This window comes from Lonchura striata, chromosome 36 (genome assembly GCF_050655825.1).
Source record: "Lonchura striata isolate lonStrDom1 chromosome 36, ASM5065582v1, whole genome shotgun sequence".
Lineage (NCBI taxonomy): Eukaryota > Metazoa > Chordata > Aves > Passeriformes > Estrildidae > Lonchura > Lonchura striata.
In genome coordinates, this window is record NC_140738.1 from 10,969,441 (window position 1) to 11,254,158 (window position 284,718).

The window sequence follows — 284,718 nt, forward strand, 5'->3', positions numbered from 1 at the left end:
ACTGGGGATCATCCAGCCTGGATCCTCCCATGGGTCATGGAGCTGCAGCAGTGCACCAAGCTCTTCCCTCATCTGGGCACTCACAGGGCTTCCCTTAGTGGTGCCTCCGTTGGTGTTTGGTCAAGGTTGATCTCTGTGTGAAGCTCTTCCCACACTTCCCACACTCGTAGGGCCTCTCCCCGGTGTGGATGCGCCGGTGCACGGTGAGGTGGAAGTTGTGCTTGAAGCCCTTCCCGCAGTCGGGGCAGCGGTAGGGCCTCTCCTCTGTGTGAATCCGTTCATGCTTGAGAACATCGGAGCTGGTCTGAAACCTCTTCCCACACTGGGGACACTCGTAGGGCCTCTCCCCAGTGTGGATGCGCTGGTGTATTCCCAAGGCAGAGCTCCACCCAAAGCTCTTCCCACATTCCAAGCACTCATAGGGCCGTTCCCCAGTGTGGATCACCTGGTGGTCGACCAGGTTAGACCTGTGTCTGAAGCCCTTCCCACACCTCCCACACTCGTAGGGCCTCTCCCCGGTGTGGATGCGCCGGTGCACAGTGAGGCTGGAGTTGTGCTTGAAGCCCTTCCCACAGTCGGGGCAGCAGTAGGGCCTCTCCTCTGTGTGACTCCGCTCATGTCTGAGGAGATGGGAGCTTCTCTGAAATCTCTTCCCACACTCCCCACACTCGTAGGGCCTCTCCCCAGTGTGGATCCTCTGGTGCCGGATGAGGCTGGAGCTCCAGCTGAAACCCTTCCCACATTCCAAGCACTTGTGGGCCTTCTCCCTGCCATGAGGCTTCTGCACCAGCTTCGAGCTCCGCCTGGATCTCCGCCCGCCTTCCTGGCTCAGGGGGGCTCTTTCCTCCCCGCAGCTCCCTGGGCTGGGTTTGCAGCTCCTCCTCCTGCAGCATCTCCGGGGCTTTTCCTCCTCCTCCATCCAGCCACACCCAGGGAATGACAAATCCTGGTTTGGGGGAAAAAAAAGAGAAGAGCACCTTGGACTGGAGGTTCCTCCTTGCCCAAGTTCATCTCAGGAAGTCATTGGGAATCTTGTGTCTGTAAGAACCTCCAAAGCACCAAGATTCAGCCCAAAAATCCCGTAAACTTCCAAAACACAGAACAAAAAAACCCCAAACATCAAAAGCCAGCAAAAACCTCCTCCAAAAGATAAAGATTCAGCTGCCACATAAAACCAAAGCACCAACATTTAGCCCAAGAAAGCTCAGAAACACCAAGATTCACCCCGTGAAAATTGTGGATCCCCCTCCACAGTCACCTGCTGCATGTGGGGGGAGCAGCGCTCCTGGGCTGAGGGAGAGGCTGCACCTATAAGGACTGGTGGAACCTTCTGCTGCTTCCTCTTTCTGCTCCTTCTCCTCCTCCTCTTGTGTGCCTGCTCTTCCTCACACTCCTCTTCCTAGTGCCATTCCTCCTTATCCTGCAAATTCCCCCCTTCTCATGCCACCTGAATCGTTTGACCATTCTGTTTCTCAAGCCTGCTTCCCCTTCCCTTCTCCTCCTGCCCCCAGGCCCAGCACCCACTGCCGGCTCCCTCTTCCCCCCACACCCACAGCATCCCAGCGCAGGGGCAGGGATGGAGCTGGGGCAGGTCGGGCTGGGGCAGCGCTGGGCTCTCGGCCGCTCCCGCCCGCACTCGGTCCCCACTGCAGCCGCTCCCGCCAGGACAGCGCGGGGGGGCCCGGCCTTGGCGCTGCCCCACTCCCACCTCCCCAAATTCCCCTCGCGGGGCCATGGGGCCGAGGGGGGGCGCAGGTGGGTCCAGGTGGGGAACGCGGGGAGCTGCGAGTCTGCCTGGCAACTGGTGAGTCATCAGCGCCGCGGGCTCTGATTGGCTGAGCTCTGCCCGAGCCCTGGGGCTGCAGCACAGAGGGGACACCCTGCTCCAGGGGGGATGTCCCACAAACGGGGGACCCATGAAAGGAACAACAGGAAAGTCTCTTTACAAACAGATGCTCTGAATCTGCTCGGAGATACGGACAGGAACCTGTACATAAGGAAGTGACAGGAGAAGCTATCTGTTTCAGAAAATGTTATCAATTGATGACACAAACTGCTATTCAGACAAGGTCCTGCTCAATTCATGAACCTCCAGAAGAACAAGACTTAACAGAGCCATGAATATCGTTTCAAATAAAAAAGTGGGGCGAATATGAAGGGGGTATATAGAAGGTGGATTGGGAAGTCTGTACCTCTAAGTGCTTCAGCCAATGAGGAAAGCAGAGGGAGATGTGGCCAGGAGAATTAGGATGAAGAGGAGGCTGTGTCCTCCAACAGTTGGAGAGATCCCATGGGGAATGTCCCATGGCCTCTCCCATTTTTAGGAAAGAAATTACTTTTACAGTACTCCTGTCTGCTCTGTGGACAGAATCCTCTGGTGATGTCAATTTTTCCACACACCCTGGGGCTCATCCCGAATTCCTTCCACCGTCCGGGGCAGCGGGCAGGGAGTGCAGCTGAAGGTGCCTCACCCACTTTGGGTGATCGGCTCCCTTGGCTGGCGGCAGCACCGGGGATTGATTGGGGACCCGGGAGTGACCAGGAGACAGACGAGTGACACATCAGGGGGTCTGTGAAGAGTCAGCAGGGAGAGAGCACTGAAAATCTCATCAGTGAGTGCCCTGGGATCTTCGGGGAGTGAACATGGCAGGGCACCCATGGAGGGGAGAAAAGGGAAAGCCAGGGAGGGGTCCTGGCCAAAGGGATGATGATCCCAAAATGTCTCTGAAGGGTCCCTTGGGAGAATGCTGAGGTAGTCTGCACATTCCCCCAGAGGTAATTAAGGACATGGACACCCAGGGGAGCAATAAGGGAAGTGGAGAAGGGATTTGGACAACAGGGGATGGATGGTGTTGGTGTGCTGGGAAGGGATCAGATAAAGGGGAGTGTGCAGCAATATGGTTCAGGCAAGAAGCAGCAGGAGGAATCTATGTGGTAAGAAAAAGGATGATGGAAAAGAGGAGAAAGAGAAAAATACAGAGGACTGAGATGTTTTTCAACAGGGTCTTATCCTCACATTTGCCAGCTGATCCAGATCCTTTCCATCCCCAGTTTCCAGGAGAGTAAAAGCAGGAGGTCAGGATGGCAGGGGTTTCTCTGCGCTGGCAGCGGCAGCACCGGGCGCAGAGGTGCGGCACCGGGAGCACGGGCTGGGGCCTGTGGGGAGCTGCGGGGCCGGGCCGGGGCTGTGGGGCAGCCGGGGCTCAGCGCCGGGCGCTGCCTGACCCCACCAGCCCCGGGCAGGGCCGGCAGTGGCCCCCGGCCCCCAGGAGGCTGCGGGACGCCCCGGCCGCTGCCCGGCCCCGGGGAGCTGCCGGCCCTGCCCGCCGGGGGGGCCGCCTTTGGACACTGCGGCAGGACAGGCACCGGCTCTGCCACACGGGCTGGGCAGGGACCCTGAGCACAACGGGGAACACAAAGGAACAGCTGGGAAATGCAGAGTGCACATGGAAGGATCAGGATTTGCTGTTCAGGATTTGTTTTGGGTCCCTGCAGAAAGGAAAGGTTTTGCAGAAAGCTCAGCAGCTCTCAGAGGATGAGCACCCACAGGCAGTGACCGGGGCTGCAGGAGTGGCACAAGAAGCCCTGCAGCACTTGGGCACAAAGGCACAGCAGCTGAAGGCAAGAAGGGATGAGCAAAAGGCCAAGCTGAAGGCAAAGGCCATGGCAGAGTTCCCACAGCCCCTGAGGGATCAACCCCAGGGCCCAAGGGGGCCCCAGCACCCAGGGCATGACGGGGTCGGCCACAAGCACCTGGCAGAGGCATTGCCCTCCTGGCCAGGGCAGAGCCCACCCAAACAGCCCCTGGGAAGGAGTCAGGGCTCCAGCTGCAGCCCACAAGGACACTGCAAGCACAGACAGCAGCACCCTCAGCAGGAGCAAGTCCACCCCTGCATGGACATGGATTGTCAGGGCTCTCTGAGCTCCCATCCCACCGGGGACCCACCACACTGGAGCCCTGGAGAACATTCAGGCTGGGTCTGCATCCAGAGGAGGCCTCTCCTGATGGACACAGGGGCCTCTCCATCCACCCTGAATCTTACACCTAAGGGGGGAAAATTCTAAAGGAGTGTTTTCATTATTAAGGGAATAAATGGGAAAGCTGAGCTGGTATCATTTGTTCAATCACTATTAGGAGCTGTGGAGGATAGGTTTGAAATAAACTATTTTCTTTTTCTTCCTACTCTGATTGTAATTAACTAGGAAGGAATCTGATGGTGGCATTGTAATATTGTAAAAGGTGATACAGAGGCTATTGCTGCTGTACCTTTGTGTCATATGTCTGGCAAGGCCTGTGCTGAAGGGAACCCAGAGGTGTGGGCAGCCCCATGGAAAGAGGGAAAATTTGATATGGAGCCTCTCCAAATTACTTGGAAGCAACCAGGACAAGTGGGGGCTAAAAGCAACACCCTGTTCCAGGGGAGGGAAGGAAGGGCTCACAGCCTGGTATGGAGCCCCTGCTAAAGGCAGGGCTCTTGGAGCCAGGGATGTCTCCCTACAGCACTCCTATCCTGCCAGTCAGGGAATCAGATGGCTCCAATGAGGAGGACAAGAACAAGTGGTAGACAAACAAAGCCTCTGTGAAATGGCTGAATTTTCTGGCTAAGAAAAATCTTTTGACTACTCGGTAAAAAAAAAGGCAAATGGTGGAGAAAAAGGTTAAAAATTTGGGATATATTTTGACGGAAGGTTTGTGCTTGAATGACCCAGAGTGGGTGTGGGCAATCTTAGAAGTAACACTACCCAGGAACAAAAAGGAGCTGTGACAATGCTGAGGATTAGAAAGGAATTACACAACCTGGATTGAGGATTCTCTGTTCCAGCCAGAACACTGTAGGACTTTTTAACCCCAGACAGCCTCCATGCTGTGGTATGGACAGGAGAAAGAGAGCAGAACTTGAGAAAATGAACAACCAAAAATATTGATGCCTCAGCTGTGGCTCTTCCAGACTCAGAAAAGTGTTGGGAAGGATGGATAAATATAATTATTCATAATACAGCCATGCTGAAAACAATCCTCCCTACTGGCTGGACAATACCGTTACCTACAGATAAGTCCAAAAGTCAAATAGAACTGTTCCATCTCACCCCCCAAAATGTATGGTTCACCTGTAACCCTCCCCTAAAACATCAAGTGCCTGTAACACCATTGGCCCAAGTCTTGCTCCAGCCCACCTTGAAGCCCCTGATAAGGGGTCTCCGAGGGGCCAGACGCTCTCTTGTATCTTCCCCCCTCTGAGGGACCTCCACCCTGTCCTAGAGCATCCACTTGTCTCTCCCCTCCCCCATCCCCTCAAGCTTGCCAGGTGCTGCATCTGGCAGCTCCAAGCAAGACCTTTCTCCATCCCTAATAAACCTTATATCCCAAGAGCAACTTCAGAGATCTCTCGTCTCCATTCCCCTAAACCGTCCTGGAGCACAGTGCTCCCTACAGAAAAGAAATTGGAATTCTAGGTGAATGTTAAACAGGGCCATGCCAAAGGAATCCTTGGGCCAAAATGTTTCACCCAATGGCCGGAGTGGCCTCATTGTCTGCAGAATTATGCAGCCACAGATTCAACAGAACCGAGGCCCAAAATTGATGACAACAGGATCTCCAACTGTTCCAGTCTGCCATCAAGTTCAAGCTTTGATCACCAAAAGAGCCTCGCAATGGATGAGCAATGCTCGGTTACTACGGTGTGAAACTTGTTCAGTGGCACAGGAGGATTCAGAAGTGAGGACATGTGAGAACCCCGGCCTTGCTCTGGGGTCTCATATGGTGGTGAAATTCCTCCTCCAACCCGTGCTTCCAAAGACAAACTCCACAGGCTTTAGCTGTTCGGTCTCAAGGCAGTTTATTGCTAGTTATCTAACAGATTATGTTCTTGGACTGCGGCTATTTGATCAGCGGCCTGGGCAGAGGCACACACACACACTGACATCCTCTCTCTCTGCTGTCTTCTTCGTCTCTCCCCCCGCCCAGGGCTGCTGCTATCTTTTATAAGATATATTATGTATAACATGTTTACAATTATTCCCCAATACCTACTACCTACGTTGCCAAGTGTTTTTCTACTCTAAACCAATCTGTGAGTGCCAACATCACCAAGAACATGGAGGTAAGGAAAAAGAAGGAGGAAGAACAGGATCAGCCCACTTTCCTCCATCTTAAAACTTCTGACCCCCATGTACAAAGTGAAAACCCCCCTGTACATGTGTTAAAACCCCCCTGTACAATACTAAAAAAATTTCCCCTCTACTTTGTAACTACTTTTACTACACTATCTAACCTTTTGTGACTGCTTGTTCCACCTCCAAAGTTGGTAATTCATTCCATGGCTCAAACTCAAAATCACAGCTGTTTTTCAGTTGTCTGCCAGGGTCTACAATGCTTCTGACCAAGGCCTGGAACCTCTAAAAATGTCTGAGAGACATTATGAGTTCCCACAAGGACAGGGGAAGGGTTTAACCCAGCCTCCTGTTTGAACAGCCCACAGAGGGGCTGGGAAGAAACCCAGCACTGCATTCAAGTGACACAGCTCCAGACCCAGCCTGGGGGAGATTCAGGAGACATTGCCTGGCCTGAGGCAGAAAATGTCTTTGTGGATGGCTCTTCAAGGGCAGCAGAAGGGAAAAGAGTTCCAAGACAAGCTGTTATTGAGGAAAGGGAATCAGACAAAGCACAGGTTACCCCCCATGGTCAGCTCAACCGGCACAGCTGTGTGTGCTTGTAAGAGCCTGGCACTGAAGTGTCCTGAGCAGGAAGGCTTCAATATCTTCTGGTGACACCATCTCACCTAACAGGGGGGCAAAAGCAATTCTGATTGCTCAGCAACCACTGGATCACTTAATAAGGCATCTCTAAAAGAAGTAATTTCTATAAAAGGGATTGCGGAAACAACAGATTCAAAGAGCAGAACTCATTTTACAGGAAAGATCCTCCAGGGGCTTATGGCAGCTTTAGGAATACAATGGGACCTCTTGACCCAGAGCTCAGGCTGGGTACAAAGAATGAATGGGGAAAGAAAGAAACACCTTTGGAAGCTGGGGATAGAAACCAAGATGCCATGGGTATGGCTTTTGCCATTGGCTTGGGCAAGAAGAAGAGCCAGAGCCAGGGCAGATATTCAATTATTTCCCCTTGGAATTGACCTTGTGAATTCCTTACCCTGGGAATTCTCCACCCAGTGCAGGGTGCAGATAAGGGATGCACATTTAAAGCAGTCTGTGGCCAGAATCCTGTCTCTGGTGCAATCTCTCCCCCAGGAAGCTGGGCTGGCACAGAGCCTGCCTTGGCACTTTGCTGCTGCCAACATCCAAGCAGGACATGGGCTCTGCCTAAGGAGTGCAAAGCAGCACCACTGGTGGCCAAGTGGCGTGGGCCATGCCAAGGGGCCCCGAGGCCAGAAACAGCCGCCAGCACAGCTGAACACGGGGGGACCCCTCAGCCTGGGCTCCAGGTCTCTGCAGCCCCGGAGATTTGCACTTCCCGCCTGCAGCAGGAGGATGGGAGGCCCCCCTGAGCCTGCACTGAAGGCAGCGCAGCAGCAGCCAGGGCTCCACAGCGGGGCAAGGCCCTGGGCCTGCCCACACATCCTCTGCTGAAATCCTCGGCCTGGCCACCCTCCTTGGGCAGCTCCAGCCACCGGGGCCAGCCCTTGCTGCCACTGCTGCAGCTTCAGTGCTCGCTGGGCCTGCACTGCCACAGCTGCTGGGGACACACCGGGACAGTTCCACTCACTTACACCCACACTGCATTATCTGGGTTGGTGGAAAATGTAGCAAGTTACATTAAAAAAAAATATTATTTCTCTACTCAGGCTTGGTTTGCCTTTGCCTTGGGGAAAGAAATGTTAAAGGTTTTGTTAAGGGCTGTTACACCACTCAGTGGAGATGAGTTGAACATCTCAACACACTGGGAATACCCCAAAAGATACCCACAAAACATCAGTGCCCAGCAGGAAACAGCAACCAACACCTACCCCAGACACTGCCCCCGGCAGAGTTAGAGGCACCTGGTCTGCAAAAGGCTGAGAAGGAAATCCAGGAGTTCGAACCTAATTAACATCAGAGGCAAAGAAATCTGGGTCCAGTAGGAAACCAAATACTAAAAACTACACAACTTGGAAGCAATGAACATTAAACCAATGGATTTAGATTGGTTCAGACTGTATAAATTTAGGAAAATCTAGTAAAACTCACATGTCATGGGTTAATTTTCTCTGCACAGCCAGCCTATGTGTGAATGAAATGATTTCTGTTGCACATCTTTGCCAGAACCAAGGAATGCCTTGACTCTCTAGCACTAAAGATATTCTTGGATTTTTTTTTTTTCCCTGCAGTTTCAGAGACAAGATTACACCATGAGAATAACTTTCCGTAATAATTGTCCTGGCTTGTAAGATAAGCATGTATTCTATCTGCCATCTGTTGGAGGTTGGGCAGTTTTCTTATCTCTTCCAAGAACAATGTCTCCCTCTGGGGAGATATCTTCAGTTCATGGACCATTGAATGACTCACTGCATGACCGGTAAAGTTACATCATCCCATTGTGAGATGCTCCACCCAGAGGGAGGAGCCAAGCACCCCTACCTGCATAAAATCTGCACTTTTTGGGACACTGAGCAGCTATTAGCTGGATTCCCAGAAAAGCAGCTCTTTTCTCTGCTGGATTCCCAGAGGAAGACCAAGCCCAACTACTACCAGACCTTCAAAGAAAACTCCACCCTTCTAGAGATCACCAATCCAGCAGCATTTCATCTGCCACTCCAGGAAAAACAGCCACCATTTAACTAGACTACTGCCAACACCCTAACTCCTCAGGGTGTGAGAAACTGCATTGACTTGTTTGTTCATCAAAAGTATGAAATTAGGATAAAAGGGGGGGAAGTCGGGACATGGAATTTGCAGGCTTGACTGGTAACCACAAACAAAGATTGTGAAAGATTTTGCAGGACTGGCTGGAACTGATAACCGCAGTGGAAACCCATTGTTGCTGAAAACTGATAAACCGAAGTGGAAGAAGACACACCACCCCACTTGTGAAATCCATTGTTTTTGGGACTGATAACCACGGTGGAAGGAGACTCACCACCCCCACTCATGCAAGATAAAAAGGGACTGAAGAGAAGGAAAGGTTGTCAGCTTTTGGCGGAGCCAGGCTCCCAGCTGAACCCAGCGCTGTTTTGCTTGCTATCGCTTGCTGTAATTAATAAAATTATTAATTGATCTTAAAAGGCTGAATCAAATTATTTGCCTCAACTTATAACAAGGGTGTTACGATTCTGACTCTATCACTAGTTTTGTTTGTAGTAATTACATTTTTATTGTTATTCTTTTTATTTAGTTTTTCTCCTAATAAGGAACTGTTATTCCCATTCCCATATCTTTACCTAAGAGCTTTTTTTGAAATTGTGGTAATTCGGAGAGAGGGAGTTTACCTTTTCCATTTCACAAGAGGCTTTTGCCTTCCTTCACAGACTCCTGCCTTTCCAAACCAAGACAGAGCCCTTGGACAATCTTCCACCCCTGTACCTGAATTCTCCTCCCCAGGCTCAGGCCCCTGTGCCTGCACCAGCGGGGCACCCGCCTCAGCCTGCACAGGCACAGGCACCGCCGTGTAACACACAGCCCTCGGCTCCGCTGCTGCCGGACCCATCAGGTCCCTCCCAGCCCCACCTGCACCACAACAGGCAGACGATCCCGGGCACACACCTCCCCCTGGGAAAACTGCTTATCCTCCAGCTAGCAGAACACGGTGCAAGACACGGAGAGAAAACCATGATGATAGTGAGGAGGAAGGGGACAGACCCAGTCTTTACCCTCTAAGGGAAGTACCAACCGCTCCCGGAGTCATTGGGTACGTAAATGTGCCGATCAATATGGGAGATGTAAGAGCTTTCAGCAAGGAAATGCAGAAATTAATGGATAATCCTCTAGGGGTGGCAGAGAGGCTGGATGAATTTTTGGGGAACATCATCTATTCATATGATGACATCTGCGCCATTCTAAGGTCGTTATTCAACGCTGAGGAATGGGACATGATACGGCAGGCTGCAATAAATGATTGAGAACACAGGAATCCCCAGGGAGGGAGTGGCACGAGAGAAAGCCTGAACAGAGGCCATCATAGAACACCCAGGCAGAGAAGGATCAGTCTAAAATGATAGGGCTAAGGAACATGGTAATACAGGGAATTTGGGGGCTGGTACCAAAGGGACAGAACATTAGTAAAGCATTGGGGGAATGCCAGGGGAGGGATGAAATACCCACCAAATGGCTGGAGAGGCTGAGAAAGAGCCTCCAAATGTATTTGGATACCAACCCTAATTCACCTGTTGGGGCTATTCTGTTTAAAACACAATTTGTTGCTAAATCATGGGAGGACATATGGAAAAAGCTAGAAAAAAGAGAAACTTGTCAAGAGAAAAGCCTCCAGGAATTGTTAAGGGAGACACAGAAGGTTTACATAAGAAGGAATGATGAAAAATAAAAAGCACAGGCAAGGATACTGGTGGCGCAATAAGGGAAGTGCAAAAACAGGAGCAGATACAAAATCCCGGAAAGCTGGCACAAACACAACAGCCCCAGGGAAAACCTAACCCCTCTCAGAAGAAAGGCATAAACAAACAGGTAAGCAGCCCTGAGTGCTTTTACTGTAAACAGAAAGGGCACTTTAAAAGAGACTGTAAGAAGAGAATGAAGGATGAACAGATCTTCCAGGAGGATTAGAGGTGTCAGGGGCTTTATAATTTGGGGTCCAGAACACCTGGAGAGCCCTTGATAAAATTAAAAATTAGACCCCAAAAACAAGAATTGGTGGTTTTGGTCAATTCAGGCGCAGAAAGAACTACAGTTCAGCGACTGCCACCTGGATGTACTAAAAGCAAGGATTCAATGGTGGTCATTGGGGCTAAAGGGGAACCCTTTAAGGTTCCGGTTTTAACAAATGTGGAAATAGAAAATAAGTTTTATCTGGGGAACATAGTACTGGTAGAAGAAGCAGATTATAATTTACTGGGGGGGGATCTAATGGTAGCTCTGGGGATAAGCCTGATAGCACAGGACTCCCACCTCACAGTAAGTTTATACAAAATAACCGCTGAGGACAAAAATGAGATAAATCCCAAAGTGTGATTTGGGAAGAGGCGGGGAGGTTAAACACTCCACTCAGGAAGAGGCGGGGAGGTTAAACATGGAGCCAATTCACACTGAGATCCAGAGACTGGAGGATCCAATCAGGATTAAACAGTACTGCATTCCCATGAAAGGCAGGAATGGACTGAAGGCTGTAATAGAAGATCTAAGAAAGAAAGGCACATTGGAACTGTGCATGTCAAGACATTACACTCCTACCTTGGCAGTACAGAAGGCAGATGGTAATTACAGGCTGGTGCAAGATTTGAGGGTGGTAAATCTATTCTCTGTACTCACCAAACCTATTTGGACAAGCCCTTGAAAAACTCTTAAGTGAGTTTGTGCCCGTTGAAGGGACCAAATTACTACAATACGTAGATGACCTATTGGCAGCCGGACTTAGGGAGGAGGATGTGTGGGACCATAGCACTATTAAACTTCTTTGGGGAAAAAGGGTTGAAGGTCTCAAATTGAAATTACAGTTCACAGAGCCTGAGGTCAAGTACCTAGGGCATTGGTTAACAAAAGGTAAGAAGTTGGATCCGGACAGGATAACAGGTATCATTACTTTACCCCCTCCATGAACAAAAAAGGAGGTCAGGCAGCTGCTGGGGCTTCCAGGATACTGCAGGCAATGGATCGAGGGATATAGTGAGAAGGAAAAGTTTCTTCATGAAAAGCTTATCACGGACAAGCTAAAGTAGACAGAGCAGGATGAGGAAGGTTCCAAGAAATTAAAAGAAACCCTCGCAGCAGCTCCAGAGTTGAGCCTCCCTGATGTAAAGAAACCTTTTCAGCTGTTCCTGGACATCAGTAATCACACTGCCCATGGGGTTTTAACGCAGGATTGGGCAGGGGCCAAGAAGCTGGTGGGGTATGTATCAAAGCTTTTAGATCCTGTAAGCAGGGATCTTACAAGCAATTGTAGCAGTGACAGTATTGGTGGAGGAGGCTAAGAAGGTGACTGTTACAGAATTTCTGAGAGAGAGGGCATGATTTATGTCTGGAGTGAGAATTGAGCTTCCCCTCAGTCTAGGCCACAGATTTGGGGCTTGTGAGGCCTTCCAGCCTCTGACGCAGTTAGAAATTAAGAACTTGTGGCGCAGATAGAAATTGTATTAAGGTGTGATGCGAAGCACTGGGCTGTCTGGGTGTAAAGTAGTATAGGTTTATAGTGTAAGGTTTAGGCCACTTTAAGACAAAGGTAAACAATGTTAGCTTGCCAATGAGAGTGCTTTGTAAACTATAAACTGTATAGAAGTGTATAAAAACTGCCATTTTCTCTTGAATAAATGGAGAACATTGCATTAATCATATTGGTTGGATGTGCGTTCTGTCCCGTCCAGCTTCCCGTTATCTGAGGTCCCTGGTCGCAGGTGACCGTCGGGGCATTCTGCAGCAAAAGGCTGACAAGTGGCCAACTGACGCCAGGCTCCTACAATATGAGGCTGTATTAATCCCCTCCCGGGATTTGGAATTGTGAACTACCTCGGTGCAAATCACACGTGATTCCTGGCTGGGGAAGCCGCAGGAGTGCCTTCCCATGACTGCGCAGAAGTGGTGGAGCTGCAGATCAAAATAATGCCAGATTTAGAAGAAGGTGAAAAATGGTTTGTGGGTGGCTCTGCAAGGGTCATAGATGGGAAAAGGAAATCAGGATATTTCCTGATGGCAAAACCGGGGTGGTAGTGGAATCAGGACCCCTGAATCCCGGATGGTCAGCACAAGCTTGTGAGTTGTACGCAGTATTGAGGGCCCTGTGGAAATTAGAAGGGAAAAAAGGAACAATTTTTACAGATTCAAATTATGCATTTGGGGTGGTACACATATTTGGAAAGATTTGGGAAGAACGAGGGTTACTCAATACTCAGGGAAAGAGGCTAGTGCATGAAGAAATAATCAGGCAAATCTTAAAGGTTATAAGGGGGCCAGAGGCAATTGCCATAGTCCACGTGAAAGGGCACCAGACAGGAATGCAGTTCAGGACCCAAGGGAACAATTTAGCAGACAAAGAGGCCAAAAGCGTGCCTCTAATGAAGGTAAGTACCCCAGGAATTGAAGAAGGGGAGGTACAGGAATATCCTCCCCACCCCTTCCTGAAGGAAATCGAGGGGTACAAGAAGATAGGAGGCCAGCTAGAAGGAGGTAAGTGGAAATTGCCAGATGGGAGGGAGCTGTTGTCTAAAGACTACAGCAGAAACATCCTGAGGAGATTACATCAACAAACACACTGGGGATTCCAGGCCCTGGCAGAGCAATTCCCTGGATTCTTCGGGTGCAAGGGGATTTATGAACTGGTAAAACAAGAGGTGCAGGGGTCTATGATTTGTCAAAAGATTAATCAGGCAAAAACATGGCAGGTGGCACTGGGAAGTCACCCAGTGGCATACAGACCTTTCAAAAGGATTCAGGTAGATTTTACTGATCTGCCTAAGGTGGGGAGATATAAATTTTTATTGGTAATAGTGGACAAACTAACCCACAGGGTAGAAGCCCTCCTGAGCTCTCAGGTGATGGCTCAGACAGTATCAAAATTTCTACTAGAAGAAATCATACCCTGATATGGGTTAGTAAAATACATAGATGCGGACCAGGAGACACACTTCACCTCAAAAATTATTAGACAACAAGCCAACGCTCTGGGGATCCAGTGGGAATACCACACCCCATGGCATCCTCAGAGCTCTGAACAAGTTGAAAGGATAAATCAAACATTAAAGGTTCAATTAGCAAAATTGATTTTGGAAACAAAAATGTCCTGGTTAGAGTGCCTCCCCTTAGCCTTGCTAAATATCCAGACCATGCCTCACTCCGAGACTGGAGTGTCACCTTTCAAAATGCTGTATGGGATGCCATATGAACATGGTATGCCAGTGGGGCATCCGAGGATAGAAGATGCACAGACACAGCCGTATCTCATAACCATAAGTAAGAATCTGCAGGAATTGCAGAAGCAGGGAATAATAACACAAGGTGCCCCTTTAGGTTTTTCCACACATAAAGTACAACCTGGGGACAAAGTGCTCATAAAAACGTGGAGAGAAGCCCCACTGACACCTCACTGGGAAAGCCCTTTTCTCGTCCTCTTAACCACAGATACAGCAATACAAACAGCAGAAAAGGGGTGGACACACGCATCCCGAGTGAAGAAGGTCGAGCACCAGGAAGAGATGCCAGAGTGAAAAGTCACCTCTCCTCCTGGGGATTTGAAGATAACCTTGTGGTGGCCAAGTAAATGACTGACAGGGATCTGATAAGATGCACTGAACCTCATTGTGAATGTTATCCATTTGTATATTTCAAATGTGAGTATTGTAACAAGGTTTGGGTCACACACTGTAGAAGGGAATATTGGCCAAAGGGTTTATGTGATAAGTGCCTAGAAGGGGAACTAGCCATATCTTAGAGCTCTGGGTCTCAGATTCAGTCAAGAAAGAAACTGAGAATTTCTAGCCAGGCAAAAAAGCTGGGAAAGAGCTGGGGAAGAATGTAAATAATGCTTTATTTCTCTTGTTTTTCACATTGTTTATAGTTAAGTTCTATCACTGTGTGTCAAGCACTTTTGCACCAATGCTCTGGGTTGTTTTCACTTCAGAACAAATAGATTTGATCCTTGCGAAGCTCTGTATAAAAGAGCTGTGTATTTTGAATAAATGGGAGTTTTACTCTCAGCAGCCTTCTGAGTCAAGTCTATTCATTCCCATCCTGCCTCGACAGCAACAAGAGCTTGCCACAAGCCTAGGAATAATCGAAGCGGACTCTGAGATCTGCTTTCATTTGTTTCAAAACAGGCTAAGGGGAAAATTGAGATCAAAAGCTCAAATCATTACTGTTGAGTGCCGGAGGTTAAATGAAGTACCCTGCAGTGCAGATACAGTTAAACTACCAAGGTGGAGCATCTTTTAACGGAGGTATGCAGCTCAGTCCAGGTATGACACCACAGAAGACTATTCTTGCTGCCGAGAAAATGGTTTACCTCACCACTGGTGGCAACCCAGTGGGCACAGGCAAAGGCAGAGGAATAATAATCGTGGGGATCCTGATCAATCTGAGTCCAGCAATGTGCCTCAAGACCAGCACGCGTTGCACTGACTGGCCCAGCACAGAGGTGTGAGGCCCCGGTGAAGGTGCGGGCTCTGCATACAGACTGTCCGGAGAGCACACGGGGAATCGGAGGCTCCGACAGCCCCAGCCCCAAGGAACTGCGGCAAGGGTAAGATAAGCGGGCACTGTCCCATAAACGGCACCCAGCAGGGGATACGCAAGCTAAAAGAAAGAATAAGGTGTTACTCACAAAGGGCGACCCCCAAGGACAGGCAGTCAGAGCACAAGGTACATAAAAGAAATGTTGAACAGATATCTGTCCCAATCTGTGATAAATGTAACCGCACAGTATGGACTGGGGGAAGGATGGAGTCAGTGTTTGTAGCATACTTTCAGGCTAACCCACTGTGTTATGACAATAACCACTTGAGAATGTGTGTTATGGGTGGACAGACATACTGGGTCGGGAAGAATTTAAATATGAGACCAAGATGTCCCCCAAAAATGAGCCAAAAATGGACCTTTTAGAGGATTAGGATGACCGCGTTTGTTTGCAATATGACACAATGTTCTGCTTTTCAAGAACAAAGAGGGAGTGGACCCGGAGAGCAAAATTAAACAGGTATCACAGGAACTAAAAAGACAAGAGGCAGAGATGAGAAAAAGGATGGAGCAAGAAAGGCTGAGAACCCTAAGCGAGCAATATGATCAGCTCAAAAAACAATATACCAGTTGGAGTTTCCTTGCCTCCGATCAAAACCTATTTGTGGATCTGATGCAAGAAACTGCAACAGAATTGGGGCTGTCCAATTGCTGGATCTGCAGAGGGCTCAAGTCTGCAGAGAAGTGGCCTTGAAAAGGTGAGAGCTTAGCTCTAGATCAACTCCTGAAATGGGATAATGCTATAATTGGGACATTTTGCATTAGCAGGGAGGGAAAGGAGCACACTGAAATGGTGGGATACACTTCATGTCTGTCCACTCCAACAGTAAATTCCTTTAACAAAAGCAGAATCTGGCAGCCAGAAATCCCTACTGGAGTACTCCAGTACCTAGTAGGTACCTAGTAGGGTACTGGAGCTGGGAAAAAGGCACTAAATGTGAATGGAGAGAAAAAAATTGAACACTGCTGGAACAAAGGCTCTGGAGCTAACCTTTACCAATCCTTAGATGAATTAAGAGAGTTCTGGAGTAAACCCAAAAACACAAAAGTCAGGTGGAAAGCCCTGAATGGTTTATATTGGATTTGTGGGAAGAAAGCATACAGCAAACTACCTCAGTGGTGGAGAGGATCATGCACTATTCAATTGATCAGACACGTTTTCTTTACCCTACCTCAATCAGAACGCAGCTCACTAGGGGCCCCCTTATACGAAACTTTGAGCAGAAGAAGAAGGGATTTGAAAAAGAAATTCCCTATCTTTGGTGGGGGTCAGACCTGGGGCGAGAAGTGGCCAGCAGAAAGAATAATAGAGGATTATGGTCCTGCAACATGGGCCCAGGATGAAAGCTGGGGGTATAGGACCCCAATTTATCTGTTAAACCGACTAATAAGATTTTGGGCAGTGGTAGACATGGTCTCTAACCACACCTCAAATGCCCTTGAGCTGTTGTCTAAACAACACCCCCAAATGAGGGCCTTGGTGTATCAAAACAGAATAGCCCTGGACTATTTACTAGCAGAGGGAGTAGGGGTCTGTGGAAAGTTTAATGAATCATAATGCTCTATAGAGATTGATGACTATGGAGAAACCATCAGAGGCCTGTGACAGAAATTAAAAGGGTAGCACATGTCCCAGTACAAAAATGGAACTCCGTACTCCAAGCATCCTGGTGGGATCATCTGCTTGATGGAGCACGGTGGAAAAAGGTAATATTTTTTTATATTGTGTTCAATAGCTGGGATCATATTCCTACCCTGCCTGATACCATGCTTTATCAGGTCGATACACTCAGTAGTGCAGGGTATGCAGGTGGCTGCCATGCCCACAGACCCAGAATGTGCTATGGGAAAAACAAATCAGGTATCAAAAATAATGAAATTGGGGGAGGAAAATCTACACGGTAGGGCAGCAGGTGCTTTGGCCAGATTCAAAGAGCAGATACAGGGAGAAGGGGATGTCTACAAATTGTACCAGGGAATTCCAAGACAAGAGTGGGATAATAAGCCTTCAGGGAACTAAGAGGTTTATTTCCTTCTTATAAAGAACTAGGAAATGGGATAGTAGTATAGGGTAGAAGTAAAGTCACACATAATTATGTAAAAAGTTTAGAAATCAGGAATTACTATGTTTATGTAGAAGGGGAGGGATTGTTTTGTGTATATGGGATAATTCATGCAGATAAAAATTGCCATATATATTTTATGTATGTATTGGTAAGAAATACCCTTATAAAAAGATTTTTAAGCACACAAGTCAGTGTCAGGGATTGCATCTCAGTGTTGAAACCACCTGGACAAGAGGAAGGAGATCTTCATTTACAAATGAATGAATGTGGCCAGCCCAGAGATGGGTGTTCCTCAAGGTGATCCACCAGGATGATGAATACCTGATAAATATCTAAGACTGAGATAGCTGGAGCCGTCTGTGAGATACATCTCAATACTGGATTCCTGGATTCTGGGAACACATCGTGGATGTTTATCACTCTCCGGCCATGGTTTTGTTCAGCTCCTTGCAGAGAAAGAACTCCACAGGAATATGTGCAGACCTGAAAGGAAGGAAAGGGACTCTGCCTCGGGCAGGACAGTCGGTGTGAAACAGAGGGGACCCTCTGCTGTAGCGATCAGACCTGTGTCTCACCCAGCACCGGTACCCAGGCTCTGCACTGACCGTTTTGAATGGATTGTGGCTCTTCTTTTTTTTTTTTTCTCTAAATTTATACTTTGATCATTTAATAAATTTTCGTTAATTAATAAATTGGAGCATTCATTTATCACAAAGGTGATCCTTTAACTCATTAACAGTTAATAGTGTGTTTAAAAATATGCTTTAAAAAGAAAAAATAAAAGCAGCATATTCTGGGGTGGCCACATATGAGTCATCCAATGGCTGATCTGGAAAAGAATTTTCCTTCCAACAGCCTGGAGAGGAGCTTAAGAAATGCAAATTAACAGTGCTGGGGTAAAGCATGGACAATGTATTTGGGTTTCTTGCCTGGGGCTGGAATTGGGCTGATTCCCTCTGCCCCCTCACCCCAAACTCCACCATCTCCCACAGATGGAATTTGCACAGCTGAAGGCAGAGCCCATGCTGAGGATCTCTGACTCTGCAACAGAAATGGCTGAAGCTGCAAAGGGAAACAGCAAATGGAGAATGTTGGGAAAACTTCACCAAAATAAGGGAGGGATCATCCCTCTGCCCACTCCAACATCTGCTGTCACTGTCTGTGTTTTATAGGGTGGATTCGAGCATTGGGGTTTTTGCTACCACAAGTTCAGAAAAATCAGTTAGAATACAAGTATTTGGTGTTTACATTAGAGAAAATCAGTCAATTGATGCAGCCCCGGCTCCCGAGGGAGTGCCAAAAATCGAAAAACCAAAACGGCTACCAGAAGAAAATCTACAACACCACTAACCACCCCTGGGAACCCTATGAAACTCATATCAGGAGCCACAGAACCCATTTATCATTTCAATGGCATCATTAAATTTCAAGCTGTCCTCCAAATAAGAACCAACCAGACAACTCCAGCTCCTGACCTTCCTGCTGACCAAGCCACTGAAATGAGGAACACAACATTTCACCAGGGGATGGGATCAGATTATCTGTTAGCAGAAAAAGGAGGAGTTTATGGAAAATTAAATGACTCAAACTGCTGTTGGCAAAGAGATGACCAAGGAAAACTGGTGAAAAAGATGAGAAAGGAAATAAGAAAGCAGCTCATGTTCTGACCCAAATGTGGAAAGGATGGGTATGGGACGCGGTTTTGTGGTGCACTGGCAGACCATGGTTTAAACGAATGTTGCTTCTCCTCTTCTGTGCTGCAGCAACTCTCATCTTTTTACCATGCTCCACACCTTGGCAGTGCAGCTCATCCAGCAGCTGAGCCAGGGCATGCAGGTGGCAGCCAGGCTTCCTGATCCACAAACGGCTACAAAAGGACAAGGAATGAGGGCACCGAGAATAATCCCAAAACCAAAGAGGACCCGGGAAGAACAAAACAGAGTCAAGGAGTGAATCTGCCTGGAGATAGGGCCAGGCACTTGTAGAGAAGGGGAGGAACCATCAGGTCCAATAAGTGTTACAAATTGACACAGACGGCTGCTCAAAGTCCCGCTACATTCCCGAACTTCGAGGAGAAGAACAAAGACTTAACAGAGCCATGAATATCGGCTGTTCTACAAAAGGAGGGTGCACATTAACGAGGACAGGCTCCAGGCGCATCGGGAAGTCGGAACCTTCCAAGGAACTCAGCCGGTGGGCAAAGGCAGAGGGAGATGCGGCCGGGAAAATGAGGATAAAAAGGAGGCTGCGGGCTACAAGCACGGCAGAGAGCGCACGGCAAATGCCCCACGGCCTCTGCCCCTGCTCGGCAATAAAGTCACTTTGACAGGACTCCTCGCTCTCCCCCGGGCACACGAACCTCCGGCGACGGGAATTTCCCCGCCCGCTCCCGGCCGCGGGACAGCCCCTCTGTCCTACCCACAGCAGCCGGGCCGAGCCAGCGCTGCTCCGGCAGCGGCTCCTGCCCGGCCCCGGCGGGAAGGAGACCGCGGGCAGCCGCTCCCGCAGCGCCCTCAGCCCGGGGCCGGCACGGGCCGGACACGGCACCGGCGAGCCGCCGGAGCCCCCTGCCGCCCCCTCCGCCCGCAGCCAGCCCCGAGCCCCCGCAGAGCCCAGCGCGGCTCCCACCTGCGCCGGGGCCGCCTCCGAGCTCCGCCGCCGCCGCCTCACCGCGCTCCGGCCGCTGCCGCCGCTGCCGGGCCCGCACAGCCGCTCGGCCAATGGCGGCGCTGCGCGGCCACGGCCGCCCTCAGCCCGCCGCCGGGGCCGCGCCGCGCCCCGCTCCCACCAATCAGCGCGCCGCAACCGCGACTGACGGCACCGGCGGCCAATGGCAGCGAGCTCGGGGCGGGCTCTGCGCACGGCCCCGCCTCGCCCCGCGCTCTCGGCGCCCCCGGGCTGCGTGAGGGGAAAGCCGGAGATGAGGAACAGCCCCGGCACGGGCCCGGGCCCGAGCCGGGATTGAGCTGCCCACACAAACAAACTTCTCCGCGCCTCCCGCCACGGCTTTCCCGGCCCTGCGCCTCCCGTGCCTCCGCCTCTGCGGGAAGCCCAGGAGCCTCACTTCTCCTGCCCCTCGTTAGCGCATCAGTGCTTCGCTTTGATTTCCCCCGAAAAGGGAAACCTGCCCCAAGCCCTGTGGGTGGGTGGGGCAGGGGAGAGATTTCTGTCAGAAAACTCCAAAGACTCGGAGCAGGAGAAGGAGAAGTCAGTGCAGAGCCTTAAATGCAGCTTTCCCCACGGCTCCCTGCTCCCAGCTGCACCTCCTCCCCCGGCATGGCAGGAGACAGGGAATGGGGCCATGCTCAGCTCATCCCCCGGGGCTTCTCCCTCTGCTCAGGGACAGGAGTCGTTCCCTGCTGCACCCTGCGCTCTCTCCCGGCCGAGACTTCTCCAGGAACTTCTCGGAGCGGAGTCCATCCCCTGGGCACAGCCCCCTCCGAGTGCTGCAGCGTGGGTCACTGTGCCACGGGCTCAGTCCTGCCAGGACAGGCTGCTCCAGCGGGGCCCCTCTGCCCGCGGGCTCACAGCCTCCTCTCAGGCATCGCCGAGCTCCAGCCCGGCTCCTGCAGGGGCTGCAGGGGATCTCTGCATCCCCATGGACCTGCAGGGGATCTCTGCATCCCCATGGACCTGCAGGGGATCTCTGCATCCCCCTGGACCTGCAGGGGATCTCTGCATCCCCCTGGACCTGCAGGGGATCTCTGCAGCCCCATGGACCTGCATGGGGATCTCTGCACCCCCATGGACCTGCAGGGGATCTCTGCACCCCCATGGACCTGCAGGGGATCTCTGCAGCCCCATTGTAATATATGTTATGGAATAATTTGTGCTTATGAAAAATATACATCAAGTCAGTTGTGCCTCTAGAAAAAGATTCTTCAAGTTTTAAATGAGCAGTGGCTGCAGCCGGGGCTGGAGAAACCACAGTTGGCAGAGAAAGAAAGACCTAATTTACAAATGAAAAAAGGTAGCTCGGTGCAGAGATGGGCGCTTTCCGGGGAAAATCCAGGAGACACCCAACGTTTAACCCCTGGTCTTCCGGGGAGCCAGGAAACCGTGTCCCATTCCCATCCTTTCCATGCTTGGACCAATACAGAAACTGCCTTCCTATTTCCTTTATTATCTTTTTCAACAGTTTCCCATTGTCATCTCTTTGCCAACATCAGTCTGATTAATTTAGTTTTCCACAAACTGCTTTTTTTTCTGCTAACAGATAATCTGATCCCATCCCCTGGTGAAATGTTGTGTTCCTCATTTCATGGCTTGGTCGGCAGGAAGGTCAGGAGCTGGAGGTGTCTGGTTGGTTCTCATTCCGAGGACAGTTTGTAATCTAATGATGCCATTGAAATGATAAATGGGTTCTCTGTCTCCTGATAGGAATTTGTGAAAAATAGCAATCACTTGGTTTTTAGAATTTTAAAAGTTTAGTAATAATAAAATGGTGAAAAAATAGGAATGTAATTAGACTAATAAAAATTTATAGTTAGGACAATTACAAGACAATAAAAAGGAAAGAATATCTGAGGTCCAGATGCTCTCAGGCACTTAAGCCAAGAGGAATGTACCTTGCAAATGAAGGAATCACCCCTAAAACAATACACTGTTGCATATTCATATATCCTTCGTGGTTATGCATACATTATATTTGAAACAAAAAACTCTGTCTGTTGTATGTCAACTGCTTTCTTTAATTCCCACGGGGTCTTCGAGTCTGAGCAAGGCGTGAAGAAATCAGCTTCTTCTAATAAGAAAACCATAAATTGCTCTTCTCTGGAGAATTTGCATGTTCCTTGAAGCGAGTATCTCATTCCTTAAACACCCCCCCACACACACACAGACATAGTTTCTTTTTTACTACTAAAGCTTCATTTTACCTACAAAGCTACATTTACCATACTGTTATATGTAGCAGATATAATTGGCGCCATTTCTAGCACGATATATGTGATATTGAATATTTGTTAGATTTGTTAGAACACTCTAACACTCTACACGTTTGTATTAGGATTCCCCCCCTCCCTCGCAGGTGAGACCGGGTGTATATTGGAAACTGATTTACAAGTAAGAAGGTGCGGCTCCCCAGGAGATGGGCCATGGCTGGGGAGATACAGGAACCCCCGGTGCTGATCCTTGCCTGAAGGACCCGAGATGGATATCATGGAAATCCTTGGGCAGACACAGGTGAATGCAGCGTTCCCTCCCGTAAATTTCATCAAGGGATTCAACAAACTCCAGACACTGAATTGTTCTCCCTCATCACCAAAAAAGAAAATCTTATTAACATGTGGACTCTGAAGAGAAGACTGACTGCCGAAATCTTGGCCTCAGGCAGAATTTTCCCTATAAAACCTGCATGTGCCAGGATGGAGGTGTGTGGGCTTAGAGGAAAACCTCTGCTGAGGCTGACCTCTTCGTTGCACACCCAGCGCCGACCCCGGGCTCCACTCTGTTCTTTCCTTGTGGCTGGCCAGGTAGAATTTGATTGCAAAATAAATATTTTATTTTTTCATATTAATTTGGCTGGACAAATTTTCATTTATAACAGTTGTAACACATAAAAGGAAGAATCCCCATTTCTTCCACCATCCCATCCTCAATACATTACCCCACCAGTTAGTTTTTAACACTGTTTTCCCATTTTTGGATTGGTGTCTGGGTTGTTTTTTTCTAGGATGACCTCACCGTTGTCATCTATTTTCAACAGTCTGATATATTAAACTTTCCACAAACACCCCCTTCATTAGCCAATAAATAGTCTAAAACCAACCTATTCTGGTACACTGCAGTTTTTCCCCATTTTGCCTGCAGGTACTTAATTTGGATGGGTTATAACAGTGGCTGTTGACATGGGGGTGTGTAATAAAAATGAACTTTGGTTTCTTTCCGTGTAACACTTTCTGTAGCATTTGTGACACGATCTTGCTGCTATCTCAGAAGGGAAAAGACAACAAATGAGAGACAGAAACAGGAATGACAGAGGTCTGGCATGGCTTATACCCCCACCTCCCCTGCCTGTGGGGTTGCTGCCCACAGCAGGTACGTGTGATCTTCTCGCTGGTGAGTACAGTGCTCAATCCAGGCTTGCCCTCTGTTTCCCTTGTCACTCCTTTTTGCTTATTTTTCTATGCAAGTCCTTTTCAACACTCCTTTGGTGTGTTTTGGTGTTGCCCATTTTAGATGTGATAGTCCATTCCTCATGTTTCTTCACAAGTCCTCTGCCTCTGTTTCCCACTTTCTCTAACAACCTGAATACCACCTTCTTTCAACTACTCAAAAAGTCCTTTCTCTCACAATACCATTCAACACAATCCACCTGCCTCCAAGGAGATAAAGTAAAGCTCAAAATAAACAATCTACATTATATATACTTCCATTAATCTACATTTACTCACTTTTATTTTTCACTCACTTTCACATACAAGGTACCTTTTACTTTCAAACAGTCTACATTACATATCTACACCCTGAGTGCTCATGGAATGTTAATCCATCAACCCAGCAGGTTTAATCCTGGATGTCTCTCAACCCAGCAGAATTTTAGGTGTTACTGTTTTCCAACCCCAGATCCCCTTGGACATTTTTAACCTTCAGTCCTGCTGTGTTGTCCAACCCCAGATCCCCTTCGGCATAACCTCAATCCACAACCCTGAGTGCTCTTGGAATGCAAATCCCCCAACCCTCGGGAAGGAGCCCCTAGAAAACAAACCCCCACGGCTCCTCCCCACCCACCTGATTTGGGAAGAATTTTCTCTGAGAGAAGTGGAAAAGAACCTGTTTATTTAACAAACAAAACACTCCCCAGCATTAAAAAAAATGAATAACACCAGATGACAACAAAACTCTTTCACCACTCTGAAGAGATGACAAATCCAGAAAGTCTCTCCTGGGGGTGGTCGCCTGGGTCTGGGCGCTGGGGATTGCTCTGGGCACTGGGGATGGCTGCTGCAGATCACAGAGCGCAGGCTCCCGGTGCTCCTCGGGGTTCCCAGGTCCCAGTCCAGAGCAGGTTGGATGGTATTCAGGAAAGGGAAAGGGAAAGAAACAGTCCAGGGAAAGAATTGGACTGCCTAGTTAAACTAACTAACAGGAAAAAGCAAAGGCAAGAGCGGAAGCAAGAGGAAGCAAACAAAGCCAGCAAAAGCAAGCCAAGCCAGCCCGCACAAGCCTCTTGTGGAGAACAGACCATGGGGGGAGGTGAGCCAGCTGATAACAAGACAAAACAAACCTTCATTTTAGAGTCAGTTCTGAGAGCACAGAACAGAATATCAAACATGAACAGAACCCACGATTGGGGATACAAACACCAGAACCTCACCCTGGGACACCTGGGTTCCCACATCAGCAGGAGACAGTTCCTGACAGTCGAAGGGTCAGCGGCAGGGTCCTCATCACACCCGTTCCTTAAATGTTATCTGGCCATGCAGACGGTTTTAGCTACTTCCACAAGTACTTTAAATCAACATTGGCTGTTTCACAAATACCTCTGAGTTATTACTGTCAGTTAGTTACAAAAATAAAAGCATTAGTTATTATTTCACAACTACAGCTACTTCTGCAAAAGTTAACATTCTAATGCACAACATGTTATAGATGAAATTTAATGTCTAATCTTTTGCCTGTTTTATCTCCTCACAGTTCAGAAATCCCTTGTTAATTACCTCATATACTTACCCCTATACCCAGACTGCATTCCCCTAGTTAACGCCTTAAGTCTCTGTACCCCCTTTCCTGTTATAAGTACTTTGTTAAAAATCCCCTTATGAAGACCTTCTACTTACCAGGTGTGTTATTGATAGTAGTTTAAAAGCATTTTCTGACCCCTTGTCCCGCTGCGTCGGGTAGTTCCAAAGCCGCTCCCAGAAAACCACTCCCAGAGGAGGCCTCCGATTTCCCAGAGGGCCAAGCGAGCGTTGACTAATAATTATCAGACTGCTACGCACAACAGAATGGACTCTGACAACGAGCCAAGGACAAAGAGGACCAAATAATCTACACACACCTGTAGGGAAACCTTCAGAGGACTAGAGAGGACTCTTAAGAACTCTGAAGGTGGTCGCCATAAACTTAAGAGAGCAAGAGTACAAAGAGACCCCTAGACCAGCGAGCTACGAATGAGTCTCGGGACGTATCCCGTGAGGGCGCAGACTCCGATTCTGCCGTAATCGACAGGATCGTCTACCCCTCCTCCGGGACGTCGACTCAACTGGGAGCAGCGGCGGCGTCGCGAACCCCGAGCCCCCACCCCCATAGGCTTTCTTGATAATAAAGGCCTGTCAAGAAAGGAGCACAAGGTCTCCTGGCCCTTTATTTCCAACAATTTGGGGGCTCGTCCGGGATTGGCCACGCCTACGAGGACCGGAGAGGACTGGCCACCCTCCTCGAGCCTTCGTGGGACAGCTGGCCTCATCCGGACGACAAGAACAGCCTACGGAGGAGGAGTCGACGACCAGCGAGCGTCGGACTGGTGAGACCCCCGGCGGCGGGATACGGGAGACGAGCGAGTGTGTGAGTGAATGAGACGGGGGCCGGCAGCTCGGACCCCCGAAGTGAGTGGGACCCCCTAGTACCGCGGTTCCGGACTCCCGCGAGGGGGCCGGCCGGGAACGGGGGGAAGCGAAAGAGGCCCGGTTCGGGGCCCAGAGAGGCGAGTGAGACGTCTCCCTCCAGGGATAGCTGGGTGGCTTCCCTGTGTACGGTGTGAGGTGGAGGGAGGGAGGACCCCGGGCCCCCGCTAAGACCGAGCCTCACGGGAGGTACGGGGAGGGAGTAGGGGCCAGGGTGGGCCCCCGAGACCTCCGTTAGGACCCGGCCTCATAGGTCAGGACCCAGGAGCGGCCGAAAGGGGGTAGCGCTGACCCCGCTGGGATCGGGCTCTGGGTTCCTGGGAAGGGGGGTTGCGGACTGGGGGAGGGATTAGCCCGTTTGGACCCCACTCCAAGAGCTTCCCGACCGAGGGGTAGCCGCTAGGACCCAACCCGAAGAAAGGGTGTGGGAAGGGACCCCTGGGTTGTATTTAAGTTCAGGCAGTTTCCTTGGGGAAGAGGCCCCGGGACGGGAGACTGCGGGTTTTTAGTTTCTGTGGACCGGCCAGTGATAGGCCACAGGAGGTAGAAGTTTTGTTTCTAAACATCAGTTGTAAGAGGAATAAGTTGAGTTTCATTTGTGTTGCCCGTCAGTTGTTTTGCGTTCGGGTAGGGGCACGTTAGATTTTTTTTTGTTAAGATGGGTCAGTGTGGAAGTAAGAAGTCTTCCCGTGGAAAAAGAGCTAAGAAGGTCAGGAACATTCCCCCGGATAGCCCCCTCGGGAGAATGTTAGATGAGTGGGACAGGAATGAGTGGACACGGGACTTAGACAAGATTAAAATGATTCATTTCTGTATGGAAGTATGGCCAGAATTAGGTATCGAGTGGCCATGGTTCGGGTCAGCAGATGTTTGGATGTGCAATCGATTGAAGGAAGGCTTAAGTAGCCAACTCGAACCAGATAGGGACCAACTAGTGTATGCAGAATGCTGGGGAAGGGAAAGACCTGGTGTGAAGTCAGCAAGAATGTGTAAATTGAAGGAACATAAGGAGGGAGAAGAAGGGGAAAGGGAGGAAAGAAGTAAAATCTGGGATCCTCTGGATCATTTGCCTCCTCCCCTCGAACCTCCCTTGCGACCCCGAAACCCCATTCCACTACCCTCTCCTCCGGACTCTATTCCCGTACCTTTGTCTCCACCTCAGATCCCACTCCTAACCCATGTTTCTTCTTCACCCAATTTTTCACCGCCCCAGTCCGACCAGTCAATACCTGCTGCGCCACCTCAGGCGATTCCTTCTGCTCCCCAGACGCCTCTTGCTCTAACTCTTGTCCCAATGTTCTCCTCCCCTTCTCAGGTTCCCCATCTTTTACCCCCACCACCTATCACTCCCATAACTTCTGTTCCCCTAACTCCTAAGGACCAGTCCCAAGTCCCAGCCTCTTCCCTAGTCACCGATCCTCTCTCTACCCCCGTCCTTCCCCCATATACCCTGAGTCCCTCAGTTCACTCTGGACACCTATCAGCAAAATCGACCACTCAGATGTCTCAATCCCCCTCACCAAAGGTGGTCCCTAAGCCTCCCTTACTATGGGAAAAATCTCAGCTTGTAGCGAATAACGAGACTGAACCTAAAGAGCCACCACTGCCTCAGACCTGTAATGAAATCCCAGGAGAGAGTTTAGACAAGGGTCCGTATTGCAACACTCGGTCTCGGACCCTGCAGACTGACAGACTATTCCCTCTGAGAGAGGTACCCATGGGGGGAGTCCTCGGGGGAATAGGGTATGTAAATGCACCTCTAACCTCTTCAGAGGTAAGAAGTTTTAAAAAGGAACTAAGTAACCTGGTAGAAGATCCGGTCGGGGTAGCACAGCAGGTTGATCAATTCCTGGGTCCCAATATCTACACCTGGGGGGAGCTCACCTCTATTTTAAGAATCCTGTTTAGTCCGGAAGAGGTGAAGTTAGTTCGGGCAGCAGCAGTGAAGATTTGGGACAGGGAGAATCAGACCGGGGTCACTGCAGAGTGTAAGCTACCAGTCAATGATCCGGGCTGGGACCCCAATAGGGAGCGGGACAGACGGAATATGGAAGAATACCGAACGTTGATGATTAGGGGAATTAGGGAAGCTGTTCCAAAAGGAACCAACTCAAAGTTGGCATTCGATTGCTGCCAGGAAAAGGAGGAGACTCCAGCGGCTTGGTTAGGGAGATTGAAAAGAAGTTTCCAGCAATATTCCACCATAGACCCAGAAAGTAGAGAAGGCCAAGTACTGCTAAAAGTTCAATTTGTGTCCAAGGCATGGCCGGATATTAGAAGGAAATTAGAAAAGTTAGAAGACTGGCAAGAGAAAGGGATTAATGAGTTGTTGAAGGAGGCTTTGAAAGTGTACTTGCGTAGAGAGGAGGAGAAGATAAAGAATAAGGCCCGTATGATGGTGGCGGTGGCAAGGGAAAGTGTGGGGACAAAGGAAAGTGTAGGGATAAAGAAGGAACCAGCAGGAGGAACGGGAAGTTCGAATCCACCTGGAGGACATAAAGCTTCAGCAGCACATGGCCATATGAAACCTAGGCAGCCCAGAGATCTAAAATGTTATTACTGTGGAGAGAGTGGACATTTTAGGAGGGAGTGTGAGAAAGCCGCCCGAGATGAGGTTATGATAAGAGAACAGGACGCCTTGGAAAAAGTGTTAAGAGGGGAAGATTAGGGGTGTCAGGGGCTCTATGTTCTGGGGGACCCCGTGTACCATCCTATAGAGCCCTTGATAACTTTAGAGGTAGGTCCCCACTTTCAAGAGTTTGAGTTTTTAGTTGACACTGGAGCAGATCGATCTAGCATAAATGCAGTTCCACGCGGAGTAAAAATTGGGGATAAAACATGTGAGCTCGTAGGGGCGGAAAGCAGACCTTTTTTTGCATCGGTATTGGAGAAAGTACTGGTAAGAGGGAACTCCCAAATAAGCCGAGTAGACCTGGTCTACCTCCCAGATCTAGATACCAACCTGTTGGGGAGGGACATCCAAATCCAACTAGGAATAGGGATAATTCCCCAGGGAGGGAGAATGGTAGTAAAAATGTTTAAGCTGACTGAAGTGGAATTGGGAGAGATAGATCAAAGAGTCTGGGCTGAGACAGGGAAATATGGAAAATTAGACATTCCTCCCTTGAAAGTACAAATGACAGAAGGACCCCCTGTACAGGTCAAACAATATCCACTATCACTAGAAAGTAGAAGGGGGCTGGAGCCCATTGTTCAATCCTTGTTGAGTGAAGGGATCCTAGAGCCTTGCATGTCACCCCATAACACTCCGATTCTGGCAGTCCGAAAGGCAGAGGGAAAATACCGATTGGTACAAGATCTTAGAGAGATCAACAAGAGGACCATCACAAAACACCCTACTGTACCAGACCCGTACACCCTCCTAAGTAAAATTCCTTGTTGCCACGCCTGGTTTACGGTAGTAGACCTGAAAGATGCTTTCTGGGCCTGCCCATTAGCCCAGGAGTGTCGGGATTGGTTTGCCTTCCAATGGGAAAACACCGAAGGGAGTAGGAGAATGCAGCTGAGATGGACTCGGTTGCCGCAGGGCTTCTGCGAGTCCCCTAACCTTTTTGGGCAAACTTTAGAAAAGATATTGGAAGTGTTTGCCCCAGAAGAAGGAGTCCAGATCCTACAATATGTAGATGACCTTCTAGTCTCTGGGGAGGATCAAGAACAGGTCCGAAGGACTAGCATAAAGTTATTAAATTATTTGGGGGAAATTGGATTAAAAGTATCGAGAAATAAATTACAGTTTATGGAACCCCAGGTAATATATCTAGGACATATGATTGGACCGGGGTACAAGAAACTAAATCCTGAAAGGATATCGGGAATTACCTCCCTCCCGCCCCCCAAAACGAAGAGGGACATCAGAAAATTATTAGGCCTATTCGGTTACTGCAAATTATGGATAGAAGGTTACACACAAAAAGTCAAATTTTTATATGAAAAGCTAGTTCTCCCGGACCCAGTAGGATGGACAAAAGAAGATAATGAAAAGCTAGAAGGGCTCAAGCAGGCACTTATTTCAGCGCCAGCCCTGGGACTGCCAGATCTGAAAAAAGAATTCCATCTATTTATCAATACAGAGGAAGGGATAGCCCATGGGGTATTAACTCAGGAGTGGGCGGGTTTTAAGAAGCCCATTGCCTATTTGTCAAAACTCCTAGATCCAGTAGCTCGGGGATGGCCCACTTGCCTCCAAGCCATTGCAGCCACAGCCCTTATTGTAGAAGAAGCCAACAAACTAACATTTCAAGGGAAAATTAGGGCATATACCCCCCATGACATCAAGGGAACCCTTAGCCAAGGGGCGCATAAGTGGCTCTCAGACGCCCGGATATTAAAGTATGAAATCATGCTGATGAGCTCAGACCACCTAGAGCTAACGACCACCAAACTAATAAATCCGGCCCAGTTTTTGTCAGGTGAACCGGCATCGGGCTTTGAACATCAGTGCATGGAGGTGATTAGCCTGCAGACGAAAGTGAGGGCAGATTTAAGTGATATACCCCTAGGACAAGGGGAAATATATTTCAGTGATGGGTCATCAAGAGTAATAGATGGAGCACGGAAATCGGGATATGCAATAGTGCAAGTATCCAGTGAAGGAGATCTAGAAGTTCTGGAAAAAGGGAAATTGCCAGCACAATGGTCGGCACAACTATGTGAAATATATGCTCTAAAAAGAGGGTTAGAGCTCCTAGACAAGAAGTGTGGAACCATCTTTACCGATTCTCGGTACGCTTTTGGTATAGTCCACACCTTCGGAAAAATTTGGGAGGAAAGGGGTTATTTGAACTCCAAGGGAAGGGATTTAGTACACAGAGAAATGATCCAATCCCTCCTGGAAGCATTAAAAGGGCCTGAGGAAATTGCAGTAGTGCATGTGAAAGGACATAGGAAGGGTGATTCCTTAGAAGTAAGGGGGAACCGAGCGGCTGATTTAGCGGCAAAAAGAGCAGCTCAAGACCCAGAGGAGTCGATCAAAATCCTGAAACTAACCCGTGCAACTGAGACAAACAGGGAAGAGAATACCATGCAAGAAAAACTAATATTTACTGAGCAGGAACAAAAAGTAATAAAAGATCTAAAATTACAGCAAGGGCCCCAAGGGGAGTGGGTACTTCCAGATGGGAGGAAGTTTATATGTAAAGCCCTAGCACGGAGACTCCTAGCTGAAATGCACCAACTTACCCATTGGGGAACCCAAGGGCTCTGTGATCATTTCTTGAGAAATTATGCGTGTAAAGGGGTATATGACATTGCGAGAGCTGTCACTCAGGGCTGTATAACGTGCCAAAAAGTAAACCAGAAAGTAATGAGGAAACCTATAGCAGGCGGGAGAGAACTGGCCGAGAGGCCATTCCAGAATGTGCAGATTGACTTTACAGAGATGCCTCCAGCAAGGGGATATAAACACCTTTTGGTAATCGTAGATCATCTGACCCACTGGCCTGAGGTTTTCCCCACTCGCAACGAAACCTCAGGGACAGTGGTAAAAATATTATTAGAGAACCTTATCCCCCGATACGGGCTAATAAATAACATCGACTCCGACCAAGGCCCTCACTTCACAGCCCACGTTCTGCATGATATTACTGAAGCCCTGGGCATTCGATGGAGGTTACATACCCCGTGGCACCCCCAAAGCTCTGGAAAAGTCGAAAGAATGAATAAGACTATCAAGACCACCCTTACAAAACTAGCTCTAGAAACGGGCTTAGATTGGGTACAGTGCCTTCCTCTAGCGTTACTACAAATAAGAACCCGCCCTAGGGCAGACCTCGGAGTATCCCCCTATGAAATGTTATTTGGCCTCCCATTTTTACTCTCCCCTTATAGTACTGCTCAATATGTAGAAGGGGAAGAAGCCTCTCGGAAGTACTTAGAAACTATTGTAAAAACGCTAGAACAACTTAGGAAAAAGGGGTACCTCCCTCAGACCCCTCCCTTAGAAGTATGCACCCATAACATTAATCCTGGTGACTGGGTTTTGATTAAATCATGGAATAATGTTCCTCTTACTCCCCGATTTGAAGGACCATATCAAGTCCTGCTCACCACTCATACTGCGGTTAGGACTCTGGAGAAAGGGTGGACACACATCTCAAGAGTCAAAGGGCCTGTGAAACCCCCGAGTGAGGACACCGATTCCACAGAAACTACCCCAACCTGGACTGCTTTTCCCGCTGGAGCTCTAAAGGTGAAACTGAAAAAAACCCCTAAAGACTGATAATAGCAAAACCACGCCAGTAACTTCTGCTACCAGTATAATTTCTACAGACAGAACTAGTTATAAGTAAGGAAGTTCATAAGTTTTCCAAATATGTTTTAACTGTTATTAGTGTTTGAAACCCCCCCCAAAGGCACAGCTGCACTTTCTTAAAGGCATATCGCATATCTTTCCTGGGACAAGTACCCCTCAGGAGAAAACAAATTCCAAAAGAGGGAGAAACGGGAGGGAAGCAGGGAGGACAAGGATTCGGCTCCCCAGTACAAAACCCAGGAGACAATTCCAGGAGGCAAGACCGGGGGAGGTCGAGAATAATGGCTCCTACCGGACTCCTGAGAAAAAGGGGTCAACCCTCCTTGAAAGCACTAATAATAGTAATAATGTGCTTCTATGGCACGGGAGGAATAGACTCCTGTATCAAGTGCTACCATCCATTATACGATGGGGAGAACCTGGAATCCCTGATTAGAGTACACAGCAACCTGAGCCCTTCCTGCTATAATCAGTCACAATTAGAGACCTGCCAAGAGGGAGGGAAGATCTATTGGATCACCAAGAACACAGCCTCGTTTAGGCAACGGATCCTAGGGGAGTGTCCCATGAAAGATACTTGGTTATGCTTTGAAAAGAGAGGAATAATAAAAGGAGAAATAGACATCATTAAAGAAAGAAAGGTGGATATGACAATTAGTAACAAAGAGTGGGAAGATTTAAGTGGTAAAAATCTATTCATTGACTTAATGGAGAAAATCAGTAAAGAACTAAATATTACCAGATGCTGGGTTTGTGGGAGTACACAAATGTCGGATGTATGGCCTTGGGAAGGCATAAGTCTTAAACCGAGGGAAATTTTAGGAATCCAACTATCAGGGGAAGAACAAATGATGCCAGGCTATAGAAGAAAGGAAAAGTGGGAATTGAAAGGCGATGTGATCGGGGAGGAGTGTATCCTACGGACGGGAAGCCAGTTTCGCACCTCAGTAGGCAGGTTAGCCTGCAAAAGATACTTGCTAACAAAAGGGACACCTTTCCTTACTCGATGGGTCCCCCAAGAACCCAACAGATACTGGAGTTTAAATAAAAAGGAGAGAGGGTGCATATACCACGAAGGTTATCGCTTATTCGAATGTGCAGAAAAAGGAACAAATCCATTCAAGGGAACTCGCTCCATATCAAAATATTGGGAACTTCCACACATAACTGATGAAAGTTTCTGGAGGGCTCCAGGAAACTTCTTCTGGATCTGCGGGAAGGCAGCTTATACCCAACTACCAGGGGATTGGACGGGCAGCTGCACAATAGGAGTTATAAAACCCGCCTTTTTCCTACTCCCTAAAGAAGCAGGTCCAGGGTTAGGAGTCCCTTTATATGATAACCTAGAAAATCCAATAAAAAGAGAAAAGAGAAGTCTTATTAACCTAGGAGCAACCCAAGAATGGAAAGGAGAAACCTGGACACCAGAGAAAATTATCAACACCTATGGGCCCGCTACTTGGGCACAAGACGGCTCGTGGGGGTATCGAACCCCCATATATCTGTTAAATCGTCTAATAAGACTACAAGCCGTGATAGAAACTATTTCAAATAGGACGGCCCTGGCCCTAGAACATGTCAGTGACCAACTCTCCCAGACTCGAACAGTAGTGTATCAAATAAGGCTAGCCGTTGATTACCTATTGGCTGATGAAGGGGGAATATGTGGGAAGTTTAATACTACTGAGTGTTGCCTTGAGATAGATGATAAAAGTGAAGTCATCCGTAACATCTCCAAAGAAATTAGAAAAATTGCACATGTAGGAACCCAGGAGTGGACCCCACTAATTAATTCAGACTGGTGGGATAATTTTTGGTCTTGGAAAAGTAATTGGTGGAAAAAAGCAGCTTTCTTTGCTATAACAGGATTAGTTGGATTAATGTTTCTTCCTTGCCTCATACCCTGTTTAAGCAAAATAATTATATCAATAATCCGATCTAGCTATATGATTCCCACTACCCTAGAAACCTCTCAAAACAATAAGCAGACCAAAGTAATGATGCTAAAAAGTGCAGAACAGGAAGCAGCCAAAGAAGCATATGAACAATATCAAAGAGCAAAAAAGGGTTCATGTTCAGGAGCCAGAAGTGGCTAATTGACGCGGGCTTACGCCCGGTCAAAATAAGAGAGGGGGGAATTGTTATAGATGAAATTTAATGTCTAATCTTTTGCCTGTTTTATCTCCTCACAGTTCAGAAATCCCTTGTTAATTACCTCATATACTTACCCCTATACCCAGACTGCATTCCCCTAGTTAACGCCTTAAGTCTCTGTACCCCCTTTCCTGTTATAAGTACTTTGTTAAAAATCCCCTTATGAAGACCTTCTACTTACCAGGTGTGTTATTGATAGTAGTTTAAAAGCATTTTCTGACCCCTTGTCCCGCTGCGTCGGGTAGTTCCAAAGCCGCTCCCAGAAAACCACTCCCAGAGGAGGCCTCCGATTTCCCAGAGGGCCAAGCGAGCGTTGACTAATAATTATCAGACTGCTACGCACAACAGAATGGACTCTGACAACGAGCCAAGGACAAAGAGGACCAAATAATCTACACACACCTGTAGGGAAACCTTCAGAGGACTAGAGAGGACTCTTAAGAACTCTGAAGGTGGTCGCCATAAACTTAAGAGAGCAAGAGTACAAAGAGACCCCTAGACCAGCGAGCTACGAATGAGTCTCGGGACGTATCCCGTGAGGGCGCAGACTCCGATTCTGCCGTAATCGACAGGATCGTCTACCCCTCCTCCGGGACGTCGACTCAACTGGGAGCAGCGGCGGCGTCGCGAACCCCGAGCCCCCACCCCCATAGGCTTTCTTGATAATAAAGGCCTGTCAAGAAAGGAGCACAAGGTCTCCTGGCCCTTTATTTCCAACACAACACATGGCATTCACTTCAATATTTTGCAAAAGCCAAAACTATCATGTATGTTTTTCACACTGTGCACAAACTAAACTATCAGCCATGAATGATGTTCTGAGGATATGAGCTACACAGGGGCCAGGGCATTGGCCACAAAAAGCTGACAAATTATACTACAGCAAAACAGTTAAAAGTGATTACAAACAGTACTGTATCAAAATCGTTGTGATTAAGAATAATTTGCAGAAGTCAAGACATAAGAGCAAAAGCCACCAACTACATAGTTCTCTATAACAAACCCAGGGCAGGTGTTTCCCTTGCAGGGAGCCCTGGGGCCTTCCCCGGGCCCCTTCTGCCCTCTGGCAGAGCCGGTGGCATTTTCCAGCACACGCAGTTTGTAACCAAGAGTCGGGTGCAGCCCAGAAGGCTCCGAGCGCCTCCTCCCAGGCTGACTCTGCAGATCCGAGGCTGCTCTGGGCTCTGCCAGGGCTCTGCTGGGGCTCAGCTCTGGGCCAGGCTGGGCCCGCTCTCCCCTCACATTGCTCCGGGCAGCCGAGTCACAGAGGGAGGAGGAAGGGACACCTCAAGGGAGTTGAGGCTTAAGAGAGTTTTTATTCAAAAAACTGCCATACCAAACAGGCTGTCGTAAGAGCCGTAACAAACAGGCTGTCCTAACTACCATAACCAACTAGCACTGCTAACTACCATCACTAATCAGTTGTCCTAACTAACTACTTTAACTAAAAGCTGTCCTCAAGTGCTTCATCTCCTCCGCTGCTGCCTCAGTTGCTTTGCTGCGGTGATCAGAGGGGTCAGGCTGGAGAGAGGCTTGGCTGATGATAAAAATGGGTGCTGCCCAAAAAATAAAAAAGAAAGAAATGAACTGTTACTTTCCAGAGCCAACTTCCTCACAGGCTCTGTTGCAACAGGACAAAGGGAAATGGTCTGAAACTCAGGAGAGGGAAGCAGGCTCAGGTTAGATTGAAGGCAGAATCTTTTTGCCAGGAGAGTGGGGAAACACTGACAGAAGGTGCCCAGGGATGTGGGAGGTGCCTCCTCCCTGGGAACATCCAAGATCAGGCCAGGCAGGGCTCTGAGCACCGGACCTGCCTGAAGATGGCCCTGCTCCTTGTGGGGCACCAGGGGCAGATGCCCTCGAAAGGACCCTGCCAAGCCAAACCCGGCGAGGATTCTGCTTGCTTTGCGTGTGGAACGCAGCGAGGCTGGAGACTATCGGAGGGGCCCCAGCAGAAAACCCCTCCCTGGCGCTGCTGCTTCCCCTCAGCCGCTCGGCATTCACCTGCAGCAGCTCCTGGGCAGACCAGCGCTGCTCCTCGTCCGGCTCCAGGCTGCACTCGAGGAAGTCCCGCAGCAGAGCCGACAGGCGCCGGGGCTCCTGCAGCTGCGGGGTCCCGTTGTGCCGGATCAGAGCGCGAGCCTGCAGGAAAAGCAAACTCAGCGCTCTGCCAGCTTCCTTCCCACCCACAGGTGCTCACAGCGACCCCGGGTTCTCAGCCCCAGCTCCAGGGGCACTTTCTTCCCTGGCACGGATGCTGCTCACAGCTTATTTTCCTGTGCCAACCAAAAAACCCAAACCCTGGTGCTGCCACAGCCATTGGAAAGAGCTGATGCGCTTGCTTCACATTTTCAGGTCATCCTCAGAGCCAGAAGAGCTGCAACAGCATAAATCCCAAAGCAAATTGTTGCTGGAGACTGCAGAATATTTGTCTGTGTTGGGGCTCGAGTGCTCTGGGAATTCCCTTCCCCAGGTGCAGAAACCTCCAGCTGCTGCTCCCAGTGCAGGGTCACCCTGTGCTCACAGGGCTCTGCAGCCCCTGGAGAATTTGCCTCTTACCATGGCCCTCGTTTCCTTGAAGTAAGGAGGTTCTCCTTCCACCATCTCGATGGTCACAATGCCAAAGGACCAGATGTCCACCTTGGGGCCATAAGGAGAACTGGTCACAACTTCTGGGGCCATCCAGTGAGCAGTGCCCACCATGGAGCTGCGCCGGTCCTGCTCAGAGCTGAGCTGAACACAGAGGCCAAAATCAGCTGAGGACAGAAACAAACACTGTCAAGGGCAGCTGGAATGAGGAAACTGAGCACCAAGACTCGCCACCCAGTCTGAGAATGCAGTAGTGAAGTCAGCTGGAAAAGTGCTCCGGGCTGTAGCCAAGGGAAGGTGGAACTGGACCCTTAAAGAAACCCTCAGCTTTCGTGCAGTGGCTTTTACTGATTCCCTTTAAGATTTAGATTCCAACTCCTGCCCTCTGGCAGGGCCATACCCAGAGCAAAGCCACCCCTGGCACCCTGCTGCTCTCCGGAGCTCTCTGCAGGGGCAGCCGCTCTCAGCTGGCAGCAGGGGCCGGCCAGTGCCCCCAGCAGCCCTTGTGGGGCTCTGGCCGGCACTGGGAAGCAGCCCCACAGCCGCACCCGGGAGCGCCGTGCCTGGCCAGGAACACCCACCCAGCTTGACAGAGCCGGCCATGCCCAGGAGGATGTTGGAGCTCTTCAGATCTCTGTGGATCACCCGGTTTGCATGGAGGAAATCCAGGCCCTGCAGGCACTGAGAGAGAACAAGAAACACCAGGACAAAAACCAATGGCTGGAATCTATCACACAAGAAAGGACAGGTCTGAATTCTGCCAGCAGCAGCTTTGCTGTGACAGGCCAGGAGTGCAGAGCAGACAGGCTCCAGGCAAACAGTTCAGGGCAAAGCTGAGAACAGCACATCAAATCCAGAACAGACAGAGAGTGCCACAACAGCAGGAAAGAGAGCAAGAACAGAGCAGAAGTGCAGCGATGCTGGCAGGCCGTTCACTGCAGAGGCTCTTTCTTCTCCAGCTCATAAAAACAACAGAGAAACAGAGCCCTGAGCATGGAGCCACTCCTGTTCTCACGCCTGTGTGGAAGGACCATCGTGTCCAAGCCGTGGCAGCCACAGGCAGGATCCCTCACCTCCCGACTGACAGCTGCCATCTCTCCTTCAGCCATGCGTGTCTGTCTGACAACGTCCTGCAAAGTTCCTCCATCCATGTATTCCATCACCAGCCAGAGATCTCCGCCAACAAGGAAGCTGGAAGAGAAAAGCAGTGGCATGGAGACGAATGTGCAGTGCTCAATTCCCCCATGGAAAAGCCTGGAGTGGAGTTTTGTTTCCAGGTCACTTGTCCATGAGGACAGAATCAGATGGAGAGACATTCCTGCCAGGCTGCAGAGTCCTTGGAATCTGCACAGTCTAAAGGAAGAGACCCCTGTGAGAAAGGAGAGGCCTTAGATGGCAAGCAGGTGAAAAATGCAGTTTAGCAACAGCCCAGATCAGTGTGGAACCACAACACTGGCCCCCAGCTGGTTCAGCTTCTGAGCTCATCAGTTCCACCATTCCCTGCAGAACAAGGCAACACAACTCCCAGCGTTATCCAGGGGAGGAGGCCATGCAGCACTTGGGACAAAAGCAATCAGAAACCTTTCAGAAAGTCCCTTCAGAAACAGGCAAGGCCAGTGAAAAATAGGCAAATGAGGCATTTCTGGAAACAAGGCCCTGGTTTTCCTGGCATCTGCAGCAATGGAAAAGGGCTGGGAAGAAGAAGCCAAGGGAAATAATTGCTGCTGTGGTTTATCAGCACTTGTTGTAAGACACAGAAAATGGGGTCAACTTGAAGGAAAAAACAAACCAAAGTAACCAAAGCACACGGAGGGAGCGAACTGCCAGGCTGCTGTTTTGGGAAGATACGGCTGGGTCAGGCATTTTCAAAACAGGCTACAGACTACGGGTGCCAGGAAAGGTTAAGGCAGGGCCCGTGCACGGGATGAGGCCTGGAGCACTCACCTGTCCAAAGAGTTGACAATGTTGGGGTTCTTCTTGTCCTTCAGGAGCAGGAGCTCATTCACAGCGTGTTCCCTGTTCTGCCCTCTGAGACTCATTTTCTTTATGGCCACCTGAGGGGACATTGCAGACCTTTAACTGGAGGAGTCTGTGGCAGGAGGCCACAGCAAACACGGGGCGAGGCTTTTTGGAGCGACGGAGCCGGGCTGTGCCAAACTGCCCTGGGATGGGCACCTGAGCTCAGCAAGGGCCACTCCCACAGCCCATTGCTCTGCTCGCTGGGGCTGCTTACAGGACACACGGCCAGAGACATTTGGCCTTGCAAGCTCTGCAGAAATGGCCCCTCAGCTGTCAGCCTCCCAGCTCTAACCACATTCTCTGCACCTACAGTCTTCTCAAATGGCCTCAACACTCTCATTATTATTCAAACACATTTTGCAAGCAGGAGGTCATTCTGGTTCTGTGAAAACAGAGCAAAACAGCCAGTAACCCTTTAGCAATTGCATGGGATTTGGTCATGATTTCAGATGCAGCTGCTTTGTTTGGGATTGCACAACAAAGCAAACACACACATCCATTGCTCAGGTGATCCCTGTCACAGGCTGTCACTGACCCCAGACCCAAACAACTGCAGGGTTTAGGAGAGAGCTTTGCTCTGGACATCCATCTTCTCATTTCTCTCCCTCTCTCTCTGTGGACAGCTGAAGTGGAATTAAATCCCCAAATTGAGCCCAAGCAGGATCTCACCCTAATTAGGCCTTGAGGTACCCTTTGAAGATGAAAGGCAGTATGGAAAAACTGCTAAATAGTGTTCCTGTTTGCAGCTAAGGTGAAGACAAATTGGGCCTCAGTCTCCAGCCCTGATCCATTCACACTTTTAGATATGAAGAGCAAGCCAGCGTGTCCTGCTCTGACAGACACCGCTGCCCTCCTTGCATCCCTTTGGGCACTCCAGAAGGACCAAGTGTGTCCCAGCTGTGCTCTACAGGCTGACACTGCTCTGCCTTCAGAGGAGCAGCCTGTGCAGGAAAGCTCTGCTGGCCCCGAGAGCTGCAGCCACAGCTCCCAGCAGAGGGGAGAGCCCTGGAGAGCTGCCAGACGTGCTGGGCGTGTTGGCACTGACCTCTCCTCCAGTGGCCCTGTCGAGTCCTTTGGAAACGGTTCCGAAAGCCCTGGAGACAAAACAGCAGAGAAGAAAGAAGCAGCGCTTGAGGCCCTGGGAGTGAAAGCCAGCCCAGACTGGAGATCTCTGCTGCCTGCAGCGCTCACAAACACCTGGGTGCATCGACCCTTGCAACAACAGCACAGCAGCCACCAGCCCTCTGCCATGCCAGGTGTGCAAGAGAAAACTGAGACCCAACACGAAGGAATTGGGCTGGAGCAAATCCCAAATGTCCACACTTAATTGCTTTAGTTCAAAACCTGAGGTGAGCAATGGGTGTCTAAAGAACTGGAAAAGAATGCATTTCATCCTTTTCCATTTCCTGCCTAAGACCTGCAGGATCCACAAGGGTCCTGCCATCAGGCAGGTGATGCATTTTCCCCCAGAGTGCATCAGATCTGTGTCTGTTGCTGAATGTATGGGCTCTACGAGCTGTGCTAGAATAGAGCACTCATTAGTTCATCTCTGGTTCCTGTTTCAAAACCATTAGGTTGTTAATGCTGACTAGAGGATATTTTTTGAAGCAAAATATTTGAAAGAAATCTCCTTGAGAACTCTTTTCTGACAGTCACCAGATGGTGTGTGGCTCTTTTAAGCAATCCAGTTCCAGACACAGAAGATCTCCCAGGTCCTGCTCCTTGCTGCAGGCAGAACACTGCCAGCCTCAGGGGCCTGTGACGGCTCCTTCTGACCACAGTTCTCAATTCTGATCAGGACTGAGAGACAGCAGGATGGCACCCCAGTGTCTGAAGGTGTTTGGAGCTCTCCTGACTTCTCCCTTGATCCTGCACCAGCACAGCCCCTGGGCTGCTTGTGCAGAAGTAGCTGCCGTGCACTTACCCTTGGCCAATCTGCTCCACTTCCAGGTATTTCTCGGCTGGCTCCTCCACGCTCACGATGTTCCCTGAAAGAAACCACGTGGAAGAGGCTCCCTCCCAGAGCCAGACCCCGCCAGAGCAGAGCCAGAATGCAGCCCCACTCCCTGGGGCCGTGAGCCCCTTGGTCTCAGCTGGGGAAGGACAATAAATGCCCCTGTGACATTCAGCTGCAGAGCAACGCTGGCTGCAGCTGATGCCGAGACACACACACAGCCCCTGCTCTGAACACAGGAACAGAGCAGACGTACTCAGCTGCACCAGGCACCACTCCCCTCTCCCCTCTGGCTGCAGGGCTGTGCTGCTGTCAGAACCTTCAGCCCAGGATCCCACAGGGGAGGGAGGTTCCGTGTCCTCTTCCCAAGCACAGGGAGGTTCTGGGTCCTCTTCCCAAAATGCTGCAGGTTCGCCGTCATCTTTCCAAGCCAGGGGATGTTCACTGTCCTCTTCCCATGCTGGGTGAAGTTCACCCTCCTCTTCCCAAGGCACAGGATGTCCTCTGTCCTCATCCCACAGCGGGAGATGTCCTCTGTCCTCATCCCACACCATGGGGGCTTGGCCATCCTCGTCCCGCACCAGGGGACATCCACCGCCCTCGTCCCACACCGGGAGATGTCCACTGTCCTTGTCCCACCCCGTGGGAGCCTCGCCGCTGTATTCCCACAGCGCGGGATGTTCGCCCTCGTCTCCCAGAGCAGCGGGAAGTTCACTGTCATCTCCCGGCACCGAGGGAAGTTCACCAGCGTCCCCCAGAACAGCAGGGAGCTCACCGCCGTCTTCCTCCTCTTTGGCCTCCTCTTGGGAAGCAGAGGGAGCCAGAGGAGGGGCTGGTGCTGCTTTTGTGCCCTGTGGACAGATGACAGAGTGAGGGACGGGAAGTTCTATCTCAGTGACCACCTTATTTACCCTCAGCTGCACATCCAGCTGCACTTAGCAGAAATTGGGTTTGGAGCCCTTCAAACTAACAATGGGCTAAAGTCAACATTGCCACTTATTGTTGGGAATTCCATATTCCACCGTGGCTAAAGCCAGCAAGCAATCCTCTGCCTGCAAAACCAGACCTGAAGCCCTTCAAAAGCTCTGCAGCAGAAAAGGAGAAATCTGCTGGGATCCCTCTGCTGCTGCTGCTGCTGCTGCAAAGACTCTGACAGGAACTTTCCTTCAGCCTCCCAGGCTGGCACTCGGCTGCCACACGCCGAGCTCACAGCTTGCTGCACAATTCCAAACACCAAAGGTTCCTTTCCCACTCACCGGAGGAGGAGCTGCTCGGAATCCACACATGAGGTGCCCTGCAACGGGAGAGGGAACATGAACCCGATGCTGTCAGGAAAAAACTGCCTGTGGTGGGAAATGCCACGGAGCAGGGCAACCCCGAGAGAGCATTTTGCTTTCCCAGCGTCCCTCCAGGAGCCACAGTCCCTTCCCACAGCAAGAGAACAGCACAAAATGCTGGGCTGGGTCGGTTCTTGGCTGGGCAGGGAGTTCCCGGCTCTGCTGCCACAGACTCCCCGCTGGAGGGAACAGAACCCCCCAGGGCTCATTGCAAATGCTGTGCACGCCCCGCTGGCTGCAGACACCCCCTTTTTCAGCTGCAGCTGCTGGCAGGAGCTCTCCCAAAGCAATGGTGCCTTCATGGCCATTTGGTTACAAAGTCAGCTCGGGTCCAGAGGGAGAACAGAAAGCACACAGCAAGCCCAAAGCCACAGCACCGAGAGAAAACCTCGACTTACGTGCCAAGTGGGTTAAAAAATATCCCGAATAAGCCACAGAGTACAGCGTGCAAACTGCAGCAGCCACGTGCTGGATCATTTTGGCTGCGCTGCACACGTCTGCAGACTGCAGCCCTGCAAGCACACAAGGACACCCGTCAGGGCTGGGCTGGTGCTGAGAATGCCTCGGGCAGGAGGATCCTCCGGCAAGGAGCAGTGCCCAGAGCCACTGGGGACACTGAGGCCTCCGTGTCCCACAGCCACGGGAGCACCTCGGGGACGTGGCAGTGCTCCTGTGACATCACAGCAGCAGCTCACGCAGAAACCACCCGGAAGGTTCTCCTGGGTCACAAAGGAGCACAAAGAACCCTCCCAGGGCACAGCCTATTGCCCAAAGGCTCCAGGAGGAGCTCTGAAAATGCAGCAAACAGGGACACCCCATAGCCCAGCCTGAACACTGAGGAGGAACAAGGACGGGAGCACAGCAGAGGAAACAGGACCTTTAGTCACTGCTACTTCTGACTAAAGCCAGCAAGCCGTGTTCCCGCGGGGATCTTTGTTCTCGCTCTAAAAACAAGCAAGGTGCTGCACTCTAAATATACAGAAGGCAGGAACTGGGCAGGAGGTGGGATTAGGAAGGAGGAGAAGGAGGGAGAGAGGAAATGAAGGAGTAGGAAGAGGAGGATCAGGAGCAGGAAAAGGAGGAGAAACAGGAGGTTCCAGTGCCCCCTGAGGCCGCAGCACCCTTGGCCCCGGGACCATCGCCCCCAGCTCATCCTGCAGGTGAGAGGGGAGGGGGAGCTCGCCCCAAATCTATCGGGGGGTCCCTGAGAGGGTTTTTTATTGGGGTGTGTTGGGAGCTTGCAGACTGTGGAATTGAGCCCCAGATGTCATCTGGGAGGCCCAAATAAACCCTGGGAGGATTTTTCTGTGTGTGTGTAGGTTTGGATCTTGCAGGACCCCAAAGCTGAGCCCCTTGCGGGATCTTTGGGAGTCCACGTCGCCCTTGCCCAGTGTCACCAGGGGGAGGACATTGGTCCTGGGGACCCCCGGGGGAGCAGAGGAGGGGAACCCCTGGGACCCCCGGAGTGGGGAGAGCAGAGAGGGGCGATCCTGGAGCTGGGGGACCCCCGGCTGGCTGGAAAGGGGGGGAGCCTGGAGAGGAGGAACCCCTGGGACACCTGGGATCTCAGAGTAGAGCATCAGGGGAGAAGGGACCCCATGGAGCCCCAACAGCCCCAGGATCATCCCTAAGCAGGACACCTGAGAAGGGGGAACCCCTGGAGCCATTGGACCCCCATCATCCCAAGGAAAGGAAACCTCTGGAACCCCAAAAGTGGAGGGATCAGAGATAGGGAACTCCAGGGAGAGTTGTTTTGGGCTGAACCTTGATACTGTGGAGATTTTCATGGACACAAGAGCCCTGCTGAGTTCTAGGGATGGACTTGGGCAGGAGGAGCCTCCAGTCCAAGGTGCTCTCCTCTTGTTTTTCCCCCAAACCAGGATTTGTCATTCCCTGCGCGTGGCTGGATGGAGGAGGAGGAAAAGCCCCAGAGATGCTGCAGGAGGAGGAGCTGCAAACCCAGCCCAGGGAGCTGCGGGGAGGAAAGAGCCCCCCTGAGCCAGGAAGGCGGGCGGAGATCCAGCCGGAGCTCGGAGCTGGTGGAGAAGCCTCATGGCAGGGAGAAGCCCCACAAGTGCTTGGAATGTGGGAAGGGTTTCAGCCGGAGCTCCCACCTGATGGAACACCAGAGGATCCACACTGGGGAGAGGCCCTGCGAGTGCTTGGAATGTCAGAAGAGCTTCAGGTGGAATTCAGAGATTGTCACTCAGCAGCACTTCCACACCAGGGAGGCCCTGCGGGTGTCCTGAGTGGGGGCAGAGCTTCGTGCGCTGCTCCAGCTCCATCCCCATAGGAGGATCCGGGCTGGATGATCCCCAGTTGTTGCAGCCTGAGCTGCTACAAGGAGAGTCCAGGGTAAAGAAGCAGAAAAGGCCTTTGCATGGTATCCACAGATGTTTGATTCAGCCACGCCGTGAGATGTTCAGGGTTTTCCCCAGCACGCCCATCCCCCTGCTCCAACTCTCAGCTCTCCCTGTCCTGAGGAGTCGGGGTGGGGGTGACCCTGGTCCCTGGGCAGTACAAAGATGAGGCCCAGTCAGGGAACAGGGAGGGAGTGGCCCAGGGACACAGGAACAGACACAGGAACAGGGAAAGGAGCAAACAGAGTCCAACAGCCCCTTGAGGGAAGCCTCCTGCGTCTCCCCAAACCAGGGAAATGCCCCCCAGGGTCCCCACAATTCCCCTTTTTATATTATTAAGAAAGCTTCTCTGGAGGATCAACTGAATTAACACAAAATGACAAAAACAATCAAAAGCACTCATACAATTTTCAAAATGCAAACAATTCTGAGTCTCTAATGTCCAAATAGATTTTCTTAGAGCTGGCAGGAGGGATGTGGGGTTTTCTTAGTCCAGTTTATCAGGAGATGGAGTCAGGAGCCTTCAGTAGGGACTGGTTCTCTGGCCCCTGTGGCAGTGCTGCTGGCTGTGACAGACTCTGTACGAGGTAATGTAGGTGGTGGTGTGCCTGTTGGAAACTCCAAATAGAAATCATTACCTTTTAAGAAAAAGATAGTTACTTTAGGAAAAATCTTCCTTTCTTTCCCCCCAATAACAGTCCCTCGGGTATTATGAAGGAACTGTGGGGAAAGGGACTAGTGTAGGGAGGCCATGGAAAGGGGGAAAAAGAGGTAGGAATTTGTGGGAACATAAAAAAGGGGTAATAGGACAACGGAAAGGAAAAGGGGAAAGTGGGAGGGGGGCAGGGAGGCCACAGGAATTGGGGAAGGGTATTAGAAGAAGTGAGATTTATCGGACTGGAAAGTTGTTTTGATATGGAGTTGGAGTCTTGGATGGAGGATGGCTTATTGGTCTTCTGTGCTCTTTCAGCTTTTGGGCTGTTGCTGGGATTTGGTTGTTGGTTTTGGGTTTTATTTCCTCAATAGGAGTGTGGAGGACTTCCATGACATGGGTAATATTTTGCAGGTTTGCAGTTTGGTGCATGTTTGCTACCTTGCACTGGAACTCCACCAGGTCCTGTCACATCGGCTGCTTGGGGGCCTTTTCTTCCTTGTATTATATTAAATTCCACAATTTCTACATCTCCTAGACTGTGGAGTTATTTCCTGGGGTTATTCTTTTTTATAGCAGTCTGATGAACAAGCACATCTTGTTTGTTATCATTCTGGGTTATTAAACCGTATCTGTTTTTGACATTGAACCATTTCCTGTCCCCAGAACGTTCAAGGCAAGGACTTTTTCACCTTGGCCAGCGGGTTTGCGTGTGTGTTGGTGATGCTGGACGTGGCGCCGGTGCTGGGGCGCTGCCGTGCGGGGCTCGTCCCGCTCCCGGCGCTGGCGGCCGCGCCGAGGCTCGGCCCCTTCTCCTTCCCGGCTCTGTCCCGGCCGGTGCCCGCGGACGCTGCGGGCGCAGGAGCTCCGGAGCAGCAGCGGGGCGGGGGCGGCAGTTTCGCCCCAGGACTGCGGTTCTGAGCCGCCCCCGGCGGGGCTGCCCGCCCGCCGGCCTCGCCCGCCCGCCCTCGGCCCCGGGGCCGCGGCTGCCGCTCGTTGTCTCCGTGCGGGACCGCGCCGCGCTCCCCGCCCGTTTCCCGGACGCTGCGAGGGCTGATCATTTCTAGGTGTTCTGGAGAGGGCAGCGAGGTGAGTTAAAGTGCACAGGAGGCCAGTGAGGGCAGTTTGCTTGGAAATGGCCCAACTGGCCACAGTTCAAGCACCTCACGTTGTTAATGGGCACCACTGCCTCCCCACTCCTTTGCTCACGGCCAGGGCTAAAGCAGTTTCTGAAGAAGAGGCCTTAGTGCAGGTGTCGACCATCTGTGGGATGAGTGGCTCTGGATCTTGGGGAAGAGCTCCGAGAAGCTTTTTGGTTTCCAGGTTGGCGTTAGACATTGCCATTTTTCCCAGGAGTTCATCCCTGGCCTCTACATTATCAATTTGGTGATCGATGGCCTCTGGGAGGTGGTCAACAAACTTAACAAATGTCTCTTCAACCCCCTGATGGATTGAAGAAAAGTTTTGGACAAGGGTGGTTCCATCAGGGATTTTTAAAAGAGCAGTCTTTGCAGCAGAATTGATGTCATCTAAGACATTGTTGGGCAGCATGACCTGATCCTCTGGTCTGCTAAATTCCCCCTCTCCTGCCAAAGCCTCAAGGCCTTCCTGGCCTTCGCCTAAAACTTCACTCAAGTCATACTTGGATAGGATTGGCTTTAAAAGTTTTTTCCACTGCAATAGTGCAGTGGTAATGTAATGGAAGGCATGGGGAATTAAGGTATGTCCTGTGAAAGTTTAGTCCAATACATTTTTAAAATATGGAGAATTGCGGCCGTAGTCTCTGGCCGCTCTTCTCAACTCCTTCCCCTCAGTGTGAGGAATCCGCTCCCATCGCGGCTCCTTTCCCCGTTTAATGACGACAGGCGCCGCAAGGCAATCGAGATCTCTCACCAAGTCCAGGTCCCCATCCCGCAGGGCTCCTCCCTGATCCGTGTCCAGCCTCCTCCCGGCCTGTTGTTATTGCCGGGGTGCCGCCGTCCTCATCCTCTTCGGAAGGTGGGTCGGGGCGGGCTGGAGCGCGCAGCCTCCGGCGGAGCGGTGGGGCCCGGTGACTCGGGGCCTGCAGGCCAGCATGGCGGGCTTCCAGCCAGGCCCGCGTTCGGTTCCGCGGCGTGGGAACCGGGATGGGCTGGAGAAGGAGGGAACCACCCTCAAGGGCCCACTCGGGGATGTGGGCAGGGGACAGAAGGGGCTGGTCCCGACGGTGACACCATCGACGCAGCTGCCAGCGCAGAGGAGGGACCCGAGGCGGGGCTGTACAACTGACATTCCTGGAGCTGGGGACCAAACTGGGGACAGGGCAGTCGGGGACAAGGGAGCGGGGAAGGCTCGGGCTGGAGTGGCCAGGGCCAGCCCGAGAGAGGGACTGAGTGGGGCAGGAGGCAGCAGGGAGTAGGTGACAGCCCTGTGCCCGTGGGCAGGGTCTGGCTCCCATCCCACCCATAGGGGAAGCAGGGTTAGGATCAGGGAGGGAGGAACACGGGGAACAAGAACCAGGGACCCAACTTTCTCCCTTAGGCTTTACTAATTTAAAAATCAAATTGAAAATAGGATTAAACTTGCCCACTTTATAATTCCCCCCCACTTGTATATCATAAATGCATCACCCAACTTTCCCCCAGAATGAAAGTGACAAAACATCTTCCTGGGAAGCCTCAGGAAAGTGCTCAAACAAAAACTGAACAAAAGTTTTAAGATCCCTCTTTTTAAATGAAACATTCCCTAGTACTAAAGTTGCTTTAATCTGAATATAAATCTCTCGTTGAGCTGGGGATAAATGATTGTCCATGTTCCCCAAACAACCCAAATTCCCCCCCACGAGGCAAAAGGATTAACTGAAGATAAATGTGTTCATGTGTGGTGCTCTCCCCCGGGCACCTGGCAGCCCACGCTGCGAGTACTCACCAATGCGAGGGACACAAAGGAAAAGCGAAACCTCGAGGGGGCTGGTGGGCTCCTGCCGGTCCTTTGGATTCTGAAAGCTTCCCTTCCAAAGCGGCAGCCTTCCCTCAGAATTCCAAAGGGGTGCCGGCAGGCCAGGAGAAACAGTCCTCACAAAGCGTAGGAAGAAGCTCCTCCTGGAGCTGGTCCCAAACGGCGCTTGAATTCCCGAAGATCCCGGATCCGATGACCTTCAGGAGACGCTCTCCGGGACTGGACAACTGTCCAAGGTCCCTGTTCTGGAGCCATTTGTTCCAGCCTGAACTGCTACAAGGAGAGTGCAGGGTAAAGAAGCAGAAAAGGCCTTTGCATGGTATCCACAGATACCACGGGACAGATACTCCAGGGACAGCAGCCAGGTACTGCAACAGCGACCCGCACGTTATGGAGCAAAGAAGGACTGCGGTGGACTGGCTCTGCCGGTGCAACCACGAGTATCTCAGCCCGTTCCTCACGGAGCGCCGAGGTGAGCGCGAGGCACAGCGTGTGCCCTCGAGCCCTGCTCTGGCAATGACCCTGAGGCCCCTCAAAACCTCCCTGGGAATCGCCCCAGAGCCCTCAGCCCTCCTTGTGCCCATCCCCGAGACCTTCTGTCCCTGCCACTGACCCCCGTGGCTCTCCCAGTCCATCCCAGTCTCTCCCAGCGCCTCCCGGCTGTCCATCTCAGCCTGGCGTGGCGCTGCCGCCTCTCAGCCAATCAGAGCGCGAGTCTCTGATGACTCATCTGTTGCCAGGCAGACCCGCAGCGCCGCGTGCCCCGCGCTGGACTCGGCCTCCCAGTGCCGCGCGCTTCATTCCCAGTTCCTCCCAGTGCCGCCCCAGTCCCTCCCACTCCTTCCCAGCCCATTCCCAGTTCCTCCCAGTGCCGCCCCAGTCCCTCCCACTCCTTCCCAGCCCATTCCCAGTTCCTCCCAGTGCCGCCCCAGTCCCTCCCACTCCTTCCCAGCCCATTCCCAGTTCCTCCCAGTGCCGCCCCAGTCCCTCCCACTCCTTCCCAGCCCATTCCCAGTTCCTCCCAGTGCCGCCCCAGCCCATTCCCAGTTCCTCCCAGTGCCGCCCCAGTCCCTCCCACTCCTTCCCAGCCCATTCCTAGTTCCTCCCCAGTTCACTCCGAGATCTCCACCCTCTCTGCCAGTGCCCCCCATCCCCTCCCATCTCTCTGAGTATCATCCCAGTCTTTCCCAGTCCATTCCCAGTATCTCCCAGTCCATTCCCAGTCTGCCCCAAGGCCACACCACCCCTACCCTCTCTCTCCACGTTCCCCCCAGCTGATCCCAGTGTGTCCCCGCTCTCTCCCAGTGCCCCCCACCATGTCCATCTCGCTGGTGCCCTCGAGCTCCCAGCCCAGCCCCGGCCACCTGCTCTGCTCCTTGGTGGATTTCTACCCTGCCCACACCCAGCTGAGGTGGTTCCAGGGCCAGCAGGAGCTCTCTGTGGTGGCCAACAACGTGGTCCCCAATGGGGACTGGACCCACCAGATCCTGGTGCTACTGGAAACCTCCCCACTCTCAGCACGAGCTCACATCCACCTGCCAGGTAGAACACGTCAGACTGGAGCACCCCCTGAGCTGGCACTAGCGTACAGGGGAGGAACTGGGGGCACTGGGAGTGCCACTGGGATGTGCTGGGAGCAACTGGGAGGGAGTTGGAGAGAGCCTGGTTTAAACCGGGAGAGGAGGTTGTGGGTTTGGAAGGGCTAAGAAGGGGTTTGGAGGATACTGGTGAGGGTGGGAGGGGGTTCTGGGGGTCCTGGTGGACACTGGGAGGGAGGTTGGGGGTGCTGGGTATGACTGGGAGGGATATGAGTGAGCCTGGAGGAGCTGGATGGAGATTGGGGATGGAAAAGCAGAGGCTGGGACAAGGTTGGTTGTGCTGGGAACAGACTGGGAGGGGTCTGGATGAACCCTGGTGGGGCTGAGAAGGGACTGAGAGAGAGTTAGGGGGTCCTGGAGCAGTGGGGGGCAACTGGAAGGAGGCTGTGAGATACTGAGAGGGACAGGAAGGGCTTTGGTGCGTCCTGAGGAGGTGAGGAAGGGATCAAGAGGGAGGTTTCAGGGATCCTGAGTAGGCTGGGAGCGACCAGGAGGGTGCTTGGAGGGGCCTGGGTGCCTGTGAGAGTTTCTGGGGGATCCTGACCCCTGCAGACCCCCCAGAGATGCTGCTGGATGCTGCCGCAGCAAGATGCTGACAGGAACTGGAGACTCCTGAGTTGGGTTTTGTCTTCTTGGCACTGGGGATCGGGTTCTACCTGCGCAAGAATGTCTGGGGGGTCCCGTGAGTCGTGTCCCCCCTCCTCTGGAATGTGTGTGCTCCCCTGGGGCCCCCAGCCCGGTGTCACCCCCTTTTCTCTGCCCACAGAGCTCCTGAGCCGCCGCCGGCCGCAGCCGCTCCCCGTGGCCTCGGGCCGACCCAGGACCCCCGCTCCATCATGATGCTGATTTTGGGGGGGTCAAGTGTCCCCCCAGCCCTGCTGTCACTCTGCCCCTGCCCCCTGCTCCCAGTGTTCCCAGTAAAGCTTCCCAGTTAAACCCAGCCCAGTTCATGGGGGCACTGGGGAGGGACTTGGGGGGACCCCACGGCGGGGCCGGCACTGGGCAGGGAGGGCGGGTCCAGGTGGGGAACACTGCCTGCTGCGGGTCTGCCCGGCAACTGGTGAGTCATCAGCCCCGCTCGCTCTCATTGGCTGACTCTTCTCCACCGCGTTCTCTCATTGGCTGAGGAGAGGCCCGGCAGTGCAGAGAAGGAACGGGAGAGATCCCGCCCCGAGCACCGGCACGGGGACAACAGACCCGGCCTGGGCACAGGGAGGGAATTTATTACCAACCAAACCACGGCAGCACCAGGAGAAGGGAAAGAAATCCCTCCAGCACCTTCCCCCACCCAACGGGGATCACCCACAACAGGGTTATCCACCATGGAGAGACGGGGACATCCCAGTTTAGACCAAAGCCAATTTTATTGAGTGTACCAGGTGTTTATACAGGGATTGACTTGTATGGGGCTTATAGAGGGCTGGTTTTGGTAACAATTTCCCATTGGTTACACATTCTTCAAGACATCCAGTAACCTGGGAACATTTATCACAAAGTCTCACACCATGTTGCCTGGTCACTTCTTGCCCAGGGAGACTGAAACTGTGTCTGTGTCTCCCACAGTTTCTGCTCAGTCAGGCCTCAGATATCGGGCCCCTTTATCAGCTCCATTGCTTTACTCTCTGTTTTATTCCCCATACAGGGACACCAGGGCTCTGCCCCACGGGGGTCACTGGGGATCATCCAGCCTGGATCCTCCCATGGGGGATGGAACTGCAGCAGCACACCAAGCTCTTCCCTCACTCTCTTCCCTCACTCCAAGCTCTTCCCTCACTCTCTTCCCTCACTCCAAGCTCTTCCCTCACTGACGGCACTCACAGGGCTTCCCTTAGTGGTGCCTCCGTTGGTGCTGGGTCAAGTGAGAGCTCATGGAGAAGCTCTTCCCACACTTCCCACACTCATAGGGCCTCTCCCCGGTGTGGATGCGCCGGTGCACGGTGAGGTGGGAGTTTTGCTTGAAGCCCTTCCCGCAGTCGGGGCAGCGGTAGGGCCTCTCCTCTGTGTGAATCCGCTCATGTACGAGGAGATTGGAGGTGGTCTGAAACCTCTTCCCACACTGGGGACACTCGTAGGGCCTCTCCCCAGTGTGGATGCGTTGGTGTATTCTCAGGGCAGAGCTCCACCCAAAGCTCTTCCCACATTCCAAGCACTCGTAGGGCCGTTCCCCAGTGTGGATCACCTGGTGCACGATCAGGCCAGACATGTGCATGAAACTCTTCTGACACTTCCCACACTCGTAGGGCCTCTCCCCAGTGTGGATGCGCCGGTGCTCAGTGAGGCTGGAGTTGTGCTTGAAGCCCTTCCCGCAGTCGGGGCAGCGGAAGGGCCTCTCCTCTGTGTGAATCTGCTCATGTCTGAGGAGATGGGAGCTTCTCTGAAACCTCTTCCCACACTCCCCACACTCGTAGGGCCTTTCCCCAGTGTGGATCCTCTGGTGCTGGATCAGGCTGGATCTCCAGCTGAAACCCTTCCCACATTCCAAGCACTTGTGGGGCTTCTCCCTGCCATGAGGCTTCTCCACCAGCTCCGAGCTCCGCCTGGATCTCCGCCCGCCTTCCTGGCTCAGGGGGGCTCTTTCCTCCCCGCAGCTCCCTGGGCTGGGTTTGCAGCTCCTCCTCCTGCAGCATCTCCGGGGCTTTTCCTCCTCCTCCATCCAGCCGCGCCCTGGAAATGAAAAATCCTGGTTTGAGGGAAAAACAAGAGAAGAGCACCTTGGACTGGAGGTTCCTCCTTGCACAAGTTCATCTCTGGAAATCATTGGGAATCTTGTATCCGTAAGAACCTTCAAAACACCAAGATTCAGCCCAAAAATCCCACAAACTTCAAGACACAGATCAAAAACTCCCCAAACGTCACAACTATGCAAAAACCTCCTTCTCCAAAACATAAAGATTCAGCTGCCACATAAAACCAAAGCACCAACATTTAGCCCAAGCAAGCTCAGAAACACCAAGATTCACCCTGTGAAAATTGTGCATCCCCCTCCACAGTCACCTGCTGCATGTGGGGGGAGCAGCACTCCTGGGCTGGGGGGAGGCTGCAGACACAGGGAGTGGTGGAACCTTCTGCTGCTTCCTCTTTCTGCTCCTCCTCCTCCTGAGTCTCTCCTCTTCCTCACACTCCTCTTCCTCCTGCTATTCCTCCTTCTCCTGCACAATCCCATCTTCTCCTGCCACATCCATCGTTTGACCATTCTGTTCCTCAAGCCTGCTTCTCCTTCCCTTCTCCTCCTGCCCCCAGGCCCAGCACCCACTGCCGGCTCCCTCTTCCCCCCAGCCCCACAGCATCCCAGCGCAGGGGCAGGGATGGAGCTGGGGCAGGTCGGGCTGGGGCAGCGCTGGGCTCTCGGCCGCTCCCGCCCGCACTCGGTCCCCACTGCAGCCGCTCCCGCCAGGACAGCGCGGGGGGGCCCGGCCTTGGCGCTGCCCCACTCCCACCTCCCCAAATTCCCCTCGCGGGGCCATGGGGCCGAGGGGGGGCGCAGGTGGGTCCAGGTGGGGAACGCGGGGAGCTGCGAGTCTGCCTGGCAACTGGTGAGTCATCAGCGCCGCGGGCTCTGATTGGCTGAGCTCTGCCCGAGCCCTGGGGCTGCAGCACAGAGGGGACACCCTGCTCCAGGGGGGATGTCCCACAAACGGGGGACCCCATGGAAGGAACAACAGGAAAGTGTCTTTACAAACAGATGCTCTGAATCTGCTCGGAGATAGGGCCAAATAACTTTTATGTTAGGAAGTGACAGGAGAAGCCATCTGTTTCAGAAAATGCTATCAATTGATGACACAGACTGCTGCTCAGCCAAGGTCCTGCTCTATTAATGAACTTCCAGAAGAACAACAAAGCCTTAACAGAGCCATGAAAATCGTTTGCTATACAAAAGTGGGGAGCATATCACGGTGGGTATGTAATAGGTGGATTGGGAAGTCTGCAGCTCTCAAGTACTTCAGCCAATGGGGAAAGCAGAGGGAGATGTGGCCAGAATTAGGATGAAAAGGAGTCTGTGTCCTCCAACAAGTGGAGAGATCCCATGGGGAATGTCCCTTGGCCTCTCCCATTTTTAGGAATGAAATTAGTTTCACAGGACTCCTCTGTCTGCTTTGTGGACAGAATCCTCTGCTGATGTCAATTTTTCCACACACCCTGGGGCTCATCGCGAATTCCTTCCACCCTCCAGGGCAGCGGGCAGGGAGTGTAGCTGAAGGTGCCTCACCCACTTTGGGTGATCGGCTCCCTTGGCTGGCAGCGGCACCGGGGATTGATTGGGGACCCGGGAGTGACCAGGAGACAGACGAGTGACACATCAGGGGGGTCTGTGAAGAGTCAGCAGGGAGAGAGCACTGAAAATCTCATCAGTGAGTGCCCTGGGATCCTCGGGGAGTGAACATGGCAGGGCACCCATGGAGGGGAGAAAAGGGAAAGCCAGGGAGGGGTCCTGGCCAAAGGGATGATGATCTCAAAACGTCTCTGAAGGGTCCCTTAAACATATGGGTGGAGTTTTTCTTTTTCCTGCAGTTTCAATGCAAAGTTTAGAGCATTAGAGTATTTTTTGTATTACTCCCAATTCTATATTGGCGGTTACATTCAGATCAGAGATGTGAGAATGAGTTTTTATTCTGAGAAGGAGAAAAATGTGAATTGCCTTGGAAATTTTTCGTGTATGTTTCTGCGATGCTCTTCGAGGAACCAAAATTTTGGTCTGGGTTCCTTGATGTTCATGTCTTGGCTGTATTTTGCAAAACTAGAAGAGATTGAAAAGTGAGCCCTAAACTCATAAACGGGCAGCCAAGAGAGGAGCTTTAGAAATGCAAATTAACACTGTCAGGGCAAAGTGGAGACAAAGTACCTGGCTCTTCTTGCCTGGGGCAGGAATTGGCTGATTCCCTCTGCCCCTCACCCCAAGCTCTGCCTGCTTGCACAGATGGAATCTGCACAGCTGAAGGCAGAGCCCATGCTGAGGATCTCTGACTCTGCAACAGAAACGGCTGAAGCTGCAAAGGGAAACAGCAAATGGAGAATGTTGGGAAAACTTCACTAAAATAAGGCGGGGGGGATCATCCCTCTGCCCACTCCAACATCTGCTGCCTCTGTCTGTGCTGTACAGGCTGTATCAGAGCACTGGGGTTTTTGCTAGAAGAGGTTTAGGGAAATCAGTTGGAATTCAAGTATTTGATGATGGAATAAGAAAAAAACGGTCAATTGATGCAACCCTAGCTTGCGGGAGCACCCTAAAATGGGGAAAAGCATTGAAGGGCCACCAGAACAAATCCTACAACACGATGGACCAGCCCCTGGGAACCCGAACCAATTCGTATCAGGAGGCAGAGAACCCATTTATCATTTCAATGGCATTATTAGATATCAAGCTGTCCTCAGAATAAGAAACAACCAGACAGCTCCAGCTCCTGAACTTCCTGCCGACCAAGGCACTAAAATGAGGAACACAACATTTCACGAGGGGATGGGATCAGATTATCTCTTAGCAGAAAAAGGAGGAATTTGTGGAAAACTCAGTGACTCAAACTGATGTTGGCAAAGAGATGACAAGAGAAAACTGCTAAAAAAGCTAACAAAGCAAATAGGAGAGCACTTTATGAATTGGTCCAAATATGGAAAGGATGGGAATGGGACACAGTTCCCCGGCTCCCCAGCAGACCAGGGGTCAAACGAATGTGGCTTCTCCTCTTCTGTGCTGCAGCAACTCTCATCTTTTTACCATGCTCCACACCTTGGCAGTGCAGCTCATCCAGCAGCTGAGCCAGGGCATGCAGGTGGCAGCCAGGCCTCCTGATCCACAAACGGCTACAAAAGGACAGGGAATGAGGGCACCGAGAATAATCCCAAAACCAAAGAGGGCCCGGGAAGAACAAAACAGAGTCAAGGAGTGAATCTGCCTGGAGATAGGGCCAGGCACTTGTAGTTAAGGGGAGGAACCATCAGTTCCAAAAATGTTCCAAATTGACCCAGACAGCTGCTCAAAGTCCCGCTACATTCCCGAACTTCGAGGAGAAGAACAAAGACTTAACAGAGCCATGAATATCGGCTGTTCTACAAAAGGAGGGTGCACATTAACGAGGACAGGCTCCAGGCGCATCGGGAAGTCGGAACCTTCCAAGGAACTCAGCCGGTGGGCAAAGGCAGAGGGAGATGCGGCCCGGAAAATGAGGATAAAAAGGAGGCTGCGGACTACAGCCACGGCAGAGAGCGCACGGCAAATGCCCCACGGCCTCTGCCCCTGCTCGGCAATAAAGTCACTTTGACAGGACTCCTCGCTCTCCCCCGGGCACACGAACCTCCGGCGACGGGAATTTCCCCGCCCGCTCCCGGCCGCGGGGCAGCCCCTCTGTCCTACCCACAGCAGCCGGGCCGAGCCAGCGCTGCTCCGGCAGCGGCTCCTGCCCGGCCCCGGCGGGAAGGAGACCGCGGGCAGCCGCTCCCGCAGCGCCCTCAGCCCGGGGCCGGCACGGGCCGGACACGGCACCGGCGAGCCGCCGGAGCCCCCTGCCGCCCCCTCCGCCCGCAGCCAGCCCCGAGCCCCCGCAGAGCCCAGCGCGGCTCCCACCTGCGCCGGGGCCGCCTCCGAGCTCCGCCGCCGCCGCCTCACCGCGCTCCGGCCGCTGCCGCCGCTGCCGGGCCCGCACAGCCGCTCGGCCAATGGCGGCGCTGCGCGGCCACGGCCGCCCTCAGCCCGCCGCCGGGGCCGCGCCGCGCCCCGCTCCCACCAATCAGCGCGCCGCAACCGCGACTGACGGCACCGGCGGCCAATGGCAGCGAGCTCGGGGCGGGCTCTGCGCACGGCCCCGCCTCGCCCCGCGCTCTCGGCGCCCCCGGGCTGCGTGAGGGGAAAGCCGGAGATGAGGAACAGCCCCGGCACGGGCCCGGCCCGAGCCGGGATTGAGCTGCCCACACAAACAAACTTCTCCGCGCCTCCCGCCACGGCTTTCCCGGCCCTGCGCCTCCCGTGCCTCCGCCTCTGCGGGAAGCCCAGGAGCCTCACTTCTCCTGCCCCTCGTTAGCGCATCAGTGCTTCGCTTTGATTTCCCCCGAAAAGGGAAACCTGCCCCAAGCCCTGTGGGTGAGTGGGGCAGGGGAGAGATTTCTGTCAGAAAACTCCAAAGACTCGGAGCAGGAGAAGGAGAAGTCAGTGCAGAGCCTTAAATGCAGCTTTCCCCACGGCTCCCTGCTCCCAGCTGCACCTCCTCCCCCGGCAGGGCAGGAGACAGGGAATGGGGCCATGCTCAGCTCATCCCCCGGGGCTTCTCCCTCTGCTCAGGGACAGGAGTCGTTCCCTGCTGCACCCTGCGCTCTCTCCCGGCCGAGACTTCTCCAGGAACTTCTCGGAGCGGAGTCCATCCCCTGGGCACAGCCCCCTCCGAGTGCTGCAGCGTGGGTCACTGTGCCACGGGCTCAGTCCTGCCAGGACAGGCTGCTCCAGCGGGGCCCCTCTGCCCGCGGGATAACAGCCTCCTCTCAGGCATCGCCGAGCTCCAGCCCGGCTCCTGCAGGGGCTGCAGGGGATCTCTGCATCCCCATGGACCTGCAGGGGGATCTCTGCATCCCCCTGGACCTGCAGGGGATCTCTGCATCCCCCTGGAACTGCAGGGGATCTCTGCATCCCCATGGACCTGCAGGTGGGTCTCTGCAGCCCCATGGATCTGCAGGTGGGTCTCTGCAGCCCCATTCTAATATATGTTGTGGAATAATTCGTTCTTATGTAAAATATACATCAAGTCAGTTGTGCTTGTACAAAAAGATTCTTAAAGTTTTAAATGACCAGTGGCTGCAGCCGCGGTGGAGAAACCACAGTTGGCAGAGAAAGAAAGACTTAATTTAGAAATGAAAAAAGGTGGCTTTGTGCAGAGATGGGTCCTTTCCGGGCAAAATCCAGCAGACACCCAACATGAAGAATGCATATATGTTAGTTTAATTAGTAGTGCTGTATTAACATTTTAATAGCATGGTAAATGTAGTTTCATAGTTAAAATGAAGCTTTAGTAGTTAAAACATAAAATATCTATGTGGCTTTTCTTTTAAGGCATGAGATACTCGCTTTGAGGTAACCATCACAGAACACCTAAGTCTTCCAGTGAATAGGAAATTATGGCTTTCTTATCAGAAGAAGCAAATTTCTTCACCCCTTGCTCAGACTCAAAGACGCCATGGAGATTAAAGGAAACACTTGTCATAGAACAGTCAGAGTGTCTTGTTTTAAACAGAATGTATGCATAACCATGAAGGATATATGAATATGCAATAGTGTAATTTTAAGGGTGATCCCTTTGTTCACAAAGTATGCATGTTGTGGCTTAAGTTCCCAAGAGCATCCAGACATCCTTAAGTCTTTGTTTTTTATTGTGTTTAATTGTCCTAACTCTAAATTTTTATCACTCTAATTGTATTAGTATTTTAATAACTATGTTATTATTATTAAAATTTTCAAGGCCAAGTGATTGGCGTTTTTCACAACTATGGTGGCAAAGATGGTTTCTAACACCTCTCTGCCGGGGCCTGAGGAGAGTCAGGGTGAGGAAGACGGGTCCTGCCCTATTTAGGCAGCCTCGCTCTGTTCCCCTGGTGTGTGACCACAGACACAGGTTATGATCCATGGGCAAAAGGAGACAATAAAACAAAGAAAAGGGAAAGGATTCCCTAAACCCTTGGTAATTAGCCCCTGAGACTAAAGTGTACACGAAGAACCAAGACCCAAGGACAAAGGACAGGTGAGTATTTGTTGGGATGGGGTGGATAAGGGGGGAATGAGTGATTGCTGCAGTCTCTCATGCTGTGTTTTGTCTTTTTCGTGAGAAAAGCGGCCAGTAAAGAGACCAAGGGAGTGATAAAAAAGAGAGAATCCCCCCCACCCCGGGGAAACTGGGACTGGGTCTTAGGGAAGAAGTGGAACCTCGTGGAGAGAAGCCAAAAGTTTTCCTGGCAGTGGAAAAACAGGGGAAAAAAATTAAAAAAAAAAAAAGAAAAAATAAGGGGCCCCAAAAAATTCTGCTGGATTGAGGGATAAGCGTGCCCAAGAGCATCCAGGATTAAACCTGCTGGGTTGAGGGATTTGCATTCCAAGAGCACCCAGGGTTGCCAGATTGAGGTTATGCCCACGGGGATCTGGGGTTGGACAACAGTAACATTAACACCTAAAATTCTGCTGGGTTGAGAGACATCCAGGATTAAACATGCTGGGTTGATGGATTAACATTCCATGAGCACTCAGGATGTAGATATGTAATGTAGACTGTTTGAAAGTGAAAGGTATCTTCTTGTTGTATGTGAGAGTGAGTGAAAAATAAAAGTGAGTAAATGTAGATTAATGGAAGTGTATATAATGTAGATTGTTTATTTTGAGCTTTACTTTATCTCCTTGGAGGGAGGTGGATTGTGTTGAATGGTATTGTGAGAGAAAGGACTTTTTGAGTAGTTGAAAGAAGGTGGTATTCAGGTTGTTAGAGAAAGTGGGAAACAGAGGCAGAGGACTTGTGAAGAAACATGAGGAATGGACTATCACATCTAAACTGGTGACACCAAATTGACTTTCAACCAGGACTGGGTGGTAATGGTTTGGGAAGACCCACATGATCCAAGGCAGGTACAAAGAATAACACCTAACTGAGAAATAAGGCAAAGCTTGCATCACTGGTTCTAAGCCCTGCCTGAATAAGCCCTGAGACGCCTCCGACACCTCCTTGGCAGAGGAACACTGCCACTTCAAACAGGAGGATCGGGAGTGTTTGAGTCAAAGAGTTCTTATAGTCTGGCCTTAGCCTGTGGTTTGTACAGGGAAGAAAGGAAATTGCCATCAGTGCTATACTGTATACTTTATGTGATTCATCCCAATACTGGACACGCTAGCTGGGTTACAAGTGAATATTAAAATTATGGGAATAATTGGTGTTGTATCTCACAAAATCTATGTTCTTGTTGCAAGAGGTATCAGTACTGAATCAATTCCCAATACAGATAGAACTCAAAACAACTGAAGTAATAACTCTGTTTTGTGGATCGGAATTATTAGTGCCTGTTGACTGAGAGATACCTGAGGAACAATGTGAAACCACAGTTAAGGAGTGTCAAAAAGGACTTGCCTAAAAATATCAGTAAAAAGGAGTGACAAGGGAAACAGAGGGCAAGCCTGGATTGAGCACTGTACTCACCAGCGAGAAGATCACAGGTACCTGCTGTGGGCAGCAACCCCACAGGCAGGGGAGGTGGGGGTATAAGCCATGCCAGACCTCTGTCATTCCTGTTTCTGTCTCTCATTTGTTGTCTTTTCCCTTCTGAGATAGCAGCAAGATCGTGTCACAAATGTTACAGAAAGTGTTACATGGAAAGAAACCAAAGTTCCTTTTTGTTACACACACCCATGTCAACAGCCACAGACTCACCCAAATTGAGTACCTGCAGGCAAAATGGGGAAAAATATTGGATTACAAGGAAATTAGGAAAATGTGATAATAGATGGGGCATCGAATGTCCAAAAGGAGAGAGATGGATTTGTTTTACATTTGATCTTAGAGATATAGTCCAAGATTTGGTATAAAGACAATTAATAAACAAAAAGGTGAAACCAGCACAGCAATCTAGCTCTGTATTGACTTCAAATTATATACTGCATCATATTATAGGCCTCCACGCTGTTATAGAGGAGATAACAAACAAAGCTGCTCAGGCACTGGAATTAATATCAAATCATAAAGGCCAAACAAAAACTGCAGTGTACCAGAATAGTTTGGCTTTAGACTATTTATTGGCTAATGAAGGGGTGTTTGTGGAAAGTTTAATATATCAGATTGTTGAAAATAGATGACAACGGGGAGGTCATCCTAGAAAAAAACAACCCAGACACCAATCCAAAAATGGGAAAACAGTGTTAAAAACTAACTAGTGGGGTAATTGAGCATGGGATGGTGGAAGAAATGGAGATTCTTCCTTTTATGTATTACAACTGTTATAAATGAAAGTTTGTCTAGACAAATTAATATGAAAAAATAAAATATTTATTTTGCAATCAAATTCTACCTAGCCAGCCACAAGGAAAGAACAGAGCGGAGCCCGGGTTCAGCCCTGGGTTTGCAACAAAGAGGTCAGCCTCAGCAGAGGTTTTCCTCTATGCCCACACACCTCCATCCTGGCACAAGCGGTTTTTATAGGGAAAATTCTGCCTGAGGCCAAGATTTCAGCAATCAGTCTTTTCTTCCATTAAGAGTCTATATGTTAATGAGATTTTCTTTTTTGGTGATGAGGGAGAACAATTCAGTGTCTGGAGTTTGTTGAATCCCTTGATGAAATTTACTGGAGGGAACGCTGCATTCACCTGTGTCTGCCCAAGGATTTCCATGATATCCATCTCGGGTCCTTCAGGCAAGGATCAGCACCGGGGGTTCCTGTATCTCCCCAGCCATGGCCCATCTCCTGGGGAGCCGCACCTTCTTACTTGTAAATCAGTTTCCAATATACACCCGGTCTCACCTGCGAGGGTGGGGGGGAATCCTAATAAAAACGTGTAGAGTGTTAGAGTGTTCTAACAAATCTAACAAATATTCAATATCACATATATCATATTAGAAATGGCGCCAATTATATCTGCTACATATAACAGTATGGTAAATGTAGCTTTGTAGATAAAATGAAGCTTTAGTAGTTAAAAAAGAAACTATGTATGTGTGTGGGGGGGCGGGGGGTTTAAGGAATGAGATACTCGCTTCAAGGAACATGCAAATTCTCCAGAGAAGAGCAATTTATAGTTTTCTTATTAGAAGAAGCTGATTTCTTCACGCCTTGCTCAGACTCGAAGACCACGTGGGGATTAAAGAAAACAGTTGACATACAACAGGCAGAGTTTTTTGTTTCAAATATAATGTATGCATAACCACGAAGGATATATGAATATGCAACAGTGTATTGTTTTAGGGGTGATTCAATTGTTCACAAGGTACATTCATCTTGGCTTAAGTGCCTGAGAGCATCTGGACCTCAGATATTCTTTCTTTTTTATTGTCTTGTAATTGTCTTAACTATAAATTTTTATCAGTCTAATTCTATTCCTTTTTTTTCACCATTTTTTTATTATTAAACTTTTAAAATTCTAAAAACCAAGGATTGGCATTTTTCACAAATTCCTATCAGGAGACAGAGAAACAATTTATCATTTCAATGGCATCATTAGATTAAAAGCTGTCCTCGCAATAAGAACCAGCCAGACACCTCCAGCTCCTGACCTTTCTGCCGACCAAGCCACTGAAATGAGGAACACAACATTTCACCAGGGGATGAGATCAGATTATCTGTTAGCAGGAAAAAAAGCAGTTTGAGGAAAACTAAATGACTCAAACTGCTGCTGGCAAAGAGATGACAAGGGGAAAGTGTTGAAAAAGATAATAAAGGAAATAGGAAAGCAGTTTCTGTATTGGTCCAAGCATGGAAAGGATGGGAATGAGACACGGTTTTCTGGCTCCCCGGCAGACCAGGGGTTAAACGTTGGGTGTCTCCTGGATTGTCCCCGGAAAGGGCCCATTTCTGCACCGAGCTACCTTTTTTCATTTGTAAATTAGGTCTTTCTTTCTCTGCCAACAGTGGTTTCTCCAGCCCCGGCTGCAGCCACTGGTCATTTAAAACTTTAAGAATCTCTTTCTACAAGCACAACTGACTTGATGCATATTTTACATAAGCACGAATTATTCCATAAAATATATTACAATGGGGCTGCGGAAATCTCCCTGCAGGTCCATGGGGAGGCAGAGATCCCCTGCAGGTCCATGGGGATGCAGAGATGCCCCTGCAGGTCCATGGGGATGCAGAGATCCCCTGCAGGTCCATGGGGATGCAGAGATCCCCTGCAGGTCCAGGGGGATGCAGAGATCCCCTGCAGGTCCATGGGGATGCAGAGATCCCCTGCAGGTCCATGGGGATGCAGAGATCCCCTGCAGGTCCAGGGGGATGCAGAGATCCCCTGCAGGTCCATGGGGATGCAGAGATCCCCTGCAGCCCCTGCAGGAGCCGGGCTGGAGCTCGGCGATGCCTGAGAGGAGGCTGTGAGCCCGCGGGCAGAGGGGCCCCGCTGGAGCAGCCTGTCCTGGCAGGACTGAGCCCGTGGCACAGTGACCCACGCTGCAGCACTCGGAGGGGGCTGTGCCCAGGGGATGGACTCCGCTCCGAGAAGTTCCTGGAGAAGTCTCGGCCGGGAGAGAGCGCAGGGTGCAGCAGGGAACGACTCCTGTCCCTGAGCAGAGGGAGAAGCCCCGGGGGATGAGCTGAGCATGGCCCCATTCCCTGTCTCCTGCCCTGCCGGGGGAGGAGGTGCAGCTGGGAGCAGGGAGGCGTGGGGAAAGCGGCATTTAAGGCTCTGCACTGACTTCTCCTTCTCCTGCTCCGAGTCTTTGGAGTTTTCTGCCAGAAATCTCTCCCCTGCCCCACCCACCCACAGGGCTTCGGGCAGGTTTCCCTTTTCGGGGGAAATCAAAGCGAAGCACTGATGCGCTAACGAGGGGCAGGAGAAGTGAGGCTCCTGGGCTTCCCGCAGAGGCGGAGACACGGGAGGCGCAGGGCCGGGAAAGCCGTGGCGGGATGCGCGGAGAAGTTTGTTTGTGTGGGCAGCTCAATCCCGGCTCGGGCCCGGGCCCGTGCCGGGGCTGTTCCTCATCTCCGGCTTTCCCCTCACGCAGCCCGGGGGCGCCGAGAGCGCGGGGCGAGGCGGGGCCGTGCGCAGAGCCCGCCCCGAGCTCGCTGCCATTGGCCGCCGGTGCCGTCAGTCGCGGTTGCGGCGCGCTGATTGGTGGGAGCGGGGCGCGGCGCGGCCCCGGCGGCGGGCTGAGGGCGGCCGTGGCCGCGCAGCGCCGCCATTGGCCGAGCGGCTGTGCGGGCCCGGCAGCGGCGGCAGCGGCCGGAGCGCGGTGAGGCGGCGGCGGCGGAGCTCGGAGGCGGCCCCGGCGCAGGTGGGAGCCGCGCTGGGCTCTGCGGGGGCTCGGGGCCGGCTGCGGGCGGAGGGGGCGGCAGGGGGCTCCGGCGGCTCGCCGGTGCCGTGTCCGGCCCGTGCCGGCCCCGGGCTGAGGGCGCTGCGGGAGCGGCTGCCCGCGGTCTCCTTCCCGCCGGGGCCGGGCAGGAGCCGCTGCCGGAGCAGCGCTGGCTCGGCCCGGCTGCTGTGGGTAGGACAGAGGGGCTGCCCCGCGGCCGGGAGCGGGCGGGGAAATTCCCGTCGCCGGAGGTTCGTGTGCCCGGAGGAGAGCGAGGAGTCCTGTCAAAGTGACTTTATTGCCGAGCAGGGGCAGAGGCCGTGGGGCATTTGCCGTGCGCTCTCTGCCGTGCTTGTAGCCCGCAGCCTCCTTTTTATCCTCATTTTCCCGGCCGCATCTCCCTCTGCCTTTGCCCACCGGCTGAGTTCCTTGGAAGGTTCCGACTTCCCGATGCGCCTGGAGCCTGTCCTCGTTAATGTGCACCCTCCTTTTGTAGAACAGCCGATATTCATGGCTCTGTTAAGTCTTTGTTCTTCTCCTCGAAGTTCAGGAATGTGGCGGGACTATGAGCAGCTGTCTGGGTCAATTTGTAACATTTATTGGAACTGATGGTTTCTCCCCTTATCTACAAGTGCCCGGCCCTATCTCTAGGCAGATTCACTCCTTGAGTCTGTTTTGTCCTTCCCGGGTCCTCTTTGGTTTTGGGATTATTCTCGGTGTCCTCATTCCCTGTCCTTTTGTAGCCGTTTGTGGATCAGGAGGCCTGGCTGCCACCTGCATGCCCTGGCTCAGCTGCTGGATGAGCTGCACTGCCAAGGTGTTGAGCATGGTAAAAAGATGAGAGTTGCTGCAGCACAGAAGAGGAGAAGCCACATTCGTTTGACCCCTGGTCTGCTGGGGAGCCGGGGAACCATATCCCATTTCCATCCTTTCCATATTTGGACCAATTCATAAAGTGTTCTCCTATTTGCTTTGTTAGCTTTTTTAGCAGTTTTCTCTTGTCATCTCTTTGCCAACATCAGTTTGAGTCACTTAGTTTTCCACAAACTCCTCCTTTTTCTGTTCACAGATAATCTGATCCCATCCCCTGGTGAAATGTTGTGTTCCTCATTTCAGTGGCTTGGTCGGCAGGAAGGTCAGGAGCTGGAGCTGTCTGGTTGGTTTTTATTCTGAGGACAGCTTGTAATCAAAGTATGCCATTGAAATGAAAAATGGGTTCTCTGTCTCCTGATATGAATTTGTGAGAAATGCCAATCACTTGGTTTTTAAATGTTAGAAGTTTAATAATAGTGAAAGGGTTCTAAAAGTAGGAATACAATTACACTAATTAAAATTTAGAGTTAGGATGATTACAAGACAATAAAAACAAAGACTTACAGATGTCTGGATGCTCTCTTGGGCACTTAAGCCACAACAAGAATACCTTGTGAATAAAGGAATCGCCCCTAAAAAAATACACTGTTGCATATTCTTATATCCTTCATGGTTATGCATACATTCTATTTCAAACAAGAAACTCTGTCTGTTGTATGTCAGCTGTTTTTTTTTAATCCCCACGGCATCCTCCAGTCTGAGCATGGCCTGAAGAAATTAGCTTCTTCTAGTAAGAAAACCATAAATTGCTCTTCTCTGGAGAATTTAGGTGTTCCTTGAGCGAATTTAGGTGTTCTCATTCCTTAACCCCCCCCCCCCACACACACATGCATATTTTCTCCTTTAACTACTAAATCTTCATTTTATCTACAAAGCTACGTTTACCATACTATTAAAATGTTAATACAGCAAAAGTTATCATTATAACATAATACATGTAGTAACTATCTGCACAGAGCCATATAACATGCATTTTTCACAAAATCATTTTGGCTCCCAGGGGCTGGTCCATGGTGTTGTAGGATTTGTTCTGGTGGCCGTTCATCTTTTCCCCATGTTTGGGCGCTCCCTCAAGCTGGGGCTGCATCAATTGACCATTTTTTTCTTACTCCTTCATCATATACATGAATTCCAACTGATTTCCCTGAACTTGTTCTAGTAAAACCCCCAGTGCTCTGATACACCCTGTACAGCACAGACAGTGGCAGCAGATGTTGGAGAGGGCAGAGGGATGATCCCCCCCTTATTTTAGTGAAGTTTTCCCAACATTCTCCATTTGCTGTTTCCCTTTGCAGCTTCAGCCGTTTCTGTTGCAGAGTCAGAGATCCTCAGCATGGGTTCTGCCTTCAGCTGTGCAGATTCCATCCGTGCAAGCAGGCAGAGCTTGGGGTGAGGGGCAGAGGGAATCAGCCAATTCCTGCCCCAGGCAAGAAGAGCCAGCTACATTGTCCCCAGTTTGCCCCAGCAGTGTTAATTTGCATTTCTGAAGCTCCTCCTGGGTGCCTGGAATGCAGCTTCTCTTCCACAGCAGCCTTCAGCAGCCTCAGTTGTGCCCCCCACCACAATCTGCTGCTTTTTTTTTTCCTTCATATCATCTATTTATTGTTTATGAGTTAAAGGGTCACCTTTAAATCTCATCTAGTTTTGAAAATTTTGAAAAACTCTAATCACTTGGTTTTGAAAATTTTAAAAGTTTATTAATAATAAAATGGTTATAAAAATAATAATACAATTAGAGTTAGGACAATTACAAGACAAAAAAAGCAAAGAATTACGGACGTCCAGATGCTCTCGGACACTAAAGTCAAGGAAAGCTTGACTTGTAAACAAAGGAATCACCCTTAAACCAAGACACTTGTTGCATATTCATACATCCTTCATGGTTATGCATACATCCTATTCTAAACAAGAAACTCTGTTGTATGTCAACTGTTCCCTTTAATCCCCTGGCATCTTCAAGTCTGAGCAAGGCCTGAAGAAATTAGCTTCTCCTGATAAGAAGCTATAAATTCCTCTCCTTTGGAAGATTTAGGTGTTCTTCGAAGGGAGCATCTCATTCCTAAAAAGAAAACTCCCCCCACATACATAATCTCTATGTTAACATTATGTTGTAACCTAAAACTACACTTAACACAATATGTAAGGGAATTAATACAGCATAACTTTCTAACATTACACATATAATATTCATTGTAACATTTGCGAAAAGCCAATCATAAATATGCATTTTTCACAATCCCACCTCTTACTGCTCAAGCCAAATGATTTATAAAGAATATTTCCTGTCCTCTTGCATTCTTTGGACTCTGTTGGTAATCAAATAAAACATGGGATTAAACAAAGAAGAAATATCAAAACACTTGTAACACATAAAAGGAAGAATCCTAATTTCTTCCACCATCCCATTCTCAATACATTACCCCACCTGCTAGTTTTTAACATTATTTTCCCATTTTTGGACTGATACCTGGGTCATAATTTTTTTCTGATATCCTTTGTTTTTTCCAGGATGACATCCTCATTGCCATCTATTTTCAACAATCTGTACACCCCATTCTTTAGCCAATAAATAGCATAAAGCCAACCTATTTTAATGCACTGCAGGTGATGTTTGGCTTTGCAGACTCCATATTAATTCCAATGCCTGAGCAGCTTTGTTTATTATATTCTCTATAACTGCTTGGAGTCATTTAATGTGACTCAGGATATAATTTGGGGTTAACACAGAGCTAGACTGCTGTGCTTGTTTTACCTTTTTTTTTACTAACTGTCTCTTTACCGAATCTTGGACTATATTTCTAAGATCAAATGTAAAACAAATCCATCTCTCTCCTTTTGGACATTCCATGCCCCAAGTATTACTACTTTTTCCTAAGTTCTTTGTAATGTGATAATTTTCTCCCTTTTTCCTGCAGGTACTTAATTTGGATGGGTTATAACAGTGGCTGTTGACATGGGTGTGTGTGACAAAAAGGAACTTTGGTTTCTTTCCATGTGATACTTTCTGTAGCATTTGTGACACGATCTTGCTGCTATCTCAGAAGGGAAAAGACAACAAATGAGAGACAGAAACAGGAATGACAGAGGTCTGGCATGGCTTATACCCCCACCTCCCCTGCCTGTGGGGTGCCGCCCACAGCAGGTACGTGTGATCTTCTCGCTGGTGAGTACAGTGCTCAATCCAGGCTTGCCCTCTGTTTCCCTTGTCACTCCTTTTTTACTCATTTCCAGGCAAATTGTTTTTGACACCTTTTAACTGTGGTTTCCCACCATTCCTCAGGTATCTCTCAGTCCACAGGCACTGATAATTCCCATCTACAAAAACAATTTATTACTTCATTTTTTGAGGTCTTTCTGTATAGGGGATTGATTCAGTACTCAATACTTCTTGCAACGAGAACATAGAATTTGTGAACCACAATGCCAATTATTCTCATAATTTAAACATTCACTTATAACCCAGCTGCCATGTCCAATATGAGGATGAATCAAATAAAGTATACAGCATAGTATTAATGGTAATTTCCCTTTTTGCCTGTACAAGCCACAGGCTAAGGCCAGACTATAAGAACTCTTTGACTCAAACACTCCCGATCCTCCTGTTTGAAGTGGCAGTGTTCCTCTGCCAAGGAGGTGTCGGAGGCGTCTCAGGGCTTATTCAGGCAGGGCTTAGAACCAGTGATGCAAGCTTTGCCTTATTTCTCAGTTAGGTGTTATTCTTTGTACCTGCCTTGGATCATGTGGGTCTTCCCAAACCATTACCACCCAGTCCTGGTTGAAAGTCAATTTGGTATCACCTGGTTTAGATGTGATAGTCCATTCCTCACGTTTCTTCACAAATTATTTTATTTTGCTGTCATGAATTCACCCTCTTTCCATGGTTGGGATTGCTGCTTCAGTGGTACCTGGAAAGGACTTCTCAATAACACAGTGTTAAAAGAAAAACAATACTGCATTAATTTTACCATTATTTTTTTTTTAAACTTTCTGGGTTTAACTACAAACTTTTTCTATAGCTGCTTCTTCTTCTTGTATCCATCTGTGCTAATTGCTGCAGAGGCCAATTCTTCTTCCTGTGCGCTATAATTAGTTAAATAAAAAAAGACTAGCCCAAATTTAACAGGAGATGTATCACATCTCTTGGTTTTTTGCTTTTTAGGGAACATCTGTTTTAGTCTTACAGACCCATTCTTCAGAACAAAAGCCTTCTCTTCTTAACAACAAAAATCAGAAGGAAAAAAAAGAAGTCTTGTTTAAAAAAATAAAGCACATTGTGAGAGTCAGCTATCTCTGCTTTGATCTTATCTCTATTGGTGGTCCAGCTCTCCCTCTTTTTCACAGCTTTGCCTTTGTCTGTACTTCCTCACTCCCCTCCCCTTGTTGTCACTCTGTCTAGCAGGAATGGGGGAGAACTTACAAATAGCTGCGGTATGGGGACTTCGGGGTGTATTTCGCTCTTTCTCTTTCTCTCTTTTTCCCTTTCTCTCTCTTTCTCTTTTTCTCTCTTTTTCTCTCTTCTTCTCTCTTCTCCCTTTCTCTCTCTTTCACTCTCTTTTTCTCTCTTCACATTTCAACATCCACATTCCAATATCAGTCCACTTTCTAACATTAGTCCTACATCCTGGAGAGGTGAGTCTGCCAATCACATCTCCCTCCTTTTTCAACTTCCTTACAAATTTAATTACTTCTGTTATGTGTGTTCTGCAGGCCTTTAATTCACGGCACCCTCCACCAAGGGCTACCAGCTACCCACAGCTGACAGTGCTAAAACTAAAGACTTATTTTGCTGTCACAATTTTCCATTCACAAGCTTGAAAGGGTTGTAGGAACAAGGTAAACAAAAACTTACTTCTGATGTGATCTTGCCTGCAATATAAAATTTAAGGCAATGCTTGTTAGTGCAATATAATTTGCAAAGAAGCCAAGGTTTGATTTGGGAAGGGCATCTGAGGACACAGAGCATGAGTTTTACAAATCTATAATTTGAAGAGGGAATAGACAAAATGTGGATACAGTGGGGGAGACAGCAAGTAAGGAATTTATCTCTGCAATACTCTCTTTTTGACTGCCAGGAGACACTCTCTAAAGAGGTTCTTACAGTACAAACAATAACTGGATGGGAAGAGGCACTCCTGAATTTAAGCTTTGGTGTCAAAATAGGAAACTGCCCCTGAGCACTGCAGTGCTGGAGCACCCTGCCTGCAAACTCACCAGAGGCAAGCCACTGCTGCCACGCTGCAGGGCTGCCTGCAGCACAGAGGGAACCATGGCCCAGCCCTCCCTGCAGGCCTGGGCAATCCACACAAGGAATCACAATTGCTTCATAGCTCTCTAACTCATTCAAGAAATAGGAAACTGTAGTAAACAGAGATCTCCCTCACCATCTTTTTCATATGTGTGTGTCACACACCCACTGTGATGCTGGAAGTAACAAATTGTTTACATTAGAAGATACTGAAACTTTTTCTTCATTTAGCCTTGTAGTTTCCCTTTTCTATATGTAGCAACCTCCCATTGTGGGAAAAAATGAGCCCTATTTTTTTACAAGTGTTTTGTATGCACAATTTTAATTTCTGTTCTAGATACACTGCAAGTAGCTAGCACTTCCAGAAAAACTAACAAACAAACAAAACAAAAAAACTAAGAAAGCAAAATAAATTTGGGTACTTGAAAAAGGACTGGTTGGAAGGAAAAATGTTTCTCATTGACCTACCAAGCAGCTGGTGTTACCTTTAACTTTATACACTGGGAACACTTGATTGAACAGCCTGCATTGACTCAAATTAATAGCAGGTTTTGCTATGTCACAGCTGTAAACTAGTTTTTCAATCCTAGAGTACAGTAAATTATGTATTTCAAGATAAAAATCACAATGCAAATTGGAAGAAATTTAGTACACAATTAATTTACCTCCAAAAGTCAGTTTACGACTTTCCTCTACCAGGATTGCAGAAGCTGCTCTAGCTTGAATACACACTGGCCAGCCTTGAGTTACTGGATCCCACATCTTTGATAAATAAGCCACGGGTCTCTTTACTCCTCCCCACTCTGGAAACAAAACCCTATGAGCTACCCCCTTTTCTTCATTTACATACAGATGAAAGGGTTTTGCTAGTGCAGGTAAGCTTAAAGTTGATATTGGGGCTAGTTTTAACTTCATTTTTCTTAGTTTTTCATTATCCTTTTTGGTCCATTTTATATCATTTCCCTCTGTCAATTTTTTTATTCAAAAATTTTACTGCCTGTGTATATCCTTCAATCCACAATTTATAATATCCCAATAATCTGAGTATCTTTCTGATTTCCCCCTTTGAAGGGGGAGGGGGAAGGGATAGAATCCCTGTGCTTCATTCTGGGTTGAGCTTTCAACTACCCTTCCTAATCAAGTGTCCAAGATATTTTACCTCTGATTATACAAATTGCAGCTTCCCTTTTGATACCTTGAATCCTTTTTCCCCACGAAAATTCAAAAGCTTTATATTAGCCTCTCTAACTTCAGCTTCAGCTTTCCCAGAAAGTAAAAGATCATCTATGCATTAGATAACTTGTATTCCAGGGGGAGTGGGGAATGTTTGTAGTATTGTTTCTAAAGCTTGTCCAAATAAGTTTGGGGATTCTGTAAACCTCTGTGGTAGTTTTGTCCATCTTAATTTCTGTTTTCTCCCAGTTAGTGGGTCCTTCCATTCAAAAGCAAAGATAACTTGCTCTCCTGGGGTAATGGGCAAGCCCAAAAGGCATCTTTAAGGTCCACTACACTAAACCACTGGTGCTGGGGAGGAACTTTACTGAAAAGAGTATAAGGATTTGGTACCACTGGATAGCGGGTCTGAGTTCTTTTGTTAACCTCCCTTAAGGCTTGTACCAGTCTATAGCTCCCATCAGGCTTCTTTACTGGGAGTATTGGGGTATTATGGGGAGACATACAAGGTTCTAATGTCCCATCCTTTATTAGTCCTTCTATTACTGGCTTTAAACATTCCCGTCCTTCTAAAGATACAGGATACTGCCGTACACGTATGGGACAATTTTTTTTTCCTCAATTGTAATCTTTATGGGGTCAATATTTAATCTTCCCCTATTTCCCTCCCCAGCCCAAACTTCCTTGTTAATTCTTCTTCCATCCTCCTGGCCTAGTTTTAAAAGTCTAGCTGTCATCTTCCCATCTTTTGGATCAACCCCTATTTGTAATTTCACTTGTAAATCTTGTCCCAATAAATTGCTACCTGCTCCTGGGACCAAGAAAACATCCCTCATCCAAAATCTAGTTTCTCCCTCTATTGCCACATTTTTAATAATGGGTACTGTGAAACTCTCTCCTTTTGCTCCTGTTACTTTTACAGTATCTTGGCTTACACTATAAGCTTTTGGAATATTTAACATAAAGGTTCTTTGTGTCTACCACAAATTCCAATTCTTCTTCTTGGGGACCCACTCTTAAAGTTATCTCTTCATTCCCCACCTGGACCCCACCTGCGCCCCCCCTCGGCCCCATGGCCCCGCGAGGGGAATTTGGGGAGGTGGGAGTGGGGCAGCGCCAAGGCCGGGCCCCCCCGCGCTGTCCTGGCGGGAGCGGCTGCAGTGGGGACCGAGTGCGGGCGGGAGCGGCCGAGAGCCCAGCGCTGCCCCAGCCCGACCAGCCCCAGCTCCATCCCTGCCCCTGCGCTGGGATGCTGTGGGTGTGGGGGGAAGAGGGAGCCGGCAGTGGGTGCTGGGCCTGGGGGCAGGAGGAGAAGGGAAGGGGAAGCAGGCTTGAGGAACAGAATGGTCAAACGATGCAGGTGGCAGGAGAGGGTGGGATTATGCAGGAGAAGGAGGAATAGCAGGAGGAAGAGGAGTGTGAGGAAGAGTAGAGACACAGCAGGAGGAGGAGGAGGAGGAGCAGGAAGAGGAAGCAGCAGAAGGTTCCACCCCTCCCTGTGTCTGCAGCCTCCCCCCAGCCCCAGGAGCGCTGCTCCCCTCACATGCAGCAGGTGACTGTGGAGGGGGATCCACAATTTTCAGGGGGTGAATCTTGGTGTTGCTGAGCTTTCTTGGGCTAAATGTTGGTGCTTTCGTTTTATATGGGAGCTGAATCTTTATCTTTTAGAGGAGGTGTTTGCTGACTTGTGATGTTCAGGGAGTTTTTGATTTGTGTCTTGAAGTTTGTGGGATTTTTGGGCTGAATCTTGGTGTTTTGGAGGTTCTTACAGATACAAGATTCCAAATGACTTCCAGGGATGAACTTGGGTAAGGCGGAACCTCCAGTCCAAGCAGCTCTTCTCTTGTTTTTTCCCCAAACCAGGATTTGTCATTGCCAGGGTGTGGCTGGATGGAGGAGGAGGGAAAGCCCCGGAGATGCTGCAGGATGAGAAACTGCAAACCCAGCCCAGGGAGCTGCGGGGAGGAAAGAGCCCCCCTGAGCCAGGAAGGCGGGCGGAGATCCAGGCGGAGCTCGGAGCTGGTGGAGAAGCCTCATGGCAGGGAGAAGCCCCACAAGTGCTTGGAATGCGGGAAGGGTTTCACCTGGAGCTCCAACCTGATCGAGCACCAGAGGATCCACACTGGGGAGAGGCCCTACGAGTGTGGGGAGTGTGGGAAGAGGTTTCGGACCAGCTCCCATCTCCTCCTTCATGAGCGGAGTCACACAGAGGAGAGGCCCTTCCGCTGCCCCGACTGCGGGAAGGGCTTCAAGCACAACTCCAGCCTCACCGTGCACCGGCGCATCCACACTGGGGAGAGGCCCTACGAGTGTCGGAAGTGTGGGAAGGGTTTCAAAGACAGGTCTGGCCTGACTGAGCACCAGGTGATCCACACTGGGGAACGGCCCTATGAGTGCTTGGAATGTGGGAAGAGCTTTGGGAGGAGGTCACACCTGAGAAGACACCAGGGCATCCACACTGGGGAGAGGCCCTACAAGTGTGGGGAGTGTGGGAAGAGCTTCAGACACAGGTCTGGCCTGATCGAGCACCAGGTGATCCACACTGGGGAACGGCCCTATGAGTGCTTGGAATGTGGGGAGAGGTTTCGGTGGAGCTCAGACTTTAGAACACACCAGCGCATCCACACTGGGGAGAGGCCCTACGAGTGTGGGGAGTGTGGGAAGAGGTTTCGGACCAGCTCCAGTGTCCTCCTACATGAGCGGATTCACACAGAGGAGAGGCCCTACCGCTGCCCCGACTGCGGGAAGGGCTTCAAGCGAAACTCCCACCTCACTGAGCACCAGCGCATCCACACCGGGGAGAGGCCCTACAAGTGTGGGAAGTGTGGGAAGAACTTCTCCATGAGCTCAAACTTGACCCAGCACCAACAGAGGCACCACTAAGGGAAGCCCTGTAAGTGCTCAGAGTGAGGGAAGAGCTTGGAGTGAGGGAAGAGCTTGGTGCGCTGCTGCAGCTCCATCCCCCATGGGAGGATCAGGCCTGGATGATCCCCAGTGACCCCCGTTGGGCAGAGCCCTGATGATCCGTGGTCCTGGTGATCCCTGTTGGGTGTGGGGAAGGTGTTGGCTTTTTCTCCTTGTGCTGCTGTGATTTTGGTGGGTTCCCATGGATGGGGGATGGGAGGTGAGTGGGGGGTCCTGGTGCACTGGGGGGGCTCATGGCTCGGGGGGTCCCAGTGCTTTTGCGGGGATCGGTGAACAGGGGAAGCAGGTATTGGGGGGGTCCCAGTAAACTGGGGGAGACCCTGATGATAACAGGGGGTCCTGGGAGATAATGGGGGGGGCGGCTGGGGGGTGGGGGAAAAGACCAAACCCTAAGGGACTCCCCTGGTGCTGGTGAACCCCCCAAGCCCCCTCAGTGCTTGGGGTCCCCCCCAGTCACAGCACTGTTCCTGGGAGTCCCACAGCTCTGGGGGGATCAAAGGGGAGGGGATGGAACCTCCGTCATGGGTGGGGGACACAAAGGGGAATCCAGGCCCAGCGCTTGGGGGGGTCGGAGCACGAGGGGGGCCCGGTCCCTGTCCCGGTGCACGGGGGTTTTGCTGCCGGGGTTGTCCCGGTGCCTGGGGGGTTCCCAGGCTTTGAGGGGGGTCCTGTCCCTATCCCGGTGCCTGGTGAGGGGGGGGCAGTTCCCGGGGGGCTCCCACTGCTCGGTAATTGGGGGGTGTCGGAATCCAGGACATTCCTCTGGCTGCCAGGATGGCTCGAGACCCTGGCAGTGGGCTCAGAGACCTTGGCACGGTGTCAAGAACAACAGTGGCTTTGGTTTTAGCCCCTGGAGAAAATTGCCAACTTTGTATGAGGAATTACAAAATACAAGGGTTTGAGTAGCGTGGTAGGTGAATTAACACAGGGTGGAAAAGTAAAATTTTAGGGTTTTACAATACGGGGTTTAAGGGAAGAAGATGAGGGATTTGGGCGTGTCCTGACTTTCTGCTCCTTCTTCTTGCCCTCCATGTCTTGCTGAGATGATGACACTATTCTATTCACTGTCCAACATAAATGATAGATATTGACACGTTATTGTAAACATAGTACAGGTAGTTTTTAGTGTAAAAGGCAAACAGCGCCCTGAGGGCAGGGAGGCTGCCACAGACCGACCTGCCAGACACAGCTCAGCAGAGCAGACAAAGCGTGTTAGAGACAAGGGAAAATAAACGGCCCTGAGAAGCAAAGCTCCACATCTCGACTCCTTCTCTGCCCGCGTGGGCTGGGAGAAAAGGACTTTTCACAATCTCGGGGTCATCTCGACCACCAGAAAACTGAGGGAGGGTTTCCACTCGTTCCAGTGCCTGGTGAGGGGGGGTCAGGGCTCGACGGGGTTCGCGGGCACTGAAGGGGGTGCGGGTGCGGTTTTTAGGGGGTCCTGGCACCCCCCTGGGCAGGGTCAGTGCTCAGCAGCGGGGGCTGCCTGGGGACCCCCCCGGCCCCCAAATCCCAGCCGGGTCTCCTGCAAGGCACTGAGGGGAGGCTCGTTCACCCCCCTGCCCCCACCATCGTCGCCAGACGCCTTCCCAAAGTGCTCCCAAAGTGCCATCAGGATGTCCCCGAGTCTCTGCAGAGGTGACACCGGCCTGATGACAGCCCAGTGGTGATGTTGCTCTGTGCACAGCAGCCTCGGGATGTCCTCCATGGCTCTTTGGCACTGCTCGGCCACCACGCGGCCACCGTGGCCAGGAGAGGGACAGAAGAAGAGGGTGTTGATGTCCCCAAGTGTCCCCAGCAGGTGACGCGTGGCCAGGCAGGCACTGGCCTCCCACAGCTGCTCAGCCTCGGTCACTGTGGCCACCAAGGCCACACGGAAATCAGGGGACACCTCCATTGTCCCCTCCAGGGCAGCCTCGATGTCCCCGAGCCGGCGCTGCAGCTCCCGGGGGAACGCGGTGGCTTCGTCACACGCGGCCACCAAGTCCCCCAGCAGCCCCAGGTGCAGCTCCAGCCGCTGTCCCCTCCTGGTGGCCGCATCCCTGCAGGCGTCGCGGAGCTTGGTGGCCCCCTTGGCCAGCCGGGCCCAGCTGTCCATGAGCCTATCCAGGACACACTGCCAGGCACTGGCAGGGCTCTCACATCGGCCCAGGTGGTCCCTGGGGTGTCCCCGAGGTGGGCCAGGGTCCAGCCCAGGGAGGGGACAGGGCGGTGGCCCAGGGAGGGGACAGGGCGGTGGCACAGGTAGTCCTGGAGGTGAAAGATCAAGGTCCCCACAGCCACCCGCAGGAACTCTGGGGACACGGCCAGCAGCATGTCCCTGTGCGGCCTGGCCACGGTGGCTGTCAGTTCTCTCAGGGTGGCCACCAGCTTGCCCAGTGTGGCCACCACGGCCACCATCGCCTCCAGCAGCTGGTGGGGGGACAGCTTGGGAGGGGACAGGGGAGGTGTCAGGGACCTGGTGGCACTTGTGGCCTCCTACAGTGGCCCCTGTGCCCTCCCAGGGTTCCATTGTCCCCTCCCTGGAGGGTTCTGCTGTCCCCTCTGTCCCTTTGCCACCCCCTCATCCCCCACTGTCCCTCCCTGTTCCCTCCTGCCACCTTCAGTCCCCTCCACCCCTCTGCCCCCCCCGTGTGCCCCCAGTCCCCTCCCGCCCCCACACTGGGATTGTCGCACCTCGTGGGGCTCCATGGCTGCTGGGGACACTCCGGGGAGGGGACACGGCCGGGGACACTTGGGGACACGCGGGAACATGGCTGGGGAGGGGAAACAGGAAGAGGTGACATCATCGCCCCGGCCCCACCCCACCTTTGGCCGCTTTTGGGGAGTCCTGAGGAGATTTTGGGGAAGTCCTAGGTGAGAGTTTGGGGGTCCCAGGTGAGGTTTGCAGGGTCCTGAGGAGATTTTGGAGGCATGCAGGTGAGCTTTAGGGTGTCCCAGGTGAGAATTCCCAAAGATTTGGGGGTTCCCAGGTGAAAACAGCTCCGGGGGACCGAGGGGGGAGGGGCTGGGGAGGTTTCGGGGTGTGTCCCATGGGTGGGGGAGGGGCGGTGAGGGAGGGTCTGGGGGAATTTGGGGGGGTGGGTGGGGGCAGGACGAACCCCCAGACACTGACCCCGCCCCCTTGGGCCCCGCCCCGTGTTTTAGCCCCGCCCCTCGCTGCTGGACACGCCCACCGAGCGCCCCGCCCCCTCAGGCCCCGCCCCTCCCCATTCCCAGCTCCGCGTTCTGGCCCCGCCCCTCCTGAGGCCCCGCCCCAATCCGCCTTGGCCCCGCCCCTGAGTAGATAGTTTTATCAATGGAAACCAAGAATCGCCACAAATCGACCCAAAAATTCAAACCCACGGGAGTAGGGGAGCAGGACCACACCTGTGATGTCACGGGGGAGGGGCCAGGTGGGATTTTGGGGGGTTCTAGGTGGGCTTTGGGGGGGTCCAAATGAGTTTGGGGGGTCCCTGTTGTTCCTGGGTGGGTCCAAGTGGGTTTTGGGTGGGTCCAGGTGGTTTTTGGGGGGATCCAGGTGTCCTTGAGGGAGGTTCAGATGTCCCAGGGGTGATCCAGGTGTCCCTGAGGCATTTCCAGGTGGTTTTGGGCGTGTCCCAGGTGTTTTTTGGGGGAATCCAGGTGTGCCTGGGGGTTCCTGCTGTGTTCAGGAGGCATCCAGGTGTGCCTGGGAGGGGTCTCAGGTATCCTGGGGGCAGTTCCAGGTGTTCCTCCATGGCTCCAGGTGTTTTTTGGAGGGATCCTGGTGTCCTGGGTGGATCCAGGTGTGTCTGGGCGGGGTGCAGATGCCCAGGTGTTCTGGGAACTGGTGATCCAGGTGGGCAGGCACCCCAACATCTGGGTGGGCTGGGACTCAGGTATGAGGGATCTAGGTGAGAGGAAAGCAGGTGTGAGGGTTCCAGGTTCCCAGGTGTGGGTGGGACCTGGTTATCCAGGTGTGATGTCACCTGGTTATGACATCACCCACCTACCCAGGTGTGACATCACCTCTCCACTCAGGTGTGGTGTCACCTGGTTATGACCTCCCCCCCACCCAGGTGTGACATCACCAGCTCACCTGGCCATGACATCACCTGTCCACACACCCCTCCTGCCCAGCTGTGACATCATCCAGATGTGTGACCTCCAGGCTCATCTGGGCGTGACATCACTGTCGTGCCCACCTGTCCCCTCCCCTGTCACCTCTCCAGCCCACCAGGTGTGATGTCACCAACTCCACCAGGTGTGATGTCACTCCACCAGGTGTGATGTCACTAAATCCACCAGGTGTGATGTCACCTCACCAGCTGTGATGTTCCCCCCCGTCCCCAGGTGTCTCATCCCCCAGATGTGATAATGTCACGCACGTGACATCACCGTGTCCCTGCACAGGTGGCTCTGTGTCCCTGCACCCACCCAGGTGTGACATCACCTGTGCCAAGGTGTGACATCCGTCCCTAGCTGTAACATTACCTGTGCCCAGGTGTCACCCAGGTGTTACTCAGGTGTTACTGAGGTGTGATGTACCTGTGTCCAGGTGTGCCAGGTGTCACTCAGATGTGGCTCAGGTGTCACTCAGGTGTCACTCAGATGTGGCTCAGGTGTTGCTCAGGGGTCACTCAGGTGTCACTCAGGTGTCACTCAGGTGTACCATGTGTCACCCAGGTGTCACTCAGGTGTGCCAGGTGTCACTCAGGTGTCACTCAGGTGTCAGGTGTGCCAGGTGTCGCTCAGGTGTCACCCAGGTGTCACTCAGGTGTGCCATGTGTCACTCAGGTGTCACTCAGGTGTGCCAGGTGTCACTCAGGTGTCACTTAAGTGTGCCAGGTGTCGCTCAGGGGTCACTCAGGTGTCACTCAGGTGTCACTCAGGTGTGCCATGTGTCATCCAGGTGTCACTCAGGTGTGCCAGCTGTCCCCGCACAGGTGTCCCGGTGCCTGACGAAGCCGTCCCTCCACACGAAGGTGCGCTCGCAGGTGCTGCGGGTGCAGGGCCGCAGCCCGGGGTGGGTTCCATGTCTCGGCAGCGCTGTTTCATCCCGAAGCGCTCGCGGCGCTGCGCGCAGGTGAAGGCCGCGGGCCCAGGTGCGGGTTCAGGCGCCGCTCGCGCTGCGCTGCGAGAACGCCTTCCCGCAGTGGCACAAAACACCTCGGCCGAGCTGCACCAGCTCACCTGGGCGGCAGGTGAGGGCTGCGAGGGGCGGGACCCGCCCCCGCCGTGCGGGGCGCGCTGCGGGCGGCTCCGGGATTCGCCGTCCGGGCGGGTCTGCGCGAAATTCCCGAATATTTGTGTGCGATTCCGGCGGTTCTGTGCAAAATGCCCAGCTCTTTGTGCGAAATTCTGCCGGTTCTGGTGGAAATTTTCTTTTGTGTATTAGGACTTTCTTTCTGCTGCCATCTGTGGTTTTGCAATCTTTCCCCGGCTGCAGCTTGTGGTCTTTTATAACTTTGAGAATATTTTTATACAAGCACAACTTATTACCTGTACACTTTACGTAAGCACGAATAATTCCATAACATATATTACAGTAGGGCTGCAGAAATCCTCCTGCAGATCCATGGGGATGCAGAGATCCCCTGTTGGAATCTGTGGTATTGATGGTTCCAAGATTGTAGGAAGTCTCTGTCAGCCCTGCTGCCAAAGAAGAAGTAATAAATCGTCTGTGCTGGTTTCAAGGTTGTTTATTCTGTTTATCTCTAACATGTTCTGCTGCCCTGCCGCAGCTCTGTCCTGCAAGGCAGCGTGTGGGGCTCTGTCCTCAGTGGGATGTTACAAACATTAAATACCAGAAACTACCTGTGCTATATTTACAATAATGTGCCAATATCTGTCACCTACGTTGAACAGTGTGTCCCCAGCCTAAACCAACAGAAAAATGCCAAAACTACAGTGAAACATGGAGGGCATGAAGAAGAAAAAGGACAAGACACATGCAATTTCTTCCATCTTGTCCCCTTTGGGCCACTTATCGAGAATCCTAAAATTTTACTTTTGCACACGTGCCATACTTTCTTATTACTTATATCAAACAGAGCTTGTAATTCATCCTGTAAGATTGAAAACTCTTTTCCATGGACAGAGATCAGAGACAGTGTCTATGGGGGGTCTGTACAGAGGGGTTCCTGACCCCTGCCAGGGACCCAGGACTTCAGGGCAGCCAAAGCGACGCCCTGGACTGCCACAATCCCCCTGCAGGTCCATGGGGATGCAGAGATCCCCTGCAGGTCCCTGGGGATGCAGAGATCCCCTGCAGGTCCATGGGGATGCAGAGATCCCCATGCAGGTCCATGGGGATGCAGAGATCCCCTGCAGCCCCTGGAGGAGCCGGGCTGGAGCTCGGCGATGCCTGAGAGGAGGCTGTGAGCCCGCGGGCAGAGGGGCCCCGCTGGAGCAGCCTGTCCTGGCAGGACTGAGCCCGTGGCACAGTGACCCACGCTGCAGCACTCGGAGGGGGCTGTGCCCAGGGGATGGACTCCGCTCCGAGAAGTTCCTGGAGAAGTCTCGGCCGGGAGAGAGCGCAGGGTGCAGCAGGGAACGACTCCTGTCCCTGAGCAGAGGGAGAAGCCCCGGGGGATGAGCTGAGCATGGCCCCATTCCCTGTCTCCTGCCCTGCCGGGGGAGGAGGTGCAGCTGGGAGCAGGGAGGCGTGGGGAAAGCGGCATTTAAGGCTCTGCACTGACTTCTCCTTCTCCTGCTCCGAGTCTTTGGAGTTTTCTGCCAGAAATCTCTCCCCTGCCCCACCCACCCACAGGGCTTCGGGCAGGTTTCCCTTTTCGGGGGAAATCAAAGCGAAGCACTGATGCGCTAAAGAGGGGCAGGAGAAGTGAGGCTCCTGGGCTTCCCGCAGAGGCGGAGGCACGGGAGGCGCAGGGCCGGGAAAGCCGTGGCGGGAGGCGCGGAGAAGTTTGTTTGTGTGGGCAGCTCAATCCCGGCTCGGGCCCGGGCCCGTGCCGGGGCTGTTCCTCATCTCCGGCTTTCCCCTCACGCAGCCCGGGGGCGCCGAGAGCGCGGGGCGAGGCGGGGCCGTGCGCAGAGCCCGCCCCGAGCTCGCTGCCATTGGCCGCCGGTGCCGTCAGTCGCGGTTGCGGCGCGCTGATTGGTGGGAGCGGGGCGCGGCGCGGCCCCGGCGGCGGGCTGAGGGCGGCCGCGGCCGCGCAGCGCCGCCATTGGCCGAGCGGCTGTGCGGGCCCGGCAGCGGCGGCAGCGGCCGGAGCGCGGTGAGGCGGCGGCGGCGGAGCTCGGAGGCGGCCCCGGCGCAGGTGGGAGCCGCGCTGGGCTCTGCGGGGGCTCGGGGCTGGCTGCGGGCGGAGGGGGCGGCAGGGGGCTCCGGCGGCTCGCCGGTGCCGTGTCCGGCCCGTGCCGGCCCCGGGCTGAGGGCGCTGCGGGAGCGGCTGCCCGCGGTCTCCTTCCCGCCGGGGCCGGGCAGGAGCCGCTGCCGGAGCAGCGCTGGCTCGGCCCGGCTGCTGTGGGTAGGACAGAGGGGCTGTCCCGCGGCCGGGAGCGGGCGGGGAAATTCCCGTCGCCGGAGGTTCGTGTGCCCGGAGGAGAGCGAGGAGTCCTGTCAAAGTGACTTTATTGCCGAGCAGGGGCAGAGGCCGTGGGGCATTTGCCGTGCGCTCTCTGCCGTGGCTGTAGTCCGCAGCCTCCTTTTTATCCTCATTTTTCCGGCCGCATCTCCCTCTGCCTTTGCCCACCGGCTGAGTTCCTTGGAAGGTTCCGACTTCCCGATGCGCCTGGAGCCTGTCCTCGTTAATGTGCACCCTCCTTTTGTAGAACAGCCGATATTCATGGCTCTGTTAAGTCTTTGTTCTTCTCCTCGAAGTTCGGGAATGTGGCGGGACTATGAGCAGCTGTCTGGGTCAATTTGTAACATTTATTGGAACTGATGGTTTCTCCCCTTCTCTACAAGTGCCCGGCCCTATCTCTAGGCAGATTCACTCCTTGACTCTGTTTTGTTCTTCCCGGGTCCTCTTTGGTTTTGGGATTATTCTCGGTGCCCTCATTCCCTGTCCTTTTGTAGCCGTTTGTGGATCAGGAGGCCTGGCTGCCACCTGCATGCCCTGGCTCAGCTGCTGGATGAGCTGCACTGCCAAGGTGTGGAGCATGGTAAAAAGATGAGAGTTGCTGCAGCACAGAAGAGGAGAAGCAGCATTCGTTTAACCCCTGGTCTGCTGGGGAGCCGGGGAACCGTCTTTCATTTCCATCCTTTCCATGTTTGGAGCAATACATAAACTGCTCTCCTATTTCCTTTGTTATCTTTTTTAGCAGTTTTCTCTTGTCATCTCTTTGCCTACATCAGTTTGAGTAAGTTAGTTTTCCACAAACTTCTGTTTTTTTCTGCCAACAGATAATCTGATCCCATCCCCTGGTGAAATGTTTTGTTCCTCATTTTAGTGGCTTGGTCGGCAGGAAGGTCAGGAGCTGGAGCTGTCTGGTTGTTTCTTATTCCGAGGACAGATTGTAAGCTAATTATGGCATTGAAATGCTAAATCGGTTCTCTGTCTCCTGATAGGAATTTGTGAGAAACGCCAATCACTTGGTTTTTAAAATGTTAGAAGTTTAATACTAGTAAAATGGTTATAAAAGTAGGAATACAATTAAACTAATAAAAATTTAGAGTTAGGACAATTGCAAGACAATAAAAACAAAGACTTACATATGTCTGGATGGTCTCTTGGGCACTTAAGCCACAACAAGCATATCTTGTGAATAAAGGAATCACCCCTAAAAAAATACACTGTTGCATATTCATATATCCTTCATGGTTATGCATACATTCTATTTCAACAAGAAACTCTGTCTTTTGTATGTCAACTGTTTTTTTTAATCCCCACGGCATCCTCCAGTCTGAGCATGGCCTGAAGAAATTAGATTCTTCTAGTAAGAAGACCATAAATTCCTCTTGTCTGGAGAATTTAAGTGTTCCTAGAGCGAATTTAGGTGTTCTCATTTCGTAAACCCTTGCATGCATATTTTCTCTTTTAACTACTAAAGCTTCATTTTATCTACAAAGCTACATTTACCATACTGTTAAAATGTTAATACAGCACAGCTAATCAATATAACATAATACATATAGTAACTATCTGCACAGAGCCATATAACATGTATTTTTCACAAAATCATTTTGGTTCTCAGGTGTGACTGCTGCAAAGTTCTCATGGCCCTGAAGAGTAGATGGTGTGCAGAAAGCAGGATATTGAAACTGCTTGGTATGTAGAAGTAGATAGAGAAGAACAAAGGAGTACTAAGCTGTTCTAACTGCAAGGCCAGCTGGACAGGCATGTATCGATCATAAAGATACTTTTAAGATAATAGTACAAGTCACATAGCAACCAATCATGAGCTTGGCTTTTGCAATATGTACGAGCTAATTAACGAACATATATAAACTGTGTAATCTGTCACAATAAACTGAGACTTGATGATCATGATATCATGAGTCTTGTCTCCCGCGGCATTCCCTCTAACAACTGGCTCCCGAAAGCAGGGACCTGATCCGAGCCTAAGGCGAGAGAGGTGCTGCGTTGGGGTTCGGGTCCTGCAGCTGGAAGGACGGCGAAAGAGCCGAAACGCTCTGCTTCGCGCCCTGAGTGACCGCAGCGGCGGGCTCAGCCGATACGTGCTGCCGAAGCCTGAAGGAGCCAGCAACGGTACCGGCGTAATCATGGAAAGGCAAGCAGCATATGATTTATTTAGTGCTTCTCTTAGAAAAAGGTAGATTAGGGGGATTGACTTAGATAAGGATCTCCCCTCGCTATTGCATCATGCTGAGTCTTACGGCTTTTTCGTTAACCCCCATAGTGTTCATAAACTTTCAGAATGGAGAAGATATAGGGATAAGTTGTGGGAATTAGTGTTAGATGAGGATAAACCGGGCAAGAAAATGAGTAAACTTTGGAGAGTGGTTGATAACGAATTGTTAATGTATCAGGCAGAAAAGAGGGCGGTGGAAGTGATACGGACAGCTCTGGAGAAAAATAAGGAATGTAAATCCTCGCTTCTCTCCAGTGAGCCAAACCCTCCGGTTCTCACAAATTTTCCCGTTCCCATCTCTGCTCCTGAAATGCCTGTACCTCCCATAGACACTAGTAGCATTGAGGTGCTGGAAATTGAGATCCAAATTGCTTTATGGCAACGGGACTGGGATCCCAAATTCACTTTTTGTGAACAGGAATCAGGTAGAACAGAGTAAAAGTCTCCAGACTCCAAATTGGGCCGTTTCCAACGGAGGAAAAATACTTTTCGCATTGTTGTTTGTTTGTGAGAGTCCGCTGGAGCAGTGAAGACCTCGGCGTTCACGAGGAACCCAAACGGCGGGTGTGGACGTGGCCGGGGCCGGGAGCTGGAGCGGGAGTGCTGCCTTGCCGAAGAAAAGCGAGCGCAGCAACCCGCGGAGGTTGGAGGTTGGCAGAACTAAGGCAGCGGGCTGCGGCGGTGAGCACCGGCCAGCCGCCCGGGCGGAGCGCAGAAGCGGCAGCGCGGAGCTGCGGGCGCGGGGCCAGACAGAGCGGGGCCGGCCAGCACCGAGCCGGAGGCGAGCCCGGGGCGGAGCAGACATCAGCCGAGAGACGGAAGGCTCCTTGTTGCCGAGCAGCAGCGCAAGGGGGGAGAGGGGCGTTCCTGGGGCTCAGCCGCGCTGGAGCCGGAGCAGGCGGGGCACGGCCGTGGCGGGGGTGTCTCTTCTCCCATCCACAAGGTGACACAACAAGGACGGGAGCGAGGCGGCGCCGCCCCTCATCTCCCCGCAGCGCCCAGCAATGGCGGCGGAGATGGCGGCACAGTCCTGGTTGCCATGGCAGCGACAACGCCGAGAGCAGCAGCGCCGCCGGTGGCAGGATCGCAACACTACAGCAAAAATTTCAACAGCATCTTCCCAATTTCTTACAAGAGTCAGAAGACGTAATGAAAAAGTACAGCAGTACCGAGTGTTTTCCAAGATACCAAGAAGGATGAACATTATGTGAATCAATGTTATTTCAAATATGATATAGATAAAAATCACTGTATAAAGATAGAAATGTTAGTAATGATTTAATTACCAAAAATGTCTCTGAGAACAAAGAGTTGAGAAAATGTCATCTGATAGAATTTTAGTATTGAGTTTGTAATCTCTGTCTTTGAGTTTTTATAGATAATAATATACAATCAATTAGATAATCAAAAGCATAACATTAAGTTTATCATAAATATAGTTTGTCTTTAGAATTAAGTTTGTTCCTTTCATATTAAACAGAACAATCAAAAACATGAGAAATATGAAGTGGGGTGCACTTCTGTAATACTAACCTCATTTTTCACCCCACGAGTTACTTCAGTGCAAGCTCTCACACAATTAAAAATCCTAGCCTACTGGACAGAAAAATAAATTAGTATTCCATCTAAAATATTAAGTGAGCTTGCCACAAATATAGGTAGTATCTGTCATGCAGTTCTGCAAAACAGAGCAGCTGCCACTAATTTACTTCTTCTAGCCCAAGGTCATAGTTGTAAAAAATTTGAAGGAATGTGCTGCATGAACTTATCTGATCACTCTACATCTATCCATAAGCAAATACGAAAATTGACTGAGCTAACTCAACAATTAAAGGTGGAGGACGGATTGGGTCTAGAATGCTGGCTGAAGGGATTGGGGATCGGACCATGGTTAAGAGACATTATCAAATACAGCATAATAGTTCTAAGCATAATTATAATACTTTTGCTTGTTTTGCCCTGTGTGTTTACTTGCTTACAAGGCCTGATACAACAGCTTTTGCAGAAAATGCTGAATGCACATCTTCTTATACAAAAAGAAAACGGGGGAGATGAAGAGAGCTTGGCAGAAGAATGGTTGTACAGCAGGGGACATGATACTGTAAAATTAATCCAAGTAGGGAGGGCTACGTGACTGCTGCAAAGTTCGCATGACCCTGAAGAGCAGATGGTGTGCAGAAAGCAGGATATTGAAACTGCTTGGTATGTAGAAATAGATAGAGAAGAACAAAGAAGTGCTAAGCTGTTCTAACTGCAAGGCCAGCTGGACAGGCAAGTAGCAATCACAAGCAGAGTTTTAAGATAATAGTACAAGTCACATAGCAACCAATCATGAGCTCAACTTTTGCAATATGTATGAGCTAATTAACAAACATATATAAACTATGTAATCTGTCACAATAAACTGAGACTTGATGATCATGATATCATGAGTCTTGTCTCCCGTGGCACCCTCCAACATCTGCTGGCATGAAGAGTTTTGTCATTAATATCTTGTCCCCAAGGTGCTGGGCGAATGGCTTCCCAGTCAGGGTCCTGGAGCAGAAGTGGCTTTTCAGAGCCCAGCCAGAAATGAGCCCTGAGGCAGCAGCTCTGCAGCGCTGGCCACCAGGCCAGGTGCCAAGGGAGGCTTCTGGCCATGCCCTGCAAGCAGCTGCTGCTGCCAAGGTGCCTTTGGTGCCTCGGGCTGTCCCTGGCACAGCTCCCAGCATGGCACTCTGCCCTTGTGCCCGAGGCCTTCCCTGTGCTGGGGCTGGCCTGGGGCTGTTCCTGCAGCGGGACCTGCCTTGCTCCTGGCACAGGAAAGGCAGTTCCTGCTGGAGCAGGAGGCTCTGCCTGCAATGGGCTCAAACCACTCCAGCAAGGCCCTGCTGACTTCAAAATTGCTTCCTAGAGCAGAATATCCTATAATTGTTATAGATTCTGGACTGTGGAGTAAATAACTCTGGTTAAGAGCTTATTGTCTAATCATGATCAGATTGTATTTATATAAATATATCTGGTATTCCATCATTAATCCTGTAGGAAAAATTGCATTGACAAATTGTTCAATTCTACCTGTCCAATAGTTTATACATAAACCTTTGACAAATTCTGGGGCCGGGATTGGATCCAGTCACTCCCAGTCTCCTCTCTTAAAAGGAATTTTAGAAGTCTGGGGGCCCTGCAGGGGTTTTAGAACCCATGGTGGCTGCTGTGTGTCTCCATCTCATGACTCAGCAGGAGTTTCTCCAATAATGAAATAAAGCTTTTGCCTGAAGATCCCACTCTGCCCATGACAGGAACCCCTGTGAGTACCTGTGACATCCTGGCTCTTTGGCAGCCTGGGGATGTCACTGTGGAGCCCCCGTGAGTGCCTGTGACAGATCGGTGCCTTTGCAGGCCAAGGTGCCCTGGGATGTCACCATGGAATGGCTGTGACTGCCTCTGACCACACGGCTCTTTGCCATCCCCAGAAATGGTTGGGATGGCTCCATGGAGCCCCTGTCTTTGTGTGTGACATTCCAGCTCTTGAACAGCCTGGAGACTCTTGGAAAGTCCCCATGGAACCCCTCTGAGGTCCAGTGACAAATCTCATCCTTAGAAGGCAACCATCACCAGGAAACCCTGTTGCTATGGTCAGTTTCCATGGCAACCATCCCCAACCCCTGTTGCTATGGTCAGTTTCCATGGCAACCATCCCCAGCCCCTGTTGCTATGGTCAGTCCCTGGGCAGCTTCATGGAGACCAACTGCTGGCCCTGCACAGGACACCCCAACACTGCCAGCCTGGGCCTGGCAGCGCTGTCCAAACACTGCTGGAGCTCAGAGAGCCCTGGAGCTGTGACCCTTCCCTGGGGAGCCTGGGCAGTGCCCCAGCAGCCTCTGGGCAAAAACCTTTTCCTGAGATCCAACCTAAGCCTGCCCCGACTCAGCTGCAGCCGCTCCCTCCACTCCTGTCCCTGGGCACCAGAGTGAAGAGGTTCCCTCAGCCCCAGCCAGGGACCCGCTCCCAAGGCTGCTGCCATGGCCACCAGGGCTGGCACAAGCTGGGATGCTCCATTTCCAGGGGCCGGGGTTCAGGAATGGGATTCCCCAATTTCCTGCTCTCGCTAAAACCCGGCTGGTGCTCGTTGCCCTCCCACCTTCCATTGAAGGAAAAAAGGTAAAGATCCCTAGCTGGGATAAGAACAATTTACTGGGAACAGCAATGAGATAAGGAACAAACAGAAACAGAAAAAAAATTGACAACAGAAGGGATAAGAAAAACTACTTACAGGGAAAGCTACATCACCATCAATTGTATCTTCCTGGCCACATGTTTCCTCCTGCATGGAAAGGACACCCGTCTCCTCAGGGAAAGAGAGAGAGAGTCCCTTTCCTGCCCCTGGCAATGACCTGAGGTGGGAGTGAATGCAGTGACAGGGCCATGGCCAGACCCTCATGCCCTTCAATCCCATATCAGGCCATTGGTAGGGGCAGGAAAAGGGACAGGTGTCTTCCCAGCATGGATCACAGGGAACATGGATCACCAAGGCTCTTCCCAATGTGGGTTTTTTAATGGGGGATGAAGCTGGAGCAGTGCACAAAGCTCTTCCTGCAGCTGGGGAACTTTCAGGATTTCCCTTACCGGTGCCTCCGTTGGTGTTTGGTCAAGCCAGAGCTCCAGGTGAAGCTTTTCCCACACTGGGGACACTCGTAGGGCCTCTCCCCAGTGTGGATGCGTTGGTGGCTGACAAGATTGGACTTTTGCTTGAAGCCCTTGCCACAGTCAGGGCAGAGGAAATGCCTCTCCTCGGAGTGAATCCACTCATGCTGGAGGAGATCTGAGCTGCTGTTAAACATCTTCCCACAAGTGGGGCACATGTAGAGCCTCTCCCCGGTGTGGATGCGCTGGTGTGTGATGAGGGTGGAGTTGCGCTTGAAGCCCTTCCTGCAGTCAGGGCAGCGGAAGGGCCTCTCATCCACGTGAATCCACTGGTGTCTGAGGAGACCAGAGCTGCTGTGAAACCTCTTCTGACACTCAGGACACTCGTAGGGCCTCTCCCCAGTGTGGATGCGTTGGTGAATGATGAGGTCGGAGCTCCGTCTGAAGCCCTTCCCACATTCCCCACACTCGTAGGGCCATTCCCCGGTGTGGATGTGTTGGTGGCTGACAAGGTGAGAGTTGGAGCTGAATCCCTTTCCACACTCCCCACACTCGTAGGCCCATTCCCCAGTGTGGATCATCAGGTGGCGTTTCAGACTCTTGCTCTCCCTGAAGCTCTTCCCACACTCCAAGCACTTGTAGGGCTTCTGCCCATCAGGAAGCTTCTCAGGGACCACCAGCTCCAAGCTCTGGCTGAAGCTCTGCCCACCTTCCTGGCCCAGAGTGGGTCTTTCCTCCTCAGAGCATCCTGGGCTGGGCTTGCAGCCCCTCCTCCTGTGAGACCTCCAGGGATTTTCCTCCCTGTTGGATTCCTGCGCTGTGGAGTTGCTCAAAACGGCCTCTTCCATGAGGTTCTGCTGCAGGGATTTGTCCTTCCTGGTCTCCATCCTCAGCTCCTGCTCTGGGGGAGGAAATGACAAGGAGTAGGTGGGATTTGCCTCCGTGCCACAGGGAAGGGCAAGGAGATCCCCCCAGTGCATCTCCAGCAGGAGGGCACCGGCAGCGGGACTGTCCTGCAGCTGGGGGCCAGGCTGGGAGATGGAGCAGGAGAGAGGGGGAAAAGGGGCACTGACTTCCTCCTCACCTGCCTCGGTGTCCCAGGGCATGTTCCTCTTCCTTGCAACCTTCTCTATTTGGTGAACGTTTGGGTATGGGAAATCCTGTTTTGGGAGGAAAACAAGTGATGAGCACAGTGAGTTTTGTACTGGCTTCAAAGCAAACCAGGGGGAGAGTCTAAGCCAGAATGACAATTGAATAAGAAAATTAAGATCACGGCAATAATAGAGAAACACTGGTTTAAACTCACAGAGTCAGGATGTAACCGGACACCCCGTTGGTCAGGGTGGTGGTAGCAGTCTGATGAAATGGTGACTGCAGTCCGGCTGGAGTGATCAACGTGATTCTGTCAAAGCAGTGATCCTGTAGAACAGTATGGTCTTGCTCGGAAAGTCCAGTGGTGGTTATGGAGCTCTTGTCCTCTAGGAATGCAGTAGGCAAGGTGGTTGTGGTGTTGCAAGGGTGAGATTATATCCAGGTAGGAATGCTTGGTTCCTCCCCCTGGGCGGAGCATCCCACAATGGGATGATGTAATTTTATCAGTCCTGCAGTGACACTCAATGGCCCATTAACAGAAGATGGCCCCTGGAGGGCGTTATCAGGGCTGAGCCATGGAAGAGATAAAGAACACTGCCCCACCTGTTGATAACAGTTTATGGAGATGGGGACTGAAAACACTTTTGGTTACATCTGACACTGTAACCTGAAACAGTGAGGCAATCCCTGCTCGGGGTGGGGGGTGAACACCACCCCCCTTACCCAAACTGGCTCAGGTGTAAAACCCCCACCCTGGGGAGGCCACGCACACAGGGGACAATGTCACACTTGCCCTGCCCCAGGGGAGATCTCTGTCCTTGTCACTCCCTTGCTCTCCCCCCTTTTCTTTTTCTTTCCATGTCTCTCTACCTCACATTTACTGTTCAATAAAATCCACTTAGGATTTGGTCACCTTAGCACCTGAATTGGGGCAGGGGCATCTCTCTAACAATTTTATTAACCAGAGTGCAATATTATTTTGCACAGTGAGTTCAGGGCACTGTTGTCGGACCCCAAGCTCCTTTGACAACAGCCTGGTTTCCTCCTCGCGGAGGTTCTGCCTCTTTCCCAAGGAACTCTTGGAAACTTGGATGCAGCTTCCTCTGAGCAACTTTTAGGAGACCTTATGAGAAAAGTGGAAGTTGTGGGTGGCCAGTGTAAAGAAAATATTTTGTTTTCCTTCTTTGAAAAGTCTGTTAAAATCACTGGAGGAAAGGAACCAAATGATACCAGCGAGACTGACAAGGATCATTCACACCCAAGGTGAGAAAACACAAGGCTACTAAAGTCCTACAAGAAGCCCAGCTCAAGTTATTCCCAAATAACTTCTGAATTCACATGTCTGGGGGGAGAATCATTATTTTCTTCATCCCTGTCACCTTTGTGACAGCTACACAGACCTTTCCCTTCCTTTTAATAATCTGTATTGGGTCAAATTTCCATATTTCTTTTTTTGGAACCTGCCAGCTGTGCAGAAACTGATGAAATTTGGAATTACCACAGAATTGCTTCTGTTGTTGGTCTATTAATGTTTGGGATTTGTTTGTGTTTCCATCAGAAGTGACATGTGGGAAGAGCAAATCTTCCTCAAGGCATTTTATGGAGGGTTAAATTTGATTTCTGCTGAGTTTGTTTTGTCCAGTGCCCAGGGGATGCTCAAGGTGTCTCTAGTTTTGGTTTGGACCTAATTTTCTTCTGATTTGTCTTTATCACTTAAAAACACCTGAAAAATTACTAAAAAGAGTATTGACCAGAGATGTCAGAAGTCCCACCATTTTAGAGGTATTTGAGGTGGAATTTACTGTTTGGGAACATATTCTGGAGGATTTGTGGGTTCTTGGGGGATATATGGGAGTATTCTCCATATCTTTGCACTCCAAAATCCAAGGTGGATTTATCTGTCACCTCAAAATGACTCAATCCCACTCAAAACCCCTCAATCTTACCCCAAAATTACTCAATCCCATCTCAAAATGGCTGGTTCCCACCTCAGTCCCATGCCAAAATTGCTCAATTCCTCAGCCTCCACGATGAGATGGGGTTGGAAGGAGATCGGGAGAAGTGAGATATAAGGGTGTGATATGAGGGTGTGGGATCAGGATTGCGTGGGGACCGGTGGGTGTCGTTTATTTTGATAATAAATAAAACGATCAGAATTATTGATTTCTGTCCCATTCCTTTTCTGTCAGCTCTGGTTTGCTTTTCAGAGTGCCGCCTTCTCAGCTGATTTTGTGACCTCCTGTCCCTGACTGAAAAGCAAGATGTGTTCTTTTTGCCATCTGTATAGCAGTTGTCCTGTGTTAAGTGGGCAGTTTTCCCTTATCTCTTCCACAATCAATCCTCCCTCAGGGGAGACATCTGCTGATAATGGGCTATTGAATGTCACTGCATGACTGATAAGAACTGTAACATCCCATTGTGAGATGTTCCACCCGGAGGGAGGAGCCAAGCATTCCTACCTGCATCTAGTCTTGAGATTCTGGCCCACCAACACAACTTTTCTGGGCTGGATTTTCCCAGAGGAACAGCTGCCTCTTCCTCTTCCTCTTCAGAGGAAGACTCCCATTCCTACAGGATCACTTCTCCAACAGAACCACACCTGACACTCCTGGAGGACTGCAGCCACAATTCCAATTGGACTGTGGCTGACACCCTGTCCAACAGGGTGTCAGGTTTTATTCTGACTCTGTCAGTGTTGTTTTAGTTCACTGCATTGTTTATTTTATCTTTTAATTTTCTTCCCTAATAAAAAACAGTCATTCCTGCTTCCATATTTTTACCTGAGAGCCCCCTTAATTTCAAATTTATAACAATTCAGAAAGAGTCTACATTTTTAAATTTCAGGGGAGGCTCCTGCCTTCCTTAGAAGACACCTGTCTTTCCAAATTAAAACACCTCCTTTCTCTCCTGCCTTCCTTTGCCTTCTCTGTTTCTCTCTCAGTGTCTCCTTTGACCCAGGGAAGCTCTCACCAAAGACCCTGCCCTGATTTCATTCCCAATCCATGAGCTACAACAACCATGGGTGAAGTTATGAAGGCTGGCAGTGAAATGTCCCTGTAGGATCTTGCTCCACTTGGCTTTTGGCCCTTTCTTAAGAGCTTTGCCTTCAAGGCCAGGAACATCTTTTTCTGGCTGGGAACTGGACCCTGAGAGCGTGTGCCATGGATCCCAGAGGGGCATTCCCGAGGCTCTCAGGGTGCTGCTCCTGCTGTGCCTCCCAAGGAGCTGTGCAGGGCAGGGGACAAGGTGCAGCAGCTGTGTTGGTTCTGCAGTGCCACAACAGCCCCTGGTTCCAGGAGTTTCTGCACTGCCATCAGCAGTTCCTGGGTTCCATGATACCCTGCTGTGTCCCCCATGGATATTTGGTGTCATGAAGTTCTTCAGTGTCACAATGGCCACCTCGCTCCATGAGCTTTTGCAGTGTCCAAATGGCCTCCTTGGATGGGCAGTGTCACCATGGACCATTGGCTCCATGCAGCCCCGCTGGGTGGACTCCTTGATTCCATGAGGTTCTGGGGGTGTCTCCATGGTCTCCTTGGATCCACAGTGTCACAATGGGCCACTGGATCCACGTGGCCCTGCTGTGTCACCATGGCCCCTTGGTTCCATGGGACCCCAGGGTCACAATTGACTCCTTGCTTCCATGTCACTCCCTCAGTGCCAAAATGTCCCCTTCGTTCCATGGGGGACACAAAAGATTTATAGAAACATTGAGGAAATCCTGCTTAACACAGCTGGGAATATCTGCTTGCATTCTAGAAATAGGTTAAAGGTGAGGATGGCGGCAGCAGCTTCCATCTGCAACAGAGGTCCAGGGAAAGGGCAGGGACAGAGAATTCAGCTGGGAGACTCAGAGATTTCTGCTTCCAGAGATCATTTCTGGCCACACTGTCCCTTGTAGAAAGGTGACACAATTCCAGGCAGCCTGTACTGAGCAGGTGGCTCCTGAGTGGGGTTTTGCGGTGGTATGTCTTTATTTGATTTTTGTTCAATATCTGTTTCCCCCCCCGCCCCCATCCCTAATCTCCGCCTCTCCCCAGTTGTCAGTCTTCCCTAGCTCTCCCCTAACCCCCTCATCTCCAAGTTGTCAATCCTCCCTTTCCCTGCCCCTTTCCCTGGAACCTTCCCTGTCATTCATCCTAGCCCCCTCCTCTGCTTCCAGAGCATTCCCTGTCTGTTTAGTGAGACTCAAAACCCTATTGCTTATTTTGTGTTATTTCACTTCCCTGCTCCCCCTGATAGGTTTGTGATATGTTAGTTCTGCCCTAAACTCCTCCCCTGCTGTTCCCTCATTGGTTGCTGTTCCTACACCCGTCTCCCTGAATTCTTGTATAAAACCTCTGCTCCCGCTCCCGAGGGGTCTTGGGGCTCACTGAATAAAATCATCCTGTTCACCCCCAAGTCCCGTGTCGCCTCCATCTGTTCCCGCACCACCGACTGGGACTGCAGAGCTTCGCAGGGGGAGCGGCCGCCCGTTCTCTTCCCTCTCGCAGCCCAGCACGGCACTGCTCGGGGTATCGCGGCGACGGGAGCGCATTGCCGCACTACAACAGGGTTTGTTGTTCAGGAAACCTGCTCAGGCTTTTCCATTCTTTCCTTCCCACGAGGAAAACTTCTCCTGGGCCTGTGTGCAGGCAGAGCCCTGAGGAGAGCTGGTGGGACACGGTGCAATGGGCTAGGACGTGGAGCTGCAGAGCTCAGGGACAAGGTTCTGCTGCAGGGCACAGGGATGTCAGTGCCAGGTGGGTGATGTCAGACATGGTGAGGATGGGGGTGAGGAGCAGCTTGTCCAAACAGGGTCAGCCCTCAAGGGGCTCATTCTTCTATATGCCCAGACCTCCTAAGGAGAACTTCAGTGTCAAGATCACCTGGGGAATGCTTCTATCAGCTCTTCTCCGAACTGGGAAATAAAAAATGCTCTGTTAAAATAAATAATTAATGTTTTATTAAAACTCTCTTCTTAAAGGATCTTTAAACTGACTCCAATCTGCTGTACAGGGCCTGAAAACTTGTAGAGAATTGCAGGAAGAGGAAGCCCGCCCCAATGAGGGTTTTGTGTACTTTAATGAGCCCTACAATGTGTTATGAACGAGCACAATAGGCTTTCTAATCCAATTAAAAAGATTTATTAGTAGTAGAAAGCGAAAGCAAAATCAGCGCTGCGCTGGGCGGCAGTTATTCCAACTACCGCGCCTTTGTCTCCCGTTCCCCCCCACTTATTGGGTCTTCTCTTCCGGATGTGTGACGTTCTGGTGTCTTGTCTGCGCAGGCGCACTCTGTTGCTAGGTGGTCGTTTTCTGCCTCTAGGTGGTGCCAGTAGTCTTCCTCAGGGTTGTCCCCTCAAGGTTGTCCCTGTGATCTGGGAACTTTCTCAAAACAAGAAATGTTATCTCTAGGCACGTTTACTTGCATTCCACAAGAGTACATGTTTTGCTAAGCCCGTAACGGAACTGTCCTTGAAAGATACTCACTCGCTTAGGTGTTTAGGTGCCTAGCAGCATTAACTCCCTAAAACAGTTTCAACTCCCTAAAAAGTTTGTAACGGAATTGTCCTTGAGAGATACTTACTGGAATGTCTGGCAAAATGAGAACATGTTCAGACAAGTGAAAACTCTAAGTAAAAACTCTATTCTATGGATGTGAGAAAACTATATATTATGAACAAAAAGGCCCTATTTTTCTAACAATATCCCCCCTTTTTATTTTAACCCCCTTTTTGTTCACTAAAGCGCTCTAATTCCCTTTTGCTTAATTCTAAATAATTTTCAGTTTCTACTCCGCTAAGTGGCTCGTACTTTGATCTTACCATCATTAAATGTGCAGCTTCTAACCTATTTTTCACTAGTGTAATAAGCTTGTTAAGAATACATGGCCCAAAAGTAAGTACTAGAATTAGTAAAATTACTGGTCCTGCAAGGGTGGATAATAGAGTGGTTAGCCAGGGAGAATAGGTGAGCCAGGATTCATACCAACTCTGCTGGGATCATCTTTCTCTTTTTCGTTGTTCTATTTGTTTGCGTAATTCAGCCATCGTGTCTTTTACAATACCTGTGTGATCTACATAAGTGCAACATTCTTCTTGTAAGGCAACACACAGTCCCCCTTGCTGTAAGAATAACAAATCTAATCCCCTTCGGTTCTGGAGGACTACCTCAGAAAGGGATTTTACTGATTTAACTAGTTCACTTATGGCCTTATCTATTCTACTCAGATCTTCATCTACAGATGTGCGCAGAGCTTTCATACCCTGGTTTTGACTTACTAAGGAAGCGACCCCTGTTCCTACTCCCGCTCCTCCTATGCTGAGCAAAATTGCTACCGTTAGTGCTGTAAGTGGTTCCCTTTTAACCAGGTAGTGTTCAGGGGTTATCTGATGTTCTAGTACGTATTCTTTTGGATGGTATACGATTCTGGGGATTATTAGAACTTGAATGCAGAAGTCTGACTTATTAAAGGCTTTTACCGATAGGCAGGGTGTAACTCCAAGTTGTTGACATACCCATTTAGTATTGACTGCTGGCATAAGCCAATCAGAAGGCTTGTCTGTTCTGCTAATGCTCATTGTTGTGTTGCAGAGGTGTCGCATATCTGCTGGAACCTTCCCTACACACCTTCCTTGTCCACTAACCTGGGACAGTGTAATGCCTGAAACACTATCTCCCCCCTTTCTCCAGAGACACTCTTTTGGATTTGTACCATTTATTTCTCTTGCCTCAGATGTAATCCCAATAGCTTCATAAAAGGGTGGATTTATCATATAGCAAAGCCAACATCCCTTGGTTAAGTTAGGATAAGTATGATTCAAAACTCCAAAAGTAGCTTGCATAATTTTCCATAAGGTTGTATACTTCTGCACTAATAGTTGAGCTTCTTGATCACCTTTGTTTGATTTCATAACATTATCTCTGGTTTTATTACTCTCTTTTAAGTCATTGCTTATTACGGGATTTGGGCCTATAGGACTAGGGTCATGTGGCGCTACCTCCTTTTTTATTTGTATCAGATTCCCTGGATCATGTCCTTCTATCCAATGCCTAACCCCCCATGTTTTGCCTATTAACCATCCAGAATCACTTGGTTGAGTGACGTTTAGGTAAAGAAAGGTGCAGTTCCCAAGTAAGTTTTTCCCAGTCCAAGGCCACTCTCGTGATTGTTTACACCCTGCTGGTCCATGCCCTACCTTTAAATATTTGTCCAATCCTCCACCCGGAGCCCACGCTGATGCTATTATTTCACAGCCCCAATAGGCGCAGTAATAATGTTCAGGGTAATTACAGTATTGCTTCCCTGGGTTCGAAGCAGGGCACATATAGAAGCTTGTTAAATTTAACAGCCGCCTGCATTTTAAACTTTGAGTTAGATCACAGATCCCAATCTTAAAGCTCGGTGCTCCAGGTCCCGTTATTGTCTGTAAAATATGACGGGTATCGTGATCCTCCCACCTGCTTAAGGTCCATTTAAAGGGTTCATGTATATTAACTGTGGTACTCTGAAGGGGAAGCCATACAAACATAAAAACCCATAGGATTGAGTGATACGCACTGCAGGGGAGGATGTTACTTATCATGCTCAGTTTTACATTCCCATTTTCCCTCATTCCGTTGTCACCATTCTCATACCCATGATGATTTACGTTCTTTTTCAAGGTTTTGGAGGGCCCCTCATCCCCACTACCTACCTCTCTGTCTCGCCTGTCAACTTGGTTGCTACAAGTTACAGGGTAAGCCATCTTCTCGACAGCAGAGATATTCTTCAGGGGTGGGATCGTTCCCTCTCTCCCACTTTGATCTCCGGGAGTTCCAGTTTTTCGTATTCAACTGTGGGGTGTCGCACCTGAGCCTTTTGACTAATTTGCAACACTTGACCTGGACTATATCTGTAAGGAATGGACCCAGGGGTTCATTGGAATGGTAACAGTGGAATTCAGGGTTTATTCCTTTTATGAAAATCTCCCACCACTCAGGGGATCCTTTAGTCAATTCCCGAGTGGCAACCTTGTAATTTAGTACTTCAGATGTCAATTTGCGCTGCTCCAACCAGCAGCGTTGACATACACTTTTTGGAGCTCTCCCCTTTCTGCAGTGAGCCCACCACAATCCTTTACAGATTTTGCAGGAAAAACAGGCAAAAGGGTAACAATGACAATCTAACCAGCTACACTTTACTCTAATACTTTGATGTTCAGCATGGCCCTCCCCTTCCCAAGGTCTCTGCTCTTTTTCAAGTCGGATGAACCGATAAAAGGGCTGCTGGGCTGAATCCTCTAGACGTTTACAGTATCCTGGGGGCTTTGTTTCTCCAACCAGTTGTACTTGCAGTCCCCAGTTATCTCCAACCCAAATGTCCCTAGAGTTGATAGTGTTCATGAAAATTATTTGTAAGTCCTTTTTACTGTTAACTTTAAATCCCCCGGCTTCCCGTCAATTTTCCAGCTCGTTTCCCTGGAAGCTGTATGGAATCGAGTTGGATCCACCGGCCCCTTTATTCTGCTAGCATGAGTCCATCCCTTCTCTGCTGTGCGGACTGCGGAGTCAGTGGTGATTAAAACCAGGTATGGTCCGTCCCACTTTGGGGTGATTGAATCTTCCTTCCAGCTTCAGATGAGGACCCAGTCGCCGGGTTGTACCTGGTGTAACACAAGATCTAGGGGTGGTCTTTGGGCCCACATCCCCTTTTCCCATAACTGTTTTTTATATTTCATTAAAGTGGTTAAATATTTATTAATACTTTGATCAGTAATGTTAGGATTGGTTTGAACTTCTTCTAGGGAATAGGGCATCCCATATAGCATTTCAAATGGGGACAGTCCTATATCAGCTCGTGGCTGAGTTCGAACATTTAATAATGCCAACGGCAGACATTTTATCCAGGATAGTTTAGTTTCTAGTACTAGTTTGGTGAGTTGTTTCTTAATTTCCCCATTCATTCTTTCTACCCTCCCCGAACTCTGTGGATGCCAGGGAGTATGTTGTTCCCATCTTATGCCCAGAGCTTCTGCTAGCATCTGTGTTATTTTTGAAGTAAAATGGGGGCCTTTATCAGAGTCTATCGTCTCTGGGACCCCATATCTAGGTATTATTTCTTCCAGCAAGGCTTTTGTTACTGTCCGAGCTGTCTCCCTGGCAGTGGGGATTGCTTCCACATAATGTGTTAAATGATCCACTATAACCAAAAGATATTTTAGTCTCCCTATCTTGGGGAGCTCAGTAAAGTCTACTTGCAGATTTGAAAAGGGCTTCTTTGCCACTGGCCTCCCACCCAGGGGTAGTTTCCTTAGGTTTTTCCTGTTTACCCGTAGACAGGTTGGACAACTCCTAGTAATCCCTTTCGCTAAGTCATGTAGGCCCACCGTCATATAATGGGTGGCAAAGTGATCCACCAGTCCTTGAGCGCCCCAGTGTGTTCTCTGGTGTAATTTACTGAGCATCCGCTGGGCTATGGCTCTGGGTAGAACTTCCCTCCCATCCTTTAACAGCCATTTCCCTGATTCCTCTTTTATTCCTAATTTTGTAAGCTTCTCCTGTTCTTCTATTGTAAATATAAGCTTATCCTGGGTAGTTGACTCAGGGTCCTTTGGGGTATCCACAAGGTCCTTCCTAACTCCCTCACTTAAAGTTAGTGTTTTAATAATTGCAGCTTTCTTTGCCTCATAATCTGCCACATTGTTACCCCTACTCCGGTAATCCATTCCCCGTTGATGCCCTTTTAAATGGACCACCGCTATTCTGGTAGGGCCTCTCAAAGCCTTCAGGAGGGCTACTATTAGTTTCTGATGTACTAAGTCCCTTCCCTGTGAGTTCACGAGGCCCCTCTCTTCCCATAATTTCCCAAAAGTGTGTACCACCCCGTATCCATATTTAGAATCTGTATAGATGGTCCCCTCTTTTCCTTCTAATAGCTCCAAGGCTCTTAGGATAGCGTATATCTCGCAGGCTTGGGCTGACCATGTTTTGTCTAGGGCTCCAGATTCGATTACTTCTAAGTCAGGCCCCCCCACTATGGCATATCCTGATCTTCTTTGACCCTCGACTACTCTGGATGATCCATCAACAAACAATTTTTCTCCAGTTTCTAATTCCTCTTCTTCTAGGTCAGGTCTAATTTTGGTTTGTTCTTCTATAGTGATTACACAGTCGTGCATCAGTGATTCAGTTTCGGGCTCTCCGAAGAGGAAGGAGGCTGGATTTTGCAATGAGGTGGTTTCTAAAGTGAAATTAGGGGTTTCTAATAGAATCCCCTCATACTTTAGGAGCCTGGCATCAGAGATCCATTTGTCCGCTTTTTGCTGCATCACACTCCGTATGTTATGTGGAGTTAACACCTTCAGAGTGGCATTAAAGGTGATCTTCCTTGTTTCTTCTACTAACTCTGCACAGCCTGCAATTATTTGTAAGCAGCCCGGCCATCCCCTACTTACAGGGTCTAAAATTTTAGATAGATATGCAATAGGTTTCTTTTTCCCCGCCCAGTCCTGGGTAAGTACTCCATAAGTTACCCCATCTGTAATATTGACAAATAAAAAGAAGGGCCTCTTTAAATCTGGGAGGCTTAGGACTGGAGCATGGACCAGAGTTTCTTTTAATTCTTGGAATTTAGATTTTTCCTCTTCTGTCCACTTAAGGTGCCCATCTTGGGTAAATTTTTGATACAGAAATCTTGCCTTCCCGCTATAGTTCTCAATCCACTGCCTACAATACCCTGTAAGTCCTAATACCTGACGAATTTGTCGTTTATTTTGCGGTAGAGGCAGGGATAGGATTGCTTGTACTCTATCTGGATCAATTCTGTTTTCTCCCTTTTTCAAATAATGTCCCAAGTACCTAACTTCCTCTTCTACAAATTGTAGTTTTGCTTTAGAAACTTTCAATCCTTTCAGTCCCAGAAAATTTAATAGTTTGATACTTTCTTTCCGGACTTTGTCTTCTTCTTTACCTGCTATTAACAAATCATCCACATACTGAACTAGCTTTACCTCTGGGTCTGTTTTATAATCTTGCAAAATTTGTTCTAGGGCTTGCCCGAATAAATTAGGAGATTCCGTAAAACCTTGAGGTAGTACCGCCCACCTGAGTTGCTGTCGCCTCCCCGTGTCAGGGTCTTCCCATTCAAAGGCAAAATAATCTCGACTGGATTCGTCCAGAGGGCAAGCCCAAAAGGCATCTTTCAAGTCTATGACACTATACCACTCGTTTTCAGGTCCCAGTTTACTCAAAAGGGTATAGGGGTTTGCCACTACTGGGAACCGAGCTACGGTTCGCTTATTAATTTCCCTAAGGTCATGCACCAGCCGATAGGATCCATCTGCCTTTTTTACCGGGAGTATAGGAGTGTTAAAAGGCGACATACATGGTTCTAGCAGTCCTTTGTTTAACAGCCTTTCAACTTCAGGTTTTAACCCTTTCCTCCCTTCTAGTGAAATTGGATACTGTTTTATTCTTACCGGGACCTCGGGATTTCTGATTTTTACTGTAAATGGAGTTATATTTAATTTGCCCACGGTCCCTGGATTATACCACACTTCAGGGTTTATTTTCTCTTCGTCTTCTAAATGGAGGGAACAGAGTCTAATCTTTAACTCCTTCTCTACCACCTCAATTTGAACTCCTAATTCAACAATCAAGTCTCTCCCTAACAAATTGTAGTCCGCTTCAGGAACTAATAGGAAATCACCCACCCCCATTTTAGTTCCCGATTCTACCATCACCCCTTTAATAATTTGTACTTCAAATGGTTCCCCCTTAGCCCCTATTACCGTGGCTGTCTGTTTCGATAAATTACAGCCCTGAGGCAGAAATTGAATAGTAGATCTTTCTGCCCCCGTATCGACCAAGAAATCTATTTCCTGGCCCTGGGGACCCACCTTCAATTTTATCAAGGGCTCTTTTTGATGTTTCCCGGTCCCCATAAAGTAGAGCCCCTGACTCCCCTATTCGATTTTGAACTCCTCCTCGTCCCTAAGCCTCCTTCTGCACTCCTTCTTGAAATGTCCCTTCTTACCACAATAATAACACACCCTTTCTCCTACCTTTCCCTTGTCACCCTCCCTATTCCAAGTGACTCTCTTCTGTCCTTCCTCCGCCCGCCTGCTTTCCCTCACTGCAGCAACCATCATTTTCACCTGTCTCTTCTGACTTTCATCCTCTCTTCGGACATAAACCTTCTGCGCCTCTCGCAATAATTCTGCTAAATCCCTGTCCTGCCAATCATCCATTTTCTGTATCTTTCTCCTAATATCATCCCAGGACTTAGAGACAAACTGGACTTTAAGAATTGCCTGTCCCATTGGGTCATTTGGGTTTAACCCCGAGTACAGCTGAAAACTTTTCCTTAACCTCTCTAACCATTCAGTGGGGGTTTCATCCTTCTTTTGTCTGTCATTAAATGCTTTATTTATATTCTGGCCCCTAGGAACGGACTCTTTTATGCCATCAATTAATATGGTCCGAAAGTCCCGCATGTTAGCTCTATGGGCCGCATCCTGGTTATTCCAATTGGGGTTCTGGAGAGGCCATTTGGTATCGGCCGGGTGCTGGGCATGTGCGGGTTGGGCATCCCAGACCCGCATTCCAGCATTCTTATCATGTTCTTTTCCTCAGCCGTGAATAAAATGTTAAGTATAGATTGTAATTCCTCCCAAGTGTATGTATTAGGACCTAAAAATTGATCCACCCGCTCTGCCACGCCCAGGGGGTCTTGTAGCAAATTTCCCATCTCCTTCTTAAAGTCTCTAACATCCCCTGAACTCAAGGACACCGAAATAAACCCAATCCCCAGCTGTGGTCCCCCCATCGGCATTTCCCTTAAAGGAAATAGTTTGCCTCGCGTCTTACTTCGGGTAAGAGGACCACGCGAGCCTGAGGGTTGATCAGAGTCTGAGTCTGATTCTTCCCCATCCGATTGTGGAGGAGGAGGGGGTGCATCTGGCGCAGGGGGAATGTAGGGCGGGGGTGCAATAATTACTTCTTCTGCTCGCCCCTTCTTTTTCTTTCCTCCTGAAACCCCCGAGAGTTTAAACACGAGCACCTCCGGCTTTTCTGTCCAGACTCGGGCATAGGCACTCTCCTCAGGGTTAGAAGGTTGTTTAGTGTTTATCCAACCATTCAACAGTTGCTTTACCCAGTCCTCTGAGGACCCAAAGATGGGCCAAAAAACACCTTTAGAAATCTCTTGTCCTCCCCATACTTCTATGCAATAGTGTATCATCTTTGCCTTATCCTTCCCAGGTGCTCCTGGAAAGTGCTCCCAATTTGCCAGCATAAACCCTAAGGGACTATCCTTAGGAATTGGGGGAAGTTTTACCCCCACCGGGGAGGGGGATTTACTCTTACTCTTCCCCTGCCCCATGTCCTCCGGAGTACCTTCAATCACTCACGGCAGCACAATCGCTTCCCCTGGTTCGTGGCCCAGGCCCTCGCGAGCTCTGGAAAATGCACTACTAAGGGTCCACACTCGCTTGGAGAATCCGGCTGCCGGTTCTCCTCTAATTCACACACACACTCGCCGTACTCCGGGATCCCGAACCCCGCCCAAACGGATCCCCTTTATACTCACGCGTCCTGCGCCTTCGTCCGGACTTTGTGCACAAAATTTAAGGGGTACCCTGGGCCCGCTTCCCTTTCTTGCTTTCGCTTTCTAGGCTTTTAGGTTCGTCGGTCGGGATGAGGGTAGAAACCCCGGTCTGAGTCCGCTCAAAGGAGCGGAATCGTGGCGCCCCTCTCAGAGAGAGGTTCCCCAGATCCCCGATCCGAGTCACGGCACCAAATTGTTATGAACGAGCACAATAGGCTTTCTAATCCAATTAAAAAGATTTATTAATGGTAGAAAACGAAAGCAAATCAGCGCTGCGCTGGGCGGCAGTCGTTCCAACTACCGCGCCTTCGTCCCCCGTCCCCCCCCACTTATTGGGTCTTCTCTTCCGGATGTGTGACGTTCTGGTGTCTTTTCTGCGCAGGCGCACTCTGTTGCTAGGTGGTCGTTTTCTGCCTCTTGGTGGTCGTGGGATGAAGGCCAGTAGTCTTCCTCAAGGTTGTCCCTGTGATCTGGGAATTTTCTCAAAACAAGAAATGTTATCTCTAGGCACATTTACTTGCATTTCACAAGAGTACATGTTTTGTTAAGTCCGTAACGGAACTGTCCTTGAAAGATACTCGCTTAGGTGCTTAGGTGCCTAGCAACATCAACTCCCTAAAACAGTTTCAACTCCCTAAAAAGTTTGTAACGGAATTGTCCTTGAGAGATACTTACTGGAATGTCTGGCAAAATGAGAACATATTCAGACAAGTGAAAACTCTAAGTAAAAACTCTATTCTATGGATGTGAGAAAACTCTATATTATGAACAAAAAGGCCCTATTTTCCTAACAACAGCTTACACAGTTTATATATGTCGTTAATTAGCTCATACATATTGCAAAAGCCGAGCTCATGATTGGTTGCTATGTGACTTGTACTATTATCTTAAAAGTATCTTTGTGATCGATACATGCCTGTCCAGCTGGCCTTGCAGTTAGAACAGCTTAGTACCCCTTTGTTCTTCTCTATCTACTTCTACATACCAAGCAGTTTCAATATCCTGCTTTCTGCACACCATCTACTCTTCAGGGCCATGCGAACTTTGCAGCAGTCACGTAGCCCTCCCTATTTGGATTAATTTTACAGTATCATGTCCCTTGTCGTTCAACCATTCCTCTGTCAGGCTCTCTTCAAAAAATGATACAGTTGCCCAAGCCAGGGATGGCAGGGAAGAGAAATAATTGAGATAAACAAGGAGCAAACACCTCTTGAGACCTCAAAAAGAATATTTGGGAAAAGACCCCAGACAAAGATTTTCTAGGACCAAAACCCCACAAAGACACAGTGGGCAGGTGGAGATATGTGGATAAACACTTAATTTCTTTGCTTATGACCTCATTTTTTTAGCACTTTTGTGGTTTAATCCATCCCTGAGGAGCTCTCCAGAAGGATGAGAGCTCTGGCAGACTCAAATCCTGTCACAACACTTTTCTACCCAATTTCCAGGGAGTAAAACCAGATCCCAGTTTGCCAGCCTGTGCTGGTCCCCTTCCAAAGGTGCTCCTCTCCTGTGCTCTCCTGTTTTCCTCATCCCACCCTTTGTGCTCAGCCCCTTCCATTCTTTCCCCTCCAGCTGTTAAGAAGTGAGACAGGGAATGCATGTGAGCAATTGGAGAAACCTGCTGAGCTGAGGCTAAAATTCCCCTTCAGGGAGACAGATTATATTTGGGTGGGTTTTTTTTCACTTACAAGAAAGGAGAGGCAGAAGCCAGCACAGCTGGCAAAGGAGAAATTAGTCTGCTGGAAAATAGACTTTTTTTTTCCACACCTCAGCTTTATAAAACTGACCCAAACCCAAGCCAGGATATGAAATCTGAGCAACTCGGACTGGAAGAAATCATGTTTTTTCTCAGTTTTTCTCCAGAGCTGAGCCAAAACAGAGGTGCAGAGCATCAACACCACAGCCAGGCAAAGCACAGCGTTCGTCTGTCCCTGCAGGGAGCTGAGAGTGCAGAGAGATGAGGATCCCTTTCTGCTGGGGAAGAAAACCCAAGCAGAGCGCTGGGGATTTATTTCCTACCCTTCGTTTATCTGGCATCCCACACATCTGTGCCTCGGAGCAGAAGTAGCTGCAAATAGCTGAGATACAGCGTGGGGTTCTGAGAAAGCAGGGGCAGGAGGAACTGGTTCTGTGAGACAGACACAGGGACAGGGAGGAAACTCTGCTGCTGCCTGCCAGCACGGTGGTTCCTGCTGCTCCACAATGAGAAAAAGCTGCATTATTCCCTTCACAGGGGATTATCCCACGGCAATTCCATGGGATGGATCAAATTCCTACCCGCAGGTGAGGAATAGGTGGAAGGGCCAGCTGGATGCTAAAAGGCTTTTGGGAATTTAGAAAGATTTTTTTTTTTTCCCTGAACACCAAATTCATCACCTGTAGCATCAAGAAGTGCTGACCCTTGCCTCCCATGACAGTTTTAGGTGATTATTCCAGTTATTTGTCCAATTCCAGCAATTTGCTGCCTGACAGCCGTTGTGCACAACTTGTCTCGGTTCAGAGAATCATTTTGGGTTAGAGGGACCCCAAATCCCACCCAGTGCCACCCCTGCCATGGCAGGGACACCTCCCACTGTCCCAGGCTGCTCTAGCCCCAGTGTCCAACCTGGCCTTGGGCACTGCCAGGGATCCAGGGGAATCTGGGAATTCCATCCCAGCCCTGCCCTGGGAACAATTCCTAATTCCCAATCTCTCATCCAGCCCTGTCCTCCTTCAGTTTAAGGCCATTCCCTCTTTTCCTGTCCCTCCATGCCCTTGGGAAAAGTCCCTCTCCAGCCTTCTTTAGGTACTGGAATGGTCTTGGGGCTTAATGTAAGAAATTTTTGTAAGCAACGCTTATTTTGAATAGAATTCTCTCTTTAATTCCCTTAGAAAATGAACAAAAATCATTATTTTATACAAAAGAAGAAGCTTTGACTGATCAGAAAAGAATCTAGGAAGCCCTTTCCCAAACCAAAGCCTTTTGATAAAAACACTTGAAAACATTTTCTTGCTCCACTTGTGTTATCTTGTAATTGAATTATCAAAGCCTAGAGCATGTCATTCCTGATAAAAGAACAAGTTAACCCTATCTGAGCATCAATCTGTGCATTTAAATTTAGGTCTTTTTTGGTGTTTCTGTGACATTTCTTGGGGCCTTCCAATAAATGATACCCATTGTTTCTAAATGAGCAAATTCAGGTTCTGCAGAAAGTTTTCCACTTCTGCTTCACAGTTTCTACTGATCTGATATTTTCTTGGAAGATTTCTTCCTCTGCAAGATTCTGAGAAAAATCAGTGGCAACTGTTTCATCTTCCCTCTAGGAAATATTTTTATCTTTTATTGATGTCATTGTTCATTTCTCAGCTCTCTGACTGGGACCAATCAGACAAATACCATCAAGTCTGACACGATAATTTGTTTAAAGTGCCCTCCTGGTCTGAGGTGAAGCATCTGCATCTCCTCCACGGGGCATTTCTCTGATTTGTACAGCTGTGCTTTCACCTCATGGAATCCTGGAATGGTTTGGGTTGGAGAGGAACTTGCAGCTCATTCAGTTCCACCCCCTTCAAACTTTTTTTTAAAAGTTTAAAACAAAAAACTTTTTAATCTTCCAGTTTATTTAACTCACCCCATTTCTCCCACTTCACTTTTTTTTGCTGCTCTGTTTGCCCTCACCCCCCTCCCCAGGCAATGCTGATGGGAGAAATCCTTGCTGCTTAAAAATCTGATTTTTTTCCATTCAAATATCCCATCAGAAAATCTCTGTGGAGCTGCCATGGGTGACCGGGGGGTTGAGTCCCTGCCTTTCAGCAGTTTGTTCCATGCTTCCCCTCCTTCTTCCAGGCTTTAAATCCCCCATAAAAGCTCAGCTGCAACGCCTGGTAAATAATGGAATAGCTGGGATGAATATTTCTTCACGGGGCCTCTGGAAAATCAAAGGGGCAAATTGATCTGACAACATCCAAGTGCTCAGTGTACATGACATTAAAATGAATGTCTTGTTCGCTGTGAGGAGCACCAGCCCGAGGAGTATCTTTGTCCTCAGTGTTTTCCTGGGGCTGTGCCAATGGTGCCTCATTGTCTGATTTCCAGGGGCTGTAATTGAGTGATAATTGCCAGTTCCTCTTTTGAACCAACACTCTCTGATAAACTTCACCACCATTTAGCTGGAAATCTGAGAGCTCTAAACAATTTATTTACCAGGAGAGATACAGACATCTCTTAACACACTGCACCACTGCCTGCCCTCCGTGTACATCGGCATTTGGACGGCGCCAATCAACAGCAGGCTGCAGTTTGTTTTTGTTTTTGTTTTTTTTTTTAATAATTTAAATAATTTTTCTCTCTTCGATGTGGTCTCTGTGAGCCACTTGTCCAGGCGTTTTCCTGCCTGCACTGCCAGAGGAGTTTGGGGATATTGTTTTGAGTGGAGTCAAGGGAATACCTGATTCCAGCCACTTGTGCAAAGTTCAGTGAAGAGAAAACAAATCAAGATAAGGGAGAATAAAGAAAAAATGTAGAAATAAAGAAAAGTTTTATTCCATTTGTGGATGGGATGGTGCAGTCTGGATTTGTGCCGATTTTCTCATTTAGCTGCTAATGTCTCATATCTCTCTGGAAGTAACAGCCTCAGAATTACAAACTGGCTGCTCCCTTCACCTCAAAGCTTTTTGGGGAGTATTTTTCGTGGTGGAAAGGTGGATGTAGAAGTGACACCTGAATTCCTGCTGCTTCTCAGACCTACAGTAGCAGAGCCCAATAGATGGCACATTCCTGCTGCACTTGTTAGAGATGTAACCCAGTAAATTTACCCCCAGGGTGAGCTTTCAAAAGTATTATTTAAGAAAAGTCCCCAAATGGTAGAAACAGAGGGCTGGAAGGGACTAGAAACGTCAGCTGTCTTAAAAAATTGTTATTCTTGAGAGGTATTTCTCCAGCCTGTTCTTAAAGTCTCCAGAGGTGATGGCACCAACATGCTCAGAAAAGCCTCAGAGCTTGGGAATTCTATCTATGCTGAGCCAGACCCTTCTGTTCTGCACCTGCTGCCCACTCTCCTGAAATTCCATGAAATCACAGAATATCCTGAGCTGCAAGGGATCCATCCAGTCCAAGTCCTGTCCCAGCCCAGACTCACCACCAACCCCACCCTGGGCATCCCTGGCAGCGCTGGCCAAAGGCTCCTGCAGCTCTGGCAGCCTCGGGGCCGTGCCCATTCCCTGGGCAGCCTGGGCAGTGCCAGCACCTCTGGGGAATAAGCTTTCCCTAAAACCCACCCTAAATCCCTCCTGGGCCAGCCCCAGCTGCTCCCTGGTGCTGTCCCTGTCCCAGGGAGCAGAGATTGGAGCTGTACCTCTGTTATTCATTAAATATTATCATTTGTATATTCTTAAATTGTTATTCCTCTTATAATTTACATTAATATTACTACTGTTTTTATCCTTGTCTTCTTCGACGTATTTTTCAGTTCCTATGACTATTCTACTTCTATGTATATTTAATATTTTCATCATCTTTATCTTCTCCACCCAGCAGCAGCAGCAGAGCCCCAGAGCTGCGCTGCTGCTGCGCTGCTGCTGCGCTGCTTTGGGCTCTGCGGCTGCCCAGCCCCGTGCAGCTGCTGCCGCAGGGATGTGCCAGGAGCAGCACAGAGCTGCTGCTGCTGCCTCAGCTGGGGCTACAGCGGGGGAACCCCTCCCGCCCGGCCCGGGGCTGCCGGAGGCAGGCAGGGCTGCAGGAACAGCCCCGGCCCGGCTCCCCGGCCACGGGCAGCGGCAGAGCGGGGCTCTGCTGCCTTTGCTGTGCTGGCTGCACAGCCCTGCTGCAAAGGGCTGCCCGGCACAGCTCTCTGCCAGCCGGGCTCAGCCTGCGCCTCCCGTTTGCCTGCAGAGAGCAGCGACAGCCCTGCCCCGCCGGCCCGGCCGGGAACTCTCCCGCTGCCGCCGGGGCTGAGCCCGCGCTGCTCGCGGGGCGCTCCGTGGCTCGGGCTGGGACAATCCATCGGCACCTCGGGGAGACAGGACATGGGATCCGGCACTCTGCTCTGGTGCCCTACAGACTTTATTAGAAACACACAGATTCTTCAATAACGGGAACAGCGTGGGGACATTAGAATGCATTGCGATTCCAACACACGGTACATTAATGTTTTTATTTCATAACTGTGAAAGAAATATACAATATGTAATAAAAATAAATTATGTGCTAGTTTTACTTATTCTTTCAATATTCTTTTCACTTTTCTATTCTTATTCTTCTTATCATTCTTCTTTTCCTACTCTTTACTATTCTTCTTCTTCTTTGCTACTTCTATGTATTTTTATATTCTTACTCCTATTCTTCTTCTTCTTCTTCTACATATTTTGAAATTCTTATTCCTATTCCTATACTTTTTGTTCTGCATATATTGAAATTCCTATTCCTAGTACTCTTCTAAGTATTTCTAAATTCTTATTACTAGACTTCTTCTATCTATTCTTAAATAATCATTATATGTCTTGTCTTTTTAGTCTTCATCTTTGTCTTCTTCCTCTTTGCTGTCTTCATCTTCTTCATCCTATTTGTCTTCACCTTCTTCATTGTCTTCATCTTCTTCACAGTCTTCATCTTCTTCATCTGCTATGTCGTCTTTGTCCTCTTTTTCTGTGTCTTTGTCTTCATCTTTGTCTTTGTCTTCTTTGCCATTGTCCTGGAGCGGTTTGTGCTCAGAGTCAGTTCCAGGAGCCTCTGCTTTGTGCCCCAGAAGTGGTTGCTGCACCTTCCAGCCCGGGGTCGGGTGTGTGCAGGGCAGGGATGGGGGAGCTTTGGGCTCTTTGGGTGGGCATTTTCCAAGCCCCACTGCCCAGGCCTTCGTGGCTCTGCCTGGTTGGGTTTTGCTTGGCTTGCTTGGCCCATCCAAAGGCTTTTCTCTTCCCTGGCTTGGAGGAGCTGCAGCAGCAATCTCTGAGCCCCTCGAGCCGAACCGGAGAGCTGCTGCTCCGACACAGAGGAGCGGGACTGGCAGGAGAAGTCATCTTCATCTTCTTCCTGTTCTTCACCTTCCTTCCCCTCATCTTCTTCACCTTTCTCTGTGTCTCTTTCAGTCCTCAGAGCGTGGCCTGAGGCAGGGACAGCGGAACAGCCCCCGCAGTGCCCGCAGTGCCCGCCTGAAGCGGGAGGGACGTTTCCTGGGGGCAGCCGGCTGCCCGCGGAGGGCCTGGGCTCCCAGCCGGGCAGGCCGGGGGCTGGGGGGGCTGTGCGGGGCAGGCGCCGGCCCTCGGCTGCACGTCTCCTGTGCCGGGCACTCAGCCCAGGCCTCCTGAGGGACGGGCACTGCGAGCCGCTCTGACACAAAAACTTTCCACTTGTCCACATTCTTTTCTTTCTCCTGTTCTGGGGGCAGCTCCAGGAGGCTCACATCGTCCCACTCGTCATCCTCTGGGCATAAGGGCTTGGCCAAGATCACATGCTTGGGCCAGTTCTCCTGCACGAGCCCCGTGTTGCTGTCATTTTCCCAGTTGGAGAGTCCTGATTTTCTGCTGCCATTCCCTCTGGAAACGTTTTGGCCAACGTATTCTTCCCAGTCTGAAATTTCTGCATAGCTGACGACATCTCCTCCGGACAGCACTTGCTCAATGCATTCTTCCCAGTCCGAGGGGTCTTGGGAGCTGCTGACTTCTCCCTGGGACAGGCCTTGGTCCAAATATTTTTCCCAGTCAAAGTGTTGGTGGTAACTCGTGACATCCCCGTTGGGCAGATCTTCCTCCATGCATTCTTCACTGTAGGACGCTTCCTGGGACAGCTCAGGGTCTCCAAGCAGGAAAGGCTCCAGGTCATGCAAGAATTGCCAACTTTTGTTTTCCTCATCGGAGCTGTCCATCCTCTCCTGCACTGCCAGCCCTGACCACACTGCTGCCTCCTCAGCAGCTCCGGATGGGGCAGCAGCTCCCGGCTTGGCCTTCGTGGGACTGCCTGGGGCAGGAGAGGCGCTGGGCAGGGCAGGGGCTGCCTCTGCTGCCACCTCTGTGCCCACGGGGCTGGCAGAGCTGGGCCCCTCTGGGGGAAGAGCCGTGCTGTCCTCGGGACTAAGCTTGATGGCCAATTCCACTTTGGACTGCCCCTCAGTAATCAGACTGTACCCTGAAGAGAGCATGATGTCCTCTCCTGCAGGGGACAGCTTCTCCTCTCTTGTGCTGTTCCCTTCAGAGACCTCAATGTCCTCTTCCACTGGGGACAGCTCCTCATCCCTTGTGCTGTCCTCCAGAATAGATTTGATGTCCTCTTCCACTGAGGACAGCTCCTGGTCACTCATACTGTCCTCGGGAATGTTCTCGATGTCTTCTTCCACTGAGGACAGCTCCTGGTCACTCTCACTGTCCTCTGGATTGTTCTCGATGTCCTTTTCCACTGACGACAGCTCCTGGTCACTTGTGCTCTCTTCTGGACCAACCTCGATGTCTTCTTCCACTGAGGACAGCTCCTGATCACTTGTGCTCTCTTCTGGACCAACCTCGATGTCTTCTTCCACTGAGGACAGCTCCTGGTCACTTGTGCTCTCTTCTGGAGCAACCTCGATGGCCTCTTCCACTGAGGACAGCTCCTGATCACTTGTGCTGTCCTCTGGAATGTTCTCAATGGCCTCTTCCACTGGGGACAACTCCTCGGCACTTGTACCATCCTTTGGAAAAATCTTGATGGTTTTGTCCACTGAGGACAGCTCCTGGTCGCTTGTGCTGTCCTCTGGAATATCCTTGAGGGCCTCTTCCACGGAGGAGAGCTCTGGGTCACTTGTGCTGTCCCATGGAATATCTTCAATTGCCTCTTCCACTGAGGACAGCTCTGGGTCACTTGTGCTGTCCCATGCAAAATCATCACTTGCCTCTTCCACTAAGGACAGCTCCTGGTCTCTTGTGCTGTCCTCTGGAATGTTGTTGATGGCCTCTTCCACTGAGGACAGCTCCTGCTCATTTCTGCTGTCCCCTGGAACAACCTCGATGTCCTCTTCCACTGAGGACAGCTCCTTCTCTCTTGTGCTGTCCTCTGGAATGCCCTCAATGGACTCTTTCACTGGGGACAGCTCCTGGTCACTTGTGCTGTCCCATGGGATGTCCTCAATTGCCTCTTCCACTGAGGACAGCTCTGGGTCAGTGTTGCCATCCCCTGGAGGGAGCTCGATGGCCTCTTCGACTTGGGACAGCTCCTCGTCACTGGATGAGGAACAAGTCTGGGTGTTCTTCTCCTTCACTGAGCCCAGTGGGTTCTCCAAAGAACTGGAGCTGACATCGTCGTCCCAAGGGAGCAGCTCTTGGTTTCCCAAATCTTCCCCTTGGGACAGGAGAGGCTCAGAGGGCTCCTCGTCCTCCTCAGCAGCTCCAGCCGGGGCAGCAGCTGCCGGCTCGGCCTCCGTGGGACTCTGCAGGGAAGGAGAGGCGCTGGTCAGGGCAGGCACTGCCTCTGCTGCCACCTCTGTGCCCACGGGGCTGGCAGAGCTGGGCCCCTCTGGGGGACAAGGCTGAGGCTCCTCGTCCCTCCCTGGGCACAAGGGTCTGTCCCAGATCTCAGAGCTGATGTTGTGTCCCCATTGGGACAGCTCCTGCCTGCTCACATCTTCCTCCCTTTGGGACAGCTTTCGCTCACTCACATTGTCCCACCGGGCAGCTCTTGGGCTGCAGCGTCTGGTCCTTGGCACAGCTCCCTGCCACTGCTGTCTCCCACTTGGGACAATTCCAGCTCTCTCCTGTCTTCCCATTGGGACATGTGGGAGTGTACACCTTGTCCCCATGCTGAGAGGTCCTGGTACCTCTCACCTTCGCTCTGGGAATGCTCTTGGGCATCATCCCCTTGGGAATCCTCTGGGACACTCAGATCTCTCTGCAGGTACAGCTCGTGGCACCTCTCATCTTCTCCCCATCCCATCTCCTGCTGCCCACTCACATCTATTTCCCACTGGGAAATCTCTTGGGTTGTCACACATTCTTCCCTCTCCCACCCCTCTTGGTACATCTCACTGTCCTCCTCCCACTGGGACAGCTCCTGAGCTCTGATGGTTTCTTCCCCTTCATTGAGCTCTTGATGTGTCCCCCCTCTGGACTGGGAAACTTCCCAAACTCCCACACGTACCTGGCCTTGATACAGCTCTTGGCTGCTCCTAGCTCCCTGCCGGGACATTTCTTGGGCTCCTGGAACTCCTCTCTGGCGGGTCTCTTCCACATCTTCTCTAGGGGAAAGCTCTCGGTCCATTTTGGCGAAGGGCCTCTCCTCCTCCTCAGTCTGTGACAGTGGCAGGACTGAGCTGCCACTGCCCCTGACCACGGCTCGCTGGTGGCTTCCAGCCAGCTGGGCAAGGTGCTGTGGGACCGGGAGGTGGAGTTGGCTTTGTCCTCGTCGCTGTCACTCTCTGTCGCTGTCGGCCGCTGTCGCTGTCGGCGTCTGGCGCAGACAGAGCCAGGGAGCTGCGTCCTCCTCAGAGAGCGGCTCTCCTGGGACTGGGCACCCCAGGGCTCTGCGCCCCTTGGAGACCCTCAGCCCGGGCGGGGCTCCCTGATGTCACAAGGGTCTCTGGCCACCATCATGGCCCACTTCACAAAGGGCCATGACACCATGTGCCGTGTTTTAAAGGGCCAGCCCCGGCACCCCAACGGCACTGGAGCATACAGGAACCTGTTGCAGTTTATGTTTATTTCATTAAGTTATTGTTAACTGGTTCATTCTGTTATCCCACCACGTTTTCCTCAAGTCGTTTTTTTTCCCCAACGTTGTACACTCCCTTTTATGCCTTCGCTCAAGTTATTCCCCTCCCTTTGTCCCAGTCCCTTCCCTGCCTGTCCAGGCAACTCTGCCACTTTTTCCTGACTGTTCCCTGCCACTCAGCCCCTTAGCCAACCCCTGACTGAAACCCCCACTTGGAAATCTCCTAATCCAGGTTGCCCCATTGTCCCCTGTGCCTTTCCCGATCCTGATGGTCCCACAGTGTTGATATAATCCTCTCACTCCTGCCGTGAGGATTCCCTGTTTCTTTGCTGTTTGTGCCCACCGCCTGATGTGGATCTGAGCAAAACCCCTTGCAAACGAGGGTGAGTGGCTCTTTTTTATCCCGCTCTCTGCACCTCGAATAAACCTTCTCCATGGAAGCTGAAGGCAAAGAGGCTCCTCCTTCCTCCCTGGCCTGGTCCCTGCCGTGGCTGTAACAGCGTGCAGGGCAGAGCTTGCAGCTCTGCAGGTTCACCTGTGGGCAAAGCCCAGTCCCCGGCTGTTGGTCGGTCCCGTCGTGGCTGCCGGAGCGCACAGAGCCAGCCCGGGTTCCGGGGGCTCGGGCAGGAGCTGGCCGGGAGCATCCCCGGAGCGGTGTCCTGGCGGGCCCTGCTGTGCCCCGAGCCCTGCGAGGCTTTGGCCCCGCTGGCCCACGGCAGCCCGGCCCCGCAGTGCCGAGCCCTGGCCGTGCGGGCTGCGCTGCCCAGGGCACGAGGAATTGGCCGCACGGCCGTGCCGGGGGCTCGTAGGCAGCGGCTCCAGGAGCCGCGGCAGCCCGGGGAGCAGGGGTGTCCCTCAGGGCTGTGCCCGGGCCCCGGGGCTCGGCCCTGCCCGCAGCAGCGGCACCCGGGGGCAGTGAGCGCGGCCTCAGCGGCCGGGCAGGGCACGGGCAGCCGGGGCCGGGCGCTGAGGGAGCGGCGCCGCCATCGCTGCCGCCCTCAGGGGCTCTGAGGGGAGCGCGGCTCCCGCCAGCCCCGCTCCGCCCGCACGGGCAGCGCAAACCTGGAGCACAAAGACACACGGCGCTGCCATTGTGTCCGTGCCCTTCCAATGCACCCGCACAGCGGCCCCGGGGCTGCGCTCGGCCGCGGCAGCAGCGCTCCAGGCCCGAGCTCTGTGGGATGTGACACTAAACCCACAGGCTTTAGTCTTCTTGGGAGAGAGAAATGAATGTTTCGGTCTCCTTGGGATAGAAAACCGCTTTTGATTTAACTATTCTGTCGTACAGTGGTGTGAAAAAAATCATAAACACTAAACTGGCATTATTAGAGGTCCCTGTGGGTCAAAAGTCATAAACAAATAGTTAGCAACATCTCTACTAACAAAAGATTCAATAAAAGAAAAAGCTAGGCTATCAAAAATTTTCAGAGTCTTGTCACCTGTTGCTCTTGTCTTTTACCATGTTTAAATTTGTTTCCTGTGATCTTTTTTATTTTGGGCACAATGAAGCAAAACTGAGCAGCATCAGGGAAAAACCCCTAGCTGGGTCCAAGGCTTCAGAATGGTTGTGGAACTCCCGGAGGACTCGCACGCTTCAGCCGTGCACAAAAGCTCCTCTCCTTTCCGAGGCTGCACGGCAGCACACGGGGAGTAAAATCAGAGTTCCTCCTGATTTCCTACACTTGCCCTCCGTCATTTATCCAGCACCTTCTCCAAGTGCAGGGAGTGAGAGGAGACAGATCAAGTGTGGTTCTGGATAATCTGTTTTCTTGTTGCTTCTCTTTGGACTGCCACTTGTTGCTTTTGAGGGTTCCTCGCTGCTGTCCCCCGTTCCTCCCCCGGCCCCCCGGGACCCTCCGGCTAGCTGTCCCCTCCAGGGCCGGGGTTTTCCGCGGTCCCACTGCCCTGGGCTTACCAGGCAGCGTCTGGGTTAGCACGGTCTAAGCTGCGGCGTTGCCTCAGTCGCCGCTAGGATTCGAGATAAAGAGACCAAGAGAGACCAATGGTATGCTTGTCCAGAGAGATTATATTGCCTGAATGGTAGCAGGGACCAAAGGCCCCGGGCTATTGCCCAGATACGGTTTTATACAGCAAAATTAAGAGATAAGGTCTAAACAATAGAGGCAGTGTTCAGCTAAAGCACATCAGAACCACCCCAGGGGCCAGGTCCAATGGGAACTGCTCAGGGGTGGGGAGAAGGAGGTTTACAGAGGAATGCTGAAGCGGGACTTTCCCGAGACAGTGGAGCATACATAAATGTATCTTTTCCCTCAGTTTCTCATTCCCAAAGCCTTTCTAAAACAATGGGGCATACATGAATGTATCCTTTTCCTCAGTTTACCATTCCCAAGGCCTTTCCAAACCCTTCCTCCATGCTACCATGCCAACTTCTTTACTTATTCCCCCTTCTTTACTTATTAAGAAGAACAGTGCCTTGGGAGAAAGTAAAACTGTGGCTGTTAAACTGCAGTGTCTTTCTGCTTGTCGTCTTCCCACCAATCGCTTTCCGTGGCGGCAGCAGCGATGACAACTGGTGCGGAAGCCTTCAGCTTCGAGGTGATGACCTTGGAGCTGATAGCTACAACTCCCTCTTCTTTACTTATTAAGAAGAACAGTGCCTTGGGAAAAGGTAAACTGTGGCTCTTAAACTGCAGTGTCTTTCTGCTTGTCGTCTTCCCACCAATCGAATTCCGTGTCGGCAGCAGTGATGAAAACCGGTGCAGAAGCCTTCAGCTTTGAGGTGATGACCTTGGAGATGATTCGCTTCAGAATCCCGAATGCTAACAGAACTAAAAACAATGCAACTAGAAAGTAAAGGATGTCTTTTAAAAGAATCACTTCCCACCCAGAAAGATCCCAATCTTTGAACAGATTTTTAAACCAATCTTCATTTTCTTTCTTCACACTCCCAATGAGGCTTCTCATTTCCTGAATGGACGAGTGGACACTCTGACCTTTAGATGACAGATCAAAACAACACAGCCCATCAAATTTTTTACATCCATGACCATGTGCCAACAGCAGGAAATCAATAGCTGCCCTATTTTGGAGGGTAGCATTTCTGGTTATTTCCTCATCTACCAGGAGGTCACTCAGGGCCACTGATGTTAAATTTGCCTGCTTGGTCACCCAGCATTCTAGATTGCCTAATTCACTCAATGCTTTGGCTGCCGCAACCCATGGTAAAAACACAGAGACAGCAACTCTTTTGGATTTTGCCCAATGGTAAATTTCTGCATCACAATGTTCATCAAATTGACTCGCACTCCACTTAGTAATTTTTTTCTCACCTTTTGCTTGCCCAATTGGAATTTGGGTCATGTTGGGGGGAGCAAGGGTCAGATGCCCAAAAGTGCATGGACCTCCAATAAGACGAGAGGGGATTCCTGGGTATGCTCTGTCCCCACAGATAAGAAACATTCCCTTGTCCAGCTTGCGTGGACGGAAATCAGTGGTGGATGCAAATTTCAGCTTATAGACAGCTGTGCACCATTGACCTGCTCTGAATTCTACCTTGTACTGTTTGACATGCTCATATAATTTTACTTCTTTGGTTGGGGAAAAATCAAATTGAATGCAAAATTCAGCTTTTGCAGAGCCTAGGAGTTCTAATTCCTGGGGCTCTCCCTTGGCAGTGGGTAAATGTGAGACCCATCCTTGCCACAAAATGAGGGGGTTTCGCACTGGTGCTTTAATTTGTCCTGCACCTTTAGGTATTTTATTTTCATTCACCTGGTTTTGCAAATGGACCAGATCAATTGGGAACTCATCCTCCTTACTTGGCACCCCTATTAAACATGTGGACATTGGATTTTCTGCTGAGGCAGTGGACAAACACATATGATCTTGTTGCAAGGCTTGGGCTAGCCTGACCCATACATTTTTCTTGGGCTGTGGAACAATCCATGCATCCACTGTGGAAGGGTAGATGGCCATTCCCTGGAACCAAACGATGAGCAGGAATGTGGAAATTGACATTCTGCTAGTCTGAAAGAAAGATAAAATCATACAACAAAGTGAACTAACTCTGAAAAAGATACAATTTGCTCTGCCAGTATAAAGGAAAAAGATTCCCCCCTCTCCCACTTTCCCCCCTTGTTGAGGAAGCCCTTCAGACCCTGGAGTCCTAGGGGTTGCTGCTGCTGAAGCAACCACCCTTTCCCGTGGCTTTATCACTGAGTCCTCTGTCATCAGCACAGCTTTCCTGGTGCACTCCTCGATGAGCTGATCGAGTGTGGGGGGAGGCGATGATGGAAGGGCCAGGATGACTCGCTGACAGGCTTCATTTGCATTTGCGGTGACACAAAGATCCCCACAGCTCCAGCCCCTGTCCATCTGCTCTGTGGGCAGCACAAAGGCTTCAGCAGAACCACCAAAGGCCAAGGGGCTTCTGGCCATTTTCCCTGCAACCCTGCATGCCTGGGCAGCTTGCTGAGCCCAGGAATCCTTTTCTCCCTCTTCCCCTAGGCCCTGCAGAGCCTGGGCAGCAAAAGAAAGATCCTGGGAGTCTGTCTATAGCAACACATCCTATATTTCTACGCTAAAGAAAAACAAAAGAAAGAAAAGAACAATCTTAAAGAAACGAAACAGTCCTGCTGGCTCGAGTGGCCCCAGCAGACAGAGCCTCTGGGATCAGCTCTCTGCAGAGCTGCAGCAGCGCAGCCAGCCGAGCCCCGACAGACGAGGCCGTCTCCTCCATGCCCTGCAGAGCCGATCATGCAGGCTGTGGAAGCGGGAATATCGAGCTCTCTCTATTCCCTGGAGGACAGACAATGTTTGAACTGCCAGGCTCGCAACGGCGACACTGATGTCATTGGCCGTGTCTTCTAGGGCTGAAAGAGAGAGGAACAGCGCCATGGTCAGTTCCCGCATCTGAGGGGACCCGAGGAGATCCCTGTGCCAGGGCCATCCCAGCCGGCTCTGGCTATGGCCAGCAGGGAGCAGGGACCAGCCGGATCAGCCCAAAGCTGCTGGCCACGAATCCCCCAGGTGCCCTGAAAGCTTTGTGTGCTCTGTCCACGCTGCCCCTGGTCTGCACAGGGAGCAGAGCCCTCCACAGCCGGGGCAGGGCTCGCAGCTCCCCCGCCAGCCCTCGCGTGCAGCCCGCTGCCCTCACTCACCCTCACAGATGAGATGGAGCTCTTCCTTCCTCCCCCTCAGATACCGCCCGGCCGTCCCTGAGAACACAGAGCCTGTCAGGCCCAGGGCACAGCTCCCTGCCAGCGGCGCCGCCAGCCCTGTGCCCACACGCCCTCCTGGCCCGGCTCGTGGCTCACCCATGAACCTGACGGCCGCCTCTCGCAGGGGCTCCTGTGGGCTCTGCAGGTAGGGCAGGGCCCGGCGCAGGTGCTCGGCCACGCTGCTGCTGTCCTCTGCCAGCTGGAGAGAGCGACAGGAGGGAAGGGTTGGCCCTGCAGCCCCCCGGGCCGGGGCTCCATGGGCAGCCGGCTGGGGCCGCAGGAGCCTGGAGCAGAGCCCGCGCGGCCTCGGGCTGCAGCAGCGGGCAGGGGCACAGCTGCCAGCCCGCACACCGAGCACCGCGCTCAGGGGCTGCTCCAGGCTGGGGCTGCGGCTTCCCGGCCCTCCTTACCAGGATCTCAATGAACCTCCACAGTTTCTCCTTCTTTACAGGTTTTTCAAGATCTCTCCTGTTCACGAATTTGGCCACACAAAGCAGGGTTTCCCGAGAAGCCTGGAGAGCAGTAGAGACACGGAAATGGCCCCGCAGCCCAGGATCAGCATCCCTGTGCCAGCTCTGGGAGGAGGATGCAGCCTGCCAGGCACCAGGGCAGGAGGCAGCCAAGCCCCCTCCCAGGGCGACAGCAGCAGCCCGTGAGTCCTCACCTCTGCCACACTCTGATTCTCATCATGGCAGTGGAAGAAGAGTGGGAGCAGGCTGTGACACACTTGTGTCATCAGGAGCTTTTTTTCTTCTTCCATTACACTAGACAGCAAGGTTCGAAATACAAACATGGAGATCCACTGCACATGCCAGTCATCCTGTGTAACAGGAAGGAAACAAGACCTTGGCATCAGCTGATTCTGGCCCACCTTGGCGCAGGCCTGCATCTCCACAGGGCACCAAGTGTCTGGGCAGCAGCCAGTGGCCGTGGCTGAGGGCACAGAGCCTTACGTGTTCAAAGAGTGGCAGGAGCACCTTAGCCAGCTGCAGGGCGATGGGGCTGGGTATTGGGGTGTCATTATCCAAGAACAAATCACTAAGTAGAACAATGCTCATCCTGACCACATCACTATCATTTTCCTGCAGGAGCTCCCCGAGGCTTTCGGTCAGGCTCCGCATTCTTTTGGCCTGTGCGGAACAAAAGTGTGTGAAAGGCCACCCTGCTGCCACAAGGCCTAGAGGCCAAAGGCCTGTCCCGCAGCCCTCGGGCAGCTGAAGTGGGAGGCAGGAGAGCTGGGAGCGGCTGCCCCAGTGCCTGAAGACCAGCAACTGTGTTCCCCAGCACCACGCTGCCTGCACGGCTTCAGCTGCTGCCCCCTCCTTACCAGCGAGGGATTATCCCTGACCAAGAGGAGGGCTCTCAGAACCTGGCGGCGCATCTCTGTGTGCTCACTCAGCAAGTGCCTCGACAAGAGATCCATGATGCTGTCACTGCATGCGCTCAAGTCCAGGCAATGCAGGACCTGAAAGGCACAGGGCAGTGACAGGGGACCCGGCCGGCAGGAGCCCAGAACCGCACAGGGCGGGGACCAGGCAGCAGCGCAGGGCGTGGGCACCATCCCAGGCAGCTGCGGCTACGAGAGGGCAGAGAGCTGGGAGGCAGCGCCGGCCTTCCGACTCACCTCCACAAGGAATGCCAGGGCAGGGAAGTTCCAGTATGGCATCTCTTTGCGGAGCAACTGAAGGAGACAGTCTAAGATGTTTTTACACACATCGATGGATTTGTTGCGCATCTCCCTGGAAGGCGGAAAATGGCATTAAGATGTGTCAGCAACTCTCTGGACTCAGAGAGAAACAAACAACTTTCCCAGGCATCGCCTGAGAAAGTCTGAGAAGATCAGAGGAAAGAATGAAAAAACATTCTTCTCATAACATGCTGCACCTGGTATTGTGAACATTCGGAATATGTTACAGAGATTTGTCTACCAAAATGTGCTTTCTTAAGTAACTAATGGTGATAGTGTTTAGACTAGAAAACCCATTAAATCAACCTATATCATAAATATCTATAAGAACAATGGGTTTCTTAATAAAGATTATTATTGATCAGACTTCTGAAATATATGGAGTCAGTGATAATGATTACCTGGCCGGGAATCCGCTCCTACGACACTAAGACCCTGAGCCGGGGGGAAAAACCTATCCCAGGACAGACTGACGCAGTTCTTGTCTTTACCCCCCACCCTGCAGGGGGACATAGGCCCTTTGAGATGTGGCTGCTGCTGGGCACCCTCCTCTCCCAGCCTTTCCCAGTCTGCTTGGCTGTCCCTTGTCCCTCTGGCCCACAGCCACAGGGAATGAGTGGGATATCCCAGACACAGAGCACAAATGCCGGGAGCAATGGGGAGAAGGGGGTCTCACCTGGCCAGCAGACCCACGGCATAAATGTGGGTGTCAGCACAGAGCAGCGTGTCCCAGCCACGCTTGCGCTCCATTGACAACACCACATCCTCATAGTCCATTTGGCACAGCAGGGACTTCAGGGTCCTCACTGCAAACCTGAGTGCAGAGCAAAGCCCGGGTCACACTGGGAGCACTGGCTCCTGCCCTGGCCATGTGGCAGGGACAGAAGGATTGGGATAGAGCACCTGTTGGGGCTGCTGGCAAGGCCGTGTTCTTCCTGGCATCCCTTCCAGAAGGTATCCACCTCCTCTGGCATCTCTTTGGTGCTGAAGAACACTTGGAAGAGCAGATGCACAAATAACTGCGGGAAATGCTCATCCACTATATCTGGGACACAGCGCTCCTGGAGGATCTTCCATATTACCACAGTTGCCTGCAAAGGAAGAAGCCCCCCGAGGCAGCGTTCAGTGCCAAGGTGTCCGTGGGACAGGGCCCGAGCGTGGCAGGGAGAGGCCCAGAGAGACACAGGGGGAGCAGCGGGCCTGGTGGCCCTGCAGCTGTCCCTAGGCCAGCTTTCAGGCCAGTGCCTGAGGCAGGGAGATGCAGTGGGGGAAGGAGGATGGAGAGCTGCTGGACAGGTGGCCTTGGGGCCAGCAAAGTCCACTGGCAGAAACTCACAGCCAGGGTGAATCAAAGACGGAAGCAATCCGGGCAGCAGATATTCTTTATTGCAGCGCTGGGCACATGGGGGATCTCTCCTCCTAACATGTGCACCGTGCAGCTGAGAAAGTTGTGATTTATCTTACTAAAACATGCATATTCATTACAAGTCTTGAAAATTATTTACATATTCATGATTATTCCGAGATAAGGATGCGCAAGCGTAGTTGCATTTTTGGGTGGTCTTCGGTGGTCGTCAGGGGTCCTCTGGTGGTCGTCCATAGTCTTCATCACTCTGTCCGCTAGTTGAACTTTTATTTCGAGCATGCGTGGTAGTTTTTCTGTGCTCTGGGCCCTATCTTTTCCTCCTTTCATGATATATGGCCTATTCAACTGACCACAGTCCATCTGCTGAGTATGCATTCTTTACATATAATCAGGAAGCTTATCAGAGTAAAGGAAGCTTATCAGAGTAAAGTACATAGCCAAGGACAAAGTTTCTACATCTGTTTGCTAATGTCTAGAATAACAGGATACTGGTGCATATACATAGCACATAATGTTTTCTTCACTTAATTCTTTTCTAGTCATTTAACCCTTAAGTAGTTCTGAACAGGTCAGGTCCCTGTATCAAGTCCCCCCTTTTCTATAACCATTGCAAATTCTTTTGCAATCATATTACGCCTCCATGTCTATATCTTTCAACATTAGTTGCTTCTTTGTTACAAAGTAAGACACACTTAATTAAAACCCAGACTATGATAATTAACAATATTATAAGTATTACGGAAATAAAAAGTTGTTTTAACCAATTCAAATTAGGTAACCAGGATGTTAAGACTTTCCACAATTCTTCAAATCCCCACGAGGTGTCATCCTTGGTTACTTCATGGAGTATCTTAGTCTGTTTCCAGATTTCACTTAAATCTGTAGCAATTCGATTATTCTGATCTACGTATACACAACAACTTGTATTTACAATGGTACAAACCCCCCCTCGTGAAGCCAATAATAAATCTAAAGCCATTCTATTTTGCTGTACTACTTGTGCAAGGCTATTTATCTCAATCTGCTGTGCTTGAATTGCATCTATTGTTTTATTTTCAATGTCTTCTACTACTGCTGAAATATTTATTATAGCTTTTTCTAATTCGCTTACCCCTAGCCAAGGGAGAAACCATCTAGCAAAGGAATGAAATGCATTCTGTCTTTTTATTAGGGGATTTTCTACTTCCCGTCTAATTCTTCGAATATGTGTTTGAAGCCAACCTTCGGATAAACGATTATGTATAGTTATGTTTGGGACTACGGCTCCCAGGGTGCATGTTCCCACCCAATTTTCAGGTAATACTTTCCATGCAGTATCATTGCACAGCCAATACCATCCTTTTCCTTCTGGAACTGGCCAGAGGGTACTATTAATAGAGGTGGGGGACCCGATATATTTTATTTTATTACAACCCGTTTGATTTCCTACATATAGGGCGTTATTACAACTCCCAACTTTATCTAATCCTTTAGGTGGGTTACACCTCTGCACACATTTATAGTAAGATTTTTTAATTGGAGGGTTATGAATTTTTAATGGCTGAGCTCTATGTGTATAATTTACCCAGGTGGTATTCTCCCAATATCTCGTCCACGGATTATTACCAGGTATGGGGATGCCTATTAACAAGATCTGTTTTCCACTGTATTCAGGCATATGTGTACATATCCAACAATTAGTTCTATTCAGAGTTCGAGATATACCTTCCGTCAGCGAAAGATGAAGATTCAAATCCCACCGTGCCCAGGCTCCCCCATAGGTCAAGATAATCTGGAAAATCGCAATCTGGTAGGTCCTACGGGAGTAGCAGTCCATGGTTTCGTAGGGGCCTTCTTTATTTTCGAGTAGTGAATCCAAGCTGGGTGTTCTTTAATCTTCACCGCAGTGAATGTTGTCAACAGCACTTGATATGGACCTTTCCACTTTTCCTCCAAGGGTTGTCCTGAAAAATTCTTAACATATACATAATCACCAGGTTCAAAGGCATGGAGGGGGTGATCTAATCCCCTTACTCTAGTACCCAAAACATTTTTATGTATTTCTGATAATTGTTTCTGCAATGCTTTCATGTATTCTAATAAATATCCTTCCCCAATTTGTGCCAATTCTTCACCCTTAAATTGAAGTTGATAGGGTCGCCCATATAATATCTCAAAAGGGCTTAAATTTTCCTTTGTCCGAGGTTTAACTCTTATTCTCAATAATGCCAATGGTAAAGCTTGGGGCCAAGTTAAATTTGCCTCCTGACTAATCTTTGCTATCTGTTGTTTAAGCATATGATTCATCTTTTCAACTTGGCCACTTGCTTGAGGTCTGTACGGGGTATGTAACTGCCAGTCTATTCCTAATGTTTTTCCTACTTGTTGAACAATTTTAGCATTAAAATGTGGTCCTCGATCGGAGGATATTGTCGATGGAACTCCGAAACGAGGAATTATTTCATTCAATAGCGCTTTAGTCACTTCTCGCGCTTTGTTAGTCCTGCAGGGATATGCTTCTGGCCATCCTGTGAAAGTGTCTGTCAGGACTAAAAGATACCTATACCCCCCTTTTCTGGGGAGCTCAGAAAAATCAATTTGCCATTGTTGCCCAGGGCAGTTTCCTTTACCTATCATTCCCAATTTTATTTTGCTAGTTGTGTCTGGATTATTTCGTTGACATATTTCACATTGCTGCGTTACCTGTTTTACTGTGGTATACAAATTTCGCCCTACTATTCTTTTGGTCACTTCTTTGTATAATGCATCTGCTCCCCAATGGGTTTTTCTATGTTCTGCTTGTATTAGGGGCCACAAAATATTAGAAGGAACTAATATGTGACCTTCTTTCAACTGTATCCAGCCCTTTGTTCCGGGCTCACCTCCTAGATCATTAGCCAATTTCAAATCTTCCTTTGAGTATCTAGGTGACTGTTCTAGATCAATTGGTTTACCGTCTGGTATCAAAGCACATACCTTAACTTCCTCTGCCACTCGCTTGGCCTCACTATCAGCCAATCGATTTCCTATTTCTTGGTCAGAGTTACCTTTTTGGTGTCCTCGGCAATGCATTATAGCTACTTTTTCCGGTAGTTGAATCACTTCCAATAATTTCAATATTTCTTCTGCATGTTTGATCTGTTTCTTCTGGGTGTTCAACAGTCCTCGTTCTTTCCAAATTGCTCCATGCGCATGCACCACCCCGAAAGCATATTTTGAATCAGTCCAAATATTTATCCTCTTTTCTTTTGCAAGTTCTAGTGCCCTTATAAGGGCCACTATTTCTGCTTTCTGGGCCGAGGTTCCTGCAGGAAGAGGGTTGGCTTCGATTACCTTTTGAGTAGTGGTTATCGCATATCCCGCTCTCCGCTGTCCCAGTTTCACAAAGCTGCTTCCATCTGTGTACCAGGAGTCTTCAGCGTCTTCCAGAGGGGTGTCCTGGAGATCTGGACGGCTCGAATAGGTGGCTTCGATGGTCTCTATGCAGTCGTGGGACAGTGGTTCTCTTTGGGCACCGCTGAGAAAAGAAGCTGGATTCATAATGTTAGTAACAATTATTTCTATATCATCTTGTTCTACCATGATGGCTTGGTATTTCAGAAATCTCTGTGGGGAGAGCCAATGGTTCCCTTTTTGTTCTAACACAGCTGAGACAGTATGGGAAACCATTACCGTTATCTTCTGCCCTAATGTGAATTTGCGTGCTTCTTGAATGTTTATTACAACCGCCGCCACTGCACGTAGGCATCCTGGCCATCCTTTGCTTACCTCGTCCAGCTGCTTGGAGAAGTACGCCACTGCCCGCTTGTAAGGGCCAAGTTCTTGGGCCAATACTCCAAGTGCCATCCCCTGTCTTTCATGTGAGAATAATAAAAAGGGTTTAGAGACATCTGGTAAGCCAAGGGCCGGAGCCCTCATCAGTTCCTTTTTAAGTTTCTTGAAGGCGGCTCGAGCCTCCGCTGTCCATTCTATTTTAAGTCGGGTTTTCTTTAGCAGTTCATATAGAGGTTTAACTATTACACCATAGTTGTATATCCATAAGCGGCACCAACCTGCCATTCCCAAGAACGTCCGCAATTCCTTGGCCGTTTGGGGCTCCGGGGTGCGACAAATTGCCTCTTTTCGCTCAGTTCCCAATTCTCTTTGTCCTCTGGAAATTTCTAATCCTAAATAAGTTACTCGCTGTTGCACTATTTGAGCCTTTTGTTGGGATACTCTGTATCCATTCATTCCTAGGAAATTGAGAAGTTCTATAGTCCATGAGAGACACTCTTCCCTGTTCTCAGTGGCTACTAAAAGATCATTAACATATTGCACGAGGACTCCTTTACCATCTGGGGGAGTCCAATTTTCCAAATCTTTAGCTAACTGGTTTCCAAAAATCGTGGGGCTGTTCTTAAATCCTTGTGGTAATACTGTCCAAGTTAATTGTGTTTTTCTTCCTGAATCCGGATTTTCCCATTCAAAAGCAAATAGCTTCTGACTTTCTGAGGCCAGCGGCAAACAGAAGAAGGCATCTTTGAGATCCAGTACAGTAAACCAATGTAAGGTATCTCTCAATTTAGTTAATAGTGTATATGGGTTGGCTACAACCGGGTGGATGTCTTCAACTACTTTATTAATTGCCCTTAGGTCTTGTACTAATCTATAACTTTTTCCATCTGCCTTTTTAACGGGTAAAATCGGAGTGTTGTATTCTGATTCGCATTCCGTTAGCAAATTGTATTGCAGAAATCGATTAATAATATTTTTGATTCCTTCCCTGTCTTCTAGCCTTAAGGGATATTGTTTAATTCTTACCGGCTTTACTCCTGGTTTCAACTTGATTACGACAGGGCTTGCATTTTTGGCTTTCCCCGGAACTTCACTGGCCCAAACCCCTGGATATACCGGGTCCAGAACCTCTCTAGGTATTTCAGAATGGCTTTGAGTTTGTATTAAGGCTAGACTCAAAACTTCTACTAATTGTTCTTCTTGAATTTGAAATTCAATTTTCCCTTTCTGAAAAACAATTTTCGCCTCAAGTTGTTCTAGCAAATCTCGCCCTAGCAAGGGCTTTGGGGAATTTGGTAAATATAGAAACCTGTGAATTCCAATTTGTTTTCCAAGCCGATAATTAAGTGGTTTAAGGAAATAAGCTTTTTCCCTTTGTCCTGTAGCTCCAATTACAGTGATAAAATCTTTGTCTTTCGGCATTAATTGTTGGTTCAATACCGAATACGAAGCCCCGGTATCAACAAGGAAATCTATTTTTTTCTTCTCTTTCCCTAGCTCAATTTTAACCAGGGGATCCGCTAGGGTGGTTTCCCCCGGTCCCCTTCACTGGTCTGAGCCCATCTGGGCTAACAAAGGGGGCTTTCTTGCCAACTTAGGACATTCCCCCTTCCAGTGCCCTATCTCCTTACAGTATGCACACTGATTTGACTGTAAGGTTGGGCGCTGCCTCCTTTCTCTATTATTTTGAGTTCCACTTTTCTGCTTTTCCAATGCGGCCACCGTGGCTTCCGCAATTACCTGTCCCATCTTATACTTGCCCTGCTCCTCTCGGTTTCTATATATCCTCCAGGCTTCTTCTAGCAGCTTTTCTAAATCTCTAATATCAGGTTCTTTCAGCTTTTGGAGTTTTCGCCTTATGTCTTCTGATGACTGCCCCAAAAATAAGGAAACTAGCTGTTGTCTGCCTGTATCAGAAGCGGGATCTAGGGTGGTATATTTTCTCATAGCAGTCCGTAATTTGTCAAGAAACTCCGTAGGAGTTTCTGCCGAGTTTTGCTTGATTTCATATAAATTTGACCAATTTACTGCCTTCGGTACGGCCGTCCCGATACCAATCTTAATCCATTCTTGGTATCTTTTAAGTAGCCTGTAATCTTGGTCATCATTTGGGTCCCAATTAGGGTCATCTCTAGGGACGTGGGTTTCGACCGTACCCTGAAGGGTTCCTGCCGTGATTTGAATTTGTACTTGTGTACGAGCACTTTTAATTATTAATTGTTTTTCTGTTTCAGTTAAGGCATCCAACATCAAATCTATATCTTTCCAATCTGGATCCTGATTTTTAACTATTAACTCAAATCGTTTTGCCACCCCTTCCGGATCATCCCGGTATCCCTTCACTACTTCTCGCCAAACATCCAAGTCATTCATAGAAAAGGGAATCTTAATTCTGGTGGGTCCTGTTGCTCCCATCGCTTGCCTCAACGGGGCTTGAATTATCGGCCCCATTTTACTCCGAGTTCGAGCTGTGATGGGAGAAAAGCTCATTTTTCCAGGGACAGCCTCACCAGATTCTTCTATGCGATTACTTTTATCTGATTCATCTGATGAGGTAGAAGGTCGGGATCTAGGGGGGGGAGGGGTTTCCGGGGGAGAAGGGGGTTGGGGTGGGGAAATATAATCTTCCATTCTTTCCTCTGTTTCTTTAAGTTTTACACACCTTTGCCCTATACTGCAAGCCGAACAACACCGTTTTAACCTAGTCCCATTCTTTCTCTGTTCCTTTTCCATAGCTAACACCAAAGGATCTTGGGGTGCTACGTTTATCCCACATTCCTTCTGCCATTCAGGGTGATTCCGCAAAGTGAAAAACATATCCGCATATCCCACTTCATCCCACTTTCCTTCCCGCCTTAAAAACAACATTAACTGCAACAAAGTATTATACTGCAAAGTTCCATTGAACGGCCACTTCTCACCATCTTCCAACTTATACAAAGGCCACCACTGGTTACAATATTTAATTAATGTTTTCTTATTCACCGTCCCTCCAGGAGTCCCACCTATTTCCTTCCAATGCATTAGAATACAACCCAGAGGGCTCTTCTTCACGATTCCCCCGCTCTGTCGTCCACCCATTATACTATACACCAAACAGGACACTTTTTACAGCAACACAAAATTCCAACAACAATCAGAATAATTCCAAAAATAAGCAACCAAACCCAGTACGTGTTAAACAGTTCCCAAACCATTAACTCAGAAGTGTATATCTTAATATACCAAAGTAGTAGACCAAAACCAAATACGATGGTATAACAAACGCAAACTCTGCGGGGAGCTTATTCAAAACCAAATACGATGGTATAACAAACGCAAACTCTGCGGGGAGCTTATTCAAAACCAAATACGATGGTATAACAAACGCAAACTCTGCGGGGAGCTTATTCAAAACCAAATACGATCGTATAACAAACGCTACCCCACTCTGTGGGGGAGCTTATCCAAATGACCGGTCCCAAACAAATAATAATAAAGAATACCTGTGCCGCCGGGGCGAACGGAGTTCTTGTCTGCTCCCGCGGTGATCCGAATGAGGCGAGGAGCCCCTCCGGGAAGATCCCGGGGGTACCCTAGGGAGTCCTGTTCCCAGCGGGTCCCGCGGCCGAGCAGAGAGTCCTCCTGGCTGGCTCGCCAAATTGAATCAAAGACGGAAGCAATCCGGGCAGCAGATATTCTTTATTGCAGCGCTGGGCACATGGGGGATCTCTCCTCCTAACATGTGCACCGTGCAGCTGAGAAAGCTGTGCTTTATCTTACTAAAACATGCATATTCATTACAAGTCCTGAAAATCATTTACATATTCATGATTATTCCGAGAAAAGGATGCGCAAGCGTAGTTGCATCTTTGGGTGGTCTTCGGTGGTCGTCAGGGGTCCTCTGGTGGTCGTCCATAGTCTTCATCACTCTGTCCGCTAGTTGAACTTTTATTTCGAGCATGCGTGGTAGTTTTTCTGTGCTCTGGGCCCTATCTTTTCCTCCTTTCATGATATATGGCCTATTCAACTGACCACAGTCCATCTGCTGAGTATGCATTCTTTACATATAATCAGGAAGCTTATCAGAGTAAAGGAAGCTTATCAGAGTAAAGTACATAGCCAAGGACAAAGTTTCTACATCTGTTTGCTAATGTCTAGAATAACAGGATACTGGTGCATATACATAGCACATAATGTTTTCTTCACTTAATTCTTTTCTAGTCATTTAACCCTTAAGTAGTTCTGAACAGGTCAGGTCCCTGTATCAGACCAGCCACTGGGAACCCCAACAAATTTGTTAAAAATGCATATTATATGGCTCTACGCAGATAGTTACTATATGTCTTATGTCATATTGATTAGTTGTGCTGTATTAACATATTAATAGTATAATAAATGTAGCTTTGCAGATAAAATGAAGCTTTAGTAGTTAAAAGAGAAACTAAGTATGTGGAGGAGGGGTTTAAGGAATGAGATACTCACTCAAGGAACACCTAAATTTTCCAGAGAAGAGGAAGTTATGGTTTTCTTACTATAAGAAGCTAATTGTGTATTGTTTTAAGGGTGATTCCTCTAGATCCCAAGGTATGCTCGTCTTGGTTTAAGTGCCTGAGCATCCGGACCTCCGTAATTCTTTGTTTTTTATTGTCATGTACATGTCCTAACTCTAAATTTTTATTACTCTAAATGTATTATTACTTTTTTCACCTTTTTACTATTATTAAACCTTTAAAATTTTAAAAACCAAGTGATTGAGTTTTTCACAAATTCCTATCAAAATGCAGAGAACCCATTTATTATTTAAATGGCATAATTAGATTACAAGCTGTCCTCGGAATAAGAACCAACCAGACAGCTCCAGCTCCTGACCTTCCTGCTGACCAAGCCACTGAAATGAGGAACACAACATTTCACCAGGGGATGGGATCAGGTTATCTGTTAGAAGAAAAAACAGGAGTTTGTGGAAAACTAAGTGACTCAAACTGATGTTGGCAAAGAGAAGACAAAGGAAAAGTGCTGAAAAAGATAACAAAGGAAATGGGAGAGTAGTTTATGTATTGGTCCAAACATGGAAAGGATGGAATGGGACACGGTTTCCTGGCTCCCCAGCAGACCAGGGGTTAAACAAATGCTCCTTCTCCTCTTCTGTGCTGCAGCAACTCTCATCTTTTTACCATGCTCCACACCTTGGCAGTGCAGCTCATCCAGCAGCTGAGCCAGGGCATGCAGGTGGCAGCCAGGCCTCCTGATCCACAAACGGCTACAAAAGGACAGGGAATGAGGGCACCGAGAATAATCCCAAAACCAAAGAGGACCCGGGAAGAACAAAACAGAGTCAAGGAGTGAATCTGCCTAGAGATAGGGCCGGGCACTTGTAGATAAGGAAGTAACTTGGCAAAGTGTGTCAGTCAGCTGTGGAACACCAGAAGGCACAACACCTTCAGCACTGACCTGGCCTGCAGAGAGAGCGGGGCTCAGCCAGCACAACCAGAAGCAGCAGTATTCCTTTTTGCATTATAAAAAACAGGCAAAGCAATATTTTCAGGCTTTCTTTTGCAGAATTCCCTACCACAGGCAGGTTAAAGCCAGCAAGTTTGTTTTTGCTTAGGATTCAGGGAGTACATTTCACAATCACACTGGTGCAGGACTAATAAAAAGGTGTGGGAACTCAAAATGTCTCTCAGACATTTTTAGAGGTTCCAGGCCCTGGTCAGAAGCATTCTAGACCCTGGCAGACAGCTGAAAAACAGCTGTGATTTTGAGTTTGAGCCATGGAATGAATGACCAACTTTGGAGATGGAACAAGCAGTCACAAAAGGTTAAATAGTATAGTATAAGTAATTACAAAGTAGAGGGGAAATTTTTTTAGTATCGTACAGGGGGGTTTTAACACTTGTACAGGGGGGTTTTCACTTTGTACATGGGGGTCAGAAGTTCTAACATGGAGGAAAGTGGGCTGATCCTGTTCTTCCTCCTTCTTCTTCCTTACCTCCATGTTCTTGGTGATGTTGGCACTCACAGATTGGTTTAGAGTAGAAAAACACTTGGCAACGTAGGTAGTAGGTATTGGGGAATAATTGTAAACATGTTATACGTAATATATCATATAAAATATAGCAGCAGCCCTGGGTGGGGGAAGAGACGAAGAAGACAGCAGATAGAGAGGATGTCAGGGTGTGTGTGTGCCTCTACCCAGGCCGCTGATCAAATAGACGCAGTTCAAGAACATAATCTGTTAGATAACTAGCAATAAACTGCCTTGAGACCGAACAGCTAAAGCCTGTGGAGTTTTTCTTTGGAAGCACAGGTTGGAGGAGGAATTTCACCACCACATGAGACCCCAGAGCAAGGCCGGGGTTCTCACAAAAAGGCTGCAGAAAAGTCGGGCCTAAAGTAAAACTAGGCTTCTAATTTCACCCACGAGGACTGAACTTGAGTCCCTAAGAAGGCTGGAACTGATCTCTGAGATGGAGAACAACAACATGACTTCGACCACAGTCACATGGCCCATCGCTGGGGGCCACAATGGCTCCTGCAGTCCCTGCCAGCTGCTGTGCCTTTTTTGTACCCATTTCAAACAGATCACAGAATTATGAGATCAAAGATCAAACAGAATCATTTGGGTTCAAGGGTACCATAAAGATGATCCTGTTCCACCCCATGCCGTGGGCAGGAACACTTTCCCATAACCCCGGTTGCTCCAAGCCCTGTCCAGCCTGGCCTGGAACACTTCCAGGGATCCAGGGGCAGCCACAGATTCTCTGGCAGACCTGTGCCACGGATTCACCACCCTCACAAGAGACAATTTCTTTTCATTATCCCATCTAATCCCACCCTTTTGCAGTGGGAAGTCATTCCCCCCCATCCTGGAATTCCAGGCCCTCGGAAATACTGTTTCTTAATCTTTTTCGTTGGCGGGAGAAACCATCAGTTCCAATGAATGTTACAAATTGACCCAGAGAGTGCTCAAAGTCCCGCTACATTCCCGAACTTCGAGGAGAAGAACAAAGACTTAACAGAGCCATGAATATCGGCTGTTCTACAAAAGGAGGGTGCACATTAACGAGGACAGGCTCCAGGCGCATCGGGAAGTCGGAACCTTCCAAGGAACTCAGCCGGTGGGCAAAGGCAGAGGGAGATGCGGCCGGGAAAATGAGGATAAAAAGGAGGCTGCGGGCTACAAGCACGGCAGAGAGCGCACGGCAAATGCCCCACGGCCTCTGCCCCTGCTCGGCAATAAAGTCACTTTGACAGGACTCCTCGCTCTCCGCCGGGCACACAAACGTCCGGCGACGGGAATTTCCCCGCCCGCTCCCGGCCGCGGGGCAGCCCCTCTGTCCTACCCACAGCAGCCGGGCCGAGCCAGCGCTGCTCCGGCAGCGGCTCCTGCCCGGCCCCGGCGGGAAGGAGACCGCGGGCAGCCGCTCCCGCAGCGCCCTCAGCCCGGGGCCGGCACGGGCCGGACACGGCACCGGCGAGCCGCCGGAGCCCCCTGCCGCCCCCTCCGCCCGCAGCCGGCCCCGAGCCCCCGCAGAGCCCAGCGCGGCTCCCACCTGCGCCGGGGCCGCCTCCGAGCTCCGCCGCCGCCGCCTCACCGCGCTCCGGCCGCTGCCGCCGCTGCCGGGCCCGCACAGCCGCTCGGCCAATGGCGGCGCTGCGCGGCCACGGCCGCCCTCAGCCCGCCGCCGGGGCCGCGCCGCGCCCCGCTCCCACCAATCAGCGCGCCGCAACCGCGACTGACGGCACCGGCGGCCAATGGCAGCGAGCTCGGGGCGGGCTCTGCGCACGGCCCCGCCTCGCCCCGCGCTCTCGGCGCCCCCGGGCTGCGTGAGGGGAAAGCCGGAGATGAGGAACAGCCCCGGCACGGGCCCGGGCCCGAGCCGGGATTGAGCTGCCCACACAAACAAACTTCTCCGCGCCTCCCGCCACGGCTTTCCCGGCCCTGCGCCCCCCGTGCCTCCGCCTCTGCGGGAAGCCCAGGAGCCTCACTTCTCCTGCCCCTCGTTGGCGCATCAGTGCTTCGCTTTGATTTCCCCCGAAAAGGGAAACCTGCCCCAAGCCCTGTGGGTGGGTGGGGCAGGGGAGAGATTTCTGGCGGAAAACTCCAAAGACTCGGAGCAGGAGAAGGAGAAGTCAGTGCAGAGCCTTAAATGCAGCTTTCCCCACGCCTCCCTGCTCCCAGCTGCACCTCCTCCCCCGGCAGGGCAGGAGACAGGGAATGGGGCCATGCTCAGCTCATCCCCCGGGGCTTCTCCCTCTGCTCACGGACAGGAGTCGTTCCCTGCTGCACCCTGCGCTCTCTCCCGGCCGAGACTTCTCCAGGAACTTCTCGGAGCGGAGTCCATCCCCTGGGCACAGCCCCCTCCGAGTGCTGCAGCGTGGGTCACTGTGCCACGGGCTCAGTCCTGCCAGGACAGGCTGCTCCAGCGGGGCCCCTCTGCCCGCGGGCTCACAGCCTCCTCTCAGGCATCGCCGAGCTCCAGCCCGGCTCCTCCAGGGGCTGCAGGGGATCTCTGCATCCCCATGGACCTGCAGGGGATCTCTGCATCCCCATGGACCTGCAGGGGATCTCTGCGGTCTCATTGTAATATATGTTATTGAATAATTCGTGCTTTTGTAAAATATACATCATGTCAGTTGTGCTTGTAGAAAAAGATTCTTAAAGTTTTAAATGACCAGTGGCTGCAGCCGGGGCTGGAGACACCACAGTTGGCAGAGAAAGAAAGACCTAATTTACAAATGAAAAAAGGCGTTTCTCTGCAGAGATGGGCCCTTTCCGGGGACAATCCAGGAGAGTCCCAACGTTTAACACCTGGTCTGCCGGGGAGCCAGGAAACCGGGCACACGGGCACCCCGCCCTTGCAGCTTCTGAGGAGGCTGCTGGGCTGTGCTTCAGCAGAGGAGATGGAATGTGGCTTACCACTCTGCCCTTCTCTAAAAACGGAGAATGGGTTGGGGGGTTTGGGCTCTGAGCACAGAGCAGCCTGGCCCAGGCACAGGCCGTGGTGGGACAGGGGCACAGGAGCCTTCTGTGACTGACCGTGGCTCTCTGGTTTCTCTCTGCAGGCTGCCAGCTCCTCACACCATGGAAACGGCCCCGCTCGGCCTGCCAGTCTGGGAGGGCTGGAGGGCTGTGGGTACTCATTTGCTATCAAAAATAAATTGTGTTTTTTTGACATTGTCATCATCAGAACATTTCTTTCATCCTTTTCCAAGCTTTTGGCCCCACTTCCTCCAGGGTAATATTTTTGTGTCTTTCCTCAGGCAGTTGATGGCATTTGGCAGGGGGGGTTAAGCAATGTGGAAAGTTCAACAACAGCTCCAGTTGCCAACTGCAGCAGCCCCTTCAGGAGCCCTGAGCTGCCAGCGAGGTCCACGTGTGCCTTGCAAAAGGGAGTGGTTTGCAGAGATTGGGTTGTTGCCCTGCTGCAAAAGCTGGGAGCAGATCAGAAGTGGCAAAATGCCATTTTGGCTCAACCCCCACCCAGGTTCTTTATCTTTTCCCTCTGTGATGGGCAGACAGGGCTGGATCCAGCGAGGTTCAAGTTCTGGGTGCTCCCTGGCACCAAAGGGATCAAGTAAACTCTTGTATGCAGTGACTGCAATAGGGCTACTGAAGGAAAAAAGGGAATGTCACGAGATGGGGAATCCTTCTTGTCTCCTTTGTCTCCCCAGGAGCCCCTTGGGAAGGGAAATGCCCACACGGGTTTATCTGACTCCTTCCCAGTGTGGGCCAGGGCCAAAAGTGAAGATGATAAAAAAAGTTGCAGACTTCCCATTCTTTAGGAATCCATTAAGCACAGGGAAACGGCAAGGATTCATTTGTCACGTGTGCATGGGAAAGGCAGAAAGGTCAGAACGAGGAAGACTTATTTTACTTCTTCATTTTGGAGATCCCTCCCCAAAATGGACCCCCGACTCATTTCAGGCAACAGAACCACACATGCTTAATTGCCTTTTTGCCAATTAGCATGTGAAGCGGAGCAGAGGAAGTGACAGGGATATGAATATGCATTCATATTTTGTGTATTCAAGACTTCTGTAAATAAAAAAGCTTTATAATACCTGTGATTTTTGCAGTGTGCATTAGGGAATTATCCCACGTACTGCCTGGCTGTGTCAATAAACATACACTTTCTAACTTTAAACCCGTAGAGAGTTTTTGTCTGTCTCAGTTGGAGATCGATATTAGATCGATATTCACATTTTAGGAAATATGCACATCTGGCAGCTCTCCAGGGCTCTCCCCTCTGCTGGGAGCTGTGGCTGGAGCTCTGGGGGCCAGCAGAGCTTTCCTGCACAGGCTGCTCCTCTGAAGGCAGAGCAGTGTCAGCCTGCAGAGCACAGCTGGGACACACTTGGTCCTTCTGGAGTGCCCAAAGGGATGCAAGGAGGGCAGCGGTGTCTGTCAGAGCAGGACACGCTGGCTTGCTCTTCACATCTAAAAGTGTGAATGCATCAGTGCTGGAGACTGAGGCCCAATTTATCTTCACCCCAGCCTCAGACAGGAACACTATTTAGCAGTTTTTCCATACTGCCTTTCATCTTCAAAGGGTACCTCAAGGCCTAATTAGGGAGAGATCCTGCTTGGGCTCAATTTGGGGCTTTAGTTCCACTTCAGCTGTCCACAGAGAGAGAGGGAGAGAAATGAGAAGATGGATGTCCAGGGCAAAGCTCTCTCCTAAACCCTGCAGTTGTTTGGGTCTGGGGTCAGTGACAGCCTGTGACAGGGATCACCTGAGCAATGGATGTGTGTGTTTGCTTTGTTGTGCAATCCCAAACAAAGCAGCTGCATCTGAAATCATGACCAAATCCCATGGAATTGCTAAAGGGTTCCTGGCTGTTTTGCTCTGTTTTCACAAAACCAGAATGACCTCCTGCTTGCAAAATGTGTTTGAATAATAATGAGAGTGTTGAGGCCATTTGAGAAGACTGTAGGTGCATAGAAGGTGGTTAGAGCTGGGAGGCTGACAGCTGAGGGGCCATTTCTGCAGAGCTTGCAAGGCCAAATGTCTCTGGCCGTGTGTCCTGTAAGCAGCCCCAGCGAGCAGAGCAATGGGCTGTGGGAGTGGCCCTTGCTGAGCTCTGGTGCCCATCCCAGGGCAGTTTGGCACAGCCCGGCTCCGTCGCTCCAAAAAGCCTCGCCCCGTGTTGGCTGTGGCCTCCTGCCACAGACTCCTCCAGTTAAAGGTCTGCAATGTCCCCTCAGGTGGCCATAAAGAAAATGAGTCTCAGAGGGCAGAACAGGGAACGCGCTGTGAATGAGCTCCTGCTCCTGAAGGACAAGAAGAACCCCAACATTGTCAACTCTTTGGACAGGTGAGTGCTCCAGGCCTCACCCCGTGCACGGGCCCTGCCTTAACCTTTCCTGGCACCCGTAGTCTGTAGCCTGTTTTGAAAATGCCTGACCCAGCCGTATCTTCCCAAAACAGCAGCCTGGCAGTTTGCTCCCTCCGTGTGCTTTGGTTACTTTGGTTTTTTCCTTCAAGTTGACCCCGTTTTCTGTGTCTTACAACAAGTGCTGATAAACCACAGCAGAAATTATTTCCCTTGGCTTCTTCTTCCCAGCCCTTTTCTATTGCTGCAGATGCCAGGAAAACCAGGGCCTTGTTTCCAGAAATGCCTCATTTGCCCATTTTTCACTGGCCTTGCCTGTTTCTGAAGGGACTTTCTGAAAGGTTTCTGATTGCTTTTGTCCCAAGTGCTGCACGGCCTCCTCCCCTGGATAACCCTGGGAGTTGTGTTGCCTTGTTCTGGAGGGAATGGTGGAACTGATGAGCTCAGAAGCTGAACCAGCTGGGGGCCAGTGTTGTGGTTCCACACTGATCTGGGCTGTTGCTAAACTGCATTTTTCACCTGCTTGCCATCTAAGGCCTCTCCTTTCTCACAGGGGTCTCCTCCTTTAGACTGTGCAGATTCCAAGGACTCTGCAGCCTGGCAGGAATGTCTCTCCATCAGATTCTGTCCTCATGGACAAGTGACCTGGAAACAAAACTACACTCCAGGCTTTTCCATGGGGGAATTGAGCACTGCACATTCGTCTCCATGTCACTGCTTTTCTCTTCCAGCTTCCTTGTTGACGGAGATCTCTGGCTGGTGATGGAATACATGGATGGAGGAACTTTGCAGGACGTTGTCAGACAGACACGCATGGCTGAAGGAGAGATGGCAGCTGTCAGCTGGGAGGTGAGGGATCCTGCCTGTGGCTGCCACGGCTTGGACACGATGGTCCTTCCACAGAGGCGTGAGAACAGGAGTGGCTCCATGCTCAGGGCTCTGTTTCTCTGTTGTTTTTATGAGCTGGAGAAGAAAGAGCCTCTGCAGTGAACGGCCTGCCAGCATCGCTGCACTTCTGCTCTGTTCTTGCTCTGTTTCCTGCTGTTGTGGCACTCACTGTCTGTTCTGGATTTGATGTGCTGTTCTCAGCTTTGCCCTGAACCGTTTGCCTGGAGCCTGTCTGCTCTGCACTCCTGGCCTGTCACAGCAAAGCTGCTGCTGGCAGAATTCCGACCTGTCCTTTCTTGTGTGATAGATTCCGGCCACTGGTTTTTGTCCTGGTGTTTCTTGTTCTCTCTCAGTGCCTGCAGGGCCTGGATTTCCTCCATGCGAACCAGGTGATCCACAGAGATCTGAAGAGCTCCAACATCCTCCTGGGCATGGCCAGCTCTGTCAAGCTGGGTGGGTGTTCCTGGCCAGGCACGGCGCTCCCGGGTGTGGCTGTGGGGCTGCTTCCCAGTGCCGGCCAGAGCCCCACAAGGGCTGCTGGGGGCACTGGCCGGCCCCTGCTGCCAGCTGAGAGCGGCTGCCCCTGCAGAGAGCTCCGGAGAGCAGCAGGGTGCCAGGGGTGGCTTTGCTCTGGGTATGGCCCTGCCAGAGGGGCAGGAGTTGGAATCTAAAGCTTCAAGGGAATCAGTAAAAGCCACTTCACAAAAGCTGAGGGTTTCTTTAAGGGTCCAGTTCCACCTTCCCTTGGCTACAGCCCTGAGCACTTTTCCAGCTGACTTCACTACTGCATTCTCAGACTGAGAGTGGGGAGTCTTGGTGCTTGGTTTGCTCATTCCAGCTGCCCTTGACAGTGTTTGTTTCTGTCCTCAGCTGATTTTGGCCTCTGTGCTCAGCTCAGCTCTGAGCAGGACCGGCGCAGCTCCATGGTGGGCACTGCTCACTGGATGGCCCCAGAAGTTGTGACCAGTTCTCCTTATGGCCCCAAGGTGGACATCTGGTCCTTTGGCATTGTGACCATCGAGATGGTGGAAGGAGAACCTCCTTACTTCAAGGAAACAAGGGCCATGGTAAGAGGCAAATTCTCCAGGGGCTGCAGAGCCCTGTGAGCACAGGGTGACCCTGCACTGGGAGCAGCAGCTGGAGGTTTCTGCACCTGGGGAAGGGAATTCCCAGAGCACTCGAGTCTCAACACAAACAAATATTCTGCAGTCTCCAGCAACAATTTGCTTTGGGATTTATGCTGTTCCAGCTCTTCTGTCTGTGAGGATGACCTGAAAATGTGAATCAAGTGCATCAGCTCTTTCCAATGGCTGTGGCAGCACCAGGGTTTGGGTTTTTTGGTTAGCACAGGACAATGAGCTGTGAGCAGCATCTCTGCCAGGGAGGAAAGTGCCCCTGGAGCTGGGGCTGAGAACCCGGGGCCGCTGTGAGCACCTGTGGGTGGGAAGGAAGCTGGCAGAGCGCTGAGTTTGCTTTTCCTGCAGGCTCGCGCTCTGATCCGGCACAACGGGACCCCGCAGCTGCAGGAGCCCCGGCGCCTGTCGGCTCTGCTGCGGGACTTCCTCGAGTGCAGCCTGGAGCCGGACAAGGAGCAGCGCTGGTCTGCCCAGGAGCTGCTGCAGGTGAATGCCGAGCGGCTGAGGGGAAGCAGCAGCGCCAGGGAGGGGTTTTCTGCTGGGGCCCCTCCGATAGTCTCCAGCCTCGCTGCGTTCCACACGCAAAGCAAGCAGAATCCTCGCCGGGTTTGGCTTGGCAGGGTCCTTTCGAGGGCATCTGCCCCTGGTGCCCCACAAGGAGCTGGGCCATCTTCAGGCAGGTCCGGTGCTCAGAGCCCTGCCTGGCCTGAGCTTGGATGTTCCCAGGGAGGAGGCACCTCCCACATCCCTTGGGCACCTTCTGTCAGTGTTTCCCCACTCCTGGCAAAAAGATTCTGCCTTTGATCTAACCTGAGCCTGCTTCCCTCTCCTGAGTTTCAGACCATTTCCCTTTGTTCTGTTGCAACAGAGCCTGTGAGGAAGTTGGCTCTGGACAGTAACAGTTCATATCTTTCTTTTTTATTTTTTGGGCAGCACCCATTTTTATCATCAGCCAAGCCTCTCTCCAGCCTGACCCCTCTGATCACCGCAGCAAAGCAACTGAGGGAGCAGCGGAGGAGATGAAGCACTTGAGGACAGCTTTTAGTTACAGTAGTTAGTGAGGACAACTAGTTAGTGATGGTAGTTAGCAGTGCTAGTTGGTTATGGTAGTTAGGACAGCCTGTTTGTTACGGCTCTTATGACAGCCTGTTTGGTATGGCAGTTTTTTGAATAAAAACTCTCTTAAACCTCAACTCCCTTGAGGTGTCCCTTCCTCCTCCCTCCGTGACTCGGCTGCCCAGAGCAATGTGAGGGGAGAGCGGGCCCAGCCTGGCCCAGAGCTGAGCCCCAGCAGAGCCCTGGCAGAGCCCAGAGCAGCCTCGGATCTGCAGAGTCAGCCTGGGAGGAGGCGCTCGGAGCCTTCTGGGCTGCACCCGACTCTTGGTTACAAACTGCGTGTGCTGGAAAATGCCACCGGCTCTGCCAGAGGGCAGAAGGGGCCCGGGGAAGGCCCCAGTGCTCCCTGCAAGGGAAACACCTGCCCTGGGTTTGTTATAGAGAACTATGTAGTTGGTGGCTTTTGCTCTTATGTCTTGACTTCTGCAACTTATTCTTAATCACAACGATTTTGATACAGAACAGCTTGTAATCACTTTTAACTGCTTTTGCTGTAATATAATTTGTCAGCTTTTTGTGGCCAATGCCCTGGCCCCTGAGTAGCTCATATCCTCAGAACATCATTCTTGGATGATAGTTTAGTTTGTGCACAGTGTGAAAAACATACATACTAGTTTTGGCTTTTGCAAAATATTGAAGTGGATGCCATGTGTTGTGCATTAGAATGTTAACTTTTGCAGAAGTAGCTGTAGTTGTGAAATAATAACTAATGCTTTTATTTTTGTAACTAACTGACAGTAATAACTCAGAGGTATTTGTGAAACAGCCAGTGTTGATTTAAAGTACTTGTGGAAGTAGCTAAAACCGTCTGCATGGCCAGATAACATATAAGGAACGGGTGTGATGAGGACCCTGCCGCTGACCCTTCGACTGGAAGGAACTGTCTCCTGCTGATGTGGAAACCCAGGTGTCCCAGGGTGAGGTTCTGGTGTTTGTATCCCCAATCGTGGGTTCTGTTCATGTTTGATATTCTGTTCTGTGCTCTCAGAACTGACTCTGAAAGTGAAGGTTTGTTTTGTCTTGTTATCAGCCGGCTCACCTCCCCCCATGGTCTGTTCTCTACAAGAGGCTTGTGCGGGCTGGCTTGGCTTGCTTTTGCTGGCTTTGTTTGCTTGCTCTTGCTTCTGCTCCTGCCTTTGCTTTTTCCTGTTAGTTAGTTTACCTAGGCATTCCAATTTTTTCCCTGGACTGTTTCTTTCCCTTTCCCTTTCCTGAATACCATCCAACCTGCTCTGGACTGGGACCTGGGAACCCCGAGGAGCACCGGGAGCCTGCGCTCTGTGATCTGCAGCAGCCATCCCCAGTGCCCAGAGCAATCCCCAGCGCCCAGACCCGGGCGACCACCCCCAGGAGAGACTTTCTGGATTTGTCATCTCTTCAGAGTGGTGAAAGAGTTTTGTTGTCATCTGGTGTTGTTCATTTTTTTTAGTGCTGGGGATTGTTTTGTTAGTTAAATAAACAGGTTCTTTTCCACTTCTCTCAGAGAAAGTTCTTCCCGAATCAGGTGGGTGGGGAGGAGCCGTGGGGGTTTGTTTTCTGGGGGCTCCTTCCAGAGGAGGATTTGGGGGATTTGCATTCCAAGAGCACTCAGGGTTGCGTGTTGAGGTTATGCCCAAGGGGATCTGGGGTTGGACAACACAGCTGGACTGAAGGTTAAAAATGTCCAAGGGGATCTGGGGTTGGAAAACAGTAACACCTAAAATTCTGCTGGGTTGAGAGACATCCAGGATTAAACCTGCTGGGTTGATGGATTAACATTCCATGAGCACTCAGGGTGTAGATATGTAATGTAGACTGTTTGAAAGTAAAAGGTACCTTGTATGTGAGAGTGAGTGAAAAATAAAAGTGAGTAAATGTAGATGAATGGAAGTATATATAATGTAGATTGTTTATTTTGAGCTTTACTTTATCTCCTTGGAGGCAGGTGGATTGTGTTGAATGGTATATTGAGAGAAAGGACTTTTTGAGTAGTTGAAAGAACGTGGTATTCAGGTTGTTAGAGAAAGTGGGAAACAGAGGCAGAGGACTTGTGAAGAAACGTGAGGAATGGACTATCACATCTAAAATGGACAACACCAAAACACACCAAAGGAGTGTTGAAAAGGACTTGCATAGAAAAATCAGCAAAAAGGAGTGACAAGGGAAACAGAGGGCAAGCCTGGATTGAGCACTGTACTCACCAGTGAGAAGATCACACGTACCTGCTGTGGGCAGCAACCCCACAGGCAGGGGAGGTGGGGGTATAAGCCATGCCAGACCTCTGTCATTCCTGTTTCTGTCTCTCATTTGTTGTCTTTTCCCTTCTGAGATAGCAGCAAGATCATGTCACAAATGCTACAGAAAGTGTTACATGTAAAGAAACCAAAGTTCCTTTTTGGTACACACACCCATGTCAACAGCCACAGACCCACCCAAATTGAGTACCTGCAGGCAAAATGGGGAAAAACTGCAGTGTACCAGAATAGGCTGGCTTGAGACTGTTTATTGGCTAATGAAGGGGTTTTTGCGGAAAGGTTAATGTATCAGACTGTTGAAAATAGATGACAATGGGGAGGTCATCCTAGAAAAAAACAACCCAGACACCAATCCAAAAATGGGAAAACAGTCTTAAAAACTAACTGGTGGGGTAATGTATTGAGGATGGGATGGTGGAAGAAATGGGGATTCTTCCTTTTATGTATTACAACTGTTATAAATGAAAATTTGTCCAGCCAAATTAATATGAAAAAATAAAATATTTATTTTGCAATCAAATTCTACCTAGCCAGCCACAAGGAAAGAACAGAGCCGAGCCTGGGGTCGGCCCTGGGTGTGCAACAAAGAGGTTAGCCTCAGCAGAGGTTTTCCTCTAAGCCCACACACCTCCATCCTGGCACAAGCAGTTTTTATAGGGAAAATTCTGCCTGAGGCCAAGATTTCGGCAGTCAGTCTTCTCTTCAGAGTCCACATGTTAACAAGATTTTCTGCTTTGGTGATGAGGGAGAACAATTCAGTGTCTGGAGTTTGTTGAATCCCTTGATGAAATTTACGGGAGGGAACACTGCATTCACCTGTGTCTGCCCAAGGATTTCCATGATATCCATCTCGGGTCCTTCAGGCAGGGATCAGCACCGGGGGTTCCTGTATCTCCCCAGCCATGGCCCATCTCCTGGGGAGCCGCACCTTCTTACTTGTAAATCAGTTTCCAATATACACCCGGTCTCACCTGCGAGGGAGGGGGGGAATCCTAATACAAACGTGTAGAGTGTTAGAGTGTTCTAACAAATATAACAAATATTCAATATCACATATATCATATTAGAAATGGAGCCAATTATATCTGCTGCATATAACAGTATGGTAAATGTAGCTTTGTAGATAAAATGAAGCTTTAGTAGTTAAAAAAGCACCTATGTATGTGTGTGTGTGGGGGTTGTTTAAGGAATGAGATACTCGTTTCAAGGAACACGCAAATTCTCCAGAGAAGAGCAATTTATGGTTTTCTTATTAGAAGAAGCTGATTTCTTCATGCCTGGCTCAGACTTGAAGACCCCGTGGGAATTAAAGAAAGCAGTTGACATAAAACAGACAGAGTTTTTTGTTTCAAATAGAATGTATGCATAGCCATGAAGGATATATGAATATGCAACAGTGTATTGTTTTAGGGGTGATTCCTTCATTCACAAGGTACATTCCTCTTGGCTTAAGTGCCTGAGAGCATCTGGACCTCAGATATTCTTTCCTTTTTATTGTCTTGTAATTGTCCTAACTCTAAATTTTTATCAGTCTAATTCTATTCCTATTTTTTTCACCATTTTATTATTATTAAACTTTTAAAATTCTAAAAACCAAATGATCGGCATTTTTCACAAATTCCTATCAGGAGACAGAGAAACCATTTATCATTTCTAAGGCATCATTAGATTACAAGCTGTCCTCGGAATAAGAACCAACCAGACAGCTCCAGCTCCTGACCTTCCTGCCGACCAAGCCACTGAAATGAGGAACACATTTCACCAGGAGATGGGATCAGGTTATCTGTTAGCAGAAAAAGGAGGAGTTTGTGGAAAACTAAATTACTCAAACTGATGTTGGCAAAGAGATGACAAGGGGAAAGTGTTGAAAAAGATAACAAAGGAAATAGAAAAGCAGTTTATGTATTGGTCCAAGCATGTAAAGGATGGGAATGGGACACACTTTCGTGGCTCCCCAGCAGACCAGGTGTTAAACGTTGGGACTCTCCTGGATTGTCCCCGGAAAGGGCCCATCTCTGCACCAAGCTACCTTTTTTCATTTGTAAATTAGGTCTTTCTTTCTCTGCCAACTGTGGTGTCTCCAGCCCCGGCTGCAGCCACTGGTCATTTAAAACTTTAAGAATCTTTTTGTACAAGCACAACTGACTTGATGCATATTTTACATAAGCACGAATTATTCCATAACATATATTACGATGGGGATGCGGAAATCTCCCTGCAGGTCCATGGGGGTGCAGAGATCCCCTGCAGGTCCCTGGGGATGCAGAGATCCCCTGCAGGTCCATAGGGATGCAGAGATCCCCTGCAGGTCCATGGGGATGCAGAGATCCCCTGCAGCCCCTGCAGGAGCCGGGCTGGAGCTCGGCGATGCCCGAGAGGAGGCTGTGAGCCCGCGGGCAGAGGGGCCCCGCTGGAGCAGCCTGTCCTGGCAGGACTGAGCCCGTGGCACAGTGACCCACGCTGCAGCACTCGGAGGGGGCTGTGCCCAGGGGATGGACTCCGCTCCGAGAAGTTCCTGGAGAAGTCTCGGCCGGGAGAGAGCGCAGGGTGCAGCAGGGAACGACTCCTGTCCCTGAGCAGAGGGAGAAGCCCCGGGGGATGAGCTGAGCATGGCCCCATTCCCTGTCTCCTGCCCTGCCGGGGGAGGAGGTGCAGCTGGGAGCAGGGAGGCGTGGGGAAAGCTGCATTTAAGGCTCTGCACTGACTTCTCCTTCTCCTGCTCCGAGTCTTTGGAGTTTTCTGACAGAAATCTCTCCCCTGCCCCACCCACCCACAGGGCTTCGGGCAGGTTTCCCTTTTCGGGGGAAATCAAAGCAAAGCACTGATGCGCTAACGAGGGGCAGGAGAAGTGAGGCTCCTGGGCTTCCCGCAGAGGCGGAGGCACGGGAGGCGCAGGGCCGGGAAAGCCGTGGCGGGAGGCGCGGAGAAGTTTGTTTGTGTGGGCAGCTCAATCCCGGCTCGGGCCGGGCCCGTGCCGGGGCTGTTCCTCATCTCCGGCTTTCCCCTCACGCAGCCCGGGGGCGCTGAGAGCGCGGGGCGAGGCGGGGCCGTGCGCAGAGCCCGCCCCGAGCTCGCTGCCATTGGCCGCCGGTGCCGTCAGTCGCGGTTGCGGCGCGCTGATTGGTGGGAGCGGGGCGCGGCGCGGCCCCGGCGGCGGGCTGAGGGCGGCCGTGGCCGCGCAGCGCCGCCATTGGCCGAGCGGCTGTGCGGGCCCGGCAGCGGCGGCAGCGGCCGGAGCGCGGTGAGGCGGCGGCGGCGGAGCTCGGAGGCGGCCCCGGCGCAGGTGGGAGCCGCGCTGGGCTCTGCGGGGGCTCGGGGCCGGCTGCGGGCGGAGGGGGCGGCAGGGGGCTCCGGCGGCTCGCCGGTGCCGTGTCCGGCCCGTGCCGGCCCCGGGCTGAGGGCGCTGCGGGAGCGGCTGCCCGCGGTCTCCTTCCCGCCGGGGCCGGGCAGGAGCCGCTGCCGGAGCAGCGCTGGCTCGGCCCGGCTGCTGTGGGTAGGACAGAGGGGCTGCCCCGCGGCCGGGAGCGGGCGGGGAAATTCCCGTCGCCGGAGGTTCGTGTGCCCGGCGGAGAGCGAGGAGTCCTGTCAAAGTGACTTTATTGCCGAGCAGGGGCAGAGGCCGTGGGGCATTTGCCGTGCGCTCTCTGCCGTGGCTGTAGCCCGCAGCCTCCTTTTTATCCTCATTTTCCCGGCCGTATCTCCCTCTGCCTTTGCCCACCGGCTGAGTTCCTTGGAAGGTTCCGACTTCCCGATGTGCCTGGAGCCTGTCCTCGTTAATGTGCACCCTCCTTTTGTAGAACAGCCGATATTCATGGCTCTGTTAAGTCTTTGTTCTTCTCGAGGTTCGGGAATGTAGCGGGACTTTGAGCAGCTGTCTGGGTCAACTTGTAACATTTATTGGAACTGATGGTTTCTCCCCTTATCTACAAGTGCCTGGCCCTATCTCCAGGCAGATTCACTCCTTGACTCTGTTTTGTTCTTCCCGGGTCCTCTTTGGTTTTGGGATTATTCTCGGTGCCCTCATTCCCTGTCCTTTTGTAGCTGTTTGTGGATCAGGAGGCCTGGCTGCCACCTGCATGCCCTGGCTCAGCTGCTGGATGAGCTGCACTGCCAAGGTGGGGAGCATGGTAAAAAGATGAGAGCTGCTGCAGCACAGAAGAGGAGAAGCAGCATTCCTTTAATCCTTGGTGTGCCAGGGAGCCACGAAACCGTGTCCCATTCCCATCCTTTCCATGTTTGGACCAATACATAAACTGCTATCCCTATTTCTTTTCTTAGCTTTTTTTACCACTTTTCCTTTGTGATCTCTTTACCAGCAGCAGTTTGAGCCATTTAATTTTCCCCAAAATCCTGTTTTTTCTGCTCACAAATAATCTGATCCCATTCCCTGGTGAAATGTTGTGTTCCTCATTTCAGTGCCTTGGTCGGCAGGAAAGTCAGGAGCTGGAGCTGTCTGGTTTGTTCTTATTTGGAGGACAGCTTATAATTTAATAATGCCATTGAAATGATAAATGGGTTATCTGTCTCCTGATATGAATTGGTTTGGGTTCCCAGGGGCTGGTCCATGGTGTTGTAGGATTTGTTCTGGTGGCCATTCAATACTTTACCCTATTTTAGGGTGTTCCTGCAAGCTCGGGTTGCATCAATTGACCATTTTTTTCTTATTCCATCATCAAATACTTGAATTCCAACTGATTTCCCTGAACTTGTTATAGCAAAATCCCCAGTGCTCTGATACACCCTGTACAGCACAGACAGGGACAGCAGATGTTGGAGTGGGCAGAGGGATGATCCCCCCCTTATTTTAGGAAGTTTTCCCAACATTCTCCATTTGCTGTTTCCCTTTGCAGCTTCAGCCGTTTCTGTTGCAGAGTCAGAGATCCTCAGCATGGGCTCTGCCTTCAGCTGTGCAGGTTCCATCTGTGCAAGCAGGCAGAGCTTGGGGTGAGGGGCAGAGGGAATCAGCCACTTCCTGCCTCAGGCAAGAAGAGCCAGGTACATTGTCTCCACTTTACCCTGGCAGTGTTAATTTGCATTTCTAAAGCTCCTCCTGGCTGCCTGGAAAGGAGATTGTCTTCCAGAGAGGCCTTCAGCAGCCTCACTTATGCCCCCCCCCCACAACCTGCTGCTTTTTTTTTTTCCTTCAAATAGTCCATTTAGTGTTTGTGACTTAAAGGGTCACCTTTAAATCTCTTCTAGTTTTGCAAAGTGCAGCCTAAAGGTGAATGTTGACAAACCCAGACCAAAATTTTGGTATCTCTTACAGAAACATACACAAAAAATTCCAAGGCAATTCAGGTTTTTCTACTTCTCCTCAGAGTAAAAGTTCATTCTCACATCTCTGACCCAAACATAACTGGCAATAGAAGTGGGATTATTTCCGAAAATACTCTAATGCTCTAAACTTTGCACTGGAACTGCAGGAAAAAGAAAAACTCCACCAATATGTTTAATGTTAGAGTCAAGGCATTCCTTGATTCTGGCCAGGATGTGCAACAGAAATCACTCCATCCCCACACAGCCCGGGTGTGCCGAGAAAATTGTTCCATGACACGTGGGTTTTACTCGAATTTTCCCAAACTTGATACAGTCTGACCCAGTCTAAACATAGTGGTTTAATGTTTTGTAGTTTCAAGTTGTGCAGTTTTTAGTATTTGGTTTCCTGTTGGACCCGGATTTCTTGGTTTGTGCTGTTAATGAGGTGGGAAGTGCTGGATTTCCTTCTCAGCCTTTTGCAGACCAGGTGTCTGCAGCCCTGCCGGGGGCAGTGTCTGGGGTAGGTGTTGGTTGCTGTTTGCTGCTGGGGTTGATGTTTTGCTGCTGGTCGTTATCTTTGTGGGTGTCTTTTGGGCCATTCCCAGTGTGTTGAGATGTTAAACTCATCTCCACTGAGTGGTGTAACATCCCTTAACAAAAGCTTTAACATTTCTTTCCCCAAGGCCAAGGCAAAGCAAGCCTGAGTAGAGAAATCAAAGGTTAACCATGCTCAAGTCTATGAGCTGGTCTATTTTCCATGGATGCACTGGCAGGCAGAGCAGTGTGTGAGTGTGAGTGAGAGCCAGAGTGGAATTGTCCCGGTGTGTCCCCAGCAGCTGTGGCAGTGCAGGCCCAGCGAGCACTGAAGCTGCAGCAGTGGCAGCAAGGGCTGGCCCCGGTGGCTGGAGCTGCCCAAGGAGGGTGGCCAGGCCGAGGATTTCAGCAGAGGAGGTGTGGGCAGGCCCAGGGCCTTGCCCCGCTGTGGAGCCCTGGCTGCTGCTGCGCTGCCTTCAGTGCAGGCTCAGGGGGGCCTCCCATCCTCCTGCTGCAGGCGGGAAGTGCAAATCTCCGGGGCTGCAGAGACCTGGAGCCCAGGCTGAGGGGTCCCCCCGTGTTCAGCTGTGCTGGCGGCTGTTTCTGGCCTCGGGGCCCCTTGGCATGGGCCACGCCACTTGGCCACCAGTGGTGCTGCTTTGCACTCCTTAGGCAGAGCCCATGTCCTGCTTGGATGTTGGCAGCAGCAAAGTGCCAAGGCAGGCTCTGTGCCAGCCCAGCTTCCTGGGGGAGAGATTGCACCAGAGACAGGATTCTGGCCACAGACTGCTTTAAATGTGCATCCCTTATCTCCACCCTGCACTAGGTGGAGAATTCCCAGGGTAAGGAATTCCCAAGATCAATTGCAAGGGAAATAATTGAATATCTGCCTTGGGTCTGGCCCTTCTTCTTGCCCAAGCCAATGGCAAAAGCCGTCCCCATGGCATCTTGGTTTCTATCCCCAGCTTCCAAAGGTGTTTCTTTCTTTCCCCATTCATTCTTTGTACCCAGCCTGAGCTCTGGGGGTGCCAGGGGTACGGAGGTCCCACTGTATTCCTAAAGCTGCCATAAGCCCCTGGAGGATCTTTCCTGTAAAATGAATTCTGCTCTCTGAGTCTGTTTCTTCCACAATCCCTTTTATTGGAATTATGTCTTATAAAAATACCTTAATAAGTGATCCAGTGGTTGCTGAGCAATCAGAATTGCTTTTGCCCCACTGTTAGGTGAGATGGTGTCACCAGAAGATATTGAAGCCTTCCTGCTCAGGGCATTTCAGTGCCAGGCTCTTACAAGCACACACAGCTGTGCTGGTTGAGCTGACCATGGGGGGTAACCTGCGCTTTGTCTGATTCCCTTTCCTCAATAACAGCGTGTCTTGGAACTCTTTTCCCTTCTGCTGCCCTTGAAGAGCCATCCACAAAGACATTTTCTGCCTGAGGCCAGGCAATGTCTCCTGAATCTCCCCCAGGCTGGGTCTGGAGCTGTGTCACTTGAATGCAGTGCTGGGTTTCTTCCCAGCCCCTCTGTGGGCTGTTCAAACAGGAGGCTGGGTTAAACCCTTCCCCTGTGCTCAGTTCTGAATCCTCCTGTGCCACTGAACAAGTTTCACACTGTAATAACCGAGCACTGCTCATCCATTGCGAGGCTCTTTTGGTTATCAAAGCTTGAACTTGATGGCAGACTGGAACAGTTGGAGATCCTGTTGTCATCAGGTTTTGGGCCTCGGTTCCCGGTGAACCTGTGGCTGCACAATTCTGCAGACAATGAGGCCACTTTGGCCACTGGGTGAAACATTTTGGCCCAAGAATTCCTTTGGCATGGCCCTGTTGAACATTCACCTGCAATTCCAATTTCTTTTCTGAGTCTGGAGGAGCCCCAGCTGAGACATCAATATTTTTGGTTCTTCATTTTCCCAAGTTTTGCTCACTTTCTCCTGTCCATACCACAGCATGGAGGCTGTGTGATGTTAAAAATTCCTACAATGTCCTGGCTGGGAAGAGAATCCTCAATCCAGGCTGTGTAATTCCCTGTTAATCCTCAGTATTGTCTCAGCTCCTTTTTGGTCCTGGGAAATGTTACTTCTGAGATTGCCCAGACTCTCTCTGGGTCAATCTACCCGGAATCTTCAGTCCCAGTGTTTACCAAATATTTAACCTCTTTCTGCATCATTAGCACTTCTTTTTCAGATACTCAAAAGGTATTTTTTAGATTGCAAATTGAGCTATTTCACAGGGGCTTTGTCTGCCACTTCTCCTTGTCCTCCTCATTGGAGCCATCTGATTCCCTGACTGGCAGGATAGGAGTGCTGTAGGGAGACATCCCTGGCTCCAAGAGCCCTGCCTTTAGCAGGGACTCCATATCAGGCTGAGCCCTTCCTTCCCTCCCCTGGAACAGGGTGTTGCTTTTAGACACCACTTGTCCTGGTTGCTTCCAAGTAGTTTGGAGAGGCTCCACATCGAATTTTCCCCCTGGGGCTGCCCACACCTCTGGGTTCCCTTCAGCACAGGCCTTGCCAGACATTTGACACAAAGGTACAGCAGCAGTAGCCTCTGTATCACCTTTTACAATATTAAAATGCCACCATCAAATTCCTTCCTGGTTCATAAAAATGACAGTAGGAAGAGAAATAAATTAGTTTATTTCAAACCTATCCCTCACAGCTCCTAATAGTGATTAAACAAATGATACCAGCTCAGCTTTCGCATCTATTCCCTTAATAATGAAAACATTCCTTTACAATTTTCCCTCCTTAGGTGTAAGATTCCGAGTGGATGGAGAGGCCCCTGTGTCCATCAGGAGAGGCCTCCTCTGGATGCAGACCCAGCCTGAATGTTCTCCAGGGCTCCAGTGTGGTGGGTCCCCGGTGGGATGGGAGCTCAGAGAGCCCTGCCAATCCATGTCCATGCAGGGGTGGACTTGCTCCTGCTGAGGGTGCTGCTGTCTGTGCTTGCAGTGTCCTTGTGGGCTGCAGCTGGAGCCCTGACTCCTTCCCAGGGGCTGTTTGGGTGGGCTCTGCCCTGGCCAGGAGGGCAATGCCTCTGCCAGGTGCTTGTGGCCGACCCCGTCATGCCCTGGGTGCTGGGGCCCCCTTGGGCCCTGGGGTTGATCCCTCAGGGGCTGTGGGAACTCTGCCATGGCCTTTGCCTTCAGCTTGGCCTTTTGCTCATCCCTTCTTGCCTTCAGCTGCTGTGCCTTTGTGCCCAAGTGCTGCAGGGCCTTCTTGTGCCACTCCTGCAGCCCTGGTCACTGCCTGTGGGTGCTCATCCTCTGAGAGCTGCTGAGCTTTCTGCAAAACCTTTCCTTTCTGCAGGGACCCAAAGCAAATCCTGAACAGCAAATCCTGATCCTTCCATGTGCACTCTGCATTTCCCAGCTGTTCCTTTGTGTTTCCCCGTTGTGCTCAGGGTCCCTGCCCAGCCCGTGTGGCAGAGCCGGTGCCTGTCCTGCCGCAGTGTCCAAAGGCGGCCCCCCCGGCGGGCAGGGCCGGCAGCTCCCCGGGGCCGGGCAGCGGCCGGGGCGTCCCGCAGCCTCCTGGGGGCCGGGGGCCACTGCCGGCCCTGCCCGGGGCTGGTGGGGTCAGGCAGCGCCCGGCGCTGAGCCCCGGCTGCCCCACAGCCCCGGCCCGGCCCCGCAGCTCCCCACAGGCCCCAGCCCGTGCTCCCGGTGCCGCACCTCTGCGCCCGGTGCTGCCGCTGCCACCGCAGAGAAACCCCTGGCATCCTGACCTCCTGCTTTTCCTCTCCTGGAAACCGGGGATGGAAAGGATCTGGATCAGCTGGCAAATTGTGAGGATAAAACAGTGCTGGAAAACAAAACAATCCTGAGTATTTTTCTCTTCCTTCTCTTTTTCATCATCCTTTTTCTTACCACACAGATTCCTCCTGCTGCTTCTTGCCTGAACAATATTGCTGCACTCTCCTTCACCCAATCCCTTCCCAGCACACCAACACCATCCATCCCCTGTTGTCCAAATCCCTTCTCCACTTCCCTTGTTGCCTCCCTGGGTGTCCATGTCCTTAATTACCTCTGGGGGAATGTGTAAACTACCTCAACATTCTCCCAAGAGACCCTTCAGAGACATTTTGGGATCATCACCCCTTTGGCCAGGACCCCTCCCTGGCTTTCCCTTTTCTCCCCTCCATGGGTACCCTGCCATGTTCACTCCCCGAGGATCCCAGGGCACTCACTGATGAGATTTTCAGTGTTCTCTCCCTGCTGACTCTCCACAGACCCCCCTGATGTGTCACTCGTCTGTCTCCTGGTCACTCCCGGGTCCCCAATCAATCCCCGGTGCTGCCGCCAGCCAAGGGAGCCGATCACCCAAAGTGGGTGAGGCACCTTCAGCTGCACTCCCTGCCCGCCGCCCCGGAGGGTGGAAGGAATTCGGGATGAACCCCAGGGTGTGTGGAAAAATAGACATCAGCAGAGAATTCTGTCCACAAAGCAGACAGAGGAGTCCTGTGAAAGTAATTTCATTCTTAAAACTGGGAGAGGCCATGGGACATTCCCCATGGGATCTCTCCAATTGTTGGAGGACACAGTCTCTTTTTCATCTGAACTTTCCTGGCCACATCTCCCTCTGCTTTCCCCACTGGCTGAAGTTCTTGAGAGCTACAGACTTCTCAGTCCACCTACTACATACCCACCTTGATATGTTCCCTGCTATTATATAGGAAATTATATTTATGGCTCTGTTAAGTCTTTGTTGTTGTTCTTCTGGAAGTTCGTGAATTGTGCAGGACCTTGGCTGAGCAGCAGTTTGTGTCATCAATTGATAACATTTTCTGAAACTGATGGTGTCTCCTGTCATTTCCTTATGTACAGGTTCCTGGCCGTATCTCCGAGGAGATTCACAGCATCTGTTTGTAAAGACACTTTCCTGTGGTTCCTTCCATGGGGTCCCCCGTTTGTGGGACATCCCCCCTGGAGCAGGGTGTCCCCTCTGTGCTGCAGCCCCAGGGCTCGGGCCGAGCTCAGCCAATCAGAGCCCGCGGCGCTGATGACTCACCAGTTGCCAGGCAGACTCGCAGCTCCCCGCGTTCCCCACCTGGACCCACCTGCGCCCCCCCTCGGCCCCATGGCCCCGCGAGGGGAATTTGGGGAGGTGGGAGTGGGGCAGCGCCAAGGCCGGGCCCCCCCGCGCTGTCCTGGCGGGAGCGGCTGCAGTGGGGACCGAGTGCGGGCGGGAGCGGCCGAGAGCCCAGCGCTGCCCCAGCCCGACCTGCCCCAGCTCCATCCCTGCCCCCTGCGCTGGGATGCTGTGGGTGTGGGGGGAAGAGGGAGCCGGCAGTGGGTGCTGGGCCTGGGGGCAGGAGGAGAAGGGAAGGAGAAGCAGGCTTGAGGAACAGTGGCTTGAGGAACGGTGCAGGTGGCAGGAGAGAGTGGGATTGTGCAGGAGAAGGAGGAATAGCAGGAGCAAGAGGAGTGTGTGGAAGAGCAGAGACACAGGAGGAGGAGGAGGAGCAGAAAGAGGAAGCAGCAGAAGGTTCCACCCCTCCCTGTGTCTGCAGCCTCCCCCCAGCCCAGGAGTGCTGCTCCCCCCACATGCAGCAGGTGACTGTGGAAGTGGATCCACGATTTTCATGGGGTGAATCTTGGTGTTTCTGAGCTTTCTTGGGCTAAATGTTGGTGCTTTGGTTTTATGTGGCAGCTGAATCTTTATGTTTTGGAGGAGGTTTTTCCTGAGCTGTGATGTTTAGGGAGTTTTTGTTCTGTGTCTTGAAGTTTGCAGGATTTTTGGGCTGAATCTTGGTGTTTTGTGTCTTAAGAAACCTTGCTTTCCCTGGGGTTTCTTATAGACACAAGATTCCCAATAACTTCCTCCTTGGGCAAGGAGGAACCTCCAGTCCAAGATGCTCTCCTCTTGTTTTTTCCCCAAACCAGGATTTGACATTACCAGGGCGTGCCTGATGGAGGAGGAAAAGCCCCGGAGATGCTGCAGGAGGAGGAGCTGCAAACCCAGCCCAGGGAGCTGCAGGGAGGAAAGAGCCCCCCTGAGCCAGGAAGGCGGGCGGAGATCCAGGCGGAGCTCGGAGCTGGTGGAGAAGCCTCATGGCAGGGAGAAGCCCCACAAGTGCTTGGAATGTGGGAAGGATTTCAGCCGGAGCTCCAGACTGGTCTGTCATCAGAGGATCCACACTGGGGAGAGGCCCTACGAGTGTGGGGCGTGTGGGAAGAGGTTTAGGACCACTGCCAATCTCCTCGTACATGAGCGGATTCACACAGAGGAGACGCCCTACCGCTGCCCCGACTGTGGGAAGGGCTTCAAGCAAAACTCCAACCTCACTATGCACCGGCGCATCCACACTGGAGAGAGGCCCTACGAGTGTGGGAAGTGTCAGAAGAGTTTCATACACATGTCTGGCCTGATCGAGCACCAGGTGATCCACACTGGGGAACGGCCCTATGAGTGCTTGGAATGTGGGAAGAGCTTTGGGTGGAGCTCTGCCCTGAGAACACACCAGCGGATCCACACTGGGGAGAGGCCCTACGAGTGTCCCCAGTGTGGGAAGAGGTTTCAGACCAGCTCCAGTGTCCTCCTACATGAGCGGATTCACACAGAGGAGAGGCCCTACCGCTGCCCCGACTGCGGGAAGGGCTTCAAGCGAAACTGCCACCTCACCATGCACCAGCGCATCCACACCGGGGAGAGGCCCTACGAGTGTGGGAAGTGTGGGAAGAGCTTCTCACAGAGCTCAGCCTTGACCACACACCAACGGAGGCACCACTAAGGGAAGCCCTGTGAGTGCCCTGAGTGAGGAAAGAGCTTGGAGTGAGGGAAGAGAGTGAGGGAAGAGCTCAGTGTTACCAGGTGATGTGATGTCATGAAGAATGTGTACCCAATGGGAAATTGTTACCAAAAACAGAGCCCTCTATAAGCCCCATACAAGTCAATCCCTGTATAAACACCTGGTAGACGCAATAAAATTGGCTTTGGTCTAAATCGTATGTCCCCGTCTCTCCATGGTGGATAACCCTGTTGTGGGTGATCCCCGTTGGGTGGGGGAAGGTGCTGGAGGGATTTCTTTCCCTTCTCCTGGTGCTGCCGTGGTTTGGTTGGTAATAAATTCCCTCCCTGTGCCCAGGCCGGGTCTGTTGTCCCCGTGCCGGTGCTCGGGGCGGGATCTCTCCTGTTCCTTCTCTGCACTGCCGGGCCTCTCCTCAGCCAATGAGAGAACGCGGTGGAGAAGAGTCAGCCAATCAGCGAGAGCGGGGCTGATGACTCACCAGTTGCCGGGCAGACCCGCAGCAGGCAGTGTTCCCCACCTGGACCCGCCCTCCCTGCCCAGGGCCGGCCCCGCCGTGGGGTCCCCCCAAGTCCCTCCCCAGTGCCCCCATGAACTGGGCTGGGTTTAACTGGGAAGCTTTACTGGGAACACTGGGAGCAGGGGGCAGGGGCAGAGTGACAGCAGGGCTGGGGGACACTCAATCCCCCCAAAATCAGCGTGGGGATAGAGCCGGGGGGGTGTCCTGGCTGGGCCCGAGGCCACAGGGAGGGGCTGCGGCCGCCGGCGGCTCAGGAGCTCTGTGGGCAGATGTTATGGTTTGACACTGGCACAATGCCAGTGCCCCCATGAAAATGTGATCCCTCCCTTGAATGGTGTGAAGTGGAATCTAGAATAGAGCAAAGCAGGCCCAAGCTTAATAATAGAAAAAAACTTTATTAAACTACTACTACTAAAGAAAAGAGAAAACTAAAGAACGGGAAAAAAAACCACACAAAGATCAAATGAAAACCTTGCAAAACATTCCTTCCCCCACCACCCAACTCCAACAAACCACAGTGAGACACAATCTGGACCCCAATCAGGTTTCCACCCTCCAAACAACCGATACTCAGTCTATCGAGGGAACAGAGTCTCTCCTGTGCCACAGACTCCCCCAAGAAACACAGGTCCACATCCTGTGCTTCCATGTCACACATGGCACCACCCGGAGAAAAAGTTTGCCATGGTGACCCTTCTCCTTTCCATGCACAGTGCTCTCACCACTAATGCATGGATGGACAGACTGCTTTTAGGATTTTTCCTTTCAAGGATGCCCTGCCAAGAGGGGAGAAAAACAACAGTTCAGTTTTCATTGTTTGGGACCACAGTCCCCCCCATTTTCCCCTGGGGCCGAGGGCTCAAGAACAGAGATCTTCTTCTCTTCTCTTTCCTTTCCAGGACTAGGAGGCGCCACCACAAACCCCCTAACTTTTTCTCTGTTCACTCCAGTTTTGTCTTTTTCCCAGCTGAAGCAGGTCTCTTGACCACTGGCATCCTCCCAAAACACAGTCTCTCTCAGAGGAGAAGATTGGTTCAGGTTGTGGCTAACACGGAAAAGTCCAGCCAAAAGCCACTCCTTGTCCCCCTCCCATCCAGAATTCCTCCTTCCAACATCCCAGGGTCCAAGGTGTCCCTCTTCCTCTCTTTCAAACCGAGGAGGGGAAGGAAAAATTCACAAGCTTTCATTTCTCAAGGAAGGGTTGAAAGTCCGAACTCCCAGGGATGGCCCGATGCCCGGACATCCAGCAACTCCCACACAACTGGGCACCTTGCAGCTTCCCCCCCTCCGCTGACTGCCGCTGTCTCTTTTCTCTCATCCTCTCGGGAGAGAAACTCTGGGCAGGGGGGAACAGAGACCTCCCAGATTTCTTCCACCCTTCCATCTGCAGGGGCCAGCCCGGTTCCAGTCCCTCCACCCTTCGGAGTTACCTCCATCAGGCCATGGGGCTTCACCTCCCCCGCCCAGCTCGTGGCTGGGCAGGGGAGGTTTGCACTGCACACTGACCGGAACCAAAGAGAGCGAGTTCCCCTGGGAATTCTGCTTTCAACCCCTCTGTGTTCTCAGAGGCGTGCCTACTTTCAATTGGTCAATATCTAAATTGACCTCTTCCTTCCGGAAAAAATTCTCTTTCCGTGTCAAACCACAACATTCGGGAAAGTCCCGCTTCAGCATTCCTCTGTAAACCCCCTTCTCCCCACCCCTGAGCAGTTCCCATTGGACCTGGCCTCTGGGGTGGTTCTGATGTGCCTTAGCTGAACACTGTCTCTATTGTTTAGACCTTATCTCTTAATTTTGCTGTATAAAACCGTATCTGGGCAATAGCCCGGGGCCTTTGGTCCCTGCTACCGTTCAGGCAATATAATCTCTCTGGACAAGCATACCATTGGTCTCTCTTGGTCTCTTTATCTCGAATCCTAGCGGCGACTGAGGCAACGCCGCAGCTTAGACCGTGCTAACCCAGACGCTGCCTGGTAAGCCCAGGGCAGCGGGACCGCGGAAAACCCCGGCCCTGGAGGGGACAGCTAGCCGGAGGGTCCCGGGGGGCCGGGGGAGGAACGGGGGACAGCAGCGAGGAACCCTCAAAAGCAACAAGTGGCAGTCCAAAGAGAAGCAACAAGAAAACAGATTATCCAGAACCACACGTGATCTGTTTCCTCTCACTCCCTGCACTTGGAGAAGGTGCTGGATAAATGACGGAGGACAAGTGTAGGAAATCAGGAAGAACTTTGATTTTACTCCCCGTGTGCTGCCGTGCAGCCTCGGAAAGGAGAGGAGCTTTTGTGCACGGCTGAAGCGTGCGAGTCCTCCAGGAGTTCCACAACCATTCTGAAGCCTTGGACCCAGCTGTGGGTTTTTCCCTGATGCTGCTCAATTTTGCTGCAGTGTGCCCAAAATAAAAAAGATCACAGGAAACAAATTTAAACATTGTAAAAGACAAGAGCAACAGGTGACAAGACTCTGAAAATTTTTGATAGCCTAGCTTTTTCTTTTATTGAATCTTTTATTACTAGAGATGTTGCTAACTACTTGTTTACTACTTTTTACCCTCAGGGACCTCTAATTATGCCAGTTTAGTATTTATGATGTCTTTTCAAACCAGTGTACGACAGAACAGTGCAATCAAAAGCGGTTTTCTATCCCAAGGAGACCGAAACATTCATTTCTCTCTCCCAAGAAGACTGAAGCCTGTGGGTTTAGTGTCACATCCCACAGAGCTCGGGCCTGGAGCGCTGCTGCCGCGGCCGAGCGCAGCCCCGGGGCCGCTGTGCGGGTGCATTGGAAGGGCACGGACACAATGGCAGCGCCGTGTGTCTTTGTGCTCCAGGTTTGCGCTGCCCGTGCGGGCGGAGCGGGGCTGGCGGGAGCCGCGCTCCCCTCAGAGCCCCTGAGGGCGGCAGCGATGGCGGCGCCGCTCCCTCAGCGCCCGGCCCCGGCCCCGGCGGGCGGGGAGCCCTCGGCAGCGCCCGGCCGGCAGCAGGGAGCGAGCCCCGGCCCGGCCGCTGTGCCCTGGCGCCGCAGGGGCGAGGGGAGAGCCGCAGGAGCCGCCGCCTCGGGCCCTGCCCCGGGCCGGGGGCAGCGGCCGGGCCCCGGCCCCGCGGCAGCGCAGGAGGCTCTGGCGGTGCCGCTTCTCCAGCTCGGCCCGGTGCCCGGGCACGGCCCTGGCCTCGGGGCTGCCCCTGCCCCGCTCGGCTGCCCGTGCCCTGCCCGGCCGCCGAGGCCGCGCTCGCTGCCCCCGGGTGCCGCTGCTGCGGGCAGGGCCGAGCCCCGGGGCCCGGGCACAGCCCTGAGGGACACCCCTGCTCCCCGGGCTGCCGCGGCTCCTGGAGCCGCTGCCCACGAGCCCCCGGCACGGCCGTGCGGCCAATTCCTCGTGCCCTGGGCAGCGCAGCCCGCACGGCCAGGGCTCGGCACTGCGGGGCCGGGCTGCCGTGGGCCAGCGGGGCCAAAGCCTCGCAGGGCTCGGGGCACAGCAGGGCCCGCCAGGACACCGCTCCGGGGATGCTCCCGGCCAGCTCCTGCCCGAGCCCCCGGAACCCGGGCTGGCTCTGTGCGCTCCGGCAGCCACGACGGGACCGGCCAACAGCCGGGGACTGGGCTTTGCCCACAGCTGAACCTGCAGAGCTGCAAGCTCTGCCCTGCACGCTGTTACAGCCACGGCAGGGACCAGGCAAAGGAGGAAGGAGGAGCCTCTTTTCCTTCAGCTCCCATGGGGAAAGTTTATTCGAGGTGCAGAGAGCGGGATAAAAAAGAGCCACTCACCCTCGTTTGCGAGGGGTTTTGCTCAGATCCACGTCAGGCGGTGGGCACAAACAGCAAAGAAACAGGGAATCCTCAGGGCAGGAGTGAGAGGATTATATCAACACTGTGGGACCATCAGGATCGGGAAAGGCACAGGGGACAATGGGGCAACCTGGATTAGGAGATTTCCAAGTGGGGGTTCCAATCAGGGGTTGGCTAAGGGGCTGAGTGGCAGGGAACAGTCAGGATAAAGTGGCAGAGTTGCCTGGAAAGGCAGGGAAGGGACTGGGACAAAGGGAGGGGAATAACTTGAGCGAAGGTATAAAAGGGAGTGTACAACGTTGGGGAAAAAAAATTACTTGAGGGAAACGTTGCGGGATAACAGAATGAACCAGTTAACAATGACTTAATGAAATAAACATAAACTGCAACAGGTTCCCCTATGCTCCAGTGCCGTTGGGGTGCCGGGGCTGGCTCTTTAAAACAAGGAACATGGTGTCATGGCCCTTTGTGATGTGGGCCATGATGGTGGCCGGAGACCCTTGTGACATCAGGGAGCCCTGCCCGGGCTGAGGGTCTCCAAGGGGCGCAGAGCCCTGGGGTGCCCAGTCCCAGAAGAGCCGCTCTCTGAGGAGGACGCAGCTCCCTGGCTCTGTCTGCGCCAGACGCCGACAGCGACAGCGGCCGACCGCGACAGACAGAGACAGCGACGAGGACAAAGCCAACTCCACCTCCCAGTCCCACAGCACCTTGCCCAGCTGGCTGGAAGCCACCAGCGAGCCGTGGTCAGGGGCATTGGGCAGCTCAGTCCTGCCACTGTCACAGACTGAGGAGGAGCAGAGGCCCTTCGCTGAGATGGACCGTGAACTTTCCCGGAGAGAAGATGTGAATGAGACCCACCAGAGAGAAGTTCCAGGAGACCAAGAAGTGTCCCAGCATGGAGCCAGGAGCAGCCAAGAGCTGTACCAAGGCCAGGTACGTGTGGGAGTTTGGGAAGTTTCCCAGTCCAGAGGGGGGACACACCAAGAGCTCAATGAAGGGGAAGAAACCATCAGAGCTCAGGATCTGTCCCAGTGGGAGGAGGACAGTGAGATGTACCAAGAGGGGTGGGAGAGGGAAGAATGTGTGACAACCCAAGAGATTTCCCAGTGGGGAATAGATGTGAATGGGCGGCAGGAGATGGGATGGGGAGAAGACGAGAGGTGCCACGAGCTGTCCCTGCAGAGAGATCTGAGTGTCCCAGAGGATTCCCAAGGGGATGATGCCCAAGAGCATTCCCAGAGGGAAGGTGAGAGGTACCAAGACCTCTCAGCATGGGGACAAGATGTGCACTCCCACATGTCCCAATGGGAAGACAGGAGAGAGCTGGAATTGTCCCAAGTGAGAGACAGCAGTGGCAGGGAGCTGTGCCAAGGACCAGACGCTGCAGCCCAAGAGCTGCCCCGGTGGGACAATGTGAGTGAGCGAAAGCTGTCCCAAAGGGAGGAAGATGTGAGCAGGCAGGAGCTGTCCCAATGGGGACACAACATCAGCTCTGAGATCTGGGACAGACCCTTGTGCCCAGTGAGGGACGAGGAGCCTCAGCCTTGTCCCCCAGAGGGGCCCAGCTCTGCCAGCCCCGTGGGCACAGAGGTGGCAGCAGAGGCAGTGCCTGCCCTGACCAGCGCCTCTCCTTCCCTGCAGAGTCCCACGGAGGCCGAGCCGGCAGCTGCTGCCCCGGCTGGAGCTGCTGAGGAGGACGAGGAGCCCTCTGAGCCTCTCCTGTCCCAAGGGGAAGATTTGGGAAACCAAGAGCTGCTCCCTTGGGAGGACGATGTCAGCTCCAGTTCTTTGGAGAACCCACTGGGCTCAGTGAAGGAGGAGAAGAACACCCAGACTTGTTCCTCATCCAGTGACGAGGAGCTGTCCCAGGTCGAAGAGGCCATCGAGCTCCCTCCAGGGGACAGCAACACTGACCCAGAGCTGTCCTCAGTGGAAGAGGCAATTGAGGACATCCCATGGGACAGCACAAGTGACCAGGAGCTGTCCCCAGTGAAAGAGTCCCTTGAGGGCATTCCAGAGGACAGCACAAGAGAGAAGGAGCTGTCCTCAGTGGAAGAGGACGTTGAGGTTGTTCCAGAGGACAGCAGAAATGAGCAAGAGCTGTCCTCCGTGGAAGAGGCCATCAACAACATTCCAGAGGACAGCACAAGAGACAAGGAGCTGTCCTTAGTGGAAGAGGCAAGTGATGATTTTGCATGGGACAGCACAAGTGACCCAGAGCTGTCCTCTGTGGAAGAGGCAATTGAAGATATTCCATGGGACAGCACAAGTGACCCAGAGCTGTCCTCCGTGGAAGAGGCCCTCGAGAACATTCCAGAGGACAGCACAAGTGACCAGGAGCTGTCCTCAGGGGAAAAAACCATCAAGATTTTTCCAAAGGATGGTACAAGTGCCGAGGAGTTGTCCCCAGTGGAAGAGGCCATTGAGAACATTCCAGAGGACAGCACAAGTGATCAGGAGCTGTCCTCTGTGGAAGAGGCCATCGAGGTTGCTCCAGAGGATGGCACAAGTGACCAGGAGCTGTCCTCAGTGGAAGAAGACATCGAGGTTGCTCCAGAAGAGAGCACAAGTGACCAGGAGCTGTCCTCAGTGGAAGAGGCCATCGAGAACATTCCAGAGGACAGTGAGAGTGACCAGGAGCTGTCCTCAGTGGAAGAAGACATAGAGAACATTCCAGAGGACAGCATGAGTGACCAGAAGCTGTCCTCAGTGGAAGAAGACATCGAGAACATTCCAGAGGACAGTGAGAGTGACCAGGAGCTGTCCTCAGTGGAAGAAGACATCGAGAACATTCCCGAGGACAGTATGAGTGACCAGGAGCTGTCCCCAGTGGAAGAGGACATTGAGGTCTCTGAAGAGGACAGCACGAGAGAGGAGAAGCTGTCCCCTGCAGTCAAGGACATCATGCTCTCTTCAGGGTACAGTCTGATTGCTGAGGGGCAGTCCAAAGTGGAATTGGCCATCAAGCTTAGTCCCGTGGACAGCACGGCTCTTCCCCCAGAGGGGCCCAGCTCTGCCAGCCCCGTGGGCACAGAGGTGGCAGCAGAGGCAGCCCCTGCCCTGCCCAGCGCCTCCCCTGCCCCAGGCAGTCCCATGGAGGCCGAGCCGGGAGCTGCTGCCCCGTCCGGAGCTGCTGAGGAGGCAGCAGTGTGGTCAGGGCTGGCAGTGCAGGAGAGGATGGACGGCTCCGATGAGGAAAACAAAAGTTGGCAATTCTTGCATGACCTGGAGCCTTTCCTGCTTGGAGACCCTGAGCTGTCCCAGGAAGCGTCCTACAGTGAAGAATGCATGGAGGATGATCTGCCCCACGGGGAAGTCACGAGTTACCACCAACACTTTGACTGGGAAAAATATTTGGACCAAGACCTGTCCCAGGGAGAAGTCAGCAGCTCCCAAGACCCCTCGGACTGGGAAGAATGCATTGAGCAAGTGCTGTCCGGAGGAGATATCGTCAGCTATGCAGAAATTTCAGACTGGGAAGAATACGTTGGCCAAAACGTTTCCAGAGGGAATGGCAGCAGACCCTCAGGACTCTCCAACTGGGAAAACGACAGCAACACGGGGCTCGTGCAGGAGAACTGGCCCAAGCATGTGATCTTGGCCAAGCCCTTGTACCCAGAGGATGACGAGTGGGACAATGTGAGCCTCCTGGAGCTGCCCCCAGAACAGGACAAAGAAAAGAATGTGGACAAGTGGAAAGTTTGTGTGTCAGAGGGGCTCGCAGTGCCCGTCCCTCGGGAGGCCTGGGCTGAGTGCCCGGCACAGGAGCCGTGCAGCCGAGGGCCGGCGCCTGCCCCGCACAGCCCCCCCAGCCCCCGGCCTGCCCGGCTGGGAGCCCAGGCCCTCCGCGGGCAGCCGGCTGCCCCCAGGAAACGTCCCTCCCGCTTCAGGCGGGCGCTGCGGGCGCTGCGGGGGCTGTTCCGCTGTCCCTGCCTCAGGCCACGCTCTGAGGACTGAAAGAGACACAGAGAAAGGTGAAGAAGATGAGGGGAAGGAAGGTGAAGAACAGGAAGAATATGAAGATGACTTCTCCTGCCAGTCCCGCTCCTCTGTGTCGGAGCAGCAGCTGTCCGGTTCGGCTCGAGGGGCTCAGAGATTGCTGCTGCAGCTCCTCCAAGCCAGGGAAGAGAAAAGCCTTTGGATGGGCCAAGCAAGCCAAGCAAAACCCAACCAGGCAGAGCCACGAAGGCCTGGGCAGTGGGGCTTGGAAAATGCCCACCCAAAGAACCCAAAGCTCCCCCATCCCTGCCCCGCACACATCCGGCCCCGGGCTGGAAGGTGCAGCAACCACTTCTGGGGCACAAAGCAGAGGCTCCTGGAACAGACTCTCAGCACAAACCGCTCCAGGACAATGGCAAAGACGACAAAGACAAAGATGAAGACAATGACACAGAAAAAGAGGGCAAAGACGACATAGCAGATGAAGAAGATGAAGACTGTGAAGAAGATGAAGACAATGAAGAAGGTGAAGACAAATAGGATGAAGAAGATGAAGACAGCAAAGAGGAAGAAGACAAAGATGAAGACTAAAAAGACAAGACATAGAATGATTATTTAAGAGTAGATAGAAGAAGTATAGTAATAAGAATTTAGAAATACTTAGAAGAGTACTAGGAATAGGAATTTCAATATATGCAGAAGAAAAAGTATAGGAATAGGAATAAGAATTTCAAAATATGTCGAAGAAGAATAGGAATAGGAATAAGAATATAAAAATACATAGAAGTAGCAAAGAAGAAGAAGAATAGTAAAGAGTAGGAAAAGAACCATAAGAAGAATAAGAATAGAAAAGTGAAGAGAAAATTGAAGGAATAAGGAAAACTAGCAATTAATTTATTTTTATTACATATTGTATATTTCTATAACAGTTATGGAATAAAAACATTACTCTACATTATGTTGTAATCACAATGTGGTCGAGAACAGATCAAAGCAGACTGAAGCTTAAGAACAAGGGAAAAACTTTATTAAGCTACTACTATTATGCTACTATAAAATAAAAAAAGAAAGGAAAAAAAAAATACGCACAAAATTTAAAATGAAGACATTTTCAAACATTCAGAATCTTACCACCTAACTTGAACAAAGTACAGTGAGACATAACATGGACCATAATCGGTTCCCACTCTCTAGATAATTAATAAAAAGAGAGAGTTCTCCTGGGAATTCTGCTTTTAACACCTCTCTGTTCACAGAGGCGTGTCCACCTTCAAGTGGTCAGTATCCAAACTGACCTCTTCTTTCCAATAAAATTCTTTTTCCTCATCAAACCACGACAGGATCTCAATCAGGGAGTGGCCCAGGGGCTGAGTGGCAGGGAACATTCAGGAAAAAGTGGCAGGGTTGCCTGGACAGGCAGGGAAGGGACTGGGACAAAGGGAGGGGAATAATTGAGGGACACCTTTAAAGGGAGTGTGCAAGATAAGGAAAAAAAACAACTAGGTAAAACCATGGGAAGTCAAAAAAATGTACCACTTAACAATAACTTAATGAAATAAACATAAACTGCAACAGGTTCCTGTCTGCTCCAGTGCTGTTGGGGTGCCGGGGGTGGCCCTTTGTGACACGGCACATGGTGTCACGGCCCTTTGTGATGTGGGATGTGATGGTGGCCAGAGACCCTTGTGACATCAGGGAGCCCCGCCCGGGCTGAGGGTCTCCAAGGGGCGCAGAGCCCTGGGGTGCCCAGTCCCAGGAGAGCCGCTCTCTGAGGAGGACGCAGCTCCCTGGCTCTGTCTGCGCCAGACGCCGACAGCGACAGCGGCCGACAGCGACAGACAGAGACAGCGACGAGGACAAAGCCAACTCCACCTCCCGGTCCCACAGCACCTTGCCCAGCTGGCTGGAAGCCACCAGTGAGCTGTGGTCAGGGGCAGTGGGCAGCTCAGTCCTGCCACTGTCACAGACTGAGGAGGAGGAGAGGCTCTTCGTGAAAATGGACCGAGAGGTTTCCCAGAGGAAAGATGTGGAAGAGACCCGCCAGAGAGGAGGTCCAGGAGACCAAGAAGTGTCCCAGCATGGAGCCTGGTGCAGCCAAGATCTGTACCAAGGCCAGGTACGTGTGGGAGTTTGGGAAGTTTCCCAGTCCAGAGGGGGAACACACCAAGAGCTCATTGAAGGGGAAGAAACCATCAGAGCTCAGGAGCTGTCCCAGTGGGAGGAGGACAGTGAGATGTACCAAGAGGGGTGGGAGAGGGAAGAATGTGTGACAACCCAAGAGATTTCCCAGTAGGAAATAAATGTGAGTGGGCGGTAGGAGATGGGATGGGGAGAAGACGAGAGGTGCCACGAGCTGTCCCTGCAGAGAGATCTGTGTGTCCCAGAGGATTCCCAAGGGGATGATGCCCAAGAGCATTCCCAGAGGGAAGGTGAGAGGTACCAAGACCTCTCAGCATGGGGACAAGGTGTACACTCCCACATGTCCCAATGGGAAGACAGGAGAGAGCTGGAATTGTCCCAAGTGGGAGACAGCAGTGGCAGGGAGCTGTGCCAAGGACCAGACGCTGCAGCCCAAGAGCTGCCCCAGTGGGATGATGTGAGTGAGCTGTCCCAAAGGGGGGAAGATGTGAGCAGGCAGGAGCTGTCCCAATGGGGACACCACATCAGCTCTGAGATCTGGGACAGACCCTTGTGCCCAGTGAGGGACGAGGAGCCTCAGCCTTGTCCCCCAGAGGGGCCCAGCTCTGCCAGCCCCGCGGGCACAGAGGTGGCAGCAGAGGCAGTGCCTGCCCTGACCAGCGCCTCTCCTTCCCTGCAGAGTCCCACGGAGGCTGAGCCGGCAGCTGCTGCCCCGGCTGGAGCTGCTGAGGAGGACGAGGAGCCCTCTGAGCCTCTCCTGTCCCAAGGGGAAGATTTGGGAAACCAAGAGCTGCTCCCTTGGGAGGACGATGTCAGCTCCAGTTCTTTGGAGAACCCACTGGGCTCAGTGAAGGAGGAGAAGAACACCCAGACTTGTTCCTCATCCAGTGACGAGGAGCTGTCCCAGGTCGAAGAGGCCATCGAGCTCCCTCCAGGGGACAGCAACACTGACCCAGAGCTGTCCTCAGTGGAAGAGGCAATTGAGGACATCCCATGGGACAGCACAAGTGACCAGGAGCTGTCCCCAGTGAAAGAGTCCCTTGAGGGCATTCCAGAGGACAGCACAAGAGAGAAGGAGCTGTCCTCAGTGGAAGAGGACGTCGAGGTTGTTCCAGAGGACAGCAGAAATGAGCAAGAGCTGTCCTCCGTGGAAGAGGCCATCAACAACATTCCAGAGGACAGCACAAGAGACAAGGAGCTGTCCTTAGTGGAAGAGGCAAGTGATGATTTTGCATGGGACAGCACAAGTGACCCAGAGCTGTCCTCTGTGGAAGAGGCAATTGAAGATATTCCATGGGACAGCACAAGTGACCCAGAGCTGTCCTCCGTGGAAGAGGCCCTCGAGAACATTCCAGAGGACAGCACAAGTGACCAGGAGCTGTCCTCAGGGGAAAAAACCATCAAGATTTTTCCAAAGGATGGTACAAGTGCCGAGGAGTTGTCCCCAGTGGAAGAGGCCATTGAGAACATTCCAGAGGACAGCACAAGTGATCAGGAGCTGTCCTCTGTGGAAGAGGCCATCGAGGTTGCTCCAGAGGATGGCACAAGTGACCAGGAGCTGTCCTCAGTGGAAGAAGACATCGAGGTTGCTCCAGAAGAGAGCACAAGTGACCAGGAGCTGTCCTCAGTGGAAGAGGCCATCGAGAACATTCCAGAGGACAGTGAGAGTGACCAGGAGCTGTCCTCAGTGGAAGAAGACATAGAGAACATTCCAGAGGACAGCATGAGTGACCAGAAGCTGTCCTCAGTGGAAGAAGACATCGAGAACATTCCAGAGGACAGTGAGAGTGACCAGGAGCTGTCCTCAGTGGAAGAAGACATCAAGAACATTCCCGAGGACAGTATGAGTGACCAGGAGCTGTCCCCAGTGGAAGAGGACATTGAGGTCTCTGAAGAGGACAGCACGAGAGAGGAGAAGCTGTCCCCTGCAGTCAAGGACATCATGCTCTCTTCAGGGTACAGTCTGATTGCTGAGGGGCAGTCCAAAGTGGAAGCGGCCATCAAGCTTAGTCCCGAGGACAGCACGGCTCTTCCCCCAGAGGGGCCCAGCTCTGCCAGCCCCGTGGGCACAGAGGTGGCAGCAGAGGCAGCCCCTGCCCTGCCCAGCGCCTCTCCTGCCCCAGGCAGTCCCATGGAGGCCGAGCCGGGAGCTGCTGCCCCGTCCGGAGCTGCTGAGGAGGCAGCAGTGTGGTCAGGGCTGGCAGTGCAGGAGAGGATGGATGGCTCCGATGAGGAAAACAAAAGTTGGCAGTTCTTGCATGACCTGGAGCCTTTCCTGCTTGGAGACCCTGAGCTGTCCCAGGAAGCATCCTACTGTGAAGAATGCATGGAGGATGATCTGCCCCACGGGGAAGTCACGAGTTACCACCAACACTTTGACTGGGAAAAATATTTGGACCAAGACCTGTCCCAGGGAGAAGTCAGCAGCTCCCAAGACCCCTCGGACTGGGAAGAATGCATTGAGCAAGTGCTGTCCGGAGGAGATGTCGTCAGCTATGCAGAAATTTCAGACTGGGGAGAATACGTTGGCCAAAACGTTTCCAGAGGGAATGGCAGCAGACCCTCAGGACTCTCCAACTGGGAAAACGACAGCAACACGGGGCTCGTGCAGGAGAACTGGCCCAAGCATGTGATCTTGGCCAAGCCCTTGTGCCCAGAGGATGACGAGTGGGACAATGTGAGCCTCCTGGAGCTGCCCCCAGAACAGGAGAAAGAAAAGAATGTGGACAAGTGGAAAGTTTTTGTGTCAGAGGGGCTCGCAGTGCCCGTCCCTCGGGAGGCCTGGGCTGAGCGCCCGGCACAGGAGCCGTGCAGCCGAGGGCCGGCGCCTGCCCCGCACAGCCCCCCCAGCCCCCGGCCTGCCCGGCTGGGAGCCCAGGCCCTCCGCGGGCAGCCGGCTGCCCCCAGGAAACGTCCCTCCCGCTTCAGGCGGGCGCTGCGGGCACTGCGGGGGCTGTTCCGCTGTCCCTGCCTCAGGCCACGCTCTGAGGAGCGAAAGAGACACAGAGAAAGGTGAAGAAGATGAGGAGAAGGAAGGTGAAGAACAGGAAGAATATGAAGATGACTTCTCCTGCAAGTCCCGCTCCTCTGTGTCGGAGCAGCAGCTGTCCAGTTCGGCTCGAGGGGCTCAGAGATTGCTGCTGCAGCTCCTCCAAGGCAGGGAAGAGAAAAGCCTTTGGATGGGCCAAGCAAGCCAAGCAAAACCCAACCAGGCAGAGCCACGAAGGCCTGGGCAGTGGGGCTTGGAAAATGCCCACCCAAAGAGCCCAAAGCTGCCCCATCCCTGCCCCGCACACACCCGGCCCCGGGCTGGAAGGTGCAGCAACCATTTCTGGGGCACAAAGCAGAGGCTCCTGGAACGGACTCTGAGCACAAACCGCTCCAGGACAACGGCAAAGAAGACAAAGACAAAGATGAAGACAATGACACAGAAAAAGAGGACAAAGATGACATAGCAGATGAAGAAGATGAAGACTGTGAAGAAGACAAAGATAAACAGGATGAAGACGATGAGGAAGACAGCAAAGAGGAAGAAGACAAAGATGAAGACTAAAAAGACAAGACATAGAACTTTTATTTTAGAATAGGTAGATGATATATAGTCATAAGAATTTAGAAATACTTAGAAGAAGAAGTGTACTAGGAATAGGAATTTCAAAATATGTAGAAGAAGAAGAAGAAGAATAGGAGAAAGAATTTAAAACTACATAGAAGTAGCAAAGAAGAAGTAGAATAGTAAAGAGTAGGAAAAGAAGAACAATAAGAATAAGAATAGAAAAGAGAAAATTGAAGGAATAAGTAAAACTAGCAAATAATTTCTTGTTATTATATATTGTATATTTCTATTACGGTTATGAAATAAAAAATTAATATACATTATCTTCTAATCGCAATGCATTCTAATGTCCCCACGCTGTTCCTCTTATTGAAGAATCTGTGTGTTTCTAATAAAGTCTGTAGGGCACCAGAGCAGAGTGCCGGATCCCATGTCCTGTCTCCCCGAGGTGCCGATGGATTGTCCCAGCCCGAGCCACGGAGCGCCCCGCGAGCAGCGCGGGCTCAGCCCCGGCGGCAGCAGGAGAGTTCCCGGCCGGGCCGGCGGGGCAGGGCTGTCGCTGCTCTCTGCAGGCAAACGGGAGGCTCAGGCTGAGCCCGGCTGGCAGAGAGCTGTGCCGGGCAGCCCTTTGCAGCAGGGCTGTGCCGCCAGCACAGCGAAGGCAGCAGAGCCCCGCTCTGCCGCTGCCCGTGGCCGGGGAGCCGGGCCGGGGCTGTTCCTGCAGCCCTGCCTGCCTCCGGCAGCCCCGGGCCGGGCGGGAGGGGTTCCCCCGCTGCAGCCCCAGCTGAGGCAGCAGCAGCAGCTCTGTGCTGCTCCTGGCACATCCCTGCGGCAGCAGCTGCACGGGGCTGGGCAGCCGCAGAGCCCAAAGCAGCGCAGCAGCAGCGCAGCAGCAGCGCAGCAGCAGCGCAGCTCTGGGGCTCTGCTGCTGCTGCTGCTGCTGCTGGGCAGCCCCACAGGGCTCAGGGCTGAGCAGCCGTGCCTGGAGCCCGCTCCTGGCTCCCCCAGCCTCGGGGCTGCTCCTCTGCTGCTCCAGGGCAGGGCCTTTCTCCGGGACTGGCTTTTCTTTCTGCTGGGAGAACTCTCACAAACCCCAGGATCCCTGGGGCTGGAAAAGCCCTCCCAGCCCAGGGAGTCCCAGCTGGGCCCCATGCCCACCTTGTCCCCAGCCCAGAGCACTCAGTGCCACCTCCAGGGGACACCTGCAGGGATGGGCACTCCAAAGCTCCCTGGGCAGCCCCTGCCAGGGCCTGAGCACCCTTTCCATGGGGAAATTCCTGCTGCTGTCCCAGCTGAGCCTGCCCTGGCCCAGCCTGAGGCCGTTCCCTCTCCTCCTCTCCCTGTTCCCTGGGAGCAGAGCCCGACCCCCCGGCTGTCCCCTCCTGGCAGGGGCTACAGAAGGATTGCTCCTTTCCTAGGCCCTCTCCTCCTCTTCTCTGCTTTCCAAAACTAAAAAGGAATCACTGAAGGATGACAAATCCCATACGAATATTTGGGACTGGATGTTGGCCCATTTCTTGTGTCCACAGGGACAACCAAGTGTCTCCCTCCTCCCATGCCCAATATCCAACCGCAGAGAGTCCCTAGGCCAGCATTCTCTCTATGGGAGCAGCAGGAAGGAAGTTTGAGAACTTCTGCAGCCCTGAGAGAGGGGAAGGCAGGAATTCTCCTTTCTTTCTGTCTTTTCCACACCAAAGGAGACTCCTGCAATGGGAAAAGAAATTGTTCATGGTGGTGCTGCCCCGTGGGGCTCCAGCCCACAGGAGAATCCTGCAGGATATCAGGTGTGCTCCCACCTGCAGGTTGGCACTTCATAGCTGTGCCAGGAGTGGAAAAAATGGAGAGAGAATGTAGCTATCATGCTGGCATGGTAGCATCGAGGAAAGTTTTGGAAAGGCCTTGGGAATGGTAAACTGAGGAAAAGGATACATTCATGTATGCCCCGTTGTTTTAGAAAGGCTTTGGGAATGAGAAACTGAGGGAAAAGATAAATTTATGTATGCTCCACTGTTTCGGGAAAGTCCTGCTTCAGCATTCCTCTGTAAACCCCCTTCTCCCCACCCCTGAGCAGTTCCCATTGGACCTGGCCTCTGGGGTGGTTCTGATGTGCTTTAGCTGAACACTGCCTCTATTGTTTAGACCTTATCTCTTAATTTTGCTGTATAAAACCGTATCTGGGCAATAGCCCGGGGCCTTTGGTCCCTGCTACCATTCAGGCAATACAATCTCTCTGGACAAGCATACCATTGGTCTCTCTTGGTCTCTTTATCTCGAATCCTAGCGGCGACTGAGGCAACGCCGCAGCTCGGACCTTGCTAACCCAGACGCTGCCTGGTAAGCCCAGGGCAGCGGGACCGCAGAAAACCCCGGCCCTGGAGGGGACAGCTAGCCGGAGGGTCCCGGGGGGCCGGGGAGGGCCGGGGGACAGAAGCGAGGAACCCTCAAAAGCAACAAGTGGCAGTCCAAAGAGAAGCAACAAGAAAACAGATTATCCAGAACCACACTTGATCTGTCTCCTCTCACTCCCTGCACTTGGAGAAGGTGCTGGATAAATGACGGAGGGCAAGTGTAGGAAATCAGGAGGAACTCTGATTTTACTCCCCGTGTGCTGCCGTGCAGCCTCGGAAAGGAGAGGAGCTTTTGTGTACGGCTGAAGCGTGCGAGTCCTCCGGGAGTTCCACAGCCATTCTGAAGCCTTGGACCCAGCTATGGGTTTTTCCCTGATGCTGCTCAGTTTTGCTTCATTGTGCCCAAAATAAAAAAGATCACAGGAAACAAATTTAAACATGGTAAAAGACAAGAGCAACAGGTGACAAGACTCTGAAAATTTTTGATAGCCTAGCTTTTTCTTTTATTGAATCTTTTGTTAGTAGAGATGTTGCTAACTATTTGTTTATGACTTTTGACCCACAGGGACCTCTAATTATGCCAGTTTAGTGTTTATGATTTTTTTCACACCAGTGTACGACAGAATAGTTCAATCAAAAGCGGTTTTCTATCCCAAGGAGACCGAAACATTCATTTCTCTCTCCCAAGAAGACTAAAGCCTGTGGGTTTAGTGTCACATCCCACAGAGCTCGGCCCTGGAGCGCTGCTGCCGCGGCCGAGCGCAGCCCCGGGGCCGCTGTGCGGGTGCATTGGAAGGGCACGGACACAATGGCAGCGCCGTGTGTCTTTGTGCTCCAGGTTTGCGCTGCCCGTGCGGGCGGAGCGGGGCTGGCGGGAGCCGCGCTCCCCTCAGAGCCCCTGAGGGCGGCAGCGATGGCGGCGCCGCTCCCTCAGCGCCCGGCCCCGGCCCCGGCGGGCGGGGAGCCCTCGGCAGCGCCCGGCCGGCAGCAGGGAGCGAGCCCCGGCCCGGCCGCTGTGCCCTGGCGCCGCAGGGGCGAGGGGAGAGCCGCAGGAGCCGCTGCCTCGGGCCCTGCCCCGGGCCGGGGGCAGCGGCCGGGCCCCGGCCCCGCGGCAGCGCAGGAGGCTCTGGCGGTGCCGCTTCTCCAGCTCGGCCCGGTGCCCGGGCACGGCCCCGGCCTCGGGGCTGCCCCTGCCCCGCTCGGCTGCCCGCGCCCTGCCCGGCCGCCGAGGCCGCGCTCGCTGCCCCCGGGTGCCGCTGCTGCGGGCAGGGCCGAGCCCCGGGGCCCGGGCACAGCCCTGAGGGACACCCCTGCTCCCCGGGCTGCCGCGGCTCCTGGAGCCGCTGCCCACGAGCCCCCGGCACGGCCGTGCGGCCAATTCCTCGTGCCCTGGGCAGCGCAGCCCGCACGGCCAGGGCTCGGCACTGCGGGGCCGGGCTGCCGTGGGCCAGCGGGGCCAAAGCCTCGCAGGGCTCGGGGCACAGCAGGGCCCGCCAGGACACCGCTCCGGGGATGCTCCCGGCCAGCTCCTGCCCGAGCCCCCGGAACCCGGGCTGGCTCTGTGCGCTCCGGCAGCCACGACGGGACCGGCCAACAGCCGGGGACTGGGCTTTGCCCACAGCTGAACCTGCAGAGCTGCAAGCTCTGCCCTGCACGCTGTTACAGCCACGGCAGGGACCAGGCCAGGGAGGAAGGAGGAGCCTCTATGCCTTCAGCTTCCACTGGGAAAGTTTATTCGAGGTGCAGGGAGCAGGATAGAAAAGAGCCCCTCACCCTCGTTTGCGAGGGGTTTTGCTCAGATCCAAGTCAGGCGGTGGGCAGAAACAGCGAAGCAACAGGGAATCCTCAGGGCAGGAGTGAGGGTGATAGTAAAAGGGTTTTAAAATCATGGGGATTAAGAGTTAAAAGGAAAAATAAGCTTAGTAGGCGCTGGAAAAATAAACACGCTAAGCACATGGAGAACTCATACTTGCTAGAACTGCACTGTGTAGCTAGTACATGATAATTGATATAATTGTTAGATGTGATGATTGTTTAGTAATTAAATATAATTACTAAACAATCATAAGAATAATCCTGAGAAACTCTGCTCAGTGACCTAAGAATGATCACGAGAACTCATGTTGATACATACAATAGAACAATATAAGTTTAATAATTAATATGTGAGTTATGTAACGATAGAATATAAAATATGTTCAGCTCAAAAGCTATGTTGGAGTCAGATTTGGGTTTGTACCCCAACTCCCAGAGCTCTTAATAAAAGCGCCTGCATATAATCATATCCCGTGATTATGTGTGTTTCTGAACGCTAACAAGGGGATTACAGCAACACTGTGAGACCATCAGGATCGGGGGAGCAGAAGGAAAAGCACAGGACCCAATGGGACATCCTGGATTATGGGATTTCCAAGTGGGGCTTTGTTATGGTTTGACACTGGCACAATGCTAGCGTCTCTATGAAAATGTAACCTCTCAATTGAATACTGTGAAATGTGGTCGAAAACAGAGCAAAGCAGGCTGAAGCTTAATAACAAGGGAAAAACTTTATTAAGCCACTACTGTTATACTACTATAAAACAAAAAAAGAAAGGAAAAAAACTCACACGCACAAAATTTAAAACGAAGACGTTTTAAAATATTCATAATCTTACCACCTAACTTTAACAAAGTACACTGAGACAGAACATGGACCATAATCGGTTCCCACCCTCTAGATAATTAATAAAAAGAGAGAGTTCTCCTGGGAATTCTGCTTTTAACCCCTCTGTGTTCTCAGAGGCGTGTCCACCTTCAAGAGGTCAATATCCAAACTGACCTCTTCTTTCCAATAAAATTCTTTTTCCACATCAAACCATGACAGGATCTCAATCAGGGAGTGGCCCAGGAGCTGAGTGGCAGGGAACATTCAGGAAAAAGTGGCAGGGTTGCCTGGACAGGCAGGGAAGGGACTGGGACAAAGGGAGGGGAATAATTGAGGGACACCTTTAAAGGGAGTGTGCAATTTAGGGAAAAACAACAACTTGGTGAAAACATGGGCAGACAACAGAATGAACGATTTAACAATAACTTAATGAAATAAACATAAACCAAGACAGGTTCCTGTCTGCTCCAGTGCTGTTGGGGTGCTGGGTGTGGCCCTTTGTGACACGGCACATGGTGTCACGGCCCTTTGTGATGTGGGATGTGATGGTGGCCGGAGACCCTTGTGACATCAGGGAGCCCCGCCCGGGCTGAGGGTCTCCAAGGGGCGCAGAGCCCTGGGGTGCCCAGTCCCAGGAGAGCCGCTCTCTGAGGAGGACGCAGCTCCCTGGCTCTGTCTGCGCCAGACGCCGACAGCGACAGCGGCCGACAGCAACAGACAGAGACAGCAACGAGGACAAAGCCAACTCCACCTCCCGGTCCCACAGCACCTTGCCCAGCTGGCTGGAAGCCACCAGCGAGCCGTGGTCAGGGGCAGTGGGCAGCTCAGTCCTGCCACTGTCACAAACTGAGGAGGAGGAGAGGCTCTTCGTGAAAATGGACCATGAGCTTTCCCAGAGGAAAGATGTGGAAGAGAACCACCAGAGAGGCGTTCCAGGAGCCCAAGAAATGTCCCGGCAGGGAGCCAGGAGCAGCCAAGAGCTGTATCAAGGCCAGGTACGTGTGGGAGTTTGGGAAGTTTCCCAGTCCAGAGGGGGGACACATCAAGAGCTCAATGAAGGGGAAGAAACCATCAGAGCTCAGGAGCTGTCCCAGTGGGAGGAGGACAGTGAGATGTACCAAGAGGGGTGGGAGAGGGAAGAATGTGTGACAACCCAAGAGATTTCCCAGTGGGAAATAGATGTGAGTGGGCAGCAGGAGATGGGATGGGGAGAAGACGAGAGGTGCCACGAGCTGTACCTGCAGAGAGATCTGAGTGTCCCAGAGGATTCCCAAGGGGATGATGCCCAAGAGCATTCCCGGAAGGAAGGTGAGAGGTACCAAGACCTCTCAGCATGGGGACATGGTATGGACTCCCACATGTCCCAATGGGAAGACAGGAGAGAGCTGGAATTGTCCCAAGTGAGAGACAGCAGTGGCAGGGAGCTGTGCCAAGGACCAGACGCTGCAGCCCAAGAGCTGCCCCGGTGGGACAATGTGAGTGAGCGAAAGCTGTCCCAAAGGGAGGAAGATGTGAGCAGGCAGGAGCTGTCCCAATGGGGACAGAACATCAGCTCTGAGATCTGGGACAGACCCTTGTGCCCAGTGAGGGACGAGGAGCCTCAGCCTTGTCCCCCAGAGGGGCCCAGCTCTGCCAGCCCCGTGGGCGCAGAGGTGGCAGCAGAGGCAGTGCCTGCCCTGACCAGCGCCTCTCCTTCCCTGCAGAGTCCCACAGAGGCTGAGCCGGCAGCTGCTGCCCCGGCTGGAGCTGCTGAGGAGGACGAGGAGCCCTCTGAGCCTCTCCTGTCCCAAGGGGAAGATTTGGGAAACCAAGAGCTGCTCCCTTGGGAGGACGATGTCAGCTCCAGTTCTTTGGAGAACCCACTGGGCTCAGTGAAGGAGGAGAAGAACACCCAGACTTGTTCCTCATCCAGTGACGAGGAGCTGTCCCAGGTCGAAGAGGCCATCGAGCTCCCTCCAGGGGACAGCAACACTGACCCAGAGCTGTCCTCAGTGGAAGAGGCAATTGAGGACATCCCATGGGACAGCACAAGTGACCAGGAGCTGTCCCCAGTGAAAGAGTCCCTTGAGGGCATTCCAGAGGACAGCACAAGAGAGAAGGAGCTGTCCTCAGTGGAAGAGGACATCAAGGTTGTTCCAGAGGACAGCAGAAATGAGCAGGAGCTGTCCTCAGTGGAAGAGGCCATCAACAACATTCCAGAGGACAGCACAAGAGACAAGGAGCTGTCCTTAGTGGAAGAGGCAAGTGATGATTTTGCATGGGACAGCACAAGTGACCCAGAGCTGTCCTCTGTGGAAGAGGCAATTGAAGATATTCCATGGGACAGCACAAGTGACCCAGAGCTGTCCTCTGTGGAAGAGGCAATTGAAGATATTCCATGGGACAGCACAAGTGACCCAGAGCTGTCCTCCGTGGAAGAGGCCCTCGAGAACATTCCAGAGGACAGCACAAGTGACCAGGAGCTGTCCTTAGGGGAAAAAACCATCAAGATTTTTCCAAAGGATGGTACAAGTGCCGAGGAGTTGTCCCCAGTGGAAGAGGCCATTGAGAACATTCCAGAGGACAGCACAAGTGACCAGGAGCTGTCCTCAGTGGAAGAGGCCATCGAGAACATTCCAGAGGACAGCATGAGTGACCAGGAGCTGTCCTCAGTGGAAGAGGACATCAAATCTATTCTGGAGGACAGCACAAGGGATGAGGAGCTGTCCCCAGTGGAAGAGGACATTGAGGTCTCTGAAGGGGACAGCACGAGAGAGGAGAAGCTGTCCCCTGCAGTCGAGGACATCATGCTCTCTTCAGGGTACAGTCTGATTACTGAGGGGCAGTCCAAAGTGGAATTGGCCATCAAGCTTAGTCCCGTGGACAGCACGGCTCTTCCCCCAGAGGGGCCCAGCTCTGCCAGCCCCGTGGGCACAGAGGTGACAGCAGAGGCAGCCCCTGCCCTGCCCAGCGCCTTTCCTGCCCCAGGCAGTCCCATGGAGGCCGAGCCGGGAGCTGCTGCCCCATCCGGAGCTGCTGAGGAGGCAGCAGTGTGGTCAGGGCTGGCAGTGCAGGAGAGGATGGACGGCTCTGATGAGGAAAACAAAAGTTGGCAATTTTTGCATGACATGGAGCCTTTCCTGCTTGGAGACCCTGAGCTGTCCCAGGAAGCGTCCTACTGTGAAGAATGCATGGAGGAAGATCTGCCCCACGGGGAAGTCACGAGTTACCACCAACACTTTGACTGGGAAAAATATTTGGACCGAGACCTGTCCCAGGGAGAAGTCAGCAGCTCCCAAGACCCCTCGGACTGGGAAGAATGCATTGAGCAAGTGCTGTCCGGAGGAGATGTTGTCAGCTATGCAGAAATTTCAGACTGGGAAGAATACGTTGGCCAAAACGTTTCCAGAGGGAATGGCAGCAGACCCTCAGGACTCTCCAACTGGGAAAACGACAGCAACATGGGGCTCGTGCAGGAGAACTGGCCCAAGGACGTCATCTTGGCCAAGCCCTTGTGCCCAGAGGACGACGAGTGGGACGATGTGAGCCTCCTGGAGCTGCCCCCAGAACAGGAGAAAGAAAAGAATGTGGACAAGTGGAAAGTTTTTGTGTCAGAGGGGCTCGCAGTGCCCGTCCCTCGGGAGGCCTGGGCTGAGTGCCCGGCACAGGAGCTGTGCAGCCGAGGGCCGGCGCCTGTCCCGCACAGCCCCCTCAGCCCCCGGCCTGCCCGGCTGGGAGCCCAGGCCCTCCGCGGGCAGCCGGCTGCCCCCAGGAAACGTCCCTCCCGCTTCAGGCGGGCGCTGCGGGCGCTGCGGGGGCTGTTCCACTGTCCCTGCCTCAGGCCACGCTCTGAGGACTGAAAGAGGCACAGAGAAAGGTGAAGAACAGGAAGAGAAGAAAGGTGAAGAACAGGAAGAAGATGAAGGTGACCGCTCCTGCCAGTCCCGCTCCTCTGTGTCGGAGCAGCAGCTGTCTGGTTTGGCTCGAGGGGCTCAGAGATTACTGCTGCAGCTCCTCCAAACCAGGGAACGGAAAAGCCTTTGGATGGGCCAAGCAAGCCAAGCAAAACCCAACCAGGCAGAGCCACGAAGGCCTGGGCAGTGGGGCTTGGAAAATGCCCACCCAAAGAGCCCAAAGCTGCCCCATCCCTGCCCCGCACACACCCGGCCCCGGGCTGGAAGGTGCAGCAACCATTTCTGGGGCACAAAGCAGAGGCTCCTGGAACTGACTCTGAGCACAAACCGCTCCAGGACAATGGCAAAGACAACAAAGATGAAGACAATGACACAGAAAAAGAGGACAAAGACGACATAGCAGATGAAGAAGACAAAGACAGTGAAGAAGATGAAGACAAACAGGATGAAGAAGATGAGGAAGACAGCAAAGAGGAAGAAGACAAAGATGAAGACTAAAAAGACAAGACATAGAATGATTATTTAAGAATAGATAGATGAAATATAGTCATAAGAATTTAGAAATACTTAGAAGAAGAAGTGTAATAGGAATAGGAATTTCAAAATATGTAGAAGAAGACGTATAGGAATAGGAATAAGAATTTCAAAATATGTAGAAGAAGAAGAAGAAGAATAGGAGTAAGAATAAAAAAATACATAGAAGTAGCAAAGAAGAAGAAGAATAGTAAAGAGTAGGAAAAGAAGAACAATAAGAGGAATAAGAATAGAAAAGTGAAGAGAATATTGAAAGAATAAGGAAAACTAGCAATTAATTTATTTTTATTACATATTGTATATTTCTTTCACAGTTATGAAATAAAAACATTAATGTACCGTGTGTTGTAATCGCAATGCATTCTAATGTCCCCACGCTGTTCCTCTTATTGAAGAATCTGTGTGTTTCTAATAAAGTCTGTAGGGCACCAGAGCAGAGTGCCCGGATCCCATGTCCTGTCTCCCCGAGGTGCCGATGGATTGTCCCAGCCCGTGGCACAGAGCACCCCGCGAGCAGCGCGGGCTCAGCCCCGGCGGCAGCGGGAGAGTTCCCGGCCGGGCCGGCGGGGCAGGGCTGTCGCTGCTCTCTGCAGGCAAACGGGAGGCTCAGGCTGAGCCCGGCTGGCAGAGAGCTGTGCCGGGCAGCCCTTTGCAGCAGGGCTGTGCCGCCAGCACAGCGAAGGCAGCAGAGCCCCGCTCTGCCGCTGCCCGTGGCCGGGGAGCCGGGCCGGGGCTGTTCCTGCAGCCCTGCCTGCCTCCGGCAGCCCCGGGCCGGGCGGGAGGGGTTCCCCCGCTGCAGCCCCAGCTGAGGCAGCAGCAGCAGCTCTGTGCTGCTCCTGGCACATCCCTGCGGCAGCAGCTGCACGGGGCTGGGCAGCCGCAGAGCCCAAAGCAGCGCAGCAGCAGCGCAGCAGCAGCGCAGCTCTGGGGCTCTGCTGCTGCTGCTGGGTGGAGAAGATAAAGATGATGAAAATATTAAATATACATAGAAGTAGAATAGTCATAGGAACTGAAAAATACGTCGAAGAAGACAAGGATAAAAACAGTAGTAATATTAAAGTAAATTATAAGAGGAATAACAATTTAAGAATATACAAATGATAATATTTAATGAATAACAGAGGTACAGCTCCAATCTCTGCTCCCTGGGACAGGGACAGCACCAGGGAGCAGCTGGGGCTGGCCCAGGAGGGATTTAGGGTGGGTTTTAGGGAAAGCTTATTCCCCAGAGGTGCTGGCACTGCCCAGGCTGCCCAGGGAATGGGCACGGCCCCGAGGCTGCCAGAGCTGCAGGAGCCTTTGGCCAGCGCTGCCAGGGATGCCCAGGGTGGGGTTGGTGGTGAGTCTGGGCTGGGACAGGACTTGGACTGGATGGATCCTTTGCAGCTCAGGATATTCTGTGATTTCATGGAATTTCAGGAGAGTGGGCAGCAGGTGCAGAACAGAAGGGTCTGGCTCAGCATAGATAGAATTCCCAAGCTCTGAGGCTTTTCTGAGCATGTTGGTGCCATCACCTCTGGAGACTTTAAGAACAGGCTGGAGAAATACCTCTCAAGAATAACAATTTTTTAAGACAGCTGACGTTTCTAGTCCCTTCCAGCCCTCTGTTTCTACCATTTGGGGACTTTTCTTAAATAATACTTTTGAAAGCTCACCCTGGGGGTAAATTTACTGGATTACATCTCTAACAAGTGCAGCAGGAATGTGCCATCTATTGGGTTCTGCTACTGTAGGTCTGAACAGCAGCAGGAATTCAGGTGTCACTTCTACATCCACCTTTCCACCACGAAAAATACTCCCCAAAAAGCTTTGAGGTGAAGGGAGCAGCCAGTTTGTAATTCTGAGGCTGTTACTTCCAGAGAGATATGAGACATTAGCAGCTAAATGAGAAAATCGGCACAAATCCAGACTGCACCATCCCATCCACAAATGGAATAAAACTTTTCTTTATTTCTACATTTTTTCTTTATTCTCCCTTATCTTGATTTGTTTTCTCTTCACTGAACTTTGCACAAGTGGCTGGAATCAGGTATTCCCTTGACTCCACTCAAAACAACATCCCCAAACTCCTCTGGCAGTGCAGGCAGGAAAACGCCTGGACAAGTGGCTCACAGAGACCACATCGAAGAGAGAAAAATTATTGTCTTGGTTAGACAAGACAGGAGTCTGTGAAAGAGGGCAAAGCCTCCTCTACAATGGAGAACGGCAAACCCCCCTCCCTCTGAATTACCAGGATCTTTAAATTAAAAGGCTCTCAGGCAAAGATATGGGAGTGGGAGTAACAATTCTTTACTAGGAGAAAACTGGACAACAATTTAAAAAAAGGCAAATGCAATCGGTACAAACAAAACCAGTGAAAGAAAAAGTCTAGAACCTGAGGAATGCCAGTATCAGTTTTGCTGGGACAATTGCTTTCCCTTGCAATAGTTGATGAGTTGCAGCTGAAGTGGTGATCTTTAGAAGGGTATAATTTTCCTCTGAAGATCTGGTGGCAGTGGGGGCCGGTCTTCCTCTGCGCCGGGGTTGCCTCTGAGCTCCGCTGCCGTCGCCTCTGCGCGCCGGCTGCTTCGCTGCGAGTGCCGCCGAAGAGAGAGCGAGAGAGAGAGCTGCTTTCCCCGGGAATCCCGCGCAGAGAGAGCGAGAGCTGCTTCTCTCGGAGTCCCGCGAAGAAGAGCGAGAGCTGCTTCCCCCCTCTGGGTGGGACCCCTCACGGTGTTACATTTTTTCAGCCCTTCATTGAATCAGTCAATGGTGTATAAACAAACCATTGCCTCTACAGGACAAACCATTGTCTCTGAGAGAGATAACAAAAACCTGTCCAACCGGTTCGCCTTCGACAGATGGCAAATGGAATACAAGCTTATCTTACAACCCAGGACATTATCCACCCCTTATTCTATTTCCATCTGCACACCATGAAATCTTACACCCAGTTCTCTCTTAAGACTAAGTTTCCCTGTGGTACACAGCGGGTCTCCCCATCTTCCTGCATTACCCACCAAGTGTAACCAGGTCCTTGAGCAAAGACAATCCCACGAATGGGTTGGTCTTTGCCTGAGGTGGGATTAATCCAAACAGTTTTCCCTAAAATACCTTTCATATGTACTACAGGGACCTTATCTCCATCTACTGCGTGTAAGGGTTCTGACTGAGCAGGGCCAGCTCGATTGACAGACCCCCGGGTGTTGACCATCCAGGTTGCTTTTGCCAGGTTAATTTCCCAGTTTCTAAATGTTCCCCCACCGAGTGCCTTCAGGGTAGTCTTAAGGAGTCCGTTGCACCGTTCAACTTTGCCGGCAGCTGGAGCATGATAGGGAATATGATATATCCATTCGATACCATGTTCTCTGGCCCAGGTGTTGATAAGGCTGTTCTTGAAATGGGTGCCGTTGTCAGACTCAATTCTCTCAGGGGTGCCGTGTCTCCACAGGACTTGTTTTTCCAAGCCTAAGATGGTGTTCCGGGCAGTGGCATGAGGTACAGGGAAAGTCTCTAGCCATCCAGTGGTGGCTTCTACCATGGTCAGCACGTAGCGCTTGCCTTGGCGTGTCTGGGGCAGTGTGATGTAGTCAATCTGCCAGGCCTCCCCATACTTGTACTTGGACCACCGCCCACCATACCAGAGGGGCTTCACTCTCTTGGCCTGTTTGATGGCAGCACACGTCTCACAGTCATGGATAACCTGGGAAACACTGTCCATGGTTAGATCCACCCCTCGGTCTCGTGCCCACTTGTAGGTGGCATCTCTGCCCTGATGACCTGAGGCATCATGAGCCCATCGAGCCAGGAACAACTCCCCCTTATGGTGCCAATCTAAATCTATCTTTGACACCTCTATTTTTGCTGCCTGATCTACCTGCTCGTTGTTCCGGTGCTCCTCATTAGCCCGACTTTTGGGGACATGGGCATCTACATGACGGACTTTCACCGTCAGCTTTTCCACCCGAGAGGCAATGTCTTTCCATATATCAGCAGCCCAGATTGGCTTTCCTCTACGTTGCCAGTTGGCCTTCCTCCACCTTCCCAGCCAGCCCCACAGAGCATTGGCTACCATCCATGAATCAGTATAAAGGTAGAGCTTTGGCCACTTCTCCCTTTCAGCAATGTCCAGAGCCAGCTGAACGGCCTTGAGTTCAGCGAGTTGGCTCGATCCACCTTCTCCTTCGGTAGCTTGTGCAACTTGGCGTGTGGGGCTCCATACGGCTGCTTTCCACTTCCGGTTCATCCCTACGATGCGACAGGAACCGTCAGTGAAAAGAGCGTAGCAGGTCTCCTCTGCTGGTAGTTGGTTGTATGGTGGAGCTTCTTCAGCCCTTGCCACTTGTACCTGCTCCTCATCATCAGTGAGACCAAAGTTTTCACCTTCTGGCCAGTTCGTAATTATCTCCAAAATTCCAGGGCGATTCAGGTTTCCAATACGGGCGCGTTGAGTGATGAGGGCAATCCATTTGCTCCATGTGGCGTCAGTGGCATGGTGGGTAGTAGGAACCTTTCCTTTAAACATCCACCCCAGCACCGGTAGTCAGGGTGCCAGGAGGAGTTGTGTTTCTGTGCCAATTACCTCCGAGGCGGCTTGAACTCCTTCAAAGGCAGCCAAGATTTCCTTTTCTGTGGGAGTGTAGTTGGCTTCAGACCCTCTGTAACTTCGGCTCCAGAATCCCAGTGGTCGGCCTCGAGTCTCCCCAGGCACTTTCTGCCAAAGGCTCCAAGACAACCCATGGTTCCCGGCTGCAGAGTAGAGCACATTCTTGACCTCTGGTCCCGTTCTGACTGGGCCAAGGGCTACAGCATGAGCGATCTCCTGCTTGATCTGGGTGAAGGCTTGTTGCTGCTCAGGGCCCCAGTGGAAATCATTCTTCTTTCGGGTAACCAGATAAAGAGGGCTCACAATCTGGCTATACTCAGGAATGTGCATTCTCCAGAAACCTATGGCACCCAGGAAAGCTTGTGTTTCCTTTTTGCTGGTTGGTGGGGACATAGCTGTGATCTTGTTGATGACCTCAGTGGGAATCTGGCGCCGTCCATCTTGCCATTTCACTCCCAGGAACTGGATCTCTCGGGCAGGTCCCTTGACTTTGCTCTTCTTGATGGCAAAGCCAGCTTCTAGTAGTATCTGGATGATCCTCTCACCTTTCTCAAACACTTCTGCCGCTGTGCTCCCCCACACAATGATGTCATCAATGTATTGCAGGTGTTCTGGAGCCTCACCCTTTTCTAGTGCAGCCTGGATCAGTCCATGGCAGATGGTGGGGCTGTGTTTCCACCCCTGGGGCAGTCGGTTCCAGGTGTACTGCACGCCCCTCCAGGTGAAAGCGAACTGAGGCCTGCATTCTGCTGCTAGAGGAATGGAGAAAAACGCATTAGCAATATCAATGGTGGCATACCACTTTGCTGCCTTGGTCTCCAGCTCGTACTGGAGTTCCAGCATGTCCGGCACAGCAGCGCTCAGCGGTGGAGTCACTTCATTTAAGCCACGATAGTCCACAGTCAATCTCCATTCTTTGTCAGATTTGCGCACAGGCCAGATGGGGCTGTTGAAGGGTGAGTGGGTTTTGCTGACCACCCCTTGGCTCTCCAGCTCCCGAATCATTTTGTGCATGGGGATCACGGCATCTCGATCCGTCCGATACTGCCGGCGGTGCACTGTCGAGGTCGCAATTGGCACGCGTTGTTCTTCCACCCTTAGGAGTCCTACTGCAGAGGGGTTTTCTGACAGTCCAGGCAAGGTGTTCAATTGTTTAATGTCTTCTGCCTCTACAGCGGCTATTCCAAAAGCCCACCTGAGTCCCTTTGGGTCTTTGTAATATCCGTTCCGGAGGAAGTCTATGCCTAGGATACACGGAGCATCTGGGCCAGTCACTATAGGGTGTTTCTTCCACTCCTTCCCAGTCAGGCTCACCTCAGCTTCCACCAGAGTCAATTGTTGTGATCCCCCTGTCACACCAGCAATGGAAACAGGCTCTGCCCCCACATGTCCCGATGGTATCAGAGTACACTGTGCACCAGTATCAACTAAAGCATCATATTTTTGTGGCTCTGATGTGCCAGGCCATCGGATCCACACTGTCCAGAAGATCCGGTTTTCCCGTGCCTCTCCCTGGCTAGAGACAGGGCCCCTCTAACACTGGTTATCATTCCTTCCCTGGGCATACATACTAGAGGTCCCTTCAAGGGGGTCTGACAGATCGTACCCACAAGCTTGGTCACGGGAGGTTGAGGCTACCTTCACTTTGGTGGAACTCCCCCGGTTAGAGTTTCCCTCCTTGAGTTGACGGACCCGTGCTGCCAGGACAGAAGTGGGTTTCCCATCCCACCTCCCCATGTCTTCCCCATGGTCACGCAGGAAGAACCACAGATTAGCCCTTGGGGTGTACCCTCTCTCTCTAGCTGGGGATTGTTGGGTGCTGATTCTGGGGCCTGTGACTCTCACGGGTGCTGTATTAACCTTCCTTATCTCCTCCCTCATCTCCTCTTTAAACTCCTTAATCACAGCTGAGATATGAGCTTGCATTGGGCCATTAATCATACTCTCATAATTCCTAAGTTTGTTGGCAACAGAACCTATTGTCTCCCGGTGGGTGTCAGCATTGATCGTTGCAATGAAGGTGGCGTATTGAGATGGCCCAAGATTTGCCAGACTCCACAGCATTTGTCCCGTACACCTGACCTTGTCAGGGTCATTATTGTGTCGTCCATCCCTCCCAAAGAGTACCTCCAATACTGCCACTTCTCTCAGCTGTTGGATCCCTTCCTCGAGGGTCTTCCAGCGCATTCTATGATGGTGCTCTTGCATTCTCTCTCTGTGGATAAACCTCTCCCTGACACTCATTAAGAGCCGCTCCCAGAGAGAAAGGGACCCTGGTTCCCTTACAAAAACCTGATTTATACCCGAGTCCTGGGTCAAGGGTCCCAAGTTCCTTGCCTCACCACCGTCCAGCTGCACGCCTGTACCCATAAGATCCCAAACCCGGAGTAGCCAGGTAGCATAAGCCTCACGCCCTCGTCGCACAATGTCTTTATGCAGATTGCGAAGACTTTCGTACGTCAGGGACTCGGTGATGATAGCAATCTCTGGCTCCCCTGTGGGTTGTGAGGTTCCTCCATTCCTGTCCCTATCTGCAGGGTGCTCTGCTTTCACCTTAGACTTCCTTGTTTCTACCGGGGCCACTGCTGCTGACCGTGACTGCCCTTGTGGTTCAGCTGGAACCTGGACAGTTGTAACATTAGTGGGTTCCACAGCTGTACTATTAGACTGTCCCTCCTCAAGGCAAAGGGCCGGTTTCTCACCAGCTGGGGAAATGCACTCCTTCAGCATCTCTCGTATCTCCTTAACCAGAACCCTCACCCAATCTGGGCGGTTCATTTCTGAGGTGGGCTGTGGGGCAGGGTCAGGCTCTGGAGCAGCAGCATCTCGAGTCTGTGGTGTAGGTGTGAGGGTAGTTATCCAGGTTAACCTTCCCTTATCTCTGAATGCTAAATATAACAGGACTATCAGCAACACCACCCATTGTATGGTATCATTAGCACTTATAAAGGATCTTAACCCTTTGAGAACTGGTGGAGCAGACCCAAAAAGATGGTTAAAAGGTTGAGAGAAAGTTTGCCCAGGTGCTATTTCCTCGCAGTAGGTACCGTTATTAAAGTAACCCCAAAAACATACAGTTAACGTGTGATAGCTATGAATCCATGTACCTGCCTTCCAGAGGAAATTAAAGATCCATGAATTCCTCACCCAATTAACCCAGAAGCCAAACTTGATAACAGACACCGTAGCCTTAGTTATAGGACCCATTTTTAGATAAGGGTCTGCAAATGGGAAAAGTATAGCTACGATCACATGCCACCCAAACCAAGGTAAACTAGACCACATGGTGATGCTGAAGATGTTTTTACACACAACAAAACCAAATTACTTAAGAACTGTTAATCCTTTTTCCCTCTCAATGCCCTCGGGCCCCACATTGGGCGCCAAATTCTGTCTTGGTTAGACAAGACAGGAGTCTGTGAAAGAGGGCAAAGCCTCCTCTACAATGGAGAACGGCAAACCCCCCTCCCTCTGAATTACCAGGATCTTTAAATTAAAAGGCTCTCAGGCAAAGATATGGGAGTGGGAGTAACAATTCTTTACTAGGAGAAAACTGGACAACAATTTAAAAAAAGGCAAATGCAATCGGTACAAACAAAACCAGTGAAAGAAAAAGTCTAGAACCTGAGGAATGCCAGTATCAGTTTTGCTGGGACAATTGCTTTCCCTTGCAATAGTTGATGAGTTGCAGCTGAAGTGGTGATCTTTAGAAGGGTATAATTTTCCTCTGAAGATCTGGTGGCAGTGGGGGCCGGTCTTCCTCTGCGCCGGGGTTGCCTCTGAGCTCCGCTGCCGTCGCCTCTGCGCGCCGGCTGCTTCGCTGCGAGTGCCGCCGAAGAGAGAGCGAGAGAGAGAGCTGCTTTCCCCGGGAATCCCGCGCAGAGAGAGCGAGAGCTGCTTCTCTCGGAGTCCCGCGAAGAAGAGCGAGAGCTGCTTCCCCCCTCTGGGTGGGACCCCTCACGGTGTTACATTTTTTCAGCCCTTCATTGAATCAGTCAATGGTGTATAAACAAACCATTGCCTCTACAGGACAAACCATTGTCTCTGAGAGAGATAACAAAAACCTGTCCAACCGGTTCGCCTTCGACAGATGGCAAATGGAATACAAGCTTATCTTACAACCCAGGACAATTATTTAAATTATTAAAAAAAAAAAAAAACAAACTGCAGCCTGCTGTTAATTGGCGCTGTCCAAATGCCGATGTACACGGAGGGCAGGCAGTGGTGCAGTGTGTTAAGAGATGTCTGTATCTCTCCTGGTAAATAAATTGTTTAGAGCTCTCAGATTTCCAGCTAAATGGTGGTGAAGTTTATCAGAGAGTGTTGGTTCAAAAGAGGAACTGGCAATTATCACTCAATTACAGCCCCTGGAAATCAGACAATGAGGCACCATTGGCACAGCCCCAGGAAAACACTGAGGACAAAGATACTCCTCGGGCTGGTGCTCCTCACAGCGAACAAGAAATTCATTTTAATGTCATGTACACTGAGCACTTGGATGTTGTCAGATCAATTTGCCCCTTTGATTTTCCAGAGGCCCCGTGAAGAAATATTCATCCCAGCTATTCCATTATTTACCAGGCGTTGCAGCTGAGCTTTTATGGGGGATTTAAAGCCTGGAAGAAGGAGGGGAAGCATGGAACAAACTGCTGAAAGGCAGGGACTCAACCCCCCGGTCACCCATGGCAGCTCCACAGAGATTTTCTGATGGGATATTTGAATGCAAAAAAATCAGATTTTTAAGCAGCAAGGATTTCTCCCATCAGCATTGCCTGGGGAGGGGGGTGAGGGCAAACAGAGCAGCAAAAAAAAGTGAAGTGGGAGAAATGGGGTGAGTTAAATAAACTGGAAGATTAAAAAGTTTTTTGTTTTAAACTTTTTAAAAAAAGTTTAAAGGGGGTGGAACTGAATGAGCTGCAAGTTCCTCTCCAACCCAAACCATTCCAGGATTCCATGAGGTGAAAGCACAGCTGTACAAATCAGATAAATGCCCTGTGGAGGAGATGCAGATGCTTCACCTCAGACCAGGAGGGCACTTTAAACAAATTATCGTGTCAGACTTGATGGTATTTGTCTGATTGGTCCCAGTCAGAGAGCTGAGAAATGAACAATGACATCAATAAAAGATAAAAATATTTCCTAGAGGGAAGATGAAACAGTTGCCACTGATTTTTCTCAGAATCTTGCAGAGGAAGAAATCTTCCAAGAAAATATCAGATCAGTAGAAACTGTGAAGCAGAAGTGGAAAACTTTCTGCAGAACCTGAATTTGCTCATTTAGAAACAATGGCTATCATTTCTTGGAAGGCCCCAAGAAATGTCACAGAAACACCAAAAAAGACCTAAATTTAAATGCACAGATTGATGCTCAGATAGGGTTAACTTGTTCTTTTATCAGGAACGACATGCTCTAGGCTTTGATAATTCAATTACAAGATAACACAAGTGGAGCAAGAAAATGTTTTCAAGTGTTTTTATCAAAAGGCTTTGGTTTGGGAAAGGGCTTCCTAGATTCTTTTCTGATCAGTCAAAGCTTCTTCTTTTGTATAAAATAATGATTTTTGTTCATTTTCTAAGGGAATTAAAGAGAGAATTTGCCGCGCTCCCGCCCCGGTTCCCTTTGTCTCAGCCCCGGCTAGCTCTTCTTTGGGGCGAGGGCGGGCGATGGAGGCACCCTCCGCCGCTCCCAGCTGGGGTTTGGAGAGTGCCTTTGTGGGTTCCGGGCAGCGCTAGCAAGCCTCGCGGTGGTAAATGAAGAGCGGATCCTGCTGGGGGCTAAGTCCGAGTTTATTGTAGCCCAACGGGGCCAAATGTCCTAGAACGGTGCCAGCCAACAGGAACAAGCACAAGGTGCTTGCACTGGCTTATAAACTGTAAGGGAGGGGTATCCAACGACCAATGGGGATAGGGATAGGGGGTGGCTCCGGGATGGGGGGATATGGTGGGGTCCAATGGGGGAAGGATATGGGGGGAGCCCCAGGTCCTCGCCCAATCACCCGGTGCCCTGAGTAGAAGCTTCTGGATGGATGGGAAGGGGCACCGAGTGATAGACAAGGCACCCGGGGGGGGTAAAATGCCTCTTTCAGGGTGATGGATAGATACTGGGAAGGCGGGAAGGGCGGACAAGGCGGGAAAACTGGGGATAAACCAAGTTGCACACGGGGGTACAAAGGAATAAACCAATACATAATACAGGGATAATAAAACATATACATAACGCAACTCCACATCTCCTCCTTTTTTTGTTTAAAAAGAAAGAAAGGTGAAGAGGATAAAGTAAGTCTTTAAACGGGGGCTTCACAGTCACTGGGCTCATTTTGAAACTAGATGTTTCCTTTTTCTGGAAATTCTTCTTCTTGAAACCCTTCTTTGTTTAAGGGTTTCAGTTCATCACTATGTTAAAGCTTGTAATAAACACAATGAGTCCCAGCAGCAGCAAAAGTCCTGTTTCTTTAGAAAGCAACTGAAATTAATAGTCGAGGTAGGGGAGGTCTAACTCAAAGGGGAACAGAGAATCCCAGGAGCCAGGGAGGGAAGAGGGGGGACCAGGTGAGGGGGACCTTTTCCGCCGTCGGAGGGCGGCGTACCCAACTTGAGGACTGTCCGGTTTTCTCTTCTGGGTCTTAGGGACATATGGTCTGACGAATTTGGAAGGGACCCATCTCAGGCCTGAGGGCGTGGATACGCAAGCGTACCCCCGTCCCCAGGTGACCAAGTCATAGGGTCCTTCCTGCCGCCAGGTCTCAGGGTTTTTAATGAGAACTGGCGGCTTTTCCCTGACCTTGCTTTGCTCGTAGGAATTAAAGTGCCTCGCGATGGGGGGGTTGAGGCACTCGAAGGAACAGTTTAAGAAATTGATGGTAAAAAGGGCCCGCACTAACTGAACCTGGGGGGACTCATTTTTAGCTGACGACTGTTGTTGTTTAAGCATCCTTTTGATGCTTTGATGAGTCCTCTCTACCACGGCTTGACCTGTCGGGGAATAGGCGATGCCAGTTTTATGTTCTATTCTCCATTGCTGCAGGAAGCCTGCGAATTCCTTGGATGTGTACCCGGGGGCATTGTCTGTTTTTATCTGTTTTGGGACGCCTAGCATGGAGAAGGCTTGTATCAGGTGTTTTTCTACTTCCTTGGCTTTCTCCCCTGTGTGGGCAGAGGCAAAAACTGCTCTAGAGAAGGTGTCCACGGAGACATGGACGTACTTCATCCTCCCGAAGGAGGGGATATGAGTAACGTCCATCTGCCACACCTCACAGGACTTTAGACCCCTAGGGTTAGCCCCTGCGCTCACCGATGGTAGTGGGAGTGACTTACAGGACGGGCATGTGGCCACAATGGCCTTGGCCTGGTCCCGGGTTAGATGGAACTGCCGGACCAGACCAGGCGCATTTTGATGGTAAAGCTGGTGGCTTATTTTGGCTTGCTGGAACTTGTCCGGGAGCGGCGCTAGCTGTGCGGGGGCGGCAGCGAGGGAGTCGGCACGCCGATTGCCCTCCGCCAAGAACCCCGGCAGGTCGGTGTGTGACCTGATATGCATCACATAAAACGGTTGCTCTCGGTGGGAGACTAGTCTTATCAGCTTTGAGAGCAACCTGTTAAGGGCATCGTTGGAGACACCTTGCAGGATTGCATCCTGTGCTCTAGACACTACACCTGCTACATAGGCCGAATCAGTTACTAAATTAAAAGGTTCAGAGAACCGCTCAAAAGCTCTAACGACTGCGGCCAACTCAGCTACTTGAGGGGATCCTTCTACTTTAACAACATCTGCCTCCCACTGCTGAGTTTGAGGATCTTTCCAAGTCACTACTGACTTGTGGGACCCTCCGGACGCGTCCGTAAAAACTGTTAGAGCCTTTAAGGGTTTTTTGCTCTGAATTTGTTTTGTTGACAGAGTGAATTGGATTTCGGAATTGAAAATTTTGTGGGCCGGTCTCAAAACAGAAATTTTTCCGGTGTAGCTGTCCAGTGCAAACTGCAATGATTCATTCTCTTGCAGCAGGTGTTCCAACATTGCCTTTGTGAATTGGCCCGATTCTAATTTCAAAGGAATGTGGATGTGATCAAAGTCACACCCCGCCAGCTCCCGAATCCGCGTTCTCGCTTTGCGGATTAGCTCTGCCACCAGCTCTTGTGGCCGTGTCAACCTTTTGGATCGTGAATGACTCAGGAATACCCACTCTATGATGGAGAGTGGGTCCCTTTTGTCCTGATCCTTGCCCTTTCCTAGGGTGTCTGCCCATTGGAAGATGACACCGTGGAGGTGTGGCAGTCTGCCCAATATGATGAATCTGAAGGGCAGGCCCGGATCGTACCTGTGGGCCTGCCTGGCAGACATTGCCTCCTGAACCCTCTGCAAAGCAGCTTTGGTCTCTGGAGTGAGTTCCCTGGGAGAACTAGGCTCTTCCCCCCCTTTCAATAAATTGAAAAGAGGGGCTAGGTCTTCGTTGTTAATACCTAACCAGGGTCTCACCCAGTTTAAAGACCCACACAGCTGCTGTACGTCGGCTAGAGTCCGAATTGAATTTTTTATGGCCAATTTTTGCGGAACAATGGTCCGCTTGTTTATTTCTAAACCCAGGTACTTCCAAGGTGGCATTTTTTGAATCTTATCCTCTCGCAGCTCGAACCCTACAGCAACTAACGCACTGGTTGTCAGTTCAAGCGCGTGTGTAAGTAGATCGCTGTTGGGGGCACAAATAAGAATATCATCCATATAGTGCTGGATGATCACGCCCTCGGTGGCTGCACGCACAGGGGACAGTAATGAAGAGACATACTACTGGCAAATGCTTGGGCTGACTTTCATGCCTTGGGGAAGAACTTTCCAGTGGTATCTCTCCTTTGGGGCTTCTCGGTTGATGGAAGGAACCGAGAAGGCGAACCGTGGTGCGTCATCAGGGTGTAGGGGAATTTGGAAAAAACAATTTTTGATGTCAATGACAGCTAATTCCCAATTTTCTGGTAACATCGTGGGGGACGGCATCCCTGGCTGGAGAGGACCCATGTCTTCTATTACATTGTTGATGGCGCGAAGGTCATGAAGGAGGCGCCACTTGTCTTTGCCAGGTTTTTTCAGGACAAAGACAGGGGAATTCCAGGGGGATGTTGTTTCTTGGATATTCCCTTTGGCAAGTTGCTCCTTCACGAGCTCCCGAAGCGCTTTTAATTTCTGTTTATTGAGCGGCCACTGCTCTACCCACACTGGTGTATTTGTGAGCTAATTAAGTTTCCGGGTAGGACGCTCTTCAGTGACTGTTGCCTGAAAAACCTGGGGGGTCGGGATGTTAATTGTGACCCCCCACTGGGCCATCAGGTCTCTCCCCCATAAGGGTTCTGTGTAATCTAATACGAACGGGCGTAAATAGGCCGATTGTCCGTTCGGCCCCTCAAATTTTACGATGTTTTTTGATTGCTTTGCCAATTGAGAACCCCCTACACCTTGAATTTTCCCCGCCACGTTTTGCAATTCCCAGCGTGACGGCCAATCCCGTGCGGGAATGACTGTCACGTCTGCTCCTGTATCTAGGAGACCGCTTAGGTGTTTGTACTCCCCATCCTTCCGCATATAGCAGGAGAGCTTTGGTCTTTCCTTCCCTATGACCTGGGCCTGGCACACCTGGTAGCTCTTCTTCGCTGACTTCTTCCATAGATTCTCAGGGTGTGCCGGAGGCCCAGATGCTGGAATGGCTTGGGCGATGATTTGGCCCTTGGGAAGGAAGACTGGAGGATGGGGGCAGTGCAGCCACACTACTAATCGCTCGGTGTTCTTGGATGTCAGGGATGGTGCAATAGTGACTTTGAGAGGCGTGAATTTTGTGTCCCCAAGAACGATGTACTTACTGTGGAGGTTCCTCCAGGTTCCTGGGTCCTCTGTGTCGACAGCGATGGAGTGCCAGTCGCTGTCCCTTAGGTGCAGAGCCTCAGTCAGGGCCAACCTATATGGGGAGAAACTAGATACGATGTTAAGTATCGGCTTGGGCTGGTTCGGGCCTCGACCCAGCCAAGCAGTGGGAATGAAATCCACATCTTCTCTCATATAGGCTGGTTTGTCAGCTATAATCTGGTGTGTCAAGTTCAATGAAATGTCCTCAGGTGGGCATTGCAGGTAGTTGTCCCTCCCCTCCTCTGATGTTATAGAACCCACCATATTTATGTCCTCGCGCAGGGAGGGACTGCGCTGATGACTCAGTTTTTTTGTTTTCCCCCCGAGTTGGGGGCACTCTTTTCTTGTCGCTGCTGTTTAAACCTAAAAAACTCGTCCCTCAGCGGGCATTGGGAAGCCCAATGTCCCTTCTGCTTACATAGATTGCAGGCCTGATGGTGCTGTTGTCCCCTCGGGGGTGCTCCTGTAGGGCGGCGATCTGGAGAAGGGGTGGTTGGCGGTGTCACGGCTTTAACGAAGGCTACTCTCTTTGTTGGTGGTTTAGGAGTCTCTGGAATGTCTTTAGCAGGAACTGTCACCTTCCTCGCACAGACTTGTAGTATGCTTTGAAGGGTAGGCTCAGGGTTCAGGGGCAGACTGAGGATGGCTTGCCGGCACGCGTTGTTAGCGTTCTGCCTCGCAACTGTGGCAAGCATCCCCTCTCGCAGCCTCTTGTCCGGGACCTGAGCCTCCATCGCGTGATGCAAGCGATCCACGAACGCGACAAAAGGTTCTAGGGATTCCTGCTTTAGGGACAAGAAGTTAATAACCGTACCGCTGGGTCTTAACTTAAAAAACGCCTTTTCTGCTGCCCTAGTGCTGACTTGCAGCGCCTCTCTGGGGATTTTTTCCGCCTGCTTGGTCCCCATTTTCCAATCCCCCTCCCCGCACAAGTGGTCTAGCAATATTACAGCCCCATCCTCATCCCTAGAGCTATCTGCATTGGCCCAGAGGTCAGGTAACACCTCTCTGATCTCCCGCTTCCACTCGGACTCCCAGATGAGGAATTCTCCGTGGGTAATTAAACAGGAGAAGAGAGTTCGCATGTCTGCTGGGACATATTCTTTGGAGGAGAGGGTTGCTTTTAATAAGCCTCGGAAGTATTCGCTTTCCATCCCGAACCCCTTCTTGGCCTTGCAGAGCTCTTTGATGGTCTGCTGGGGGATGGGGGACCACTGTGCAAGGGGCCTACCCCTCTGCCGCGGGGTACAGGTGACAGGTGCGGCCGAGAAGGCAGGTAGGGACTGGGGTGGATCGGGGTTCCCACGCTCCCCCCCCCCGGAACCGAAAGCGTGGGAACTGGAAGTGGGGTAGTGGGAACCAGGGGACGAGGCGTGGTCTGGAGCAGGGGGAGTGGTATGGTGGGGACTCCCCTCCCCGGGGGTGGAGCTGAGGGGTGGGGTGTTGAATAATTCAAGGGAGGGGGAGTTGACGGGGGGTGGAGGAGGGAGGTGGGCGGAGAAATCTGGGGAGCAGAAGGGGTTGGTCTGCCGGAAGGGATTATGGGAGGGGGGAGGACAGGGATCAGGGGAAGAAGGAGCACGAGTGGCGGGAAAACCCACGCGGTCACCTCCATCTTGTGTCTTGGGGAAGGGGGAAGAAGGGGAGCCATTTCGTGGGGTTTGGGGATGGAGGATGGGGGATGAGGGATCTTCGGGGGTCTGGGATAACTGAAAACGAACGGAGTCTCTACGGGACGGGGCTGTACAGCGCGGGGAAGAAGGGGAACGGGTAGAAGCAGAGACAGTGCCTGCACCGCTCTGCGGGGTGTCTAGGGTATTCTCAGAGGGGCCAGAATCTGCCTGCGGGCAATGCCGGGATGCCTGTCTGATAATACCCGACTTCGGGAGAGAGGGAGAGTTTTGCCGCAGTTTTCCCGCAGCGCCCGCCGCAGCCGCAGCCTCGGGAGCAGCGACAGTAGCCGCCCCGTGCCCTGCCGCAGCCGCGGGAGCAGCGACAGCAGCCGCCCCGTGCTCTGCCGCAGCCGCAGCCGCGGGAGCAGCGACAGCAGCCGCCCCGCGCTCTGCCGCAGCGGCGAGCGCTGCATCGTACTGCAGCGACCGGGCTGAGGGACAGGGAAGCGGAGTAGCGTTATTCGAACTACCCGCCGAACTGGGGATCGGTTTGTTTGCGGCTGGCAGTGGCAGACTTTCGTAGCGATATTTAATTATATCGCGAATTTGGAGAGCCAAATGGGTGAATATGGAGAGAGAGAGATCTGACTGTCGCAGGATCTTCCCCGCTACCTGTTCCCAAAAAGGAGCTTGGTATAATTTAGCTGGCGAAATGTCAGGGAAAGTTTGCGACAACTACTGAACGAACCGTTTTACTTCAGATTTTTTAACCTTAATTCCCCCCACTAAAAGGATACCCACAACTTGGGAATAAATGCTCTTCTGCGGCACGGACAGCCTTGCACCCATGGCTGTTAGATGTTAAATCGTGCTGCAGCGCCTACGATTGGGAAAACACGAACGAAAAACAAAAGACCACACTTCCGGCTTTGTCGCGGTCCTTAAGCTTCCCACCCGGAAAGGGAAGCACCAAAAACAGGAATTTTTTCCCCGAACCCCGGGGAAAAAGAAACCCACCAAAAAGGGATCCTTCCCCTAAAACCTAGGGGAAAGGAACCAACCAAAAAAAAAGGACCGGGAAAGCCCCAGGGGCCCCTATACTCACAAACCACAGGGGTCCGAGAGGGAAGGGTGGAAAAGAAAAACCAATCGCAGGGCTTCTCCGCGAGAGAATCGACTCCGGAGGTGCGTTCCAGAGCTGCCGATCCTGTCCCCAAGAGTGCCACCCACTAAAACGTGGGTCTGCTCTCGCCGGGGTAGCTGACGGCCAGGAGGACGATTCTTCAGGTCTGCGCGACCCTAAAATCCTCAAACGAGGGTCCAACGCCGCGAAAACGGGGCCCCACGTTGGGCGCCAGCTGCCGCGCTCCCGCCCCGGTTCCCTTTGTCTCAGCCCCGGCTAGCTCTTCTTTGGGGCGAGGGCGGGCGATGGAGGCACCCTCCGCCGCTCCCAGCTGGGGTTTGGAGAGTGCCTTTGTGGGTTCCGGGCAGCGCTAGCAAGCCTCGCGGTGGTAAATGAAGAGCGGATCCTGCTGGGGGCTAAGTCCGAGTTTATTGTAGCCCAACGGGGCCAAATGTCCTAGAACGGTGCCAGCCAACAGGAACAAGCACAAGGTGCTTGCACTGGCTTATAAACTGTAAGGGAGGGGTATCCAACGACCAATGGGGATAGGGATAGGGGGTGGCTCCGGGATGGGGGGATATGGTGGGGTCCAATGGGGGAAGGATATGGGGGGAGCCCCAGGTCCTCGCCCAATCACCCGGTGCCCTGAGTAGAAGCTTCTGGATGGATGGGAAGGGGCACCGAGTGATAGACAAGGCACCCGGGGGGGGTAAAATGCCTCTTTCAGGGTGATGGATAGATACTGGGAAGGCGGGAAGGGCGGACAAGGCGGGAAAACTGGGGATAAACCAAGTTGCACACGGGGGTACAAAGGAATAAACCAATACATAATACAGGGATAATAAAACATATACATAACGCAACTCCACAAGAATTCTATTCAAAATAAGCGTTGCTTACAAAAATTTCTTACATTAAGCCCCAAGACCATTCCAGTACCTAAAGAAGGCTGGAGAGGGACTTTTCCCAAGGGCATGGAGGGACAGGAAAAGAGGGAATGGCCTTAAACTGAAGGAGGACAGGGCTGGATGAGAGATTGGGAATTAGGAATTGTTCCCAGGGCAGGGCTGGGATGGAATTCCCAGATTCCCCTGGATCCCTGGCAGTGCCCAAGGCCAGGTTGGACACTGGGGCTGGAGCAGCCTGGGACAGTGGGAGGTGTCCCTGCCATGGCAGGGGTGGCACTGGGTGGGATTTGGGGTCCCTCTAACCCAAAATGATTCTCTGAACCGAGACAAGTTGTGCACGACAGCTGTCAGGCAGCAAATTGCTGGAATTGGACAAATAACTGGAATAATCACCTAAAACTGTCATGGGAGGCAAGGGTCAGCACTTCTTGATGCTACAGGTGATGAATTTGGTGTTCAGGGAAAAAAAAAAAAATCTTTCTAAATTCCCAAAAGCCTTTTAGCATCCAGCTGGCCCTTCCACCTATTCCTCACCTGCGGGTAGGAATTTGATCCATCCCATGGAATTGCCGTGGGATAATCCCCTGTGAAGGGAATAATGCAGCTTTTTCTCATTGTGGAGCAGCAGGAACCACCGTGCTGGCAGGCAGCAGCAGTTTCCTCCCTGTCCCTGTGTCTGTCTCACAGAACCAGTTCCTCCTGCCCCTGCTTTCTCAGAACCCCACGCTGTATCTCAGCTATTTGCAGCTACTTCTGCTCCGAGGCACAGATGTGTGGGATGCCAGATAAACGAAGGGTAGGAAATAAATCCCCAGCGCTCTGCTTGGGTTTTCTTCCCCAGCAGAAACGGATCCTCATCTCTCTGCACTCTCAGCTCCCTGCAGGGACAGACGAACGCTGTGCTTTGCCTGGCTGTGGTGTTGATGCTCTGCACCTCTGTTTTGGCTCAGCTCTGGAGAAAAACTGAGAAAAAACATGATTTCTTCCAGTCCGAGTTGCTCAGATTTCATATCCTGGCTTGGGTTTGGGTCAGTTTTATAAAGCTGAGGTGTGGAAAAAAAAAGTCTATTTTCCAGCAGACTAATTTCTCCTTTGCCAGCTGTGCTGGCTTCTGCCTCTCCTTTCTTGTAAGTGAAAAAAAAACCCACCCAAATATAATCTGGCTCCCTGAAGGGGAATTTTAGCCTCAGCTCAGCAGGTTTCTCCAATTGCTCACATGCATTCCCTGTCTCACTTCTTAACAGCTGGAGGGGAAAGAATGGAAGGGGCTGAGCACAAAGGGTGGGATGAGGAAAACAGGAGAGCACAGGAGAGGAGCACCTTTGGAAGGGGACCAGCACAGGATGGCAAACTGGGATCTGATTTTACTCCCTGGAAATTGGGTAGAAAAGTGTTGTGACAGGATTTGAGTCTGCCAGAGCTCTCATCCTTCTGGAGAGCTCCTCAGGGAAGGATTAAACCACAAAAGTGCTAAAAAAATGAGGTCATAAGCAAAGAAATTAAGTGTTTATCCACATATCTCCACCTGCCCACTGTGTCTTTGTGGGGTTTTGGTCCTAGAAAATCTTTGTCTGGGGTCTTTTCCCAAATATTCTTTATGAGGTCTCAAGAGGTGTTTGCTCCTTGTTTATCTCAATTATTTCTCTTCCCTGCCATCCCTGGCTTGGGCAACTGTATCATTTTTTGAAGAGAGCCTGACAGAGGAATGGTTGAACGACAAGGGACATGATACTGTAAAATTAATCCAAATAGGGAGGGCTACGTGACTGCTGCAAAGTTCGCATGGCCCTGAAGAGTAGATGGTGTGCAGAAAGCAGGATATTGAAACTGCTTGGTATGTAGAAGTAGATAGAGAAGAACAAAGGAGTACTAAGCTGTTCTAACTGCAAGGCCAGCCGGACAGGCATGTATCGATCATAAAGATACTTTTAAGATAATAGTACAAATCACATAGCAACCAATCATGAGCTTGGCTTTTGCAATATGTATGAGCTAATTAACGAACATACATAAACTGTGTAATCTGTCACAATAAACTGAGACTTGATGATCATGATATCATGAGTCTTGTCTCCCGCGGCATCCCTCCAACACCCGGATGTCCAAAATTCTTCATTTTTTATCATCTTGTGGTGTCCTGACCCTCATTGTCCACGTTTTTATTGCTCCGATTTTATTGTTATTATAATTATTATTTCATTACTAATTAACTTGTTTAGTTATTAATTTATTACTAACTTGTGTAATAATTAATTTATTACTAATTAACTTGTGTAATTAGTGATTAGTTTGTGATTTTACAGACCCGCAATCGGCGCTTTCATAGCTCGCGGCAAGCGGGAAACGTTACACGGGAACGAGCTTTGGATCGATTCCTGTGTGATACTGATCAATAATCAATAATCAATAACTAATGGTGGATCGATTCCTGTGTGACATTGATCAATAATCAATAATACTGGATCGATTCCTGTGTGACATTGATAAGTATTCAATAAACATAACTAATACTGGATCAATTCCTGTGTGATATTGATCAGTAATAAATAATCAATAACTAATGCTGGATCGATTCCTGTGTGATATTGATCAGTAATCAATAATCAATAACTAATGCTTGATCGATTTCTGTGTGATACTGATCAATAATCAATAATCAATAACTAATGCTGGATCGATTCCTGTGTGATGCCGATCAATAATCAATAACTAATTCTGGATCGATTCCTGTGTGATACTGATCAATAATCAATAATCAATAAGTAATTCTAGACTAATTCCTCTGTGATACTGATCAATAATCAATAATAACTAATACTGGATCGATTCCTGTGTGACATTGATCAATAATTAATAAGTAATACTGGAATGATTCATTTGTGATATTAATTAATAATAAATAATTGACATTGGATTGATTTCTCTGTAGTACATATTAATAATTAATAATGAAGAGTGGATAAAAATTTCTGTAATATCGAGTGATTAATAATAATTACTAATATCTGATAACATAGATTGATTCCTTTGGGATATTGATTAATAATTAATTAATAATTTATATTGTCTTATTTTTATTTGTAGCATTGATTAACAATATTGGATTGGTTACTTTGTAATGTCAATAATAAATAATTAATAATATAGGATTGATTTCCTTGTAATATTTGATTAATAATCAATAACTAATAACATAGTATTAATTTATTTGTAATATTGATTATTAATAACCAGTAATTAATAATTAAGATTTTATATATTTCTTTGTAATATTGATTAATTAATCCTTAATAATTAATAATAGATCAATTTCGGTTTAGTGTTGATTAATTAATAATCAATAATTGATATTGGGTCTATTTCTTTGCAATGCTGGCAATAATAAAGAATTAATAATTACTATTGGATTTATTTATCTGTTATATTGATTAATTAATAATCAATAATTGATGTCGGGTAAATTTCTTGGTAATGGTTATTAATTATCAATCAATTATCAATAATCAATAATCAATAATTAATATTGGATTTATTTAATTGTAATATTGTGAAAACTGCCAATTGAATTATGCTGGCTATTGATTATTGATAACTCCCTGCTATTGATCATTGATAACTTGCTATTGATTATTGATAATCTTCTATTGATTATTGATATCTCCCTGCTATTGATTATTGATAATCTGCTATTGATCATTGATAAAACACTGCTAGTGATTATTGATTATTCCCTGATACTGATTATTGACAATTCACTGCTATTGATTATTGACAATTCCCTGCTATTGCTCTTTGATAACTCCCTGCTATTGATTATTGATAACTCCCTGCTATTGATTGCTGATAACTCACTGATACTGATTATTGATAACTCCCTGCTATTAATTATTGATAACTCCCTGCTATTGATTATTGATAACTCACTGCTATTGAATTGGATGTGGAGAGATGAAGGAACAATGTGTGGGGAAATCTCCTTTTTTTTTCTCCTTTTTTCCCCCATTTTTTTCCTTTTTTTCCCCCTTTTTTGTCGCTTTTCCCCCCCTTTTTAATCTCCTTTTTTTGCCCCTCTCTCTCCCGTGACAAAAGCGAAGATTTGATGAAAAATTGATAAAATGGGAAACGGAACTTTTCTAAAATTGCTTTTTAAAAAAAATCCAATGAACAATTGGAGCTGGGTAATTGGTTCTTTAATGACTTTAAATTCGTGCTTTGGGTTTTTTAATCAATGCTTTAAAAAAGAACCTTAAAATCCAAACCGGAAAAAACTCCCCAAGTGTCACCAACACCACCGGTGTCCTCAATGTCCCCAAATGTCCCCAAACCTCCCCAAATGTCCCCAAACTCCTCAAATGTCCCCAAGCCTCCCCAGATGTCCCCAAATGTCCCCAGTCCCCACTCAGGACACATCAGTTTTGGGGGGGGTTATCACCCCCCCCCCCCCCCCATTTATTTTGGAAATAATTGGGGACATTTGGGACATTTGGTGACACTGGGGACATTTGGGGACATTGGGGAAGTTTGGGGAGCTTGGGGACATTTGTGGTTGGGGACATTTTGGGGGGGGGTGGTTGGGACATTTTTGGGGGTTTGGGGACATTGGAGCTGTCACATGAAGAGCCCCCCTGGAGTGAGAGAGAACAGGAGGGGACACCTGGGGACACTGGGGACACCTGGGGACATTGGGGACACCTGGGACATGGGGACAGAGATGAAATGGGTCACTGGGGACATCGGGGACACCGGTGTCACCTCCCCGCCGAGGGCCACAGGCGCAGGCTGAGCCCCCCAATGACGAAGGCCACCAGGGCCATCCCCACCATGTCCTCCACGCTGGGCCCAGTGGCACCTGTGCGGACATTGGGGACGCGTCACCGACACCCCTGGGTGGCACCGACACCCCCCGGGTGGCACTGAGCCCGTCCTGGTGGCACCGGCCACCCCCCGATGTCCCCAGCTCTGCTCCTGATGTCCCTTAGGAGATCCCAGTCCTGTCCCCAGTGTCCCCAACCCCATCCCAGGTGTCCCCAACCCAGTCCCAAATATCCCCAACCTCTTCCCAGGTGTCCCCAACCCTGTCCTCAGTGTCCCCAACTCCATCCCAGGCGTCCCCAGCCCCATCCCAGGTGTCCCCAACCCTGTCCCCAGTATCCCCAACCCCATCCCAGGTGCCCCCAACCCAGTCCCAAATATCCCCAACCCCTTCCCAGGTGTCCCCAACCCTGTCCTCAGTGTCCCCAACTCCATCCCAGGCGTCCCCAGCCCCATCCCAGGTGTCCCCAACTCCATCCCTGTGTCCCCAGCCCTCTCCCCAGTGTCCCCAGGCATCCCTCGTGTCCCAAGACCCTCCAAACCCTGTTCTCAATGTCCCCAAGTGTCCCCAACCCCACTCCTGATGTCCCCAACCCCATCCCAGGTGTCCCCAGCCCCAGTCCTGGTGTCCAAGACCCTCCAAGCCCTGGTCCTGGTGTCCCCAGCCTTGCTCCTGTGTCCCCAACTCCATCCCAGGTGTCCCCAGCCCTATTCTTGGTGCCCCCAAGCTCATTCCTGATGTCCCTAAGCCCATGCTCCATGTCCCCAGTGTCCCCAACCCCGTTCCTGGTGTCCCAAACTCCATCCCAGGTGTCCCCAGCCATGATGGCAGCAGGGACACCCGGGAGGGGCTGGGACACGGGACAGTGAGCTGAGGATACTGGGAGTGACTGGGGGGCACTGGGAGGAACTGGGAGAGACTGGGAGGGGACTGGGACATACTGGGAGGGAACTGGGAGGGACTGGGACATATTGGGATGAACTGGGACATACTGGGAGGGACTGGAAATGGATTGGGAGGGACTGGAGAGGAACTGGCACGGACTGGGAGGGAACTGGGAGAGAATGGGGAGAACTGGGAGGGACTGGGAGGAACTGGGAAGGACTGGGACATACTGGGAGGGACTGGGACATACTGGGAGCCCCTGGGAGCCCCGGCCCCGCCCATTCCCGGCGCTGACCAATCAGGCGCAGCCGCAGCACCTGCTGCACCTGCCCTGGGGCGCGCTCATGGAGCAGACGAAGGCGCCGTCGTCCGACCCCGAGAGCGGCGGCAGCTGCAGCGACACCTCCCTGGCGCCCCCCGGCGGCTGGGAGAACCGAGGAAACGTTCGGCCTCAGTGGCGCCCCCCAGCGGCTGGGAGGACCGTGGCTGTTCCGTGCCCAAGAACCCCCCCAAAAAAACCCCAAAAATGCTCCCCGAACCCACAAAAATCACCTGCTAAACCCTCCCAGAAACACTCCAAAAAAGTCCACAGAAATCACCCCGAAAACTCCCCCAAAACCACCCCCAGAACCCAAAAAATGCTTCCAACCCCCCCCACCAAAACCCCCAAAAATCACCCACTGAACCCCCCCCAGGACCTCCCAAAAAGCCACAAAAAATGCTCCCAAAACCTTCCAAAAAACCATTCAATGCCCACAGCGCCCCCTAGTGGCCAGGAGGACCAAGGCTGTCCATTGGCGCACCCTAGTGGCCAGGAGGACTGAGGCCGCCCACTCCCAGCAGCGCCCCCTGGTGGCCGGGAGGACCTGACCCCCCCTCCCCCCCCCCCCGCTCGGTGGCGCCCCCCGCTGTCCCTGCAGGGCTCTGCAGCCCCTCCCCTCCCCTCCCCTGCGCGGTGCCGGGGGGGCTCCCGTGGCCCCCCAGGAACAGCAGCACCCCCGGCGCAGCCTCGGTGCGGCAGGCGGTGGCCGAGTCAAAGGCCAGCAGGCGCCGCGTGGCGCCGTGGCAGTGCCGCAGCCGCTGCAGCGTGAAGGGCCCGGCCGGGGGTGCGAAGGGGCAGTGCAGCCGCCCCGGCGCCCCCAGCAGCGCCCGCGTCTGCGGCATCCGTGTGGACACCAACAGGGACACTGCGGGGTGGGACAGGGCGTCATGGGGTGTGGGGATATCAGGGACCCTGGGGACATTGGGGATGTGGGGGGATATCAGGGACACTGCACGGCAGGACAGGGCGGTCATGGGGCGGGGGGGCATCGGTGACACTGGGGGGACATTGGGGATTTGGGGACCTCAGGGATGTGGGGGGACATTGGGGACACCAGAAACATTGGGAACAATGGGGATGTGGGGGGACATCAGGGATGTGGGGACATCAGGGACAATGGGGATGTGGAGGGACATTGGGGACATCGGGGATGTGGGGGATGTGGGGATAATGGGGACATCGGGGACAATGGGGGAACATCAGGGACATCAGGGACATGGGCACATCAGGGACATTGGGGATGTGAGGACAATGGGGACATCAGGAATGTGGGGACAACGGAGGGACATTGGGGACATGGGAACAGTGCGGGGGCATAGGAGACATTGGGGGACATGGGGACAATGTGGGACACTGGGGACAATGTGGGGACATTGGAGACATTGAGATATTTGGGCCAATGGGGGACATTGGGGACATCAGAGACATCGGGGACAATGGGCGAACACTGAGGACATGGGGACAATGCTGAAGCATCGGGGACAGTGGGGGGACATTGTGAGGACATTGGGGACATCAGAGACATCGGGGACATTGGGGACATTGGGACAGTGCGGGGACACTGGGCACAATGGGGATGTGGGGTGTCCTGGCTTGTAAGATAAGCATGTATTCTATTGCCATCTGTTGGAGGTTGGGCAGTATTCTTATCTCTTCCAAGAACAATGTCTCCCTCCGGGGAGATATCTTCAGTTCATGGACCATTGAATGACTCACTGCATGACCTGTAAAGTTACATCATCCCATTGTGAGATGCTCCACCCAAAGGGAGGAGCCAAGCATTCCTACCTGCATAAAATCAGCACTTTTTGAGACACTGGCAGCCACTTTGCTGGATTCCCAGAGAAGCAGCTTCTTCTCTCCTGGATCCCTAGAGGAAGACCAAGCCCAACTACTACCAGGCCTTCAGAAAAAACTCCACCCTTCTAGAGATCACCACTTCAGCAGCATTTCATCAGCCACCCCAGGAGGAGCATCCACCATTTTAACTGGACTACTACCAACACCCTGACTCCTCAGGGTGTCAGGTTTCTGTCTCCATTACTAGTTTTGTTTGTACTAAATACATTTTTGTAATTATTATTATTTTTATTTAGTTTTTTTCCTGGTAAAGAACTGTTATTCTCATTCCCATATCTTTGCTTGAAAGCCTTTTGTTAAATTGTGGTAATTCGGAGGGAGGGGGTTTACCTTTTCCAATTCACAGGAGGCTTTTGCCTTCCTTCACAGACTCCTGTCTTTTCAAACCTAGACATGGGCCTTGTTCATTTTTTGTCCCTTGTGTGTGTGTTGTGGGCTCGGGTCTGTCTCTAGATTTTCTTGTGGGCAGGGCCGGCCCTGTTGGCCGTGCGGAGCCCCTGTGGTTTTCTGGGCTTGTGCCAGTGGGAGTTGGGGTGTGTTGAAGGGCGCTGCTGAGGCCTGCCAGGTGTCCACGGCCATACCACTCTGATCTGATCGGTCTCGTCTGATCTCGGAAGCTGAGCAGGGTCAGGCCCTGCTGCTGCTGGGGACAGCGAGGACGACATCAAGGATGACAACCTCTTGCACCACCTGACCAGCGGCAGGCTGAAGATGGTGGACTTTGATTCTGACACCTCCTTCAAAGCCAGGTTCCACAGGGAGTTTGCAGATAAGTCCACACGCAGGGGGATGCTCCCAGATTTGGGCATTGCACAGCCTGGCTGGGAACCAAAGGTTCCCCCTTTGCTGGGGCGGATGCAGCTGATCCTTCAGTTGGCTGCCAGGCTGCTTTTGGCAGGGCTGGGGGCATGGGCTGGGGTGGGTACGAAATGGGAGTGGGCTCCTGGCCCTGCCAACAGCCCCCAGCACCCACCGTACCCCGGGCTGGGGCTGGGCTGGGGCAGCCAGCCCGACACAAACAAACCCCCATGGTGGGAGCAGAGGTGGGACTCCAGACCCTGTGCAGGGGCTGCTTTCCTTTGCAGGCAAGGAAGGGCTTGGGCTGCTCCACTGCCCTTGTTTGCTTTGGGATCATCATGGGGGCCATGCAGGGGAAGGGAGAAAGCCTGGGATTCCCTCACCCATGGTGGGTTTTTCCCTGGCATGCAGGGGTTGGGCCTTCCTTAAGGCTCTGACAGAGATAAGATCTTTGAACTTTTTTCTTGTTCCCCTTTTTGACTGTAACCTATTTTCAATAATTTGATGTTTGTTTTTCTAGAGGAAGCGTTCCAGGTGGGGTCCAGTCTGGATCAGGATGTGCTTGGGAGCAGCTGTGGCGTGGATGGGCCGTGCCCTTGGAGAAGGCTGAGGGCATAGTTTGGGACCAGCTTTTCTTCCAGTGGGGGATGGCGTGAGGTGGGTCCTGTCTGCTGGGGATGGTGGGATCAGAGCTCTGGGGAGATGGCAGCGAGCACAGGAGCGTCCTGCTCTGGGCAGCTGCTGAGGGCTGGAGGTGCCGTGGCTGGCTGCAGGCTGGGCACATGTCCTGCCCTCCTGCTCTGCTCCCAAAGGCAGCAGTGATGGGCAGCTCTGGGCACAGCTCTGGCACGGCCAGCATGGCCTGGGCACCGCGGGCGGCTGGGACAAGGGGACAGGAGCCTTCAGCTGACGGGGCTTTCTGGTTTCTCTCCTTGCAGCTGGGCTCTGTGGGTGCTGAGGCTGCTCTGGGCTCTGCCAGGGCCCTGCTGGAGCTCAGCACCGGGCTGCAATCAGCCAAAGGAGAAATGGGGTGACCTGCAGTACGGACTGGCTTGAGCATTTCAGCAACACAGCTCAAGTTTTCACAGTGTACACCTCCAAGGAAAAACATGCAGCCACCCAAAAAAAAAAATTGTTCAATAACTTCTGAAATGAAATCAATCTGGGATGACCTGAAATGACATTTTGCAGCTTGCTCAAGCAGCAGCTCAGCCCTTCTCTGAACTGTTCTCTCCCCCACCCAACTTTTACTCCCCAACTGCTCCCTGTTTTCCCCCAGTGAGTTCCCAGCCCATTCCAGTCTCCAGCACACTGTTGCCTTCCCTGGTGCCCCTCACCATGAGGAAGGCCGAGCCCAAGGCTTAGGGACTCATCCTGTCACTGGCAGAGAAACAGCAATGTCTCAGAGGTCCGGTGGGATTTTAGTGTCATTAAGAGCTGCTCTCCAGCCCCCAGCTCTCCTCACTGCTGAGTTCCCGCTCCCTTTTCCTCGTCCTTGCAGCAGGATGAGATCTGTGAATCACCTGGAGCCTCCCCACTCTTCCCAGCCCACTCACCCACCTCAGCTGGGCTGAAGCTGCAGCTTCCCTGTCTCCTCTGGCACACCAGTGCAGTCCCCTGTGCGGGGAGCCCCAGCCCCAGAGCACAGCACTCAGCAGTGCAGTCGGGGCTGGAGCAGCTGCCCTGCAGCCCTGCCTTGGCTCTTTGTGGCAGGGAATGCTCCCTGTTTGCAGCTGTCCCTGCAGGATGGCCCCAGGGCAGAGCCCAGCCAGGCTCCCACTGCAGCCCCTGAAGCTTGGGGCAGACAGTGGTCCCAGAGCTGAGGTTCACGGGGAGCTCCCGGAGCTGTGCCTCGCACTCTGTTGCCGTGTCACCGTGCAGGCTGGCTTGTACGGGGTGAATGTACCAGCCCTGCTTTGACTGACAGGGGCCTGGCCCATCACATCTCTCCCAAGGCTGCAGGCATTGCCCAGGCCAGAATCTGAAGGGGCACAGAGATCAGAGCAGTGAAATAATCCAGACCGGGTTTTCAAAGGCCCTTTAGAAGGAAGGGCTTGAGAATAAATGTGCTCTGTTTGCCTCACGAACATCGGGGTGAGTGGTCTCTTTGGCTCCAACCCACTTTCCTCCCCGAGCCAATGTTACCCACTCCCTCACACGTCCCCCCGTGCCTTCCCACTGCCTTGTCCTGTCAGGGCTTCCGCAGCCCCTCATCCCTTCGTGGCCCCGTCCCCTCAGGGTCTCCCCAGCCCGGCCAACCTGCCCGGCAGCAGCGCCGCAGCCCCACAGGAGCTCCAGAGGAGCCCCACCAAGAGGCACCTGGGAGTCCTCAGCAATCCAGCCAGCAACACACGGGCAGGAGGACACGGATGGCGCTTCCTGCCTGGGACAGGGCTTGTGGCCATCTCCAGGCACCGCTCTCACAGAGATCCCCACAGCTCCAGCCCCTGCCCATCTGCTCTGTGGGCAGCACAGAGGCTTCCGCAGAGCCACCAAAGGCCAAGGGGCTTCTGGCCATTTTCCCTGCAACCCTGCATGCCTGGGCATCTTGCTGAGCCCAGGAACCCTTTTCTCCCTCTTCCCCTCGGCCCTGCAGAGCCTGGGCAGCCAAAGAAAGATCCTGGGAGTCTGTCTATAGTAACACATCCTATATTTATAAGCTAAAGAAAAAAAAAGAAAGAAAATAACAATCTTAAAGAAACTAAACATTCCTGCTGGCTCAGGTGGCCCAAGCAGACAGAGCCTCTGGAATCAGCTCTCTGCAGAGCTCCAGCAGCGCAGCCAGCCAAGCCCCGACAGATGAGGCCATCTCCTCCATGCCCTGCAGAGCCAATCCTGCAGGTTGTCAAAGATGGAATATGGAGCTCTCTCTGCTTCCTGGAGGATGCACAATGTTTGTACTGCCAGGCTTGCGACGGCAACGCTGGTGTCATTTTCCATGGCTTCAAGGGCTGAAAGAGAGAGGAACAGAGCCATGGTCAGTTCCCACATCTGAGGGGACCCGAGGGGACTCTGTGCCAGGGCCATCCCAGCCGGCTCTGGCCATGGCCAGCAGGGAGCAGGGACCAGCTGGATCAGCCCGAAGCTGCTGGCCACGAATCCCCCAGGTGCCCTGAAAGCTCTGTGTGCTCTGCCCATGCCGGCCCTGGTCCGCACAGGGAGCAGAGCCCTCCGCAGCCGGGGCAGGGCTCGCAGCTCCCCCGGCAGCCCCCGCTGGCAGCCCGCTGCCCTTGGTCACCCTCAGAGAGGAGCTGGAGCTCTTCCTTCCTCCCCCTCAGGTGCCGCCCGGCCGTCCCTGGGAACACAGAGCCTGTCAGCCCAGGGCACAGCTCCCTGCCAGCGGCGCCGCCAGCCCTGTGCCCACACGCCCTCCTGGCCCGGCTCGTGGCTCACCCATGAACCTGACGGCCGCCTCTCGCAGGGGCTCCTGTGGGCTCTGCAGGTAGGGCAGGGCCCGGCGCAGGTGCTCGGCCACGCTGCTGCTGTCCTCTGCCAGCTGCAGAGAGCGGCAGGAGGGAAGGGTTGGCCCCGCAGCCCCCCGGGCCGGGGCTCCATGGGCACCCGGCTGGGGCCGCAGGAGCCTGGAGCAGAGCCCGGGCGGCCTCGGGCTGCAGCAGCGGGCAGGGGCACAGCTGCCAGCCCGCACACCGAGCACCGCGCTCAGGGGCTGCTCCAGGCTGGGGCTGCGGCTTCCCGGCCCTCCTTACCAGCCACTCGGGGAACTGCCACAGCTTCTGGTTCTGCACCAGCTCTCCAAGATCCCTCCTCCTGAGGAACTCGGCCGCACAGAGCAGCGTTTCCTGAGAAGCCTGGAGAGCAGCAGAGACGCGGAGATGGCCCCACAGCCCAGGGCGCAGGACCCCGTCCCTGTGCCAAGGCCAGCAGGAGCTGCAGCCTGCGAGGCACCAGGGCAGGGCCAGCCCAGCCCCTGCCAGGGGCCAGCGGCAGCTGCCGAGTCCTCACCTCTGCCACTCGCTGGTTCTCATCGTGGCAGTGCAAGGAGAGGGGCAGCAGGCTCTGGCGCACGTGTGCCTTCAGGACCTTTCTCTCCTCTTCCGGAAAAAAATCCAGCATCTCCCGGAAGATAAACATGGAGCACAACTGCACCTGGCTGTCCTCCTGTATGAAAGGAAGGAAGAAAGGCCTCAGCGTCAGCTGCTTCAGGGCCACCTGGGCACAGCCTGTGAGTGCACAGGGCACAAAGTGTGCGGGCAGCACCCGCTGGCCGTGGCTGGAGGCACAGAGCCTTACGTTGTCAAAGAGTGGCAGGAGCGCCTCAGCCAGCTGCAGGGCGAGGGCGCTGGTTATTGGGGCACCATTGCACAGGAACAAAGCCCTGAGGAGAACCGTGGTCATCCTGAGCATGACGCTGTCATCCTCCTTCAGGAGCTCCACGAGCCTTTCATGCAGGCTCCACATCCTTATGGCCATCTATTTGTGGAACACAAGTGTGTGAAACACCATCCTGCTGCCACAGGGCCCAGGGGCCCAAGGCCTGTGCCAAAGCCCTGGGGCAGCTGCAGCAGGAGGCAGGAGAGCTGGCAGCAGCTGCCCCAGTGCCCCAAGGCCAGCCAAGCCCCAGGGACTGCCTTCCCCAGCCCCATGCTGGCAGCACGGCTTCAGCCCCTGCGCTCTTCTCACCGAGACACTGGTGGTGCCGAGCGCCACGAGGCCTCGGAGTGCCAAGCGACGCCTCCCCCTGCACTCGCTCTGCAGGTGCTTGGACAAGAACTGCAGGACGCTGTCACGGCACTCACTCACGTTCAGGTGCTCCAGGAACTGAAAGGCACAGGCCGGTGACGGGGGAGCGGCCGGCGGGAGCCCAGAACCGCCCAGGGCCGGGCCCAGGCAGCAGCACAGGGCGCGGGCTCCGTCCCAGGCACTGCGGCCAAGAAAGGGCAGAGAGCCGGGAGGCAGCTCAGCGAGGCAGCGCCGGCCTTCAGGCTCACCTCCACAAGGAACGCCAGGGCAGCCAAATCCCGGCACGGCGTGTCCTTGCTGAGCAGCCCGAGCAGGTGGAATGCAATGGCGGAACACGCGGCTTCGGATGCGCGGTGCATTTCTCTGACAGGAGGAAACAGGAGCCAAAGCCCTGAGCCAGCAGGGGCAAACCTCTCCCAGGACTGCCTCACAGAGCTCTGGCCTTTCTCCACCACCCTGCAAGGGGCAGCTGAGCCCTCTGGGAGGTTGCTGCTCTTGGGCACGCTCCTCTCCCAGCCTTTTGCAGCCTCCTTGGCCGTCCCTTGGTGACAAGGCTTTCTGGCCCACGGCCACGGGGACTGTGTGGGGCCCCTCGGGCACAGGGCACACATGCCGGGGACAGCTGGGGAGCAGGGGGTCTCACCTGGCCAGCACGCCCACAGCACAGTGGTGGGTGTCAGCACAGAGCAGTGTGTCCCAGCCACGCTTGTCTTCCACGGCCACCACCACATCCTCATAGTGAAGTTGGCAGAGCAGGGCCTTGAGGGTCTGCTCTGCAAAGCTGTGCACAGAGCAAAGCCCGGGTCATGCTGGGAGCACTGGCCCCTGCCCTGGGCACATGGCAGGGACAGGAGGACTGGCATGGAGCACCTGCTGGGGCTGGTGGCAAGGCCGTGTTGCTGCTGGCATCCCTTCCAGAAGGTATCGACCTCCTCTGGCACATCCAGAGTGCTGAAGAGCACTTGGAAGAGCAGATGCACAAAGAGGCTGGGGAAACACACGGTGACTACATGTGGCACACAGGGCAGCAGGAGAATCTTCCACATCACCACGGTTGCCTGCAAAGGACAGAGCAGCCCGAGACAGCGCTCAGTGCCGAGGTGTCCGTGTGGCAGGGCCCGAGCACGGGAGGGAGAGGCCCGGAGAGCCACAGGGGGAGCACCGGGCCTGGTGGCCCTGGAGCTGCCCCGAGGCCAGGTTTCAGCCCAGCGCCTGAGGCAGGGAGACGCCGTGGGGGAGGGAGGATGGAGAGCTGCTGGACAGGTGGCCTTGGGGCCAGCAGAGGCAGAAACTCACAGCCAGGGCAAGGACAGCCGTGTGGTCCCCATCGGAGGTGCACGTGCTGTGCTCTGGCCAGCTCCCCAGCACATCGAGGAGCACGAGCATGGCCAGCTCTGCAGTCCTGGGCGAGCACATGATGCTCTTCCACATGGCCAGAGCAGCTCTGTGGGGTCAGAGCTCTGTCTCAGAGGAGTCTGGGACACAGCAGCATGGCCTGGGCGGCAGCGGGGAGCTGAGCTGCTCTGCCAGCCCTGCCTCTGCCCACTGCCCCTCACCAGCAGCACGCAGGCAGCCCAGCCCTGTGGGCACTGGCCCCTGAGGGGCAGGGGGGAAGCATGGCAGCACGCTGGGGGGCTGGCAGGGGCCAGGGCTGGCAAAGGGAGCAGCCAGAGGGCCCTGGAATTCTCTGTTTGTCAGACACCTGGGACAGGCTGCACAGGGGGAAGGGCTGCTGAGCCCTGAGCCCTCTGGGCAGCTGGGCCCCGTACCTGTCACACAATGGGGCCACACGCAGGAGAGCCATCACCACGTCAGAGGGCTGTGCCTCTGTCAGATCCAGAAGGGGCCTGTGCAGATTGTACTCAGGAAACTCATTGGCCACGAGCCACTGGTGGATGAACCTCACCATGGCCGGCACCTGGAGAAGGCAGGGGAGACTTGGAAAGCTGCCGGAGGAAGGAATGTGCCCAGCTGCCCCAGAGAAGTGCTTCCCTTGCCACCACACTGCCATGGCCTCAAAGGCCCCCAGGGAGCAGCAGGCGTGGCTTGGGAGGCCAAGCAATTGCTGGGAGGAGAAAAGCCAGGCCACAGGCTGCTCACTTGCTCTGGGCTGGAAGGACCCTCCTCCACAAGCATATCCAGCAGGGCAGCGCTGGTCTTGGTTTTGAAGATGGGAGAGTACGCTCTGAGCACGGTGCCCATGGCGCTGCTCTCTTCCTCCCGAATCCTCTTCATGAATTTGCAAACCATCTGCAGCAGAAGGGCAAGAAGCCCGGGATGCTGCATGGAGTGCTCCGAGCACAGTGCTGGGCTGAGCAGTGCCAGCAGGCCCAGCCCAGGTGGGGATGGCTGCAGGTACCTGTGCTGTTCTGCGGAAGCGGCCCCGGGTGCGTTCCTGCTCTCGTGTGCGCTGCACGGCTGCACCTGGGAAAGAGCGAGCGCAGCCCGAGCTGAGGGGCTGCGGGAGAGGCCGGAGAACACAGCCCAGCCCTGCGCTGCCCAGGCAGGGACAGCCCCGCGACAGCCCAGGGCACGGAGCACGGCTGTGGGGTGTCTGCCCGGCCCCTATTCCATCCTGTCCATGGGCATGGCCCCAGGGGAGGGGATGGGATGGGATGGGATGGGATGGGATGGGATGGGATGGGATGGGATGGGATGGGATGGGATGGGATGGGATGGGATGGGATGGGATGGGATGGGATGGCATGGGGCCAAGCTGGCTGCAGGCACCAGCCCTGTGGCCCAGCTCTGCCACTCACCCTTCTGCAGTGGCTGGAACTGCTCCAGCTCTTCAGGCTGCTGTGCTGGGGCAGCTCCAGGGCCTTCTTTCTCCTCCTTCCCCCAGGCCAGCTTGGGCACGCTCGCAGGTCTGTGCTCTGCGTCACTGCCTGGATTCATGGCTGCTTGCAGAAGGTGAAAAGGAAAAGGTCAGAGTCAGCAAGTGCTGCAGTCGTGCCTTGAGGGCACCCGCAAGAGTGAAGTCTTGGCAAGGCTACAGGACAGCAAGTCCTGCACTCTGGGCCTGGGGGCTCCAGCCACAAGGAAAGGAGACTCCTGTCAAGGACGGTGCAAAGCAAATGCCACGGTCTGCCCTCGAGGGCAGCTGCAGAAGAGATGCCTCGGGAAGGCCAGGGGTCACCAAGTGCTCTGGTCTGGCCATGAGCTCACCTGCAGAAGTAATACCTTGGGAAAGCTCCGGGTCAGCCAGGAACGAGTGGCTGTGTGAGGGCTCCTCTCAGCACCGCTCTCTCCCGTCCTGTCTCGTCGTGTGCACCGAGCACTCTGGCGGGGCCTTGTCACTGCCAACACCTCTGCCAGAGCGTGTCACAAAGGGCCCTTGGAATCCCCTGTCCCGTTCCATTCCACGGTGACCATGCTGCACCGTGTCACCAAGGGCCCTTGGATCCCCTGTCCCGTTCCATTCCACGGTGACCATGCTGCACCGTGTCACCAAGGGCCCTTGCACGCACTGCCACCTGCCCTGGGGCCACCCCCAGCCCCCCAGAGTGGCCCAGGGTGGAAGGAATGCCTTGCCCCAGGTGTGTCAGACAGCCCAACAGGATCTTTAGGAAGGGCTCAGCCCATCAGCAAACGCTGCCCTGCTCTGCGGGCTCAGAGCAGCAGGAGCCCCCGCAGCTGCCGACGCAGCCGCGGCGGGAAGGGCACGGGGCCTCCACAGAAGCTGGCACGGCCTCCTCGGGACACGTCCCACACGGTGGCCATCCTGAGCACGTGGGACACGGACCAGGAACGTGTGGGCCAGGGCAGGAATGCTGCTCTGAGCCCTGGGGCCCGGGCAGCGCTGACAGCAGCAGGTGAGGCACAGTCCTCGCCCGAGCAGAGTTCCCCCTGTCAATCATGGTAACACCTCACCCTTCTTTTCTTTATAAAATTCTGTTTATTGTTCTCTGTCACCCATCTGCAAGGGCCCTTTGCAAACATGGTGACAGAGGACAGCGTGCATCGAATTTACACTGGAGCTGCAGCATTCCCCTCCAGGAACTGTTAGGGGAGAACTCAGGCCACAGGCATAATGCTTCTTGGTTACAAATTGAACTTATCTCTAAGAGCAGAAAGCTATTTAACCCTGAGCCCATTTAACCCTTAGAGAAAAACCCAATTTTAAAAAACAACCTTTAAGCACTTGATCCCTTGAAGAAAAACCGAATTCCCAGAAAACAGTCTGTAAACAGAAAACCTGTTTGTAAACATGAGAAATAATTTGTAAAAAAATCAAGTCCTTATATGAACTGTCCATGAGGCAGGTGATCATTTGTAATGCTGTTTGTGGTTTCCAGTGTCCATATTTTAGGCAGCTGTATTGTACTGTTGTAGGATTTATTGTAAAACTTGAGAACAGACAGAGGGGAGGAGGGTGTACCCTCAATCCAACCCCTTTCCCCTTTTTTCTTTGTATAAGAAATAATAATAGGAACAGAACATGGATTTTGAATACTACTAACTTATGCAAACTTTCATACATGTTTACTGATAATATTTTTCTTTACCAGCCAGGTTCAGGGTGAAGAACTTGATTGGGAGATGTTTTGATCAGGGCAAGGAACTTGGTTGGGAGACATTTTCTGTATTTATATTTTATCTAGTGCAAACCATATACTTTTTTCCCTTCGTTAGAAGTTAGAAATTTTGTCATTGACTTTAATAAAAGCTGAATTTTAACTTTTAAAATTATGACAAGTGGCAGAATTCAGTGAAAAAACTTTGCAACTGCAATTTGCTTACGATAAATCCATGTTCTATGTGTACCTCAGTGGATATTCTTTGAATCATACCAGTTTATCTTGAAGCAATGCAAGAATAATTACTAGAATATTAAGAAAAGACATGTTAATACACATACTAGGACTTCTTTAGGACAATGATTTACTAAAATATGAATATCAATCTAATATCGATATCCAACTGAGACAGACAAAAACTCTCTACGGGTTTAAAGTTAGAAAGTGTATGTTTATTGAGACAGCCGGGCAGTACGTGGGATAATTCCCTAATACACACTGCAAAAATCACAGGTATCAGAAAGCTTTTTTATTTACAGAAGTCTTGAATACACAAAATATGAATGCATATTCATATCCCTGTCACTTCCTCTGCTCCACTTCATATGCTAATTGGCAAAAAGGCAATTAAGCATGTGTGGTTCTGTTCCCTGAAATGACTCGGGGGTCCATTTTGGGGAAGGTTCTCCAAAATGAAGAAGTAAAATAAGTCTTCCTCGTTCTGACCTTTCTGCCTTTCCCATGCACACATGACAAATGAATCCTTGCCGTTTCCCTGTGCTTAATGGATTCCTAAAGTATGGGAAGTCTGCAACTGTTTTTGTGTCCCTGAAATCTGTTGATCACATCCTGTTTCTCATGATAAGCACAGCTACCCAAACATAAAGCTGGCAAGCAATGAGTTAATAGATCCTGGATATCTTATCTAAGATCCAGCTACTGTTAACTATGAACAAAGCCCATTTATCTACTTCCGATAAGTCAGCAACATCTAATTTAACTATCATCTTAACTTTCCTAAAATTCTTAATTCTTCAAAATTAATGTCTCACCGGGAATGGGGACAGGGAATGGGAATGGGGACAGGGACCAGGAATGGGGACAGGGAATGGGAATGGGGACAGGGAATGGGAATGGGAATGGGAATGGAGAAAGGGAATGGGGACAAGGACCAGGAATGGGGACAGGGAATGGGAATGGGGACAGGGCATAGGACTGGGAATGGGGACAGGGACAGGGAATACGGTGCAGGGATCAAGAATGGGGTCTGGATTGGGATGGGGGCAGGATGGGAACGGGACAGGGGGGACACGGGAACAGGCAGGGCCAGGGGAGTATGGAAGGGGAGTAAGGAATGGGGCAGCCGCTGCAGGGAACGAGGCGTTGGGATGGGGCACATGGGGACAGTTCCAGGGCAGGGGGTCCTTGACCAGCTGCCCAGAACCTCCACCAGGGTCTCCCAGGGCAACTGGAGCCGCTCAGCCTGGGGTGCCCAAAGCCCTGAGCAACCCCCAGGTCCCTCCCAGGAACCCTCAAGTCCCTCAAACCCAGCATCCTCCACATCCCCTGCAAGACCCCTCCCATGTCCCCATCCTTGTCTTAGCTCAACATCTTTATTTTTACCTGCTTTTAAGAGTTTTGAAAGGGCAAAGAGAAATGAAAAGAAAATCCAGGCCACAGGGAGCCAGGAGGATGTGGAGCCCCCCAGCCAGGTGTCTTCCCAACATGGATCAGCAGCACCACAGGTCACCAGGGCTCTGCCCACCGGGGCTCACTGGGGATCATCCAGCACGGATCCTCCCGTGGGGGATGGAGCTGGAGCAGCGCACGGAGCTCTTCCCACACTGGGGCACTCGCAGGGCTCCCCTACGTGGTGCCTCTGCTGGTTTGGGGTCAAGGCTGAGCTGTGTGATGAGCTCTTTCCACACCTGGGACACTCGTAGGGCCTGGGACATCCCCAGTAGCGGGGCTGGGATGTGCCCTGGCGCCTGGGACATCACCAGGAGCGGGGCTGGGATGTGCCCTGGTGCCTGGGACATCACCAGGAGCGGGGCTGGCTCTGATGCTCTCCGGTGCCTGGGACATGACACGGGGCGGTGCTGGCTGGGGTTTGTTTGGTGCCTGTGCAATCCCAAGGGCAGTGTCACAGCGGGGCAGCTCTCAGTGTCCCCAGCAGGTCACAGTGTCCAGGGCAGCCCGTGCCAGCGGTCACTGCGCACACGGGGCAGGCTGGGCTGGACAGGGGACGGGGCAGAAACGCTGCCCTGGGACTGGGGTCTGCCCCTGCCTCTGGGGCACAGCCCCTGCTGGGAGCGCCTTGGGCAGGGCACAGGGCTGCTGCTGGGCCAGGGGGACAGGCCGTGCCCCCTGTCCCCTGCTGCTGGGCCAGGGGTGTTATGGACAAATTCAATTGGGGAGGCTAATTATAGATAAATCAATTAACAAGAATTTATTAAGCAAGCAGTATTAAGCAAAAGAACAGCGCTGGGTGGCCAGGAAGCCTCTGCTCTGCCACGGAGCACCTTCCCCCTTTGACCTTTTTGGTTTTATAATCCCTTTCTTTTTCGGTTGACGTATTTTCTCTCGATGCACTCTGCGCCGGTGCAATTGGTTCCTGGGGGGGTCTTTTTTTCTGCCCTTGGTGGTCATAGGAATGAAGGCTCCTCATCTTCATTGCAGATTGTCCCTGGCCTAAAACTATACTTGTATATAATTAGTTACACAGTTTTCTATGCTAGTTGCATTCCCTACTCAGTTCAAATTCTTATCTCCTTTAACGCTCGTTTTGATGAACAAAGACCTTTTTATTTATTACAGTACCCCCTTTTTCTCTTTACCAATTTGTTCATTAAAACATTTTAATTCATGGTAGCTTAAGACCAGGGTTTCATCTACTTCTAAGTCCCTGGGCAATGTTTCCTACCTATCTCTAATAAGTGTTAGATGAGCTGCCTCTAGTCTTCCTTTTACAATGTCTATGATTTTATTGAAAATGTAAGGTCTGAAAGTTAAACATAGTAACAACAATATTACAGGACCTGCAATCCCCCTCATACAGATTTTCTCCTTGAGTGCCATACCCCGGAGTTTTGCACCCCTCAGGGTACCATGAGACCTTTAAAAGTTTATCTGGATGGGTGACAGCCAAGGCAGTTGCTATGGTTTCACAGCCCCAATACCCACACAGATATTCCCCAGGATAATGACAATATCTCCTCCCAGGATTGGAACTAGGACACCAATAGGTAGCCTGGAGTTCAGGTTTACTCCATCCCCACATAGAGTTTACCAAGTCTTTGTTAGTAACAAAAAAATGGGAGTTACAGTGGTGGCATTATGCTTAACAACTTTCCCTTGGTCTGTTTTGGTCAGAGTCCAATTAAATGGCTGGTGTGCATAGTCCCCTTGACCAGGCCAGGTACAACATATAACTAATATGAACAGGATTTGCCAGCAAGGGTGGAGTCCAAACCGCCCCAGGGTTTGATTATCATTATCTCCCCATTCCCAGTGGTTGTTTTGACATGTTATTGCCGGGCTCACCTTTACCCTTGGGAGATCAGTATCCTTGAGGCAGTTCTTGAAATACTTTGAATTGTCCCATTTGAGGGCTCTTTCCTCCACCGCTTCTCATCCCTCTGCCTCACTCGCCGACTCGGTTACTCCGGGCCGCGAGGCGCACCATCTTCTCGGAGCAAGGATATTCTTCAGGAGGACCCAAACTCTGCTTTTGTTGCCTCTTTTTGAATGATTCCCAGCTTTTATCCTTCACTTGTGGTGAGTCACACTGAATCCCAGGTAAAGTTTTCCAGAAATTCCCTTTGATAATTTGAACAATTAGGGGAATTGATTCAATGGAGTGGAAACAACAATTTTCAGGTCTGGCCCCCTTAGTAAACACCTCCCACCACTCTTGGGATTCCCTTGGTAGGGTCCCGTTCTCTTCTCCAATCCTTAGGACTGACTCTGTCAGTTCTCTTTCTAACTGATAACACCTTTACAAATACCCCTAGGAGGAGTGTCTCTATAACTATGGACCCACCACCGTTCCTGCAAATTTTACAAATATAGCATACAAAAGGGTAACAACCACAATCCTTATTTGTACAATATACTCTAAAATCATTAGTTATAGGATATCCATAGTCCAATATCTCACTCTACCAGCTGGTTGGTACAATTCTTACTGAGTCCATTCAGTCCATTTAAATGTGACCTTAAGGTCCCCGGGCTGGCTGGCTATTCTCCAGGGCTCTTGGGCAGCAGCAGGAATCGCTCCCTTTATTCGGCTCGCATGGGTCCACCCCTTCTCGGCGGGTCTGACTGCAGTTTCTGTAGTGAGTAAAACAACACAGGGGGCTTCCCAGTGTGGGGTTAGTGAGGTTTCTTTCTAGGTTTCTTATTAACACCTTATCACCTGGATTTATATTATGGATTGCTAGGTCTAAACGAGGTTGTTACACTAGTAACTCGGCTCTTCTAAGCCCTTCCCGAGCCTTCACAACTTGCATGACAGATTGGTTAATTTGTTGATTACTTATTTCAGGGTGATCTGTAGGAGAATCCATGTCATAAGGCATCCCATAAAGCATTTCAAATGGAGAAATTCCAATATAGGTTCTGGGCTGAGTTCTTATATTTAACAAGGCTAAAGGCAAACATTTTTACCCAGGATGATTGTGTTTTATACATCAATTTAGTTAGTTGTTTCTTAATTTTCCCATTTACCCTTTTCACTTTACCTGAGCTTTGTGGATGCCAGGGTGTATGATATTGCCAGTTTGTTCCTAGAGCTGTAACTATTTCTTTAATTATTTTGGAGGCAAAGTGTGGCCCTCTGTCTGAGTCTATTACTTCTGCTAGTTCATAGCGGGGGATTATCTCTTCTAATAGTATTTTTACTACTGTTTGTGTAGTTGCCCTGGAGGTAGGGAATGCCTCTACAAAGTGAGTCAAGTGATCTATTATCACCAATAAGTGTTTATACCTTCCTACTTTAGGCAAATCAGTAAAATCTATTTGAATGTGGGGAAACGGTCTATGTGCCAATTCCCGCGCCCCCCATTTCCCACACCACTCAGGATTTCTCACACCTGGGTCTACTCCTGGGTCAGGGGTCTCTTCAGCCCCTCTAGAAATCTCAGCCCTCATTCTAGAGAGACTGCAGACTGTAGAGAGAAAGCTTACCAGATTAAACACATTAAAGATGGTCTCTTTAACAGTCAGGGGAAATGGAACATTCTCTAATAGGGAGCTTAGAGATTCAGAGGAGAAGAAGGAAAGCAACGGCTGAAAAGCCTCAACCCCTGCTTCCCCTCTAACAAACTGGCTGCACAACCATGACCATGAGCCATGCATTCCTGGAACAGACTTCAGCACCTTCATAAACCCCTGAAAGCCATGACACCCAAGCCCAGCCCAATGGATATTCTGGTCAGTGCCCTTCTACTACAAAAACTACATATTAGGGACAATACCGGAGCAATTCCTGAATAAGAAAATAAACCTAGGGACCATAGAGGGATTAAGATCTCAAAAAACCCTAGGGACCAGAAACACATACAGGCCTGCACTCTAAAAGACACTATGAATTCAAACAACATAGCCAGTAACTGCTCCATACTAACACAAAGTAATTGGAACCAAAATATGATTAGAACAGGTTGTTTTTTTTTTTCACTCTCTCCAGACACGAAATGGGCAGCAAAATATTTGTCCTAGTTTAGGGCCAATTTGGGAGAAAAACCTCTGGAAGGAGCCCCCAGAAAACAAACCCCCATGGCCCCTCCCCACCCACCTGATTCGGGAAGAATTTTCTCTGAGAGAAGTGGAAAAGAACCTGTTTATTTAACAAACAAAACCCTTCCCAGCACTAAAAGAATGAACAACACCAGATGACAACAAAACTCTTTCACCACTCTGCAGAGATGACAAATCCAGAAAGTCTCTCCTGGGGGTGGTCGCCCGGGTCTGGGCACTGGGGATTGTTCTGGGCACTGGGGATGGCTGCTGCAGATCACAGAGCGCAGGCTCCCGGTGCTCCTCGGGGTTCCCAGGTCCCAGTCCAGAGCAGGTTGGATGGTATTCAGGAAAGGGAAAGGGAAAAGAAACAGTCCAGGGAAAGAACTGGACTGCTCAGCTAAACTAACTAGGAAGAAAAGGCAAAAGCAGAAGCAAGCAAAAAAAGCAAAGCAAAGCAAGCAAAAGCCACCAAGGAAAGCAAAGCAAGCCAGCCAGCACTGGCCTCTTCTAGACAGCAGACCATGGGGGGAGGTGAGCCGGCTGATAACAAGGCAAAACAAACCTTCACTTTCAGAGTCAGTTCTGAGAGCACAGAACAGAATATCAAACATGAACAGAACCCACGATTGGAGATACAAACACCATAACATCACCCTCGGACATTCCACCCCTTATCTCCATATCTTCAACATCATGTATAAACTTCATCAAGTAAAAACTTCTTTCATTTACTCAAACCTTTGACACTTACACATTTCCTTCTATTTCACTTGCTCAAACCTTTGACACTTACACATTTCCTTCTGTCTCATGTCTGTGTGTTTTCGTTTACAGACACTGGCAGTAACATCCAGCAAACAGTGATATTTGCACATGAGTCTCACCCCACAATCATATCCCCCTAAGGTACACATCGTGTTGTTCCATCTCTCTGCATTATCCACCATGTACAACCTGGTCCCTGAGCAAAGACAATCCCACAAATGGGTTTGTCTGTACTCGAGACAGAATTGATCCACACTGATTTCCTAACAAACCTCTGGCATGTGCCACTGGGACTTTATCTCCATCTACTATATTCAGGGGCTCAGACTGGGCAGGACCTGCTCGACTGGTGGAACCTCGGCTGTTAACTAACCAGGTGGCCTTTGCTAAATGTTGCTCCCAATTTTTGAAAGATCCCTCACCCAATGCTTTTAAGGTGGTTTTTAACAGTCCATTGTGCCTCTCCACTTTGCCTGCAGCTGGTGCATGGTAGGGGATGTGGTACACCCACTCAATGCCATGTTCCCTAGCCCAGGTGTTGATAAGGCTTTTCTTGAAATGAGTCCCATGGTCTGACTCAATCCTCCTAGGGGTACCATGCCTACAAAGGACCTGCTTTTCAAGGCCCAGGATGGTGTTACGGGCTGTAGCATGAGACACACGGTAGCTTTCCAACCATCCTGTGGTGGCTTTTACCATGGTGAGCACGTAGTTCTTGCCTTGGCGTGTCTGGGGCAGTGTGATGTGGTCAATCTGCCAGGCCTCCCCATACTTGTACTTGGACCCCCGCCCACCATACCACAGGGGCTTCACCCGCTTGGCCTGTTTGATGGCAGCACAGGTCTCACAGTCATGGATCACCTGAGAAATACTGTTCATGGTTAGATCCACCCCTCGGTCTCGTGCCCACTTGTAGGTGGCATCTCTGCCCTGATGGCCTGAGGTATTAGTGGCCCATTGTGCTCATAGCAACAGCCACTGGTTGAGGCTCACAGTCTGGTTTAGCTGCTGGCTTAGGCTCCCTGTCTGGTTTAGCTGCTGGCTTAGGCTCACTGTCTGGGTTAGCTGCTGGCTTCCAGCCGGGGCTGTTGGCTGCAGCCTGAGTGACTGGGATCGCTGCTGATTTATCTCCCTGCCCCCCTTCCTCTGTCTGCTGCCCTACAATATCTAGCAGGGTGTGATAAGCACATGCCAGGGCCCAGCTCACTGCAATGATCTTTTTCTCCTTAGACTTATCATGGCATTTATCTTTCAGGTACTTTGCCACCTCAGCTGGATTCTGAATTTGCTCACATGGGATGTCCCAGGCTATAGGGTCAGAAAATTCCTTTAAGATTTGGCCCATATGCTCCCATTTCTTTCTTGAACTCCCTCACATCTCCTGAGAGGTACCTCCACATAACCTATTCCCAGAATTTGGGTTGGTTGTCCCTGCTGACCAGCACTGGGGTTAGGGATCATTCCCAAAGCTACTTCCCTTCATGGATATAGAGCTTGCCCTTCCCTTTCTCTTTCCCCCCTTGTTAGACTACGAGTAACACAGCGATTTCCTCAGGGACCGGCTCTGGGATTTCTACCTCTTGGTTATCAAAATCTCCCCCTTGATCTAAATCGGGGTAGGCTGCGGGTGGTGCTGGTGGGGGTGGAGGAGGAGGAGGTATGTATGGTAGAGGGGGTGCAGTTGGAACTTCCTCAGGCTTTTTATTTTTCTTTTTCCCTCCCTGGGTGCTTAAGGCAAAAGGTTTTGCTCCTGTTTCCCCCACTATCCAGAGAGCAGCATACTTGCTCTCTTCCATATCAAAAGGTTCTCTAGAGTTTACATAAATGTTTAATGCCTGGTAAATCCAGACCTTGAAGTTTCCAACCACTGGCCAAAACAAATTATCACTACAGATGTGTTTTCCTCCCCATTCTTTTATACAATAATGTATCATTTTTGCCCTAGCCTTCCCTTTCCTTGAAGGATATTCATCCCAAGATTTTATCATTAGACCTAACGGACTGTCAGGGGGGATCTGGGGAAGCGTTACCGGGGTCCCCGTCCCCATGGAAGCAGAGGGCTTGCTTTTCCTCTGTCCCATCTCCCAGGACACCTTCAGGCACACACACACTCGCGGCCCCTGTTGGTGCCCAGCCCCTCGCGGGCTCTGCAAACCGCACTACTCAGAGCTCTGCCCGTGCCTCGTCCTACAAGGACGTCTCACGCGTTATGTCCTGGGATCCCAGCCCAACCCAGCGGATCCCCACTTTTATACTCACGCTGTCCTGCGTCTTCGCCCGGCTTCGTGCACAAAGATTATGGGGTTACCGGTATCCCTTGTGCTCAATACCGAATTTGGGTTCGTCGGTAAGGGTCTGGGAAGGAAAAGCCTGCACCAGGGCCGCTGCAGAGGCAGCGGGGCGCCTCCCTGATTAGGAATTCCCACCCGGTTGCCCTTATCCGAGTCACGGCACCAAATTTGTTACGGACAAATTCAACTGGGGAGGCTAATTATAGATAAATCAATTAACAAGAATTTAGTAAGCAAGCGGTATTAAGCAAAAGAACAGCGCGGGGCAGCCGGGGAGCCTCTGCTCTGCCACGGAGCACCTTCCCCCTTTGACCTTTTTGGTTTTATACGTCCCAGTTGACGTATTTTCTCTCGATGCACTCTGCACAGGTGCAATTGGTCGCTGGGGGTCTTTTTTTCTGCCTTTGGAGGTCGCAGGAATGAAGGCTCCTCATCTTCCTTGCAGATTGTCCTTGGCCTAAAACGAAACTTGTATATAATTAGATATACAGTCTTCTATGCTAGTTGCATTCCCTACTCAGTTCAAATTCTTGTCTCCTTTAACACTCATTTTGATGAACAATGACCTTTGTATTTATTACACCCACTCTCTCCCAGTGCCCCCCAGCGTGTCCATCTCTCTGCTGCCCTCGAGCTCCCGGCCCGGCCCCGGCCGCCTGCTCCCATCCAGCTGAGGTGGTTCCAGGGCCAGCAGGAGCTCTCTGTGGTGGCGACCAACGTGGTCCCCAACGGGGACTGGACCCACCAGCTCCTGGTGCTGCTGGAAACCCCAACCCGGGCCGGGCTCACCTTCACCTGCCAACAACATCAGCCTGGAACAACCTGTGAGCCGGAACTGGGGTATGGGGGAGGAACTGGGGGCGCTGCGAGAGCCACTGGGATGTGCTGGGAGCAACTGGGAGGGAGTTGGAGAGAGCCTGGTTTCAACTGGGAGATGAGGTTGGGGGTTTGGAAGGGCTAAGAAGGGGTTTGAAGGATACTGGGGAGGGTGGGATGGGGTTCTGAGGGTCCTGGTGGGCATTGGGAAGAGACTGGGAGAGGATTTGGGGGTCCTGGGACAGTGGGGGTGACTATAAGGAGGCTGTGGGATCCTGTGAGTGACAGGAGGGGCTTTGGTGGGTCCAGGGGAGGTCAGGAAGGGATCAAGAGGGAGGTTTCAGGGGATCCTAAGTGGGCTGGGAGTGACCTGGAGGGTGCTTGGAGGGGCCAGGGTGTCTGTGAGAGTTTTTGGGAGATCCTGACCCCTGCGGACCACCCAGAGATGCTGCTGGATGCTGCCGCAGCAAGATGCTGACAGGAACTGGAGACACCCGAGTTGGGCTCTGTCTTCCTGGCACTGGGGATCGGGTTCTACCTGCGCAAGAATGTCTGGGGGGTCCCGTGTGTCGTGTCCCCCCTCCTCTGGAATGTGTGTGCTCCCCGGGGCCGCCAGCCCGATGTCACCCCCTTTTCTCTGCCCACAGAGCTCCTGAGACGCCGGCGGCCGCAGCCCCTCCCCGTGGCCTCGGGCCCAGCCAGGACCTTCCCAGCTCTATCCCCACGCTGATTTTGGGGGGGTCGAGTGTCCCCCCAGCCCTGCTGTCACTCTGCCCCTGCCCCCTGCTCCCAGTGTTCCCAGTAAAGCTTCCCAGTTAAACCCAGCCCAGTTCCTGGGGGCACTGGGGAGGGACTTGGGGGGACCCCACGGCGGGGCCGGCCCTGGGCAGGGAGGGCGGGTCCAGGTGGGGAACACTGCCTGCTGCGGGTCTGCCCGGCAACTGGTGAGTCATCAGCCCCGCTCTCGCTGATTGGCTGACTCTTCTCCACCGCGTTCTCTCATTGGCTGAGGAGAGGCCCGGCAGTGCAGAGAAGGAACGGGAGAGATCCCGCCCCGAGCACCGGCACGGGGACAACAGACCCGGCCTGGGCACAGGGAGGGAATTTATTACCAACCAAACCACGGCAGCACCAGGAGAAGGGAAAGAAATCCCTCCAGCACCTTCCCCCACCCAACGGGGATCACCCACAACAGGGTTATCCACCATGGAGAGACGGGGACATACGAGTTTAGAGCAAAGCCAATTTTATTGAGTGTACCAGGTGTTTATACAGGGATTGACTTGTATGGTGCTTATAGAGGGCTCTGTTTTTGGTAACAATTTCCCATTGGTTACACATTCTTGGTGACATCCAGTAACCTGGGAGCATTTATCTTATCACAAAGTCTCACACCATGTTGCTTGGTCAGTCTTCTTGCCCAGGGAGACTGAAACTGTGTCTGTGTCTCCCACAGTTTCTGCTCAGTCAGGCCTCAGATATCGGGCCCCTTGATCAGCTCCATTGCTTTACTCTCTGTTTTATTCCCCATATGGGGGCACCAGGGCTCTGCCCAACGGGGGTCACTGGGGATCATCCAGCCCGGATCCTCCCATGGGGGATGGAGCTGCAGCAGCTCACCAAGCTCTTCCCTTACTCTCTTCCCTCACTCCAAGCTCTTCCCTCACTCGGGGCACTCACAGGGCTTCCCTTAGTGGTGCCTCCGTTGGTGCTGGGTCAAGTGAGAGCTCCTGGAGAAGCTCTTCCCACACTTCCCACACTCGTAGGGCCTCTCCCCGGTGTGGATGCGCTGGTGCACGGTGAGGTTGGAGTTGTGCTTGAAGCCCTTCCCGCAGTCGGGGCAGCGGTAGGGCCTCTCCTCTGTGTGACTCCGCTCATGGAGGAGGAGATTGGAGCTGGTATGAAACCTCTTCCCACACTGGGGACACTCGTAGGGCCTCTCCCCAGTGTGGATGCCCTGGTGTCTTCTCAGGTGTGAGCTCCGCCCAAAGCTCTTCCCACATTCCAAGCACTCATAGGGCCGTTCCCCAGTGTGGAGCACCTGGTGCACCATCAGGCCAGACATGTCTTTGAAGCCCTTCCCACATTTCCCACACTCGTAGGGCCTCTCCCCGGTGTGGATGCGCCGGTGCACGGTGAGGTTGGAGTTGTCCTTGAAGCCCTTCCCGCAGTCGGGGCAGTGGTAGGGCCTCTCCTCTGTGTGAATCCGCTCATGACTGAGGAGATGGGATCTGGTCCGAAACCTCTTCCCACACTCCCCACACTCGTAGGGCCTCTCCCCAGTGTGGATCCTCTGGTGCTCGATCAGGTGGTAGCTCCAGCTGAAACCCTTCCCACATTCCAAGCACTTGTGGGGCTTCTCCCTGCCATGAGGCTTCTGCACCAGCTCCGAGCTCCGCCTGGATCTCCGCCCGCCTTCCTGGCTCAGGGGGGCTCTTTCCTCCCCGCAGCTCCCTGGGCTGGGTTTGCAGCTCCTCCTCCTGCAGCATCTCCGGGGCTTTTCCTCCTCCTCCATCCAGCCACGGCCTGGAAATGAAAACTCCTGGTTTGGGGAAAAAACAAGAGAAGAGCACCTTGGACTGGAGGTTCCTCCTTGCCTAAGTTCATCCCAGGAAGTCATTGGGAATCTTGTGTCTGTAAGAACCTCCAAAACACCAAGATTCAGCCCAAAAATCCCACAAACTTCAAGACACAGATCAAAAACTCCCCAAACATCACAAGTCAGCAAAAACCTCCTCCAAAACAGGAAGATTCAGCTGCCACATAAAACCAAAGCACCAACATTTAGCCCAAGAAAGCTCAGAAACAACAAGATTCACCCCGTGAAAATTGTGGATCCCCCTCCACAGTCACCTGCTGCATGTGGGGGGAGCAGCACTCCTGGGGCTGGGGGGAGGCTGCAGACACAGGGAGGGGTGGAACCTTCTGCTGCTTCCTCTTTCTGCTCCTCCTCCTCCTCCTCCTCCTGTGTCTCTGTTCTTCCTCACTCTCCTCTTCCTCTTGCAATGCTTCCTTCTCCTCCACAATGCCATCTTCTCCTGCCACATCCATCGTTTGACCATTCTGTTCCTCAAGCCTGCTTCTCCTTCCCTTCTCCTCCTGCCCCCAGGCCCAGCACCCACTGCCGGCTCCCTCTTCCCCCCAGCCCCACAGCATCCCAGCGCAGGGGCAGGGATGGAGCTGGGGCAGGTCGGGCTGGGGCAGCACTGGGCTCTCGGCCGCTCCCGCCCGCACTCGGTCCCCACTGCAGCCGCTCCCGCCAGGACAGCGCGGGGGGGCCCGGCCTTGGCGCTGCCCCACTCCCACCTCCCCAAATTCCCCTCGCGGGGCCATGGGGCCGAGGGGGGGCGCAGGTGGGTCCAGGTGGGGAACGCGGGGAGCTGCGAGTCTGCCTGGCAACTGGTGAGTCATCAGCGCCGCGGGCTCTGATTGGCTGAGCTCTGCCCGAGCCTGGGGCTGCAGCACAGAGGGGACACCCTGCTCCAGGGGGGATGTCCCACAAACGGGGGACCCCATGAAAGGAACCACAGGAAAGTGTCTTTACAAACAGATGCTCTGAATCTGCTCGGAGATAGGGCCAAAGAACTTTTATGTTAGGAAGTGACAGGAGAAGACATCGGTTTCAGAAAATTTTACTAATTGATGACACAGACTGCTGCTCAGCCAAGGTTCTGCTCTATTCATGAACTTCCAGAAGAACAAGACTTAACAGAGCCATGAATATCGTTTGCTATATGAAAGCATGGAGTATATAAAGGTGGGTATGTAATAGGTGGATTGGGAAGTCTGTACCTCCCAAGTACTTCAGCCAATGGGGAAAGCACAGGGAGATGTGGCCAGGAGAATTAGGATGAAAAGGAAGCTGTGTCCTCAAACAATTGGAGAGATCCCATGAGGACTGTCCCCTACTCTTTCCCATTTTCAGGAAATAAATTATTTTATAAGATTCGTCTCTCTGCTCTGTGGACAGAATTCTCTGCTGATGTCAGTTTTTCTGCACAACCTGGGGCCCATTCGGAATTCCTTCCACCATCTGGGGCTGCGGGCAGGGAGTGCAGCTGAAGGTGCCCCCCCCCCTTTGGGTGATCGGCTCCCTTGGCTGGCAGCGGCACCGGGGATTGATTGGGGACCCGGGAGTGACCAGGAGACAGACGAGTGACACATCAGGGGGTCTGTGAAGAGTCAGAAGGTAGAGAGCACTGAAAATCTCATCAGTGAGTGCCCTGGGATCCTCGGGGAGTGAACATGGCAGGGCACCCATGGAGGGGAGAAAAGGGAAAGCCAGGAAGGGGTCCTGGCCAAAGGGATGATGATCCCAAAATATCTCTGAAGGGTCCCTTGGGAGAATGCAGAGGAAGTGGAGAAGGCATTTGGACAACAGGGGATGGATGGTGCTGGTGTGCTGGGAAGGAATCAGGTGAAGGGGAGCGTGCAAAAATATAGTTCAGGCAAGAAGCAGCAGGAGGAATCTATGTGGTAAGAAAAAGGATGATGGCAAAGAGGAGGAACAGAAAAATACTCTGGATTGGGATGTTTTTCCACAGAGTCTTAACCTCACAATTTGCCAGCTACTATTTTGAAGTCCCAGTTGCCCAGACAGGAAAAGCAGGAGGTCAGGATGCCAGGGGTTTCTCTGCGCTGGCAGCAGCAGCACCGGGCGCAGAGGTGCGGCACCGGGAGCACGGGCTGGGGCCTGTGGGGAGCTGCGGGGCCGGGCCGGGGCTGTGGGGCAGCCGGGGCTCAGCGCCGGGCGCTGCCTGACCCCACCAGCCCCGGGCAGGGCCGGCAGTGGCCCCCGGCCCCCAGGAGGCTGCGGGACGCCCCGGCCGCTGCCCGGCCCCGGGGAGCTGCCGGCCCTGCCCGCCGGGGGGGCCGCCTTTGGACACTGCGGCAGGACAGGCACCGGCTCTGCCACACGGGCTGGGCAGGGACCCTGAGCACAACGGGGAAAACAAAGGAACAGCTGGGAAATGCAGAGTGCACATGGAAGGATCAGGATTTGCTGTGCAGGATTTGCTTTGGGTCCCTGCAGAAAGGAAAGGTTTTGCAGAAAGCTCAGCAGCTCTCAGAGGATGAGCACCCACAGGCAGTGACCGGGGCTGCAGGAGTGGCACAAGAAGCCCTGCAGCACTTGGGCACAAAGGCACAGCAGCTGAAGGCAAGAAGGGATGAGCAAAAGGCCAAGCTGAAGGCAAAGGCCATGGCAGAGTTCCTACAAGCCCCTGGGAAGGAGTCAGGGCTCCAGCTGCAGCCCACAAGGACACTGCAAGCACAGACAGCAGCACCCTCAGCAGGAGCAAGTCCACCCCTGCATGGACATGGATTGTCAGGGCTCTCTGAGCTCCCATCCCACCGAGGACCCACCACACTGGAGCCCTGGAGAACATTCAGGCTGGGTCTGCATCCAGAGGAGGCCTCTCCTGATGGACACAGGGGCCTCTCCATCCACTCTGAATCTTACACCTAAGGGGGGGAAAATTGTAAAGGAATGTTTAATTATTAAGGGAATAAATGGGAAAGTTGAGCTGGTGTCATTTGTTCAATCACTATTAGGAGCTGAAGAGAATCGGTTTGAAATAAACTAATTTCTTTTTCTTCCTACTCTGATTGTTATTAACTAGGAAGGAATTTGATGGTGGCATTGTAATATTGTAAAAGGTGATACAGAGGCTATTGCTGCTGTACCTTTGTGTCAAATGTCTGGCAAGGCCTGTGCTGAAGGGAACCCAGAGGTTTGGGCAGCCCCATGGAAAGACGGAAAATTTGATGTGGAGCCTCTTGCAAGCAACCAGGACAAGTGGTGTCTAAAAGCAACACCCTGTTCCAGGGGAGGGAAGGAAGGGCTCACAGCCTGGTATGGAGTCCCTGCTAAAGGCAGGGCTTTGGGAGCCAGGGATGTCTCCCTACAGCACTCCTATCCTGCACTCAAGGAATCAGATGGCTCCAATGAGGAGGACAAGAACAAGTGGTAGACAAAGCCCCTCTGAAATGGCTGAATTTTCTGGCTAAAAGTCGTATTTTGAGTATTTGAAAAAAAATTACAAATGGTGAAGAAAAAGGTTAAATATATGGGACATAATTTGACTGAAGGATTGACCCAGAGAGAGTCTAGGCAATTTCAGATGTAAAGAAGTAAACTAAAATAAGGAAAAGACCAAAACGAGCTGCAACAATTCTGAGAATTAAAACACAAATACACAACCTGGATTGAGGATTCTATGTTCCAGCCAGAGCATTGTAGGACTTTTTAACCCCAGACAGCTTTCATGCTGTGGTATGGAAAGGAGAAAGTGAGAAAAACTTGAGAAAATGAACAACTATAAATATTGATTCCTCAGCTGGGGCTCTTCCAGACTCAGAAAAGAAATTGGAATTGTAGGTGAATGTTAAACAGGGCCATGCCAAAGGAATCCTTGGGCCAAAATATTTCACCCAGTGGCCAGAGTGGCCTCATTGTCTGCAGAATTGTGCAGCCACAGCTTCAACGGGAACCGAGGCCCAAAACCTGATGACAACAGATCTCCAACTGTTCCAGTCTGCCATCAAAGTCAAGCTTTGATAACCAAAAGAGCCTCGCAATGGATGAGCAGTGCTCGGTTATTACAGTGTGAAACTTGTGCAGTGGCACAGGAGGATTCAGAACTGAGGACAGGGGAAGGGTTTAACCCAGCCTCCTGTTTGAACAGCCCACAGAGGGGCTGGGAAGAAACCCAGCACTGCATTCAAGTGACACAGCTCCAGACCCAGCCTGGGGGAGACTCAGGAGACATTGCCTGGCCTGAGGCAGAAAATGTCTTGGTGGATGGCTCTTCAAGGGCAGCAGAAGGGAAAAGAGTTCCAAGACACACTGTTATTGAGGAAAGGGAATCAGACAAAGTGCAGGTTACCCCCCATGGTCAGCTCAACCAGCACAGCTGTGTGTGCTTGTAAGAGCCTGGCACTGAAATGCCCTGAGCAGGAAGGCTTCAATATCTTCTGGTGACACCATCTCACCTAACAGGGGGGCAAAAGCAATTCTGATTGCTCAGCAACCACTGGATCACTTATTAGGGTATTTCTAAAAGACATAATTCCAATAAAAGGGATTGTGGAAGCAACAGACTCAGAGAGCAGAACTCATTTGACAGGAAAGATCCTCCAGGGGGTTATGGCAGCTTTAGGAATACAATGGGACCTCCGTAACCTCTTGGCAACCCCAGAGCTCAGGCTGGGTACAAAGAATGAAAGGGGAAAGAAAGAAACACCTTTGGAAGCTGGGGATAGAGACCAAGATGCCATGGGTATGGTTTTTGCCATTGGCTTGGGCAAGAAGAAGAGCCAGACACAGGGCACATATTCAATTATTTCCCCTTGCAATTGATATCAGGAATTCCTTACCCTGGGAATTCTCCACCTAGTGCAGGGTGCAGATAAGGGATGCACGTTTAAAGCAGTCTGTGGCCAGAATCCTGTCTCTGGTGCAATCTCTCCCCCAGGAAGCTGGGCTGGCACAGAGCCTGCCTTGGCACTTGGCTGCTGCCAACATCCAAGCAGGACATGGGCTCTGCCTAAGGAGTGCAAAGCAGCACCACTGGTGGCCAAGTGGCGTGGCCCATGCCAAGGGGCCCCGAGGCCAGAAACAGCCGCCAGCACAGCTGAACACGGGGCGACCCCTCAGCCTGGGCTCCAGGTCTCTGCAGCCCCGGAGATTTGCACTTCCCGCCTGCAGCAGGAGGATGGGAGGCCCCCCTGAGCCTGCACTGAAGGCAGCGCAGCAGCAGCCAGGGCTCCACAGCGGGGCAAGGCCCTGGGCCTGCCCACACCTCCTCTGCTGAAATCCTCGGCCTGGCCACCCTCCTTGGGCAGCTCCAGCCACCGGGGCCAGCCCTTGCTGCCACTGCTGCAGCTTCAGTGCTCGCTGGGCCTGCACTGCCACAGCTGCTGGGGACACACCGGGACAATTCCACTCTGGCTCTCACTCACACTCACACACTGCCCTGCCTGCCACTGCATCCATGGAAAATAGACCAGCTCATAGACTTGAACATTGTTAACCTTTGATTTCTCTACTCAGGCTTGCTTTGCCTTGGCCTTGGGGAAACAAAGGTTAAAGGTTTTGTTAAGGGATGTTACACCACTCAGTGGAGATGAATTTAACACCTCAACACACTGGGAATGGCCCGAAAGACACCGACAAAGATAAGGACCAGCAGCAAAACATCAACCCCAGCAGCAAACAGCAACCAACACCTACCCCAGACACTGCCCCCGGCAGGGCTGCAGACACCTGGTCTGCAAAAGGCTGAGAAGGAAATCCAGCACTTCCCACCTCATTAACAGCACAAGCAAAGAAATCCGGGTCCAACAGGAAACCAAATACTAAAAACTGCACAACTTGAAACTACAGAACATTAAACCAACTATTTAGATGGCTTGAGACTGCACAACTTTGGGAAAAACCTAGTAAAACCCACATATAATGGAACGATTTTCTCTGCACACCCAGGTTATGTGAGGATGGAATGATTTCTGTTACACATCCTGGCCAGAATCAAGGAATGCCTTGATTCTAACACTAAAAAGAATAGTGAAGTTTTTCTTTTTCCTAAAGTTTCAGTGCAAAGTTTATAGCATTAGAGTATTTTTTTAATACTCATACTTCTATATAGCTGGTTATGTTTGGGTAAAGGAGGTAAGAATCAGTTTTTCTTCCGAGGGGAAGTAGAAAAAGCTGAATTACCTTGGGATTTTTTGTCTATGTTTGTGCGTAGCTGTAAAAGATACCAAAATTTTGATCTGGGTTTTTCGAAGTTCACCTTTAGGCTGCATCACTAGAAGAGATTTAAAGGTGACCCCTAAACTCTTAAGCAGGCAGCCAAGAGAGGAGCTTTAGAAATGCAAATTAACACTGCTGGGGCAAAGTGGGGACAATGTACCTGGCTCTTCTTGCCTGGGCAGGAATTGGCTGATTCCCTCTGCCCCTCACCCCAAGCTCTGCCTGCTTGCACAGATGGAATCTGCACAGCTGAAGGCAGAGCCCGTGCTGAGGATCTCTGACTCTGAAACAGAAATGGCTGAAGCTGCAAAGGGAAACAGCAAATGGAGAATGTTGTGAAAACTTCACTAAAATAAGGGGGGGATCATCCCTCTGCCCACTCCAACATCTGCTGTCACTGTCTGTGCTGTACAGGGTGTATCAGAGCACTGGGGTTTTTCCTATAACAAGTTCAGGGAGGTCAGCTGGAATTCAAGTATTTGATGATGGAATAAGAAAAAAACACTCAGTTGATGCAACCTTAGCTTGCGGGAGCACCCAAAAATGGGGAAAAGTATTGAATGGCCACCAGAACAAATCCTACAACACCATGGACCAGCCACTGGGAACCCAAACCAATTCATATCAGGAGACAGAGAAAGCTTTTATCATTTCAATGCCATCATTTGATTACAAGCTGTCCTTGAAAGAAGAACCAAACAGACAGCTCCAGCTCCTGACCTTCCTGCCGACCAAGGCACTGAAATGAGGAACACAACATTTCACCAGGGGATGGGATAAGATTATCTGTTAGCAGAAAAAGGAGGAGTTTCTGGAAAGCTAAATTAATCAAACTGCCGTTGGCAAAGAGATGACAAGGGAAAAGTGCTGAAAAAGATAACAAAGGAAATAGGAGAGAAGTTTCTTTATCAGTCCAAACATGGAAAGGATGGGAATGGGGCAGGCTTTTGTGGCTCCCAGGCACACCAAGGGTTAAACGAATGCTGCTTCTCCTCTTCTGTGCTGCAGCAACTCTCATCTTTTCACCATGCTCCACACCTTGGCAGTGCAGCTCATCCAGCAGCTGAGCCAGGGCATGCAGGTGGCAGCCAGGCCTCCTGATCCACAAACGGCTACAAAAGGACAGGGAATGAGGACACCGAGAATAATCCCAAAACCAAAGAGGACCCGGGAAGAACAGAACAGAGTCAAGGAGTGAATCTGCCTGGAGATAGGGCCGGGCACTTGCAGATAAGGGGAGAGACCATCAGTCCCAATAAATGTTACAAATTGACCCAAACGGCTACTCAAAGTCCCTCTACATTCCCGAACTTCGAGGAGAAGAACAAAGACTTAACAGAGCCATGAATATCGGCTGTTCTACAAAAGGAGGGTGCACATTAACGAGGACAGGCTCCAGGCGCATCGGGAAGTCGGAACCTTCCAAGGAACTCAGCCGGTGGGCAAAGGCAGAGGGAGATGCGGCCGGGAAAATGAGGATAAAAAGGAGGCTGCGGGCTACAGCCACGGCAGAGAGCGCACGGCAAATGCCCCACGGCCTCTGCCGCTGCTCGGCAATAAAGTCACTTTGACAGGACTCCTCGCTCTCCGCCGGGCACACGAACCTCCGGCGACGGGAATTTCCCCGCCCGCTCCCGGCCGCGGGGCAGCCCCTCTGTCCTACCCACAGCAGCCGGGCCGAGCCAGCGCTGCTCCGGCAGCGGCTCCTGCCCGGCCCCGGCGGGAAGGAGACCGCGGGCAGCCGCTCCCGCAGCGCCCTCAGCCCGGGGCCGGCACGGGCCGGACACGGCACCGGCGAGCCGCCGGAGCCCCCTGCCGCCCCCTCCGCCCGCAGCCGGCCCCGAGCCCCCGCAGAGCCCAGCGCGGCTCCCACCTGCGCCGGGGCCGCCTCCGAGCTCCGCCGCCGCCGCCTCACCGCGCTCCGGCCGCTGCCGCCGCTGCCGGGCCCGCACAGCCGCTCGGCCAATGGCGGCGCTGCGCGGCCACGGCCGCCCTCAGCCCGCCGCCGGGGCCGCGCCGCGCCCCGCTCCCACCAATCAGCGCGCCGCAACCGCGACTGACGGCACCGGCGGCCAATGGCAGCGAGCTCGGGGCGGGCTCTGCGCACGGCCCCGCCTCGCCCCGCGCTCTCGGCGCCCCCGGGCTGCGTGAGGGGAAAGCCGGAGATGAGGAACAGCCCCGGCACGGGCCCGGCCCGAGCCGGGATTGAGCTGCCCACACAAACAAACTTCTCCGCGCCTCCCGCCACGGCTTTCCCGGCCCTGCGCCTCCCGTGCCTCCGCCTCTGCGGGAAGCCCAGGAGCCTCACTTCTCCTGCCCCTCGTTAGCGCATCAGAGCTTCGCTTTGATTTCCCCCGAAAAGGGAAACCTGCCCCAAGCCCTGTGGGTGGTTGGGGCAGGGGAGAGGTTTCTGGCAGAAAACTCCAAAGACTCGGAGCAGGAGAAGGAGAAGTCAGTGCAGAGCCTTAAATGCAGCTTTCCCCACGCCTCCCTGCTCCCAGCTGCACCTCCTCCCCCGGCAGGGCAGGAGACAGGGAATGGGGCCATGCTCAGCTCATCCCCCGGGGCTTCTCCCTCTGCTCAGGGACAGGAGTCGTTCCCTGCTGCACCCTGCGCTCTCTCCCGGCCGAGACTTCTCCAGGAACTTCTCGGAGCGGAGTCCATCCCCTGGGCACAGCCCCCTCCGAGTGCTGCAGCGTGGGTCACTGTGCCACGGGCTCAGTCCTGCCAGGACAGGCTGCTCCAGCGGGGCCCCTCTGCCCGCGGGCTCACAGCCTCCTCTCGGGCATCGCCGAGCTCCAGCCCGGCTCCTCCAGGGGCTGCAGGGGATCTCTGCCTCCCCATGGACCTGCAGGGGATCTCTGCATCCCCATGGACCTGCAGGGGATCTCTGCATCCCCATGGACCTGCAGGGGGATCTCTGCATCCCCAGGGACCTGCAGGGGGATCTCTGCATCTCCAGGGACCTGCAGGGGGATCTCCGAAGCCCCATTGTAATATATGTTATGGAATAATTCGTGCTTATGAAAAATATACATCAAGTCAGTTGTGCCTCTAGAAAAAGAATCTTCAAGTTTTAAATGAGCAGTGGCTGCAGCCGGGGCTGGAGAAACCACAGTTGGCAGAGAAAGAAAGACCTAATTTACAAATGAAAAAAGGTAGCTCGGTGCAGAGATGGGCTCTTTCCGGGGAAAATCCAGGAGACACCCAACGTTTAAGCCCTGGTCTGCCGGGGAGCCAAGAAACCGTGTCCCATTCCCATCTTTTCCTTGCTTGGACCAATACAGAAACTGCTTTCCTATTTCCTTAATTATCTTTTTCAACACTTTCCCCTTGTCATCTCTTTGCCAACATCAGTTTGAGTAATTTAGTTTTCCACAAACTCCTGTTTTTTCTGCTAACAGATAATCTGATCCCATCCCCTGGTGAAATGTTGTGTTCCTCATTTCAGTGGCTTGGTCGGCAGGAAGGTCAGGAGCTGGAGCTGTCTGGTTGGTCCTTATTCCGAGGAGAGCTTGTAATCAAATGATGCCATTGAAATGATAAATTGTTTCTCTGTCTCCTGATAGGAATTTGTGAAAAATGCCAATCACTTGTTTTTTAGAATTTTAAAAGTTTAATAATATTAAAATGGTGATAAAAATAGGAATATAATTAGACTAATAAAAATTTAGAGTTAGGACAATTACAAGACAATAAAAAGGAAAGAATATCTGAGGTCCAGATGCTCTCAGGACTTAAGCCAAGAGGAATGTACCTTGTGAATGAAGAAATCACCCCTAAAACAATACACAGTTGCATATTCATATATCCTTCATGGTTATGCATACATTCTATTTGAAACAAAAAACTCTGTCTGTTGTATGTCAACTGCTTTCTTTAATTCCCACGGGGTCTTCGAGTCTGAGCAAGGAGTGAAGAAATCAGCTTATTCTAGTAAGAAAACCATAAATTGCTCTTCTCTGGAGAATTTGCATGTTCCTTGAAACGAGTATCTCATTCCTTAAACCACCCCCCAACACACACATACATAGTTTCTTTTTTACTACTAAAGCTTCATTTTATCTACAAAGCTACATTTATCATACTGTTATATGTGGCAGATATAATTGGCGCCATTTCTAATATTATATATGTGACATTGAATATTTGTTAGATTTGTTAGAACACTCTAACACTCTACACGTTTGTATTAGGATTCCCCCCCTCCCTCGCACGTGAGACCGGGTGTATATTGGAAACTGATTTACAAGTAAGAAGGTGTGGCTCCCCAGGAGATGGGCCATGGCTGGGGAGATGCAGGAACCCCCGGTGCTGATCCTTGCTGGAAGGACCCGAGATGGATATCATGGAAATCCTTGGGCAGACACAGGTGAATGCAGCATTCCCTCCCGTAAATTTCATCAAGGGATTCAACAAACTCCAGACACTGAATTGTTCTCCCTCATCACCAAAGCAGAAAATCTCATTAACATATAGACTCTTAATGGAAGAAAAGACTGATTGCTGAAATCTTGGCCTCAGGCAGAATTTTCCCTATAAAAACCGCTTGTGCCAGGATGGAGGTGTGTGGGCATAGAGGAAAACCTCTGCTGAGGCTGACCTCTTTGTTGCACACCCAGGGCCGACCCCAGGCTCCACTCTGTTCTTTCCTTGTGGCTGGCTAGGTAGAATTTGATTGCAAAATAAATATTTTATTTTTTCATATTAATTTGTCTAGACAAACTTTCATTTATAACAGTTGTAATACATAAAAGGAAGAATCTCCATTTCTTCCACCATCCCATGCTCAATTACCCCACTAGTTAGTTTTTAACACTGTTTTCCCATTTTTGGATTGGTGTCTGGGTTGTTTTTTTCTAGGATGACCTCCCCGTTGTCATCTATTTTCAACAATCTGATATATTAAACTTTCCACAAACACCCCTTCATTAGCCAATAAATAGTCTAAAGCCAGCCTATTCTGGTACACTGCAGATTTTGTTTGGCCTTTATGATTTGATATTAATTCCAGTGCCTGAGCAGCTTTGTTTGTTATCTCCTCTATAACAGCGTGGAGGCCTATAATATGATGCAGTATATAATTTGGAGTCAATACAGAGCTAGATTGCTGTGCTGGTTTCACCTTTTTGTTTATTAATTGTCTTTATACCAAATCTTGGACTATATCTCTAAGATCAAATGTAAAACAAATCCATCTCTCTCCTTTCAGACATTCGATGCCCCATCTATTATCACATTTTCCTAATTTCCTTGTAATCCAATATTTTTCCCCATTTTGCCTGCAGGTACTCAATTTGGGTGAGTCTGTGGCTGTTGACATGGGTGTGTGTAACAAAAAGGAACTTTGGTTTCTTTCCATGTAACACTTTCTGTAACATTTGTGACACGATCTTGCTGCTATCTCAGAAGGGAAAAGACAACAAATGAGAGACAGAAACAGGAATGACAGAGGTCTGGCATGGCTTATACCCCCACCTCCCCTGCCTGTGGGGTTGCTGCCCACAGCAGGTACGTGTGATCTTCTCGCTGGTGAGTACAGTGCTCAATCCAGGCTTGCCCTCTGTTTCCCTTGTCACTCCTTTTTGCTGATATTTTTAGGCAAGTCCTTTTTGACACTCCTTAACTGTGGTTTCACATTGTTCCTCAGGTATCTCTCAGTCAACAGGCACTGATAATTCCCATCCACAAAACAGAGTTATTACTTCAGTTGTTTTGAGTTCTATCTGTATTGGGAATTGATTCAGTACTGATACCTCTTGCAACAAGAACATAGATTTTGTGAGATACAACACCAATTATTCCCATAATTTTAATATTCACTTGTAACCCTGCTAGCGTGTCCAGTATTGGGATGAATCACATAAAGTATACAGTATAGCACTGATGGCAATTTCCTTTCTTCCCTGTACAAACCACAGGCTAAGGCCAGACTATAAGAACTCTTTGACTCAAACACTCCCGATCCTCCTGTTTGAAGTGGCAGTGTTCCTCTGCCAAGGAGGTGTCGGAGGCGTCTCAGGGCTTATTCAGGCAGGGCTTAGAACCAGTGATGCAAGCTTTGCCTTATTTCTCAGTTAGGTGTTATTCTTTGTACCTGCCTTGGATCATGTGGGTCTTCCCAAACCATTTGCTCACGGTCCTGGTTGAAAGTCAATTTGGTGTCACCAGTTTAGATGTGATAGTCCATTCCTCACGTTTCTTCACAAGTCCTCTGCCTCTGTTTCCCACTTTCTCTAACAACCTGAATACCACCTTCTTTCAACTACTCAAAATGTCCTTTCTCTCACAATACCATTCAACACAATCCACCTCCTGTTGCAGAGGATAGATAGATATGATTGTTATCTTAGCTAGCCGAATGTCACTTCTACCTTTGGATGAATCCTGGAGTGAAATGGACTGTTCCATCCCACCCCGCAAGAGATTGTGGTTCATCCCATACCCCTGTACCTGCCCCTAAAACAGAGTCTGTAACCCCATTGGCCCATGCCTTGTCCCAGCCCACCTGGGAGCCCCTGATAAGGGGGCTCTGAGCGGCCATGCGGCCTCTTGGACTTCCTCCCTCTCTTGGCCCTCTCCTCCTCTCTTGGACTTCCTCCCCCTCTGGGGCTTCCCCTCTCCTAAACCCTCCGTTTCTCTCTCCCCTCCCCCGTCCTCCTAAGCCCAGCCACGTGCTACGCCTGAGAGCACGAGGCTCGGGCATCCCTGAATTCTCCAATAAACCTCTTCCCCCAAGAGCAAGCTTCAGAGATCGCTGCCTCCCTACACCCCAACCGTGCAGAGGAGAATACTCATCCCTCAACTGGCGCCCAACGTGAAAGAAAAAGGAATCCACGAATCTCGATACCTTCATGCACGGTAATTACCTGTGATAGCCTCCTCTTCGCTCTGAGCACAGGCTGTCGTTGCTAAGCAACGTAGAAGCCTTATCTCTTTAAAGTTTGCCGAGGCATTTTACCCTCGAGCACCATAGCCCGTGAGTAGCGAGCTTTTGGAGCTCTTGGGACTGCCCGAGCAAGGAGCTGTGAGCTGGTGGCACGTGGCCACGTTAAGAGAGCGCACCGAGCACTGCCTAGCACTGCCTGCGCTGGAAGCCCCGAGGGGGGAGGTCTGAAGGTCCCGAGCACGGAAAAGCCGTCCGGAGAGACGCCCGGAGCTCTGAGGGGACCTGTGCAGAGTCCTGAGGAGAGGATCTCTGTTTTAGCGAACTCGAGGTGAGCTACACCGGTCTAAAATATGGGACAATCCCACTCTACCCAAGATAGAGATCTCTACAAACAATTGAACCATCTTTTACGTAGTCACAACAGTAGTTTGCCTAAGAAAGAGTTAAAATCCCTTTTGGAATGGGTCCTGCCCCACTTCCCTCATGCGGATCGATCAGCCGCCTTTACCAAAGAATTCTGGGACTCAGTAGGTGATAAGCTTTTTATTGAGATTTACAGGAGAGACGCCGTTGCTTGCAAGTTACTCCCAGCTTTTAGAGCTGTGGCCGAATTGTTCGTTCCGCGAAAGCCGGTCCCGGCCATGTGGCCGGCCCGCGCAGCTGCTGACGACCGCGCCGCGATCCCCTTCCGCCCCGCCCCTCCCCCTCCCGCCGCGGCCCCGGCCGCAACCGCCCCCCTGAGTGACGCAGTTCCCGCTGCCCCGGCCCCTGCGACCCCCCACCCAACCCCCGCGCCGCACCGCCGGCCGCCGGCCCCCGCGGCCGCTTCCACCCCTGCCGCTTCCGCCGCGACCGCGACCCCACCCCCAACCGCCGCGGCTGCGCCGGCCCCCGCGACCACCCCCCGCACCCCCCCGATCCCCACGCCGCGCCGCCTGCCGCCGGGCTCGGCGGCCCCCGCCCCTCCCGCCGTGGCCGCCCCCGCCCCTCCCGACTCCACCGTGACCCCACCCCCGGCCCCCGCGGCCGCCCCGCCCCCACCACTGGCCGCGGGGCTCGTGCCCGGCCCGGCTCTCCCCGAAAACCCTCTAATAGCAGCGGCGGTTGCTACTTTCGCTGGCTTCCTACAAAGCGGCTTCGCCGCGTTTCTACAAACACTCGACCCGGTGCTCGCCGCCGCCGCCTTGCTGCCGCCGCCCGCGCGGGGAGAGCGCGTGGCCATGCCCCCAATCCCTGACTCGCGGCAGGAAGCACCGGGAAGCCCGGTGCGCCCACCCCAGCCCAAGCCCCGGCCGTGGGGGGACACCCCGGGGCCCCGAGCCGCGACCCCACCACCCCCCGCCCCCCGGCAACCCCCCCGCGGTGCGAGCCCGACCCCAAAGAGCTCCGGCGGGGCGGCAGACGCGGCCGCCATCTTGGTTCGGCCGGCGGACCACGTGGTGCGCCCCGCGCATGCGCAGTTCGCGGTGCCCCCGGTCCGGCCGGTCCCCGTCGCCTCTGCCGTGCCGCCGATAGAGCCTGCCACTCCCGCCGCGCCCCGTGCCGCGACCCCACCACCCCCCGCCTCTCGGCAACCCCCCCGCGGCGCGGGCCCAACATCAGACGGCTCCGGCGGGGCGGCAGACGCGGCCGCCATCTTGGTTCGGCCGGCGGACCACATGACGCCCTCCCCGCATGCGCAGTTCGCGGTGCCCCCGGTTCGGCCAGTTCCTGCCGCCTCTGCCACGCCGCCGACGGAGCCTGCCACTCCCGCTGCGCCCCGTGCCGCGGTCTGCGATCAGCCAGAACCCCCGAGCTCAGCGGCGGCGCCGGCAGAACCCCCGGAGCCGCCAGAAGGAGTTCCACCGCCGCTGCCGCGGCCGGAGAATCCCCAGTCACTTCCGGGTTCGCTGCTAAATCCCTCCGCGCCAGATACCCACCCGGAACTAGCCGCGCAACAAATAGTTCCCCTCACACCACTTCCCCCACCGACCCTGGACGCTTCTGCCCTAGGGCCACCAGCAGCTTCTCTGAAACCACAGCCTAAAAACCCCACAAACTCCCCAGCCAGTGTGCTGGCAAGATATGATGATTCTGCAGCCTCAGCTTGGAGAGATCCCTCCGCATCCTCAGGTTTCTCCCATGAGCCTTTGCTGACAGTCTCCACTCCTGCCCCTCTGCCCCAGCTGTTGGCAGCTGCTGCATCTAATTCACAGCTTAGCATGCAGCCAGGGAAAGAGGAACAGCACCTGGCAGCTGCTTTGATGAGTACAGGATCCACAGAGAACTGTGCTACCCTTACCAATAGCACCCCTGCTGCCTCAGTTTCCCAGGATGCTCAGGAGAGCATTGATGGCCTCCAACTGATGGACAGGCATATATCCAAGCCTCATGGTCCCAGAGAGTGGACAGCTGTCCCATCTCTGGACGAGAGAGAATTCCTAGTAGCGGCAGGAGATAGTTGCTTCCCTTTCTCCTATGGTTACCAGCTGTTGGGGGGTACCATAGAAAAGACATCTAAAGCCCTAGAAAGCAGCTTATTAAAACAGAAAAGGGGAATATATAAGGCCACACCCCAAAATAGGTTCAGCAAAGCCCCATACGCATACAATCTTTCAAATTGCTGTATAGGACAGCCTGACATGCCCATTTACAGACACTTTCTGAACAACAAAAAAGTAAAAATAAAAGTCTTGATCAAAACCTCAGTCACAAGAGAAATAGAAAGCCCATGTAACCTTGTAACATGGGAGAGAGAGCTTGCTTGTGTCTCTACAGGTGAAGGACTCAGATGGATCCCGGCAAAGAATGTAAAGCCTTACCATACACCAAAATCTAGCAGTGCCCTCACAAATGGCAGTGACTTTGCAGGTGCAAACCAAGAAGCAAGCGCTCAGATTTGAACTGTGCTAAGACGAGATGAAAACTACCTGCCAAAAACAACTCAAGACTATGGACATTTGTTTTCACATGCATGTTACTTTTATACCCTTGTTGTTACATTTGTTCTCTTATTTCAAATTTTTGTATTGAAGTTCCACCTATAGGTTAACCAAAGACAAATGCCTGGGTAACTTTGGCCAAGACTGCAAGCTCTGATACCATATCTCTAACTGATACAAAGCTCTAATAGACTTTTTCAACCTAGTCAATTATAGAACCTTCCCCAAAAGGTTTTAATAACACTACCTCAGTTAAATTCTTCCATTAGACTAAAGTATTCAAAAGGTTAAAATGCTCAATCAGTAAAGAAATAAACGCCACCTTGATTACAATTAATAATCTAGCTAAACAGTTTATCTGAAGGTTTGAGCTCTGCATCTTGGCTGAAGGAACTCTGTAAAGTAAGCTTGATTGTTTTTAGAGTAATAAGTATAGTTTCATTAGCAATATGTTATGTACCCCAAGTTGTGCAAAAATAGTAATTAAGTCTGTATTTACCTTTTCAAAAGTTTAACGAAAAGGGGCAATTTTTGCAGAGGATAGATAGATACGATTGTTATTTTAGCTAGCCGGATGTCACTTCTACCCTTGGATGAATCCTGGAGTGAAATGGACTGTTCCATCCCACCCCCCAAAAGATTGTGGTTCATCCCGCACCTCTGTACCTGCCCCTAAAACAGAGTCTGTAACCCCATTGGCCCATGCCTTGTCCCAGCCCACCTGGGAGCCCCTGAAAAGGGGGCTCCGAGCGGCCATGCGGCCTCTTGGACTTCCTCCCTCTCTTGGATTTCCTCCCCTCTAGGACTCCCTCCCTGCCTGGGGCTTCCCCTCTCCTAAACCCTCAGTTTCTCTCTCCCCTCCCCCGTCCTCCTAAGCCCAGCCACGTGCTACACCTGAGAGCACGAGGCTTGGGCATCCCTGAATTCTCCAATAAACCTCTTCCCCCAAGAGCAAGCTTCAGAGATCTCTGCCTCCCTACACCCCCACCGTGCAGAGGAGCATACTCATCCCACAGTCTTCCTCTGGGAATTCAGTAGAGAAGAAGCTGCTCCTCTGGGAATCCAGTGAAGGGCTGCACTGGTGTTCCAAAAATGCTGATTTTATGCAGGTAGGGGTGCTTGGGTCCTCCCCCTGGGTGGAGCATCTCACAATGGGATGATGTAACTTTACCGGTCATGCAGTGAGTCATTCAATGGTCCATGAACTGAAGATATCTCCCCAGAGGGAGACATTGTTCTTGGAAGAGATAAGAAAACTGCCCAACCTCCAACAGATGGCAGATAGAATACATGCTTATCTTACAAGCCAGGACACCCCACATCCCCATTGTCCCCATTGTCCCCAGTGTCCCCCCACTGTCCCAATGTCCCCAATGTCTCTGATGTCCCCGATGTCCTCACAATGTCCCCCCATTGTCCCCGATGCTTCAGCATTGTCCCCATGTCCTCAGTGTTCGCCCATTGTCCCCGATGTCTCTGATGTCCCCAATGTCCCCCATTGGCCCAAATATCTCAATGTCTCCAATGTCCCCACATTGTCCCCAATGTCCCCCATTGTTCCCATGTCCCCCAATGTCTCCTATGCCCCCGCACTGTTCCCATGTCCCCAATGTCCCTCCGTTGTCCTCACATCCCTGATGTCCCCATTGTCCTCACATCCCTAATGTCCCTGATGTGCCCATGTCCCTGATGTTCCCCCATTGTCCCCGATGTCCCCATTATCCCCACATCCCCCACATCCCCAACGTCCCCAATGTCCCCCCACATCCCCATTGTCCCTGATGTCCCCACATCCCTGATGTCCCCCCACATCCCCATTGTTCCCAATGTCTCTGGTGTCCCCAATGTCCCCCCACATCCCTGAGGTCCCCAAATCCCCAATGTCCCTCCAGTGTCACCGATGCCCCCCCGCCCCATGACCGCCCTGTCCCACCGCGCAGTGTCCCTGATATCCCCCCACATCCCCGATGTCCGCAGTGTCCCCGATGTCCCCACACCCATGACGCCCTGTCCCACCGTGCAGTGTCCCTGTTGGTGTCCACGCGGACGCCGCAGACGTGGGCGCTGCTGGGGGCGGCTGCACTGCCCCTTCGCACCCCCGGCCGGGCCCTTCACGCTGCAGTGGCTGCGGCACCGCCACGGCGCCACGTGGCGCCTGCTGGCCTTCGACTCGGCCGCCACCCGCCGCACCGAGGCCGCGCCGGGGGTGCTGCTGTTCCTGGGGGGCCACAGGAGCCCCCCCGGCACCACGCAGGGGAGGGGAGGGGAGGGGAGGGGCTGCAGAGCCCTGCGGGGACAGTGGGGGGCACCGCCGAGTGGGGGGGTTGGGTCCTCCCGGCCGCCAGGGGGCGCTGCTGGGAGTGGGCGGCCTCAGTCCTCCTGGCCACTAGGGGGCGCCAATGGACAGCCTTGGTCCTCCTGGCCACCAGGGAGCGCTGTGGGCATAGAACAGCCATGGTCGTCCTGGCCGCTAGGGGGCACTGTGGGCATTGAACGGTTTTTTGAAGGTTTTTGGGAGCAGTTTTTGGGGCTTTTTGGGAGGTCCTGGGGAGGTTCAGTGGGTGATTTTTGGGGGTTTTGGTGGGGGGGGTTGGAAGCATTTTTTGGGTTCTGGGGCTGGTTTTTGGGAGGTTTTGCGGGTGATTTTTGTGGGCTTTTTTTGAGTGTTTCTGGGAGGGTTTAGCAGGTGATTTTTGTGGGTTTTGAGAGCATTTTTGGGGTTTTCTTTTGGAGGGGTTCTGGGGGTTTTTGGGCCCAGAACAGCCACGGTCCTCCCAGCCGCCGGGGGGCGCCACTGAGGCCGAACGTTTCCTCGGTCCTCCCAGCCGCCGGGGGGCGCCAGGGAGGTGTCGCTGCAGCTGCCGCCGCTCTCGGGGTCGGACGACGGCGCCTTCGTCTGCTCCGTGAGCGGGCCCCAGGGCAGGTGCAGCAGGTGCTGCGGCTGCGCCTGATTGGTCAGCGCCGGGAATGGGCGGGGCCGGGGCTCCCAGGGGCTCCCAGTATGTCCCAGTCCCTCCCAGTATGTCCCAGTCCTTCCCAGTCCATCCCAGTTCACTCCCAGTCCCTCCCAGTATGTCCCAGTCTGCTCCCAGTATGTCCCAGTCCCTCTCAGTCCATCCCAGTTCCCTCCCAGTCCCTCCCAGTTCCCTCCCAGTATGTCCCAGTCCGCTCCCAGTACGTCCCAGTCCCTTCCAGTTCCTTCCCAGTCCATCCCAGTTCCTCCTAGTTCCTTCCCAGTCCTCCCAGTCCCTCTCAGTTACCACCCAGTTCCCTCCCAGTCCCTCCCAATCCATCCCAATTCATTCCCGGTCCCTGCCAGTCCCCTCCCAGTCCATCCCCATCCCCCCCAGTATGTCCCAGTCCCTCCCAATCCATTCCCAGTGCATCTTAGTCTGTCCCAGTTCCTTCTCAGTCCATCCCAGTTCCTCCCCGTTTCCTCCCAGTGCCTCACAGTTCCTTCCCAGTCCATTCCCAGTCTCTCCCAGTTCCTCCCCAGTCCCTCCCAATTCATCCCAATCCATTCCCAGTCCCTCCCAGTCCCTCCCAGTATCCCCAGCTCACTGTCCCGTCTCCCAGCCCCTCCCCGGGTGTCCCTGCTGCCGTCCTGGCTGTCCCCGGGGCTCCCGGCCGAGCTGCGCTGTGACGCCGTCAGCTTCTTCCTGCTGGACGTGGAGATCCGCTGGGAGCACCGCGCCCACGGACACACCCGGCCACGCCCGAGGGACACCTCGGGGGACAGACCGGTGATCACCCTGGGGCCCAGCTGGAGCTCCGGGCACCGGGGTGCGGCCGACGGCACCTTCAGCCGCAGCGCGGGGCTGTGCATGGCTGCGGCGGCACCGAGGGACAGCTACAGCTGCCTGGTGACACACGCGGCATGGGACACCCCACACCAGGTCACCGTGGTGGTGGCAGGTGAGCGACACCTGGGGACACACCTGGGGACATCAGGGATGGGGTGTGGAGGGTCTTGGGACACCAGAACTGGAGCTGGGGACACCTGGGATGGAGTTGGGGACACAGGAGCAAGGCTGGGGACACCTGCAGCTGGGTTTGGAGGGTCTTGGATACCAGGACTGGGGCTGGGGACACCTGGGATGGGGTTGGGGACATCAGGAATGGTGTTGGGGACACTGAGGATAGAGTTGGGAACACCAGGATGGGGTTGGGGACATCAGGAGTGGGGTTGGGGACACTTGGGGACATTGGGAACGGGGTTTGGAGGGTCTTGGGACACCAGGGATGCCTGGGGACACTGGGGACAGGGTTGGAGACACCTGGGATGGAATTGGGGACAGGGTTGGAAACACCTGGGAAGGGGTTGGGGATACTGGGGACAGGGTTGGGGACACAGGGATGGAGATGGGGACAGCTGGGACAGGGTTGGGAACACTTGGGACAGGACTGGGATCTCCTAAGGGACATCAGGAGCAGAGCTGGGGACATTGGGGTGTGGCCGGTGCCACCAGGACGGGCTCGGTGCCACCCGGGGGGTGTCGGTGCCACCCGGGGGTGTCGGTGACGTGTCCCCAATGTCCCCACAGGTGCCACCGGGCCCAGCATGGAGGACATGGCGGGGATGGCCCTGGTGGCCTTCGTCATCGGGGGGCTCAGCCTGCGCCTGTGGCCCTTGGCGGGGAGGTGACACTGGTGTCCCCAATGTCCCCAGTGTCCCACTTCATCTCCGTGTCCCCAGTGTCCCAATGTGTCCCCTCCTCTCTCACTCCAGGGGGGCTCTTCATGTGACAGCTCTGATGTCCCCAAACCCCCAAAAATGTCCCCAACCACCCCCCCACCCAAAATGTCCCCAGCCACAAATTTCCCCAGTGTCCCCAAATGTCCCCAGTGTCATCAAATATTTCCAAAATAAACGGGGGTTGACATCCACCCCCCAAACCGAAGTGTCCTGAGTGGGGATTTGGAACACTTGGAGACATCTGGGGACATTGGGGACACCGGTGGGGTTGGTGGCACTGGAGGAGTTTGTTCCGGTTTGGATTTTAAGGTTCTTTTTTAAAGCATCGATTAAAAAACCCAAAGCACAAATTTAAAGTCATTAAAGAACCAATTACCCAGCTCCAATTGTTCATTGGATTTTTTTTTAAAAAGCAATTTTAGAAAAGTTTCGTTTCCCATTTTATCGATTTCTCATCAAATCTTCACTTTTGTCATGGGAGAGAGAGGGGCAAAAAAAGGAGGAAAAAATGGGGGAAAAAAAAGTGACAAAAAAAGGGGGGAAAAAATGGGGGAGGAAAGGAAAAAAAAGGAGTTTCCTCCCCCCGGGTTCCTTCATCTCCCCACCTCCAATTCAATAACAGTGAGTTATCAATAATCAACAGCAGTTACTTATCAATAATCAACAGCAGTGAGTTATCAATAATCAATAGCAGTGAGTTATCAATGACCAATAGCAGATTATCAATAATCAATAGCAGATTATCAATAATAAATAGCAGTGAGTTATCAATAGTCAATAGCAAATTATCAATAATCAATAGTGAGTTATCAATAATCAATAGCAGATCATCAATAATAGTAAGTTATCAATGATCAGTAGCAGGGAGTTATCAATAATCAATAGCAGAGAGTTATCAACAATCAATAGCAGATTATCAATAATCAATAGCAGAGAGTTATCAATAATCCGAAGCAGTGAGTCATCAATAATCAATAGGAGGGAGTTATCAATAATCAATAGCAGGGACTTATGAATAATCAATAGCAGGGAGTTACCAATGAGCAATAGCAACGAGTTATCAATAACCAATAGCAGTGAATCATCAATAATCAGTATCAGTGAGTTATCAATAATCAATATCTGCGCATCATTCAATCGGCATTTTTCACAATATTACAAATAAATCAATCCAATATTAATTATTGATTATTGATTATTGATACTTGATTATTACTAACCATTACAAATAAATTTATCCGATATCAACTATTGATTATTAATTAATCAATATTGCAGAGAAATAAATTCAGTACTAATTATTAATTCTTTATTATTACTAGCATTGCAAAGAAATAGACCCAATATCAACTATTGATTATTAATTAATCAACACTAAAAAGAAATTGATCTATTATCAATTATTAAGGATTAATTAATCAATATTACAAAGAAATCTATCCAATATTAATTATTAATTATTGATTATTAAGAATCAATATTACACGTAAATTAATCCTATGTTATTATTTATTTATTATTAATCAATATTACAAGGAAATCAATCCTATATTATTAATTATTATTAATATTACAAAGTAACAAATCCAATAGTGTTAATCAATGTTAAAAATAAAATAATCCAATATAAATTACAAATTATTAATCAATATCACAAAGGAATCTATCTATGTTATTAGATATTAGTAATTATTAATTATTAATCACTCGATATTACAGAAACTTTTATCCACTCATTATTATTTAATATTAATCAATGCTACAGAGAAATCAATCCTATGTCAATTATTTATTATTAATTAATCAATATCACAAATTAATAGTTCCAGTATTAGTTATTAATTATTGATTATTGAACAATGTCACACAGGAATCGATCAAGCATTAGTTATTGATTATTGATCAGTGTCACACAGGAATCGATCCAGCATTAGTTACTGATTATTGATTATTGATCAGTATCACACAGGAATCGATCCAAAGCTCGTTCCCGTGTAACGTTTCCCGCTCGCCGCGAGCTCTGAAAGCGCCGATCGCGGGTCTGTAAAATCACAAACTAATCACTAATTACACAAGTTAATTAATAATAAACTAATTATTACACAAGTTAATTAGTAATAAATAACTAAACAAGTTAATTAGTAATAAATTAATAATTATAATAGCGATAAAATCGGAGCAATAAAAATGTGGACAATGAGGGTCAGGACACCACAAGAAGATAAAAAATGAAGAATTTTGGACATCTGGGAGTTTTGGGCACTGTGAAAACACCAGTCAGTTGTTCTTGAAATTTTAAAAAATTATTAGAAATAAAATAGTTATCAAAAAAAGAAAATAAAATATTAAAATAATAAAAAATAAAATTAAAATAAAAAATAAAATCAGAGTAATCAAAATCTGGACAATGACATTTAGGCCACCACGAGGCGATAAAAAGAAAAAAATTTTGGATGCCCGGATGTTTTTGGGCACCATGAAAAATACCAGTTCTGCTTCTTTAAAATCTTTTAAAAATTACTGATTCAAACAAGTTAATTATTAATAGAGTAAGTATAAAAATAGCAATAAAATAGGATTAATAAAAATTTGGACAATGAGAGTCAGAGCACCACGAGATGATAAAAAATGAAGAATTTCAGATATCCAGCAGTTTTTGGGCGCTGTGAAAACACTGATCAGATGTTTCTGAAATGTTAAAAGTTTATTAGTAATAAAATAGTTATTAAAAATATAAACAATAAAAATAAAATAAGAAAAAAATAAAATAAAAATAAAATAAAATTTAAAAATAAAATCAGAGTAATAAAAATGTGGACAGCGAGGGTCAGGCACCACAAGCCGATGAAAAACAAAGAATTTCGGACATCTGCGAGTTTTTGGGCACTGTGGAAAATAACAATCAGTTATTTTTTAAATTTTAAAAATTTATTAGTAATAAAATAGTTATTAAAAATAAAAATAAAAATACAATAGTAACAAAAAAAATAAACTAATAAATAATACCAGAGTAATAAAAATGTGGACAATGAGGATGAGGACACCATGAGACAATAAAAAATGAAGAATTTTGGACATCCAGGAGTTCTTGGGCACCATGAAAAATGCCACTCGCTGGTTTTGAAAATGTTAAAAAATTAGTGATTCAAAAAGTTAATTAGTAATAAAATAGTTATAAAAATAGCAATTAAATTGGAGCAATAAGAATCTGGACAATGAGGGTCAGGACGATGACAAGACAATAAAAAGTGAAGAATTTTGGACATCCGGATGTTTTTGGGCACTGTGGAAAACGCCCGTCAGTCGGTTTTTTAAATTGTAAAAGTTTATTAGTAATAAAACAGTTACTAAAAACCAGCGATAAAATCAGAGCAATAACAATGTGGACAATGAGGTCAGGACAGTGACAAGACAATAAAAAGCGAGGGATTACGGACGTCCGGATGGTTCGGGCACTGAGCTGCCAAAGCCACGCCTTGAACAAGGAATAACCCAAAAGCAGCAGCCTGTTGCATATTCATCGATCTCATGCATGATGCATCAATCCTGTCCAGCCACAGAGCCCGGAGCAGTGGCAGCCTCTTCTCAATCCCGCGGCGCCCGCAGGGCTGAGCGGGGCACGGAGAGTGAATTTCCTTTAATCAGGGAGCGCTTGTGGCAGCACATTGCTCTGCCTCCCAGCATTTTCCACAGAGGAGCACAGAGGGAAACGAGAGAGAAAACAATTTCTGTTTCTGCTCCTTGTTTTAGCATGTGGAACGTGTTTGGAGAATTGTTTAACCATTTGTTACCCAAATTGTTGTGGGGTGGTTGCTGGGTTGGGTTCTGGTGAGGATCGTTTGAGCCTGGGGCCAATCCAACCCACCTGGGGCTGGAATCTCAGAGAGGGTCACGAGTTGTGAGGAGTTAGATTTGGGAGTTAGAAAAAGCGGGTTTGTAGTTTTAGTGTCTCCTTTAAATAGAATATTAATAGAAAAAGCAGGTTTGTAGTTTTAGTGTCTCCTTTAAACAATATATTAATAGAAAAAGCATGTTAGTAGTTTTAGTGTCTCCTTTAAACAGTATATTAATAGAAAAAGCAGGTTTGTAGTTTTAGTGTCTCCTTTAAACAGTATATTAATGTATATTAGTATAGTTCTAATAAAGAAACCATTCATCCTTCTGAGCTGGAGTCAGGCATCGTCATTTCTTCCCCCCGGCTCGCCTGCATTTACAATAATCTGTAAATTCTTTTTCTCTGCAAGATTTCGGTGTCCTGCGGCTGCTGTCCCGGTGCAAGTACCTCATTCCTTTCTTCCTACGCACAGAGTTTCTGTTTTAACCACAAAAGCTCCGTTTTAACCACAAATCTGCATTTACCCTACTATTAAAATGTTAATACAGCACTACTAATCAATGTAACATAATACAAGTCCTATTCAATTTAATACTTGCAAAAGCCAACCATAAAATATGCATTTTTCACAGAGGACATCCCGAGGCTGCTGCAGGGACAGCGATGTCACCGCTGTGACGTCGTCGGGGACGGTGACATCATCAGGGACATCGCTGCTGTCACTTCTCCCCTCTCCCCTCCCCACGCGGGATTTGAGACGAATTCGGGGAATTTTCTGGGAATTTTCATTGCAATTGTCCCAAATGCTGATGGGAATTCCTGGGGTGACGTCACTGGGGACACTTGGGGACATTCTGAGGACGCTCTGGGGACACTGATGGGGGTGGCGGTGGGTCAGGGGCTGAATGAGCCCCTCGGTGCCTTGCAGCAGAGCTGGGTTATAAATGACAATAGAATAATCAGCTTTTGAAATTCTGTATTGCCTTCTGCACGTTGTTATTGAGCAGGAGGATTTTGCTGTGGTACTTGGTATTGATATTGATTACTGATAATTCCTTGCAGCTGTTCGCTGGTAAAATAAAATCAATCAGTTTATGTGTGCAGTGTATAATAAATTTACTGCTTGAGTAATAAACAGATATTATATCATAGGTCTTAATATATTAAAAATAGATAAACATTAAATAGATCAATAATAAATATTAAAAGAGAGACTATGCAATGTTAAAATGCTTTTGTGTGACTGACTCAGGTGTAAAACAATTCAGTTGTTTCCCACATCTGCGGACCAGCCTCACCAGGTGATACCAGTGACACAAAGCTCAGAAGAATTTAGGAATTTATCAGGGGGCCTGAAACAACAGGGTGGAACCATGAGAAGAAATCAAATATATCGACTTAATCTACAGAATGTTCTGCAGACAAGTCAGAGGTGAGACCCAAACACGAGTTCCTGGGACACCCAAACCTCCCGGGAGTGTTTGAATAATGTCAAAACTCAGGAGTGTGTTCGTGGCCCTGCAGTGGAACCGGATCCGGAGAACAAAGGGTTAAGTTGAAGGCCAGTTCTTTGGCCGAGCCCCAAAACCCTTTTTTATCCCTGATTAAACTTTGTTTAGTAATCCCTTAGTGAACTTTGTTTTTCACACCCGGCTGGGATTTGGGGGGGCCGGGGGGGTCCCTGGACAGCCCCCGCTGCTGAGCACTGACCCCCCCTCACCGAGCACCGGGACCCCCCAAAAACTGCACCCACACCCCTTCAGTGCCCCCGACCCCCCCGAGCACCGGGCCCGGACCCCCCTTTGTGCCCCCCACCCATCACGGGGGTTCCGCCCCCTCCCCTTTGACCCCCAGAGCCGCGGGACCCCCGGGAACAGCACCGGGACCGGGGGGGCCCAGGGATGTGAGAATTGGATTCGTAAAGGATTCCCAAATCCTGGCAGAAAGCTCACACTGCCTTGGACTTGTCCATGCAAACTCTGAGATTTTATTGTGCCAGCGAGCAGCTGCAAGGAATTATCAATAATCAATATCAGTATGAGCACCTGAGCAAAATGCTGGGAGTCAACAGTAACCTGCAAAAGGCAATAGAGAAATGCCAAACCCAATAGAAAAAGCAGAAAAATGCAAAAGGCAGCAGGGGAATGCAAAAGCCTTCTGAGTGCTCTCAGAATGTCCCCAGGTGCGGCTGGTAACGTCATCCCAGAAACTCCCATCAGCATGTGGGACAATGCCCATGAAAATTCCCAGAAAATTCTCCGAATTGGTCTCAAATCCCGCGCGAGGAGGGGACTGGTGACGCCAGCGCTGTCCACCAGGATGTCACTGTCCCTGATGGCATCAGAGCGGTGCCATCGCTGCAGCAGCCTGGGGAGATCCTCCACGGCTTTTTGGCACCACTGGGCCAGGGCGCGCCTGCTGGGGCCACCGGGGCCGCCGGAGCCACCACAGGGACTCAAGAGGAGGTCGTGGATGTCCCCAAGTGTCCCCAGCAGGTGATCCTTGCCCAGGCAGGCACTGGCATCCCACAGCTGCTCAAACTCGGCCACTTCAGCCACCAAGGCCTCAGGGACATCGGGGGACGCCTTCTTTGTCCCCTCCAGGATGGCCTCGATGTCCCCGAGCCGGCGCTGCAGCTCCTCGGGGAACCACCTGCCTCCTTCACACTCTTCCACCAAGCGCTCCAGCGGCCCCAGGGCCACCTGTGCCCAATGTCCCCTTCTGGTGGCCACCATGGCTTGGCTGCTAGCCACCACGGCCTCTCCCACGGCCTCGTTGGTGGCCGCAGCCACCTGGGCCTTGTGCTGGCCCTGCCGAGGCCCTCTTTTCCCTGCCCAGGGCCACCTTCAGCTGCTGGGCTGTGGCCACCAGGCTGCTCCCAGCTGTCCTCCTGCGGGTGGCCACGTTCTGCAGGTCCCCGGCCCGGATGGCAGCGATGGCCGCGTCCCAGCGGGCGTCGCGGAGCTCGGTGGCATCCCAGGCCAGCAGGGCCCGGCTGTCCTCGAGCCTGACCACCAACTCCTGCCAGGCCCAGCCCGCAGCTCTCACATCGGCCCAGGTGGCCCCTGGGGTGGCCCCAAGTGTGGCCAGAGCCTGGCCCAGGGAGGGGACACCACGGTGGCCCAGGGAGGTGACATCGCCCTGCTCCAGGGTCTCACCGAGACTCCAGGTGAAGTTCCTCAGGTTCACGTGCAGGGACTCTGGGGACATGAGCTGCTGCTCGTCCCTCTGTAACCTGGTCACGGTGGCTGCCACACACAGGGTGGCCACCACATTCACCAGTGACTCCAGCTGATATGGGGACACCTGGGGAGGAGACAGAGGAGGTGTCAGGGACCTGGTGGCACTTGTGGCCTCCTGCGGTGGCACCAGTGCCCTCCCAGGGTTCCCTTTGTCCCCTCCCTGGAGGGCTCTGCTGCGTCCTCTGTCCCTTTGTCACCCCCTCATCCCCTCTGTCACACCCCTGCCACCCCCCACTGTCCCCTCTTCTTGCCCAGGGAGACTGAAACTGTGTCTGTGTCTCCCACAGTTTCTGCTCAGTCAGGCCTCAGATATTGGGCCCCTTGATCAGCTCCATTGCTTTACTCTCTGTTTTATTCCCCATACGGGGGCACCAGGGCTCTGCCCAACGGGGGTCACTGGGGATCATCCAGCCCGGATCCTCCCATGGGGGATGGAGCTGCAGCAGTGCACCAAGCTCTTCCCTCACTCTCTTCCCTCACTCCAAGCTCTTCCCTCACCCTCTTCCCTCACTCAAAGCTCTTTCCTCACTCGGGGCACTCACAGGGCTTCCCTTAGTGGTGCCTCCATTGGTGTTTGGTCAAGGTTGATCTCTGTGTGAAGCTCTTCCCACACTTCCCACACTCGTAGGGCCTCTCCCCGGTGTGGATGCGCCGGTGCACGGTGAGGCTGGAGTTGTGCTTGAAGCCCTTCCCGCAGTCGGGGCAGCGGAAGGGCCTCTCCTCTGTGTGACTCCGCTCATGTCTGAGGACACAGGAGCTGGTCTGAAACCTCTTCCCACACTCCCCACACTCGTAGGGCCTCTCCCCAGTGTGGATCCTCTGGTGCTGGATCAGGTGGGAGCTCCACCTGAAACCCTTCCCACATTCCAAGCACTTGTGGGGCTTCTCCCTGCCATGAGGCTTCTCCACCAGCTCCGAGCTCCACTTGGATCTCCGCCCGCCTTCCTGGCTCAGGGGGGCTCTTTCCTCCCCGCAGCTCCCTGGGCTGGGTTTGCAGCTCCTCCTCCTGCAGCATCTCCGGGGCTTTTCCTCCTCCTCCATTCAGCCACACCCTGGGTATGACAAATCCTGGTTTGGGGAAAAAACAAGAGGAGAGCTCCTTGGACTGGAGGTTCCACCTTGCCCAAGTTCATCTCAGGAAATCATTGGGAATCTTGTGTCTGTAAGAACCTCCAAAACACCAAGATTCAGCCCAAAAATACCGCAAACTTCCAAGACACAAATCAAAAACTCCCTAAACATCACAACTCAGGAAAATACTCCTCCAGGATATAAATATTCAGCTGCCACATAAAACCAAAGCACAAACATTTATCCCAAGCAAGCTCAGAAACACCAAGATTCACCCCATGAAAATCGTGGATCCCCCTCCACAGTCACCTGCTGCATGTGGAGGGAGCAGCACTCCTGGGCTGGGGGGAGGCTGCAGACACAGGGAGGGGTGGAACCTTCTGCTGCTTCCTCTTTCTGCTCCTCCTCCTCCTCCTGTGTCTCTGCTCTTCCTCACACTCCTCTTCCTCCTGCTATTCCTCCTTCTCCTGCACAATCCCACCCTCTCCTGCCACCTGCATCTTTTGACCATTCTGTTTCTCAAGCCTCCTTCTCCTTCCCTTCTCCTCCTGCCCCCAGGCCCAGCACCCACTGCCGGCTCCCTCTTCCCCCCACACCCACAGCATCCCAGCGCAGGGGCAGGGATGGAGCTGGGGCAGGTCGGGCTGGGGCAGCGCTGGGCTCTCGGCCGCTCCCGCCCGCACTCGGTCCCCACTGCAGCCGCTCCCGCCAGGACAGCGCGGGGGGGCCCGGCCTTGGCGCTGCCCCACTCCCACCTCCCCAAATTCCCCTCGCGGGGCCATGGGGCCGAGGGGGGGCGCAGGTGGGTCCAGGTGGGGAACGCGGGGAGCTGCGAGTCTGCCTGGCAACTGGTGAGTCATCAGCGCCGCGGGCTCTGATTGGCTGAGCTCTGCCCGAGCCCTGGGGCTGCAGCACAGAGGGGACACCCTGCTCCAGGGGGGATGTCCCACAAACGGGGGACCCCATGGAAGGAACCACAGGAAAGTGTCTTTACAAACAGATGCTGTGAATCTACTCGGAGATAGGGCTAGAGAATTGTACATAAGGGTGTGACAGGAGAATCCATTGGTTTCCGAAAATGTTATTTGATGACACAGACTGCTGCTCAGCCAAGGTCTTGCTAAATTCATTAACTTGGAGAAGAACAACAAAGCCTTAACAGAGCCATGAGTATCATCTGCTATACAAAACTGGGGTGCATATGAAAGGGGTAAGTAGTAGGTGGATTGAGAAGTCTGTAGCTCTCAAGTATTTCAGCCAACACAGAAAGGGAAAGGGAGATGCAGCTGGGAAAATTTGGATGAAAATGAGACGGTGTCCTCCAACAATTGGCGAGATCCCATGGCCTGAATGTCCCATGGCCTCTCCCTTTTCTTAGGAATGAAATTTTACAGGATTCCTCCGTCTGCTTTGTGGACAGAATTCTCTGCTCATGTCAATTTTTCCACACACCCTGGGGCTCATCCCGAATTCCTTCCACCCTCCGGGGCGGCAGGCAGGGAGTGCAGCTGAAGGTGCCTCACCCACTTTGGGTGATCGGCTCCCTTGGCTGGCGGCAGCACCGGTGATTGACTGGGGGCCCGGGAGTGACCAGGAGACAGACGAGTGACACATCAGGGGGTCTGTGAAGAGTCAGCAGGGAGAGAGCACTGAAAATCTCATCAGTGAGTGCCCTGGGATCCTCGGGGAGTGAACATGGCAGGGAACTCATGGAGGGGAGAAAAGGAAAAGCCAGGGAGGGGTCCTGGCCAAAGGGATGATGATCCCAAAATGTCTCTGAAGGGTCCCTTGGGAGAATGTTGAGGTAGTCTGCACATTCCCCCAGAGGTAATTAAGGACATGGGCACCCAGGGAGGCAATGAGGGAAGTGGAGAAGGAATTTGTACAACAGGGGATGGATGGACGGTGTGCTGGGAAGGGATTGGGTGAAGGGAAGTGTGCAGCAATATGGTTCAGGCAAGAAGCAGCAGGAGGAATCTATGTGGTAAGAAAATGGATGCTGGAAAAGAGGGGGAACAGAACAATACTCAGGATTGGGATGTTTTTCAGCAGGGTCTTATCCTCACAATTTGCCAGCTGATCCAGATGCTTTCCATCCCCGGTTTCCAGGAGAGGAAAAGCAGGAGGTCAGGATGCCAGGGGTTTCTCTGCGCTGGCAGCGGCAGCACCGGGCGCAGAGGTGCGGCACCGGGAGCACGGGCTGGGGCCTGTGGGGAGCTGCGGGGCCGGGCCGGGGCTGTGGGGCAGCCGGGGCTCAGCGCCGGGCGCTGCCTGACCCCACCAGCCCCGGGCAGGGCCGGCAGTGGCCCCCGGCCCCCAGGAGGCTGCGGGACGCCCCGGCCGCTGCCCGGCCCCGGGGAGCTGCCGGCCCTGCCCGCCGGGGGGGCCGCCTTTGGACACTGCGGCAGGACAGGCACCGGCTCTGCCACACGGGCTGGGCAGGGACCCTGAGCACAACGGGGAAAACAAAGGAACAGCTGGGAAATGCAGAGTGCACATGGAAGGATCAGGATTTGCTGTTCAGGATTTGGTTTGGGTCCCTGCAGAAAGGAAAGGTTTTGCAGAAAGCTCAGCAGCTCTCAGAGGATGAGCACCCACAGGCAGTGACTGGGGCTGCAGGAGTGGCACAAGAAGGCCCTGCAGCACTTGGGCACAAGGGCACAGCAGCTGAAGGCAAGAAGGGATGAGCAAAAGGCCAAGCTGAAGGCAAAGGCCACGGCAGAGTTCCCACAGCCCCTGAGGGATCAACCCCAGGGCCCAAGGGGGCCCCAGCACCCAGGGCATGACGGGGTCGGCCACAAGCACCTGGCAGAGGCATTGCCCTCCTGGCCAGGGCAGAGCCCACCCAAACAGCCCCTGGGAAGGAGTCAGGGCTCCAGCTGCAGCCCACAAGGACACTGCAAGCACAGACAGCAGCACCCTCAGCAGGAGCAAGTCCACCCCTGCATGGACATGGATTGGCAGGGCTCTCTGAGCTCCCATCCCACCGGGGACCCACCACACTGGAGCCCTGCAGAACATTCAGGCTGGGTCTGCATCCAGAGGAGGCCTCTCCTGATGGACACAGGGGCCTCTCCATCCACCCTGAATCTTACACCTAAGGGGGGAAAATTCTAAAGGAGTGTTTTCATTATTAAGGGAATAAATGGGAAAGCTGAGCTGGTATCATTTGTTCAATCACTATTAGGAGCTGTGGAGGATAGGTTTGAAATAAACTATTTTCTTTTTCTTCCTACTCTGATTGTAATTAACTAGGAAGGAATCTGATGGTGGCATTGTAATATTGTAAAAGGTGATACACAGGCTATTGCTGCTGTACCTTTGTGTCATATGTCTGGCAAGGCCTGTGCTGAAGGGAACCCAGAGGTGTGGGCAGCCCCATGGAAAGAGGGAAAATTTGATATGGAGCCTCTCCAAATTACTTGGAAGCAACCAGGACAAGTGGTGTCTAAAAGCAACACCCTGTTCCAGGGGAGGGAAGGAAGGGCTCACAGCCTGGTATGGAGTCCCTGCTAAAGGCAGGGCTCTTGGAGCCAGGGATGTCTCCCTACAGCACTCCTATCCTGCCAGTCAGGGAATCAGATGGCTCCAATGAGGAGGACAAGAACAAGTGGTAGACAAACAAAGCCTCTGTGAAATGGCTGAATTTTCTGGCTAAGAAAAATCTTTTGACTACTTGGTAAAAAAAAAGGCAAATGGTGGAGAAAAAGGTTAAAAATTTGGGATATATTTTGACGGAAGGTTTGTGCTTGAATGACCCAGAGTGGGTGTGGGCAATCTTAGAAGTAACACTACCCAGGAACAAAAAGGAGCTGTGACAATGGTGAGGATTAGAAAGGAATTACACAACCTGGATTGAGGATTCTCTGTTCCAGCCAGAACACTGTAGGACTTTTTAACCCCAGACAGCCTCCATGCTGTGGTATGGACAGGAGAAAGAGAGCAGAACTTGAGAAAATGAACAACCAAAAATATTGATGCCTCAGCTGTGGCTCTTCCAGACTCAGAAAAGTGTTGGGAAGGATGGATAAATATAATTATTCATAATACAGCCATGCTGAAAACAATCCTCCCTACTGGCTGGACAATACCGTTACCTACAGATAAGTCCAAAAGTCAAATAGAACTGTTCCATCTCACCCCCCAAAATGTATGGTTCACCTGTAACCCTCCCCTAAAACATCAAGTGCCTGTAACACCATTGGCCCAAGTCTTGCTCCAGCCCACCTTGAAGCCCCTGATAAGGGGTCTCCGAGGGGCCAGACGCTCTCTTGTATCTTCCCCCCTCTGAGGACCTCCACCCTGTCCTAGAGCATCCTCTTGTCTCTCCCCTCCCCCATCCCCTCAAGCTTGCCAGGTGCTGCATCTGGCAGCTCCAAGCAAGACCTTTCTCCATCCCTAATAAACCTTATATCCCAAGAGCAACTTCAGAGATCTCTCGTCTCCATTCCCCTAAACCGTCCTGGAGCACAGTGCTCCCTACAGAAAAGAAATTGGAATTGTAGGTGAATGTTAAACAGGGCCATGCCAAAGGAATCCTTGGGCCAAAATGTTTCACCCAATGGCCGGAGTGGCCTCATTGTCTGCAGAATTATGCAGCCACAGATTCAACAGAACCGAGGCCCAAAATTGATGACAACAGGATCTCCAACTGTTCCAGTCTGCCATCAAGTTCAAGCTTTGATCACCAAAAGAGCCTCGCAATGGATGAGCAGTGCTTGGTTATTACAGTGTGAAACTTGTTCAGTGGCACAGGAGGATTCAGAAGTGAGGACATGTGAGAACCCCGGCCTTGCTCTGGGGTCTCATATGGTGGTGAAATTCCTCCTCCAACCCGTGCTTCCAAAGAAAAACTCCGCAGGCTTTAGCTGTTCGGTCTCAAGGCAGTTTATTGCTAGTTATCTAACAGATTATGTTCTTGGACTGCAGCTATTTGATCAGTGGCCTGGGCAGAGGCACACACACACACTGACATCCTCTCTCTCTGCTGTCTTCTTCGTCTCTCTCCCCGCCCAGGGCTGCTGCTATCTTTTATAAGATATATTATGTATAACATGTTTACAATTATTCCCCAATACCTACTACCTACGTTGCCAAGTGTTTTTCTACTCTAAACCAATCTGTGAGTGCCAACATCACCAAGAACATGGAGGTAAGGAAAAAGAAGGAGGAAGAACAGGATCAGCCCACTTTCCTCCATCTTAAAACTTCTGACCCCCATGTACAAAGTGAAAACCCCCCTGTACATGTGTTAAAACCCCCCTGTACAATACTAAAAAAATTTCCCCTCTACTTTGTAACTACTTTTACTACACTATCTAACCTTTTGTGACTGCTTGTTCCACCTCCAAAGTTGGTAATTCATTCCATGGCTCAAACTCAAAATCACAGCTGTTTTTCAGCTGTCTGCCAGGGTCTACAATGCTTCTGACCAAGGCCTGGAACCTCTAAAAATGTCTGAGAGACATTATGAGTTCCCACAAGGACAGGGGAAGGGTTTAACCCAGCCTCCTGTTTGAACAGCCCACAGAGGGGCTGGGAAGAAACCCAGCACTGCATTCAAGTGACACAGCTCCAGACCCAGCCTGGGGGAGATTCAGGAGACATTGCCTGGCCTGAGGCAGAAAATGTCTTTGTGGATGGCTCTTCAAGGGCAGCAGAAGGGAAAAGAGTTCCAAGACACGCTGTTATTGAGGAAAGGGAATCAGACAAAGCACAGGTTACCCCCCATGGTCAGCTCAACCGGCACAGCTGTGTGTGCTTGTAAGAGCCTGGCACTGAAATGCCCTGAGCAGGAAGGCTTCAATATCTTCTGGTGACACCATCTCACCTAACAGGGGGGGCAAAAGCAATTCTGATTGCTCAGCAACCACTGGATCACTTAATAAGGCATCTCTAAAAGAAGTAATTTCTATAAAAGGGATTGCGGAAACAACAGATTCAAAGAGCAGAACTCATTTTACAGGAAAGATCCTCCAGGGGCTTATGGCAGCTTTAGGAATACAATGGGACCTCTTGACCCAGAGCTCAGGCTGGGTACAAAGAATGAATGGGGAAAGAAAGAAACACCTTTGGAAGCTGGGGATAGAAACCAAGATGCCATGGGTATGGCTTTTGCCATTGGCTTGGGCAAGAAGAAGAGCCAGAGCCAGGGCAGATACTAAATTATTTCCCCTTGGAATTGACCTTGTGAATTCCTTACCCTGGGAATTCTCCACCCAGTGCAGGGTGCAGATAAGGGATGCACATTTAAAGCAGTCTGTGGCCAGAATCCTGTCTCTGGTGCAATCTCTCCCCCAGGAAGCTGGGCTGGCACAGAGCCTGCCTTGGCACTTTGCTGTTGCCAACATCCAAGCAGGACATGGGCTCTGCCTAAGGAGTGCAAAGCAGCACCACTGGTGGCCAAGTGGCGTGGGCCATGCCAAGGGGCCCCGAGGCCAGAAACAGCCGCCAGCACAGCTGAACACGGGGGGACCCCTCAGCCTGGGCTCCAGGTCTCTGCAGCCCCGGAGATTTGCACTTCCCGCCTGCAGCAGGAGGATGGGAGGCCCCCCTGAGCCTGCACTGAAGGCAGCGCAGCAGCAGCCAGGGCTCCACAGCGGGGCAAGGCCCTGGGCCTGCCCACACCTCCTCTGCTGAAATCCTCGGCCTGGCCACCCTCCCTGGGCAGCTCCAGCCACCGGGGCCAGCCCTTGCTGCCACTGCTGCAGCTTCAGTGCTCGCTGGGCCTGCACTGCCACAGCTGCTGGGGACACACCGGGACAATTCCACTCACTTACACTCACACTGCATTAGCTGGGTTGGTGGAAAATGTAGCAAGTTTCATTAAAAAAAAAAAATTATTTCTCTACTCAGGCTTGGTTTGCCTTTGCCTTGCAGAAAGAAATTTTAAAGGTTTTGTTAAGGGCTGTTACACCACTCAATGGAGATGAGTTTAACATCTCAACACACTGGGAATACCCCAAAAGATACCCACAAAACATCAGTGCCCAGCAGCAAACAGCAACCAACACCTACCCCAGACACTGCCCCCGGCAGAGTTAGAGGCACCTGGTCTGCAAAAGGCTGAGAAGGAAATCCAGGAGTTTGAATCTAATTTACATCAGAGGCAAAGAAATCTGGGTCCAATAGAAAACCAAATACTAAAAACTACACAACTTGGAAGCAATGAACATTAAACCAATGGATTTAGATTGGTTCAGACTGTATATAGTTTAGGAAAAATCTAGTAAAACTCACATGTCATGGAATGATTTTCTCTGCACAGCTAGGCTGTGTGTGGATGAAATTATTTCTGTTGCACATCTTTGCCAGAACCAAGGAATGCCTTGACTCTCTAACACTAAAGATATTGTTGGAAATTTTTTTTCCCTGCAGTTTCAGAGACAAGATTACACCATGAGAATAACTTTCCATAACAATTGTCCTGGCTTGTAAAATAAGCATGTATTCTATATGCCATCTGTTGGAGGTTGGGCAGTTTTCTTATCTCTTCCAAGAACAATCTCTGGGGAGATATCTTCTGACAATGGACCATTGAATGACTCACTGCATGACCGATAAAGTTACATCATCCCATTGTGAGATGCTCCACCCAGGGGGAGGAGCCAAGCACCCCTACCTGCATAAAATCTGCACTTTTTGGGACACTGAGCAGCTATTAGCTGGATTCCCAGAAAAGCAGCTCTCTTCTCTGCTGGTGTCCCAGAGGAAGACCAAGCCCAACTACTACCAGACCTTCAAAGAAAACTCCACCCTTCTAGAGATCACCAATCCAGCAGCATTTCATCTGCCACTCCAGGAAAAACAGCCACCATTTAACTGGACTACTGCCAACACCCTAACTCCTCAGGGTGTTAGGTTTCTGACTCTCACTAGTTTTGTTTGTACTAATTACATTTTTATTATTATTATTTTTATTTAGTTTTTCTCCTAATAAAGAACTGTTATTCCCATTCCCATATCTTTACCTAAGAGCTTTTTTTGAAATTGTGGTAATTCGGAGAGAGGGAGTTTACCTTTTCCATTTCACAAGAGGCTTTTGCCTTCCTTCACAGACTCCTGCCTTTCCAAACCAAGACAGAGCCCTTGGACAATCTTCCACCCCTGTACCTGAATTCTCCTCCCCAGGCTCAGGCCCCTGTGCCTGCACCAGTGGGGCACCCGCCTCAGCCTGCACAGGCACAGGCACCGCCGTGTAACACACAGCCCTCGGCTCCGCTGCTGCCGGACCCATCAGGTCCCTCCCAGCCCCACCTGCACCACAACAGGCAGACGATCCCGGGCACACACCTCCCCCTGGGAAAACTGCTTATCCTCCAGCTAGCAGAACACGGTGCAAGACACAGAGAGAAAACCATGACGATAGTGAGGAGGAAGGGGACAGACCCAGTCTTTACCCTCTAAGGGAAGTACCAACCGCTCCCGGAGTCATTGGGTACGTAAATGTGCCGATCAATATGGGGGATGTAAGAGCTTTCAGCAAGGAAATGCGGAAATTAATGGATAATCCTCTCGGGGTGGCAGAGAGGCTGGATGAATTTTTGGGGAACATCATCTATTCATATGATGACATCTGCGCCATTCTAAGGTCGTTATTCAACGCTGAGGAATGGGACATGATACGGCAGGCTGCAATAAATGATTGAGAACACAGGAATCCCCAGGGAGGGAGTGGCACAAGAGAAAGCCTGAACAGAGGCCATCATAGAACACCCAGGCAGAGAAGGATCAGTCTAAAATGATAGGGCTAAGGAACATGGTAATACAGGGAATTTGGGGGATGGTACCAAAGGGACAGAACATTAGTAAAGCATTGGGGGAATGCCAGGGGAGGGATGAAATACCCACCAAATGGCTGGAGAGGCTGAGAAAGAGCCTCCAAACGTATTTGGGCACCGACCCTAATTCACCTGTCGGGGGTATTCTGTTTAAAACACAATCTGTTGCTAAATCATGGGAGGACATACGGAAAAAGCTAGAAAAAATAGAAACTTGTCAAGAGAAAAGCCTCCAAGAATTGTTAAGGGAGACACAGAAGGTTTACATGAGAAGGAATGATGAAAAATAAAAAGCACAGGCAAGGATACCTGGTGGTGGCAGTAAGGGAATGCAAAAACAGGAGCAGATACAAAATCCCGGAAAGCTGGCACAAACACAACAGCCCCAGGGAAAACCTAACCCCTCTCAGAAGAAAGGCATAAACAAACAGGTTAGCAGCCCTGAGTGCTTTTACTGTAAACAGAAAGGGCACTTTAAAAGAGACTGTAAGAAGAGAATGAAGGATGAACAGATCTTCCAGAAGGATTAGAGGTGTCAGGGGCTTTATAATTTGGGGTCCAGAACACCTGGAGAGCCCTTGATAAAATTAAAAATTAGACCCCCAAAAACAAGAATTGGTGTTTTTGGTCAATTCAGGTGCAGAAAGAACTACAGTTCAGCAACTGCCACCTGGATTTACTAAAAGCAAGGATTCAATGGTGGTCATTGGGGCTAAAGGGGAACCCTTTAAGGTACTGGTTTTAACAAATGTGGAAATAGAAAATAAGTTTTGTCTGGGGAACATAGTACTGGTAGAAGAAGCAGATTATAATTTGCTGGGGAGGGATCTAATGGTAGCTCTGGGGATAAGCCTGATAGCACAGGACTCCCAGCTCACAGTAAGTTTATACAAAATAACCGCTGAGGACAAAAATGAGATAAATCCCAAAGTGTGATTTGGGAAGAGGCGGGGAGGTTAAACACTCCACTCAGGAAGAGGCGGGGAGGTTAAACATGGAGCCAATTCACACTGAGATCCAGAGACTGGAGGATCCAATCAGGATTAAACAGTACTGCATTCCCATGAAAGGCAGGAATGGACTGAAGGCTGTAATAGAAGATCTAATAAAGAAAGGCACATTGGAACTGTGCATGTCAAGACATTACACTCCTATCTTGGCAGTAGAGAAGGCGGATGGTAATTACAGGCTGGTGCAAGATTTGAGGGTGGTAAATCTATTCTCTATACTCACCAAACCTATTTGGACAAGCCCTTGAAAAACTCTTAAGTGAGTTTGTGCCCGTTAAAGGGACCAAATTACTACAATACGTAGATGACCTATTGGCAGCCGGACTCAGGGAGGAGGATGTGTGGGACCATAGCACTATTAAACTTCTTTGGGGAAAAAGGGTTGAAGGTCTCAAATTGAAATTACAGTTCACAGAGCCTGAGGTCTAGTACCTAGGGCATTGGTTAACAAAAGGTAAGAAGTTGGATCCGGACAGGATAACAGGTATCATTACTTTACCCCCTCCACGAAGAAAAAAGGAGATCAGGCAGCTGCTGGGGCTTCCAGGATACTGCAGGCAATGGATCGAGGGATATAGTGAGAAGGAAAAGTTTCTTCATGAAAAGCTTATCACGGACAAGCTAAAGTAGACAGAGCAGGATGAGGAGGGTTTCAAGAAATTAAAAGAAACCCTCGCAGCAGCTCCAGAGTTGAACCTCCCTGATGTAAAGAAACCTTTTCAGCTGTTCCTGGACATCAGTAATCACACTGCCCATGGGGTTTTAACGCAGGATTGGGCAGGGGCCAAGAAGCTGGTGGGGTATGTATCAAAGTTTTTAGATCCTGTAAGCAGAGATCTTACCAAGCAATTGTAGCAGTGACAGTATTGGTGGAGGAGGCTAAGAAGGTGACTGTTACAGAATTTCTGAGAGAGAGGGCATGATTTATGTCTGGAGTGAGAACTGAGCTTCCCCTCAGTCTAGGCCACAGATTTGGGGCTTGTGAGGCCTTCCAGCCTCTGACACAGTTAGAAATTAAGAGCTTGTGGCGCAGATAGAAATTGTATTAAGGTGTGATGCGAAGCACTGGGCTGTCTGGGTGTAAAGTAGTATAGGTTTATAGTGTAAGGCTTAGGCCACTTTAAGACAAAGGTAAACAATGTTAGCTTGCCAATGAGAGTGCTTTGTAAAGTATAAACTATATAGAAGTGTATACAACCTGCCATCTTCTCTCGAATAAATGGAGAACGTTGCATTAATCATATTGGTTGGATGTGTGTTCTGTCCTGTCCAGCTTCCCGTTATCTGAGGTCCCTGGTCGCAGGTGACCGTCGGGGCATTCTGCAGCAAAAGGCTGACAAGTGGCCAACTGACGCCAGGCTCCTACAATATGAGGCTGTATTAATCCACTCCCGGGATTTGGAATTGTGAACTACCTCGGTGCAAAATCACGCGCGATTCCTGGCTGGGGAAGCCGCAGGAGTGCCTTCCCATGACTGCGCAGAAGTGGTGGAGCTGCAGATCAAAATAAGGCCAGATGTAGAAGAAGGTGAAAAATGGTTTGTGGGTGGTTCTGCAAGGGTCATAGATGGGAAAAGGAAATCAGGATATTTCCTGATGGCAAAACCAGGGAGGTAGTGGAATCAGGACCCCTGAATCCCGGATGGTCAGCACAAGCTTGTGAGTTGTACGCAGTATTGAGGGCCCTGTGGAAATTAGAAGGGAAAAAATGAACAATTTTTACAGATTCAAATTATGCATTTGGGGTGGTACACATATTTGGAAAGATTTGGGAAGAACAAGGGTTACTCAATACTCAGGGAAAGAGGCTAGTGCATGAAGAAATAATCAGGCAAATCTTAAAGGTTATAAGGGGGCCAGAGGCAATTGCCATAGTCCACGTGAAAGGGCACCAGACAGGAATGCAGTTCAGGACCCAAGGGAACAATTTAGCAGACAAAGAGGCCAAAAGCATGCCTCTAATGAAGGTAAGTACCCCAGGAATCGAAGAAGGGGAGGTACAGGAATATCCTCCCCACCCCTTCCTGAAGGAAATCGAGGGGTACAAGAAGATAGGAGGCCAGCTAGAAGGAGGTAAGTGGAAATTGCCAGATGGGAGGGAGCTGTTGTCTAAAGACTACAGCAGAAACATCCTGAGGAGATTACATCAACAAACACACAGGGGAGTCCAGGCCCTGGCAGAGCAATTCCCTGGATTCTTCGGGTGCAAGGGGATTTATGAACTGGTAAAACAAGAGGTGCAGGGGGGTATGATTTGTCAAAAGATTAATCAGGCAAAAACACGGCAGGTGGCACTGGGAAGTCACCCAGTGGCATACAGACCTTTCAAAAGGATTCAGGTAGATTTTACTGATCTGCCTAAGGTGGGGAGATATAAATTTTTATTGGTAATAGTGGACAAACTAACCCACAGGGTAGAAGCCCTCCTGAGCTCTCAGGTGATGGCTCAGACAGTATCAAAATTTCTACTAGAAGAAATCATACCCTGATGTGGGTTAGTAAAATACATAGATGCGGACCAGGAGACACACTTCCCCTCAAAAATTATTAGACAACAAGCCAATGCTGTTGGGATCCAGTGGGAATACCACATCCCATGGCAGCCTCAGAGCTCTGACAAGTTGAAAGGATAAATCAAACATTAAAGGTTCAATTAGCAAAATTGATTCTGGAAACAAAAATGTCCTGGTTAAAGTGCCTCCCCTTAGCCTTGCTAAATATCCAGACCATGCCTCACTCTGAGACTGGAGTGTCACCTTTCAAAATGCTGTATGGGATGCCATATGAACATGGCATGCCAGTGGGGCATCTGAGGATAGAAGATGGACAAGACACAGCCGTATCTCATAGCCATAAGTAAGAATCTGCAGGAATTGCGGAAGCAGGGAATAACACAAGGTGCCCCTTTAGGTTTTTCCACACATAAAGTACATCCCGGGGACAAAGTGCTCATAAAAACGTGGAGAGAAGCCCCACTGACAGCTGACTGGGAAAGCCCTTTTCTCGTCCTCTTAACCACAGATACAGCAATACAAACAGCAGAAAAGGGGTGGACACACGCATCCCGAGTGAAGAAGGTCGAGCACCAGGAAGAGATGCCAGAGTGCAAAGTCACTTCTCCTCCTGGGGATTTGAAGATAACCTTGTGGTGGCCAAGTAAATGACTGACAGGGATCTGATAACGTGCACTGAACCTCATTGTGAATGTTATCCATTTGTATATTTCAAATGTGAGTATTGTAACAAGGTTTGGGTCACACACTGTAGAAGGGAATATTGGCCAAAGGGTTTATGTGATAAGTGCCTAGAAGGGGAACTAGCCATATCTTAGAGCTGTGGGTCTCAGATTCAGTCAAAGAAAGAAACAGAGTTTCTAGCCAGGCAAAAAGCTGGGAAAGAGCTGGGAAAGAATGTAAATAATGCTTTATTTCTCTTGTTTTTCACATTGTTTATAGTTAAGTTCTATCACTGTGTGTCAAGCCCTTTTGCACCAATGGTCTGGGTTGTTTTCACTTCAGAACAAATAGATTTGATCCTTGCAAAGCTCTGTATAAAAGAGCTGTGTATTTTGAATAAATGGGAGTTTTTACTCTCAGCAGCCTTCTGAGTCAAGTCTATTCATTCCCATCCTGCCTCGACAGCAACAAGAGGTTGCCACAAGCCTAGGAATAATCGAAGCGGACTCTGAGATCTGCTTTCATTTGTTTCAAAACAGGCTAAGGGGAAAATTGAGATCAAAAGCTCAAATCATTACTGTTGAGTGCCGGAGGTTAAATAAAGTACCCTGCAGTGCAGATACAGTTAAACTACCGAGGTGGAGCATCTTTAAACGGAGGTATGCAGCTCAGTCCAGGTATGACACCACAGAAGACTATTCTTGCTGCTGAGAAAATGGTTTACCTCACCACTGGTGGCAACCCAGTGGGCACAGGCAAAGGCAGAGGAATAATAATCGTGGGGATCCTGATCAATCTGAGTCCAGCAATGTGCCTCAAGACCAGCACGCGTTGCACTGACTGGCCCAGCACAGAGGTGTGAGGCCCCGGTGAAGGTGCGGGCTCTGCATACAGACTGTCCGGAGAGCACACGGGGAATCGGAGGCTCCGACAGCCCCAGCCCCAAGGAACTGCGGCAAGGGTAAGATAAGCGGGCACTGTCCCATAAACGGCACCCAGCAGGGGATACGCAAGCTAAAAGAAAGAATAAGGTGTTACTCACAAAGGGCGACCCCCAAGGACGGGCAGTCAGACCACAAGGTACATAAAAGAAATGTTGAACAGATATCTGTCCCAATCTGTGATAAATGTAACCGCACAGTATGGACTGGGGGAAGGATGGAGTCAGTGTTTGTAGCATACTTTCAGGCTAACCCATTGTGTTATGACAATAACCACTTGGGAATGTGTGTTATGGGTGGACAGACATACTGGGTCGGGAAGAACTTAAAATATGAGACCAAGATGTCCCTCAAAAATGAGCCAGTTATCTTGGACCTTTTAGAGGATTAGGATGACCGCCTTTGTTTGCAATATGACAGGATGTTCTGCTTTTCAAGAACAAAGAGGGAGTGGACCCGGAGAGCAAAATTAAACAGGTATCACAGGAACTAAAAAGACAAGAGGCAGAGATGAGAAAAAGAAGGATGGAGCAAGAAAGGCTGAGAACCCTAAGCGAGCAATATGATCAGCTCAAAAAACAATATACCAGTTGGAGTTTCCCTGCCTCCGATCAAAACCTATTTGTGGATCTGATGCAAGAAACTGCAACAGAATTGGGGCTGTCCAATTGCTGGATCTGCAGAGGGCTCAAGTCTGCAGAGAAGTGGCCTTGAAGAGGTGAGAGCTTAGCTCTAGATCAACTCCTGAAATGGGATAATGCTATAATTGGGACATTTTGCATTAGCAGGGAGGGAAAGGAGCACACTGAAATGGTGGGATACACTTCATGTCTGTCCACTCCAACAGTAAATTCCTTTAACAAAAGCAGAATCTGGCAGCCAGAAATCCCTACTGGAGTACTCCAGTACCTAGTAGGTACCTAGTAGGGTACTGGAGCTGGGAAAAAGGCACTAAATGTGAATGGAGAGAAAAAAATTGAACACTGCTGGAACAAAGGCTCTGGAGCTAACCTTTACCAATCCTTACATGAATTAAGAGGATTCTGGAGTAAACCCAAAAACACAAAAGTCAGGTGGAAAGCCCTGAATGGTTTATATTGGATTTGTGGGAAGAAAGCATACAGCAAACTACCTCAGTGGTGGAGAGGATCATGCACTATTCAATTGATCAGACACGTTTTCTTTACCCTACCTCAATCAGAACACAGCTCACTAGGGGCCCCCTTATACAAAACTTTGAGCAGAAGAAGAAGGGATTTGAAAAAGAAATTCCCTATCTTCGGTGGGGGTCAGACCTGGGGCGAGAAGTGGCCAGCAGAAAGAATAATAGAGGATTATGGTCCTGCAACATGGGCCCAGGATGAAAGCTGGGGGTATAGGACCCCAATTTATCTGTTAAACCGACTAATAAGACTTTGGGCAGTGGTAGACATGGTCTCTAACCACACCTCAAATGCCCTTGAGCTGTTGTCTAAACAACACTCCCAAATGAGGGCCTTGGTGTATCAAAACAGAATAGCCCTGGACTATTTACTAGCAGAGGGAGTAGGGGTCTGTGGAAAGTTTAATGAATCATAATGCTCTATAGAGATTGATGACTATGGAGAAACCATCAGAGGCCTGTGACAGAAATTAAAAGGGTAGCACATGTCCCAGTACAAAAATGGAACTCCGTACTCCAAGCATCCTGGTGGGATCATCTGTTTGATGGAGCATGGTGGAAAAAGGTAATATTTTTTTATATTGTGTTCAATAGCTGGGATCATATTCCTACCCTGCCTGATACCATGCTTTATCAGGTCGATACACTCAGTAGTGCAGGGTATGCAGGTGGCTGCCGTGCCCACAGACCCAGAATGTGCTATGGGAAAAACAAATCAGGTATCAAAAATAATGAAATTGGGGGAGGAAAATCTACACGGTAGGGCAGCAGGTGCTTTGGCCAGATTCAAAGAGCAGATACAGGGAGAAGGGGATGTCTACAAATTGTACCAGGGAATTCCAAGACAAGAGTGGGATAATAAGCCTTCAGGGAACTAAGAGGATTATTTCCTTCTTATAAAGAACTAGGAAATGGGATAGTAATATAGGGTAAAGTCACACATAATTATGTAGAAAGTTTAGAAATCAGGAATTACTATGTTTATGTAGAAGGGGAGGGATTGTTTTGTGTATATGGGATAATTCATGCAGATAAAAATTGCCATATATATTTTATGTATGTATTGGTAAGAAATACCCTTATAAAAAGATTTTTAAGCACACAAGTCAGTGTCCGGGATTGCATCACAGTGTTGAAACCACCTGGACAAGAGGAAGGAGATCTTCATTTACAAATGAATGAATGTGGCCAGCCCAGAGATGGGTGTTCCTCAAGGTGATCCACCAGGATGATGAATAACTGATAAATATCTAAGACTGAGATAGCTGGAGCCATCTGTGAGATACATCTCAATACTGGATTCCTGGATTCTGGGAACACATCGTGGATGTTTATCACTCCCCGGACATGGTTTTGTTCCCTGGATGTTTATCACTCCCCGGCCATGGTTTTGTTCAGCTCCTTGCAGAGAAAGAACTCCACAGGAATATGTGCAGACCTGAAAGGAAGAAAAGGGACTCTGCCTCGGGCAGGAAAAATCATATAAAGACCTCTCAGCAGGACAGTCGGTGTGAAACAGAGGGGACCCTCTGCTGTAGCGATCAGACCTGTGTCTCGCCCAGCACCGGTACCCAGGCTCTGCACTGACCCTTTTTGACTGGATTGTGGCTCTTCTTTTTTTTTTTTTTCTCTAAATTTATACTTTGATCATTTAATAAATTTTCATTAATTAATAAATTGGAGCATTCATTTATCACAAAGGTAATCCTTTAACTCATTAACAGTTAATAGTGTGTTTAAAAATATGCTTTAAAAAGAAAAAATAAAAGCAGCATATTCTGGGGTGGCCACATATGAGTCATCCAATGGCTGATCTGGAAAATATTTTTCCTTCCAGCAGCCTGGAGAGGAGCTTAAGAAATGCAAATTAACAGTGCTGGGGTAAAGCATGGACAATGTATTTGGGTTTCTTGCCTGGGGCTGGAATTGGGCTGATTCCCTCTGCCCCCTCATCCCAAACTCCACCATCTCCCACAGATGGAATCTGCACAGCTGAAGGCAGAGCCCGTGCTGAGGATCTCTGACTCTGCAACAGAAATGGCTGAAGCTGCAAAGGGAAACAGCAAATGGAGAATGTTGGGAAAACTTCACCAAAATAAGGGAGGGATCATCCCTCTGCCCACTCCAACATCTGCTGTCACTGTCTGTGTTTTATAGGGTGGATTCGAGCATGGGGGTTTTGCTACCACAAGTTCAGAAAAATCAGTTAGAATACAAGTATTTGATGTTTACATTAGAGAAAATCAGTCAATTGATGGAGCCCCAGCTGAAGGGAGCACCCCAAAATGGGGAAAAGATGAAGGGCCACCAGAACAAATCCTACAACACCATGGACCAGCCCCTGAGAACCCAAACCAATTCCTATCAGGAGACAGATAAACCATTTATCATTTCAATGGCATCATTAAATTACAAGCTGTCCTCCAAATAAGAACCAACCAGACAACTCCAACTCCTGACCTTCCTGCTGACCAAGCCACTGAAATGAGGAACACAACATTTCACCAGGGGATGGGATCAGATTATCTGTTAGCAGAAAAAGGAGGAGTTTATGGAAAACTCAGTGACTCAAACTGCTGTTGGCAAAGAGATGACCAAGGAAAACTGGTGAAAAAGCTAACAAAGGAAATAAGAAAGCAGCTCATGTTCTGGCCCAAATGTGGAAAGGATGGGAATGGGACACGATTTTGTGGTGCACTGGCAGACCACGGGTTAAACGAATGCTGCTTCTCCTCTTCTGTGCTGCAGCAACTCTCATCTTTTTACCATGCTCCACACCTTGGCAGTGCAGCTCATCCAGCAGCTGAGCCAGGGCATGCAGGTGGCAGCCAGGCCTCCTGATCCACAAACGGCTACAAAAGGACAGGGAATGAGGGCACCGAGAATAATCCCAAAACCAAAGAGGACCCGGGAAGAACAAAACAGAGTCAAGGAGTGAATCTACCTGGAGATAGGGCCAGGCACTTGTAGATAAGGAAGCAACGTGAGAAACCATCAGTTCAATTAAATGTTACAAATCGACCCAGACAGCTGCTCAAAGTCCCGCCACATTCCCGAACTTCGAGGAGAAGAACAAAGACTTAACAGAGCCATGAATATCGGCTGTTCTACAAAAGGAGGGTGCACATTAACGAGGACAGGCTCCAGGCGCATCGGGAAGTCGGAACCTTCCAAGGAACTCAGCCGGTGGGCAAAGGCAGAGGGAGATGGGGCCGGGAAAATGAGGATAAAAAGGAGGCTGCGGACTACGAGCACGGCAGAGAGCGCACGGCAAATGCCCCACGGCCTCTGCCGCTGCTCGGCAATAAAGTCACTTTGACAGGACTCCTCGCTCTCCGCCGGGCACACAAACCTCCGGCGACGGGAATTTCCCCGCCCGCTCCCGGCCGCGGGGCAGCCCCTCTGTCCTACCCACAGCAGCCGGGCCGAGCCAGCGCTGCTCCGGCAGCGGCTCCTGCCCGGCCCCGGCGGGAAGGAGACCGCGGGCAGCCGCTCCCGCAGCGCCCTCAGCCCGGGGCCGGCACGGGCCGGACACGGCACCGGCGAGCCGCCGGAGCCCCCTGCCGCCCCCTCCGCCCGCAGCCGGCCCCGAGCCCCCGCAGAGCCCAGCGCGGCTCCCACCTGCGCCGGGGCCGCCTCCGAGCTCCGCCGCCGCCGCCTCACCGCGCTCCGGCCGCTGCCGCCGCTGCCGGGCCCGCACAGCCGCTCGGCCAATGGCGGCGCTGCGCGGCCACGGCCGCCCTCAGCCCGCCGCCGGGGCCGCGCCGCGCCCCGCTCCCACCAATCAGCGCGCCGCAACCGCGACTGACGGCACCGGCGGCCAATGGCAGCGAGCTCGGGGCGGGCTCTGCGCACGGCCCCGCCTCGCCCCGCGCTCTCGGCGCCCCCGGGCTGCGTGAGGGGAAAGCCGGAGATGAGGAACAGCCCCGGCACGGGCCCGGCCCGAGCCGGGATTGAGCTGCCCACACAAACAAACTTCTCCGCGCCTCCCGCCACGGCTTTCCCGGCCCTGCGCCTCCCGTGCCTCCGCCCCTGCGGGAAGCCCAGGAGCCTCACTTCTCCTGCCCCTCGTTAGCGCATCAGTGCTTCGCTTTGATTTCCCCCAAAAAGGGAAACCTGCCCGAAGCCCTGTGGGTGGGTGGGGCAGGGGAGAGATTTCTGGCGGAAAACTCCAAAGACTCGGAGCAGGAGAAGGAGAAGTCAGTGCAGAGCCTTAAATGCAGCTTTCCCCACGCCTCCCTGCTCCCAGCTGCACCTCCTCCCCCGGCAGGGCAGGAGACAGGGAATGGGGCCATGCTCAGCTCATCCCCCGGGGCTTCTCCCTCTGCTCAGGGACAGGAGTCGTTCCCTGCTGCACCCTGCGCTCTCTCCCGGCCGAGACTTCTCCAGGAACTTCTCGGAGCGGAGTCCATCCCCTGGGCACAGCCCCCTCCGAGTGCTGCAGCGTGGGTCACTGTGCCACGGGCTCAGTCCTGCCAGGACAGGCTGCTCCAGCGGGGCCCCTCTGCCCGCGGGCTCACAGCCTCCTCTCGGGCATCGCCGAGCTCCAGCCCGGCTCCTCCAGGGGCTGCAGGGGATCTCCGCATCCCCATGGACCTGCAGGGGATCTCTGCATCCCCATGGACCTGCATGGGGATCTCTGCATCCCCATGGACCCGCAGGGGATCTCTGCATCCCCATGGACCCGCAGGGGATCTCTGCACCCCCACGGACCTGCAGGGGGATCTCTGCATCCCCATTGTAATATATGTTGTGGAATAATTCGTGCTTATGAAAAATATACATCAAGTCAGTTGTGCCTCTAGAAAAAGAATCTTCAAGTTTTAAATGACCAGTGGCTGCAGCCGGGGCTGGAGACACCACAGTTGGCAGAGAAAGAAAGACCTAATTTACAAATGAAAAAAGGTAGCTTGGTGCAGAGATGGGCCCTTTCCGGGGAAAATCCAGGAGAGTCCCAACGTTTAACCCCTGGTCTGCTGGGGAGCCACGAGAGTGTGTCCCATTCCCATCCTTTACATGTTTGGACCAATACACAAACTGCTTTCCTATTTCCTTTTTTATCTTTTTCAACACTTTCCCCTTGTCATCTCTTTGCCAACATCAGTTTGAGTAATTTAGTTTTCCACAAACTCCTCCTTTTTCTGCTAACAGATAACCTGATCCCATCTCCTGGTGAAATGTGTTCCTCATTTCAGTGGCTTGGTCGGCAGGAAGGTCAGGAGCTGGAGCTGTCTCGTTGGTTCTTATTCCGAGGACAGCTTGTAATCTAATGATGCCTTAGAAATGATAAATGGTTTCTCTGTCTCCTGATAGGAATTTGTGAAAAATGCTGATCATTTGGTTTTTAGAATTTTAAAAGTTTAATAATAATAAAATGGTGAAATAAATAGGAATATAATTAGACTGATAAAACTTTATAGTTAGGACAATTACAAGACAATAAAATGGAAAGAATATCTGAGGTCCAGATGCTCTCAGGCACTTAAGCCAAGAGGAATGTACCTTGTGAATGAAGGAATCACCCCTAAAACAATACACTGTTTCATATTCATATATCCTTTATGGTTATACATACATTCTATTTGAAACAAAAAACTCTGTCTCTTATATGTCAACTGCTTTCTTTAATTCCCACGGGGTCTTCAAGTCTGAGCCAGGCATGAAGAAATCAGCTTCTTTTAATAAGAAAACCATAAATTGCTCTTCTCTGGAGGATTTGCGTGTTCCTTGAAACGAGTATCTCATTCCTTAAACACCCCCCCCCCACACACAGACATAGTTTCTTTTTTAACTACTAAAGCTTCATTTTATCTACAAAGCTACATTTACCATACTGTTATATGTAGCAGATATAATTGGCTCCATTTCTAATATGATATATGTGATATTGAATATTTGTTAGATTTGTTAGAACACTCTAACACTCTACACGTTTGTATTAGGATTCCCCCCCTCCCTCGCAGGTGAGACCGAGTGTATATTGGAAACTGATTTACAAGTAAGAAGGTGCGGCTCCCCAGGAGATGGGCCATGGCTGGGGAGATACAGGAACCCCCGGTGCTGATCCCTGCCTGAAGGACCCGAGATGGATATCATGGAAATCCTTGGGCAGACACAGGTGAATGCAGCGTTCCCTCCCGTAAATTTCATCAAGGGATTCAACAAACTCCAGACACTGAATTGTTCTCCCTCATCACCAAAGCAGAAAATCTTATTAACATGTGGACTCTTAATGGAAGAAAAGACTGACTGCTGAAATCTTGGCCTCAGGCAGAATTTTCCCTATAAAAACTGCTTGTGCCAGGATGGAGGTGTGTGGGCTTAGAGGAAAACCTCTGCTGAGGCTGACCTCTTTGTTGCACACCCAGGGCCGACCCCGGGCTCGGCTCTGTTCTTTCCTTGTGGCTGGCCAGGTACAATTTGATTGCAAAATAAATATTTTATTTTTTCATATTAATTTGGCTGGACAAATTTTCATTTATAACAGTTGTAACACATAAAAGGAAGAATCCCCATTCCTTCCACCATCCCATCCTCAATACATTACCCCACCAGTTAGTTTTTAACACTGTTTTCCCATTTTTGGATTGGTGTCTGGGTTGTTTTTTTCTAGGATGACCTCCCCGTTGTCATCTATTTTCAACAGTCTGATACATTAAACTTTCCACAGAAACCCCCTTCATTAGCCAATAAACAGTCTCAAGCCAGCCTATCCTGGTACACTGCAGTTTTTCCCCTTTTTGCCTGCAGGTACTCAATTTGGGTGGGTCTGTGGCTGTTGACATGGGTGTGTGTACCAAAAAGGAACTTTGGTTTCTTTCCATGTAACACTTTCTGTAGCATTTGTGACATGATCTTGCTTGTATCTCAGAAGGGAAAAGACAACAAATGGGAGACAGAAACAGGAATGACAGAGGTCTGGCATGGCTTATACCCCCACCTCCCCTGCCTGTGGGGTTGCTGCCCACAGCAGGTACGTGTGATCTTCTCACTGGTGAGTACAGTGCTCAATCCAGGCTTGACCTCTGTTTCCCTTGTCACTCCTTTTTGCTGATTTTTCTATGCAAGTCCTTTTCAACACTCCTTTGGTGTGTTTTGGTGTTGTCCATTTTAGATGTGATAGTCCATTCCTCACGTTTCTTCACAAGTCCTCTGCCTCTGTTTCCCACTTTCTCTAACAACCTGAATACCACGTTCTTTCAACTACTCAAAAAGTCCTTTCTCTCACAATACCATTCAACACAATCCACCTGCCTCCAAGGAGATAAAGTAAAGCTCAGAATAAACAATCTACATTATATATACTTCCATTCATCTACATTTACTCACTTTTATTTTTCACTCACTTTCACATACAAGGTACCTTTTACTTTCAAACAGTCTACATTACATATCTACACCCTGAGTGCTCATGGAATGTTAATCCATCAACCCAGCAGGTTTAATCCTGGATGTCTCTCAACCCAGCAGAATTTTAGGTGTTACTGTTTTCCAACCCCAGATCCCCTTGGACATTTTTAACCTTCAGTCCAGCTGTGTTGTCCAACCCCAGATCCCCTTGGGCATAACCTCAACACGCAACCCTGAGTGCTCTTGGAATGCAAATCCCCCAAATCCTCCTCTGGAAGGAGCCCCCAGAAAACAAACCCCCACGGCTCCTCCCCACCCACCTGATTCGGGAAGAACTTTCTCTGAGAGAAGTGGAAAAGAACCTGTTTATTTAACTAACAAAACAATCCCAAGCACTAAAAAAAATGAACAACACCAGATGACAACAAAACTCTTTCACCACTCTGAAGAGATGACAAATCCAGGAAGTCTCTCCTGGGGGTGGTCGCCCGGGTCTGGGCGCTGGGGATTGCTCTGGACACTGGGGATGGCTGCTGCAGATCACAGAGAGCAGGCTCCCGGTGCTCCTCGGGGTTCCCAGGTCCCAGTCCAGAGCAGGTTGGATGGTATTCAGAAGAAGGAAAGGGAAAGAAACAGTCCAGGGAAAAAATTGGAATGCCTAGTTAAACTAACTAACAGGAAAAAGCAAAGGCAAGAGCGGAAGCAAGAGCAAGCAAACAAAGCCAGCAAAAGCAAGCCAAGCCAGCCCGCACAAGCCTCTTGTGGAGAACAGACCATGGGGGGAGGTGAGCCAGCTGATAACAAGACAAAACAAACCTTCACTTTCAGAGTCAGTTCTGAGAGCACAGAACAGAATATCAAACATGAACAGAACCTACAACTGGGGATACAAACACCAGAACCTCACCCTGGGACACCTGGGTTTCCACATCAGCAGGAGACAGTTCCTTCCAGTCGAAGGGTCAGCGGCAGGGTCCTCATCACACCCGTTCCTTAAATGTTATCTGGCCATGCAGACGGTTTTAGCTACTTCCACAAGTACTTTAAATCAACATTGGCTGTTTCACAAATACCTCTGAGTTATTACTGTCAGTTAGTTACAAAAATAAAAGCATTAGTTATTATTTCACAACTACAGCTACTTCTGCAAAAGTTAACATTCTAATGCACAAACCATGGCATCCAGTTCAATATTTTGCAAAAGCCAAAACTAGTATGTATGTTTTTCACACTGTGCACAAACTAAACTATCATCCAAGAATGATGTTCTGAGGATATGAGCTACACAGGGGCCAGGGCATTGGCCACAAAAAGCTGACAAATTATATTACAGCAAAAGCAGTTAAAAGTGATTACAAACTATACTGCATCAAAATCGTTGTGACTAAGAATAAGTTGCAGAAGTCAAGACATAAGAGCAAAAGCCACCAACTACATAGTTCTCTATAACAAACCCAGGGCAGGTGTTTCCCTTGCAGGGAGCACTGGGGCCTTCCCCGGGCCCCTTCTGCCCTCTGGCAGAGCCGGTGGCATTTTCCAGCACACGCAGTTTGTAACCAAGAGTCGGGTGCAGCCCAGAAGGCTCCGAGCGCCTCCTCCCAGGCTGACTCTGCAGATCCGAGGCTGCTCTGGGCTCTGCCAGGGCTCTGCTGGGGCTCAGCTCTGGGCCAGGCTGGGCCCGCTCTCCCCTCACATTGCTCCGGGCAGCCGAGTCACGGAGGGAGGAGGAAGGGACACCTCAAGGGAGTTGAGGCTTAAGAGAGTTTTTATTCAAAAAACTGCCATACCAAACAGGCTGTCATAAGAGCCGTAACAAACAGGCTGTCCTAACTACCATAACCAACTAGCACTGCTAACTACCATCACTAACTAGTTGTCCTCACTAACTACTGTAACTAAAAGCTGTCCTCCAGTGCTTCATCTCCTCTGCTGCTGCCTCAGTTGCTTTGCTGCGGTGATCAGAGGGGTCAGGCTGGAGAGAGGCTTGGCTGATGATAAAAATGGGTGCTGCCCAAAGGATAAAAAAGAAAGAAATGAACTGTTACTTTCCAGAGCAACTTTCTCACAGACTCTGTTGCAACAGGACAAAGGGAAATGGTCTGAAACTCAGGAGAGGGAAGCAGGCTCAGGTTAGATCGCAGGCAGAATCTTTTTGCCAGGAGTGGGGAAACACTGACAGAAGGTGCCCAGATATGTGGGAGGTGCCTCCTCCCTGGGAACATCCAAGCTCAGGCCAGGCAGGGCTCTGAGCACCAGACCTGCCTGAAGATGGCCCTGCTCCTTGTGGGGCACCAGGGGCAGATGCCCTCGAAAGGACCCTGCCAAGCCAAACCCGGCGAGGATTCTGCTTGCTTTGCGTGTGGAACGCAGCGAGGCTGGAGACTATCGGAGGGGCCCCAGCAGAAAACCCCTCCCTGGCGCTGCTGCTTCCCCTCAGCCGCTCGGCATTCACCTGCAGCAGCTCCTGGGCAGACCAGCGCTGCTCCTTGTCCGGCTCCAGGCTGCACTCGAGGAAGTCCCGCAGCAGAGCCGACAGGCGCCGGGGCTCCTGCAGCTGCAGGGTCCCATTGTGCCGGATCAGAGCGCGAGCCTGCAGGAAAAGCAAACTCAGCGCTCTGCCAGCTTCCTTCCCACCCACAGGTGCTCAAAGCGACCCCGGGTTATCAGGACCACCTCCAGGGGCACTTTCCCCCCTGGCAGAGATGCTGCTCACAGCTCATTGTCCTGTGCCAACGAAAAAACCCAAACCCTGGTGCTGCCACAGCCATTGGAAAGAGCTGATGCACTTGCTTCACATTTTCAGGTCATCCTCACAGCCAGAAGAGCTGCAACAGCATAAATCCCAAAGCAAATTGTTGCTGGAGACTGCAGAATATTTGTCTGTGTTGAGGCTCAAGTCCTCTGGGAATTCCCTTCCCCAGGTGCAGAAACCTCCAGCTGCTGCTCCCAGTGCAGGGTCACCCTGTGCTCACAGGGCTCTGCAGCCCCTGGAGAATTTGCCTCTTACCATGGCCCTCGTTTCCTTGAAGTAAGGAGGTTCTCCTTCCACCATCTCGATGGTCACAATGCCAAAGGACCAGATGTCCACCTTGGGGCCATAAGGAGAACTGGTCACAACTTCTGGGGCCATCCAGTGAGCAGTGCCCACCATGGAGCTGCGCCGGTCCTGCTCAGAGCTGAGCTGAGCACAGAGGCCAAAATCAGCTGAGGACAGAAACAAACACTGTCAACGGCAGCTGGAATGAGGAAACTGAGCACCAAGACTCCCCACTCTCAGTCTGAGAATGCAGTAGTGAAGTCAGCTGGAAAAGTGCTCCGGGCTGTAGCCAAGGGAAGGTGGAACTGGACCCTTAAAGAAACCCTCAGCTTTCGTGCAGTGGCTTTTACTGATTCCCTTGAAGCTTTAGATTCCAACTCCTGCCCCTCTGGCAGGGCCATACCCAGAGCAAAGCCACCCCTGGCACCCTGCTGCTCTCCGGAGCTCTCTGCAGGGGCAGCCGCTCTCAGCTGGCAGCAGGGGCCGGGCAGTGCCCCCAGCAGCCCTTGTGGGGCTCTGGCCGGCACTGGGAAGCAGCCCCACAGCCGCACCCGGGAGCGCCGTGCCTGGCCAGGAACACCCACCCAGCTTGACAGAGCCGGCCATGCCCAGGAGGATGTTGGAGCTCTTCAGATCTCTGTGGATCACCCGGTTCGCATGGAGGAAATCCAGACCCTGCAGGCACTGAGAGAGAACAAGAAACACCAGGACAAAAACCAATGGCTGGAATCTATCACACAAGAAAGGACAGGTCGGAATTCTGCCAGCAGCAGCTTTGCTGTGACAGGCCAGGAGTGCAGAGCAGACAGGCTCCAGTCAAATGGTTCAGGGCAAAGCTGAGAACAGCACATCAAATCCAGAACAGACAGAGAGTGCCACAACAGCAGGAAAGAGGGCAAGAACAGAGCAGAAGTGCAGCGATGCTGGCAGGCCGTTCACTGCAGAGGCTCTTTCTTCTCCAGCTCATAAAAACAACAGAGAAACAGAGCCCTGAGCATGGAGCCACTCCTGTTCTTACACCTGTGTGGAAGGACCATCGTGCCCAAGCCGTGGCAGCCACAGGCAGGATCCCTCACCTCCCGACTGACAGCTGCCATCTCTCCTTCAGCCATGCGTGTCTGTCTGACAACGTCCTGCAAAGTTCCTCCATCCATGTATTCCATCACCAGCCAGAGATCTCCGCCAACAAGGAAGCTGGAAGAGGAAAGCAGTGGCATGGAGACGAATGTGCAGTGCTCAATTCCCCCATGGAAAAACCTGGAGTGGAGTTTTGTTTCCAGGTCACTTGTTCATGAGGAGAGAATCCGAAGGAGAGACATTCCTGCCAGGCTGCAGAGTCCTTGGAATCTGCACAGTCTAAAGGAGGAGACACCTGTGAGAAAGGAGAGGCCTTGGTTGGCAAGCAGGTGAAAAATGCAGTTTAGCAACAGCCCGGATCAGTGTGGAACCACAACACTGGCCCCCAGCTGGTTCAGCTTCTGAGCTCATCAGTTCCACCATTCCCTGCAGAACAAGGCAACACAACTCCCAGGGTTATCCAGGGGAGGAGGCTGTGCAGCACTTGGGACAAAAGCAATCAGAAACCTTTCAGAAAGTCCCTTCAGAAACAGGCAAGGCCAGTGCAAAATGGACAAATGAGGCATTTCTTGAAACAAGGCCCTGGTCTTCCTGGCATTTGCATCAATGGAAAAGGGCTGAGAAGAAGAAGCCAATGGAAATAATTTCTGCTGTGGTTTATCAGCACTTGCTGTAAGACACAGAAAACGGGGTCAACTTGAAGGAAAAACCAAACCAAAGCAACCAAAGCACATGGAGGGAGCGAACTGCCAGGCTGCTGTTTTGGGAAGATACGGCTGGGTCAGGCATTTTCAAAACGGGCTACAGACTATGGGTGCCAGGAAAGGTTAAGGCAGGGCCCGTGCACGGGGTGAGGCCTGGAGCACTCACCTGTCCAAAGAGTTGACAATGTTGGGGTTCTTCTTGTCCTTCAGGAGCAGGAGCTCATTCACAGCACGTTCCCCGTTCTGCCCTCTGAGACTCATTTTCTTTATGGCCACCTGAGGGGACATTGCAGACCTTTAACTGGAGGAGTCTGTGGCAGGAGGCCACAGCCAACACGGGGCGAGGCTTTTTGGAGCGACGGAGCCGGGCTGTGCCAAACTGCCCTGGGATGGGCACCAGAGCTCAGCAAGGGCCACTCCCACAGCCCATTGCTCTGCTCGCTGGGGCTGCTTACAGGACACACGGCCAGAGACATTTGGCCTTGCAAGCTCTGCAGAAATGGCCCCTCAGCTGTCAGCCTCCAAGCTCTAACCACATTCTCTGCACCTACAGTCTTCTCAAATGGCCTCAACACTCTCATTATTATTCAAACACATTTTGCAAGCAGGAGGTAATTCTGGTTCTGTGAAAACAGAGCAAAACAGCCAGGAACCCTTTAGCAATTGCATGGGATTTGGTCATGATTTCAGATGCAGCTGCTCTGTTTGGGATTGCACAACAAAGCAAACACACACATCCATTGCTCAGGTGATCCCTGTCACAGGCTGTCACTGACCCCAGACCCAAACAACTGCAGGGTTTCGGAGAGAACTTTGCCCTGAACATCCATCTTCTCATTTCTATCCCTCTCTCTCTGTGGACAGCTGAAGTGGGACTAAAGCCCCAAATTGAGCCCAAGAAGGATCTCTCCCTAATTAGGCCTTGAGGTACCCTTTGAAGATGAAAGGCTGGATGGAAAAACTGCTAAATAGTGTTCCTGTCTGAGGCTGGGGTGAAGATAAATTGGGCCTCAGTCTCCAGCCCTGATCCATTCACACTTTTAGATATGAAGAGCAAGCCAGCGTGTCCTGCTCTGACAGACACCGCTGCCCTCCTTGCATCCCTTTGGGCACTCCAGAAGGACCAAGTGTGTCCCAGCTGTGCTCTGCAGGCTGACACTGCTCTGCCTTCAGAGGAGCAGCCTGTGCAGGAAAGCTCTGCTGGCCCCCAGAGCTGCAGCCACAGCTCCCAGCAGAGGGGAGAGCCCTGGAGAGCTGCCAGACGTGCTGGGCGTGTTGGCACTGACCTCTCCTCCAGTGGCCCTGTCGAGTCCTTTGGAAACGGTTCCGAAAGCCCTGGAGACAAAACAGCAGAGAAGAAAGAAGCAGCGCTTGAGGCCCTGGGAGTGAAAGCCAGCCCAGACAGGAGATCTCTGCTGCCTGCAGCGCTCACAAACACCTGGGTGCATCGACCCTTGCAACAACAGCACAGCAGCCACCAGCCCTCTGCCATGGCAGGTGTGCAAGAGAAAACTGAGACCCAACACGAAGGAATTGGGCTGGAGCAAATCCCAAATGTCCACGCTGAATTGCTTTAGTTCAAAACCTGAAGTGAGCAATGGGTGTCTAAAGAACTGGAAAAGAATGCATTTCATCCTTTTCCATTTCCTGCCTAAGACCTGCAGCATCCACAAGGGCCCTGCCATCAGGCAGGTGATGCATTTTCCCCCAGAGTGCACCAGCTCTGTGTCTGTTGCTGAATGTATGGGCTCTACGAGCTGTGCTAGAATAGAGCACTCATTAGTTCATCTCTGGTTCCTGTTTCTAAACCATTAGGTTGTTAATGCTGACTGGAGGATATTTTTTGAAGCAAAATATTTGAAAGAAATCTCCTTGAGAACTCTTTTCTGACAGTCACCAGATGGTGTGTGGCTCTTTTAAGCAATCCAGTTCCAGACACAGAAGTTCTTCCAGGTCCTGCTCCTTGCTGCAGGCAGGACACTGCCAGCCTCAGGGCCCTGTGACGGCTCCTTCTGACCACAGTTCTCAATTCTGATCAGGACTGAGAGACAGCAGGATGGCACCCCAGTGTCTGAAGGTGTTTGGAGCTCTCCTGACTTCTCCCTTGATCCTGCACCAGCACAGCCCCTGGGCTGCTTGTGCAGAAGTAGCTGCCGTGCACTTACGCTTGGCCAATCTGCTCCACTTCCAGGTATTTCTCGGCAGGAT

General features: G+C 51.5%; 5 protein-coding genes and 1 pseudogene across 5 annotated transcripts; 3 read left to right on the plus strand and 3 right to left on the minus strand.

Annotated features, from left to right (window-relative positions):
• Positions 1 to 35,848: 35,848 nt before the first annotated feature.
• Positions 35,849 to 44,566, minus strand: LOC144245874 (serine/threonine-protein kinase PAK 3-like). The gene is made up of 11 exons (XM_077786450.2): positions 44,504 to 44,566; positions 44,148 to 44,253; positions 41,180 to 41,800; positions 40,915 to 41,002; positions 40,036 to 40,084; positions 38,916 to 39,025; positions 38,045 to 38,162; positions 37,553 to 37,652; positions 36,942 to 37,138; positions 36,387 to 36,524; positions 35,849 to 35,938 (listed from the first exon to the last, which is right to left on the minus strand). The coding sequence occupies exons 1-11, from the start codon at positions 44,564 to 44,566 to the stop codon at positions 35,849 to 35,851; spliced, it is 1,680 nt and encodes a 559-aa protein (XP_077642576.2).
• Positions 44,567 to 47,411: 2,845 nt separating this feature from the next.
• On the plus strand, positions 47,412 to 49,989 carry LOC146764154 (class II histocompatibility antigen, B-L beta chain-like; annotated as a pseudogene).
• Positions 49,990 to 50,716: 727 nt separating this feature from the next.
• LOC146764155 (uncharacterized) lies at positions 50,717 to 52,770 on the minus strand. The gene has a single exon (XM_085565565.1). The coding sequence runs from the start codon at positions 52,713 to 52,715 to the stop codon at positions 51,657 to 51,659; it is 1,059 nt and encodes a 352-aa protein (XP_085421691.1). The 5' UTR covers positions 52,716 to 52,770; the 3' UTR covers positions 50,717 to 51,656.
• Positions 52,771 to 87,732: 34,962 nt separating this feature from the next.
• On the minus strand, positions 87,733 to 226,386 carry LOC146764156 (uncharacterized). The gene is made up of 2 exons (XM_085565533.1): positions 225,568 to 226,386; positions 87,733 to 88,933 (listed from the first exon to the last, which is right to left on the minus strand). Exons 1-2 carry the CDS (start codon positions 226,377 to 226,379, stop codon positions 88,333 to 88,335), a joined length of 1,413 nt encoding a protein of 470 aa, XP_085421659.1. The 5' UTR covers positions 226,380 to 226,386; the 3' UTR covers positions 87,733 to 88,332.
• On the plus strand, positions 145,538 to 155,075 carry LOC146764157 (uncharacterized). Its single transcript, XM_085565627.1, has 2 exons — positions 145,538 to 145,628; positions 154,019 to 155,075. The coding sequence occupies exon 2, from the start codon at positions 154,045 to 154,047 to the stop codon at positions 154,864 to 154,866; it is 822 nt and encodes a 273-aa protein (XP_085421753.1). The 5' UTR covers positions 145,538 to 145,628; positions 154,019 to 154,044; the 3' UTR covers positions 154,867 to 155,075.
• A 17,943-nt stretch (positions 226,387 to 244,329) lies between the features above and the next one.
• Positions 244,330 to 247,230, plus strand: LOC146764158 (tapasin-like). Its single transcript, XM_085565465.1, has 4 exons — positions 244,330 to 244,635; positions 245,255 to 245,332; positions 246,062 to 246,344; positions 246,974 to 247,230. The coding sequence occupies exons 1-4, from the start codon at positions 244,330 to 244,332 to the stop codon at positions 247,072 to 247,074; spliced, it is 768 nt and encodes a 255-aa protein (XP_085421591.1). The 3' UTR covers positions 247,075 to 247,230.
• Positions 247,231 to 284,718: the final 37,488 nt, after the last annotated feature.

What these genes read in the sequence shown, in the direction of transcription:
- LOC144245874 (XM_077786450.2), bottom strand. Translation starts at nt 44,566, where the DNA reads ATGGAGCTGGAGCAGCGCACGAAGCTCTGCCCCCACTCAGGACACCCG. An exon ending in CAAATCCTGGTTTGGGGGAA is followed by an intron (nt 41,801 to 44,147) that starts AAACAAGAGGAG and finishes CTGTCATCTGTC; the next exon opens with CACAGGGCACAAAAGCAGCA. An exon ending in GTGGAGCAGATTGGCCAAGG is followed by an intron (nt 40,085 to 40,914) that starts GTAAGTGCACGG and finishes TTTTGTCTCCAG; the next exon opens with GGCTTTCGGAACCGTTTCCA.
- LOC146764155 (XM_085565565.1), bottom strand. Translation starts at nt 52,715, where the DNA reads ATGTTTTGGAGAAGGAGGTTTTTGCATAGTTGTGACGTTTGGGGAGTT.
- LOC146764157 (XM_085565627.1), top strand. Translation starts at nt 154,045, where the DNA reads ATGGAGGAGGAAAAGCCCCGGAGATGCTGCAGGAGGAGGAGCTGCAAA.
- LOC146764156 (XM_085565533.1), bottom strand. Translation starts at nt 226,379, where the DNA reads ATGGAGGAGGAGGAAAAGCCCCGGAGATGCTGCAGGAGGAGGAGCTGC. An exon ending in CACTTGACCCAGCACCAACG is followed by an intron (nt 88,934 to 225,567) that starts GAGGCACCACTA and finishes ACGCCACCTGAT; the next exon opens with GATCCACACTGGGGAATGGG.
- LOC146764158 (XM_085565465.1), top strand. Translation starts at nt 244,330, where the DNA reads ATGCCCCCCCGCCCCATGACCGCCCTGTCCCACCGCGCAGTGTCCCTG. An exon ending in GCACCGAGGCCGCGCCGGGG is followed by an intron (nt 244,636 to 245,254) that starts GTGCTGCTGTTC and finishes CGGTCCTCCCAG; the next exon opens with CCGCCGGGGGGCGCCAGGGA. An exon ending in ACGGCGCCTTCGTCTGCTCC is followed by an intron (nt 245,333 to 246,061) that starts GTGAGCGGGCCC and finishes CTCCCGGCCGAG; the next exon opens with CTGCGCTGTGACGCCGTCAG.